The 259,252-nt window shown below is 52.2% G+C and overlaps 11 protein-coding genes across 40 annotated transcripts; 4 read left to right on the forward strand and 7 right to left on the reverse strand.

Annotated features, from left to right (window-relative positions):
• Positions 1–11,383: 11,383 nt before the first annotated feature.
• CRYBB2 (crystallin beta B2) lies at positions 11,384–14,753 on the reverse strand. The gene is made up of 5 exons (XM_039724603.1): positions 14,125–14,753; positions 13,232–13,350; positions 12,353–12,527; positions 11,775–11,917; positions 11,384–11,651 (listed from the first exon to the last, which is right to left on the reverse strand). The coding sequence occupies exons 1-5, from the start codon at positions 14,179–14,181 to the stop codon at positions 11,483–11,485; spliced, it is 663 nt and encodes a 220-aa protein (XP_039580537.1). The 5' UTR covers positions 14,182–14,753; the 3' UTR covers positions 11,384–11,482.
• A 2,510-nt stretch (positions 14,754–17,263) lies between these two features.
• On the reverse strand, positions 17,264–23,661 carry CRYBB3 (crystallin beta B3). 4 transcript variants are annotated; one of them, XM_039724280.1, is made up of 6 exons: positions 22,784–23,661; positions 19,912–19,991; positions 18,486–18,604; positions 18,275–18,407; positions 18,055–18,197; positions 17,264–17,523 (listed from the first exon to the last, which is right to left on the reverse strand). In XM_039724280.1, the coding sequence occupies exons 2-6, from the start codon at positions 19,984–19,986 to the stop codon at positions 17,358–17,360; spliced, it is 636 nt and encodes a 211-aa protein (XP_039580214.1). In that variant the 5' UTR covers positions 19,987–19,991; positions 22,784–23,661; the 3' UTR covers positions 17,264–17,357. The 4 variants fall into 4 exon arrangements, with proteins under 4 accessions (XP_039580214.1, XP_039580213.1, XP_039580216.1 ...); XM_039724279.1 differs by having other exon boundaries at positions 20,671–23,661; XM_039724282.1 differs by lacking the exon at positions 22,784–23,661 and adding an exon at positions 20,199–20,810.
• A 138-nt stretch (positions 23,662–23,799) lies between these two features.
• KIAA1671 (KIAA1671 ortholog) lies at positions 23,800–89,111 on the reverse strand. Of its 8 annotated transcripts, none has more exons than XR_005629292.1 (13): positions 88,854–89,105; positions 68,543–68,671; positions 66,641–68,279; positions 65,986–66,079; positions 61,373–64,570; positions 60,490–60,612; positions 33,519–33,637; positions 29,296–29,548; positions 27,658–27,832; positions 27,328–27,455; positions 26,816–27,007; positions 26,644–26,726; positions 23,800–26,287 (listed from the first exon to the last, which is right to left on the reverse strand). XR_005629292.1 is itself a non-coding variant. In XM_039724273.1 (13 exons), exons 3-12 carry the CDS (start codon positions 68,224–68,226, stop codon positions 26,648–26,650), a joined length of 5,889 nt encoding a protein of 1,962 aa, XP_039580207.1. In that variant the 5' UTR covers positions 68,227–68,279; positions 68,543–68,671; positions 88,854–89,103; the 3' UTR covers positions 23,800–26,287; positions 26,636–26,647. The 8 variants fall into 8 exon arrangements, 6 of the variants coding, with proteins under 6 accessions (XP_039580207.1, XP_039580206.1, XP_039580211.1 ...); XR_005629293.1 differs by having other exon boundaries at positions 26,636–26,726; XM_039724273.1 differs by having other exon boundaries at positions 26,636–26,726; positions 26,874–27,007; positions 88,854–89,103.
• A 10,676-nt stretch (positions 89,112–99,787) lies between these two features.
• On the reverse strand, positions 99,788–133,317 carry SGSM1 (small G protein signaling modulator 1). Of its 4 annotated transcripts, XM_039724449.1 has the most exons (26): positions 133,259–133,317; positions 133,113–133,156; positions 123,636–123,711; positions 120,231–120,393; positions 119,316–119,468; positions 118,762–118,829; positions 118,484–118,629; positions 117,949–118,080; positions 117,346–117,470; positions 115,877–115,944; positions 115,346–115,509; positions 114,841–114,970; positions 113,335–113,505; positions 112,343–112,481; positions 112,021–112,085; positions 111,545–111,690; positions 110,420–110,548; positions 109,685–109,867; positions 107,948–108,019; positions 106,626–107,207; positions 105,813–105,937; positions 104,594–104,676; positions 104,265–104,374; positions 103,916–104,012; positions 103,392–103,559; positions 99,788–103,133 (listed from the first exon to the last, which is right to left on the reverse strand). In XM_039724449.1, the coding sequence occupies exons 1-26, from the start codon at positions 133,275–133,277 to the stop codon at positions 103,045–103,047; spliced, it is 3,447 nt and encodes a 1,148-aa protein (XP_039580383.1). In that variant the 5' UTR covers positions 133,278–133,317; the 3' UTR covers positions 99,788–103,044. The 4 variants fall into 4 exon arrangements, 3 of the variants coding, with proteins under 3 accessions (XP_039580383.1, XP_039580382.1, XP_039580381.1); XM_039724448.1 differs by lacking the exon at positions 113,335–113,505; XM_039724447.1 differs by lacking the exon at positions 113,335–113,505 and having other exon boundaries at positions 115,346–115,512.
• LOC120509687 (sodium-dependent serotonin transporter-like) lies at positions 133,276–144,825 on the forward strand. The gene is made up of 16 exons (XM_039724659.1): positions 133,276–133,320; positions 133,367–133,646; positions 135,278–135,392; positions 137,923–138,029; positions 139,662–139,796; positions 139,887–140,106; positions 140,233–140,371; positions 140,556–140,690; positions 141,456–141,559; positions 141,937–142,064; positions 142,145–142,257; positions 142,481–142,612; positions 142,695–142,794; positions 143,006–143,106; positions 144,392–144,556; positions 144,742–144,825. The coding sequence occupies exons 1-16, from the start codon at positions 133,276–133,278 to the stop codon at positions 144,823–144,825; spliced, it is 2,103 nt and encodes a 700-aa protein (XP_039580593.1).
• Positions 144,826–148,479: 3,654 nt separating this feature from the next.
• Positions 148,480–160,858, reverse strand: ANKRD13A (ankyrin repeat domain 13A). 2 transcript variants are annotated; one of them, XM_039724465.1, is made up of 16 exons: positions 160,358–160,844; positions 158,866–158,919; positions 158,195–158,327; positions 157,959–158,083; positions 157,469–157,514; positions 156,705–156,848; positions 156,118–156,313; positions 155,467–155,533; positions 154,464–154,545; positions 153,625–153,683; positions 152,870–153,006; positions 152,419–152,576; positions 151,925–152,029; positions 151,587–151,738; positions 151,312–151,376; positions 148,480–150,548 (listed from the first exon to the last, which is right to left on the reverse strand). In XM_039724465.1, the coding sequence occupies exons 2-16, from the start codon at positions 158,872–158,874 to the stop codon at positions 150,350–150,352; spliced, it is 1,677 nt and encodes a 558-aa protein (XP_039580399.1). In that variant the 5' UTR covers positions 158,875–158,919; positions 160,358–160,844; the 3' UTR covers positions 148,480–150,349. The 2 variants fall into 2 exon arrangements, with proteins under 2 accessions (XP_039580399.1, XP_039580398.1); XM_039724464.1 differs by lacking the exon at positions 158,866–158,919 and having other exon boundaries at positions 160,358–160,858.
• A 153-nt stretch (positions 160,859–161,011) lies between these two features.
• On the forward strand, positions 161,012–185,176 carry GIT2 (GIT ArfGAP 2). Of its 13 annotated transcripts, none has more exons than XM_039724451.1 (22): positions 161,012–161,387; positions 165,598–165,731; positions 166,231–166,343; positions 167,021–167,126; positions 167,429–167,515; positions 167,664–167,794; positions 168,248–168,342; positions 168,886–168,931; positions 169,341–169,346; positions 169,693–169,741; positions 170,212–170,284; positions 170,610–170,707; positions 170,984–171,095; positions 171,553–171,695; positions 172,417–172,566; positions 174,051–174,299; positions 175,661–175,750; positions 178,050–178,132; positions 178,219–178,401; positions 179,896–180,015; positions 182,139–182,202; positions 182,965–185,176. In XM_039724451.1, exons 1-22 carry the CDS (start codon positions 161,213–161,215, stop codon positions 183,175–183,177), a joined length of 2,520 nt encoding a protein of 839 aa, XP_039580385.1. In that variant the 5' UTR covers positions 161,012–161,212; the 3' UTR covers positions 183,178–185,176. The 13 variants fall into 13 exon arrangements, with proteins under 13 accessions (XP_039580385.1, XP_039580387.1, XP_039580394.1 ...); XM_039724453.1 differs by having other exon boundaries at positions 179,899–180,015; XM_039724460.1 differs by having other exon boundaries at positions 179,896–180,044; positions 182,965–183,104.
• A 238-nt stretch (positions 185,177–185,414) lies between these two features.
• Positions 185,415–190,277, reverse strand: LOC120509689 (trichoplein keratin filament binding). Its single transcript, XM_039724661.1, has 12 exons — positions 190,130–190,277; positions 189,875–190,023; positions 189,620–189,676; positions 188,976–189,044; positions 188,458–188,613; positions 188,125–188,237; positions 187,752–187,818; positions 187,321–187,493; positions 187,018–187,099; positions 186,651–186,836; positions 186,477–186,581; positions 185,415–186,005 (listed from the first exon to the last, which is right to left on the reverse strand). The coding sequence occupies exons 1-12, from the start codon at positions 190,275–190,277 to the stop codon at positions 185,973–185,975; spliced, it is 1,338 nt and encodes a 445-aa protein (XP_039580595.1). The 3' UTR covers positions 185,415–185,972.
• A 1,052-nt stretch (positions 190,278–191,329) lies between these two features.
• LOC120509613 (glycolipid transfer protein) lies at positions 191,330–194,107 on the forward strand. Its single transcript, XM_039724467.1, has 5 exons — positions 191,330–191,530; positions 192,176–192,237; positions 192,433–192,566; positions 193,045–193,195; positions 193,354–194,107. The coding sequence occupies exons 1-5, from the start codon at positions 191,428–191,430 to the stop codon at positions 193,534–193,536; spliced, it is 633 nt and encodes a 210-aa protein (XP_039580401.1). The 5' UTR covers positions 191,330–191,427; the 3' UTR covers positions 193,537–194,107.
• A 428-nt stretch (positions 194,108–194,535) lies between these two features.
• Positions 194,536–203,146, forward strand: TRPV4 (transient receptor potential cation channel subfamily V member 4). Of its 4 annotated transcripts, XM_039724854.1 has the most exons (17): positions 194,610–194,764; positions 196,452–196,683; positions 196,764–197,208; positions 198,511–198,683; positions 198,833–198,985; positions 199,089–199,229; positions 199,318–199,616; positions 200,047–200,226; positions 200,311–200,469; positions 200,557–200,649; positions 200,813–200,886; positions 200,972–201,137; positions 201,337–201,403; positions 201,633–201,946; positions 202,050–202,177; positions 202,376–202,497; positions 202,633–203,146. In XM_039724854.1, the coding sequence occupies exons 3-17, from the start codon at positions 196,844–196,846 to the stop codon at positions 202,773–202,775; spliced, it is 2,577 nt and encodes an 858-aa protein (XP_039580788.1). In that variant the 5' UTR covers positions 194,610–194,764; positions 196,452–196,683; positions 196,764–196,843; the 3' UTR covers positions 202,776–203,146. The 4 variants fall into 4 exon arrangements, 3 of the variants coding, with proteins under 3 accessions (XP_039580789.1, XP_039580787.1, XP_039580788.1); XM_039724855.1 differs by lacking the exons at positions 194,610–194,764; positions 196,452–196,683 and adding an exon at positions 194,536–194,599; XR_005629332.1 differs by lacking the exon at positions 196,452–196,683 and having other exon boundaries at positions 194,609–194,764; positions 201,667–201,946; positions 202,633–202,774.
• Positions 203,147–207,044: 3,898 nt separating this feature from the next.
• On the reverse strand, positions 207,045–223,904 carry FAM222A (family with sequence similarity 222 member A). Its single transcript, XM_039724906.1, has 3 exons — positions 222,809–223,904; positions 220,738–220,856; positions 207,045–209,651 (listed from the first exon to the last, which is right to left on the reverse strand). The coding sequence occupies exons 1-3, from the start codon at positions 223,129–223,131 to the stop codon at positions 208,441–208,443; spliced, it is 1,653 nt and encodes a 550-aa protein (XP_039580840.1). The 5' UTR covers positions 223,132–223,904; the 3' UTR covers positions 207,045–208,440.
• Between the last annotated feature and the right edge of the window lie 35,348 nt (positions 223,905–259,252).

Genomic DNA, 259,252 nt, shown 5'->3' on the forward strand with positions numbered 1-259,252 from the left:
TTGAAAATTTTAATTTAAGCCGACACTTTCCACCGGAACAGATCCATTGGGGAAGGCTTCTCCTCCACCAGTGGCCCCAGAGCAAAGCTGAGGCTCAGGGTGTCCAAGCAAGCGTGGAAGGGAGCAGAGGAAGACGTGGGGGACATCCCTCCTGGAAGTTCAGGGTAAAGCCTCCCACCAGCCCTGTTTAAAGGTTTCACTGATCCAAGCTACACCGTGGAAAGGAGCATTTTTATCTCCTGAAATCCCCTGGGCTGGCAGGACTGTTGGGGCTGGCTGTGGTTCCCCAAAAGTTCTTCCAGAGCCTCCACACGGGCTCTGCATTTGCAGGGGTGTGATGGGAGGGAAATTCCCCTCACATCCTCAGCCTGGTGATGTGACTGGACACATGCCATGTGCTGGCTCTTCCCAGGGGACTCCCCAGTTTTGGCTCCTGCAGCTCCTCTGCCCAAATCCATGGAATGAAAGGGTTTCATCCCCTGAAGCAGCAGCAGCACACGGGGAGGATCTCAGCGCTGACCTGAGGGTGTTGCTAAACACCCCAAGCAAACAGAAACCATCGCCCGGGTGAGGAGGGCCCTGTGTTTGCTCAGAGGTTTGGATGGCTTTGCAGGGGTGGTGACGGCAAAAGCAGCCACCAAGATGCCCCTTAGGATTCCTGATGCTCTCCTGTTCACTGCTGTGCCACGTTTTCACCGTTATTAGCTGGATGTTGTTGTTGTGTAGACGTCAAACGCATTCCTGGTGACAGTTTCTAGGAAGTGAGGTCTGGTGAGGGCCAAGTTAAGGAATTTGTTCTTTCTGCTCTTGGTGCTGGTGTGGCAGCAGCCACCAGGGTGGTGGTGAGTGATAAGCAAAGGTGTTTTCTGCTCTGCTGATTCCCAAGTGTGGCTGCAGCACAGTCAGAGGTGGTGGCACGTCCCCAGAGCCACCCCAGGCCCTGGCCCACATCAGGCTATCCATGCTCACCTCCAGCAACACATGCATTTTTTGGTGTTATATTCAGATATTTTAAAGGTCACTGGGACAGGTATTTTTTAATAACCGAGTGGAATCAAACCTGATTTTTTTTCCCCTGTCAGTGCCAGCCTCCTCCTTTTCAGGGAAGTTCAATTCCCCAAGTGCAAACCTGCAGCTTTCCTTAGCCTGTGTTGCATCCCAGGCCGAATGTTTGCGTTGTTCTTGTGTTGTTTTATGCCTCCTGTGTTGGGCTTGGTGTTTGTGAATGTTTATAAACAGTGCTCTGGGGATTCCCCCAGGTAAAGGAAACCCAGAGTTAATCGATGCCGGGGTTAGCAGAGGTCAGAACACGATGCACTCTGAATGCATTTAAGTATCTCCTGACATTTCTGGATGGTGATGGATGCTGCTCAGTCAATTTAAGCGTGTCTCGAGGCCTGGCTGGGCTGCAGGCTCTGCATCCACTGCGGAGCCAGGAACACAACCTCCCCTCTGCTGCTCCTTCCTTCCGAGGAGCGAGTTCCTCCCACCATCTGTGTGAGATTTAAATGTTTAATTTTGCCCTGCTCTGCTTCACAGTGTGACAGATGATATTCCAGAGAGCTACGAGGCTGTTGTAGATTTATTAATGCGTCCCACACTGACACCATCCCATCAAGATAATGCTGCAACACATTACCCAGGACGGAACCACATCCGTCCTGTTGCCCTCCCAGCTGTGCCAAATCCCATATCAAATAAGATCTCCTCTCTGTGCTGATGCCAGCAACATCTCTCGAGGGAGATGTTCACATAAAAGATTATTAAATATTATTTTTAATCCGATTTTTACTAATATTTCTGATACACTGCCAGAAATGCACATAGGTGGAGATTGAGAGTATCAAGGAGTGTTTAGCTCAGTTCCCTTCATGGGCTGCTGCTCTCCAGAGAGAGGACAAATTATTTGCTCCTCCTTGGCAGCACTGGTGGAGAATCATTTATTGGTGATGGATCCCCACGGGAATCTGACTCTCTGTGGCTTGTTTATAGCAAGGTTATGTTGTGCTGCAGTTCTGGCTGTACTTTTGGGGTGCCTGACTGAAGGGGAGAGAACAGAACCCCTTTCCCCACGCTCACCTCAGTGTTCCCAAGGAGCTTGGGGTTACCTGGAGGGGAAGCAGCTCCTGCTTCATGAGGTTGTGTGAGGATTCATCAGGCAGCAGGGCTGCAGTGCCTGAGGCCAGTAGGACAGGAAGAAATACAAATACATTCCTGGGAATTCCAACACCAGCACTCCCCATCCCGCAGCCTCACTGCTCTCACAGCTTTACCCCAGCATCCCAAAGAAACAACCTCACTGCATCCCCTCTCCCTGTCAGATTCTGCACTCTGCCAGGCCCTGGGGTGGCTTTGGCCCCTCTCCCCTGCAGTGGCACATCCATGCCAGTCCCACAGGCATTCATTCCTCTGCAGCATCCACACCCAGGCTGGGGTTGCATCCCATCTCCTTAGTGCTGCGCTAATAAGTGGTGAGAGGCAATGTGGAAAACAAATAGAGTAATTAATGGCCATGGCTGCTGCTGCTTTTATTCACTGTCTGTTCCAGGAGGAGCAGTTTTACAGAAGGCAGCCTCTGCCCTCACAGTGCCCTTGCATTTGGCACCCCAAATCCCAGCGTGGGGAGAGCTTCTCAGCTCTGACCTCCTGGAGAAGCTCTTTTGCATCTCTGTGGATCCCTCCTGCTTGCTCCTGAATACTTTTAACAAAGCCACTTCAGCCACCTCAGGCAGGTAGAGCCTCAATGTAGCTTATCATCATCGTGTTCCCTTTTGCAAATAGCTGACATGATGAGGAGGTTGGGTTTTAATTAGGAAACAAGTGGCAATTCAGTTCTCAAAAATATTATTCACCATCAAACATTTGTACTGGCATAGTCAGACTAGCAATAATTATGTCCTCTGGGGGCAGAGATAAGAGCAGAGTTGAAAGTCATGCAACATCTATAAAGACTTGCATGAGAAAACACAGGCACGAGAAGACCGGGGCCTCCCGTTCGCAATTGCATCACACCACCCCTCTCACCATGTAATAAAAATACCTTGCTGACATTTCCCTCTGCACATTTTCTTCCCCTGACATGGCACACAGCAATGTCCTGGTGCTGCCTCCCACCCCAGGCTGTGCCTTGCCAGCTTGTCACTGTGACCCCCTGGCAGCACACATGGGACATCTCTGATGGCAGCACAGCTTCCCTGCATGCACACAGATAAATAAAGGAGCATCGCCCCCTCACCTGGCCAGGGCAAGCTTTAAAAGGAGCAGCATGGACAAAGCTGGGTGACAGAGCCACACCAAAACCATCCTGGGTGACTCGTGGAGGCACCACGGGGGTGGCACTGGAGAGATGAAAGCCACTGCAGGAGGGAGAGCCAGGGATCTGCATTAACACCCAGCCCTGGCTCTGCTCCTTCAGCAGCATCACCTGGAGCATCCCTCTGCACCCAGCTGGGCTCCTCTGCAGGAACTCTCACGGGGCAGGGAAGTTTGAGCCATTTTCACGCATAGATCTCCGCCTGTGGTTGTCCTTGCAGGTCAGTGATGACATGGACATGGCACCTCGCTCGCTCCTTGCTGGAGGGGCTCATTCCAGCCCTGCCCATGGGGGTTAGAGGGGCCTGAGAACCAAGGGCAGTGGGGCACTGACCCTCAGAGACCCCTCGTGGGTCACAGGGCACCTTCCCCATGTCCCCCAGCCTGTGTCATCCCATGCCCAGCTCAGAACTGACCCCTCCCCGAGAATTCCCTGATTTAAAAACACCGGAGTGTGTTGTTACAAGCTAAAGCAAACAAACCCAATGAGGACTGGAACAGCAAATGTCTCAAAGCCCCACAAAGAGTCAAAGTGTCCCTGTTCAGCACTGTGGTGGGATCAGACACTGCAGGAGCCTTTTCCCTGCACAGATTGATCAGACAAACAGATGTCAAGAGGGACCCATTGAGCATTTGCTGTTCCACAGGCTGGCTTGAGTGTAACTTGATAAAAGGGGAAAAAAATCAATAATTGCCTAATTTGGCTATAAATTCTGAGGGACAGAAGGAGAAAAACCAACAACTGTGCAGCTATTAAACAGTAGAAGGTAATTCAGATTCTGCCACGGCATCTATGAAAGGTGAATTGTGCAGTGCTGGAAACGAGAGCCTGTCTCCCCTGGGAGGTTCTGCTGGGTGGATCGGGACCACAGGAGTGGATCAGGACAGGGTCAGTGCTGGAGGTGCTGGGAGGGCTCAGGGCTCACTCCAGCCACAGCGATGCCAAACCAGGCACAGTGGGAGGGGGTCAACAGCTAAAGAATGCAGTGCTGAAATCCCCAGAGCGCTGGAGAGGCTGTCTCTGCTCCTTGGAAACAAGTCTGCTTGTGTGGGAATTGCTTTCTAGTTATTTCTCTTCCCTGGCTCTCTGTGCTCCAAGTGTGTTTACACACAAATTGGCGTTTGCTGCCCTGGCTGGTCATTGACCCGCATCCGATCTCATCCGTCTGGTCCCAGCACTGGTGTCACCACAGGCAGGGGCAGTGACAGCTGAAAGGGACACCACAGGCTGCTCCTGCACCTTGGCTGCCCAGCCCCAGAGCTGCTGCTCCAGCCCTCACCCAGGCAAAGCCAGCAGGAACATGGGAATGCACTGCCTGCTTGGGAGCGAAATGGCACGGGGTTTATTTGTACTTCTGTCACATCAAAGGGGCCCTTGTTTGAATTCTTCTGCCTTTAGCCTGGAGAAGAAGAAGGGGAAAGATTGGGTCCTATTAATAGCCTTGCATCCCACAAGATCCGAGCCTCACAAGAAGCCATGAAAGACTGCGGCATCTGATTCCCTGAATAAATGAGGTAATTTAGGGAGAAGTGCGTGCTCAGCAGCCTTCATTACTGCCTTCTGCAGCTCGGTGGGAGATGACACTGACAACTCACTTCGGTATCAGTAGCACCAGGTCCCAGAAGAGCTGTGCTGTGCCCAAAAGCATGGGCAAGGGTACTGGGTGCCACCTCTCCCACAGAATTCCTGATGCTGCAGCAAAAATCTCCGTGACTGGCACAGAAGGAGTGTAAGGAGCACCCCAGCAAGCTGAAGTGGGGGCACAGCTTCCTGGAGGGATGCCACATGGTGCTGGTGACAGGGCACAGGGATGTTTGGGAATTCACTGCACGGGGAAGGAGCCAGCAGGGAGCAGGGCTGTGTGGTGGGGCTCTGGTTCTGCATCCCCAGGGACTGAGGAGGGGACACCCCTGCTGTGGGGAAGGGCAGGGAGCTGTAGATGGGCTGGCATGGCTGGGACATCTGCTGCAGGCCCCTGGCATCGTCCCACTGCAGGATTTTTCACTCGAGGGCAGTGGGATGTGTGGAACACAGCTGTGGGTAACACACGCTGGGGCACCAGCCTGGATCAGCCAGAGTGCAGGGAGAGTTCTGACCCTGCTCCACAGCACAGCTCCTGGCAGCGCTGAGGTTTGTGTCACCTTTCCCCTAAGCAGATTTTCGGGCTCTAAGTGTCAAGTTTAATCCCAGCACCGCAGGTCCTGTCGCAGCCGGTGCCTCCAGCTGCGTCACCGCCCCGCACGCAGGTGCTGGGGACTGAGCTGCCCTTTGCACGTCGGGCCTGAGGTCACCAGGGCCACCAGCCGTGCTGTCCCCAGGCTGCTGGATGAGCCCTTGTGCCAGCTCCCAAATCTGTGGCCGCCTGGTCTGGAGTGAGGCTGGGGAAAGGAGCCCACGATCCCAGCAGAGCCGTGCAAACATCAGAACAAGGATTTGAGGATCATAGCCCATCCTGTCTGCAGCCCCACATGCCAAACAATTCATCTTCCCTCTCGGCGCCCTTGTAAAGCAGAGCAGTAAATTGCCTTCATTTCACAGCTGAGGGAACGTGGATCCAGCGAGGCCCCAGCCCAGGGGAGTGACCGTGGGGGCTCTCGGAGTGGGTCAGTGGGCACATCCACACGGGTGGCTGCAGCCCCCCCAGAACAGCCTTCCCCGGGGGAACTGGGACTGTTCTCAGAGAGATTTACACATCAGAGAGCACAGTGAATAAACCCTCAGTGACCTCAAAAGCATCTTTCTGCTAAAATGCATCCCCATGGCCGCAGCATCTGCAGCTCAGCCTGGCCCTGTGGCTGGGAAGAGGCACCTCCAGCAGGAGGGTGTTGCAGGTTTCCTACAGGCAACAGCCAGTGCCGTGTGTTCCACAAGGGAATTAGGGCAAATTCGGGCACCAAAATCCCATAACTGGGGGAAGGGGCCTGCTGTGGTCCCGGTGCCACCATGCCTGGAGTGGCCACTGTCCCCACAGCGGGATGAGGGTTAAAGAGCCCTGCTTCCACACGGCCTCTGCCTTTGCAGCTCATCTGGGCAGATAATGGACTTTGCCTTCTGACTTAATCTGCTTGATCTGTAAATCTCTCCCGTAATTGCTCATCACCCGGAAACCTGGAGAGAACCCGGACGGACATTCCCGCCGTGTGAGACAGCCATCCTCTCCCTCCCTGCCCTGCTCCTGCTGCCAGCCTGTGCCCAGAGCCCCCAGTACACCCAGCACATCAGCGCACCCGCACCTCCATCCAGGGGGGATCTCCTGATGGGAAATGAGACCGCAGCTCTCCCTTTCATCCCCCACAACCAAAGGGCTCTGTCCCCCTACCCTGCCTCAGCTTCTTCCACCCCTAAAAGAGCCGAGGCTCCGCGGGCACGGGCAGCTCAGGGGCTCGCAGCACCCAAACCCTGCATGGCACAGGGGCACCAGCCCATCCTGGGAGCTGGGGGATGCTCACAGCACCCAAACCCTGCATGGCACAGGGGCACCAGCTCATCCTGGGAGCTGGGGGCTGCTCACAGCACCCAAACCCTGCATGGCACAAGGGCACAAGCCCATCTCAGGAGCTGGGGGCTGCTCACAGCACCCAAACCCTGTCCGGCACCAGCCCATCTCGGGGGCCGGGAGCTGCTGGCAGCCCAAAGCGCCTCTCCCGGCCGCTGCTCGCAGCGTTTCATCCTCTGCGGCTGCCGAAGGAGCAATCCCGTCCTGCAGAGGAGCACCAGACGTCACACGCGGCAAGGTTGCTAAGCGAGCTGGTCCCTCCTCATGATGCACGACTTCATTACGCGGCTCCCTAAATGGATCTTACACACAAATGACATTTGCCTTGGAGCATATGAGCTCCCAAAATAGCGGGCGGCTCCCCGCGTTATTGCTTTGCTTTGCCGAAGAATGTCCCCATTGTCTGCGGGGCTGCTGTGCCCATGCCTGGCACGGCCCTCCGCGGCTGAGGCGTTGGGTACAAAGGGATGGAGACCCCCAAAGCAGCCCAGCTGTGCCCGGGGTGGCAGCACTGGGGCAGCCCGGGGTGGCCCCGTGGCCAGGATAAGCTGTGCCTTTCTAACAGGAGCCATGGGGAACAATTAATGCAGGCCCCGCTGTTCCTGCCTCAGACTTCTTTCCTGAGGCTTGGCTCAGGGTTTTTCTGCAGGCTGGGTGTTCCCCCTGAGGGGAAGAGCCCCAGGGGTGCTCCAGACTGCTCCTGCATGAGCCTCCCACCACCCAATGCTCTGCCACAGGGACTGAACCCAGCTCATGACACACCTCCCAGCACCTAGAGAGGTGACAGAGGGGACAGGCCACCGTGTCACACCCCAGGCTCCCAGGTAAAACCACTTCTCCTGGCCTGTGTCCTGCACCAGGGACTGGCTGCTCACACAGCCATTTCATCTGAAATCGCTTAAACTCAGCCCCGGTTTCCTTTGAGATGAGCTGAACCGTGCAGAGAGAAGGTCTGGCTCCAGCTCTGCACCGTGCATGAGGTACAAATAAAAAAGGAACATAAAGGTTATGTCCATGCCGAAGAGAGAAATTTGCTTTTCCTTTTTCCCCCACAAGAACATCCCCGGCAGCTGATCCGTGCAGCGCTGCCCTAATCCGGTGATAGGTTTTAATCCCATTACGTTGCCATGCGCTCGCCCGGGCTGGGAGGAGCAGATGTTTCCTAATTGCCACTTGTGCTGCCCAGGGGTTTCCAGCTCGGACAGCGTTCCTCGGCCTCTGCTGGCCCTGACGGGACTCCCTGCCTCTGGATTTGCAGGATGGGACAGCGCTGGCTGCTGCTGTGCCAGTGCCCCACCTGGAGCTGCTGCTCCCAGGCCGTGCTGTCCCCGTGGAGGGGTCACAGTGCCACTGCTGGCTGTCCCCGAGGCTGAACCCGGAGCAATCGGGGCTGCCCTGGCCGCTCGCCCGGAGGGAAATGTCACATTTGCATTTTTTCCATTTGTTTTGAAAGGTGTCGGACGCGGAGGGAGCCCCGTCCCACGGCAGCCCAGCTCCCACTGAGGATGTGCATCCCACACATCCCCTTGTGCTAGTGAAGAGTTTGGGGTTGCTCCTGAGGGTTTCCTCATCCAATCCCCTGGTACCCGGTAATCCCATTATGTCTCCACGAGGCTGCTTCCAATTCTGGCCGCTGAAGGAGCGATGTTTCTTAATTAGCTTTTCAACCGGACAGGGGTTTTACTGGCTGTAAGGAGCTGTACAGGTTTCGTTGCTTCCTTTCCCTGCCTCATCACACCGATGTCAGGAGCAAAAACAAGGAGCAGAAAGCAAATGGGAGCCTGGCACTGAGGACAAGAATCTCGGGGACAGCCAGAGCCAAAGCTCCTCTCCCTCTCCGGGATATTTCACTCCTGCCTCAGCCCTCGCATTAATCAGAGCAGAGATTACTTTTCCACATGCCAAAGCTGAACATTGATAAATCACAAATCTGCCCTGAAAACCACAAGGCTTTAATAATACATGCTGGGTTCCTGCTTGGATTTCCTTCCTTCCTTAAACCTCCAGTGTCTGTGGCTGGGTCTGTGCGTGGAGCACAAACATGAGGCTGGAGGCTCCATTTAATGCAAAGAAAAAAGAGAAAAAAAATGAAGCTAGGAGTCTCATGTAATCATGTGTTTCCTGAAGATGGAGAATTAAACATAACAATAATTTTCAGAGGATAGAAGTCCATTAAACCCACAGTAAAGCCCTCACAGCTGGCAAGGCACATTAGGTACCCAAAGCACCCAGGCTGCAGGTGCGACTGAGCTCAGCCCGCTGTATCTAAATAAAAAACAACTCATATTTTTCAAGATTGTTGTTTTTTAGCCCGTGATTCTCCAACCTGGCGTGTCCCGAGGGGGATTCACCCGGCTGCCGCTGGCAAAGGAAAAGCAAAGCCAGTGGGAGCCGACGGGCACATCTTCATCTCTTCACCGCTTCTGCCTCTTCCTCCTCCTCACCAGCCCATCCCGCATCACCCACGGTCCTGACGGAGGCACTTCCGAGAGACAGCGGCTGCTGCTCCAGGAAAAGAAAACAGGAAGGAAAAGACACCTCAGTGTCGGATTTAGCCAGGGTTTGCATCATTCTTACTCCTTCATTAATTACCCACGGCAAATTGCCGCTGTTCCCCTGCAGGCAGCCCCTCTCCAGTGGGGTTCACCTGCCGGGGGTCGGCCGCCCACCCCAGCAGCTCCAGCCGCCCTGGGCACCGCAGGAACCGGGGCTGGAACCGGCACGGCCGGCAGCGGTGGGGTCTGATCCCCACCCGTCCATTTTGCTGGGTGAAAAATAAAATAAAAAAAATCCTTTCCCCAGCCTGGAGAACACCTTCAGCTCTGCCGGCTGTTGGCACGAGGGCAAAGCCACCCACCCAGCCGTGGCACATCTCGCCCCGCGGTCCCCGCAGCCCCGACGGCCAGCGGGAGGGAGGGGACAGCGACACGGCTGGGGCGGCCAGGGGCGCTCCGAGCTGCTGAGGTGACGAGCGCGGTGGCAGCGAGCCAGATGGCAGCTCGGCAGCGGGCGTGGGACGGAGGCGATCTTCTGCTTCTGAATAAAAATTTTAAAAAACAAATTATTCTCTCAGCGCATCTCCCCAGAGCCAGCGAGGGAAAAACCCTCCTGGGCAGAGCTGAAGCTGCTTCCAGGTGACCCGAGGGCGCCCACCTGGGTGCACCCAGCCACCAGAGCAGGAATTTCCCCCAGCGGGTCCCACAGGAGCTGCTCTGGGCTCGTTCACATTTTCCACTTCTGCTTTCGGTGCTTTTTCCCCCAGAACTCTCCCAGCCCACCAGAGCCGGGCTCCGCTGTCCCCCGGCCCCCGGCTGTCAGGCTGGACGGGGCTTGGGGCAACCTGGGCTGGTGGAAGGTGGCCCTGCCCATGGCAGGGTAGTCGAACGAGAGGAACTCTTAAAGTCCCTTCAAACCCAAACCATCCCAGGGTTCCACGGCCGGGAATCTCTGACTCCGTGCTTTGGGGTCTCTGCTCCCCACCCCGCTGTTGCACGCACAGGGCACTGCCGCTGCTACCGCTAAAACCCCACTTTTCACAAAAACATTCCGGTCTGGGATGATCCTGAATCCTCCCTGGGAAAGGAAAGGCGCAGCTTCCCGCAGGGGCGCAGCCGGTGGCTGCCAAAGCCTCTCCGAGGAGCTGGCATCCCTCAGCAGCGTGTGGCGAGCGAAGAATCGGGCTGGTGGCCCATGGGCTGGGCTGGGCTGTGCCTCCCCGAGCGCAGGGAAAAGCCTGGAGCCAGGGAAAAGCACACGGAGGATTCGGGGGCGAACCGCACCCCGCCAGCGGGGAGGATGCTGTGCATCCCTGACCCCCGGGTTTGCAGGATTCACACCCAAACCCCGCAGCCAGGCGGGTCCCCGCTCGGGCAGGAGCCTCGGGGTGCCCCGGGTGCCCCTCTCCTGTGCCCCCGCACTGCCGCAGTGACACTGAGCGCTGCCACGGGCACGTCCTGCGGCCGGAGGGGACCGAGCCCGGCCGCCCCCGCCGCCACCGCTGTCACTGTCACCGCCACCGCCTCTGGCACCGCGCGGAGCCCCCGCCAGGCAGGTGCGGCTGCGCTCCTCCGCTTCCTTTGCCCGGCTCATGACAGGATGGTAAAAGCATCCTCTAGCACCGTGACTGCTAAATTAAGCATTGTTACTAATTAGAGCTTTCAGAACCTAATAACTAAAGCTATTATTCGGCTTGGAGGTGCCTCGACCTAGAGGGCAATTCCTCCCCGAGCCCCCCCAGCATCTGTGACATATGCCCCAAAGCTCGGGGGACACCTTTGTCCCCGCAGCAGGATGTGACCCACGGCCTTGGCCGTGCACACAGGACAGGGCTGAGCCCCAGAGCCCCCAGGTCACCTCCCTCACCCCAGACACTTGGGTGACCCGCCAACACCGATGGCACCGGCGCTGGGTGCCGCTGAGAGCACCGGGGCGCGGCGATGAGCCCCCTCCCCAGCCGGGAGCACGGAGGGCAGGGCCGGCATCCCACCCCGCCAGCGGGGTCCCTCCGCGGATGAAAAGGCAGAGCTGGGACTTTTGAAACTCCAAGCTTTATTGAGTTGCTTCGGCAGCGCGGGCATCACACGGGGGGAGGCGGGAGGCGAGGCCGCGGGGGCACAGCGGCGGCCGGGGGAACGCTTGCTCCGCTCCCCGCGCCCCGGCACGGGCCGGGGGCTTTAGTTGGTGGGGTGGTAGGCACCGCGCTGGTGCCACTGCATGTCCCGGATGCGCCTGACCGACTGGATCTGGGGGTGCTGAGCGCCGAAGTCTGAGCTGTCCTTGTAGTCCCCCTTTTCAAACAGGTACTGGTAGCCCCGGTAGCCAGGGTACTGGTATCCCACCCACCTGGCAAGGCAAGCGGAGGGGAGGTCATACAACACACGCAGCCCAACCACGCCCTGCGGAGCCCAGCCCCTTGCTCGCCCAGCCGGCCCCGGTCCCGGTCCCGGTCCCGGTCCCGGTACTCACGTGCCGCTCTGCACCCGCACGGAGGAGACCTTCTCCTGGTAGCCGTGCGCGTGGAAGCTGGGCACATCGTCGTCTATGATTTCGATCTTCTTGCCGGTGAAGCTGGGGTTCTCGTACAGCACGATCTTGTGCTCCTGGCTGTCCTGCAGCCGGCAGAGCAGAGAGCGCGGTCAGGGCTGCCGGCCCCGCGGGGCTGGGCTGGGCAGGGGGGCAGAGCCCAGGGCTGGGGGGAACCCGAGGCCAGGGCCGGCACCGTGTGCCGCCGCTCCCACCGATGCCGGGGGTGCTCCGCATCCATCCCTCCATCCATCCATCCATCCATCCATCCATCCATCCATCCACCCATCCCTCCATCCATCTCAGAGAGCCGCTGCCTGCGCGGGCACTGCCAGACTTACCAGCAGACGTCCTCTGCTCTGGGGTCACCTGCCACTGCCCCCGTCCCCGCGCCCCCTCCGACCCCCCCACGGCTCCCCGGGCCCCGAGGGCTGGGGCGAGGGTGCGCAGGAGGGGGTGCCCCTCCGCCCGCGGGGCTGGGGAGGGCGGGGGAAGGCTGGGCAAGACTTCTGGCTGCAGACCTTGGTCTGGCGGGTGGGTAGTGGCTGTCTGGGTGCTCTCACCACTTTGATGGGTCTCAGGGAAGTGATGCTGTCGCTTCTCCGGCTGTTGGTCCAGGAGTCCCAGCGGGGGTACTCCCCCTTCTCAAACACAAACTGCTCCCCTTTGCAGCTTGCCTGCTCGTAGCCCACCCAGCTGCAAGAGAGCAGGGGACGCGCTTTAGAGGGGGCAGCGGAGCGGGGGTCGGCCCCGGCACCGCCCCCGGCGAGCGCCCGGGCTGAGCCCCGGCCGTGCTCCGCTCCCTGCCAGGCAGGGAGAGGTGCCAGGGAGGTGCCAGGCGGGACTGGGTGCCTCAGGGCTGCCCGCTGGGGATTCTCCGAACCGGTGGCCACCCATCCTTGGTCCCTGGGGACTCACGGGATCACCCAAATGTCCTAGCTGGGGTTGTGCCCCTACCAGCTGTCCCTTCGTTCTGGGAGCAGCACTGCTGGGTGCAGGCTGGGAACACTCCGGGGGCTTTTCGGGGGCTCTCCCTTGCCCGGAGCCCGTGGCTTGGAGAGCACACACAGGGCCGGCAGGTGGGGAGAGGGCACCAGCGGGTCCCAGTCTCACCTGTCCCCGCTCCCAAAGGGAGGGAAACCAAACTGGGGATAGCTCTGTGATCTCCCTCCACGCTGAGCGGGGCTATCAGCCTGTCCAGGCGCCAGTGTCACCCCTGCTCACCCCCTGTGTCCCCCTGCTCACCTGCTGGCAGCGGGCACTCACCGGGGTGCGGCGGGCGAGCAGCTCAGCCCTGCTGGCCGCAGGAACTCCGCGGGGCGATGCGGGAGTGGCAGCGGGGAGACCCCTCCTCCCCAGCCCCCTCCCACCCCCCGCAGGCCCCCGGGCCCCTCACGTACGGTCCGGAGTGCACCAGGATGGAGCCCACTTTGTCCACGCCGGCTTCCTTCAGGTTGGGGCAGGCCCCGCTGAGCTCATGGCAGCGGCCCTGGAAGTTCTCCTGCTCGAAGATGGCAATCTGCAAGAGAGCAGCACCTCAGCGCGGGTGTCGCCCTCCCTGCCACCACCGCGGAGGGCACACGCTGTCCCCGACCAGGACAGCAGCAGCCCAGACCTCTCCCTCTCCCAAAACTGCACTCCAGAGGATTTTCAGGAGCCTGCAAGTGCAAGGCACCGCTGCCACCCGTCTGAGGGTGCAGGTGTCACGCGAGGCCCTGCCAGCTCTGTCCCAGAGCCGCGGGGCTCCTGGCAGAGGGATGCCCACACTCACAGCGGGCATCAAACAGCTGAGGGACTCGGGATGTGGCTGGAGCACAGCAGCCACCAGAGGGACACGGCGACCCGGACACCCGGGGACAGCCCCGGGGCCACCAGCCCAGCCCAGATCTCAGGGGACAGCGGCGGTGGTGGGAGATCAGCGCCTGATCTGTTCCCAGCCGCTCCACCTGCCCCGAGGCCGAGGGATGCCAAAAATCAGCTCAGTGGTGGGAAATCGGCATTTGATCTGTTCCCAGCCGCTCCACCTGCCCCGAGGCCGAGGGATGCCAAAAACTTCCCATTCCCCATCCCTGCGCTGCAAAGGCTCAGCAGCGCTGCCGGTGCTTGGCACAAAGTCCTATTCCCCATCCCTGCGCTGCAAAGGCTCAGCAGCGCTGCCGGTGCTTGGCACCAGCCGGGGGTGCCGGCAAGGGGAGCTCGGCTGCTCCCAGCACTGCCTCCGGCTGTGATTTGGGCACCAGAGAGGCTGAGGGTGCCCTGGCCCCGCTGCGGGGCTGGGCAGGCTCCCACTGACCTTGGAGCTGGCTTGCTGCTGCTTGGAGGCTGGCATTTGGTGCTCGGAAGCCATCATCGGCTGGGTTGTCTGCTGCCTTGGGAGGGAAACTCAGCACGTTAAAATCTGCCCCTGAGGCCACGCTGGGGACCCTGCTCAGAGCTCCGTGCCCTCTGTCCATGCCCTGCAGTTTGCCCAGGGAAGAGGGCCGTGGGACCAGGGCTTGCAGCAGGATGGGCTCAGCCTGGGGGTGCCAGGGACCAACTCTGCTGGGGCTGCTCAGCACCCCAAGCTTCCCCGGGCTCCTTGGGACCTGCCCGGGGTCTCCAGCACAGGGAACCATGAGCCTAAGGCATTCCTAAACCATTCCCAGTGCAGCCCAGGCCCTGTGGTCGAGGATTTCCTGCTGTCCCTGTCCAGCTGAGCTCCCAGTCCCAGTCCCACGTGGGTGCTGGAAGGGGCGATGGAGAGAAGCACTGGGGCTCCCCCCTGCCAGCCCATCCCCAGGAGCCTGTGCCGAGCCCTCCCGACCCAGCCTGGCACTGCCACCCCCGGGAAGGAGCCCAGAGGGACCCTCAGTATCCGAGCAGCTCCAAAAGGGGTGAAAACTCCTTCCTGACAAAAAGGAACGGGTGGCTTTGGGCTGCGGGGACGGGACTGTCCCCGGCTCAGCCGCTGCTGGCACCGGGAAGGGACCCCGGCCCCGGGGGTCGGCAGGAGGCTACGGCAAAAGAGAGGACAGCAAATAGCAAAGTCTTACCAGTTATACCAGTACCCGCTTGAGCCAGTGACGGGCTGGGCCCGGGAGGTGGAATTTATACCGAGCTGCAGCAGAGAGGTGCCAAAACTATTTACAAAATAGTTAAAGCCTGATTCAAAGCGAGAATGCTGGATTAAACCCCAATGAAAACCAGGGTCAGCTGATCCGCCGCAGCCTTTGTCTGCCCGAGCACCAAGCCCGAGTTATTTCATTACCTGTCACATTCGAGTCACCCGCTTTGTCGGGCTGGTGGCGAGGAGATTTGGAGTTTGCAAGCATCAGCCGAACGCGTGCCAAGAGCCGGGCCAGGCCGGGCCAACAAAGCCCCGCCAGCCCCGCTTCAGGCGTTCGGGGGCAGAGACTTGATCCCCCCGAGAGCCGGGCAGCCGCCGCCGGGGCTGCTGAGCTCGGCTCTTTCCATGCGCGATAAAACGCCCCGGAGCGCTGGGCAGCGCCGGCTCTGCCCGTCTGTGCCCGGGGAGGGAGCGGCCGTGCCAGCGCCGGGGGCAGCGCGGAGCCGCGCCCGGCACCGGGGCTGGGCTGGGCTGCACTCGGGGGGGGTGCTGGGCTCCTTTGGGGTCCCTGAGAAGAACCCCAGGGGCCCCTCGGTGACACCAGGACAAAGCTGAGGTGGTGAGGGGCTCACAGTCCTCAGGGCTGGGGTGTGCCTGGGTGGGCAGCACAGCCAGGGGGGAGAGGGCAGCACCAGGGTCCCTTTGCTGGCATTGGCCCTTATCTGGCTTTTTGTCCCTTTGCTGGCATTGCCCCTTTGCTGGCATTGCCCCTTTACAGGCATTGCCCCTTTGCTGGTGTTGTCCCTTATCTGGCTTTGTCCCTTTCCTGGCATTGTTCCTTTGCTGGTATTGCCCCTTTGCTGGCGTTGTCCCTTTGCTGTCATTGTCCCTTTGCTGTTTTTGTCCCAGCAGCTGAGGCAGGAGGCTGCGCAGGGCTGGGGGCTGCAGCAAAGGAGGTTTCACAGAGAGGGGACACTGCTGGTGCTGTGCAGCACCCACAGACCCCTTCACCCCACAGAGGGGCTGGATTCCCCCCCTGTCACCCCAGCAAGTGTCACCCAGCAGGAACAGACCCCAAACAGCACCTCCCGAGGGTCCCACAGCAGGAGATGGGCTGCAGCCCCCCAGGGTCACCTCTGCCCCATGCCCCACCCCAGGATGGCTGGTGACAGGGTCACCCACAGGGTGCTGTCACCAGAGCCTGGCCTGGTAGTGACATGGGGGGGGTCAGCCCTGGGGTCTGCAGCTGCCCCAGCCCCAGGTGATGGAGTATCCAGGGCCAGAGGGACCAAGGTGACCTTGCAGCTCTGCAAGGAACCCATCAGGCCATGGACAGGCCAGGGTGTGATCCAGAGTTTCCAGCATTCCCAGCCCTGGAATCCTCCTTCCTTGCCTGTGTCTCCTGCTGCAGCCCCACAGATGGATCCCTCCCCACCTCCTGGGTTAATCCATTCCATTAATCCCGAGCCCTGGACCCTCATGGGCCTGTCCCAGGCCCCAGTGCAGCCCTGCAGCCACGTCCCAGCCCCTCAGCAGGGCGCTGTCTCAGTGCTCAGCACGGCCCCAGTGATCCCCTCCCTTGGCTGGGCTGGTTTAGCTCATCCCAGCCTGGGCAGTGGTGGTGCCTCATCCCCCGGCCGTAGCAGCCCTGTGGAATGTTCTGGAAGCAGCTTCTGCCACTCGGGGCCAGGCACTCGCCTTCCACAGCCACCAAGCCCCCCAAAAAGGGAAAGCTCCTGGGGGTTGCTCAGGGACCTGCACAAAGCCCTCGGGGGGACTCAAGCCCATCTCTGCCCCAGCCCAGTGGGTCCCCAAGCGTGGCCACAGTGCCCCTGGGGCAGTGCCAGGGCAGCTCAGTGTCCCACCAGCACCCTGTGGCACCCCTGAACCCCCACCTCTGCCCCCAGGACAGCCTCCCCATGTCAGAGCTCATTCCATGGGAGAAACCACCCCAGGACTGTGGGAACTTCCTTGGGGACAGGCTGGAGAGCCTGCAGGTCGCTGAGGTTGGGCACAGCTGTCCCACCATGGGATGAGCCCCCCTTGGAGCGCACAGGGCCTGGCACCACTCAGGGATGGCTGCTCCACATCCCCCCGGCCCCCTCCCTGCCCGGGGACTGGCCAGCAGCCCTGGGAGCGGGCAGGAGCGGCTGTGAAAAGGGACAGAGGCACTGGAAAAACCCTGACGCGGCAGCGCCGGGCGTTATTTTTGGAAAGCTGCAGCCTTTGTGTAACACTGCAAACACTGGCACTGCCCCCTCTGTCCTCTGCGGGGTTGCTGGGCACGGCCAGAGCCCCATCCCCATCCCCATCCCCATCCCCATCCCCAGCCCCCCTCCCCGACCTCCCCCAGCCCAGGACCAGGCAGGCCCCGGCAGCCTCCAGCTCAGAGCTTTATTGAGGTTTTTGCACAAAAATCACCACGGTCACGGCAGCAGCCGGGGGACCCCGCCAGGGCCCCGGGGGGGGCTGGGGGTCCCTCAGCTGTTCTCGAAGCAGCCCCGCTGGTGCCACTGCTGGTCCCGCACGCGGCGCACAGACTGGATCAGGGGCTGGTTGGCGTCCCACTCGTTCCAGTGCCGGTACTCGCCCTTCTCAAAGACGTGCTGGCGGCCCCGGTAGCCGGGGTACTCGTAGCCCACCCACCTGTGGGGACCAAGGCAGTGCTCAGCAGTGCCCACCCCACACCCCCCAGGACAGGGGCAGTGTCCCCAACCCCATCCCAGTGTCCCCATCCCAGTGTCCTCATCTCCATCCCAGTGTCCCCATCCCGGTGTCCCCATCCCCATCTCTGCCTGCCACAGCTGCTCAGGGCCACTCCTGTGTCACCAAGTGCCACCGCACAGGCAGCAGCGGCAGTGCCCAGGTGGGAAATGCTGTGCACTAGGAGGGGATGGAGGGTTCAAGGCACCACAGCTCCACTGCTCTGTGGTGGGTCAGGGCAAGGAGCCACCATCCAGCCCTGGGGACATTGCCGTGTCCCTATGACTCCCTGTGGGCCAGAGAAAAGGTGGCAGCAGGGAAGGAACAAGGGACACGATGGGCACGAGCAGCACCGTGGGAGCAGCTGCCCCGCTGCTGTGGCTGTGCCAGGTGCCCCTGCCACCACTCTGGGGGACCAACCACAGTGCCACGGGCAGGAACCTGTTGGGGTGTCCCCCGTGTCCCCATCCTTACGTTCCATTCAGGGCCTTGACGCTGGCCACGCGGTCCTGGAAGCCGTGGGCCCAGAGGCTGGGCACGTCGTCATCCACGATCTCCATCTTGCGCCCGGCGTAGCCCGCGTTCTCAAACAGGTGGATCTTGTGGTCAGCGCTGTCCTGGGGGAAAGGGCGGGTCAGGGGCTGTCCCCTGCTGGTCCCCAGCGCTGTGGCCACCCCAGCACAGCCCTACTCACAATCTGGAGGGGCCGGAGGGACATCAGGCTGTCGCTGCTGTGGCTGTTGGACCACGAGTCCCAGCGGGGGTAGTCGCCCTTCTCCAGCACGAACTGCTCCCCGGCGTAGGCCTGGCGCTCGAAGCCCAGCCACCTGCAGGAGCCCAGGGTCAGGGGGATGCACTCCCTGTCAGCCCCTGGGGCTGCTCTGCCTTCCCCACCCCAGACTTACGGGCCAGACTCCACCTGGATGGAGCCCACCTTCTCCATCTCCTTCTCGGTGATGTTGGGGAGCTCCTCTGTCAGCTCACACCTTTTCCCCTGGAAATTCTCCAGCTCGTAGATTGTGATCTAAGGTGGGGAGAGATGTTGTCAGCCACCACAGCAGGGGAACACCCCAGGAAATGGGGGCAGTGGTGATCAAAGGGCTCTGGCAGTGCCCCTCCATCCCATCCTGTGCCAATGCCACTCCTTGCCCGGCAGAGCTGGGTCCTGCCACTGCCTCTGCCCTGACAGAGCTCCAGCCAAGGTTGTCTGTTTGGTAAAGCACAAGCTGGAATTTTGTCCATGACAGGCTGAAAACCAGATCAAACTCAGCACTGGAAACACAGAAGGTTTGGGCTAAGAGAATTCCTGAGCCACAGGCTGCCTCTCCTACCCCCAGCCTGGTCATTGCCCATTATCATTTCCTTATCCCTGCTGCCTCCAGATCCAGCCATGCCCTTGAGCTGGCCTGGCACGAGCTCTTTATCCAGTGTTTCCCTCTAAGCCCTGCCAGGTGCAGAGACCCCAGTGCCTGCCCAGGCTGCCCTGCTCTCAGCAGAGCCTGCAGGGTGGGCTGGAGCCAGTGCCAGTGCCCAGAGCATGGCACGGGGCAGGGCCCAGGGTGCCCAGCACCGTTCAGGGACCAGGAGGGTCAGTGGGGTGACCAGGCACCCCCTGGCACTGTCCCAAAGGGGTCCCAGCTGCAGCACCTGAGTCTGGGACAAGGGCAGAGCCTCCTGCACACACCACATAATGGGGGAATCAAGGGACAGAGGTGACACCCAGGTTCCTCAGGAGCAAATAAACAACAAACAGCCCCAGCTGCTGGCACCCCTCTCCCAGTGGCAGGATCTGCTCCCACCTCCAGCCTTCCCTGTCCAGGAGCTTTGTGGGAAGCTCTGCATCCACCACATCCTCTCCAGCTGATTTACCTTCAACCAACCTGGGAGTTTCAGTGCCTGGCCCACAGCTGATCCTGCTGTGCTGGGATGCTTCATCTCCTGGACTACGGGCTGAATCCCGACCTACAAACACACCTGGGAGTTTCAGTGTCTGGCCCACAGCTGATCCTGCTGTGCTGGGATGCTTCATCTCCTGGACTAAATCCCTGGGCAGCTGCACACCAGCCTGGCCTGCCAACGGCCTTGGCAGCCACGCAGGCAGGGAGCAGCGTCCCTCCTGCAGGCAGCAGCAGCAGATCCCAGCCCCAGCTGCTTCCCAACCTGCAGCCCACCCTGGGCTCCACACCAGAGCAGGGCCACCACCCACTGCTGCTGTGGGACAGCTGGAGGCCACTCCTGTCCCCAGCAGCACCTGCAGTGCTGGCACTGGTTCCACCCGGCATCCAGACGTCCCCAGTACAGCCCAGTATAGCCCAGTCCAGCCCAGTATACCTTGTAGTTGCCACCTCGCTCGCCAGCACCCTCCCCAGTCGCCATCTGCTCGGGGGGACTTTGCTGCTCGGTCATTGTGCCTGGAAAACCCAAATTGCAGGAGGTTAAGGCGGGAGGGACCGGGATTTACGGCTGGTGGTGACACACAGAGGATGAAGCTGGCACGGAACAGGCAGCAGGGGTTAGCACAGACCCCGCGGCAGCAGCTGTAAATCCCCAGGGATGTCCAGGCTAGCAGCAAGCTCCGTTATCCATCCTCCTCTCCCTCTGCACACACAAACGCTCACCCAGGCACCCGCAGGACTGGACCAAGCCACGTCCCAAGTGACACGGATTGCTCTGCCCAGGGCAGCTCACCCAGCGGCCACTAAACTCCCATCTCACAGCCCCGCCTCTGTTCCCAGCAGGAATTTCTCAGCTTCCAGCTGCTGACATCTTTCCCCACAACATAAATCTGACACCTCTCCCTTGCTCCAGCATCCCAGGGGACACCAAACCCGGCAGCTGGAGCTGCTGCTGCTGTCTTGGCCGGGGGGAAGATGGTGAGAGCCCCCTCTTCACTCTCCAGGAACATCCACAAAACTCTGCTCCAACACTGGAACACGCCTTCCCCGGCCACGCCACGCTGCCAAGGGGCTTAAAGCAGTTTGATAAGGTCCTGAACCAAACCCTGCAGCTTCACTTCTGTCCAAACCCTTCGCTGGGGGGCTCAGACACACGGACTCTTTGGAAAGCCCCTTGCAGTCCCAGCAGTGCTACCTCTCCGTGTGGTTCCGCTGTGCCGGGCGGCGCGGCCGGCCCCGCTATTTATGGGTGGCTTCTGAACAGAACAGCAGAATTCCCCGGGCGCTGATGCAGCAGCTGCGTCCACGGAATTCCAGCCATGAGATTTCCTGTCAATAGCAGCGAGCTGCGGGAGCGTCATGCGGATTTCTCCCGGCCGCCCCTCGCACACGGGCCGCTCGATTTACAGAAGATTAACGTCGAAATTCACATCAGCACGTTCACGCTGCTTCTTGCCAGGTTCTCTGGAAAACTCTGCCATCAGCAGTTCACAGGAGGGTTTAGCCTGGAAACTGAGTGCAGCATGAAGCAAAAACCGGGCAAAATATCCCCGATTGTGAGGGCTCCATGCAAGGTGTGACACAGGGCTGGGGTTGGCTTTGAGAGCTTGGCGGGAAGCTGGAGCTTCCAATTTCCAGATTGGTGTTCTTGCTTTAGCTTTGACCCTAAGCAGGTTCTCTCCATGGAGCTCCTTTTCTTTCTCTGCCCAGCATTTCCCAGGAACACGCTGGGAACACATCCTGGGGTGTGTCACAAGGGATTTCTGGAGCCTGGCACAAGGGTTTGTCCATCCTCACAGGCACAGGATGATGTAAGGCATCCAACCAGGAGCATTTCACACCAGGCACCAAACTGGGAGCATTTCACTCTGCTGGTAGCAGGCCAGACTCCCTCTTCACCTCTGAGTCCCTTCAGACCCAAACCATCCTGATTCCTCAGGGAATATTTTATCCAGCTGCACATATCCCCATTTACTACGACCCTTACAGGTTTTTCTACCTGCTGAGTGTGGCTCATCTTGAAATCAACAGCTACCCACAAAACCTTTAGTGTAAAAGCCAGGAAAGTGAATGCCCTGGGCCAGGCTGGACAGACTGAACAGGAGAGGGATGGAAATCTCTCCTGCTGTTTGTGTTAGAATGAAGCCCTTCAGCCCCATCCCTGCCTCGCTGGGTGACGCTCCAGGCCTGGTGTGACAGGGATCACCCAGGTGTCTCCAAGTGACTCTGCCTCATTCTGCCCATCCTGTGGTTCCTGGTGAAGATTTGCTGTCCCCATCAGAGCTGTCCCACAGGTGCCACAGCTCCAACAGGCTCAGGAGGAAAGGATTCATTTCTGCCTCACCAAACACAACATCAGCTGTCCTCAACAAATTAGAAACAAAGAATTTCTCGTGCCAGTCCCTTCCTTCCCAGCAGCCTCATTCACCGAGCTCTGCCACAGCCCCAGGGCCCTGGATCTGCCTCTCCCAGCTCTCCACACTGTCAAGGCAATTCCAAAAACATGACAGAAGGGGCGCTGGATCTCCTTGATGCCTCTCCCAAACAGACCTCAATTTCCTCTCGCTGTCAGCCTCTTAAACCCCTTTGAAAAATGACTGTTAGAAAATAGATTTTTTTTTTTTGTTAATACCTGGCAAAGCTAAACTGGAACTGTAATGGTACAGAACAAAATAGAGCAGCCAGAATATCTTTATCCCCTAGTAAACTGTGGAACACAAAATATAGGATTTTTATCACACCATGTGATTTCTATCTATGTATTTCTTGTGACCCAGATTACAGACTCTATAAGGCTACAAGGAGCAATATAAAAGCTTAATCTCCACAAGAGCTCCTTCAAAAGCATATCTGATACCATTTTGTTTTATATGGAATGAAAAAAACTCATAAACCACCAGACCTTGGATCTCCTCCTCTGCCAATCCCACGAGAAGAGCCAGAAGTTTTTTCAGGTTATATTTTTGCAATACATTTATTCTTGAGTGAACAGGACAGCCATGGAACAGCTCACCACCAGCTGGGAAGGATTCCCACCCTTACCCTTCTCCACTCCCAGGGTGAGCAGAGCTAGGCCTGGACTCTGCAGTCCCTGCCAGAACACCCCAAATCCCTTCAAAGCTCCATGGAGGTGGCTTCACATAATCACAGGATTATTTGGGTTGGAAGGGACCTCAAAGCTCATCTCCTTCTGCCCCCCTGCTCCCCCAACCTTCCATCAGACCAGGTTGCTCCAAGCCCTGTCAAACCTGGCCCCAAAAGCCTTCACCTCCTGAAAGTCCATTTCTAAAAGGAATTAAAGCAAATACCTGTTTTCCTTCCCAGCACTGGGCTGAAGGGATGGATCCAACACTTCCCTCACTTGGCTGCAGCTGCTCCTGCACCAGAGTCCTCCAGGGAGGTGCAGTGACCTTGGGCTGACAGGGAGCACAGTTCTGGTGACAGCTCTGCATTCCACTGGAATGGCCTGTTTTACCCCCAGAGCTGGCCTGGGGACAGCAGTGACAGCTGTGGGTACCCACCCCAGAGGTTCTGTGCCTGGACACACCTGGTGAGGCAGAGCCACCCCCTGAGGCAGCACCCCAGAACTGCCCAGCTGCCCCTGAAACACACCAGCCCTGCAGAAATCGGGATTTGCTGCTCCAAACCTTCCACAGGTCACACTTTGTCTTCCTAAATCTGCCCCACGTGCATTTCAGTTTGCAAACAGAACAGGGTGAAACAAACTTCTGTGGGAGGGAAAAGGGGATGGAGTGTGGGGGTTAAGTCCTATGGAAAGTCTGGGGAATGTCAAAGGTTGGAAAACCAAGCATTGCTTCTTTCTCTACAGGAAGTGAAAGGCTCTGGTGGATGGGGACCAAACTGAAGATGTTAAAAAGGTGAATTCGCAAACAGAAAAATAAAAAAGAAGAAATCCACAACTGGGAATTCCAATAAAAATTGGAATGGAGCAGCTGTGCTCCAAGTCCCTGACATGCCACCTGGAGCAGGGATAGCTGGGGATCATGAGAGGAGGGCAGTCAGAAAGTGTTCCTGAATTCCACAAAACTCATCATCCACCTTTAAACCCAATATTGATGTGGCTTTTTAAGCAAGGAGAAACAGCTGAGGAGCTCTGGGGGGAGAGACAAAGGACATGACAGGGCCTCCATCACCTTCAGCGTCACTTTTTGGACAAGAGCTGAACCTGCTCCAGGGCAGGATCCAGGAGTGAAGGAAGCAGCACATCTGAAGGAACCTTAGAGCTCACTTCCATCTCAAATAAATAGCAGGAAAAAGCACGTGGCAACAAAAGTGAAAGCACAAAAAATTCCAAGAAGCATTATTTGGAATTAAAATAGAATTATATAAAGTGTATTACAGTCTGTTCTATCATTTAAGAAGTAATAACATATTTATATATCTTTTATTACAGAGTGATAACCCGAAGAGAAGGAAGTAGATATTTAATCCATGTACAATATAAAGAAATAACAGAGCAGAAAAAACACTTTCCCATTCAACAACATTCTAAAGATGCTCTTTAATTAGACATTTAAGCATTAAACATTTCTCAGTAGTAGGTTAAACTACTCAATACAGTAATTTCAGTGCATTGTCCAAGCAGATGTGGAAATGCAAACACATTCAAGGGCTGTGTGGAAACCTCGTGTCAATCCCCTCAGTTTCCTCCACACAAACAGTTACAGAATTTCTGGCCTAGACCAAGAACCAATAAATCCTCCAGCTGCTGGGAACACAACACTGTCACCTGTGGAAGTGGAAAACGCAGCCTGTGTGAAAGTTCCTGTGAGCAGGGACTGATTTCTGGACATGGGAGGCCCCACCTGATGTGAGTGAGAACAGCCACCATCATCCTCCTCACCTGCACCTGCTGCCAGGCTGGCCCAGGGGTGTCACACACCACGGAACCCTTGGGTGCTGCCACAGGAATATACCCCCAAAAACACACCAAGAGCCACCTTCTCCACCATCATCTAAAGGAGAGGGAAGGAAATCTGTGCAAGGTTTTAAAAGGAGCTGGTCAATGGTGGTGGCTGCACTGACATGGCCCATCCCCAAAATTCCACCAGAATCCTGGGGATCACTGCTCTGTGGGGAGCAGAGGGGCTGCCAAAATAACAGTGGCAACAGCTCCCATGAGAAACGGGGCAAAGCAACAGGGAAAAGACTTTTACATCAGACAGATGTCTCCATCTCATCTCCAGGGAGCACAGGGAGCTGCCACCGGAATAAGATTCGGGAGATGTGCAGATGGGACTTGTCTCCTGCCACCCTGCTGCTATTTCATCCTGCTGCTATTTCCTGCAGACTGGGACTGCAAATGCCCCCCTGTGACTCCTCCATGAGGTGAATTGGCACATGGTTTTGGCAGCTCCAAGCCTGACAGACACTGGCCTGGGCAGGCCCCATGGGAGCCGCGCTCCCAAAACGCTGATTGGGAAAAAAAAAAAAAGACAAAAAGGAAAAGGAGCTGAAGTGCTGGTGCTTTATGGTTTGTATCCAGAGGAGCCCCTCAGCAGGACGTGGGGAGTGCAGCCCAAGGAGCTCTGCCAGGTGAGGAGAGCTCTCCACTCTCCTTTTCCCTCTTCCACGTTTTCCTGGTTGAGCCTGAGGAACAACCTGGGGTCACCTCCCTCCCTGGGCTACTAGACTTTAAAGGTTACTGAAAGAGCACTTATCTGGGGCAAGAATCGAGTCTGTCCTCCATGGCCATGGGGGTCGGTGTTTCAGAATGAGCCAGAGACAGGGAATATCTGAGAATTAGGGATACCCAAACACCCGTGTGGTCCAGGAGAGCTCTACTCTGCTATCAGCACATCTTGCCAAAGGAAAGACAGGAAATCATCTGAGAAACTGAAGATCACATTTAGGTTATCCCACAAAATCAGCATAAAAATAAAAACTTAAACCTGGTATTTACAGATTAACAAATAAAAATATGAAGTGGGACTATCTGAACTGCTATTAAAGTGACATTCAACAATTAACTGGAACCCTGATATGAGTGTAACATCCTCCCTCTTCCCTTCCTTTTTTGTTATAAAAACAGTATTTACATATTTTTACTTTTTTTTTTTTTTTAAAGAGAACTGGTTGACATTATTGCTTGATCATTTTTAGGAAAGACATTCCAATGAAGCAATTATTCCACATGCTGACAAAACACAGAATATACCACTTCAAGAGTGACAAAAGTTAACATTTTGTTCATCTAAAAATTATCTCCATCTGCCAGGTCAGCAGATCACATGTAAATACAAGCCAATCAAAAATACATTTTACAAAAAATAATCAAGTTTCCTTTTTCAATATGGCAGTAAACATGATTTGTTCTTCCACTCTCACCTTCCACAAATTTCATTCTAAATAGGAGCTTACTATTTTTTTCACAAAAAAAAAAAAGATAAATTTGATTAAAATTATTATTTTCATAAACAAACACAAAGCCCAGCCAGACACAACTCCCAGAGGTGAACACCTACAGAGTCTGTTCCACAGCGAGGGGCGTTCCCTGGATCACAGCACTCCCAAATTTCTCTGTTTTCCATGACTTTCTGAAGTGCTAACCGTGACCCAGGGGGGTTCTCCTGGCAGGCAGCTCTCAAGTGCCACTGTCCCCCCGAGCTGACAGACACAGCTTTGTATTTGACTATGAACTGAAGCAGCTTTTCTCCACAAAACAGGAAGGCACCATGCACAGAGCAGTTGAGGCAGGAAGCAAACAGCAGCAACATGACATGGGGGTTTAGGTTCAGATGAGTTAAGGCTTCTGTTAAACTTCTTTATCTTCTCCCAGTTAGAATCACTGTCTGGAAAGGAAAACAAGGAAGGGTGTGATATGGTGAGCTGGAGCAGGAACCCTATAAAATGTGTTTTCTGTTGTAGTGCCACCTGGGTTGTGTCTATTTAATGCATTAAATGCTCAAGAGCCACCCAGAATTGTGCTGAAACCACACAAAGTTTTCAAACTTTGGGAAATCCCAAGAGAGTGAGGGTTATGGAAATCAAATTTTGTGCAGAGAATCAGTGGAACTGTGACTGGGGCACAGGGCAGGCTAAGGGCAGTGTTGGTGGGGCCACAGTGGTGACACCAACACATCAAAGGAAACGTGAGTTTGTCACTGCACACCTGCACCCAACCAAGCCCCACTTCTTACCCAAGTACCTTTTCAAACTTGATTCTCATAATGGCTCTGTCTCTTCTTTGATTTCAGCTCCTTCAGCCACTGAGGAGACTTTTCTTCTGACCTATGATATAAAAAAAACCCAAAAAAACTCTTTATTCTTTCATTATGAAAACTCCTGCCAGAAACAACAACAACACAAAAGGAACGTACAGCTTGTTGCATTATTTTTTCCTTCCACCAAGAAGAGCACGAGCTGGGATTCTCTCACCTGTCCTCCTTTTCCACACTGGAGGGCAGCACTCTGCTGCCGGGAGTGCCGAGCTGTGCTTTGGGGGATTTGAAGAGCTGAGCAGAGCCGATGTCACCAGTGCTCTCAGACTCCTGTCTTTTCCGCAGCTGGGCCTAAATAGAAAGATAAAAAAAGCCTTTTAAGCCAGAATCCAGGCCGGTTTTTTTGGAATGCAGCACAGATCACTCCAAACAAAAAAATTCACCGAAATGAGTGAGGGGATTCTTATAAAGCACCTGAATTGGTTTATCTCCCACCCAGTGGGCTCAAGCCAGAATCCAGCCTTTTTTTTTTTTTAATGCAGAAAAGATCACTCCAGATTTATAAAAACAAAAAAAAAAAAGTCCTGAAATGAGTGAGGGGATTACTTATAAAACATCTGCAGGTACTGAATTGGTTTATCTCCCACCCAGTGGGCTCTGCCTGAGCTCACCTTGAGAACAGAGTGATCCATCCCTGGGAACACAGGCAGTCTCTGGGCTTGCACAGAAGATGACCTTGGAGTGTGCTGGATCTTGTCTTCCTCCTCAGAATCTTCCTGTTGCATAGTTTTCTTCTCTTCTAATTAATTGTTAAAAAAAAAAAAAAGAAAAAAAGCAAAGGGGGAAACCATGAGCTGGCTTTTCATCTCTGCCTTGTTCAACATCTCTTCCTGCACTCAAGCAGGAATGAAGGGCAGTATCTAAAAAACACCTTTTACCAACTCCTGCCCTTGCACCCAGGCTGACCACAACCAATTATTCCATTACAACTGAGGGGTTACCTGTGGAATCTTTGAACATCCAGCCATTATCTGACTCTTCTGTCAAGGAAAACCTGTTCTCCATGTCCAGCCCTCTGCTCCTGCGCAGCGAGTGCGACGCGGGCGCCCGGCACCGGCGCTTCTTGCTCAGCTGCACCCGAGTCTTCAGAGCACTGGAGTCCAGGACAGCTGTGTGCTGCAGAAACACACACCTGGGAATGAGCCCCAGCTCCTCCACAGTGAAATCCCAACCCACCTGATTGCATTCACCAATTAAAACGGATATTTGCCTGATTATTATTTTTGTAGTCACTTAAAATCGTATTAAAGAGAGCGTATGATGAGGACATGGTACTTTGTGGCTAACTGGGTGCAACTCTTTGACCTCTCTAGGCTGTGGATACCTGAATTACATAAATAATTTGCACTAAATTAATATAAAAAAACCTGCAATAATCAGGAGTTTAGTTCCTAGAGTTTTTAATGAATACAGGCCTTGCTAGCTGTTCGTAGCTGAAGGCGAATCCTGATTTTGGGGTCTAAAAAGAACAACTACACAAAATTCCCTTGGAGAGCAGAGCTGCAGCTTCCCTGCCAGCCACAAACACTCAAAGCCACTCACCAGCAATAAGGACACTCCAAGTTTAGTGTCCCAGCATTCAGAAACCTTCTGTAATCAGTCATTTCCAACACATCCAATCAGCAGTAACATTTACAGAGCAAAATAAGGAGCTGTAATTTATTTACTTGCTTAAAGCAATGTGCTGTTACAGGTTTGCCTGTAACCACCAAATATCCTTCAGCCTCCCCTTCTCCAGAAGATGTGGGTTTGCTCCTTTTTTCAAAAGATTTCAGGTCAGGAATAAACGACTTATGACACAGCATTTGCCAGCTGCAATTAGAGCTATTACTGTTTTACAGAGACACCTTTAGTTGCCCAGGGAAAAAAACAAAACCTTCTGGAAGTGTTAAAACACTGTGTGGATGTGGCATTTGGGGACATGGTGGTGGTGGCCTTGGCAGTGCTGGGGGAGCAGTTGGACTCAATGATCTTAGAGGGCTTTTCCAAACTAAACAAAGTTCTTTCAGCACTAGACCTAATTAACTGTGTAAGGCCAGAAACTCCTGGTCTTACACCAAATGCAAGATTCTTCAATTAAAAAAAATCCTTTGAAATGCAACTGTGAGCTACTGTGGAAAGAAACTAATTGTAAATAAGAAAAATATTAGTGAAGGCTTTTAACAGCTTTAAATCTGCATGGCTGACAGCACAGCAGTCACTGGCTGTTTGTGTTATTTATTTATGCTTCCAATACTCATCCCTGGAAGTGTCCAAGGCCAGGTTGGATGGGGCTTGGAGAAAATCTGGTCTAGGGGAAAGTGTCCCTGCCCATGGCAGGGGGTGGAACTGAATGAGCTTTAAGATCCCTTCCAACCCAAACCAGTCTGGGATTCCATGATTGATTATCCAAGGCCAGCAGCTTTATGGAATCTCTCAGAACCTAAGCACCACAGAGACTTAGAAGAACTCTGTAGTTTTGATCCTAAACTTTTCAGGCAGGAAAACATCTGGCAAAATTCAGTGTGGGAAAAGCATGGCAAAACTGGCTGCAAAGATTCCAGAAGGAACTGGGGAGGGAACACACGATGGCAACTCACATCAATGAAGGAGAAGTAACTCTTGTCCTCAGGGAGTGTGTCCCCTGGAGCAGGCACATCAGTGCCATCAGTGGAGTCCATGTCCGTGCTGGAACGGTCCAGGCTGGTGCTCCTTTGCTCTTTGGAGAAGTCATGGTGCTCAGGCAGGGAGGGAGGCTCAGTCTGTGAGGACAGCGAGGACGGGTGGCTGCCCGCGGGCTGCTTCCGCCCGGACACCACCTCATTGTCCAGGCAAGGAGATTCTCCCACAAAGCTGCAAATGGAGCAGATGGAACCTGTGAGAGTTCAGGGCAAACAGAGACCTGCCAGGCCAGGCTGGATCACAGGGGTTAAATAAAAGAGGAACAGAAAGTTTGAGTACCAGCAGCAGGGTGTGCATCCCAGCCCTCACCCCTTGGGTTCACAGTGTGTTGGGGATTGGGGTGGATTCCACCCAGCCACAGGATTTTTTCCTTCAGGAATGCTGGAGCTGAAGAGAGCTGGGCACCAGGTGGCAGCCTAAGGCAGGGCTCCATGGGCAGAGCTTCTCCTGCCTCGCAAAGGAGGGCAGCAGCACCTGCTCCCCGGTGCTGGGATGCTCCCAGTGTATTCCTGGAATTCCTCCCGTGGCCTACACTGACAGGAATGAGCTGCAGGGTCAGCACTGAAAGCTGGACACAGTTGTGTCTGCCTTTGTCACAAAGGCTGGAGTATTCCTTGAAGGGAAGACTCTACTGTCAGTAAAAATTGGGCTGTCTTGCTTCTAACTCCCAGTTTGAAAAAAACCCAAAACCTAAAGGATTTAGTTCTGATTTTTTTTTCTCCTCTTGATAGAAGTCTTTTGCCACTAAACAGCATTTCTTGGCCACATATCTAGGAAAACTGTTCTAAACCTAAACCTCCCATGTATATATCAATTTATGCACATCTTTTAAGCAATAAACCTTAGTATTTGGTACAGCATCCCCAGGAGAAAACCATTCAGGAGTTTACTGCTGGATAACAGCATTCCACCAGCACCAGCACATGGTACAATGTCCAGTCTGGCAGAGCAGGCACTGCCCAGAGGGTTTCCAGCACACAAGCAGAGGGAATGCTGCTTCCCTCCCTCACCAGTGGGCCCCAGGATAATTAAGAATGGCACTAATGAGCTCTGGGGGAAAGTTTTTGTCTAGGGTTTTTGTTTCAAATGACATTTGGTATCTGCAGCTTTAGAGTCACTGCAATATGGGAGAATGGAGAGAGGAGGGACAATCTGCAGGACCTTTCATGGAAATTACAGCGTGTGCTGAAAGGATCCTGGTGGATTTGCAAAAAGTCTCTTCCCTGCTACATCTGATACAATTCACTGTGGCTTTTAAAACAGAAATATCTGAGAGCAAGATGTGATAGAAATCCAGCTGAATTAGCACTGATTGGTGGTTCCTCATTCCCAAACCTTCTCAATGGAATTTCCTTTGGAGTTTCTGCACAATTACAGCTCCATACACCAACCCCTATGGCACAGCTCATCCCCAAATGTGGGAGGGATACCTGGAGTCCAAACCCAGTTATGTGCAGTGGATTCCTTCCAGTGAACAGCAAATTAGGGGGGAAATTCCCTTCAGAAAAATTAAACCGAAAACATATTTCCAGTTCTCATTACTGAGATATATCATGCACCTCTTTCTATTACTTCATTAGGATTTCAGGGTTTGTGAGCATATCCATGAGCTGCCCCTGATCCTCCACAGGTACATTTAGAGACACTTCTCTGAGAAATCATTCCTCACGTGGAGCACATAAACCCAGCAGGATGGTTATCACAATGAACAATAAACTGACAGCAATCCTCACTTTCAACTGCAATTAAATGTAATTAGTTTTAGCAAGACAGTGTATAGAGGCCATAAAAAGCTGTTGCTTCAGCCTGTGAAATGAGGAATCAGAGCTGTAGGCTCCACCATCTAAAACCAATTCCTTTCCTGTAAAAAACAGTAATTTTCCTTATGAAGATTGTTCTAACCTAAAAGAGTTTTACTCAGTGCCAATTTGGAAAAGCTTATTCAAGCACTTGAGAAAAACTAAAAATCTTTTAGCTAAACTAAGAAAAATCCAATTGACATCTCCAAATGGGAAGAGATGGTTTCACCTCTGTCCATCCCAAGAAGTTACTGGCCAAAGCCCACTGGAACCAGCCCAGAGATGCTCCTCATGCTAATTCCAGCAGTGACTCAGTTCTAGAGGAAAATACTCCTTCCTTCACCTTCCCAAAGCTCATCTAGGAAAAGCACCGTGTTGCCATGAAGTTATGGCTTTTGATTTCAAAATTCCCTTCCTCTCCCAGAGAAGCAGTGGAGTCACCACCCCTGGAAGTGTCCAAATGCCAAGCAGAGGTGGCACTCCTTGGTTTAATGGGCACGGTGGGATTCAGGTGAAGGCTGGACTCATCTTGGAGGTCTTTTCCAACCTTAGGGATTCTGTGATTCCATGAAGATGAGGTCATTCACAGAAGCACTGATGGAACACTCCTAAAATAACCCCTCTATGGCTGCAGTAGTGGAAATGCCCCAGAGTGGAGGTTCCCCCAGCACAGCAGGAGGCTGTGACACCGTTTGGTCCCTGCAGGATGTCACACCGTGGGGCTGGCAGCGGAAATGCTCTGAGGAAACTCAGCCAGGCCAAACAGGAAAACTGAACCAGCAACATCTCCTGCGAGTTCCTGCCCCCAGCTGGGGTGAGGAGGAGGAGGCACCAAAGGCAGAGCCCTGCTCAGAGCACCCACAGCAACGTGAGGAGAACGTCTGCACTGCTCCTGCAGGGACTTCATCCAAAATAAACTGCAGACAAAATGCACGTTCAATACATTCCAGGAAGACTTCCATTATTTAAAGGTACATTAATCTCATTTCTCTTCAAGTGCCTGAATTAATACAGCAGTAATTCCCCTGCAATGAGCTGTAAGTCAAAATAAAGCAGAGCAATGGGGTGGCAAAGTGCTGAAGAGTCTCTACACTGTCACCATTACACTGTAAAAAAGGCAAAATCTAAACACTTCTTGCAGTGCAAACAAAATTCCAGCACATGGGATTGAGTCCAGTCCTTCAGTGAACCGGAATGTTTAGGAGGAGCTGCTCTAATCAGGATGGATGGATTGAAATAACTCTCCAGTGCTGTCTGCTGTGAAGCTGAGACAAGCACCTTTGTTAAGAAACTGATCTCAGAAATGTCTGTACCATCCTGGAATCCAAGTTAATTTTACAGCAGCCTGGCTGTCGCTGTTGGCACTCACTCGGCTGCTGAACCTCAAGCTGGTCCTTACCCTGATTTCACAAGCAATAAAAATATTCATAGCACACAGTTCTCAAGTGCAGAACAAACCAAACGTAATTGACATTAATGTCTGCTGTAAGATCCCAACAAGTATAGCATTAAAAACCAGATAAAATGCTATTTTCATACCACACTGAACAGACATGATACAAGTTCAGGGTAGATCAAGATGTAATTTACACAACAGGTGTGAACTATAAAAAACCTCACACTTTGCTGCTCTAGGTTTATTTCACTAAATCATTCTAAGAACAGAAAAGCATCAGCAATACTCAATGTCAGTCTCGCTCAGCTGATATTCCATTTCATCCTCCACTTCACCACCAATAAAACACCTAAGAGTCTGAGATGTGGGCATGGAGAGATGCACCCTGAGTCACCCCACCTGAGCCCCAGAGTCCCTGCTCCAGAAGGATTTTGCCACTCTGCTATTCCAGAGGGATTTTGCTATTCAGCCCACCTGGTAGTATTGTTAAATGAGAGGCAATGACAGAAAATCAGACTTAAAAACAAAGAAAACAAATAGAAGTGTGTTAGAATGTTGGAGGACACAAGACAGATTATGGACTTTGGACTTGTTTAACGTAAGAGATTTGATAAACAGGATGCTTTGGCAAAAGCAAACGGAACTTTGAAAATTAGACCTAGATTGCAAGAAGATTAATTTAAACTGGAAAAAGAAATGTCATTAAACTTTGCAAGCAAGAGATGCTGTTATATGTAAAAATTTGTGTATGTGACTTTAACTCAATCATTGTCGTTCACCAACAGAAGTGTCCAAGAACAGGGCTTGGAGCAACCTGCTCTAGCAGAAGGTGTCCCACAGCCAAGGGCTGGAATGAGAAGATCTTTAAGGCCGTTCCAGCATGAAATCACGCTGGGATGGTGGGACTGCAGCATTGCCCTGCTCCCTGAGCCGAGCGGGGCCTCACCTGTCGCCGCTGTGCCGCTGCTCGCTCCAGGTGCCGTACTGGCTGTCGGGCTCCTGCACCAGCGTGTCCGTGTCCTTCGCCCCCGGCGGCTGCCTGGAGAAGCACTGCCTCAGCTGGTCCTGCAAAAACACCTCCAGTCAGTGCTCCAGCCCCTGCCTGAGGGATGAACAGGTTTTACTGGCAGCAATGGGTTGGAATCTGACAATTAAACTCGGCCGACTGGGAATGAGCTTAAACACAAGAACTGCTGTGAAGTCGGAGCGGCAATTCTCTGTACAGCAATTCTCTGTACAATAATTACAATAATTGTTTTCCTGGGCAAATAAAGGATTCCAGAGGCTGAAGCTCACTCCCTGGTTTGAGGAACTCCACGCTGCTTTAATATTGTTCTTATCTCAAGTTGCAGAGAGCTTCTCAAAGCACCTATGCAAGCACAAGGAATTGTGCTGGGAATGATATTTCATCCCCTCAAGCACAGCAGGCAAACATCAACTCCACAGCTCCTTTCCTCCATTTAATAAAATGATCCTTTTTTTTCCCCCAAGCTTTCCTTGGAAGACATTCAAAATAAAATGCATAAATACATAAATAAATAAATAAGCACAGGGCCAGACACAAAAAGCCTTCTACAAAAGGATGTAACATCCAAACCCAACCCAGGACAGACCATGGTGGGTTTGCTTTGTTTTACTCTGACCTCTCCTTTCCTGACTGTTTTTATTCCATGGATCTGCTGCTTTCTGAGAAGGAATGAGTGGATCCCAGGCCCTCAGCTTTCCAGGGAGAGAAGTGGGTCAGTGCTGGCACCCCAGATTTGCAGCACACCACTGTCAACCCAGCCCTGCAGTTGTGCAGAGTTATTCAGGGAGCTTCAAGAATTCCTGAAATCCTACACTGGGAGCAGATAATTAACTGTTGGTCTCTTTCACCTTCATTACCCTGAACAAATACAAACATGGCTTTCAGCTCCAAGCTTATCAAGATTTTATCTGATAGCAAATTACATGGTTTTCCACCTGCCCTTGGAAAAATCCAAGGATTTTTCTCTTTGTAAGTAGCCCCTGCCTCCAACTCACTGAGCAGAGCACGTTGCTGGACTAGAACACAACTCTTCCTCTTCAGGCAGCTCACACAAAGAAACAGTAATTAAGAAATCCCATATTTAATATGCAGAATTCCTTCATATTATTGGGGGAAAAATGAGAGATTGCATGTTTGTTTCCTTAATTTTGTACACCTGAAGAATGCTGCCTTAAGACTACGAAACCATTAAGAATAATTCAGCAGTGCTGACACCTGGCTACTGAAGAAGTCCCACAACACTTCCAGTTCTCATAATCAGTTCTTATTTCCCAGTGGTACAGCCACTTAAGTCATGCTCTTTGCTGCTGACAAAGAGTTCGTGTTCTAATGCAAAGAAAATACAAAATGCTCCACCATCTACTGCAACCATCACCAAGCAAAGAAAATACAAAAGGCTCCAACTATCACCATGCATCTCAAAGTTAAAGACCAAGTAAAATTCTGTTTGCAATACTCAAGTCAAATAGGCTTGGTTTGTGAGTTACATGGAACAGACGTTTCCTGCTTTTCATACTCCAGATGTTCCTGCAGCCCCAGAATTCACTGGTTCTTGCACTTTATATAATCATAGGATCTTGAATTTGGAAAAAAACCCTCAAAAAGATGGAGTCCAACCTATCCTGCACAGATATCTAAATAGAGATAAGTACATGAATGCCTGGAGGCGAGTTAAGCTCTTACATTTCCCAGTCCATGCCAGGTACAAGATTCCAAATGCGAGCCAGGCACACGCTGCTTCCAACACAGGAGACAGTCTGGTATTTCCTAGAAACCACAGGGCATTTCCTTCTGCTTGGCTTGGCTGTGTGTTTTGCCTTCCACAAATTCCCTCTGCAGCTTCCCAGTCCCATGATTTGCTCCAGGGACTCCTGGGCTCAGCTCTCACCCAGTGCCCATGGTACCTTTGGCCAGTGGCTGCCCTTCTAGGAAAGGCACTGACAAATACCAGTGGCTCTTCTCACCTCCCTCCCAACTGTCCAGGCTCAGTCAGGGGATTATTTTCCACCTTGATGCTTATTATGATTTTTTTCCAATGCCAATCCCACATCATGAGTTACCCTATCCTTATAATCAATTTGTACAGTGTTTTCAACTGGTTACAACTAAAGACCATTACCTCTACACATGGCACCATTTTATTTGCACTCACTCATGCTGTTTCTGCTAGAAATTAGACTAAAAAGCTTAGAAGCAGCTGCAGTGGGGAGCCCTTGTTTACACAGTGTGAGTTATCGGGGCTGTGGGGGCTGTGCAGGAGGGGTGTGGACAGCCCAGATAACAACGGCTCAGCAGCCACGGGGGTCAAGTTTAGATGCAAAGACACCACTCCTGCGAAGGCTCAGCAATACCTAACAACATTTTACACTGCTGCCCAGAATGACACCATTAGCAGAGTTGTTTCTGTGTGCTAAACCCAAAATAAGCCTGAAAAGGAAATAAAATTACTGCTTCTGAAGGTACTGTGAAGTTGAGTTCAATACAACAAACAAAGCCTAAATGTCAGGAATAAAACACTCCAAACTCTAAGAAATACAGAGTTCTCTGTGTTCTAAAGATTTTGTTATATTCAGAATCATTATTTCATTTTGCTTCTGGAGGAAGCTGCTTATTTCAAGACGATGGTGTCCTTCCCTGACAGACCCTTTCAACACGTACTTTTTAAGGTGCCAAATGATTAATTAGAAAAAATAAATGCTCTCTAGGTACCAAGCAGAAAAATAAGGAGTGGGAAGAGGAGCTGATCCTCTCCTTGGCTGGTGGAGGAGGTGTTGGCTGGGGGCACCGAGAGCAGTGCAGAAAAGCAATTTATAGCCTGTGCAGCAGCTCAGAGGAGAGGGGGTGCTGAGGAAGGAAGTGACAACAAACCAGGAAGATTTTCCTTGCCAGAAAGTGATTATTAGCAAGAATGAAGAGTTTTAGCTTTTCTTTTGAAGATCTCTTTTCTATTGTCATCACACTCTTGAAAGACTCAAGGCAGCCAACACATGAAGCCAGGCAAGGTACAGACATTTCCTCCATAAACAGAATATTCAGGAAACTGGAAAACAAATCACTCCAAAGGAAAAAAGGAGGAAAGAGGGGTCTGGTGTCTTTTTAGCACACACAAGATAAACCCAAATTAGAACTTTTCTAATTTATGATGACAGAAAAATCTCCCAAATCAAATAAAACCCACGCCTGATCCAGGTTTCAAATGCTGTAATTCTCCAAGCTTTGATGTTTAACTTCCCAATTCTTACACCAGGAGCTAGGGAAAAAAACCTACTTGATTTTTCTATGAAATTAAGCATCTGAGCTGTGTCCTGCTTTGCCTCTGGTTCTTCTAAAATGAGCCATTATGATTATGCCTCTTTCAGTCCTCCCTTGGAATTAAGCTGGGCTTGGCTACAGTCCAGGGCTGATTACTCCTGCAATTTCCCGTTCCTGAAAACGATGCACACACAACATTGGTCCCACCAGCCCCAAAATTACCCCTAACTCTGGGTCAGTGCAGACATTTCTGTGCAAAACCCTCCTGCACTGATGGGAAATGAAGACCTGGCACAGGAGGAACACCAGCTCTGAGAGATCTCCTGAGTCAGAAGCTGCACAGACAGTTTCAAAAATATCCTTGTTTGCCAAGGAGCCCGAGACATCAGCCAGCCAAAGTGACAGCCCACAGCTTGAGTGTGAATGTTCAGAGCTGAATTCCACTGGCATGGATTGGGTATGAAGAAGAACTGCACAATGGAAGGAAGTTTTGACCATCTGCCTTGTTAATATACAACTCAGAGAAAAAATGGTGCTGATTTCATGAAAAGGGCTGCTTTTAATTTTTTTTTCCCATTTTCTCCTGTCCTTGCTTTAATTCAAGAAGCAAAAAATGTGGTTAAATTGCCCATTAAGTGTGACACTGCATTTTAGCAGAGCTCACAAGTTCTTACAAATCCCAAAAAGTATTCCAGCTGTTCCCCTGCAGGAACAGCATGCCAGGAAGACAGCAATAGACCTCCACCTGTTCATATTTTATGATATTATTTTGTAGTTGACTCTGCTTTGAATGGCATGCTGGGCTTGAGGAGCACAAGAAGTCCTTTATAACCTAAATTATTCTACAATTACTCTAAGAATCTGAAGGACTAAGAGATGAATTATGTATTTTGGAGCACTAACAGAATTATCAGAACGTAATATATCAGACTGAAACCAACTAACACTGAAAACCCCACCACAATAAGAGAGTTTATGGGTCACAGCCCACGGATTTTAATTTGGAAGTACCCAAATGCCAAGACAGCAAGTGGGAGGAGGATCCCAGGATTTCCATCTGTACTTACTATCCATCCAATGAATGCTGCCCATAAGGAGTAAGTCATGGCTCCAGCTCCTCTTAATTCCCAGCAATCAGGTGGGATTCAGACTGGTGAGATCAGCCAGCTCTGTGCTTTAATTAATTGCTGAATGGAGTCAGTGCCCAGGGGAATGCTCCAGGCTGAGGCAGCACCTTCTGCCCCCACCCTCCCTGCTGCAGCCCCAGATAAAGAGTTCCAGGAACTGCCCCGCTGAGCTCAGGGATGGGTTCCAGACCTCCAGCATGAGGGAAGGCTCCCCAGCACCCCTGCCAGCACAACAGCCCCAAACAGGACAGCTCTGCCCCTTCCCTGGAGAGCAGCTCCGAGAGCAGGGACAGAATCAAGGGAATTAATCCATCTCAGAACCTCCAGGGCTTTCCAGCCTGACACAGCCACCTCCAGGGTGGTAAGGAGATGGCAGTGAGTGGTTGTGGAGTCTGCTCAGGTGGAGCATCCCTCTGTGGGGTGTCCAGCTCCGGGGTCCCAGCACAGGGAGGACGTGGAGATGTTGGAGTGAGTCCAGAGGAGGCTGTGAAGATGATCAGAGGGATGGGGCAGCTCTCCCATCAGGAAAGGCTGAGAATTGGGATTGTTCAGCCTGGAGAAGGCTCCAGAGATACCTTACTATGGCCTTGCAGTATCTAAAGGGGTTCCAAGAGAGCTGGGGAGGACTTTGGACAAGGGGGAATGGCATCCCACTGACAGAGAGCAGGTTCAGATTCATGTCAGGAAGAAATGCTTCCCTGCCCAGGGCAGCTCTGGCTGCCCCATCCCTGAAGTGTCCCAGGCCAGGCTGGACAGGGCTTGGAGCAGCTTGGGACAGTGGAAGGTGTCCCTGCCCATGGCAGGGGCTGGAATGGGATGAGCTTTAACCCAGACCATTCCACAATCCCACTGGCCCTGGTGCATCCTGGGCTGGGCAGGACAAGCTGGTTTAATGTGAAAAAGTGGAGCTGCTGCTGCTGCTGCTGAATGCAGAAACAGTGCCTGGAGAAACACACGTGTGCCCCATGTGACTGTGAGCACTCACACAGCACATTCAGCTCTCTCAGATCCTAAGGAGCTCCACTGCTCTGCTCAAAAACCCTTTAAATAATGGATGTTTCCCTCTCCCATGGGCAGTGGAGTACGTTCCAGTCCCACAGTACCAAGCATCTCATAAATGCCATCAGACTCGACAGCCTCCCTGTTGCTATGCAACCCTGGGCTGCCTTTCCATCTGAGTTTGCCCTGCCTCTTCCACAGGGATGTGATACCCAACCACCAATGACATCCCTGATGCTAAAGCCTGACAGCATTTCCCTTACGAAACAGGAGTTGTTTTTAGAGGGTGGCTGGTCTAATTCTCCCCCTTTTCATTGCTTCCCCGTTGGTGCACAGGACTGAATCCCAACCCTTTCTCCCTGGAAAGGCAGAGCAAAAACTTCAGAGGTACTAAAGGAGCTCCAAGGGAGCTGGGGAGGGACTTTGGATAAGGATGTGGAGGGGAATGGTTTTAATCTGGCACAGGGCAGGTTTAGATCAGATATTATGAAGAAATTCTTGCCTGTGAGAGTGGTGAAGCTCTGCCACAGGCTGCAGCACCAAAGAAAGACCCAAAGTCTACCCAGCATCGATTCTGGCCACTGCAGAGAATGTGGCATGGCCAAATGAATGCAGATGAAGTTGGTTTTGCCAGGGATCTGGATACAGTCAGCAGTGACATCAGCTCCCTGCTCCTGCACTGACTCCTGGTGCTGTTATCCTCCTCATTCCACAGAGGATTTCAAAGACATTTGAGAGTTTGCCATTTTTTCTACCCTGCAAATCGAGCTGCTCTGCCTGGCTGTGAACACTCAGCACACACAGGTCAGGTGGTTCAGGACAAGGCTGAAGATGGAGCAGAGCTTGACCCGATGTGCAAAAAGCAGACGAGAATCTAATTCTAAATATAATCCTTGCTAGGGCTGAGTGAGCCACAACAGCACTTCCTCTGAGAGGTGGGAGTGTACAACACCACAGCACGGCAGAGGAACTCGCTGGGAACATCTTTAAAACCTCTCCTAGAGCATCAGATTAAATTTCCTTTTCAGCCTCAGGCAGCCAAGCTGATAAGGAATGAAACCCTAAGAAAGCCAAGGCAGCAGGAAGGAGCCAGAGGCTGGGTCAGGAAGATCCTGAGCAGTGAGAGGGAATCCAGGCTCTCCCCAGGGCACGTGTAACTCCCATCAGAGTCAATAAAACCTGGAACAGGATCCCTCGACTCCAACTCTGCAGGAGGCACAAGCCAGAACAAGGCAATCTCATTCTGGGATGCCAAGGAGGGGATAGATTTGCTTTTTTTTTGAAAAGCTGCATAGTTGAAATCAACACCACCTACTCCAAATGCTGCATTTCACAGCTCTTCTACACAGTTAACGTCTCTCCACATGAGACACAAGTTAAACTTCAAACAAACATTCCTGGGGAAAAAAGCTCTCCTTAGATTAAAGCCTGGAATTAAAGATGTAGAGAAAGTGATAGGATTTCCTGACAACAAGTGAATAACAAACACACTCGTTTCAACACACAGCTCAGGAGATGTTCTAGGAGACAGCAGTCAAAACACACACACAGTCACCCCCCAGAGAACGCCAGGAGTGTTTCCCAAAACTTTCACAATATTACCAATTTCAATAAAAATGGATTGCCAGGATGGGGAGGCTGTGAGGGTGGCAGGCCCTGCATTGTGTGTCCAGGGAAGCTGGGGCTGCCCCTGGATCCCTGCAAGTGTCCAGTATCCCAAGTTTTTCCAGCCTGGCCTTCAAGGTGTCCCAGCCCATGGCAGAGGGTGGGACTGGGTAGTTTTAAGCCCCCTTTCAACCCAAATTCTTCAGTGATTCTGATTCCAAGGCTTGCCCTCAGAGAAGTTTTCGTATGATACAATTTATTTCTTCTGACAGCTTAAAAAGAAAAAAAAAAGAGGCAGCAAGGTGGATGAGCACAAAATATCAGCTCTAAGTCTATTCGTGATTCTGATTCCAAGGCTTGCCTTCAGAGAAGTGTTTGTATGATACAATTTATTTCTTCTGAAAGCTGTCACTCACAGCTTAAAAAGAAAAAAAAAGAGGCAGCAAGGTGGATGAGCACAAAATATCAGCTCTAAGTCTATTTATTCTATTTTCTTCTTGTTTAAGAGCATGGTAAAAACCAACTCCTTGCAGTCAGCATAAGTGAAATCACAGAGTAAAGTCGTTTAAATAATTATTCCTGCCAAAATAATGAGAGAACAACAAAGGCAGCCACCAAATGCCCATCACTATGGGTTTCTGGCCCAGATTTATCTGCCAGCTACGTTCATGGCCTGTTAAACCAAAGAGAAGTTATTAAGAATGAAAAAGCAGGAACTGTTTCAGCACTGGCCCTTGTATCTTCATTAATTAAACTGAACAGCTTCACTCCTCCCCCCAGCCCCAAACAAGACAAACAACTCATTTTTAAAGCCTGCTTGCTGCAAACTTGCTTCCCCCTACCCTAGCAGCTCCCTGGGAATTTAAAGATTAAATTTAAAGATTAAAATTCCATTTACTGATAGTACCAAAATATTATTTTTGAGAACAACTCACTGTGAATATTAGGGCAGAACAATTCAGCAACTACTCACCGTAGGGCCTGTACCTATTCCAAGTTCAGAATCAAAGTGCCAACTTGTAGTAATTTCTCTTTACAAATCATTTGTTGAAGGATTTTCACCACAAAGGATAAACTTTTTGCAGATAGATTAGGGTACAACACAACAAGCACTACAGGTCAAAGCTCTTTTTAAAGCAGAGACACAGTCCCAGGTGAATGTAGGTGTGGAACTCAAACCAGGACCCTGCCCTGCTCCAGAAAGGGATCCTGTTTGATGGGAAAAGGAAGGGTTCACCAGCTTTCCCCAGAAAAAAAGCTGTACAAGCTTAGAATGAAACATCTGGGAAGATTAGTAAAAACTAGGATGGGAATTTCAGCCTCTAGCAGGGAAAGGGCTGTAGGATGCAACAAAAACCCTCCCAGCACATCTGGGACACATGCATCAAACAAAACTCCACTTCCATCTTTATTTTGGAATTAAAAACTGAGTCCAAACTAAGTAACAATGATGCTGTCAGATGAATTTTGAATGAAAACAACATTTTCCTTGACTGCCCAGTACACCAAAAGCAAACCACTCCTAAATGCACTTAGGTGTTATTTTTAGCATGTATCAGAGCAATTTAGGTAAAACACATCGACCACTCTCAGCCCCAGAATTCATCTTTCCTGTTCTGTGTGAAACACCTCTGAGGTTTTCCATGACTTTTTTTAGCAGTGTAAGTGGAGCCAAGGGAATCAAACAGCTTGCCCTGGTTTCATTGTATGGCAACAAACCTCGAGACCTAGAACAGTGCTGGCTGTGAAACCAGATCTCACACCTAGAATAGAACCATGACCGATAGACCCTGATTAAATCTGAGGCCATGTTTAATGCATGTATCTCTGCTCCTCTTACAAAGACACCAAGCTGATGACACGAGATGAAAATGGACAATTAACTCCATCAAAATACCTGAAAGAAAAATCAGCTTCTATTTAGAAGGTCTCAGTGCAAAGCAAAAACTTCTGCAAGCTCAGCTATGGATTCGCAGATGTGAGAGTGAAGAAGTTTACTCACACTGGCTTAAATTGTGCTGCCTGAGTTGAATTTGGAGAGCTTTCTGTGCTTTGTGTGATGCCAAGTTCTCCACCAGTAGCCACCAGTGGCAGCAGGGAAGGGAGCTGGAAGCCCCTGGCTGTGTCAGGCAGGAGTTCATGGGCACGGCTGCTCCTTCTTTAAAAACTCCATCAGCCCCAAGTGCTGCTCTACACTGCAGCCCCAAAGCAGCACAGAAATCAGTTTACATGAATTACACACTTTTTACTCACTCCATAGTTTTTTCTAGCACAATGTCAGTAGTTCCAAGGACTAAGACAGGACTCTGCTGCAATCAGGTACAAAAGCACCAGCTCCAGGTCCGTATTCAGCAGTTGTTTGCCACAGACACAATGGCACCAACCACAAACTTCTTGGAGTGCTCAGTGCTTAAGTTTGAGCCCAAGTGAAACCAAATTCCCACATAAAGCCAAGCACAAGCAGAATTCCTGCTGAAACAGAGGAACAGCAGCTCCAGCACTGCCACCAGTGACTTAAGTGAAAAGGTCACCCCACGTCTCCTGATTTCTGCTCTGTAAGCAGTGCTCTGTAGGACAACAGAACATTTGTCCTCTGCAGGTTTCACATTCCCATTTTTCACCCTTCTTCTACACAAGTTGTTCATTCAGATGATCCCAATATATCTAAACCACCAGCTTAAAAAAAAAGCCAAGAGAACTTCACCATGCTAACACTGTAACAGTGGTTACCAAATATTTTCTCCTTCATTCTTTTGTGCTTACTTGACACTATTTTCTTTCCCAGTCTGTCCAAACAGGACATGGATAGCAAGCTGGGACAGAAATGCTCTACCCAGTGCTGATAGAGAGCAGTGGAAAGAGCCACATTCAAACACCACACCTGCCCAAGGAATGCAGCGTCACCTGCGCTCATTCCCTGAGCAAACCCCGCCAGAGCTGCCTGTGTTTACACTTCACAGTGAGTAACCGTTTTGTTTAATAATAAAAAAAGAAACCAAAACATTTTAGCCACTTCAGAGAGCTTGGATTTACCCACATGTTGGCACCAAGGCTTGGGGCCCCTTTCCACACAACTGAACCACAGTCACTGGTCAAACACTGGGCTCAAAACACCAGTTTCAGGTACAACTCAAACCACTGGTTTCAGCTCCTTTCCATGAAATAAACCAGAATAAACCAGATTTGCTTCCCTTTCACTCCCTATCACCCCAAACCTTTCCTGCTTTGTAGGATGTGCCAGAACTAGAACTGGGGGTGTCAATAATGGCCAGGAAGATCACGGCAGCTGAAGCCCTCAGGAAAACCAGCCTCTCCTTCACCTCTCTGCCATGCCATGCAATACAGACAGTCCTTCCTGAAAATAACCTGGAGACCAATGGAAAAGGGAGGGGAAAGGGCTCTGTCTGGCACAGAGCTGTGGAGAACCAAGAGCTCTTCACCTTTCCTTTGCTCCCAGGAAGTGCAGGCTGCCCCTGCCACGCCACAGCCTTCAAGTCACACTGACCCTACTGCTAACTATGGCATGACAAAGTAGGAAGCATTCTGAGAAAAAAAAACCACCTGTTTTTCAATAAAAGAAGGAAATAATGATCATTTATGTTGTCTGCACAGAGACAGCACTTCAGTCTTCTTACAAATTTAGCTTCAGGCATTTTTTACTAGAAAATCACAAATACTGAAGCACACCCAAAGCCACGCTGGCCTGCACTGGGGAACTGACCAACAGCAGCCTAGTTGCAGCTTAACTTTCTAATTTCAGACCAATACGTGTCCTACCTTACTGTCTTGCTTCAAAATCAACCACATTTTTCCCATTCCCCAAACCCTGATTCCCTGGCAAATGAAAACATCCACCTGTGCTGCAGGAAGAAAGCAGCTGGGAGCAGACAGACAGACAGCACTATCTGGAGGTGTTTGGGGGGCTGTTTTTAGATGGAAAAGCAGACAGGAGGGAGGTTTTGTTAGGAGATAAAATGCTGCAGCAAACCCGAGGGTTTGCACTGAATTCTCTCCCTTGAGGGTCTCAAAAAGGTGCTTACAAGCTCGGGGGGCTCTGAGCTGGGCTGCCTCTTCCTCAGAGAGGAAAACCTCTGCTGACTCCGCACTGAAAACCTTCGGAAGGACTCTCTGCTCCGGGATGCAAAGTGCCTGAAGGAAGAGGTTCTCTTGAAGGGAGTCCTGGTGCCACCTTCCCCTCCACTCCGCTCATGAGCCACCGCAGTAGTGACTAAATTTAGTGCTTCCTGCAAGGATCTCCGCACTGTGCCCATCCACTGGGTCATGTGAGTTTGTGCCACTGTCAGTTTGTCTCCAAGGTAATCCATTTTTTTTTTCCAGCAGAGATGGAATATCAATATTCAGTAGCAATTAAAATATATCCTCCTTAACAACCCTGATTTATTTTGCGAAAAGTGATTCCGTGTATAAAATATTTCCAGCTAAGGTAAACAGCATTGCACTATCACCCTCAGCATATTCCTAAAATTAAACAACCAAAGATGTGAGGTGGGAGATTGGTATTTGTCAAGTAGGAAAAAATAAAAGACTTTTCCTACTTACAATCGGCTTTGCAGAGTTCCATCAAAATATGTTTAATTCAGCCATGTTAAAGAGATAAATCAATGTTTAAATCCTGACACAGTCACTTGAAATGAGTCCATTTGCAAGCAGAGAATTAGGTTTTCACTCTCTCATTTCAGAGCAGGAAAAGCAACTCCCTTTTGCAGCCAAGTTTTTGTTCTGCTGTAAATATCAGAAGGACAAAACAAATCTTATTCTCCTGGCTCGGCCACTCGACAGGTGAGAGTACACTGACCAAAGTTCTGGTGCTCCTATACAATCCATTTAGCAGCAAAATCGATTCGATCTTCTAAACAATAAATCCAGCTTCTCCTCAGAAAACTCTGCAGCAGGGTGTCAGCAGCGGAATCCCCTCCTCTCCATCCTTGCTGCCCTCGGAGCCATCCTGGAGCTGTCCCCGGCAGGAGTGTGGAGCCGGGAGAGGCTGAAGGGGAAGAAGCGTGTCCAGCCCTCCCCGCGGGGCTGCTCAGAGCCTGCCAAAAGAGCTGCTGGATGACATCAGCTCCTCTGCTTCCAGGGGGGCTCCCAGCCCAGGGACAAACTGCGCCGACTGTCCCCGCTGCTCCTCTCCTCTCCTCTCACATGGCTCTGGATGCACAGCTGTGCAGGCTCCCTGCTCCTCACACACGAGGTTACAGCAGAACGCTGCTGCCTCTGGAGTGCTGATCCCTCCTCTCTCTGTCCCTGTGCTCCGGCGAGGAAACAATGAGGAGGTGACCAGCCGCAGAGGTCTGCCCAAGGAAGGATCTGGGCTGGGCTTTATTATAGTACAGGCAGGGTTCCCATGGCAACGCAGGGAACAGCATCTGCTGGCTCCGGAGCAGGCAGGAGTTGCACAGATCCATTGGAATGATTCATAGTTTGCATACGTCACGTGGACTTCACTGATTTTAACCCTTCCTGGGGAACGTGGCTCTGCCAGGGAATGTCTCACACCCACACCAGAAGATTCCCACTGGGAATCCTACACCTGCACCCTGGTCCTGCTGCTCAACGGGCACCTGGGCAGTGCCAGCACCTGTACCTGGCTCACTGTGCCATTCATGGCCTCAAAGAGGACACGTCCCAGCCAGCGACTGCTATCAGCACAGGATAATGATTAAGCCAGAGGCTCAAACTGAAGCTGAACAGGTCTGACCATTGGAAGCTGTTTTTTTCCACTTTTCTACACCATTCCCTGTTGTGAGGAATGGCTCCATGTCCTTCCTAAGCTCTGCTCCCTTCCCAGCTGCTGGGAGACCATGGGGTCAGTACCACAAACCCAAAACTGAGGGCAATGAGAGAACCCCAGGTGCCACCAGCCATGGAACCCTGGGAACAGCCCGCTTGGGAGGCCAGCAGGAATAAAAGCTTTGAGTTTAAAATCAATAAATCTCAGTTTATGACGTAAGTTTGGACTTCAAAGTCCAAAGTCAAGCCATGACTAGTTCAGGACCAAGGGGAAAGAGGCAAGACAGGCAGGTTGGGAGCTGCTCGCTCTCTTGTTTGTTCAAGGGGGTTTGTGGCTGTTGCTTAATTTGCCATACAAAGTACCATGAACTTGCATCACCCTCTGCTCCTCTGAACTATCCAGGAAGAGATTCAATGGAACAAAGAATTTCTAGATAACATTTGATGCAATGGTTCTTGCGTAAGGCTCACTGTATCAGAAATGTGCCTTGCAGGCATGCATGAACCCGAGATACCCTGAGGAAACAGGACGCCTTCCCTTTTAATCCCTGTTTTTAGGAGCTCAGCTCCACCAACCTGTAACTTATCTCCAGGAAAAACTTCAGTGACACTATGTAGCTTTCCCTAACTTATTCTCATTTCTGAATGTATTTGTCTTGAAGATTTGCAAATTAGCAGCCTTATAAAAGCCCTCAGTAATCGAAGTCCAACCAACAGAGAAAATCCATTTCCCCCCTCCACCCACAGTTCTCTTAAGGAGCTGCAGGGTTATTTTGTATGGAAATGGAAAGAGATAGTTTTGACCAGACTCCCCAAGAGCAGGGTGTTTCTTAGATTTGTAAAGATATAAAAAAAAAAATTATCTACCAGAGTTATGGATAATGCTTCATGAACGATGGGAGATCCTGCATCCAAGGCTGGAATTTAAGACTTAGTGCACATTTTCATGCTGTTAAATTTAAGTGTGATATTTCAAACATCTGTGCCTTTGCAAGTGCAGCTCTGTGCCTGCTGCAGTGCAGGGACTGTGCACGGGGCACTCTGCCACTCCAGAGGGTTTCAGGCTCCATCTGATGCAGGAGCCCCTGAAATAGCAGCCCAAGAGCTCTGCCTGGAGCTGCCGTGTGAGTTAGGCAGCAGCTCCTTCACCTCACCACGACGGGCAGAGCAGAACATAAATTTAACTCCCCATCTGGAATATCACCAGGGGCAAACAGGAGGAGAGGCAGAGCCAGATTTCACCCAGGGTACACAGAGCAAAACGTTCCTACAGCTCGCTGCAAGGACTCCTCACATGTGCATGGAACTTGAAGGATCTGAAAATGCTCTACAGAATATACTCCACTTTTTATTATACCTCCCCTGAAAAAGAATGTTATAATCAAATATACCATTTTTGTCCTCAGAAGATTGGAAAACTGCTGATTTGAGTCCTTCTGCAATACTAAATTTAGGATCTTCTGGCACCACGTGAACACACTGCTGGGTATTGAAGCATCTAAATTACTGCTTAGATTTACACCTCAATTAACACCAGGGCAACATACTTTGGAGAACAATCCAGATGCACCTTCACCATCAAATTCAAGTAGTCAGAGATTTTTCCAGCACTTCAGCTAAACTTGCAGGGGAGTGGAACAAGATGAGCTTTGAAGTCCTTTCCCTCGGAGGTTGTGGGCACCTTCCACTGTCCCAGGTTGCTCCAAGCCTCATCCAGCTCGGCCTTAGACACTTCCAGGGATACCACAGCTTCTCTGGGCACCTTGTGCCAGGGCCTCAGCACCCTCCCAGGGAAGGATTCTCTCACTGGCCCCCAGCCCAGCAGTCCTGGCTGAGTGAGGGCTTGTTCCTGAACAGGAACAGCACAAGATCTTCTGCCCTTGACAAATCTGAGTGATTATCTCACTCTGGGGCTGTCAGGGATCTGCAGCTCCAGAAAACAGAGCGCACACACACACAGAGCTACCCAAACTGCATGACTAATTACCTCAGAATAAATGGGACCTCGTTATTCAAACATTGCTGGATACTTCCATTATTAACATCTATTCCACCTACAGCTCAAAAACACAACCCTGCACAAAGGCCTAACAACCCTTGTTTCTCCCCTTATTCAGTAGAAAACAAAATTCCATGGTTACATTATATTTTCCAAAAGCCTCTTAGAGCTCATTTGGAGCCTCACCTGCTCTCAAACACATGTAATTATGTTAATGACTCTGTGGGATTGCAAGGTCAATTTAAAGAAGGCCAGCAAGCAGCAGAGCACAGAACACACAGCCCAGGAGGGGCAGGTGGGACTTGCAGCCTCTCTGGGGGTGTGAGTCCTCCCAGCCCACGGGGTTCCTCTGCCACCAGCTCCACCATGGAATGGGGAAGGAAACCCAGCTGAAGACCCACCAAGACACCTGGGATCAGTTTTCACCTCAGCTGGGTCCTCTGAAGGATCCTTTGCCAGCAAAGCAGATGAGGCAGAAGGATGGGCAACCTTAGTCTGGACTAAGTGTGACAACAATTTCTGCTCTTGTGGCAACTTCACTCAGGAATTCACTGATGGGTTCCTCCTATCACCCCCTCCCCCCATCACTCCACTCCAATTAGCAATTAGCATTAATTCAGGCACTCCCAAAGGGTTTTCCGTGAGCCACCATCCCACCTACAAACAGGACCCAGCACTTGTGAGGAGCACGGGCAGCTCCAGTCCCACCCTGAGACACCCCCAGGAGCAGAGCCTGCCCTTGTAAGGCTGTCCCAGCCCTGCATTCCACACCAACTCTGCTTCATTAGTAAGAGAACTCAATTTAACCTCTTGTGTTTGGCACGATGGACTGTTTAAAGATGCAGCTCTGGGCTGGGCTCGGTTGCAGGGCTCCAGACTAAATTATTCTTGGGCTCCTCAGACATGACAAACAACTCATGGTTTTACAGGCTCCTTGTTTTTGCCTCTGTATTCTGTGTTTTGCCAATGGAACTGCCACATTCCAAGAAGGAGCAGCAAGCATTCCTAATTACAGCCTGAATTTCTCATATGCAACACCCCCATCAGGAAGATTTTACCACATCACCTTCCAACTCTCATTTAAAGTAAAAAGGAAATGCTTGGCTGCACCTCTGGCAGAGAGAGCAAAGCTCAACAGCTGGAGCAGAGGATCTGCCCCATGGCAGATGCCCAGCTTGCCACCATCCCAATCCAGGAATTCCCATGACACTTAAAACCACCAAGGCCTTGTGTCTTTGGCTGTGTTATCTGTTCTGTTTTGTGGGTTTTTAAAAATTTTCATGGTGATATAATGATGCAATTCACTGAGATGTCCAAACAGCATCACCTGCAGACAGGCACTCACAGTCAAAAGAAAAAGGGAAAAAAACAAGAGAGAGGAAAGAGTAGAATGGATGGAGTGTTTTAACACAAGGACTTTGGACAGTGTCCATACAGAGAAATCTCTTTTGTAACCTGAAACCCCAGGTATCTCAATATTTACACCAAATATTTGGTTTTGATTCCTACTTTCATTTTCTACTGAAATTAAGCAAGCTACACTCACAGCTTCAGCTCTAATTAATGGTTATTCACAATCTCAGACAACTTGCAGAGAGACCTTGGTACTAAAGGTGTTCCCTTTGCACATACCATCTACAAGAGGCTGAAATTCCATACTTTTTCATTCTGCTAGGTAATTTTAAAAGCCCCCAGAGGCCTCACAAACCAGTGAATAAGGAGAGGCTGTGAAAGCAGCAGGTTCTGCATCAATACTGGGAAAGTTTACACAAACACACACTGATATGGCAGGTTTTTAAAGAAAGGTGTAGAAGCATTTCATAAAAGAGCCCATCAATGGCTACTTTAAAAAGTCTTTTTTTAAAGAGAAGTAAAACAGAAAAAAAAATAGATCTGCATTCCTTCTTTTTCTTACTGTAGTACCCTTGTGATAAAGAAAGCACATTAACAGTTTTCATGACTGAACGAATGCTCCACATACTTGTTTATACCTGCCAGAGTAATTTTTCCATTCTACTGCCACAGTGATCCTTGACAGGATCAGCAAAAAAATGAACTTTCCCATTTTATTTGTAATGAAAAAGTCAGCCATCCTTTCTCTGCCCAGGATTCTGGGCACTTTTGCAGTAGCATATAATTGTTTCAAGATTAATAAAAATCTGTAAATAAAGGTAACTGAAATAAAATTTTTACTCCAAGCTTTTAAACAATTTAAATGCAACTACCAGTCATAATTGCGACAACTAAAGTACAACAGTATTTCAGAAAATGCCAATTGTTTTGTCCCCCAAACTAGGTATCTCCTGAACCCAAGCAAGGCCCAGTTAAACATCCTGAACATACACAGATTTTGTGCCTTGAATTGTTTCAGTGTAAAACAAAGCTATCAATGTTAAAGCTGAGGAAACCAGCTAAAAATACACGAGGTTGTTTGCAAGCCCATGTCCATAATCCTGCAGCACTTCCCTTCTAGCTCAATGGAGGAGGAAAAACTGAAAAAACAGAAACAGGAAATTCCTACAGCACAAATACACTGGAAAGGACTAAAACAATTTTCTTTACATTTGTTTATGTCTAAGGGGTCAAGCCAAGCAAAAGATGGATGGCTGCAGGTTGTTTTTAATTTGTACAAACAAAAATCCAGGATGAGGATGTCTGCAGTGGATCTCCCTGCCCCAGGGAGGGAAAACAAAGTTAATGCCACAACCAGGGCTCTCCTGGGAACTCCAACATGGAGCAGCTGCTGCTCCATCACTTGACCCAATGGCCATGCTAAGCACAGATAACCACATAACATCCTCAAAAGAGAATTCTTGGGCACAGAACATGGCCTAAAATACCTTCACCTGCTGAACTTTTCTCCCGGGGCACACAGGGTGAATGGAGGGCACAGAAACAAGCAGAACACGCTGCTCCTGCTCCACACCTGCCCGAGGAGATGTCAGAGCATTTGTTCTCACTGAGGGTGCTCAGGCAATCTCCAACTACTCAGGGCTCAGATCTGACTCACAAAATTCAGAGAACACTCTGGAGGAAGAGGTGTTTTGGTTTTTTTTAACGCAAGGGATTTCCTTCTTCAAAGATCAGTAACAAGGAACTGCTTCTGAACCCATTCCAGCTGTTCCCAGTGCGATCACACACTGCCCAAGGCCTGTCTGAACACTGCTCTTCCATCTTCTCCCTAAAAACACCATTCCATGTGGAATCAGGCACTGCTTGATGGCAGTAAATTGACCAAACTGCAGTTGTAAATTAATACAGTAATTCCTTCACCCATTTTAGCCCACTTGATGATGAGAACAGGATTTATTTGAGATGGCTGTATAACCCTGAGTGCACAACCTTCCTTTACTGCCAGGTCTCTCTGCTCTCACTGCCTCCTCCTCCTCCCAGACCCAGCACAACAGCCCCATGCCCCCACATTCCCCAGGACGTGGACAGCACTCAATCCTTTCTGCCTCCTTTTAGGTGTCAGGGATTTATTGCTCTCCACCATGAATCACTAAACCAAACACTACATTTTTCCAAGCTTTGTTCAGGCTCCAGATTTCCCCAAGTTACACACTGAGAACACCTGTGCCCTGCAGTACAAACCCTGTGGTATCCTGAGGAAAGTCCTCTACAAAGAGCTACTTTCCCTGTGCTCAAGCAGCTCCCTAAAATCATCATTTCCTTTCAGCACAGTAAACACACGCTGGCTGCATGAACAGCTCACCACTGCTGAAGGGACAGGAACAATAGTGGGAACTTGGCTGTCTCCCAGCATCAGCAACACGGACAACAGCTTGGGAAAGCAGGAACTGAGTCAAAACAACTTTAGATCAAAATATTAGGAGGGAGGCAGTGAAGTTACCTCTGCTTTGTGTGTGTAAATGAGGTTTAACAATTCTCTTTAGCATCGTGTTACAGAATAGGGTCCTTTCCAACCCAAATATCATCCCTGCCACAGGCAGGGACACCTTCCACTATCCCAGGTTGCTCCAAGCCCCATCCAGCCTGGCCTTGGACACTTCCAAGCAGCCCCAGCTTCTCTGGACAATCTGAGGGCCTCACCACCCTCACAGGGAAGAACTTCTTCAGAAGCATATTCACAATTCCAGATTTAAAATAAGGGGAGCGAGGGCAGGCACAGTCAGCCCCACTTCCAGCTACTCTGAACCTGGAACAACAGAGTCACTACAAAAAAATGCCCAGGTCTATAAATGATTACACCTTACTCAATGAAACCCTTATTGCGACAAGTTAACCTAGAATGTGCTATTCCATGTGAGCATTTTATGGTAAATTAAACTTAATACCACACCTCATTAGAACAAACTGCTGAGCCCTGAGCACGTGTGCTCGGGCTGGGAGCAGGGATGTGGCTGTGGGCCAGCAGCTCTGCGTGGTGGAACAGCACTCCCTCGTGTTCCCACTGGGAACGGGGCTCCTCGGCCAGGCTGACCTGTCTGCCTGCTCTCAGCAGTGCCACAAACACCACAATTCCTCTTCTACAGCAGCAGCCAGGAACTGGGGAAATGCCTTTCCAGATTTTCCTGTGCGAGGGCATCATTTACCAGGTTATCGAGAGGTAACCCAGGTTTGCTGCAGCTGGCACCAGGAGAGCAGACACCTGGGTAACAGGGGTTTTTAAGTCTTTGGAAGAAACATCCCCACCACCAAAAGCAAATCCCACAAGGGAAGAGCAGCACAGTCCAGAGGAACTTTCCAGAAGTGCAGAGTACACCTGCACAGAGCTCCTTCCCTCCCTCAGAGCAGGGATAACCCCCTTGAGAGCAGGGATAATGCCCCCTCAGAGCAGGGATAACCCCCCCTCAGAGCAGGATGATAATCACCCGTGGCTCCAGACAATGATTTCAGTTTCCTTCCATCACCAGCCCACCTCTTCTCGCAGTGACACGTCAGGACAGTGGTTATTAACCAGCTGCTGCTTCCTTCAGAGTCACCTGACAAAACACATCACAACTGCTCTTTAAAGGCAGCAACCAAAACCTTGTCAAAACAAACTCTAAATCTTACTTCTTCCTTAAAAACCCCAATTTTCTTTTGATTTTGCAATTGTTCAATTCATGACTATCAATAAAGAACAAGGTCTTTTTAAACCATCACAGTGCTGCAGAGAAATATTTTATTTAAAACAAGCACGTGCTTTGAGTGCTTTCAGGATGTGGCATTTCTTTGCTGTTTGAACAATGTCAAGTGCCAGACTGGGGAAAAAACCAGTCCACCAGGACTGGTACCAGCACGGGCAGGAGACCCACCACCACACCCATTCCAGAGAGCTAAAACTGAGCAGTGAACCAGAGCAAGAATTGCTGACAAATGAGAAGGCCAAGGGCAGGAACAGAACCACCAGAGCAGTTCAGCAGAGGTTTTGTCCACCAGGAAGCAAAAAAACCTGGTTCTTGGACAAAGGGCACTGGAACAGGAAACCCCAGAGCTGTGGCTGCACACCTGGCACGACCAGTCTGACCCTGTGCCTGATGAAAGACCCACAGGACTTCCTGTGCAAGCCAGACCTAAAGGTGTCTTGTACCAACTGCAGCAGAGCCCCTCACCAGCTGGAAAAGGGGTGATGGGTACCCCATGCACACTGGAAAAATATTAAAATATATACAAGCTGTGGAAAAAAAAAAAGGTTTCACAAAGACACTGCTCAGAAACCCAGAGGTGTCACCCAGGCACAGGACACAGATGTGTGGTGGTCACACCATTGCTGGGGCAGACCACAGCCCCTGCTGTGCTCAGAAAATGCTGTTTGTCACAGCCAGACACGTCCTGCCCAAAGATCAGGAGAGCAATCAGCAAGGAATCAGCAGAGAGCTGGCCCTGAGTGGGTCCAGGGATGTCCCCCAACTCCACCACTGCAGGAGTACAGCAAACACACAGCAGAGGAGATGCAACCCACACTAACTCCACAGAGTAGCTTTAAAAGCAGATTTTTGCTATAGTATTTTTTAATTAAGAGTTGTAGCTTCTTCAGGTATGTCTGCCTAATGAATAAAGCATCTTAGCTCCCCAAGACAGATTAAATAACACTTGACAACCAACCCCAACATCTCTGGTTACTCCTGACTGTAAGTAGAGAGAACAGATAAGTATCTCCTCAGTAGCCTCCAGCTGCAACAGCAGCACAGAAAGTGACAGAAGGCACAACTGTGCATGTCCCTTCAATTTCTTTTTTTAACATCATGAACAGCAGAACTGTCATTCTAATATTTTCTTGCAGTAAACCAGGAAGTGTGCATGAATGAAAGTAAGGAATGCTCGAGGGCCTGTAAAAGAGAATATACACCCAGAAAATACAACATTCTGTTCTGTTACAGCCTAGAACTGCACAATACTGGATCCCACCACCTGGACTGATCCAAAGATTGGGTTGGTTTGGGATTTTTCCCCTGGCCTTATGGAAAATCCCATGTCAAAGCAAGAGCAGGGAGCCAGCCCTTTCATATTTCTTACAATGACAAACCATGAAAAACAGCCACCCCCTCCTCACACTAATGACTAATTTCTTTTAGTTTGCCATTTAAAGGAAGCTTTCTCTTAAAAATACAGCTGGTCAAATAAAAAAATTAATGTCCAAAGCACTTCCATGTTTTATGCTACTACAGTCTCCAGCAGGAAAAGGTTTCCAACAAAATCCCCAGTTCTTCAAGCACAATTTTCTCTCCCAGCTGTAAGAAATTCACAGTGGGCAATCTCACCTCACAGCTGATCAAAGGACACACAGGCAAGGATTGCAGAAGTAAACTCAAAATGACAGAAGGAAACTCTTTGCCACAGTTTTAAAACATAATAGCAAACAGCTAACAAGAAAAGGTTTGGTGCTGATCACATGCTGAATTGACAGCTGAAAAAATGAAGATCAATGCAAACTACAACAAGTAAATGAAACCTGATCTTTTATGAGTACAGGAGAAATTAAAACATTCATTAGTTCAAAGCAGTACAGTATTTATTCATAAAGGCTTTTCAGCTCAAATTCATGTTTTATAAACGTGAAAGTTTCAGACACACAGCAGTCCCTGTGCAAAGCTGGCAGGGCAGCACAGTCAGAGCCTGCTAAAAAGAGCTTTTCATGACAGACAGCCCTGAGGAGTGTTGGAAGAGGAAGTGCTCACTGAGACATCGAAACCCATGAAGAGTCAAATTAAAAACAAGTAAGGAACTGTAAAATGACACACTCCTAAAGCCATGAGCACGGCTGTTTTCCTGGAATAGCAGGGGCTGTACCAGCAGCAGGGCAGGAGGGTTCTGGGGCAGCAACCCCAGAGCCAGGCAGAGCTTTTACACAAACAGGGAAAAATATTCCTAACACACACTGAACTAAACCACAACTCCCAGGGTTCTGCATAAACAAGGAAGAAACGTCGATTCCTGGAAGGATTTTCCAAGGCACATTCGGGTAGTCTACAGTTTTATGTATTAGAGATAAAAGAGCCTTTCTCACCCAAAATAAACCATGAGTTTCACGTTACTACTCCAAAAGGAACTGCTGATGAAAGCTTCAGCAGGATTTCTGCAAAAGAGTGGAAACAGCCAGCTCTGGGAGCACACAGACATTCCAGAGCACACTTACCCACAGATACTGCAGGAACTTCAGCAGACGTGGACAGTAATAATACTCCATTTTCCACAGCTCCGAGTCAACGCCAACCCATCCCTGTTTGCAGGCAGCTCCCGGCTCTCCCGGCCTCCAGCACCGGTTAAAAGCAGAGTGGAGCAATTAAAAGCACCATGAATAATGTAATAATGTCCTGAGTGTGTCTGGCCCCACGTCACCACCACCACCACCACCAGGAGCTGGGGCTCCTCAGGAGCAGCCGCTGAGCTGCACGTGACTTAACCACTTGTTATTGAGCAGCCCACTGCTCCCAGCTCTGTAATCTGGACTGGGTCAGGCTGGAATTAGTGACAGGACTTTGGGTTTTGCAGTAAAGGCCCTCCAGAAGGAAAGGGAAGCTTTAAAACCCCTCAGTTATTAAATGCTCTCAACAGCGGCGGGGTCGCTCGCTGACCTTGTTTTGGGTGATGTACAGGAAAGACAAAAACCCACACATGTAACAAGAGGAGCTGCTGTTTTTATGTTCTTTGAATATAAAAATGTCTTTTGTGAACGGGAAGAAATAGACACAACCAAGTGGCTTTTTATACACCCCTGGAATGTTCCCAGGGAACGAAAAACTGCCAAAAAAGGAAGAAAGCCCAGGCAGAGCTTTACCCACCCCCGGGTCGTCCTCCTTGGGCTGGGTCTAAAATAGAGAGTGGTGGAGTTGTTGGACATCAGCAGTGGGTGGTTTGTGAAGAGCAAAAATGAGAATTGTAACACTGCTTTTTTTTTTTTTTACTTACATCCTTTTTTTGATAGGAAAAGGAAAGATTACTGACAGGAGCCCATCCAGGGAGAGCCCCTGCAGCCTGTCCCCTCCCAGCACTGCTCCAGCTCTCACCCTTCCCATGGGGGGACAAGGTGTAGGTGACACAAAACTGCTTCCAGGATGCTGCAGCAGCCTCCTCTCCTTGAAATTTTGGTACTTCAAGGAAACTACCTCCCACCTTCCTAATCATCACCTATGAATTCCTGTAGAGTTCAACCAAAGTATTTTGATTTTCTTCCAGGTTGCATCAGTTTTTGGGGTAACAGAACAACTCAAGATGGGTTTCAAAAGGAACAAAGCTCCAGTATTAGAGACTTTAAACAATCCAGAAAAAGAGAAGGTGTGGTTTTCAGTGGGCAGGAGACAGATCTGTCATGGGCAGAACTGAAAACAACTGGTGAACTGTGACAAGCCAAACCATAAATTCATCTGCACATGTTTATAAAATATTTATCTTCTCTCCCTTGCACTTCATTTCCAAGATATTTTAGGAGTCAGCTCATGATTTTCTTCAACAAATCCTTCTCCACCCACATATCTCAGTCTCATATAAATGCATCTTTCTATGGAGACCATTAGAGAGATTTTCCTCCCTAAAGACAAAAAAAAACCCAAACCCCAGACTTTAATATAAAATAAATAAATAATATGTTGAGAGACTTCAAAGTAACTCCTGCCTACACCAGTTCTAGTAGTAGCAGTGCTCTGTTCTAACTCCCCAAAGCAGAAGTTTGGGTTATAACCCAAAGCTGCACTAAAGCTGCTCCATCTGCAGCTGAAGGTGCAGATCCTCCAGCCCCACAGCACAACTGCAGTTCCTTTATTTGGAGGATGAGTCCCAGCACACATTCCTCAGGTTTTCATTCCCAACACTCTTATCAGTCTGGATGACTCAATCAGGAATCCAGGCTTGTGACTGAGCGTCAGCTCTGATGGCATCACACAATTTATGGAAACACCTCCCGAGCTCTGTGGCTGCCCCTGGATGTGCAGGAATGGCACTGACAGGAAACAGGCCACGTCCAACCACAGGTACCAGCCCAGAGAGGGTTTGATTGCTCAGTGCTCACACCAGTCCCTTCACCTGCATTCCAGGTCCAAAGGAAAAGATCCTACAAGAGCCCAAGGCCCTGAGCCTGCTGCAGGCTCTGAGATTTGCAGCTGAGTCAGTGAGAGAAACCTCTCGCTGTCCAAAGCACAAAGCTTTATTTTTAAAGCTACTCTGTGCTGCAGAAGGGCTAAAAGAGAGGGAAGTACCAGCCATAGTAAAATCACAGATGATGACAGTCCAGCAGTGATGCTTGAATCTTTGTAAAAGCATTACTCTATTTTTTAATCAATACAAATTTAAAATAGCTGAACAATATGATCTAGATGAGTGTTAAATCTCCAAAGTATCATCCTTTGCAATTTCAAACACCAATCCCATATTATCACTTGTATTTTGCAATGGATGATTTCAAAGTCATCCTATGTAATGTTCTAAAAGCCTAATTGCAAGCAGATTCTCTAGAATATACTCACAAAGAAATGGCTTCTCCAGAGGTAAATTTTACTACTGCACCTTAATTCCATTTGAAATTGTGTTTATCCATAGGAACCTAGCTCATCAGCTGTCCTGGAAAATGCCATTCAAGCAGTTTACTATCACAGACATACATGGAATAATACAACAAATTGATCCTTGTAAACTTGTTTGGCAAATATAAAGGGGTATCAATATCAGTTCTTCACTGCTTTAGTGGTGAATGTGAATCAAAAGGAATAGTTTATTCTCCAACAAGGCTTGTCACTTTGAGCACTCAGTCTCACTAGGACAATACCAATATACCCTCACTGACCAGCAATATGGACTGACTGGAGAACATATTTTGTCACTAAGCCACCAGGAAAAAACAAGTAACTTCCCAACTACATAAACCAGAAACCATTCAAAGCAAACAGCAGCACGATGTCACATTTCCATCTCACCCTCTTTCCAGCTGCACCAAGGGAAATAGAGACTGCGTTGGGATTTCTGGGAAAGAGGTGATTTAACTGTGGCTCCGTGGCTCTTTCCTGACCCCTCGTGTCTGTCCACCTCACACAGCTCGGATGTGTCTCCAGCAGAGGGGAGTGTTGGAACGCGCTGATGGAACCGTGACTCCGCACCCAAAATCTCTGTTTTCTCCAAGGAAAACAAAGACATAGCCTTGGTGCAGAAGACACAGTTTGGTTTTACATAACCTTCTGCAGTACCTCCGTGAGACTTGGAAAAACATCAGTGTGGTGAGTTTTCCACCTCCCAAATGCAAGTCAAAGCCCGTTCCAGGCACTCACTCACACTTTGCACCCAGGAGGAGCAGGCTGCCCTTTGGCTCCCATGGCACTGCTCAACAATCACACCCCAGGAGCCTTTCCAAAGCAACACAAAGGAGCAAAGCACTCGGATCCTACTGAATTCCACACAGGTCAGCATTCTCTTTTCATGGAGCTGAGTCTCCCTTTCCCACCTTCCCTTCTTGTCTCAGGCTGCACTTGGTGAAGCTGAAGGATTACTCTGAGTAACCTCCCAATCAACAAAGAAGTTGCAGAACAGCAGCTGTATTTATCTGATACAGCACCTGAACAGTTCAGTTACCCCAGCACAACTTCCAACAGCCCTTCTGTCCCACATTTCCTAGCTGGTCAACACCACCTTTACATATTTTCACTATAAGCTGATGGCACATAACTTTTAGGGGTTGGATAAATGCCCATTCTGTCAATAACCCAAATTCCTTAAGATGAACCATGCTAAGAATGGGAAAGAAAAAAGGGACAACAGCCCTTGGATACCTTCCATGAAGCTTAAAGACTAGAACTAAAGAACAATCTGAGCCCATTTCCAGAACTCCAATTAGGAAACTTGTTTATAAAATCCTTATAGGTTTAGGTGCTCTCTTTTTCTTTGCTAGAAGGGAAGTAAATACTGAATTTCTTTTACTTTTTTATATTTTTGTGTGCTTTCTGCTAAAGAGCTGCAAACAGCCGAGTGAGCCATGACAGAACAGGGCAGTGCAGCACCTCACTGCAGAGTGTGCTGGCACAAACAGGACAGGGGAGTTGTGACCTTGGGACAGTCCATGGGACAACATCCTTCAGTCTCCACTTTCCAAACCCTTTATTTCCCTCAGGAAACGTTGATATTTCATTTATTACACATATTTTGGAACATCCAGACTTTGTTTCGTAGTTCAGAACAACAGCTGGATGTAGGATGCTATTTCACTACATAAAATTTTTTTGAGGGCTAAAGTCAGGACATCCTTCTGAAACTGAGGAGAACAGCACCCAACAACATCAAGCAGGAATTCACCTCGACAATTTGTGTGTTAGACACAAATCAAACCATCCAAAATGTCAGCTGTGATCTTTCCCAAAAACACTTCTCTGTGTGTTGCTGACAGAAAGACAATTAAACCCAACATTTCTCAGGCTGGGACACAGCTCTATTTGTCTGCACAAGCTGAGAAGACAACAAAAACTGTAATGCTCTAGAGCCATCTTGAGTTCAGGATGAAAATTCTTCACTCAGAAAGTAAAGTGAACAAGCTGCAAGGCTGAGGCTTAGTGCTGGAAGCTTTGGCAGGGAGCACTGGGGTGGGATCCCAGGGAGGGGCAGCCTCACCACTTCAACCCCCAGCAAATGCTTCTCTGCTTGGCACACACATCCTTCCAGCACTGCCCTTTGCAAACAGGAAAACAGAGCTGCAGCTCCCTGATCCCACCCAAACTCCTCCTCCAGGGTCACGTACCATCCCAAAATCTGCTCTTCTCTCCTTGTAGAAACTGTGGTGGCTCCTCTGTGTAGACACTGAGGAAAAGTCTGTTCCCTCTATTTTGTCTGAGCTCTGCTTGCTCCACTCTTTCCTGGGAGCCTGTAAAATACAGATATGAATGTGATTAAATACACATGCATATGCACATACATATATACATGTTTTATATAGATATATATGTTAAAAATGCCTTTTGGGAAAAAAAAAACCAAAACCGGAGGAAACTCAAGGCTGAAAACACAAAATGGAAAAACATGATAGCCATGAACATCCTACACTTTAATCACAGAATTACAGGACCATTAAGGTCTTTTCCAACCAAATCCAACCTCTGGGTTTCATTCACATGTCACTGTGTGAAGGGAATCTCTTGCTTTCACCCAGGTCAGGAAAGCAGTGGAGTTTTAGACAAATGAAGGCCATTCACCCAGTAAAAATAAAAATAAAATTTGCTTCCTTTAGATAAAGACAGAAAACAAAGAGAGGTCCAAAAAGATCACTGCTGACAACTCATAAAATAAACCCAAATTACTTCTTTTCAAGTAAATATAAAATTGCAGAGTTAACAATTTAAATTCCCAGGTTCACAGCATCACAAAAATAATAACCACACTTTTTAAAGCTTTTTCAAGCTCTCCACAAAAACATCAGTAAGTATTTCTAGACTTGAAGCAAAAATGAGGTCAGCTAGTGCAATGGCCATTGCTCAAGAAAAGAGAACTCAAAAAGAAATTAATTCCAGTGAAAAGTATGAATCTGCTGCATTGCTGCAGAGCACTGAGAAGTGCTACAAGGACACAAAATCTTAATAAAGTTCAGTTACAGTTATATGACACACTTGGCTACCATTTGAAAATACCTTTTTATCCTCATGGAAGAATGGATCTGACTGAGCTGACACCTTGTGTTTCCACGAGTTATCCACAGTTTCCAAGGGGAAGCTGGGCCGGGATCGATGCAGGTCCTTCCTCGCCCTCATCTCCTGCAGGAGGGGCAGGCTGTCCCTCCCTTGGCGGCATTTCTCCGAGTAGGATCGCCTGAGATCCGCGGGGACAGTCCCAAACCCAGACATGTAGCCCTTCCAATCACTCTTACTTTTGAAGGAGTCTCCCTCACCCATTTTATTTGAGCTGTCTTTGCTTCTCAGTGTAGAGCTCCTCACTATGTTTTTGCTCCAATCGCCCTCTGGAGACACCTCCAGGAACTGTTCTTTTGTCACCAACTTCTTCTGCAAGACCCCATCATCAGCCTTCAGGGACAACTTGGAGGCCAGATTGACTTCCAGCCTCTGCTCTGTACTCACTGCATTTATGGGCTGCACCTTTTCAATTACAAATTTTGCACCCTGATTTCTGGAGGTCAAGTTCACTTCCTCGTCCTCATCAACAATGAAAGTTTTCTTCCTAGCAAATTCCACAGGTGAATTTACAAATTTCTCTGGAAAAATGCTGCTGGGGCTTCCCCAGTAAGGAGGGCTGACCTTTCTGTCCTTGGACTTCTGCTTATCAAATTCAGGGCTCCGTAATTCCAGCTTCTCTTTGCTCTTTTCATTTAGGATTAGTTTCTCTGGCCTGTGCTGCTCTTCTGCACGTTCACCTGGTTTGTTATTAACTGAATAGTGGTCTGATCCACTCTTCCACTCATTCCAGCTGTAGGTAAGAGTCATTCTCTCCGACACATTTCTTTTGTTCTTTGATCTCTCCCTACTCAGCGAGCCAAGATCTTCAGAAAGCTTCTCCTGAACTTTACTGGCCCTTGCCGATTCTTCTTTATATTCTGCCATAAGCGCATCAATATCGAGAATCTGGGATCTGTACCCATCCTCAGCTTTCCTTCCAGGCAGATCAGAATTATTGTCACTCCTTTTCTGGGGGCACAGCTCACTGTCCTTACGCACCTGCGCGGAACGCGGCGGGGACCGGGGCTCGTGGTAAGAGGAGATTTTCCTTCTGCCACTCTTGAGATCAGCTTGAGCTGCACTTTCCAGATCATGTTTTAACAGGAAAGCATCAACATCTATAATTTTCTCTTTAGAATGATCCAGACCTTTTTCGTGATGCTGTTGATTATCTTTCCTAGACGCAGGAAAATTACCAAATGCAACATCTTTGGAGGAAACAGCATCTTTTTCATCTTCTTTGACCCAATCCTTGCTCATACGTGCTTCCCAGGAGTCTTCTCTACAAGTTGAACTTGTCACATTTTTATTTGGTTGCTGCAATAAAGGTTTGGACCTTCCAGGAAAAACAGGGTCCAGATTAATTGCTGCTGCCTCGCTTGAACTAGAGACCGTATTAATTTCACTTGCACTGGGAGCACCAACAAAGCTTTTCTCTTTTTTGATACCAGGAATCTGATAAGTCACTGCAAAATAAGTTGCCTTTGGCTCAAAGACAGAACTCTGATGTTTCATGTAATCATCAGGACTGCCAAGAACAGCTTGGTTAGCCTCACTCCCCTCCACGCCATCTTTGATATTTTTGCTTTTCTTTTTAAGTAAATTTTCATTCAATTGCAATGAATCTGCCCGGCTCAGCTTCTTGATATTTTCAGGAGTGAGCCACACAACTTCTTCCACCTTGAGTGACTCCTGAGGCAAGGTCCTCCTCCTCCACCTTTCAGAGATCTTCAAGTCAGAAACGCTACTTTTGCTTCTCCTGACTTTGTCTTCTGGATCTGCTCCTCGGAGTTTCTCGTTGTTTTCAGGAGCTGTACAAGCCAAGCTGAAGTCTTGCTCTTTGCAGTTTAACTCCAGACTTTTCCTCAACCCAAAGGCCCCAGATTCCTCTTTAGTAACATTCAGTCCTTTTGTATCAGGGGGGTGGCTACTGGAGGATTTAAAATACTGCCCACTTGCAAGCACTGAAGCCTGAGCCCCGTGTTTGTGGACACTTGTGGAAATCACTTCACGATCCAAGTTGGTTCGGAATTCATGGATGTCTGTCCCACCTGCCCTGAAACTCCTTTTCTCAGAAGAGCATTTCACAACATTAATCCTCTCTGATTTCTCTATAGAAGACACTTCACTCTTATCACCTTTAATTTCAGCATGTAGCTTGCTGACTTTTTCACTCATTCCCAAACCTTTACTTTTGTTTGTGGAATAAGGTGATTTCTCAGCTATGAACAGTGGCTCAGGATCAGTTTTATCAGAGTCTCTTTTCTGTTCAGGTAAAGTGCATTCACTGGAGAGAAAACCAGCAGGTTCTCTCAACGCAGCCTTGCTTGTGAGAACTTTTGCCTCTCTGGCTTCTGAAGTAACATTATCTTCTTTCAAGTAAAGAGTGTGACTACTTGTCTTAACTGACTGCCCTGTAGGTACAACATCCTCATCAGTTTTATTCTCTTTCACAGATGATTTTCTAGTTCTGAGTGTCATGGCCTTTTTCTCAGGAGCCATTGCGATGGCTTCACTAAGAGCCCTCTCACCACAAGTCTGAAAGATTTCATACCTGGGCTCTATTCTTTGGTAAATTTGAGAATCTTCTACATTTTTGGGAGTGGGTTTTTCACTCTTCTCAACCAAAGATTTTTCTAAGACAACTCCTGGACTCATTTTCTTGTCTTCACTTGAAGGAGCTGGTTTTGGACTTTTCTCTACATGTGCTGGATGTTTTGATGGATCAGGCTTGTGATGCTCCTTTGCAGTGGTTCTTTCCTCCCCTTCTCCCATCCACGAGCGTCTGCTGTGCCCTGAAACCACCAGGTCCTGCTTTGCCTCAGGCTCCTGGGTCCTTTTTGGTGCAGGATCAGCTCCACAATGCTCAGCAACAACGTTGTGCTTCTGCACATTGTGCTCAAACACGGTGGCCCGCACAGTTTTAATGAAGGGCTTTTCCAGAAGAGCTGGGTTTAATTTCTTTTCAAAGTTGCTCGTGAATGAGACAGAACTCTCACTCTGCTGTGAGAAATGTTGACCATCTCCAAGGAAGCTGCCTTTCCTCTCCACCTGATCAGGTTTATTGGTTATCTTTAAAACCTGCCGGGATTTCCAAGGCTTCCCAGGAGAAAATGCCTCAGTGACATCTGTGCCATGGGTGAGCTTCAGCTCCTTGCTCTGGAACAATAAAATCCAACAGTTATCTTGAGTTTCTTTTAAAAATGTCCAATAACATTTATTTTAAAACTTATTTGCACCTACTTTGTGCAACAGAGCCTGTACAAGTCAAAGACATCCACATTCCCTGAACACGAACTCCACTGAGACCAAGGTAACCTAAGGGAATGTGTAGCTCCAGCTCCTGAATCTTGATTTTAACAGAATTATCTCTTTAATAGCCAGTTACATGGTCAAACTTCAAGGAACACGAAGATCTGAGTAAATATCACAGCTGGAGCTGCTCAGCTATGAGAAATATTAAGCTGAGCCGAAGTAAGAAAGGAAAGATGGAAATTAATATTTATTACCAATGCTTCACTATGATCTACTTACAGGAAATACAAGCAGCATCCTAAAGGTGGTATTTTTAATGGCACTTGCTGAAAAAGCACAGCATGCAAATAATAAAGGGAATCAGAATACTAGAGGTCTTATAGGAGTTCAATATTTTATTCAGGTTTTAAAATTTAAAACTCAGAGTTGACTTAAGATTGTCTTTCAAAAAAGCTAAAGAACATCAGAAAATTAACACTAAAGGTAATCTCCATTTATAAATGGAGATTTTAAGGTCTGAGCTATATTCTTCAACTAATTTCTTTAATCCTATTTTATTGTCACATTCTGAAAACAGCACTTCCATTAATGAAAGATTTTCCTTTTAAAACAAATTGCTCTCCTTGAAAATAACACTGAACTACAGAAACTTTGTACCTGTAGCTTTTCCTTACCACATATTCCTATCTTGGACAGGAAAAAAGCCATAAGAGCTCACTACAAACACCCTTAAACTACATTAAATCTCCTCTATGAAGCACTGTCACCAGAGAAGTTCTGTTTTGCAACACTGAAATGTTGCTTAGAAACAGACAGAGCCTAAAGCTTCCACAGCAAATCCCCATTTTCCCTGGAACACTTTGTTGTCTAAACTGCTCAGGTAAATGATGTTGAGGAGACCGACCAAGGTCCAGGCCGAGATTTATCAGGAGCTGAGAAATGGATGCAGGAAAGCACAATCTGAATGCTGTGCTTGGAGAAAATAAAGAATAATCACTGCACAAACCCACCACAGCCACAGGCAGTTCACTGGGGTTTGATGCATCAGAAATCCCTTAAAAACAGAGCACAAAATATTCTTCCCTCTCTACCACTCCTACACTGAACAGTGTGCACACAGAGCTTGACAACCTCAGCTGACACAACACTCCTGAACTCTTCTCCGCACATCCCAAAGACAAACTCACACCAGCAGATCCACTGGGGTTGTGTCAGCCCTAATAATCTCCACACCCATTAAAAATCACTGATTGATAAAGCCACACACACCAGGACCTTGCAGAGCCAGCTGGAGCCTCCAGCTGCTGCCAGTTCCTTACTTTTGGATTTTCCTGCAGGTCGTGGATCGAGTCAGCTCCAGCCTCCCCAGGTTTCTCAGGCTTTGCTTCACCCCCTGATGTTGGACTTGAAAACCTAAAACAAAAAAAACTGGTGTTATTTCTTTAGTCCAGCTGGTCAGTGAGCAGGGTGGCTTCCTACCAAAGCAGGCTGGTAGAAATTATCCATCAAATTACATTCCCTAAAGGAGAAATATCACTATTTCATAGTAAATTACTGTATTTGGTGGTTAAATTGTATCTAGACCAAAGGAATTTCCAAAATATTAATACAGTAATTATTAATATTAATATGACAATATTAGTTATTGTTACTATAAATAATATTGTTAATTATGCATCTTAATTAATAGAGGATTTAGATATGCATAACAAGCTGTAATATCTCTCACTGACAGTTACATTTACGTGCAAAGGTCACAATATTGATAGCTTCATTTTTTTCAGCTGTTGTCAGAATATATTTAATTTTCTCTCGTTCCCATTAAAAAAGGCAGGAAAGGAGCTTAAGAAAAATACTAAAAAAAAATCACATTAAGTGGAAGCAAAATGATCAAGCTTTTTTTACTGGACTGAGAGAGCAAGTACTGAACAACATGAAGCCAAGAGGATTAAAGAGAATTTCTCTGTAACCTACATCTTGGTTAAGTCTGCAGAGAGTGGCCGTGACTGCAGGGACCGGCGCAGATTTCCTCCCTTAACCTCAGGATTTTCTGTTGTCAGCTCCTTGATCCTCTGCTGGATGGTCACACACCTGTTTTCCTTCTCAGCAGCAGCTGGGAGAATCTCTGTATCCACTGTGGCACTGGGATTTTCCAAAGTAAACAAACTAATGTGTTTTTTAACACTACCTCTAAAAATATTATTCTCTTTTTCTGAGGAAGCTGCAGGACTTTCACAGCCCAGGAACGTGTAAGTTTCCTTCTGATCTGCTCTTTCCCCCCCCTTGTTAGTTCTGCTTTCACTGGTTGTTTCAGGGCTTCTCTCAGGACCCTGCAAGTTAATAATTATTTCTGGTTTTGTCTCAATTTGTTCATTTTTAGATTTAAGTTTGGTTTCCCAGGTGTATTTCCCATTATTTAGGATGCCAATGTCCTGACTACTGCATTTCAGATTTGTTTTAGAAGAATTGCTTTTATTCAATTCAGTTTCTTCATGTTTTGGCCCCGTTTCAGACTGATCATGACTACCCACATCAGTAAAAGCAATTACAGATACATTCTCCTTGCTTTCGTGGGATGAACCAGCCTTCTTGCAAGAAGAAAGATCTTTATGCTCAAATTTAGCTGTCAGGTCCATGGACAAAGGTCTTGGTTTTCTAACCCCAGATTTCTCCACAGGAGATTTTTCCTCGGAAGCTTCCACAGCGTGATGCTTTTGATCTCGTAATGATTCCAGAAAAATAGCAGACACCGGTCTATGTTTTGCCCTTTGCTGGACATCAACAGAGAAATCAGCTTTACTGTTGAGATTATTTGCATCATCATTGTTCTTCTCCCGTGGATGAACTTCACGAGCATCTTTCTTGTCACTGGTTTTGAGGGAGTTCCAGGATTCTGGTCTGAGAGTGGAGGAGAACGACACATGCCTATGGAGAGCCCCATCAGGACTCCTGGCTGTGTCTGCTGCTTTCCCAGAGCCCTGCAGGTCCTTGCTTTGCAGAGCAGTGAATCCCCTGCGCTCCGGAGCTTTTTTCTCCTGGGCCAGGCTGACCTTGGTCTGCTCGGGGCCCCCTGGCTCAAACAGAATGACTGTGTTGGCACTGGGCCCCGTGTAGAAAGTCACGTTTGTCACCAGGTCACTGCCAGCCTGATTTTCGGTGCCAATGGCTTTCTGATCCACTAAGGGAGGGACACTGCCACTCAACACCCTCACAGACGACGTTTCCTCAGTGGTCTTTCTCACCATGCTGCTGGATCTGAAGGCTGGCACGGGCGGTTTGACGTTTGCAAAAGTATCCGAGGATTTCTCTTTACAAAAAGGCTTCGGGAAAAGTCTCGGCCTTGATCCCAGCGAGGGCATCGTTGCAGATCTCAAGGAATTCCCAAATTTCTTGTTCTCTTCGAGAGTCAGGGATGCTGAGGCCTCCTTTGCCTTGTTGCTGGCATCTGAAAGCACACTGACATACACACGCTGTGCCTTCTCCTCAGCCCTGAGCTCAGCCAGGTCAGGGACTGCCGTCAAAGACGCCAAAGTAGAATTTATTTCTACTCTTGTTGCCATAGTTGGAATTACACATTCAACAGAACTGAAAAACTCCAGCAAGGAAAAAGAATCTGCAAAAAAAAAGGAGAGAAAAATGCAAGTATTGATGTAGAGTCAGCATGAACATCAAATAACATCATTCTCACATAAATTCACAAGGAAGCAAACTCAGATTAAGGTGCCTTTCAGATATGCTGATCCCAGAGGATATCACACTGAAAGACACAGTGTTCCTTCTCTAAAAAACAAGAAACACCATCATTTACTAGCTTGGCCCAACAACCAAATACAATGGAAATAAACATATCCTACAAATTTCCAGGCTCCCACTTACCATAATTTGCCGCTGCATCCAATCCATAGGGCCTGAATCTTTTCTCATAGTGACAACACAAGCTTTGTCACCAAGGGCACATTAAGGACAGGGAATGTGATCACTCCAGAGACACTGCCCAGACCTCACCTGCAAATAAGCAAAATATTCCAATTCAGGTGCGGCACATACCCAGACAATGCCATGTGGGACAAAAATCCAGAGCACTCTAAGGAGAAAAAGCTGGTACCCAAGCAAAAATGACCTCATGCAACTGTAAAAAGCAGAAGAATGTTTATTTTTCAAACAGCCATTAAAGAATCTACAAGAAATTACCACTTAAAGGTGCAACTGAAAGGTGAAGGGGGAATAACTCAAACTGCACAACAGACACAACAAATCTGAACAGTTAAAACCACATTTAGGTAAGACTGTTTGCATATTCAAGTGCTGTCAATCACTGGTTAAACACAGAGCTTTGCATTACTGTAATCTCAATTACTGTAATTTACTTTCTATTGTAAAGCTCTTTTCTGGGGCAGCAGTCTGTGAAGTGCCACCTGAGCAGCTGACCTGCAAACGGCTGATTTTCCATCAAAATGGAACTTTTACCATGACAAAGCAGTTTTGTATCTGGCTAGCAAAGGCAGGAGAAGAGCTTTGGCTTTAATTATATTCTTACTGCAGAGAAGTGGGAAAACCAGCAGTAATTAGAATTTCAGCTACAAGAAGTAACCTGAATCTTTCCTTACAGAAGTATATTTAAACTCGTAGCAGATGCAGGCAGCTATGTAAGGTTAGATTATTTTTTTCCTTCAAAAGCTGTCATACTCTTCATTTTTAGAAAACTCACACTGTACTTCATAACCAGGGGCCCAAATTTGTGTTGCCACCCTCTTGTCTCTTTTGGGCAGCCTCTGAAGGGGCAGTTTTGGACTCCACTCACTGGACCCTATATTGGTGTGAATTTACCATGCAAATAAACTTATTTGTAGATTCTGTGGAATATGGAGCTTCCTGCTTGTGATTATTTAAAAAACCCAACCAGAATCTTGCCGTCCTGAGTCTGCAGTCTGGAGAAGGGGTTATTTCACCTTCAGTTTCCCTTGACCAGACTTAGCCCACACTGGCACTGAAGTTGCAGAGATTTATTTTTGTCCCTGCTTGTGCTCCCTCTCTCAGGCAGGAGAATGAACTCCCCTCACCTTGTCCGTTCCCTTTCATCTTCCAATCCACTTGGAGTTCTGTCTCAACCACTTATCCTTGATGCCATCTCCCTCCTCCCAAGTCCATGACCTCCTCTTTCCAAAATAGCCACTAACCCAATCAGCTTATCCACATCAATCTGCCCCTTCCACCATCTCACACATCTCCATGAAATCTTCCTCCCTCTCCCACTCCTTGCTCTAAGAAACACCATCAAAATCCGATTAAAATGCTCTCACATTCCAAGGATGCAAAGGTTTGGGAGGTGCTGTAAAAGGAAACTTGTTGGAATGAGGCTGATGCTCACAGGCAAAATTGCAAAGGGAAAAATTCAGCTGTGAAAACAGCATCGGTCTTGCAGTAGCTGAGAATAAATTCTCTCCTATCATTCTGTAGTCCCTGTTTCTCTGGAAAAGAAGAAGGGGGCAGAGAGCTTCTTAAATGGACTAAAACTTGATCCTCAATGGAACGCAGGGCAGTGAATTTATAATGTGGGACCTAATCCCTGGTAACAGAGTACAACTTGCTTCTCCAGCCAATATTCCTAACACAAAATTTACCCCTTTCTTAGTTTCATTATATTCCAGCATTACAGGATCCTATTTTCCCCTACATAACCTACCCAAGTCAGTTTTCATGTTTTAAATTCAGATACTTGCTTCTCCAGCCAATACTCCTAACACAAAATTTACCCCTTCCTCAGTTTCATTATACTCCAGCTTTACAGGACTCCATGTTCCCCCTACATAATCTAGCCAAGTCAGTTTTCATGTTTTAAATTCAGATACCCTACAACAGATATGTGGCTCCAAACAGACAAGTATTTGAAAAAGAACAAAAATTTAGTGGAAAAATAATCACTCAACTTTGAAAATGATAAAGCTCCTTAATACAAGTACACTTGATAAAGAGGAATCATGTCATCAATGCCAAGTGTAACATACACCAGACACTGTGTCTCAGTTTTGAAACATATCTTGTTTTAGATAAACCTGTTTCTTTCTTAATAAAATACCTCTAGTCCACTTGGCAACGTACAAAATTTGGGGCAATTTATAAAGATCAACTGTAAACTGAACTGCAGGAGGATTTCAGAGGCTATTAATATTTAGTCATACTGCTGTAATCGTACTACTACAGTTGTAAATCCCTCAGCATCAGCTACACCATGTCATTGCCTCCCTTACCTCCTCTGCCCAGGGACAGTCAGCCGAGCTGGCCATGCTGCCCCTGCATGTCCCCATCCCGTGTGGCAGAGCCTCAAAGCCACCTTGTCCCTGTTTCTGGGCACCTTATCCCCATTTCTGGGCACTGTTTCTCTCCGTGCCTCCCAAGCAGTGCCCACGCTCCCCTTGGCTGTGGCAGGCGCATTCTGCACACAAATGAAATTATAAATGGCACTCAAGTGTCTCTTGAAATCCTCCTGCTTTTATCAGAAAGGCTGGCATATGAAGGCCTGGCTCTCCCCTGCTGCTTCTCTTCCTCAGCTTCCAAACACCTGCGACTGGGATGGTTTTTTTCTCCTGGGCCAAGCTGAGCCACCACAGGGTGTCACAGAGATGCAAATGCCAACACCGCTCCAGGTCCCTCCAGATCTTAATGTCCTCAGGTGCTGCCTGCATTTTTAATTAAAGATCATTACAAAAATTATCAACAATTTCCTTGTAAGAAATCAGAATGGATTATTCGCTTCTCAGGGTTATTTTTGCAGATCATTTGGGATGGGCTGCACCCCAAACACGCCCTCGCTTTGGCACTTGCCCACCCACCACACACTCAACTATTATTTACATCACTGCTAATTCCTTTAAGCCTATTAAGGCAACAGCAACAGCCTGCAGATAATTTTTCCACCATGAATCACGTGACCATTGCCAACTTCCTTGCTCAGAAACAAGAATGTTTTAAATGACACAAAGCAAAATCATCTATAATCTGGCCCCGAACCTTGCAGCAGATAAACAAGTCCATCTGTCTTCTCTAAGGGTGGAAAGCATAAAAATTCCACTAAGAAAATGTCTCTGCTATTAAAAAACCCAAACAAACAAAAAAACAAAACCAAATATGTTTATGACATGGAGATCAAGCAGAAAGCCTGGCTCCAGCAGCGAATACCCACTAAAAATACTCCACAGAAAATCACCTCATAAACACGAAGTTTTTCTTCTTTATATACAACATTATCAGCAAATCTGCTTCCAATATAAAAAATTTACTCCCTTATTGTGTAGATACAGGAAGAAGTTTGTATAACAACATATATTATCAGCTCCTGAAAACATGGCTTTGTCCATGACTGTGGCTGGGAGGTTGGGACTGGATGATCTCTAAAGACTCTTCCAGCCCAAACCAGTCTGGGATTCCATGATTCTGTACATTCCCCTGGCCCAACAAGCCACAGGAGCTCCTGGGAGCAATGACCATAAACCAAGGTTTATTTCATTTCTTCTACAAAAGGTTGCCCTACTGTCTAAAAGGATTCAGTCTTTACAAACATTTCTCTTCTCTCCTTTCTCCTTCCTGTCCCCACTGACCAAACCCTGGGGTCAGTCTGCAGCAATCCCTGCCCGTTCTCCCCAGAAATCCTCCTTCCTGCACTTGGAGAGGTGCTGATTGGATTAAATAAGAATTAACAGAGCAGATCCTATCACTTACTGTGCACGTATGAGTGTCAGTGCTGACAAGAACATAACTTACTACAGCGCAAAAAAATAACACAAAAAACCTTATTTTGAAACTTTCATAACCAAGTAGATTGTGAAACTAATTCAGTAAAAAAGTAGGCTTTTTCTATTTTTGGGTTTAAGCCTCATTCACATTATTATTTGCTGCAGTGGGATCCATCAGTAGTATTTAAGAGGACATTCAGGGTCTCTTAAAGGGAGAGATTATCAAAAATACTTTCATAATGGCTCTAATTTTTAATTTGTGAGGACAAGTTTATTCGCAAAGTAAAAACAGCTAATAAAATGCATTTAAATTATCTTTTCCACAGTAACTCAGTTCTGCTTCTCAATAAAGAAAACTAGAAGGCTGAGAATTAAAACTACATATTCCAAATCTCACAAGCCAGATAGATCTGCAAAGCACCACAGATCATTAATACTAGAATTCCAAAATATTGCAAAATTCAAAATATCCTTCCTCCATTTCCCATGTCCAAGTCTCTTGGAAACCTCTAATTCTTCTCTTTTACAAAAAGAACTAAGTGCTGTTCTTTTGGACATTATAGAGTCCAGTCCCAACCCAAGCATGACAGACTCCACTCTGACATTTCCTCCCACTACAGAAAAGATTAGCATTTTGTTAAATAAAGTGTCCAACCTATAAATAGCAGCATTTACAAGCCCTTGTAAATCTCTAATTGCTCCTGCCAGTACAATTGCATAACGATCATCACCTGCCAGAGCTTCACCCCCATGCAGCTGCACTAAAGAGCTGCAGCATTTCCAACCTCCCTTTCCATTAAGGGCTGCCACCTCAGTCCCACGGTGAGAACTTTACACTTTGTATTTTGATCTCCATGCTGCAAAGATTGGGCAGTTAAAATGGTAACAAGTTATAGAACAGCTGTTTCAGTAATTCAAGATGGGCCCATAGAGGCTGTAATATTTATTTAGTAAAGCAAAAAATTATACGTTAAATAAATTCATACTGGCCATTCCAATGTAAGATCACATTCCTGATGTAGCAGGACAATCAGCTGAGACAGGGATTCAGGAAAACACAGTGAGGGTGGGAGGCCCTGGCACAGGTTGCCCCATCCCTGGAAGTGTCCAGGGACAGGTTGGACACAACTTGGAACAACCTGGGCTAGTGGAAGCTGTCCCTGACCCTCCCAACATAAACCAGTCTGGGATTCTGTGATTAATTTATGGATTCAACAGCAAAATGCTACTGGGTGTAACCAGGAGAGAATGCACCATGATGGCTGTGGGGCAAAGGGAGTCATCCTCCAAATCTCCTTGAATTCATGAGACAGATGTGTCTGGAGAGAATGATTTGGGTAAAAAATTACATGTAATAATCTGTTTCCACAGCTGTCAGTCTGTGCAATTTTCATAACAATGTCTGTGTGTCACATATAAAACGTAACCCAACAGGATTCATGTACAAAAGATTGCTCCAGTTCTTTCTGGAAAACAGCTTCAGAATATCACCCTTTAGAAAGGAACAGTTTGCTACCACAGATTTAGTATCAAGTACCCATTTTTTGGGTATTCAGCTCCAGAAATTTCTGCACTGGGCTTTGGGGGCAATGACCACTGCTCTACAAACAATTCAGGCCAACACCCTGGTCAAGATCAACTTTGTCCAAGCCAGGTCTTGGCTGGAGATCCTCCTTTTTGTATATTGTTTTCTACTCAAGAGATCCCTCAAGAGCACAGGGACTGACAGAACACTCTTGGCATTTCCTCTGACCTGCACAACTGCCTCATCACACCCCAATTCCACAATTTCCTTCTCCCCAAGCCTCTCATTGACAGTTTCAGAGGAAACTCTCTTCCCTTTCCAGATTCACAGTAGGCTTAATTTGTTTTGAAAGTCTCTTGAGTCTCAGGTAGAAAAAAAAACCCAACCAAATGAAAATTACATTAAATGGTGGTGAATCACCATTTTTTGGTACCAGAAGCTGCATATCCTCACCCTCCTGTGTGAATCATCTTTTACCTCCAGCATTCCACACAAGGGATTCCACCCAGCTCATTACTGGGTGGGTATTTTCAGAAAGTCCAATTCTTTTGGCAGTTGAAATAGGCAATAAAAGCAAAATCCTGATTTCTGCCAGCTAAGGATGACATTCTGCAGAAAAACATGAATTATGGGATAAGGCTGAAGTGAGGCTAAAAGTGTATTTGTGCAGAAGGTGGGTATTCCCAGCAGGCCTCAGAATGCTGTTCTGTTTGCTTCTCTCATCAAACCTTTGCTTTTGTGGTCAGCTTCAACTCCTGCTAATGTTCTTTTAGGTTTCATCCTTGCAAATTATTTTAAACCACAAACAAGACCTGCAAATAACCTTCCCATGCAGTTAAGCAGGAAAAAAAAAAAGACATTCCAGAAACAACTGCATTGCGTGCCAGATAAAATATTAATGATCAGGTTTGGCTACAAGCAAGAAAAACTGACTATGGAACTGAAAAAGATTAGTAAGTCAAATTAAGGCTCTTCCAGGAAGATGTTTGGTTGTTTCAGGGAGGACTTTATTCTATCTGCAGCTCCCAAAAGTCAATGGGGTTATGTCCTAGACACAGCAGAGGGTGGGTACTTGAATCTGCAATTTGGCAAATTTCTCCTCATACCTTTTCAAAATCATCATGAAACTTCCTGCTGGCTAATTGCAACACAGTCTTCTTGTTGAAGGAAGCTTAACTTCACTTTTGACTGTATTTAAAATAAATTTTGGCTAGAGTTAAGTTTTTCTGCATGGATTCTGAAGGAATGGGTTCAATCCCTGACTCTCTTTTTGATATCTTATGCTGCACATCCTGAATATGATAGAATTAATCAAAAGCTAATTTATATATGCGTCCTTTGAGTGTATTTTCTCCACGACCTTGCTTTAAAAAGGTGAAATTTGGCTCATTATAGTTTCATAAATACATCAGGCAGCTACTGATCCCTCTGACCTCGAGCAGGCAGCACTTTCCAAAGCCCCAGAACTGAGGCAGGGCTCTGTTTCTCCAGAGGCTCCAGCTTTGGGTGGGATTGCTCGTTTGGCAAGCACAGCTGAAGGAGTGTAAGGAGATGGATGAGCCAGCTGCAGCACATTGTTTGGCAAGCACACCATGGACACAGCTGAAGGAGTGTAAGGAGATGGATGAGCCAGCTGCAGCACAGACAGAAATATGGGATTGAAAAACAACTTTGGCATTCTTCCAGTTGATACTCCCCTCCACAACACCACGCTCGGTACCACGTTCCAGCAGTAAAAGGAGCTTAGAGACCACCCACACCTGGAAATATTTACTGTAACAGTGCATATTTCTCATCCTCTTGGCAACAAGGGAAGGACAAGTGTTTGATCTCAGAGCTGACAGGACATGGATATCACCACTGGACTTTGTTTTATTTGCTGCCTTCAGAGCCACCAGCTGCTGCAAATGCTTTAAAAGCAGCAATGATATAACTGGGACATTTTCTTCCCAAAACAGTGGTGGAAGCTACTTGGACACTGACATTGGAACTCCTTGATGAGCAGAGGTGCAGTAAAAATAGCCCTGCAGCACAGCACCTTGCTGAGCCTGGCAGCCTGGTGGGGACACCAAAGCTCATGTGAACTGTGGGAGACAGGGCTTGGCTGACCTGCTGAGGAATTCAAGTCAAAGGATTGAGTGAAGCAGATCCGTGGGCTTTGGTTTATTGAAAAAATCCACCTACTTGTTACAAAAATAGGCAAGTGCCTCCACAGCACTTTGAAGACTTCAGAAATAAAGCTGACCCGTGGCCCTGTGCCCCCAGGCAGGAATCAGGGGAAGGATCTCTTCACACAAACCCAGCCTCTGAAGGTCACTGAAACACAGAAATAGCATGAGGTGAGAAGACATTTCCTGCTTGCCTTCATGCACAGCAGGTGCTTTTGTGTCAGAAGGACAAAGCCCCTAATCCTCTGATCTGCCTCCTCAAATTCTAATGGATTTCCAGCGCTGGAAAACGCATTTGTGGCCTGGCACAGTAAACCACCTTCAGAAAGTACAACCAGCTCAAGCTGTCCTGTGATTGACATGGGGTCACCAGGACGAATTTATAAATACTGAGCCTTTATACATTCATCTGAGTGCTGAAAAATTAATTAAGGTATTGCCATATGGAGAGAAAAAAAAAAGTGGCTTCATCCAGACTTTCAGAAAACCTAAGGCTACTGGCCTTGGAGCACGACCTTGAACACAACAAGAGATCACTTCAACAGTTTAATCTGGAGAAAACCTGAACCCATAAAACTGGAGGACAAAGGAAAGAGAGTGATGGGCAAGAAGACCAAAATCATGACATTAAAAACGATATATGTGTATACATAGCTATGGTGACTAACAAGTATCCGAGGGCTAAGAATTAACATTCCTTTGCTCCTGCAAAAACAAGAAAGCAGGTTTACAGTGCATTATTTTTGTACCTGTACTTTTCCTGTCAGACACATTTGGAAGCTGCACAGTCGCCAGCAAAGACTCATTCACAAAGAGCACGTGGCAGCTACTGATAAAACACTCAGAGCAGAGATGCTGCAAGAGATTACACTGCTCCTAAGCTTTCACCTGGACTAAAAGAAATCACACGATCACAGACTGGCTCAGGCTGGAAGGGACCACAGAGGGTCAGCTGGTCCCATCTTCCTGCTCAAGCAGGGTCATTTCAGAGCACATGGCACATGGTTCTGGAATAACTACACTGAGGGAGACTCCACAGCCTCCCTGGGAGATCTGGGGAAAACTGTCACTGCACATTCTTGATACGAATATTTATGTACTGCTTCAGCTCTCACAGCTCTGCTGTCAGATGTTTTCTCTGATGGCTGGTTTGCTACTTGTGATCTTGAAAAAAAATCATATGCAAAAAGCTCTGTGTTCAACAGCTTTCAATTTGGCTGCTAATGACACATTTTCTATCAAAACAGAGAGCCAACACTGTGTCACAGCAATTTCTCCACTCAGTCCATCATTCCACCTTTCAGATACTTGATTAGTCAGAGCATAAGCACGTAGTCAAGTTCAGTCAACAAGCAAATACACTGGAGCCCAAAACACTCGTACCAGGCAGTGCTCTGGAAATGAACTGCAGCTGCAAGGGAGCAGGACCCTGATAAACAGGGGCTGGACCAGGTGGTTCCCAGGAACAGATGATTCTGTTCTTCAACAAATGAACAATTTCAAAGCCTGCTCCTCTGAGTCACAACAACCTGTGCCCTGAAGATGAAACCTGCAAAGCTGCAGCACAGCAGTGCTGAGCTGGAGATAAGGAGATCTCCCTGGTACTGCTGCAGGAGACAAGCACTGTGACAAAAGACTGGCAGAGCTGGCACTAAAAAACAACACAGCTCCATCTCCCAGGCAGCACCTGCATCCCCAGCTCTACAGCAGCAATTTCACAGAAAAGATGACCCAACTTGGAACTAGAAAATTATTAACAGTATTAAACTGGATTCATTTTACTCTAGTTATGTCTTTCAGGATACGGATGGAGCCATTAAAACTCATTCAGATCAAATAGACATGACCCTCAGAGTTACCATTTCCATTCCTGTCTCAAAGATAGTGAAAAAAAACCATTGGACTAAGGAGAGATGGGTGGATCTATTCTGAGTCAAATCAAATATTGTTATAAAAGCCAAATACTTGGTGGCATATATCATGCCTGAGCCAAAATCCCTTATGTCACCCTCTGCCCTACAACACACTGACATACTGAGACATGAAATCCTTTTGCCTTTCAGGTTGTTCCCAGTGCTCCAACAGCTCTTTGATCTCTTCCTTGTGTACTGAACCTGGCATTAAATCAGGTAGGATATGGTGCTGCAGCAGGGTGCTGCCTCCTGCCAGCCATCAATAAAGTGCCCTGAGCTGCACACCCAGAACAAACCTGCTCTGTCAACAAAGCCTGACGTTGTGCCAGAGGAGCTACTGCTGCTGCCTGGATGATAAGGCTCCTCTTTTTCCTTCAGTGGGCACATCTGGCTTTTCACATATGCAGGAAATAGGCTTTTTTCCCCCCACATTAATGCAAACGCCCACCTCACAACCACTGGCTGGGTATTGCCAGCTTGTACAAGTGTTCCTTTGGTTGCCTGTGAGCAGGGCATTGTTAGCAGCGACTCACAAAGGAGCTTCCTCTTCCCCCAAAGCCCCAGGAATGGAACAGAGCACAGAGGGTCGCGTGTGACTGTGAGGAGCCAGAGCAGTGACACTGCATTTCTCCTCATTTCTGAACACAAGGATGTTTAAGCCAAGAACTCTGACAGCAACAAGCCTGCACATGCATTGTACACTACCTTGTTCTTCAGAAACACAACATTATTCAGCAAAATCAAGGCCTGTAATGAATTATTGATAACACGTACACTACCCAAAAGCTTTGTGAGTACTAAACAATCTCCTCCACCTCCCTGCACGCTTGAGAAAGCACAGAAGGGGGAAAAAAATGCCTATTAATTGAAAGACAACAGTTCAGGCACTAAAAACATTAATGTATTTATCGAGGGGGGTGAAAGATAAAGAAATAGCTGGAGTGGGATAAACCAGCTCTGGTGGCACTGGGAGCCTGGGAGTGCCTGGATGTGCACAAGCACTGGTGTGGAACATGCCCAGCACAGGGACAGGAGGGACAGGGACCCCCAGGGGCTGCTCACATTCACAGCTTTGACACAGAAGGGCATTTTTAACCACAAGTGAACCCTGGGGGCTTTTTAATTTTTTGAGAAGTTTTAAGCACAGAGAGCAGAGAGGCACTTAAACATCAAAATGAAGATAGAAGAGTAACACGAAAGCACTTGGAACTCATGGTCCAATGTAGAGATCACTTAGATTTTAAGGCAATGTAAAATGAATAGCTGACACAGGCTATATTTTGCAGCTCACAAAAATTAGGAGTGAAAGATCACAGGTTTGTCCTCACCAGCTCATCCAGACCTGAGTGCCTCAGCATGAGCACTCACTTGCCCGTGAGCAGCCAGACCATGAAGCTTCCCCCAAACCACCCCCAGCCAGCCACACTCACACCACAATTACAGCAGCCCTGGCACTGATCTCAGTTTCTCAGAGCACATCCAAGGAAGGGATTTAGTAACCTGAAAACAATCTCACAGTGAATTTAGAAACACCCTTCCAAAGTTATTACAAAGGAGGATCCTTGGACTGAAATTTGACTCAAAAACCAGGATACATCAATTCTGCCAGCTCCCCACCTCTGTTCATGCCTGTCCCCACAGAGCCCCACAGTGAAGCATGACCCACTGTGACCACTGCTAACACCACTGGAGGCCTCTGGAAGGCAGAGACATTCACCAGCCTCAAGAGGCACAGCAACTCCTGCAGCTACTGAGAAATCTGCTGAGCCAACTCCCTCGCTGGCCTTTCTGGTACAGATCTGCAAGTTCAAAGGGTGACAAAGTTGTCAAAAAAACAGATAACTGGCATCAAGAATTTCTGAAGGAGGAATCCCACCTGAGCTAAATCAGTTACAGAACAGGAGCTACACTAATCCAAGCAACTGAATGTGAAGTGGCAAAGTAGGAAAGGAAATTAAAGATCCACATGTCCCAACATCTTTCATGAGACAGCAGCTGGTGAAGGATGCTTCAGAAGTGACTGAGGCACAAAATCTAATTTCTTTTCATTTTCTAGTAATCTGCAGCTTTGAAACATGATGAGCCAACAGGAGACACCTGCTCAGTGAAGAAGATTGGGCAATTTTTTCATTTTGTTTCATCACACACGAATCGAGCAGCAAACCACAGACAAAAGGTCCATGTGAACTACCAGACACAAACTCTGCCCAGGAACTGCCCTGGTCAGCCTGATGAGTTCTCCTCCACAAAGTTATCAGGCTCAAGAGCCAAAGTGTTCAAAAAATCAGCATTAACAAAAAGCAGCCAGACAGGCTGGAAGAGCTCTGCCTGACCAAACCTGCCCAGTGCTCAGGCAGTGTGTGGCCTGTTTGCTCTGCAGCAAAGTGATAAACGCCACAGATTCTGAAGTCTAATAAAAGCCAGTCCAACCTACTACAAACACTGTCTTGCACATTGGTAAACAGTTATAAACAACCTTCTGTTAATTATATATTTTAAAATATACACTCGTGCCTTAACAAGTTTTTTACTCCAGCCTTCAGCCCAGATGTGAGCAGGAGCAGAGCCATTAGATCTGACAAATTGTGGTGCTGACTCTCTCTGTGAGCAGCTCCAACCCTGGGCTCTGGGAGCTCGGTTCAAGCCCAGCTTTCCAGGGTTATTAGACAAGACATGACAGAAAAGAGAGCACAACCACTTCTACAGTCAAGGTGAACAAAGATGGAAAAAGCTTTAACCTTAAAAGTAACCATTTTCAGCATTTTTGAAGCGTGCAAATTTGACATGAAAGCTGTTAAATTATAAATAAAATAATACAATGGAAGTGAAACAAGAATTTCTGAGACAACTTGAAAAATATATGAACCTGCTCCCTACAGAGCCAAGTCTGTGAAAACACCATCTGAGCCAGCCATAAATCTACAGTAGAACAAACCTGGATTCCAGATCAATTGCTTTGTACATTGTGTGCAACAGTCCAATATCAACAAAGACAATGCTCTGTGTGATCATAACTTTACACATAGATCACACACACAGAGCACAAATAATCTCTGAAGATCCTACATGTGGTGGTGTGGAAGCAATACTAAAATACATTCCCAGTATTTAAAAACAAATGAGAGAGAAAAGGCTCAATATGGTTCCTCAGAGGTGTCAGTACTGTACAGTTACACAGGTGCTTCAGTGAAGTGCCTTTGGGAGAGGAAAACACGTATTTCATCTTAAGCCTTCAGCCTCTCCATCATCTCCCTTCGATTTCCTCCTCATGCAAGAGCACCAATGTGACAGTGACACTATTCAAGCAAATACTTCACACGAAGAACAGATTCAAACTGAGATCTACAGACACATTTCCTGTGTGTGACTACAACACAGGCTACAAGAAAACCTCTCCCTGCCCAGAACTAACCCTGTGTGCTCCGAGCTCAGGGAAAAGGCTCCCATGGAATCTGCAAGCACTGCAGAAGCAAAAGGAAGCACAATTCCAATATGTTTAACGACTGAATTAGCATAATGCTCACGAGGCAGAAAGCAGCCTCCCTGACCTTCTTGAAATGCTGACCTGTAACTATTGATGAGCATTTCTGATGGGGGCTGTGATTCACCCAGCTGGGGAAGGAGGCAACAAAACACCACTGCCCTGTCAAGTGAGAGCAGGTCAGACACGTGGAAACCTCTCCAGCACATCCACACAGGAACAGTGACTAAAACTGTACTTAGGAGAGCAACAAAGACCTGAAGTTGTACTGGAAACTCTGCTGTAATCAGAGTGATTCATTTAATCTCTCCTCAGCAGACAGCAGCCGCCGAGCTGCAGTGATTTAATTATTTTTTTAAATATTCATTTTGTGAAGAACATTAACTGAACATTATGATGACTTGTAAGAATTATGATACATAAATCCATACATTTTAGAAATATCTAATATTACTTGGATAAATGAATATATGTATTATAGAAGAAGTGTTAGAAGGCATCTTAAAGCTCATCTCATTCCATCTCCTGCCATGGGCAGGGACACTTTCCACAAACCGGGTTGTTCCAAGCCCCATCCAACCTGGCCTTGGACACTTCCAAGGATGGGGCAGTCCCAGCTTCTCTTGGACAGAACTGTTACTACTGCTCAAACATTCAAAAAACCCACACTGCATCATGTTTACAGCAGGAACAGGATGGTATTTAGATAGCTCTGCAGCCATCATGTTGCTGAAAACATTCTAATGACAGATTACACTAATATTTGACATTCAATAGTGCCAATACAGTAAGACACTGTTTGACAACAATAACAACAGTGACATTTCTGTAAAGTCCCTCAGTTAGGGAGCGAGCCAGCCGTGCTGCTCAGCTCCAGCAGAAAGGCCTGTTGTGCTCGCTTGGGTCAATGAAGAATTCCCAGTATTCTCATGAAATATCAAACAGTTACAGTGGCCAGAAATTCCAGCTCTGTTTAAAACACATCCTGGTTTGCTGGCCTCGTTATGGATGAGGCAGCTTTGTCCATCGAAAGCCTTGTATGGTTGAACATACTCCCAGCAGATAAACATCCCTCCTAAATGTTGGCACAACTCCGGTGCTACGGCTGCACTGAGACAGCCAAGCCCAGCACAGGCTCAAGGCTGAGCTCATTAAAAGAGCAAAATAAAGGCAAACTTAAAATTCCGCTCCTGTTCGTGCCTTTCAAAGTCTCACCAACACTGTAAAATAATGATGGTCCTCATTTTACAACAGCAGGAATAACCAGTTTTAGAACTTGACATTTATTAACATCACTTGTTGAAAGGCACTGAAAGCACATATTTAACCAATAATGTGATTACAAAAACAGTCACTATGAAAATATAAACAGAAGAGGCTGCTGTGTATGGCAACAATGTAGCAGCACTAAAAGCACACACAAATCCTCTTATTTCCATGCATTTCACTAAAACACTGGCAGCTTCCTACCCCTGGAAAGAGGTGGGAAGGGTTATGAAGGGTAACTGCCAAAATCAAAGGAAAACTAACAAAGTACAGACCGAGCATCTAAACCCACGTCGTTTAGATTTAAACACCAGAACGCAGCTAAGTGATTTTTCCTTTCTCTTTGCCATCCATCTCCACATCCCAGCGCTGCCCCTGCAGCAGAGCTGGAATTGCCCGCTCGGAGCTTCCCAGAACTGGGTCAAGCCTGGAGCTGGAGTTAACAGCCCACTCGGCTCCTGGCAATTCCCAGCCCCCAACCAAATGAAAGGGGTGTTTTGACCTGGAAATAAGGCTCACATCTCCTCCCTGCCCACATTAAAGCCCGTCTAGCTGTGTGCAGTGAGACAAGGCTCACTCCAAAGCTGCCCGCATCGCTCTTTGGAGGAGCTGCTGGAGCGCACACGCTTCTTCCCTCCAAGTGAAAACTGGGGACACACCAAAACCTCCAGCAACTGAATTGTCATCTTTTCCTGCTCGTTACACCAGCCTAATGACCATCCTGACTCGTAATTACTACAATAGTAAGAAGCTTTCAGTTCTCACACTGCTCCAAGACCAACACAATCTCCTTTCAGGCAAGCAGAGGCTTTACTCTAGCACAAAACTGGAAGTTTTGGCACTTAATTTCTGATAAGAACCTTTAATGAACAGCTCTGTAAGTGGCTTTAGAAGAGCCCAGATCCCCCCACCCCCAATGTTTAAGTGTGTGCTCATTGGACATGACTCAACCACAAACAAGCAGTGTTTTGGATAATAACCCTCTCTGTGCCCTGGACTGCTCAAGCTGCATCACCACAATCACACAACCCCCAGAAAACATTCATTTCCTCTCCTCAAGCGTGTTTTGTAAAGATGAAGAGCATAAAAAGAAAACTCAACTCCCATTGTCTCAACGTAAGTGTAAGGCATTCAGGAACTGCAAAAAAAAAATGTATTAATGATCTCCTATTTATGCAGATGCACTGAAAAATATCCCCAAGCTGTTTGGAAGTGTCTTTGTTTGCAAAAGTTCCAGCATTATATATTCCCAGAACAAAGACAGTGGGAACCAAGAAAATAAACCTCCTTGATTTGAGAAAAGAACCTAAAGTATGCTCCCATAAACAGCTTAATCTTAAGAGTCTGAATTCTTTAAGCCTAGGCCTGAGGAGAATCATCACGCAGTAGACTTAAACATCCTTCTGTGATCAGATGTTCAGGTCATATCAATCATGAGAAAAAAAAACCCTAATGTTTCCCTTTTAAAGCAAGAGCTGCAAATAGATAAAACAGTCACCACACTAAATTTAGTATGTTTTGGCAACATTCAATATCCAGGTTTTCATGAGAATTTGTTTTTCCTGCCAGTTAACAGAACTCAAGACATGGAAAGTCCTCTTCACCTACAGAAGCCCTCTCAAGGCAAAGAGTAATTGACTTGCTCTGGCTTTGTTGCTTGTAAATATTTTAATTATTCCAGGAACTCAGCTTGAAAAGAATGGCCTGAGAGTTCAGAAGTTCATGGATGTCCCTCTCTCACTGAGAGTCAATGAAGGACAAGAGAACAGAGAACCAACTTCACTTCTAACCCAGCAAGAAGAGCATCTCTTCAGAATCAGCAGTCAAATCTCACTGGAAGCACATGTCCAGGCAACCCAAGAGCATGTTCCTGGACATTTTTAGGAAAAGTCTGCACATCCAGCTGCCTAGAGCAGGTGCATCTTGAGTTTGTCAAGCATGGAGTCTTCCAGTTGAGCTGTTAAACCCACCAAGCCTGTGGTGGCTCCGAGGGCCATGATTAGGATTCAAGCCTGGTTGCTGTGGAGAGAATTCCTCAGCTCTCCTGATGCTATTATTCCAGTCTCTTTGGCTGCAAGCTCAAGACAACCACGCAGTGGTTTACACTGCAAATCCTACTACCACAACCAGGGACTCTTCATTTAAAGAAATTTCTGAAGCAAAAGCAAAACATCTGTGGCTTTTGCCCTACAATGCCTTTGGGCAATTCTTAACACAAAACTAAAAACACACCTAAAAACATTGCAACATTCCCAGGTTCCAGTCACCCCTGTGCACCAAACACAAAGCAGTGATACAGACGGGGCTCACAGCATCACCACAAGCCTCATGCCTGGGCTTGCAGGATTGAGCATTTATTTCAGTCTCGCTTTTCCAAGCAGCCCACAGCACACAGCAGGATCTCCTGCTCCAGAAAGGATTCACTGGAATGGTCCCTTCCTCCTCAAATGCTACCTGCTACTTGAGAGTTGAACAAGCTGCACCTACCCTAATAAATAAATAAATTTATAAAATCAATGAGCAGAAAGGCTGCAGCACTGCACACCTCCCTATGATCAACAGCATCATGGACATTCACCCAGCTTGGGAAGTGAAAGACTTCAAACCTCATGCAAGAAAACAATCCATTAAAATAAACAGCTTGAAAATGAGGAAAGAACAGCAACATTACACGTAAGTGGATGCAGAACACTCCAATCTGCATTTAGACACGCCCACAATTAGTCAAATTTTTCACTAACTACCCAGCATGACCAATGTACTGCCAAAGGACACTTCCCTGGATAAGGACAGTGCCAAATTATCAACTTCTGTGGAGTATCAATTTGAGAAATCACACCATGGCTTGGAGAAATACCTTTGTCTATGAAACTGCCCAAAAGAAACCAGCACAATTTTTAAACACATGAGCAGCAAGGAGAGGAAATCACAACTGTAATGTGTCCCTAACTGACACACTCAGGGAAATCCTCTCCAATGTGATCCCTGATCTGCACAGCACTCCCCACAAGCAACACTACACCAGAATTTTCAAGATTGTGGGAAGTTTTCTTATCTCTGTTTACAAACTCAAGGACAGAGAAATCATATCAATTTGATTCACGTGTTACTTGGAAAATCTGCCAGAAGGGAGGAAGCTCCATGAGCAACAACCAAACACAGAATAACTCCAGGGCAAGGACCAGGGAGTGGAGAGCAGCACATTCATTACCACGGAGACTGAGCTCCTTTTGCACTCTGCAGTAACCAAACACGTGCCAAAGAGAGGGCAGGTGACAGGACTGGTTTCAAAATTATCTAATAGCCAGAGAAACATGAGTGCTGAATGGAGCAGAGTCCAGGACAACACCCAAGTGAAATCACAGAGCTGTGCAAAGAATCCCAGGAGCAGGAATACCTCAGCTCTCCATCCACCTGGGACCTGCTGGTCAGGACCTGCTTCTTTCAGATGTGGTCTGAATGTCACCTTGAGCACATGGGGCAGGAAGGGCTGGTAAACTTATGAAACACAAAGTCTGAAATTCCTGCTTTCAGTAAAGCCTATTTTCAAGTTATAAGTGGGTTTTTTCCACTTTGGAAGAAATCAGGCATTTGGGAAGCCCATTGACACTGCCAGAGGAGTCTGCACACTTAAGGGGCTCAATTAACACCCAAGGTGATGGTGCTGCACATGGCTGAAAACTGGAATTAAAAAAAAAAACCACAAGAAAAAATCCTGCAGCTACACAAAGCCTCAGTATGGCAGAGGGAAAAACTGCTTCATCATCAGCCATGGAAATTTTCTGAATCCCTGGTTATCTCGTCAGGCCAGAGCCGCGTGAGGAGGAGCACAGATGGGTACTGTGCCCTTTCTCCTGCCATAAGAGCAGCAGCTCCAGAACTGCAGCGTGAGCACAACCCTGGGGCCGGGGCTGTGCACGTCCTTTACTGCCACATATAAAATGAGACAGCAAAAAAATGACAAACCAAAGTATTCGAGTTGGAAACGGTCCTAGACTTTGCCTCCTTTTAGGGACTTTCCATACTGTGACACTCCAGAGTGACTTGGTTCTGTGTCTTCTATACGTTGGGAAGGAAGCATTTAGCTTAGACTTAGCTTAGGGCATTGTCTGAAACAGAGGAAAAGTTTACACACCCATTTTCAATAAACTCTACACCTATCAAAAGGGAATTACAGGCTACAACATCTATTTAAATAGGATTCCAACCTCCTTAACTACTCTGAAGCACAAAGGCTTTATAGTTTTGCTTACTATTAAATATCCCTGATAATTCTTACAGGAAAAGGCAGAGCACATTGTGAAGAAAATCCTAGCCAAAAAACAAAAGAGGGGAAAAGTTTATAAATTCTTGAAAGATTTTTTTTTTTCTGAGAAAGTCTTTACCTGGATTAAGCTGCCAGGCAACTTTATTAGCATTTCTGCCACACAACTGTCTGCTTCCCCTACACACCCTGCAAACGTCACAGGAAAACAAAGAAAACTCCCATTTTCATGTGGTCGTTAGAAAGATGCAAATCTTTCTGGTTTGTGGAGGAGAGACAAGGAAAAGAAAATGCCAACAACCTTCAGCTCTGGCAAAAAAGTACCTCAGAAGCAGCTGAACAACTTCCCAGTTACCCTGGAAACAGAGTTTACCCCTCAGCAGACAGGGAAAATTGCCTGCAATTTACCACCCCGGAGTAAAGCACCAGTTTGGACAAAACATCAATTTCTGTTTGCTGCAGCTCCTTTAATGTGATCCCAGTAATTTATCATGAGCAATATTTGATCTGGAATGGAATTCTACTACCAGACCTGCAGGTATAATCAAAGGTTACAATATCTCCTAATGGCACAGAAGGGCTCCGCCATCTGCCAAGTGTGATTTCCCCTAATCCCATTCCTCACACACAAATCAGAATCGCCCGGATTACGCCGCAGAAATAGAAGTCAAGTCAATACCTGAATCCACGGGATTAATCTCCCACCTCCAGACGGGAGAAAGGCAAGAACAGCAACAATGCTGCAGGCAGGCTCAGGAAGGCAAAGCTTTCCACCCGGCTCGGTGCAGCACCACACAGGAAATTCTGGGATTTCACTGATTAGCTTCACCCATTCAGAATCCCAGCGCTGCTCCCTCCCAAATCCGAGCCCAGGACTCCGTGCAAATTCAAGGAACTGACCTGCACGTGATCTTTTTGGACCAGCTATATCCACCCAGCAGCAGCACTCCAAGTCCCTTCGTGCACATATAAACCGCTGGGATGTGGAGTTAGGAGGAAAAATTAACAAATGAGCTGCATGCCACCAGAACAACACAAATCTGTCCACCCAAGTGCTTCCAAAACAAAAATATATGCCCTTAGCAGGGGGGTTGGAATGAGATGAGCTTTAAGATCCTTTCCAACCCAAACTATCCTGGGATTCTATTGCACACACGTTGCCAACAAACAAAGATATGAACATCTTCAATTAAAAAGCAGCATGATGACTTTAAACTGGCACTTCGAAGTAATTTTAACGAGCAGATAATATATTTCCTGAAATCCAAGGCATTAAGGAGTCACATACCACTCTCGGGGAAGCCTGAATCCCTCCTGCTCTGCCCAAGGAGCCGTCGCCCGGCTGCAAACCAGGGGGGGAGAAAGGGGGGAGCATCTTTATTTGTCCATTTAAGACCTCCAAGCACATTACCATCCCTAATCCAGCGAGGAACAGATAACTGCAGCCCTCGTGGATTACAAAATTGCGCTCTAATCCTCAGAACCACGAGCAACAACACCATCCACCAAAAACCACCTACAACCCCTGCCCACCTCCAGCCGCCGAACTGGAACCACAAAATGATTTTTTTTTTTTTTTGCAGGGGGGCTTTTCTCTTCTTTTAACCCGCGAGGACACAAGCCCTTGGCGCTGACGCAGTGGGAAAGAAGCAGCCGGGAGGTCCGGCAGCGGGGCGAGGGGCCACCCTGGGCACGGGACCCCCTCCCGGTTCCCCGGGAGCCGGCGAGGAGGGCGAGGCACCCCGGGGGAAGCGGGGAAGGGATTCCCGTGCCGGCCCTACGGCTGAGCGAGCGCTGCCCGCCTTTGTCCCACCCCCGTGGCTCCGCCAGCAGCACTCACCCAGCCCAACCACCGGCTGCTCCCTCCGCAAAGCCCAGCACCGGCTCCGCCGCGCCGGGGAAGTTGCTTGAAGTGAAGTTGGGCGCGCAGCGGCCTTTCCCCCGCGGCGGCGGAGAGCGGCGGCCGGGCACGGCCGGGGGCGGGGCGGGCAGGGGGCCGTCCCTCGGCGCTTCCCCGGAGCGAGGGGCTGCGGGAAGGCGGCGGGAGGGCGGCGGGAAGGCGGCGGGAGGCGGGAATGTCCCGCCCCGGTGCCGGTCCGGCCCCTTCGCCCCGGCGGCCGCGGGGCCCCGCGGGAAGCGCCGCTGTTGCCATGGTGACCGCGCGGTGCGGGCCGTGGGCGGGGCTTCCTCCGCGCAGCGCGGCCGCGATTGGCTCCGCCCCGCTCCACCTGCTCCTCGTGGTGTGCGGGTTCGAGTCCCGGCCCCGCCGTCCCCAGGGACAGGGGTTGGGCGTGGGTAGGGCTGGAAAATGTGGGGTGTGTCAAGATTATCTTATTGTGTCTGCTTCTGGACGAGGACAAAGGAAAAAGGGAGATACTGGACTGGGTTCAGCAGAGGCCACAAGGATAATGAGGGATCTGGAGCATTTTTTTGATGAGGAGAGACTGCAGGAGCTGGGCCTGGTCAGTCTGGAAGGAATCTCAGCAATCCATACAAACAGCTCAAATCGTGTGCCAAGAGGATGGTGCCAGGCTCTGCTCAGTGGTGCCCGGTGATAAGGAGCAGTTAACACAAGTTCCACCTCAACAGGAGGAAGAAGCTCTTCCCATGGAGGGTGGCTGAGCGCTGGGACAGCCGCCCAGGGAGGAGTCTCCCTCTCTGGACACATTCCAAACCCACCTGGATGCAATCCTGTGTCACCTGCTCCAGGTCACCCTGCCTTGGCGGAGGGGTTGGACTGGATGATCTCCAGAGAGCCCTTCCCACCACAACTGCTCTGGGATTCTGTGATTCTAATCAGTGGAACAGGCAATAGCTGCATCCCTTAGTCAAGGACACCCTGAAACTACAAGCTTTAAGGACCTGAACTAAGAAATTTATATATGTTTATATAAACATTGGTAACTTTCAAAGCCGGTACATTCTATAGCTGAGCTATGTTTGTTACAATAATAAAAATCACACCTACAGGTTAGAAAGACCCTGGCCAGGTGAAGACCCTTCCCTTGGGCACGTGGAGAAGCAACTTGTATGGAAATTACTGACAAACCCAAATAAAGGATTGTGCTTGGAAAGTTACTAACTCTGAATTTCTGTGTGTAAACAACAGCAGGAAAGTCAGTGGGGTGTGCTGGATTTGTGGAATATACTGAGCACCCAGGCTGCGTAACCCTGAAATAAATAATCAATGTCTCTCTCTCGATTGTGTCATTATTGGCTTGTCGCACACTAGGTAAAAAACCCAATTTTGTGGCCACCAGTGGCAGCCCCTTGGCCACCACTGTCCTTCTGTCACTCTCAGCGTAGCACAGCTGTGGAGCCCAGGCCAGGAAACATTGCCTCAGAGCAGAGAAAATCAGAAAGGAAACATTTCTGCTCAGACCAGGGAGTGTTTTTCTTTAGTCCTCTCAGGAATGGCACCCAAGTCATGGGATCTGCCCACTGGCATCCTCTCCATGCCACAGCTGTCACAGTTCAAAAGCTCCAAGTGCTGCTTTTTGTCATTACCAAAGGTGTGGCTCCCTGCCGAGGAGGCCAAAGTCAGCTCTGAGGCGAGGCCATGACTCACGGCAGGAGGTAGGGGAGTGTGGATGATGGGCTGGCCAGAGGCCAGGGCGATGCGATGGCACAGGGAAAATCCATCTCCATGTCCTCATCCCAGCTCTTGGCAGGACAGGGAAAGACCAGGCAGCAGGTCCTGTGTCCCTGCCCTCCATGGGGAACTCATTGTGCCTTTAACCAGCCCAAATCTCCTTCTGTTGCAGGCACAGGGCTCCTGAGCCAGTGGAGCCACTGGATCTCTCCGTGATCCATTCCAAGGAAGCCAGACAGAGTCTCTGTAGCTTAGCAGGTGCATGGATGGGAGCAAGAGGAAAAGTTTCAGCAGAAAAACATCCAGCCCTGTAACAGCAGCAGGAATATGGAGCTCGCCTTGCCTCCTCTGTTCCCACCCACATCCCATTTAAATTAAGATCACTTTCCCACAGCTTCCCCCCTTGCTCCCAAATCAGGATAATATAGGTGTTTTCCCCACCTTAGCAACCCTTTTATCTTCACCACACCAAGGGATCCCAATTCCATGACTCATTTGCCTTTCCACTTTTCCAGAAGCCAAGCCGTAACCCATCCCCTCAGCCACCTTTCCCCGCCAGCACCCTCCCTGCAGCTCTGGCACAGACGAGGCCGATCCACGGCTTGGATCAGCGCCTCTGCAAGGAGGGTGTTCCTGCCTCTCGCACCTCTTTGAAGCGGTTCTTGTTCCACCCATGGCTGGGAATCCCCGCTCCGGCACACGGGGCTCTCAGCAAAGTCATAAGGAGCGAGAAAAGCGCCTGATCAGTTATTCAGGAGCCACTTAATGGCAGCTCCCTCCACAAAAACACCTCCACAGAGACAGAGCGGGAGAACTGGGCACGCCAGGCTGTGGAGGCTCCACAGCCCTGGGATCTGCATTCAAATGGATGCTTCAAGAGAGCAGCCGTGTTCCCAGGGAGCCGCTGTCTTGTTTCCCACTGTGAGAGGAGGAGCCTCAGCGGGTGCCTTGGCAAATGCCCGGGGAGATGAGACCTGGGAGCTTCAAAGTGGCCACAGAAACTCGGGCTGGTTGGAGCTGCGGCGGGCCCGGGGCAGAGCTGCGCCGGCGGGATGGCGGCGCTGAGGGGCACGGAGCAGGCCCGGCCCGGCCCGTGTGGGGCCGCAGGGGCCAGATCCTCACCCGGGCCACAGGGGCCAGATCCTCACCCTCACCCGGCCCTTCTTGCCTTGGGGACACCCCGAACCTGTGAGAAAGGGAATGGCTGTAGTGCAGAACTGTGGGAGTGGTGGTGCTGCCCTGGAGATGGGAACCCCCGGCTGTCACAGCCAGCCCTTGCACCCCAACTCTGGCACCAGGCAGGAGAATTGCCACCCCACTGCCACCCCAGTGCTGCTGCTCCCTTAGAATCATAGAAATTTTTGGGTTGGAAAGCCCTCTAAAACCATCGAGTCCAACCACAGCACTGCCCAGGCCACCCATGTCCCCAGGCTCCACATTGACACATTCATTAAATCCCTTCAGGGATGGAACTCCACCACCTCCCTGGGCAGTCTGTTCCAATGCCTGACAATCCTTTCTATGAAGAAATTTCCACACTATCCAATCGAAACATCCCCTGGCACAGCCTGAAGCCATTTCCTTCTGGTTTTGTCCTTATCGAATCTAAACCTCCCCTGGCACAGCCTGAAGCCATTTCCTTCTGGTTTTGTCCCTTCTTCCCTGGGAGCAGAGCACGACCCTCACCTGGCTGCACCCTCCTGTCAGGGAGTTGTGGAGAGCCAGAAGGTCCCTCCTGAGCCCCTTTCCCAACTCCTTCAGCTGCTCCTGGTGCTCCAGACCCTTTCCCAGCTTTATTCCCTTCCCTGGACATGCTCCAATATCCAGTGTGTGTGCCCTGCAGTGAGCAGAGGGCGAGGACAGCACCTGGCATGAGGCACAGCCCTGGCCCCTGGAAAGGTTCTTCCCCTGTGCTCTGTCCCCACCTGAGACCCAGCGTGAATCTTTGTCCCACTGTGTTTATCAGCACTTAGCAGAGCAGAGGTGACCCCAAAAGGGGCAGAGTTAAATGCAGAGCCCTGGCCTCTCACCCCATGTATATGAATTAGGGCTGTAATTCCACCCTGCAGTGTGGATGGCAATAGTGAACAGACACTTCCAGACCCATCTTGCAGACATCTGAGCTTTGACCCTGTGTTTTATGACTTCACTGGAGCCATCAGAGGGATGACAAGCTGCAATCTACAGTGAAGGAGTGCCTGCACTCAGAAAAGAATGACAGGTCCCTTATCTGTGAAGTTTCCATTCTTCAGATACAGTTTTCAAACAAAAGGCTCCACTCCTCAGATGAGTAATGCCACTGTTTATCCTTTTCACCATACAATTAATTTCCAGGCTGGGATCTCTTCAGAACTGAGCTAAGAATGGCACAAAGCAGGGAGTACCAGTGAATGTTCTGTGCTCCAGTGGGGCTGCTCGGGTGATTTAGCTGCTCTCACGCAGCCTGTCAGTGCCCTGCAGTGGAGAAATGGGTTAATTGCAAATGGCACATGGACACTGCCCATGACACACCTGCACACTGAGGGCAGGGACAAACACCAGGGGACCCAGGCAGACCCCCAGCCCCTGCTCTGTCTCGTTCCTGTCTCACCCCTGCCTGACTTCGGCATGTGCGACAAAATCCCTTCCTTTGTTCCAGCCAGGAGCCGTCTCCGTCTCTTCCTGCTGAGCCAGTTGCTCCTGTTATGTGAAAAGGTGGAGGTGTATGCAAAAACAGCCCGTCTGGGTCAGGGGAACACTGATCTTCCAGTGCTCCCCTGCTCCCCTTCCCAGGCCCACGTGGCATTGAAATGCTCTGGCCTTCAGCAGGGAAGCACTTCAGTGTCCTGCCTTGCAACCTTCCCCCAGGTGACTGCTCCCACAAAATCCAGAACTGTTGGTGACAGCTCAGATGAGCCCCAGGAGGAAACAGGCTCCCCACACACCTCAGGCACTGAGCGCTGCAGGAAGGTGCTCCACTGCCCACTACATATAATCTGCATAAAGGAAAACAGGAAATCCTCCCACTCTCCATCACCACCACGGCAACTGTCCTTAAAATTTCCTTTCCCACCTCTTCTTGCTCATCCACCATGGAAATCAGTGCAGAGCTACAGAGAGAGCAAGTGCCTGGCTCAGAGCACAGGGAGGGCACTGCCTTCCCAGTGAAACCCCACTGGCCATGGGGCCCCATTGCTGCCTCTCCCATCCTCAAGTTTGACTTGGGAACAAGGCTGGGAGGAGGAAGGCAGGAGAGAGAGTCCTGTTTTAAAGGGAATAGTCTGTTAAACACACGGTCCAATGTCCTTGTGAAGGCTGAGGTCTGCCAGGCCCTGGAAAGGGCATCACCCCTGGGAGGGGGCGTGGAGCCTGTGAGATTACACCGTGGTATCCACACAATATTTCTTCCTCCAGAAAGAAAAAGTTTGGGAAGGCAGAGGCTGTCAAACCTCAGCTGCTGAAAGCAGCCATAGCCAAGGAATCCTTGACTAAAAAACAAGGATAATTGAGTGTCAAATTTGTATGTATAATGCTCTCCAGTAGGAAGGAGCTGTTAGATTGCACCGTCACGGAGGTTTCAGTGCAACAGAGGGAAGAACCAGTGGGTGTGGGATTGTTGCCAGTTATATAATCCCTGGTGGTTTTGCCTGCACCGCTTTGGGTGAGGACATGGCCCCATCCTGATCCCTGTGCTATCAGCCAGCAGCACATGGCCAGGCTTGGGGGGCTGTGGGGAGAACAAAAGGATGCAGATTTCCTGGGAGTCTGCTTTTGTTTTGCCAAGCAGAAGAGTGACTCAGATTTCAGCGCACTCCTGTAACTCAGCCAACAACAACACGTCCTTAGTCACGGCGATAAAGCTGAGGATCTGTGTTCCATTTGCTGGACTAAAAAAAGCTCAAACTCATCCACCCAAGGGCCAGGTCAATCACTAAACCTGACTGAACCCCGAGCTGTGCACAGTGACAGCAGCATCTTCCTCCCCAACAACCTCTCAACTCCTAGAAACTACTCAGAAAATCCACTGAAGCAGCACAGATAATCTTGGTGCTGCACTATCACAGAGCTCTCTGATAACTCCTAAGCACTCACATGTTGTTCCAACACGGCTGCCAAAGCCTTGCAGAAATGCTTTCACTTCCTGAGGAATGCTCCAGGAAACAGCACCATACTTCCTTGTGCTTAAGGACTGGCTTAACACATCCCTGTGCTGTTGTCTCCTGGATCTCAGCTAATTTTTCATGGCTGTGAGGTACATCCACAGCTCATTGGAAATGCCAGAGCATGGATTGCTTCACCTCAGTTGTTGTGCCCAAAGCAAGCAAAAGGAAAACTTAAACTGAGAAAGGGGAGGTTTAGATTGGAGTTTAGGAAGAAATGCTTCCTTGTGTGGGTGCTGAGGCCCTGGCACAGGTTGCCCAGAGAAGCTGTGGCTGCCCCATCCCTGGAAGTGTCCAAGACCAGGTTGGATAGGGCTTGGGGCAGCCTGGGATAGTGGAAGGTGCCTCTGTTAATTAAGTAGACTTTAAGGTCTCTTCCATCCAAAATCACTTTATGTGCCCTGAGATTCCCAACCCCAGGCTAACAAAATCCCTGTTGTACAGTCCTCCATCCCCCAGTGCTGCAGGGCTGGGAAGTGACCCAAGGCTGTGAGCCCCTTATCCCTGCATCAGCCAGGTGGTGGTGCCTGTACAAACTGGGCCTCTGCAGGATTTACCCAGGGATTGCTACAGCTGTGGATCAGCTTTTGAATTTTCAGCTTCATTTTCCTTTGCAAAAGGCCTCTGTGAAAGAGTTGCTGGAGCACGTTAAGAGGGAGCACAGGGTGTTGCCAGGACAGCACCCACCTGGGCAGATGTTTGTGCCAGGACTCAGCGTGTCCATTCATGCATGTTAACAAGGGCTATAAATACTCCGGGTCCTTCGGTGCCACGTGCCCCAGCCTGGCAGGAGGGTGTGTGAGGACGAGCACTCCCAGCTGGGCTCACCAGCACAGCCCCCAGTGCCCCCCATCACACCCAGCCCTGGGCACGGGCACAGCCAAACTGGTTCATCTGCCACGGCCACCTGGGAGCCAAAGGAGGAGCAGAGGAGCAAAACAGAGCATGGAAAGTCCCAGGTCTGCCACCACCCCTCGGAGGAGCTCCCATAATCCAGCCCCTCCTCAACATCTCTTGAGGAGCCCTTGTTGGCAAGGGGTTGGAATGGTTTCTCCTCCTGCACAGGACAGAGCTGCTGCCTCTCCAGAGCTGCTGTCTCCTGCCCTGCACGGAGGTGGCAACTGATGGAAATTTCCATGCACTTCAAAGCACAACCTCAGGATAGCTGCTTTTGTGAGAAACTATCCCAAGTTAAAAATTAATGAAATTCACTTTTAGGATCATTTACTTTCCTCCATCCAAAAGGCAGGATTTTTGCCAGTCTCTCTGCTCAGAACACAGAGCATTCCTGCTTTGGCACCTTGGGGATGTGGCCTCTGGTGGTTAGGTTGCCAATTAATATCAGGTAATTAACACATTTGCAAGGGCTGGTTGAATCCCACCCTGACATTTTGCAAACTCTGCCTGTTTGGGGAGTGTCTTCATCAGCTTTTGAAGTTCTGAGCTCCCTGCAAACCTCAGCCTGCACTGGAAACTGGGGCTGGGCCATTAGAGCAAACATGCCTCAAGAAGCAAACATATTAAGGATTAATTAAATACCAGGATTTATTTAATTAAGCCTCTTCTCATAAGTAGGTAGAGGCAGGAATCTGGAGTGAGCATCCAGCCTTCCTTGCATTCCCATTTTTAGAAATGCAGTTAAATTCTGTGCTGCTTAAAACACAACACTGGGATGATGTGGACCCTTCCAACAGCAGTTCAGGAACTGACACCACAGAACGGAGGTTGGGGACACCTCTTCTCTCTTCCCACACATGGCATCCCCCCATGGAACAGCTGGAAGACCCACAAGCACCCAAGGATCTTGTGGAGTCCAGGGGGTGACAAGAGCCAGCCCTGAGCAGGGAGCACAGGCAGCTTGTCCTCCTCATGTTTTTGATGAAAAGCTTGTCCCTCCTGTTCCCTGCAAGAAAGGCACCGCAGCCCATCCTATCACTGCCAGTTTAAAGGTCTGGAGACTGATCCAGGAAATACTGAGGCAAGAGGATGACATCAGGTCCAAGGTAATTTTGAGCACCGTTGCAGAATGCACTCCCTCACCTCCTGCCCAGCTCACCTGGCAGCACAGGATCACACACAGGTACAAACCATCACCACCACGGCCCAGCTCTGGGCTGCCACCATGCCAGGGCCCTCTGTCACCTCCCCATCTGCTCTGTCTGGGGCAGTTCACTCCACGCAGCACCAAGGACCTGGCCCAGCCCTTGCTCAGTGATTTTCTTCCTCTTCCATCACTCTGTTTCACCATCAGTTTAAATTCTCCATGTTCTAGGGGGCATAGAGCAAGAGAAAGGACAGAGGTGACAGTGCCAGCAGGGCCAAAGAGGTGTCACTGCCACACATCTGCCCAGAGGGACAGGCTCAGCAAAGCTGGACTGAGCAGGCCAGGGGATGGGGGAAAGTGAGGACCATGAGGACAAGGAGGGTGCAAAAAGAAGCCAAAGTCCCCCCCAGCACAGGGGAGGCTCATCACAAGCAACAGGAGGCTCTGAAATCCATGAGCAGCGTGGAAATACAGAGCATTTTGGGCACTCCCTGCTCAGGATATCCCCATTCACTGCCTCCCCAGGGACCACGCAGACAGAAAGAACCACCAAGATCTGATTGATTTGAAAATACATTAACCATAGAGAATAGAGCTTTAATTTTTCTTTCTCAACAACAAGGAACAGTTTACATTAAAAAAAAAAAAAACCTCAAAAGCATGAATAAAATAATATAAAACAGATATTTTACCACAGTGTGGAATTCAGATAATCTAAGAACATTAGCAGCACTTCTACAAATAGATTAAAAGCTGTAAGTGCTCATTAAGCTCAGATCGAGCAACTCCCAGAGACCAAAATGGCATCCAACAGAGAAAAGCAGCAATTCTGTGTAGGGCAACAGAAAAGTCTAATGCCAGGACACCAGATACATTCAAATCCCTGTGCTGAGGGGTAATTCCCTGTCCCACAGAGCCACATGATGGCTGTCACACCCTGTCACCCTGCCTGGCTCTCCAGAACATTCCTTGAACAAGGGAAGTGACAATCGTGGGTCTGAGGTTACACCCATGTTGCATTTTCAAAGCTTTTCATTAATTCTGTTTGGGAAAACAATTTCTTCCCTGGCTTCTGGGAATTACTCTCCAGAGAGAATGAATTTCTGAGAATTTAAGTCAATCTTACATAGTCACAACAATGACATTTTTAGTCTCGCAGTATCCAGGATCAGGATTTCCAATTCTTTATTGTCCTTAGCAGCAAAACCATACTCATTCCTAAAACTTCCATGTATTTAAGATCTTGTGCATAGTTTCATCTTTAGCATTAATTTGTTAAAAAATAATTTTTAAAAAAAGGATAAATGGTGCTTCCCCCCCCCTCATCAAAGCACTGATGCAAAATGCTCTTGCTCCCATCATGTCCCACTGCTGATGGCTCAGGAGCCACCATGGAGAAGGGACTGTCCCCTGCAGCACCATCCATGGGCTCTGCTCAGCTTCCATGTGCAAAATCCATCTATAAAAGGAAGCTATTAAACTACTGAACAGGAATTTAAGGTGGAATATGCACCAATCCAAAATTAAATTAGAAATTAGATTAGATTAGACACATTAAAAGACTTCCACTCCTATTCCAACCATGTACATTCTCCAGGAAGTTCAGGATTCGGGCAAAGTTGGGAAGGAATCCACACACTGAGCTGTGTGAATGTGTGGCTATGGTGCCAAATGGCCTCAGCCATGGCCCACGTGACCACCAGAGGAGAGAAAAGTGGCCACACTGAGAACCACAATGTTTAGATGCCTTAATCAGTGAAATATTGCTTATTCAGGGCAATGAGGATGCTGACCTTGAGTGGAAAAGCAGGAACAATCAGCGGCATTTGATCTACTTCAGGGCATCTGAAAAAACTTTTACAGGAATTTCTGACAGAGGTTCTGGTGAGTTCCAACCCTTCCATAGTGCTAGGAAGGGTTGGAACTCCATCTCTACATTGTGCTCTATCAATTTGTGCTCACACCATAGGAAAGTGCTGAAGGCAAGCCCAGAACTGCTCAGCACTCAGGGAAATTCCCCAAAGGAATGAGAAATAAGACAGAGGTTTGGATGACATGACCATCATTTTGGTCCTACTGATCAAAGGCTCAGAGGCTCCCACTGTGCCTCTAGAGAAAGGGGATTTAGATACTGTAAGATATTTCAAAAGCAAACTTAGGGGATGAGAAGCCCAAAACTGGTCCCATCCCTGGTCAGAGGCCCATTGGCTACAGTGGCTCCCAGTGCAGGGGATGAACCTCAGGAAAAACCAGGAAAGAGAGGGGAAATAGGCAAAATAAGTAATAAATAAATAAAAAACAAAGAATAAGAAGAACTTCATCCCATAAACTGCTCTTGGCCACAAGGCTAGTGTCTCCAGGGATTGAGACAAACCTCTTCAACAATTCCAATCTTTTTTCACCTGTCAGTGACCAGGGCTGACACCTGCAGTTCCACTAATGGCTCACATTGCACTACCAGGTGCATTTGGGTAAGTTAAGGGATGTTCCCCATGCCAGGAGCTGGATGACAGCAGGACAGCGACACAGCAGGAAGTTCCCATGCAAAAAAATCCCTCTCAGTCTTCATAAAAAAACATTCACAGCAAAGCCATTCAGGGACTCAACACAGCAAGAGAAAAACTCCCAGGAAAATCACACATTTAGGAACAAACAACTTCTGAAGGGTCTGCACAGGTGACACCAAAAGAGATGAGTACCAAGAGCTGGTTGGAAGGTTGCAAGAGCAGAAAGCTCAAATGCAGGAAGAGAATCCATCTGTGACTACCTCAGGGGAACACAGGGGCAGGACACAAACACTGAGAGGATTTACACACACCGAGATTATCTGAGCTCAGCAGCTTCAGTGTGAGACAAACCTCAAACCCCACAGCAATGTGGGAGCTCAGTGAGGGGGTGATGGGAGCTGAACTCAGCCCATGGAGCCCATCCTTCCTTCCTTCCTCAGGCTCAGCTTGGAGTGACTGGGGCAGGGAACGTGGGCTGGCAGCTCATGCCACCCTTGCAGCAATCTCCTTGGAAGGAATGGAGTTATGGAATGGTTGGGGTTGGAAGGAAACTTAGAGATCACCCAGTTCCACTCCCTGCCACAAGCAGGGACACCTTCCACTATCCCAGGTTGTTCCGAGCCCTGTCCAACCTGGCTTGGGACACTTCCAGGGATCCAGGGTGTGCCAGTGCCTTATAGTGCAGAATTTCTCCCTAAAATCCAATCCAACCCTGCCCTCTGTCAGTTTAAGGCACAGAGCTCCAGCCCCTGTTCCCACAGAGCCAACAACAGGCTAAAATAGTCCTGGGCTGGCAGTGCCATTGTGGGGGAGCTGCACTGCACAGAGCTGCTGGGATGAGACATTCCTCTTCCCCAAGGGGCCAGACAAGATTACTGTATATGGACAAGCCTGGTGACAGGCCTCTCCTGCGTGGCAAACAGGCCATCCCGGGCTGCACGGCTGGGAGAGATCCCTGCTGGCTTCCAGCACCACGACCGCCCTGTCAGAATTCCAGAACAAGGCTTTATCTCATGGGGATCCAGCAGGGGGGCAGAGCCAGGCAGGAGAGGCTGAGCCCAGAGAAGACCCACAAACAGCTGCACAGAAAAACCTTTGTCTTTCAGCTTCTTAACAGCTTTTAACCATCAAAGAGTGCCCCAGGCTCCTAGAGGGGTCTCACTGTGGGTCCCCACAAGCACAAGAACTTGCCCAGGATACAGCTGAAATATATCTTTTTTATATTAGTGTTCCCTCTTTTTTTTTTTCCTCTTGTCCAGTTTTAAAGTCAGAACCAAGGTGAAGCCAAACTGAGGTTGTGATGGTGGCTCTGCTCTGAGCTTCCTGTTGCCCCACCAGAACAGCTCTCCCAGCACAGGGACAGTGACAGATTGGCACATCATGGAATAGGTGCTATAGAAACCACACAGTTCTTAGAAGCAAAAGATTTCTCACCCGTCCCCCCCCTCAAAAAATAACCCACTTAGTTGACATATTTTCTCTCTATACTGTATATATATTATATATAGACACGATTCTCTGGTAAACATTTACAAGATATCGTAAATAACATTGAAAATTTCTATCTCCATTTGCACAACAGAGCGCACTCACACGCCAGCACACAAGGACACACAGTCAGGTACAATCAATAAATAAATACTTTTTCCCCCCCCAAGAAATTATTCAAAAAAACACTGCTATTGAGCGGCCCAAAGACACTCTCAGTTAATACAGACAGCAAATATTGTGCAGAATTTCTTGGCTGTTTTTGTTTAAAAACCAAGGAAAGAAGCTTGAAAGGTTTAGTGTCAGCAATGTTGCTTGGTCAGGTGGTGTTTAAGGTGACCTGTAGGTCCCTGGCCCTCAGGAAAGGGAGGACAGACACTTCCCTTTCCCTCTAGGCAGGTGACAGACCTTCCTAGAGCCCTGGGGGAACAGGAGCAGCCTGGAAGGAGGGAGGACACGAGCTTTTCACTCTTGCTTGGTGGAAAGATGAAAGATTCTCACAGGAACTGGCAGATCTCAAGCTCTTTGTTTCCTGTGCTACTGCAGCCCAGCACCCTTTGGGGTTTTACTGCTTCAGGGAATTTCCCAGATTGTTGTACACATCTTTTGGGATTATGAGGAGTGAAGGGCTGCCCATTGCTCTCCCCCTTCCTCAGCCCCTTCCCCAAAGGGTTCAGGACGTGCCACTGCCTTTTCCAGCTGTGACCTCCATATCCCAGAATACAGAAATTGCTGATTTGCTCAAAGACAGCAAACCACTGCACCACGCTGCTCAGACCTTCCCTGAAGCAGCACTTTTCTCCTGTGCACACTGACAACCACCTTTTTTCTGCCAGCAACATCTGACACGTGCCACGAGCCAACACAAACCACCACAGACAGATGTTCCACAGGGGGAGGAAGGGCCCCTTTCCCTCCTGTGGGAGCACTCCAGCAGCAAGGCAGGAGCAGGGCCAGAGGAGAGCACACACACAGCACACATTGCACCAGGGGGGAACACAAATGTTTGCAGCAAAACTTGAGAGAAAGTACCCTCAGAGAGAGCTCCAGCCCAGCACTGCCCTCCCGGGCTGGGCTGGACCCTCCATCCACCCACCCCTCTCCTTTTCCTGTATTGTTTTTACCTGAGTTGAAAAATGACTCCGAAGCCTCTGCAGGGCAGCCTGTGTGGGACACAGCAGCTGGAGAGGCACTTCATGCAGTGGGCTCCAGGCTGTGCAGGAAAAGTGGCCACACAAGTGCATCTTCCCAAAGCAAAGCCCATTCAGGGACCTTGGGCTATTTTCCCCTCACAGGCCTGTGGGGAAAGCCCACCAAGACCTAACTGGAGATGCTCAGTGGGTTTAGGGACTCAACAGCCAGCCCTGAAGCTGTCAGAGGGAAAGTCAGGATAATCAGGAGCTCTGACTTGCCTTCTGAGTCCTTCCCTCACAAGAGCTCAGAGGAACAACAAGAGACCAGACTCCTACCACAAGCAGCTAAAGTAAGGCAGGTAAGAAAACCTCCAGCCTGGAGTTCCCAGAGGAGGTCAGGACCAGATTTCCCAGTGTTCAGAGAACATTAAAGAGGCTGTATTTTGAAAAATAACCCCAATGCTGAATTTGGAGCTGTTCTGAAAATACATCCAGACATGAACCTCTCGTGTGCTCAGATATTGTAGGAACAAGGTAAAATCCCAGGGAGAAAACACAGCCCTAAAAAAAGATAATACTGAAGGGGAAGCAATGCATTGAGGGACAAGATCAAAAGAGGAATTTCTGTGATCAAAGTGCCCGCCATTACTGGCAGAACTTCGTTGTGTTGGTGAGAAGCTGAGAACTGGCAGCATCCCTGCGCTGCCTGGGCTCTCAGGGCTGGCTGCCTTCCCACACCACAGGGAAGGGCTGCCCAAGGAAGCAGCTTTCCAAGGAATCAGCTTTGCCTCTGTGCTACCAAGCCCTGCTCCCCCAGCCCCCGAGCTCCACCCTGGAATGTGGCAATGCCTGGGCAGTTTTGGTGGCCACGGCAGCTGCTCCGAGGCCAGGAAGCCACTGCCTGGTCCTGCTCCCAGCACAGGAACACACCTGGAGGGATCTTTGGTTGAGTCACTGCAGAAGGTCTGAGCCTGGGCCTGTGCTGAGCCCAGGGGACTCCCAGCTCACATAGCAGCACATGTCCCACCACCTGAGTCCCACGGGTGTGGCACTTGGAGAAACAGGAGAAGGGAGGAAGCGTCGGAGGGGAGTCCTGGCTCTTTGGGTGCCTCGTCTGCCCCGGCTCCTTCATTTGTTCTCAATCAGAGTCTGCACTTTATAGACCAGGTCCCGAGCCAGCTTCAGGATCTGCTTGGTGTTGTGGCGCTCGGCCATTTCTGCAACACACACCAGCCAGGTCAGAGCAGAGCAGCCCCTACCCCACATTCCCAACCTCCCCTGGCAGGGCCACCTGGCTCTGCAGAGCCATCCTTAACCAGCCCAAACCTCAGCTCCCTCCAACACATCCAGGCTGGCCCCTGCTGAGGAGGGCAGGTGGATTCCAGCCCCATCAGATCCCTCAGAGCTCTGGGTGTTAAACATTCCCACACCTGAGCAGCTGCCCCAACCTCAGCCCAACAGAGCATGAGCTGTACCGTTGAAAAACTTGATGATGTCTGTAAAATCCATGTTGTTCTCCAGGATGATGTCCCGGTACATCTCCACCAGGGCCAGGGCTATGAAGAGCACGTAGTGAGCAGAGGAGACGTGAGCAGCAGCCCAGATGGTCTCCCAGACAGCAAAGACATCATCATACACCAGCTCTGTGAGCAGAGAACAGCAGTTACCACTCCACTCCCCCCACCCAGGCTCACAGAGCTCACAGCAGCACTGGGGGGACACACTGGGTGCTTCCTTCCCACAGGAACCTGCTGCAGCTGGAAGCAGAAGTCAGTCATCTGTAGGGAGAAATATTCTGCCCAGCAGCAGGTGACAAAGGCCCCAGGACATAGTCATGGAAAAGCTCAGCAACAGGTCTGGAACAACAGGTTCTGTATCTAGACAGAACAATCAGCCAAACATAAACCAGGGAAAAATTAAAAGGAATTTTTAAAAAAGTTTAAACGTGCTGAGAAGGCTGGAAGCAGACCCTGCCCCACCCTTGGGTGCTCTCACACACCTCTCTTGAAGTCCAGGAGAAACCATCGGTAGCAGAAGTAGAAATGAGTGTAATCCCCATTCTGGTGCATCAGCTCAAAGAGCTCAGAGTCCAGAATCTGTCAAGAAAAGCAAAAGGAAGCTCAGGAATGCACACACAAGGCACCAGCCATCCCTCTGCCTACTTCCCTCCATCCCACTGCTCCCCTCCTGCACCAGCTCCTCCCTCCCTTTCCTGCACACACTGCTCCAGGCTGTCCTTAGAGCCCCTGTCCCTCCTGCTCCCCAGCACTGAACCCCACCCCAGCCCCTCCAGGACCAGCTTTCCCCCTTGGGTGTGAGGAGCTGCCATCCCCATGCCAGGAACTCACCTGGATCAGTGACCTCATGTTGGCAAAGTGGGTGTCCATGGCTCCTCCGTGGGGGAAGTTCTGGTTCATCCTCTTCATCAGCTCGGTGAAGCAGCTGAAAGCCAGAGCCTCTGTGCAGGGAGGAGAGAATCACTGCAGGGCTGCACGGCCACTGCTGCTCCTGCAGCAGCAACATCCCTCCAGAAAATCCAGCCTGGCCCCAGGGCGGGCTCCTGGGAGCCAGACAGCATCACAGGATCCTGCTCCACACCTCCAGGCACTCCACTGCAAAGGGCCACCACCCAGCTGGCACCTCCCCACACAGGGACAGAGAAAGCAGAGCCACTCACCATCATCCAGGATGACCAGGAGAGGGGCCAGCAGGTCACACATCCCCTGCACATAGCCAATCTCAATGTGCTGCCAGATGTAGCTGTGTGAGAGAGCAGGAGAGGTGACCTGGGACCTGAGTGCCACCACCTGTCACCTCCTTTGCCCATGCCCTGTCTCCCTTCCCGGGATGCTGGGGTAAATCACACCTGTAATTCTGTTATCCCTATGCTGTAAATGATTAAATTCTTGTGGTGCCTCCCAGGTAAGGCATGCATGGCACAGTCCTGGATCAACACCCTGCCATGGCCATATCCATGGGCTGTGCCACGGCCGTGCAGGGCACATCAGCACAGGGAAAAGAAAAATGGCAAAGCACAGCACAGTGGGGTCATTGGTTAAAGGGCAGAGACTGATAGAACTTGTTCATCTCTCATTCTCATCCTTCTCGCTCCATTCATCCCCTTGGTTCTCTCTGCAGACACTGCCTGCCTCCCCTTCCCATTCCCAGTGTCCCAGGAAGCACCCAGCCCTGCAGGGATATCTTCCCTTTTTTGGTAGCAAGGCAAAATGTGTTCACAGAGGACTCAGATCTGCTGCTGGCACAAGGGAAAGTTCTTTTCCATCCTGCCCACTGGTTTTCCAAAACGTGCTGTGCTGAAGGTCTAATCTCAGCAGAGATCTCCAGCTCTGGCTGTTGGGTGAAGTGACAGCACTGATGGAAAAGCAGCTTCTCCTCATGTTTGCAAGATGAGTAACAATATTTTATCCTTTGCTGCCTGTGAAGCAGCAGCTGAGCTGGAGCTGGTCTGAGCCTGAGTGTCACTAGCAAGCTCTGAGTCACAAGGGCTCAGAAATGCACCCAGGTCTGGCTCTCTCCTGGGATTTTGGGCAGGCACAAACCATTGCAGTGCTTCAGGCACTTTCTCATTAGCACCACAGCTCTGATGTGGGCTGATCCTCATTGAAACATTTTCCAGGCATGCTGCAGGAAGCAGATGGGCTGCACTGGTTCCTGGGCAGCCCAGGGAGCCCCTGCCTTGGCCAAAAGCCCAGGACACAGCAGTGATGGGGAAGGAGAGCCGGACACCTCGGTCTGGGACCCGCCACCTCCTTGGAGCTGTGACCGCAGTGCTGGGTGACGAGGGGAGGAAGGCAAGGAGCAAAACTCCATAACCACACCACAGTCTGAGGCTCCAGCCTGCAGGTGGATCCCGGGAAGGCCCCCAGAGCCCCCACCTGCACATGACGTTGCGGAGCTTCTCCAGGTTGGCGGGGGTGAAGTACCAGTAGTTGCGGTCACAGCGCTGCACGTCCTTCTCGATGCGGTGCAGGTTCACCGTGTACATGTCCAGCAGCTCTGGCTGCCCAAAACAAGAGCAGAGTTTATTTGTTTTCTAGTAAAAAGCATGGAGAGAGCTGCAAGGGCAGTGGAGAGACAGGCCAGAGCTTGGGTGGAAAGTGGGAGTTGCCCTGCGCCCAAATGCAGAATCAGCACAGGGTAAATGCAGGTAAATCCTGCCCCTCCAGTCAGCCCCAGTGAGGCACATCTGGAGTGTGGTGCTCAGTTCTGGGCTCCACAGCTCAAGAAAGACAAGGAGCTGCCAGAGAGATTATTTGGGGTCTGAAGTATCTCTCTGATGAGGAGAGACTGCAGGAGCTGGGCCTGGTCAGTCTGGAGAAGACTGAGAGGAAATCTCATAAATCCATACAAACATCTCAAATGATGTACCAAGAGGAGAGTGCCAGACTCTTTTCAGTGGTACCAAGTGACAGGACAAGGAGCAATGGCCATAAACTGAAACACAACAACATGAGGAAAAACTTCTTCCCATGCAGGGTGGCAGAGCCCTGGAACAGCTGCCCAGGAAATGCATGGAAATTCCCTCTCTGGAGACATCCCAAACCCACTGGGACACATTCCTGTGTCACCTACCCCAGAGGACCCTCCCTCGGCAGGGGATGATCTCCAGAGGGCCCTTCCCACCCCAACTGCTCTGTGGTCCTGGAGGCAGCCAGGAAGGAACCCCCCCATGCCAGGTCTGTACTTACAGAGTAGGTGACGCCCGTGGAGGAGAGAGCAGCTGGTTCACTGCTGGTCAGATCAGTCACAGTCAGAGAGTCCAGCTGTGGGTACAGACTCTCCATCTCTGGCTCCTCTGAGAGGTTGTCCTCACTCTCCACCAGGCTCTGCTTCTCAGCCTCGCTGTCTGCCCAGCTCTCCACCACAGTCAGGGCCACAGTGTCACTGTCACGCAGGAGCCCTGCCGAGCCCTCACCCATGGGGACAAAATCCACGCTGCCACCAGTGGGAAATTCACCTTCCAGGCTGTCTTGGCCCTGCAGCTTCTCCTGCTGGACACCGTCTGTGTCTGGTGGGGCTGGCAGGTCGGAGCCAGCAGCCTTTCCCTGGGAGCTGGAGGAGGATTTGGTGGTTTCCAGGGCACTGTCCTCGTTGCTGAAGCTGCGCTCCGAGAACCCCGATGTGATGGAGAAGTTTTGGGAAGAGGGGTGCCCAGAATCAGGGGAACACGTGCCGTTGGGGACTGTCCCATTGGGGATCTTGCTTTGTTTGCCATCTTCCAGCTGAGAATCTACTTCAGTCTGCTCCACCTCATCCACAGATTCAAACACCTGCAAAGTGGGAAGCATTCAGCAAATGTTTGGAACATGGGTACTGCATCCCCAAGAGCTGTGCACTCATAATGCCCAAGTTCCCAGCAGTGGAGAGGGAGGAAAATCCCTCTTTATCTTCTTCTGCCTGGATATGAGTTAGTACTTGGTCATTTGCACAACTCCAAGCCCACAAACCCCTGCTCCAAAGGACTTTGCTTGGCATTATATGCTGGCCAGAAATTTCAACAGGTGTTAAACACCCAGGCGTGAACAGAGGGAGCAGCCATGGACCTTCAGGACATCCCACTACATCCCCAAGAGCTGTGCACTCATAGTGCCCAAGTTCTCAGCAGTGGAGAGGGAGGAAAATCCCCCTTTAGCTTCTTCTCCCTGGCTTTGAATCAATGCTTGGTCATTTGCACAACTCCAAGCCCACAAACCCCTGCTCCAAAGGACTTTGCTTTGCTTGGCATTATATGCTGGCCAGAAATTTCAACAGGTGTTAAACACCCAGGCGTGAACAGAGGGAGCAGCCATGGACCTTCAGGTGTGAGGCCACAGGGCAGAGCTGGCAGGTGAACACTGAACACCCCAAGCAGAGCACAGATCTGACATGAGCAGCTCCAAAGCGGGCTGGGGATTCATTTACCTCTTCCAACATGGGTTCTGTTTGCCAGAAATCACTGTGGTTGTGGTGAGGGGTCAGCCCAAGGAAAGCAGAGCTGCGGGGACAAGGAATGGAGGGACAAGGTGCTCACCTGGGTGCTGGAGCTGGAGTCGCTCTGCAGCCGGGCGTGGTTCTGCCGGCCAGAGCTGCAGCTCTGCGAGGACTGCAGGGGACAGGGAGAAAGGCAGTGAGAAACAAAAGAAAAGAAAAGGGGTCAGGGAGAGGGAGCTCAAGCAGAGGTGGCACTTCTGCAGGTGAAGAACAAGCAGAAAATGCATCCAGTAAATATCTGACCCATGATTTTCCTGTCACATCTGTGGTGCTGCATCACCCAGCACAGTGTCCTGCCTCAGCCCCTGACACTGCTGGGGAGGTGACAAAGCCAAAGCTTTGTCAGGTCAATGCACTTGTTCAAGTGCTGTGTGTTGGGTCTGAAGGAGCTGCTTTCCTCTGGCCTGCACGAGGTCACGCTGCCTCCCTGGAGTGCGAATTTCTACAAATCTCTGTCCTAATTTGGCAGCAATGCAGCTCAGCCCAGCTCCGTTTATATAAACGATGAAGTCAGGCTATAAAACAGTCCCTCCAAGCATATTCACGCTTTTTTTCCTTTTCTTCAAGGACAAATATTGATGTTTTAAGCCAGACTCGGTGGAAGCAGCTCCTCTCAAAGTCACGAGCACTGGGTTCTGGCTTCCAGCTGAAGCACAGAGGGAAGGGCTGGGCTTTGCAGGCACCAGCCTGGCTCCGTGGGGTCCCTCTGAACAACCAGCCCACAACAAGAGCAAGTCCTCCCCATGAACTGAGCAGAGGTGCAGAGCGTGGCCATGACATCACACACAAACAATAGGATTTTAAGAAAATACAGCACATTCAGAACAGCAGTTGTCCCCACCCTTGTATTGTGGGTGTTTGCTGGGCAGGGCTCTGGTGGGGAAAGGAAGGGCGACAGTTTTCCTCCATTACCATGGGAGCACTTAAAACAGGAAATTTCAGGTTGAGATGGGAAAAGGGGGGAACTTTGCATGTGTTCACTCTGCCAGCTCCCTTCCCACGTGGGTCCAAAGGAAGAGCCACGGTGGAGATGCTGAGGGGATAGGAATAATTCCCAGAGCTTCAGCCAATGGAGCAGCATCTCTGAGAGCTGCATCATCCAGTTCCACCCTGCCCCTGGCTCCGACCTGCCTTCCCTGCATCTCTCCCTCTCTGGGCACACACGTAGCCTGCAGGACTGGGGTTGAGCTCATCTCTTTCCCAAAGCACCCACATAAACTTCCCAGAAGGAAGCAGATCAAATCTCCAGCGCTCACCTCCCCTCTGGGCCAGCAGCCTGAGGTCAGGGAATGCTCTGCCATGCTGGGCTCTTCTCCTCCGAGGACAAAACTCTCATGGAAACACTCCCTGGACTCTGTTCCCAGGGCTGCCTTTCCTTTCACAGGCTTTTCCCTCCACACCCTTTGGTTTGGGCTGTGGATCTCATTCCTCAGTGCATTGCTAAAAGCCAGTCCCAAGGTGCTGGGTGTCCCCATGGATGACACAGTGTACTGAGGGTGTGCTGAGGCTTCTTCCATGCTGGAAAAGGGAGCCAGGAGGCCCTCCTTCACAGCCCCTTAGTGCCAGGAACATGCTCTTCCTCCTCACCCCTACCTCAAACCATCTCCCATGGAGCTAATCCTGCCCCAGGAGTGCATCAGGTAAGGAGTATTTTCACTTAGACAGAACAGAGTGAACAACAAGACAGACAGGTGGGCACAGGTCAGGGGAGGAGGCTGGGCAGGACCTGTGTCTGCACCCCACAGGGACTCTGGGTGGGCACTGCCCAAGCCCTCACCTCGTTGCTGATGGTCGAGTCCCTGTGCATCATCCTCTGGATGTGGGAGTCCAGACTGGCCCCCGAGGAGCACTTGGCCAGGGCCGCGGCGTGGGACTCCTTCTCGCGCTGCCGGACGATGGCCTCGCAGCCCAGCCACTCTGCCATGGTGTGCTCGTAGCACGCCCGGGTCTGCTCGTCAGCCTGGGACACAGGGGGACAGGGGCTGGCAATGGCTGTCCCTGGAGAGCCCCAGAGCAGCCCCGGCTGTGCCCCACACAGGGCGGTGCACATCTGTGTGAATTCGCAGCACACAGCCACACTTACCCTGCACAAAACGTGGCCAAAATTTGGATGGAAAAATGCCCGTCCATCTCCTCCCTGCCCTCCCAAGGTGCACAAGGCACTGAACACGAGGAGTTGCACAGGTCAGTGACAAGCTTGGCCCTACCAATTCCTGCTGATCCAAGGGTTTGCCCCACTCCTACCTACAGCCCAGTCCAGAGTGGACAGGAGGCCCAGTAGGCTCACAGGGTGTGCTGAGGCTTCTTCCATGCTGGAAAACAGAGCCAGGAAGCCCAATGCCATGCTTCACAGCCCCTAAGTGCCAGGAACATCCTCTTCCTCCTCACCCCTACTTCAAACCATCTCCCATGGAGCTAACAGACCTCTGCTAGCAGACCCCTGCACTGGGCAGGACCAGGGCACACCAGTGAGCACCCCGGGCTGCTGAGCTGGCAGCACACCCTCACCAACCTCCTTCCTCTCTGCCTCTGTCATCCCAAACTGGTAATGGCCCAGCAGGAAGGGCCACACCGCCTTCCTGATCTCGTGCTGGATCCCGCCGTAGTAGATCAGCCGCAGCAGCTCCTGGTCCTCGTAACTCTGTGGGAAGAGCCTGGGTCAGGGCTCAGGCACAGCCAGGATGTGCAGGTGCCCCCAGCCTGGCTGTGCCACCCATCAGCACCACAGATGATGCCTCAGGTTTTAGCTTTTATGTTTTTCACATCCTGTGCTGCTTTGGTGGGCAGCTCTGAGCTTCACATTAAGGGACAGTGAGCTCTCTTCACAGAGTGTAGATTCCTTCTCTAGCTGGGGACTAAGGACAAATGATCCAAATCTCAGGCCCAAGAGCATAAAAAACATAGACTGAAGAGAGAAAAACAAGTATGGGGCTTCATGGGCTAAAGATATAATTGGACAATTAGCTCCAATATGCAAATGGAGCAGAACTTATAAAAGTGAGAGACCCTGTAACTGGTCATGCATTTTGTGACCATTTTGGCTCATCTTGGGTGTAGCCTTGGCTGGGCTCTTGTGCTGCCCAAGGTGGACCCATTGAAGCCTTCTAATAAATACCTACTTTATTTTTTAACTCTGTCTCATCTCTGTGTTAGAGAGCCCCCAGCCTCACTGCCTGTGATCCCTCAGACCCCAGCCTGGGCTTAAGCAGAGTTAGAGGCTGCTGTGGGTGGACATTTTGGCTCTCCACACCAAAGAGTGGCCCAAAAAGTCACCAAAGCACCACTGCTGTGCCCCTGAGCTGGCAGCACGTCAGGACCCCACTCAGGACAGCAGCAGCTGGGTGACAGACACTGCTGCAGGCAGGCTCTGAGCAGAAGCACTTGCAGAAGAGCAGTGCTCACTCCTCAGCTCTCACATGCCAAGGATTAGGAGCCTCAGGCTCCGTGCAGCCTGGGACAGCCTGGCTGACTTCCCTCCTTGAGGAACTTCTTGACGTGTTTCACCACCTCCCCGTGCTACACCCACTTCAGTGACACAGCCCCGGGCACCACCTCCCCGTGCTACACCCACTTCAGTGACACTGCCCCGGGCTCCCCGAGCCCAGCAGAGCTGGTGTGTCCCCAGGGATGGCCCTACCGAGCTGTCCTGCAGGTATCTGTGCCAGATGTCCACGGTGAGCCCCGCGCTGGCGCTGCAGGGGACATCAGGGGACACGATGTTGTGGTTCACCAGCGCCGACAGGTGGGTCCTCACCGTGGACAGGTGTCTGCAGTAGGCCAGCCCTGCAGCAGGAACACCCCACCTTCAGCTGTGGAACTCCAGGAAACACGAGGATGAAGAGCAGGAGAAAGCTCTGGTCTCCTGGGGGAGATTCCCTGCAGCCACATCCAGCCCTCGGAGCAGGGAGTCTCCAGGGACAGGTCCCTCATCTTGTACCCCAGTGCTGCTGCTCACGGGGCTCAAGGCTGACAGTCAGAGCCCAGCTGTTTGCTCCCCACCCTGAGCACGTGCAGCAGGCTGGTCCCAGCTCCCCCAGCACCACTCCCAGCCCAGGACCTCACCCCTTCTCCTGTCACACATCCCAAGGCAGCAGCGGGGTGACAAGTACTCACATCCATAGAAGGCCCGGGACAGGATCTGGTACTTCATGTTGTCACACAGCAGCTTCAGTGGAGCTCTGCCAACAGAAACACAGAGGATGTGAGGGGGAGAAGATGCTCCTGTGCATCCCCTCAGCCTGGCTTTGATCCCACTGATCCAGCTTTGCCTGCAGAGATTCACCAGGGTTCAGAGCAGCAATTCCTGCTGCCAGGCTTGGAGCAGCCGAGATATCCCAGATGCAGGGACAAGCCTCGCCTCAGCCACATCCCAGTGACCCTGCCATGGCTCCTGGGCACTGAGCCCTGGCTCTGCTGTGCCCCTGTGCCCTCGTACCTCTCGTGGCTGCAGCCATTGGCCGGGCCCCCGTCGGAGGAGCCGCTCTGGGAGCAGGAGGAGCAGGAGGATTTGCGGGTGCTGGGCTGCCACATGGGGGGCAGGACAGCCCCTGGAGCGTCCATCAGGTCCTGGGGCACTGCAGGAGGGCAGAGAGGAGCATCAGCTAGAGCCTGGCACTGCCCTGCAGTCAGGGAGCTGCAGAGAGAGCTTTCATTGGCAAACGCAGCATCCCACTCTTGCCAAGGAGGCTCCAGCCACCAAGCAGGGGTCACCACAGGGAATCACAGCACTGATGAGCTCAGGAGAAAGGAAAGGGAACAAAGAGCACTGATGAGAGAGAACCATTGCTAGTTAACCAGCTAATTCAGAAAGCTGATCTTAAACTGCTTCGTGCTGACCAAGGCAGAAACCCAACACCCAACGCAGAGGCTCCAGAGAGAAAACAGGATTGAAATCAGCTGCTGCCCCAGGAAGAGTGGATTACTGGAAGGGAAAGGCCCATCCCTCGAAGGATCCCATCCAAAGTTCAGGGAAAGAAGGGAGCATCCAAATCTCAAGAGAGGAGAAGAAGACTTGGATGAAGAGGTTGAGAGGGACAGCAGGAGCTCTGCATGCTGTCACTTGTTAATCCCTGCTTAAACTCAAAGTGCTGCTGCAAAGGCCTCGGGTCCTGCTCAAATACCACCCACACACAGCCCAGGCCATGAAGAATAATCCTTTTTACTCCTCTTTGGAAATTAAATTGTGGTAGAAATTTCATCTTCTGGCTGGGCAAAGGTGTCCTCGCTCTCCCTTGGTCTCCCTGGCTCTCCCTGCTTGTGATAAGGAATAAATTACATCAACAGGAAAAATACTGAATTATTCCCACAGAAGTCTCTTTCCCTCCCACTGAGGGAGGGACAGTCAGTGGTGACAGGGACAGCTCTGCAGGAGCTCTCAAGTGACAACACAGGTGAGCTGAGCACCAGACCCGACCAGCAGCTCATTACACTGATGCCCAGAGGTGCCCAGAGCAGCACGGAGAGCTCGGGATCTGCCAGGGAGACTCAGACACCACTTGGGGATCACCACCATCTTGCTTCCAGCTGGAATCTTCATGATCTTCCCTCTCCCAGCAGTCACAGGTGCAAGGAATGGGTGAAAAGCACCATTAATGGCAACTAGAGACACAGAGAGAGGACAAAGGCACCAGTGAAAGGGGAGAAAGGAAGAATCCGTGGAGAAGAGAGAATGATGCAGTTCCACCCCTGGCTGAGGAGGTGCACAGGGAACAGCACAGGCTGTGATGATGCCAGATGAGGAGGTGGCAGCAATTCATTTCCCAGAAAATGTGGCCCCCAGCATAGAATTTTAAGGGGGAGATCAAAAGGCAGCCACAGAAAGGCACATCTCTATCTGCTGTTTTAGCTCCAATCAGGTTTTTATCTGACTCACTGAATTATGTTAGTCAGCTGAAGGCAGAGAGAACCAAGTATAATCTCAACTGACGTTATGGAGGAGTCACAGCGGATGTCATTTCTCCCTCATAGCCTCCAAAAAGTAGGAAAAAGGCTCCCATCCGAATTTCAGAGCTTTTTTAACAAACACTCCACAATTCTTCCATCTAAAACTCATTCTCTCCCCCTTCTAAAGTCACCTATGATGTCCCCAGAGGTCAGAAAACAGTCCCTGGCACCTCACAGAAGAGTGAGGAGATATGTACAGACATTTCAGCCAGGTTCAGATCATTCACCACCAGACATGAAGAGGCATTTCTGCTTTGGAGAATCCAGCAGCATCCCCTCCCTCGAGTTAGGGACTGAAGGCAGGTGGGTGCAGCCTGGCAGCACCCAGGGCAGGGTGCTGGGACCTCCCCTTTGTGCTGCAGGAGCCATGCTGAAGGAACATCAGTGGATTTAGTGCAGCCTGGGGGCAGCAAGGGAAGAATCATCCCTGGGGGCTTGTGATGGCAGAAGGTGGCCCCCAAGTGACCAAAGTGAACCTTTTTACTGATATTATGTGGGTGTTATTAAGAGGGGGTTTTGCTGACCATTAGTGCTGTTGTGTAGCTGCAGAAACAAAGGACTCAGTAGTAAGTGGAAGTTAAAACAAAACAAAAAAAAACCAAACAAAAAAATACCAAAAAAACCAAACAAACAAACAAAAAAAAACCCCACAAAACCAAAATATAGAATCATGGAATGATTGGGTTGGAAGGGAGTTTAGAGATCATTTAGTTCCACCCCTTGCCATGGGCAGGGACACCTTCCACTATCCCAGGTAGCTCCAAGCCCCTTCCAGCCTGGCCTTGGAGCCTTCCAGGGATGGGGCAGCCACACCTGGCTGTTCTCTGTGCCAGGGCCTCCCACCCTCCCAGGGGGGAATGATGACATTTCCATCAGGCAGCATTGGCACAAGCAGAGCCCCTCCCCTGGAACCACCTCCCAGTTTGCCCCGTGCCCATCAGCGCCATGTCCCAGCTCCTCCAACCCCCCCAAAGGCTGCCCTGCACTCACCAAACTCCGTCTGTGTCCCGGGGTAGATGATCCTGAAGACATAATCCGTGGCTTCATCATCTTCCTTGTCGGACGCGGACTCCGAGGAGCCCTGGGGGCTTCTCTTCTTCAGTTTGGGGAACACCTTTCCCTGGGGAGCACAACCTGCCCTTCACCAGCCACCCATGTCCAACCACGCCCCTCCCAAGCTCCTGCTTTGCCATGTCTGCACATTCCCTGGGCTGGAGCAGCCCCTGGACCAAGTTTCCAGTGGCAGGTGAATCCCTGGCCCTGCTGGGCACAGGGTAGGTACAGCCCAGCGAGCCAAACCCTCATGGGCAGCCCTCCCCCAGCTTTCTAGAAGGGTCTGTTTAGCTGGGCAAGGCCATGAGCTAAACCCAAACACCACATTTTAATATTAATTAATTGAATGTATTAATTTGGGGAGGGGATGATTTAAAACACAGCAGCTGCTAATGCCAGGCAGAGGGTCCACAGGGGAACCCCAGCAGGAACAGGCACCCACCTTTCCCCGCTGTGACCAGAGGGGTGGATCCAGCTGCCCGTGGGGCAGGAGGCCATTCTCCAGGCAGGACAGGAACTGCAGCAAGTGTCCTCCACGGGGGAAGCGCAGGGGTGGCCTCTGGATGCCATCCTGGCTCACCAGGACAACCGTGCCACCACTGTCTACTGCTGGCAACAGGGAGAGCAGACACAGCCATCAGTGGGGGAAACAGCGCAGGCAGGAGAGCTCAGGGAATGGAAAATAAAGACTTTCTTCCTTGTGTGGATTCTCCTCTAAGTCCATGACAAGACAGGCTTGCTGGGATCACCCCCTTGGAAATCAGAGCCCTGCTCTGCAGGGAGCACTCCCAGCCAAGCACCACAGCCAGGAGCTGGGGAAAGACTTTTCTAGAAGCACTTAAATCACAGTGACCACCCAGAACTCTGGGGAACTGCCCTGGAACTGCCCTGAAGCCCTGGAGAACCACGTCCCAGAGGTGAGGGATGAAGAGCCAGGTGTCACAGCCCCCAGCAGCCCCAGCTGTGGCCTTACCCTGCTGGTGACAGTGCAGGTACACGATCTCCTCCAGGCGAATGGTCATGGCATAGTCCCAGTACACGCTGGAACAGAGGGACAGGGAAGCTGTGAGCCTCGAGGGTGTGAGAGGCTCTGCTGCTGCTCACAGCAGCTCCAAACCCTGCTCCTCATCCCCTGGCAGCAGCCAAAGCCACAGAAAGGATGAGATCCCAGAGCAGTGATGCCAGCCTGATGAGTGACAACATGCCTCCAGAGCCAGGAACTGTCCCTGCCACCTCAGCTCAGCCAGGGCCAGTCCTGTCCCACCTGCCCTGGGTGGTTTCTCTGCCCTCACACTGTTCCCAGGCACAGAAAATGAGTCCGTGGATCCTGGCAACTGCAGGGAGGGACTGGAGCCCTGCAGAGCTGAGCACTCTCCTCTGAGCAGCCCAAGAATCCTTCAGGAGCAGCCCTGGAGCCCCAAGGAAAAGGGCAGAGAGAAATGAGGAAATGTGCTGCTGCTCTGCCCCAGGGAGGGGAAAAAACCCCTCACAATTTGTGGGGATTTTTCAGAGCTCACAACAGATTTGGTCTCAGCTGCTTCTGTTCAAGAACTGTCTCAGCACAGGCAGCTCGAGGTGTCTGAGCAGATCTAGAACATGCTGGAGAGCTGGTGGCCACCAGACAGAGCAGACAGGCAGGGTTTCATTCCTGTGGAGAGCCCAGCACTGCTGTCCAAGAGTGTCAGCACTCAATCACATCCCACTTCTTTGCAACAAAGCAAATCTCCAGATTCTCAGCAGCAGCAGCATCTGCCACTTTGTAAAAATAGTGCTTAAATAACATTAAAAACAGCTCGTGAAGGACAGGAAGGTGTGCAAGAGTGACTCCTTGTACAGTCATACTTACTGTGCCATCTGCCTCCTCTCTTCCTTGGTCACATCTCGACACTGGGAATTTTTAGAGCTTAGGCTGATGCCCAAGGCAAGAACTCAGAAAAGGAGTGTAGAGATGAAAACATATTTTAGGGGAGGGTACCAGGCACAACTGAATGACTCAGGGGCCAAGAAGAAAGGGGAGATGGAAAGTACACAGGTAAACAAAAAACTACAACTGACAATGAATGAAACTAGGACCAAGTTTTGCTGAGGATCTCTAGGTCAAAGCGTCAGTGTCCTAAACACTCCCACCTTCCTGGAGCCAGGAGAAACCTGGGAGCACAGTGTGCTGGGAGGGAGGGAGGGCATTCCCCTCAGAAAATCCCCCAGGGCAACCAACAAAACCACTTTGTGTGTTTTGGAACAAGCCCCACTCCCTCTCTGAGCACTTCCCAGCAGAGACACATCTCACACCACCTCCTGCCACCCTCTCCCTGCCTCCTTCCCATTACAGGCTCAAGGATGATGGTTTTGCTCTGGGAAAAGTGATGGCTTTGCATCCCAGATGCAAACTCTGACCCAGGGGAACACTTCCCCCCCTGCCCTGGCACACTCAGAGCCAGTCACCTCTTCTCATAGTCCAGGTCCCCCACGGAGCCGTTCATCAGCTGGTTGGGGGTCCACTTCAGTGCCATGATGTCAGCAGTCTGGTGAAGGGACAGATACCCCGGGATTGCCTCCATGTCATCTCGCTTGGGAGGAGAAACACAGTGACACACTGAGCTGGAAGAAGCACAAAGCCCTGGAGCCCAGTTGTGGCCCCTCACACATCCCTGCCCACCCAGTCACAAACAGGGAGGAACCCACTGTGTCCCTGGAAAACCTCCTAGCAGAGACTCCAGGACACCTCAAGGCCTTGGAAAAGATGCCTTTTTAGGCATCAGTTTGCAGTTTGCACTTCATTTATTTGACTGCAAGAAGCAGGAGGGGACAGGAGAAGAAGTTTTGTGGTAAAGAATGGGCAGGGAGAGGAGCCTGTGCTTCCCAGGCTAGAGCAGAGCTCCTCCATCCCACTGGGAGGATTCATATCATAATGACCTCCACAAACACAATCCACTCACTGCCTCCCCAGATGGAAAATGTGCTTTCTCCATCCAAGAGCAGCTTGGAACAGAACAAGGTGCTGATGGGCAGAGCAGTTTCCAAGCCCAGGTTCCCAGCAGAACTCACCGGCTGCACCAGGACGTTGTTCTTGCCGTACAGGAGTGTGGCTCGGGAGTTCTGGTGCAGGGACTCCACGTAGTCCCTGGCAGACAGGGAGGGCCTGTCATCCATGCTGCCACTGGAATGTCTTTTCTGAATCTGCAAGAGATGCACTCACAAATGTGAGGTGAGCACAGACACCTCTGGCTTCCCAAAAGCTTCTCTTGAACATCATTCCCTCCTCACTTATGACAGTCACTACTAGAAATCTTTCCCTCGGGGGCCTCTAAGGGGATTCCTGACTCTGTCCAAGCTCAGAAAGCGTCAGGAGTGACTTTTTTTTTCTGCAATGCACAGAGCAGATTCAGCTTTCTGCTCATACATGATGATCTCAGGGACACAGACCCCGGCATGCAGTGCCAGGAGGGGCTGGCACACCAGTGCTCTCCATGGGCCACATTCCCAGCACATCTGCCTCAAAGACTTCCCTCTTCAGAAGGCTCCACAGACCTTTCCAAGCAAAGGGAGCCCAGATGCTCAGAGAGGTTTATCCCCCACTCACGCAGAGCGCCGGGCGCTTGGTGGGCGAGTCCTGGCGGCAGTGGGAGCTGTGGATCCTGTGCCTCTGGACCAGCTCATCTGCAGAGGGATCTGTCCAGAAGTGGTCAGCAGTCTTCATCTTGGTGTATTCCAGTGCACAGGGCCCCACTGTGGAGAGGAACACCCCAAACATAAGGGAGCCATCCTTGATCCCACGGTCACCTCCCGCATCTGCAGATCACAGATTTGGGAGCATGGGTTTGGAAAGCAAGGAGGGAAAGCAAGTAAAGCAAGTGTTACCCAATAAAGATGCTAGAATTGGCCCATCCACGGGATCCATCAGGAGAGCTTCCTTCTCATAGTACTTACTAGAAGAAATAAAGGACAGCAGAATGCTGGAGCATGGCAGAATTATAGACAGTGGTTTAAATCCCCATCCTGCCCTTCTCTTTCTGTATCACTCCTTGATAGGGAGAGGGCAAGAAGCCCTAAACAGTCTGAGAAATTCCTGGGGAGCAGCAACCCTCCTGCAGCACATTGCAAGCACATCACCATCTCCTAACTAACCTGTCCCAGCACAGGACACCTGAGCAGGCAGATCCCAGAAGACAAGGACAATGCAGCCCTGACAGCCCAGCCATCACCAGGGCCAGTGTGGCCTGTCTGTATTTCAGGGAGTGCACAGTGGTCACCAGCAGCAGGGCATCCATCAGAGATCCCAGGATGGGCACTGAGTGACACACCTGGCCTGTGCCATGCAGGGATTTCCCTGGCCCACATGGATACAGGTATTTCCAGCCAGCAACGCCCCCAGTGCCACGGGCAGGACATGGGTGGGCTGTGCCAGTGCTCACCTGCTGTTCTCCACCAGGTAGTGCACGATTTTATCCAGGACCTTCTCGAAGAGGGCTGTGCGGATCCAGAGGTGCTTGATGGCCTGAGGAGACAGGTTGGGCAGCTTCGGCACCTTGCGCACGTTCTCCGGGACCCCCTGGGCTTGGTTTCTCCTTCAGAGGTACAAGACAAGAGACAACAACGCCACAGGCTCACCCCTGAACTCTGAGGGAGCCCAGGGCACTCCTGCCACCAGGGGTTTGGGGGTGTTGACCGTGCTGGCTGGGGGATCCCAGGGAATTGTCTGGGACAACTCTGGAGCTGTTCCCTGTGCCTGTCCCATCCCCTGCTCCAGAGGGGCCACACCTGCATTTGAAGCCAGACGCCACCAAATCTTTACGCCACCCCACTGTAAAGACAACCCCAGAACTCTGCTCTCCCTCAGCACAGTCCTCCAGCCCACACACATTTCCACGGCTGAGCTCACACGCAGAGCAGCTCATCTTAGGACAGCTTAAAATTCCTGCCCGCAGGTCGCTGCTCTATCCATCTCCCTGCTAATTGTCCAAGGATGAGTAATCCTCTCCCAAACAGCAGCTGAATTACTGCAGGTTCGAGCTCTGCACACTGGGACAGTGGTTCCAGCTGGCTTGGTGAACTGCTCCATAAACTGTGACAGCTCAGCAGCAGCGTGCTCAGCTGTCCCTGAAGCACCAGAGCAGAGGCAGAGAGACTTAGAACTTGTCCACCCTGCTTAAACCACAACCACAACTCAGTCTCCTAGAACAGCAACCAGTTTGGTCAAGACATAAAAAACCCAGGAGAAGACTGAGGGAGCAATTGCTCCTGCCGAGGCTCAAGTTGGACCCAAACCACACATCCCACCCCGAAACCCGAGTGAGCAGAGAGGACTGGCAGCCACGCTGGTGCCTTACGCGTTCTCAATGAGCTGCTCCAGGTCCTGCACCTTCCTGCAGAGCTCCTCTGCCAGGGGGAAGCTCTTGCCCACCTTCATGAAGAGCGCTGCGATCTTGTTGCTGCGCAGGAACCCGGCCGCCCTCCGCTTCAGCCCGAAGAGCACACAGCATTCCACGGCGGCTGCAGAGAGCACAGGCCTCAGCAACAGCATATCCCCAGCTGGAAGGACCCACAGGGGTCACCCAGTCCAGCTCTTTGAGGGATTCCATCAATGGAACACACATTTGTTAGCACCACGCAATCTTGGCTTTAGCAGCACCATGCTCCACCCAACTGAGCCAACCTTGGGTCACTGGAGCACCTTCCCTATGAGTCAGGTGGGGCTGTTCAGCCTGGGGAAGAGAAGGTTGTGTGGAGACCTCACAGCACCCCCAGGATCTGAGGGGATTACAAGGAATCCAGAAAGGGACTGTTCATCAGGACCCCTCCTACCAGAACAGGTTGCTCTAAGCCTCATCCAACCTATCCTTGAACACTTCCACGGATGGAAGCTCCCAAAACTCCTCAGACAATAAATCTGAAGCAGACATCCCCACCTTGGCTTCAGGAAATTGTAATCCCATCCCATATGGGAATTAACAACAAGCACCACAGCTTCCCCAGGCAGGGCAATTGCTGTGCCGGGCAAACAGGCTGACATTCTCCTTTTTGTGGGTTTGTTTTTTTGTGGTTTCTTGTGGATTGTGGAGAAACCAGCATCTCCCTGATGTTTTCCCTTCAGCCCAGTCTGAGGGATGGGCACAGCTGGAACAGGAGGTTTCACTCCCTGTGCTGGGATGGTGCAGGTCAGGAGGAGAAAGCTCAGGAGCAAGGACAGGCAGCCTGAGGGTTTCTAAAGCAGCACAGGAAATGGGGCAATTTTCCCCAAAAAATCTCAATGTTCATATAAATATTTCTCTGAAAAGCTGAAAGGAACAAAGACCCTGGGGATAAACCACAGGCAGTGCCAGCAGCTCAGTCTGGCTTTGGGGACTCTGTTGGCACTCGGGGACACAGGGACTCATTAAGCCCCTGTGGAAGGCAGTGCCTGACTCCACGTCCTGAACTCTGCCCAGAGGCACTCACCAAACCCCAGTGAGTGCCCAGACAGCCCCAGACACCTTCCTGCCCTGCCAGGGTGAGCAGGGATCCCAGGAACCAGCAATGACTCCACAGAAAGGCACAGACAGGCTCAGCCAGCAGCTCCTTCCCAAAGCCCCCTGGCAGGGCTCAGGATGGACGTCTGGTGCCAAACACAGACTGATTAAACAGGCTGATCAAAGCACTGGAAAATCACACGGACCCAAGTCCTCAGGCCCTTGATCCAGGTCTGACAAGGAGTTCTGCTCCCTGCTCCTGGGGAAGCCAGCGCTGCTGAGCTGAGCCTGGATGCTGCTTCCCTTCCTGCCTGGAAAGGCACACTTCCCTACAGCTGAACAGCTCCATGGAGACACAGAGAAAGGCATTCTGTGCAGCCCCATCTCAGCAGCTCCCAGGCTGGGAGAGGCTCATTATCCTGCCCTGATCATGCCTGAGCTCGGTGCCCAGCAGCAGCATGTGAGGGGTGGTGAGACACAGCCTGTGCTGGCAGAACAGATTTGGGCCCCCAGCAGCCAGGCAGAGCCACTGCATGGACACCTGGCTATGAAACCAGGCCCTGCACAAGCCCCCTCAAAGCCCAAAGGGCTTCAGCTGCCCCAGGATTATAGGCAGCTTCAAATAAAATAAAATCCAAACTGCTCCATGGCTTTGTCCTACGCTCCGTGGCTGAAATACAAGTGACAAACAGCCCCACGTGCCTGGGACTGCACCCAGGGGTGCCCATTTGGAGTGCCCAGCTCAGGCTGGTGCTGAAAGCTCAGGTACCCACAGGGGGTGAGCAGCCAGGGATGCTCCTGCTGCAATCCCAAGAAAGGGAGCTCCCAGTGCCACCAGTTCCATTCCAAATTCCCAGCAAACAGGAGCACTGGGGCTCTCACTGTGTTCAGGTCACAGGCAGCACATCCCAGCTCCTGCCAGGCAGGGAGAAATCCCAGCTCCTGCCAGGCCTCTGGCACAGAGCATCCAGAGCTGTCAGCAGCATCTGCTCCCAATGCCAGATCTGAACCCATGCAAAACACCTCTCCTGCTGGCAAACGACAGGGAAATGTGCAGCTTCCACAGGAAAACCTCTCCCCATGCTCTACTAAATCCAGGGGTGATGGCAGGATTTTTAAATAGGATGAGTTATGGAGCTCACTTTTGTCACCACTGCAAAGAGATTCTCCTCATCCCCCAGGATGTAACTTCCAGCAGAGCCAGGATATTCAGGATATCATCTACAGCAGATGCACATGGTGCAGGAGCCCTGCTCAGCTACCCCCAGCTAAGGGGCAGCTTTGACTCCTGCCAAAAGACTGAAATATTCCTGAGCTGCCCAGAGCTCTGCCATGATCCAAACCCCTCGGGCTGAGCAGCCTTGGCTGGCGTGGACACCAAACCCTGGGCTCCCCATCAGCCTCCCAGGGCAGCCTGGACGTGACAGATGCCAGCTCGTGTTTGTCTGCTCCAAACCCCCCCTCAGAGCTGCCCTTCCCTGCCAGACCACTGCTCCATCCCCAGGGGTCTGTGCTGCACAGAGGGCTCTGCTGGGAAGGCAGCTCTCTCCAGGGAAAAGGGCAGCTCTGGCAGCCAGAGCCAGGCTTGCAGCACGCTCTGCTTGGCAGGCAAAGAGGTTATTTATAAGCTCACCCAGCTCCTGGAGAGCCACAGCACTGGGGAAGGTGAAGGAAGCATTCCAGTGAGAGGAACAGCAGATGGAGCAGGAGGGGTTCGCCAGGAACCAGGGGGATGCAGCAGCATCTTAAGAGGCCAGAAGGAACCAAGGAGCCCTTCGTGCCTGGATGCCTCAGCTCCCTGTCACAGGAGCCTATAAATAATGCCAGTTTGAGAAGCCTCGTGCTGCACAGAAAAGCAGGGAATGAGTCACACCTGGAGGTCTGCTCTGCTCTCTCAGGGGCCACGGGCTGGGAACAGGCTCCTGAGAGTCTTTGATGTGAGGGCCCAGCAGGAAAGGAGAAAGCCCAGCCTCCTTTCCATAAACTCCTATTCCATAACAGCAAAGAAAAGATTTGGACTTGACAGACTTTCAGTCGGATTAATTCTCAAGGGAATTTAAAAATAAAATATTGTTTCTAGCCCTTCCTCCATGGCTGCACACACTGCCAGCACCCCTCCCTCTTTTGACACATCCCTGTATATTTTAAGCACAAAGACCTCAGGGACTCCGACCTCTGCCAGAAGAATCCATCCCCTGGCACTCCCCACTCCCCCAGCCCAAGTTCCTGGAGCTGGAGAGTGTTCCCAGGAGTGGCACAGCACCAAAAGCCCCAGTCCAGACTCACCACAAAAGGAGATGATGTGGCTGCTGTCCTCATGCACAAACTTCCTCGTCACTGCCTCCTCCATGATCTGCTTCACCTGCAGGACAGAGGCAGTCAGGGAAAACATGGAATTTCAGCCATGGACCTGCGGTGGGGTGGGTGCACAGGAGCCTCCTCTGCTCCCAGGTTTTCCCAGTGGCACAGGAGAGCTCACAGAGGATTGGTGCAGCTCTGCCTGCTGAGCATCACCAGCCACTTCAAAAAGCCAGGTATGAAAAAAGGGTTGTTTCATTTCTGAGAAACTTCACAGTAGGAAAACGGTGAGCTGAGGATTAACTGAGGGAATGGAGCATCACTTAGATAAACCCATCTAATAAAGGCACCCAAATCTCACATTTAAGGTTTTTACAGCATTGTTCTGTTCTCTCATTTTGTTTGACAAATTTCCTGTGACACGGCTGTCCCAAATGACTGCAACTCTCCATCAATGCCTAATTCAGTGATCACCTGGCACCAGCTGTGCCCAGGAATTCCATTTGCATGGCAGTGCCAGCAGCTCTGCCCTCTCTGGCTCACAAGTGGCACTCAGCTGATCCAGAGGAAGCTGTCACTTAGTGCTCATCAGGGGCACGATTAGGGGACAAAAACAGACAGGACCCCACACAAACTAGGAGGGCAATTGCTGCAGGGAGCAGACAGGAGGTCAGAGCCAGCAGGTCAGGTCTGGCAGCAGAGTGGTGACTTCCATCCCCAGCTGTCACTCTCCCTAATCCTGCTGCAAGCAGCCAAAGCCCAGCTGAAGCTTTGCTCCTTAAACATTCACTTCCCAACCACTTTTCCTTTCAAACACAGCTGCCAGCATGCCTGGATCTCATCTTCCAGTGCCTCTGTAACATCTTGGTTTGGGAAAACACAGGGGGAAGTGTTGCCAGCATGGAGCCAGGGTGTGAAGGAAGCTCTGCTTTGCAAGGTGCTCTCCCTGAGGGCACAGGGAGGAGGCAACCACTGCAGGTCAAGACTTGGCCAAGCAAACCTTGGCACGAATGAGAGACCTTTAATGGCATCATTTGGGGAATTAAACTCCTCTGCAAGGTGTAATCAAGGTCAGTTATGCACAGATGACAGCTCCATAAAGGAAATCCTGAACATGGATTAAGAGCAGAGTCTCTGAGCCAAGAGCTGCTCTGCCAGGTGAGATCCCAGCCCTGCTCCCTGCTCGGTGACTGACAGAGCCCTGAGCCTTCCCTGCATGCCAGCAGCTCGGATGAGCTGCTACTGAGTCAGGAAGTCACAGCAAGGAATGTCACTGGGATGTGGAACTGGGACTGGAGGTGCCTCAGAGCGCTGGGAAATTCCAGCCCTGTGCTCAGAGCAGTGACTGCACTGCATGAACACCCCAGGGACCAGGATAAAGCTCCATCTTCCACCTCGGTGCTTTATTGTGTCCTAAAACTGCAGCTGTCCCTGGCCAGGGCACCTCCTGGTGCTCCTTCCTTCCTCACCCCCCGCCTGCAGCTTCCCCCTTGTCCCACGCTGGGCACCAGGGAAGGGGCAGCTGCAACCCTCACTCCTTGCTCCAGCACCATTTTATTTCACATTTCAGCCACAAAAACAGGGACAGAGCCAGTCCCAGCAGAGAGGAGAGGAGCCTCTGTCTCCCACACAGCCCCAGGCTTGGCTGCAGGGTGGAGCAGGGATGGGGAGCAGCACACACCTCGTGTTCTCCACCACGTGCTGCCCAGAGCTGCCCCTTTCCCTCCACCTGGAATGCCCACCACAGATATTCTGGCATCCTGCCCAGCCCAGCACCATCCCTGACCACCCCTGGGTGGTGTAGGGAGGTTCACATCTTGGGGCCCTCAGGGATTCCCTGGAATTTGGCTGAGCCACCCTGGTCCAGATGGCTGCTGACCCTCGCCCAGGCAGGCTGAGCTTCCTCAGGCAGCAGGACTCAGCCCTCCTCTCTCACACATCCAACTGATCTCCCAGAAAATGACCACACACAGATATTCAATGTACACCCATGGCAGCACTGGTGCTATCAGGATTTTACTCCCCCACCTCCACAAAACACACCTGAAAATCAACGTGCAGAGTCTTTACCAGCTCCTGAGTCAATCAGGAAATATTCCAACATAAGCAGCATATTCAAATATTTGAAATTTCAGTACATTGACAATGCCTGCAGTGCCTCAGGCCACGGGGCCTTCCCCAGGGCAGTGACCATCTGTCTGTCCAGGCCTGGGGACCATCCAGGACAGCAGGACCCGGCTCTGAGTGGGCATTTCAGTGCCAACACTGCATAAACCACCTGCACGCTCCAGGCACAAACAAAACACCTTCCAGGAGACACAGTTTAGTGGAAAATTACTCATTAAAAGTAAAAAAAAAAAAATAAATTAATTGCACTGAGTTGTAACACTAAAAATAAACCAAGTCTAAAGGACTGGAAGTGGAAAGGGCAACAAGGGCACTCACCTGGTGTGTGACAAACACAAACACCAGACAGACAGACAGACAGACAGACAGACATGGCCTTGTAACACAAAACAAGGGATATCTGGAATGGTTTGGGTGGGAAAGAACTTAAATTTCATCCCATTCCACCCCCTGCAGTGCAGGGACAGCTTCCCCTACCCCAGGCTGCTCCAAGCCCCATCCAAGCTGGCCTTGGGCACTCCCAGGGAACAGAATCAACACTTCCAGGGAATGGAGCCAGGAGATCCCAACCTCCTCTACCTACCAAGAAAGTTTTCCAACAAAACCATCCTACATTTGCCCAAACAGACACATCTGTAGGACAGCTCAGAGCCAGAGAAGCCCAAAACTCCTGACAGATGCTCTGTCTGCAGACCCCAAAGGACTCTCCCACCACAGCTGGGATCTGCCAGGGGATTTGTGACACCCTGGGGACAGGAACGTGGCTCAGGCACACTTGGCTCCCTGCACAGAGAAGACTGGAGCAGCCTCTGAGTGTGCTGCATTTTGATGCTAATTCTCAGACTGCAGCCAGAACAATCCCAACAGATGAAGCTGCCCACTCTGGATCTCATGCCAGCCTAGGGAAATGAGATGTTTGCTCTTCTTTTATTAGAAAGGAAATTAAAACAGCAACTAATAATTTTGCTGTAGGTAAACTCGAGAGGAATAGCATCAAGTATTCCACAACAGCACCAACAGCCCCCCTGGCTCCAGCTGGGAGCACAGGACAAGAAAAATCAAACCCTCACCTGTCCAACAACCCCAGGGAGGGATGAAGGATGAAGGCTTAGACCTCTCTGCTACAAAATTCCCAGGGATATGCATCACCCAAAGTCCAGCTTTGCTGTCAGCCAGCCCTGCTGTCATTTACACTGCTGGAACAAGCCAAATGTTATCACAGCCACTGCCACCACCGAGGTGCAGGGACCAGGAGCACACCAAGAACTGCAGCTTTCATCAGTCCAAGGCAATATTGACTCTCAACTGTTGTGCCTGGTCAGATTTTTCCCTACAGAAGCTGTACTCTGGATCATTTGCAGTCCATTTTCCTGCCTCTTGCAAAGCCTTTCAGTGGTTATTAGGGCATTTCTGTGGAAGCACAGCACCTCCTGTCTACTTGGCCATGCTCACAACTCTGTGAAATTGTTTACAGCAAGCCAGATGCAAACAGAGTCCCCAGGGAGATCCTTTTCCCAGTCCTGTTCCAGGGTCAAGCTCGCTCACGCTGCCACAGGCTGAGGGCAGCTGTGGGGATGCTCCTGACCACCAGATCCAGGAATGGGCCTGGCTGCCATATCCAGCACCAAAAAAACACTTGGATGGGCAAAAAATGTGGCACAGCAGCCACACACTGGAGCCAAAGCAGTGGGAGAGCATCCCATCCCAAACCCAAAGGATTTACAGCAAAAAATAGAGATGGAGATGACTGAGATGAAGATGAGGATGGAGATGAGGAGGGAGATGAGGAGGGAGATGTCTCCTGTCTCCTCTCCCTCTGAACATCCACCCAGGGTGTCAGATCAGGTGGATGAGATGCTGCAGGACCAGAGCCAGGAAGCTGCACTGCCTGCACCCCCTCTGAACCATGGAATTCATCACAGAACCATGGAATTGTTTAGGCTGGAACAGACCTCCAAGATCACTGAGCCCAACCACTCACCCAGCACTCCCAGGTTCACAGTTCCTCTTCAATCCACCTGGCCCAGGAGAACCAGCAAGCCCTCAAAAGCCATCAAACAAAGAACAAAATAATTTTTAAAAACCCCCAAACCACCCAACCCATTGATGAAAGAGGCTTTAAGCTTGATTTGCTTTTGTACATTTGCTTTTCCAATTCCTTTCCAAGCTGGAGCTTTTTCATTCTCATCAGCGTTCTCATCACTGCTTTGATAATGTGTTTGAAGTTAATTCTTGCACTTAAAAAATCCAATTTTCCTTGTCAGTTTTGGTGCAATGAGTGCATTTGGGAATTCCCTGCTGTGGTCTGAGCTCTCCTGTAACTGCTTCTCCCAACCAAGGTCTCTTTCCATGAAAAATCCCCCCAGGAAGCAGCTCCCCATGGAACACTGCAGCACTTCTCAGGTGTTACAAATGCTGAAGATCACTGAGATGCAGGCAGGGCTGTATTTGCAAGGACAAACAGCCTCCCCTGCCATGCAGGGGGATATTTCCCAGCAGGAATGTTAGCCTGGCTTTGCTGGATGTACCAAAGGTGTCCCAGGCAAAGCAAGTGCAGGATCTCTGCTCAGCCCCAGGACACAAAGACCTTTTTCCAAACCCCAAGTCCTTCTGGTGCCCACAGCAATGTGCAGGGAATGCTGGATGGAAATCCTGGGATATTTTAGTACTTTGCCCATGCTGGAGCTCAAGCCACTTTTCCAGCTACAGCAGAACCCCTCAGACTGAAACCTTTCACCAGCCAGATTTATCTCCTCATTTGAAAATGAAACGTCTGCCTGTTGCCTGTCCTGTTGCTACAACGCTGTTTTTCAGCAGCCTTGTTGATAAAATTCACATTTTCAAGCTCAGTGCTGCAGGATTTCCTGTTTCTCCTGCCTTACCACGTTCCCCATCTTTCCCTGATGATCCCAAAAGCAGGAGCCAGACCCTGCTCAGCACCACCCCCAGCTGCAGCCACGCTCTGCCACTTCCCCAAGAGCTCACTGGCTGACCACTACAAAAAAATCCCAATTAATTGTGCTGGGATCAGTTAAAACACCCCCAGCTGCAGGGCACAGGCTGCATTTATACCCTGAGGCATTTCTGGTGGCCCTGGCAGGAGGGGACAGCACGGGGACAGCTCTGATGGCAGCAGGCACTTGCCTTGAAAGCCATTTGGCAGCTCCCTGCTCTTGCTGCCTCAGAAACATCGATCACCCTCCAGCCCACTGAGACCTCTGGCTTCTCTGAAAGTCTTATTTAATTATTTATTACCATTGCTGAATAAAACATGGCACCTCCTGCAGCTGAGGGATCCTCCACGTGGCACACGGGAGGGAATTCCAGGCCAGCCCTTCCCCAGGAACCACCTGTGCTCACAGCTGGGGACTGGGGTGAGGCTCCTGGGGGGGATAAAGGAGGAGAAGAACTCTGAATATTTGTGCAGTTTGCTGGAAAATGAATTTAAAAACATATTAATGGAAGGATCCATAATGCAACATTGCACCCTGGGGGACACAGGGGTGAGCCCAGCCACGTGTGTTTGCTGAGAGTGCTTTGCAGCAAGACTTTCTTCACAGAGCATCAACTTTGGGCCAAAAAATCCCTGCTTGCAACACTAATTTGAGCTGCCTGAGATCACGTTGTAGCTGATTCTATTCCTGTTGTGCTTGTCAAAGGCACACTTCCACGCCATCTGTGGGCACTGCTCGCTGTAAATGCTCAGTGCAGACATTTAAGGAAACATTTAAGGCAAACTTTAGTCATTTCTGTGTTTCCAGCACGCCCAGCCTCGAGGCTGGGCTCTGCTCCCAGCACATCCCAAAGCTCCTGTTTTTCCAAGGTAGTGATGGCACCCTGAAGAGGCTTTTGGGCTCACTGGAACGTGGCAAAGGACAATGCTGAAACCAAGGGCTGAAACTTCCAGCTCCAAACTGCCCTGGAGTCCTGAATCTGTGCAAAGCCAGGAATTTCCATGGCAACAGCCAGGATGCAGGGAGGGAGGAGGGCAGGGAAATTTTGGCAGCAGAGGACAGAGGGTCCCCAGGCCCAGGGAAGGTGTGAGGAAGGGGGAAAGCAGCACAAAACCTGCTCTGGGGATGAAGGATCAAGGCAGGGGTTTGTGGAGCACGAGAGCTCTTGTGCAAAGCCCTGCTTTTATCTCTGAGAGGAGAGGAAATGGTCCCCAGTGATCAGAGCTGCTCTCCAGAGCAGATCGATGCAGGCAATCGAGAAATGCTGCATTAAGGGCCCTCTGTTCTCTCTTGGTACAGAAATATCTGAAAAAAGGCTGCCCTGGGTGCTTGAGAGACATCAGAGGGTCCCTCTGCCAACAGCAGCTTTCATTACCTGCCTGCAGCTCATCATCCTCATCCTTATCTTGCCTGAACACTTTTGACAGCTACACAAAGCCCTTTTCCCTTTTCTTTTTTTTTTTTTTAATAAACTGGCCTCGAGAACACTTAAAGCTCTCAACATTAATTTTTCAAATCCTAGTAACGTTAAATTAATTTACAATTTTCTACCCATCCAGAATGAAATAGCTGGCACTGATGCCTGCAATCTGATATTTTGGAATAGCAGGCACACAGAAAAACAAACCCAAGCTGCAAAAACATTGCTCTTACCAGTCATTTGTGTTATTTAGCCACAAACCAGGCAACATGGCTGCAAAGCAGGGGCTTCTCTGAAAGGGTGGGAGGAAGAGACTGACTGCTGCTGTTCCCATGACACATGATGAAGGAATTAGTCAACAGCTACACAGTGACAACCACTCCAGCTACTGCAAAATAAACAATAGATCTGGCAGAAGACAAGCAGGCTGTGGTCAACCCCAATATCTGAAAGAATCCTAAGAGCAGGCAGCAAAATATTCAAACCAGGTTCAACAGTTACTGATGAGCAAAGACTCAGAGCTGCTTCCTGAGTGGCAAGTTAAACATAAACCAAGTTTTTGCAGAAGAAAGCCCAAGATGACTGTTTGCTTTCACACGCCACTCAGCTCACATTCCAGGGCCACGTGTGCAGGGGGATTGCACAGGTAACACCTGCTCCCCTTCCTCTGTGCCTTGCAGCTGCCTGGAGGGGCTGGAAGCACAGCTCAGGACTCTCCTCCATGCAAAACAAAACTTGGAAAAGAAGGAGCAGCACAGGTTACAAGAGGAGTATTTCTAGTTGAAAGCCCACACCTCTCCAAACCTGGGCATTTCTGGCTTAGTAAAAAAGCCTCATTCCATGTGATAAAAGCCCTAAAAACCAGAGAATGCTGGTCATGCTGCTTGTCCTGCACAACAGCACACAGGGTGCCTCACCAAGTCAGGCTGCACTCCTCCCCTTGCAGCCTGCTGACAAACAGTCCATCCTGCAGCTTCCAGGGCTGCTTTGATTTATTGTGGCCATATGGGCTTGGGGGGGGGAGGAAGAAGATGGTGACAGATAGCACAGCTCATCTCAACCTGCACATGCACTGCAGCACAGGACTTCTCCAGAGCCCAGTGCCTTAACCATGGCAACAGCCAAATGCTGAGGGCTGCTCGGTGCCCTGGCTAATTCCAGTTTATTGTTTCTGTCCCTGCTCGGATCAGACCTTCTTCCCAGTGTTTGTCTTCTCAGTTATGGCCCTGACAGACGTGGCACAGCTCCCCAAGGACAGCCCTGCCTGTCCCTGCTCTCACCCGCACTGAGGGAGCAAAACCAGGCGTGGCCTCGTGAAATGAGAATAATGCAGGTCTGAGAAAGGTTAAAATCCTGGGAGTGGGGAAAAAAACATCCAAATTTCTGCAACTGGCCCTTTCTACTGCTCCTTGGAGTCTGCACACCCTCCTGACTTAACCCGAGGTCAGCCTAGAAGAGGAAGGAAAAGCAAAAGCATGAGCAGAGAGCAACAGGCACAAGAATGCCCCACCTGCTCCTGGTTTCAGGGATGGTGCTGAATGATTCACTCCATAACCTACAGGATGATGTTTCCCCAGGTTTTGAATTCCTACCAGAGCACAGTGGGAATTCCACTCCATGGAATTCCCTCACCTGTGTGGCACCCACTGCCCCTGCCCAAGCTCAGCACTTCCAGCAGGAGTGGGAGGCAAATCCCAAGGGAATGGCAACAACCTGGTACCTGCAGGGAATCCCAAGCATTGGGATCACCAGGAAAAAGCCTCTGCTCTGTGTCAGACCGAGGGGCTGCTGGAGAGAGCCCAGAGGGTGACAAACACCCAGCTCACAGCACCGTAGTGGCACTGCACAGGGCAGGAGGGCTTTCCCCACACACCCTCCCTCCCTCAGGCTTTACCCACATTCACCAAACCCACATCATCTGTCCCAAAACCATGAGAAGGGCAGGAACCAGCCCCAGCTCTGCTCCCTGGGGTACCAGCTCCACTCTCCCCAGCCCTGGGGGCCAGCAAAGCTGAAGGCTCTGGGGGAAGGCAGGAGCAGCCCTGGCTCCCACCCTGCAGCAGCTGCTCTGCACTCAGGAGCTGCCACAGACAGCAATAATGAGATGGCAGCTCTATCCACAACGCCAAATAAATGTCATACCCTTTTCCTGGTTTAATAGCCGTTGCTGAGGCAACCAGTAGTATTCCTTAGCACCACACCCGGCACAGGATGAGAGGTGGGAAGTGGTCTGGCTGGGCAGAGCTGTCACCCTCCCCAGACCCACCGCCCACGGCTCTGCTCCTCCCGACTCCAAGCCGTGTCTTCCACTCCCTGGAAACCGGAGAGCGAGATGCTCGTAACGCCAGAAACAAACACCGCACACCTTCCCCTCCCCGGCATGCCGGGAGGTGACCTGCGGGGACAGAGCGGGACGTGACAACAGCCCCCGGTGCTCGGGGACCCGATGGACCGTGGACATGGGATAAACACGGAGCTCGGCACAAAACAAACTAATAGAGGTGCCTGGGAAGGGGGAGCACGGCGAGATGCGGAACGCCATCCCCCCGCAGCGAGCACACGCATTTGGGCCCCCCTTGTCCTGGCCGGGGTCCCCAGCACCGCTGCCCCCCGCCCTGCCCAGGAGCGCCGAGCAGCGGGAGGGCTCGTCCCATCCCCGCTCCCAAGGGAAGGATGCAGCGCCGGGACTCGCCCCTTTTCCCTGCGCAAAATCCCAAGTTGTGGCGTGCCCTGCCCCCGGCCAAAGGCGATTTTCCAAGGATGCCGGGCACCGGCGCCGCAGGGATGCTCCTCCGCCCGCCGGGACCCGCAGCCGCGCCCGGCTGCGCTCTCGGCCCAACTCCGGGCTGGTTTTGGGGGGTCTGAACCCCGCGGCAGCAGCAGCAGCAACCGGAGCCAGGGATGCTCCCCGGGCAGGGCAGAGCCGCCGCTCCCGCGGGCACCGGGCCGGGGTCCCGCACCCACCTCCTTCTTCACGGTGCGCAGCAGCCGCTGCCGGGTCTCCGCCTCTGCGGGGAGAAATGAGGAGAAGAGACCCGTTAGTGCGGCCCTGCCCCGCCACCCCCGGTGTTGGTATCGGTCCCGGTGCCGGTGGCGGTTCCCCGCCGTCCCCGCCGGGGCCGCCGCCATGGCCGCGCTCGCTCCGCAGCGCCCGCAGACTGCCGGGCACCGGGCCGGGCCCACCGGCCGCACCGCCCCCCGCCCCGCCGGCCGGGGAGGGGCCGCCGCCGCCGCCAATCCGCGACCGGCACCGGCACCCCGCTACCCCGGCTCCGGTACCCCCGGCACCCCGCTACCCCGGCTCCGGTACCCCCGCACCCCGCTATCCCTGCTCCGGTAACACCGGCACCGGCATCCGCGCTACCCCCGGCATCCGCATCCCCGGCATCCCCGGCACCGACACCCCCGGCACCGACACCCTCGGCAACCCCGGCACCGGCGGCCCGAGGGACGGGTACCGGTGCTCTCGCCCGGGTCTCAGCCGGGACCGGTCCCACGGTGCGGTCACAGCCGTCCCCCGGCTCCCGGTGTCGCAGCAGCCCCTGATCCCCGTTACTCCCCCAGCCGTGTCCCCGCACCCCCGGGCCAGCCCCCGGTGGCCGGGCTGGGTGGCACCGCGCGGGGAGAGCCCTGGGGGTGTCCCCGCTCGTCGGGACGGCTGGGGCAGTGTGTGGCCTCGGACAGGAGGTCAGGGCTCTGGGGGTCCCTCGCAGGGGGGAAACAACCGCGTCCTTTGAGGTGTGAGCCTTCCAGGCCCGCTCCGGTGAGCTCCAGCACAGCGGGAAGGTGACAACGACCGGAGACCCCCAACACCTCCTCTCAAAATCACACCACAGCCCCTCGGAGAGTGCCCTGCCTGCAGCTCCATTACCACCTCCTCTGTTTTCCCTGGTTTGCTGTTCCAGGACATTTCCATAGAAACAGCATCCTGGCTCCTCCGCAGTCCGGTTTTCAGTCACTACGAACCGCGGCAGCGGCCACGGGCACGGCCCGGCCCGGCCCCGCTGCTCCGGGACCCCATCCCGGCACGGGCCGCGGGGACAGGGACACGCCGTCACCCCCGGCAGCCCCCAGGGCTGGGCTGCATCTCTGCCGCCGAGCTTTGCTCCTCCTCGGTGCCTCACTGACAGCAGGGAGCATCATCCCAGCGGTTCCCTCCGCTGCACAGTGGCAGGAGGACAGGAGGGAGCTCTGGCCTCGGGATTAATCCGAATTCGGTTCCTTCTGCACCTTCCAGGGGCCAGGAGGAAGCCTGGGCCGTACCTGTATTTCCGTGTGCTCTGTTTGCTTTTCGCTGTTTATTTGCTTGTTAAATACCCGTTTAGCACAAATGTAACTCGGGGGAATGTGATTGCTGGACCAGATGGGTCCCAGAATCCTTGGGAGAAAATAATCTGAAAAAAGCACAGGGACAAGCTCCCCCCAAGCCTTGCTGGCTCCTTTTCCTTGGGAAATTCTGCCTCTCCCTGGATTAAAGGCAGGTGGGAGAGGATTGGCCCCTGTTTTCTGGAGCTTGAAGAGCTTAAATGAGAGCACGTTGATCTATTCTTAATGTGATTAAGTTACATCTCCAAGTATCATGCTAATTAAATTAAACTTCCCACTGCTGCCTCTGAGGCTTAAACAGGAGGGATAGCTGTTTTAAGACCACAATTCACTTCCCTGCATGGATGAGCAGGTGGGATAAAAGCATTCTGCTGATCAGGTCATCTTGGTGTTTAGAAACAACTTCTAAAGCAAGGGATATTCAACTTTAAATCTGATTGGAGCTGGATTTCAACTCTGCATTTTCAATCTGAAGTGATTTGTGCTTTGGATAAGGAAAACAACGGGGGAAAAGCAGCATTGGCTGGGGCAATGCACAGACTGTCTGACCACAGTGTCTCAGGTGGGGAAACAGGAGATTGGGAAGGAATTCCTCCCTGTGAGTGCTGAGGCTGCTCCATCACTGGAAGTGTCCAAAGCCAGCTTGGACGGGGCTTGGAGCAGCCCGTGACAGTGGAAGTGTCCCTGCCATGGCAGGGGTGGCACAGACTGCTCTTTAAGCTCCCTTCCAACCCAAACCATTCCACGACCTGCCCAGGACGCCTCTCCCCTGCCCTCCTCCCACCTGCAGCATCTCTTTCCAGCGGGCGGTTTCCGAAGGCGGGTGCGGATGTCAAAGCTCCGCGCTGATGGCTCTGACAGCGCGGCCGTGCCCCCGGCGGCGTGCACGGCTCATTCCCCGGCCATCCCGGGGCATCTGTGCGATGGCCGTGCCCCCGGCAGCGTGCACGGCTCATTCCCCAGCCATCCCGGGGCATCTGTGCGATGGAGGCACTGAACCGACTCGGCTCGGCCCGGGGCTGCAGCACCGGCCGTGCCCGAGCACTGCGAGCTCCCGGAGAGCAGCGTGAGCATCCCGGCGCTCAAACCCTGCACGGAACAGCTCCGGCCGCCGCTGCTCCTGCAGGCACAGCTCTGCCCCCCGAGCGTGGTGTGATAGCTCGGTGCGAGGGAAAAGAGACTCTTCAGGAGAGAAAGGAGATTGGTTTGAAATGGATGCCAGAGTTTGAACAGCTGCTGCTTCACACTGGGAAAGGGGTCCCTGTCCAGTGCTGGAGGGATGCTGGGGGCTGTCCCTGCTTCCCGCAGACCCCTGAGACCCCTGGCAGTGCCTGAGCCCATCTGCTGAGCCCTCCTGAGCAGGGGCAGGACGTGGGAACAGGGGGGTCTCCCACTTGTCCCACTGAGCCATTCCGTGTAAACCACCCGGAGAAAAGAAGGGTCAGCAGCAGACAAAGAGCTCTTACCTATTCTCTATGATCTATTCTCTATAATCTATTCTCTATAATCTATTCTCTATGATCTATTATTTTTCACAGTTGTTAGGGCACCAGCTGCCTCAGTTCTGTTGTTTACACCCCGAGATGGTCTTTGGTCAGGGGGTTAAACCCCGCTCCCCAGAGGGGATTTCTCCCCTTCATCCCAAAACCCAGGACAAGGGCAGCCCCTCTGGCAGCCCCCACAGCCTCGGCTTTCATCTCCACTCCAGCTCTGAAGGATTGGGATGCACGGCTCTGGAAATTCCCAGGAGGGGCACAAATCCCATATAAACCAGGGCAGATGAACTCTCCCTCCCCACCTGTGTGCTGGGGCTGGGCTTGGGGGGAGCCACATCAGGTTTAGGAGCTGATGGAGGGGCTGTGCCGGGAGCCCCCCAATCTCCCCTCAGCCCAGGGACCACCCTGACCCCCCCCACCCAACCCTTCACTGGGGGAACATCCACGTAACCCCCCCAGCAGAAAACTGCTGTGTTTCACAGCAGGAGAGGTGTTCCAAGAACAATTATTTCACCTTAAAGCAACAATAATTTCAGGTTCCACAGCGGAGAGGGAGTGCAGTCCACCCTGTGGAGGGGCTGACAGGACTGGACCCCCTTTTAGGCTTTTCCAACCTAAACAATTCCGTGACTCTGTGATTCCATTCTATGACAGCCAAAGCAGCCAGGGCCAGACACAAACAAAACAAAACAAAGCAAAAAAAAACCAAAACAAAAAAAAAAAAAGAAAAAAAAAAAGAAAAAAGAAAAGAAAAAATATAAAAACGCTTTTAACTGGAGGTTTCTAGCGGGTCCCTGTGTGTGTGCCTGAGGGATTAACAGTGTCCAGAGGCTTCCCGTGCCCGGCAGCTGCGTCACGTCGTCACAGCAACCCGCTCACCATGGCCCTGGAGCCGCAGCACCGGCTTCATCTCTCCTGTATTTTCTTTTAATTAAAGATGGGAAAGGCTGTGAAAGCCAGGGCTGGAGGCCCCCAGAGCCCCGGGAGAACCCGGTGACCTCAGGTCTGTGCAAGCCCTGCACAGACACGTTTCCCTGCAATGAGTTTTGCTGTGAAGCTGTCGCGGGGCAGAGCGGCGGCTTTGGGGGTGCTGCCATCCCCTCCTGGTCACAGCTCAGCTGTGAAAGTTATTTCACTTTTGTGTGGCTTTTTCCAGGCAATTCACACCACAGAGACCTGTCGAGCCCAGATGGATGAGATGACCTTTAAAGGTCCCTTCCCTCCCAAGCCACTCCACGATTCCCGAATTTCCCCTGCGAGCATCAATGTCACCTCCTTAGCAAAACACACCATGGAGAGAGAAACCAGCATTTGTCAGGAGGAAGGAAGAAACACAGTCCCATTTTACCACCTCAGCCCCAAAAACAGAGCTGGAATCCCCTCCCCTGGGTGGGACCCACGGGGTGATGTTTATCCACACAAGGTGAGGCTGGTCCCTGTGGGATAATGCTGGTCCCTGGGAGATGATGCTGGTCCCTGTCTGCAGGGTCAGGCTGGTCCCCATGAGGTGATGCTGGTCCCCATGGGGTGATGCCAGTCCCTGCAGGGTCAGGCTGGTCCCTGTAGGATAATGCTGGTCCCTGGGGGATGATGCTGGTCCCTGGGGGATGATGCTGGTCCCTGCAGGGTCAGGCTGGTCCCCATGAGGTGATGCTGGTCCCTGCAGGGTCAGGCTGGTCCCAGGCTCGGGGGCTGCCCTCCCCACTGCCTTTGATCAGAGCAGGGCTCTGTTTCCCTGCTGGCTGCTCCCCGTGCAGGTTTCCAGCGGGAGGTGGGGAAGCACAGCCAGCCTGACCCTCCCCTCCTCGGATCTGTCATCAGCAGCACAGAAACCCTTCCCAAGTTACTCAGCCTGAATCCTGCAGGATTCGCCGGGGTGGCAGGATGGCAGAGCAGCCCTGCCTGGGTCCCCCTGCCAGCCCTGCACCCCCAAACCCCCACACCCACCCCAGGGACAAGTGGAGCAAAAAGATGGATTTCCTCCTCTCCGCCATCGGATTCGCCGTCGATCTGGGCAACGTCTGGCGGTTCCCTTACATCTGCTACCAGAACGGAGGGGGTAAGGACACCAGTGGGCTTATTTAAGTCTTCTTTTGGAGAAATGATGCCTTTTCCCTCGTTTTCCATCTTTCCCACCCTGAAGAATTCACTGTTTCTTCTCCTTCTTTGTTTCCAGCTGCTCCACTTCAGTCAGGGCGGTTTACGGACCGACCCAACTTCTCCTGACATTTGTCTCTTTTCTGTTTGTGTCTTTCTTCATTCAAAATCCTCCTCCACTCCCTCCATCCTCCTTCCCTGGGCTCCTTTCCTCCTCTTCTGGTCTTTCCTTCCTTTCCCAGCGGGGTTAGAGGTGCGTTAGCAGCTCTAGGATCACAAAAGGAAAATCAGCATGGTCCAAATTGCAAAAAAGGATAAAGACCTGTAAATTTGGGCTGGGAGGCTCACACACTTAATGATTTTGGGACTCTGGGAAGCTGTTCTTTGGGACAGCTCCTGGTTTAAAATCATCCTCCTGCTGTGGATCCTGGCTGGCAGTGCTGCACCTCACGAGCAGCCCTGGCTTTGAGGGATCAACAGGAAGAGAAGACACAGAAACACCACAAAGGGAAAAACCTTCAGTAAATGACAGCTAAATAAATTGCTCGGAATGGAGCAGGATAGAAGCCCCCCTCACATGGAAATGAAAAAGGAGGGATGATAATTTTGTGCTGTTTGGGAAAACGCAGCAGATTTAATTGCCAAAGTTGGCTTTCGGGGAGCATCCTCCACTGCTTGGGAAAATTAGCAGGAGATAATTAGTTCCATACTCAAGGCAAAACTGTGGATCCCAGGTGCCCACGTTGAAACAGAGTTATTTGTGAGCTGCTCCTGTGGGATTGGGAGCAGAGCTGAGCCCCTCTGCGTGCCTGTGGTTCGGGTGGGAGCTTTCCACCTGCCCCACAGCCAGGAGGGTGAGGAGCTCAGGGAGCAGCTCTGGGGGAGCAGAGCCCCGTGGAGGGATGGGCAGCACTGGACTCACCCCCAATTCAGGCTCTGCCTGGAAGGAAAACACTGAAAATGCTTGGTCCTGTTGGGCCAATCCTGCCACGCAGACAGGGGGTGCAGGAGGGTGCTGGGGATATTTGGGATGCTGGAGGTGACAGGGATATTGGGGATACTGGGAATGTTGGGGTGAACCACACTCACATCTGTCAGGAGGAGGAGCTGGGGGGTGTTAAATTAACGAATCCCAGCAGAACTCAGAGAGCAGTTTCACTTCCAAAAGCTCCATGGGGTACAAGTGTAGCCCCAGTAAAAATGAGGATGTTATGAATAATGCAGATTACAGCGCTAATTATGTGTCTTGGGGTGGCTGTGCATATTCAGTCAGATTTTCCTCCAAAACTCTTCCAGACCTGAGGGGTGCTGGCTGTCCCCTCCCCTGTCCCCTCACCAATGGTTTGTGTGGCTCTTTGTTCCATCCTGGCCTCCCCAGCAAGGGCTGGGACCCCAGCAGGGCTGTCCTGGGAGCCCAGGAAGCTGCAACACCAAGCAGGGTCTCACATCTCCGAGCTCCTCTGACCAGATCATTTCCAAAACTCCTCACAAACACATCCAAACCTGCTGGGGCAGTGCCAGGAGGGAGGGAGGTGACAATGCCACGGTCCCCTGGCAGCCTGGCGCTCACCCTGCTCTGCTCCCCACCCTGCAGGAGCCTTCCTCATCCCCTACACGCTGATGGCTGTTTTTGGGGGGGTGCCCCTCTTCTACATGGAGCTGGCCCTGGGGCAGTTCCACAGGACAGGTGCCATCCCCATCTGGAAGCGCATCTGCCCCATCTTTAAAGGTGAGCCCCCCCCAGCTGGGGTGACACCGTGGCTCCCAGCAGGTCCCCAAGGCCGTGTCCCAGGGCTGAGCCCCATCCTGCTTTTCCCAGGCATCGGCTTTGCCATCTGCATCATCGGCCTCTACGTCTCCTTCTACTACAACACCATCATTGCCTGGGCTCTCTACTACTTCTACTCGTCCTTCTCGGGCACCCTGCCCTGGGCAAGCTGTGACAACCCCTGGAACACCCCTGACTGCACCAACTACTTTGGGAAGAGCAACGTCACCTGGAGCAACTTCTCCAGGTCCCCCGCCGAGGAGTTTTACACGTAGGTGGATGCTGTGAGCTGGGCACGTCCCCGAGGGGGCTCTGGGGTGGGGATGCTCCTGGGCAGCTCAGGGACTGCCTGCCTGGGGCTGAGCCTGCTCCCAGCCGTGGGGATCCCTGCCTGCAGGAGGAAGGTCCTGGAGATCCAGAAATCCAGGGGTCTGTATGACATCGGGGGGATCCGCTGGCAGCTGCTCCTCTGCCTCTTCCTCATCTTCACCATCGTCTACTTCAGCCTGTGGAAAGGGGTGAAAACCTCTGGGAAGGTGAGGAGGGGTCCTGCCAGGGCAGGAGGGGACCCCTCACCTCTAGGATCTTTCCACCCACCTGACTGTGGAAAAAGGGATGTCACCCCCTCCTCATCCCCTGCCCCTGAGGCCACCCCGAGCGAGCCCAGCACGGGGTTTGGGTGCTCTGTGGTGACACGGGGTGACAGCCGCCTCCCCCCAGGTGGTGTGGGTGACAGCCACGCTGCCCTACGTCGTCCTGCTCATCCTGCTCATCCGAGGGGCCACCCTGCCTGGAGCCTGGAGAGGGGTGGTCTTCTACCTGCGCCCTGACTGGGGCAAGCTCCTGAGCACAGCGGTGAGTGCGGGTGGGATCCCCTGCCCGGGGCATGGCAGCACCCAGAGCCCCCCAGAGCACACCCACCCACCCACCTGGGCACGGCAGCACCCAGAGCCCTGCCCAGCACACCCACCCAACCCTGCCCACGGGTCTGGCCCCAGCACAGGGGCCCTTGTTCCCACAGAAACGAGGCGCCCTGGAGAGGCTCTTGGAAATGTAAATCCATAATTGAATCACCCATCTCATTCTGGCTGCTTTTGTTTGTGCTGTGCTCCCCCCTGGGCTGACAATGGGCTTCCTGTGGGTAATTACCAGGCAGCACTTGAGAATTCTCATTAAAGCTAATGAGGGCCGTGCTGCCAGCACTGAATGTGCCAGGCAGGAGTGGGCAGGGCAGGCTCGGGGCTCCCCTCCATCTCCATCCATCCATCCATCCATCCATCCATCCATCCATCCATCCATCCATCCATCCATCCATCCATCCATCCATCCATCCATCCATCCATCCATTCCATCCCTGCTCCCAGTGTGGGTGAGCACGGGTGACACTGCTGAGCCCAGGGTGGGAATGAGCTCACTCCACGCCACAGCAGCTCCTCAACCCCCAGAACATCTCCTGGAGACACGGAGCAGGCAGGAGAGGAGGCCTGGACACTCCTCTCTGGACACTCAGCACAGCCCCCCCCCTGTGCCATGAGGTGTCCATGCCATTGGTACTGTGTGGCACCTCCCAGCCCCAAGGACCTCCTGCCCTGCCCATCCTCCTGCTGTGTCTCCCTCCAGGTTTGGGTGGATGCTGCTGCACAGATTTTCTTCTCCTTGGGCCCTGGATTTGGAGTAATCCTTGCTCTGGCCAGTTACAACCATTTCCACAACAACTGCTACCGGTGAGGTTCCATCCCAGTGGGCACAGCTGCAGGGGAGGCACGTTCTGGTCCCCACTGCCACATCCCAGCAGCTCCTGGTCCCCTCACGTTCTGGTCCCCAGTGCCACATCCCAGCAGCTCCTGGTCCTCATTGCCACATCCCAACAGCTCCTGGTCCCCACTGCCACATCCCAGCAGCTCCTGATCCTCATTGCCACATCCCAGCAGCTCCTGGTCCCCACTGCCACATCCCAGCAGCTCCTGGTCCCCGTGGCTGCAGGCTGGGCATCTTTCCCCATTTCACTGATGGTTTTGGTGGAGTGGGGGAAGGCCAGGGCAGCTGGAGCGGGGTGAGGGCTGACCTGGAGTGGGGTCTCTGCCTCTTTTCTGCCCTCCAGGGATGCGCTGGTCACCAGTGCTGTGAACTGCCTCACCAGCTTCCTCTCAGGCTTCGTCATCTTCACCGTGCTGGGCTACATGGCCGAGATGAGGGACGTGGAGGTGGAGGATGTCGCCAGAGATAAAGGTTCTCCTCCCTCCAGCAGCCTCTTCCCCCACCCAGGGCTGTGCCAGGGAGCAGCCGAGCGAGCCAGTGTCCCCTCCTAGGGCCCAGCCTGCTCTTCATCACCTACCCTGAGGCAATTGCCAACATGGTGGGATCCACCTTCTTCGCCATCATTTTCTTCCTGATGATGATCACCCTGGGGCTGGACAGCACGGTAGGAGGGGACAGCCCAGCTGTGTCCCCACCACGGGGGTGGCCATGTCCCATGGCTGACAGTGGGGTGACAAGGGGAGTTATGGCCTTGGGATGGGATGGGATGGGATGGGATGGGATGGGATGGGACGGGATGGGACATCCCTGCTCATGCAGATTTCCTTGGAGAGCAGGACAGTCCCCACATCCCATTTCCCCACCCCACACCAGCATTTCCTTGGCAGTTTGGAGGCTTGGAGGCCGTGATCACGGCCGTGATGGACGAGTACCCCCAGGTCCTGGCAGGGCGACGGGAGCTCTTCGTCCTCGGCCTCATCACAGTCTGCTTCCTGGGCTCCCTCAGCACCCTCACCTACGTGAGTTCCACTGGCACCACCCTGCCTGCCCACGTCCCCTCCTTCACCCCGTGGGGTCTGCAGCCTCCTCCTGCTGCCCCAGGGGGGAGCCTACGTGGTGAAGCTGCTGGAGGAGTTTGGTGCTGGCTGCTCCATCCTGGCAGTGGTGCTGCTGGAAACCATCGCTGTCTCCTGGTTTTATGGTAAGAAACTGCTTCTGTGGTGGAAAACACTCCATGGCCACCTACACGGGTGTGTGACCCTGCACAGGTGAGTGAATCCCGGGCTCTGGATCCTGTGTGTGGCTCCTGGCCAGGCTGGGATGGGAACAGAGGGCATTGTGTCCGTGTGGATACCCCTGACCCCACATCCCCAGCGGGATCCCGGGGCTGAGAGGGCTCTCTCCTCTGGCAGGGATCCAGAGGTTCTCCCACGATGTCAAAGCCATGCTGGGCTTCACCCCAGGGCTCTTCTGGAAGCTGTGCTGGGTTGCCATCAGCCCAGCTTTGCTGGCAGTGAGTATCCATGACCAAATTATGGACAAGGTCACTGCTGTCCCTCTGGATACCCCACAGGACAGCCACTCCCCTCTGCTGCCCAGCTCCCCGTGCCATGGATAACTCCCCTGTCACCCACACGAGGTGACCAAGCTGCCAGGAGAGCAGACAGGGCTGTGGGATCTCATACCAGCCCTCCCCTTGGTGCTGCTCCATCCAGGGGCACTGCCACAGTGCCCACATCCCCAGGACCTCACGGAGAAAGGGAGCTGGAAGTTCACATTCCAGCCTTTTCCACAGCTCCAGGGCAAAGCCGGGTGCTCACCCAGCCTTGCCTCATCCTCCCAGCACAGGCCATGGGTCCATGTCCCTGTGCTGGGCTGGATGTGTCCCTTTGAAATGCCAGCTCCCACGGCACTTCAAAGGCTGCTGTCGGCAGAGGGGTCTAATCTCACTGGATCTGCAGGAAGAGAGGCCTTGTGAGGATTAATTATGGCTCTAAGCACTTTGCCCTGGTTATTAAGAGAGGAGTATTATCATCAAAGCACACAGCAAATGGTTTTGTTTCAGCACGGGGCTCAGCAGCCCTCACAGGCCAGGGGCTTGTGAGACAGAGCCCCAAACCCTCACCCAGCCAGGGGGGCAGCCTGGGAGATGTCCCTGTGATGTCCATGCTGGCTGGGATTTGGGATGATGGGGGGAGCAGCAGGATGTGGAGGGTGCTCAGAGAATCATGGAATTGCAGAATGGTTTGGGTTGGACCTCAGAGATGATCCTGTTCCATCCCTGTACCCTGATAACCTGAGGGGTGAGCTGGGGAGATCAGGGAATTATTTAGGTTGGAAAAGCCCTCTAAGATCAAAGAGTTCAGGCATTACCCAGCACTGCCAAGGCCACCACTAACCCACGTCCCCAAGGCCCACATCCACACATCAGTTAAAGCCCTCCAGGGATAGGGACTCCACCCTGGGCAGCTGTGCCACGGCTGGAGAACCCTTTTGCTGAGGAAATTTTCCCTGACGTCCAACATAACCTGGCACAACTTGAGGCCATTTCCTCTGGTTCATCTGCTCCCTGGAAGCAGAGCCCAACCTCCATCTGGGAGATAAAAAAAATCCTCCGAGCCCCTTTTTCTCCAGGCTGAGCCCCTTCCCCAGCTCCCTCAGCTGCTCCTGGTGCTCCAGCCCCTTTCCCAGCTCTGCTCCATTCCCTGGACACGCTCCAGCCCCTCCGTGTCTGTCTTGGTGTGAGGAGCCCAAACTGCTCACAGGACCCGAGGCCCCTGTGGCTCTGCTCGTTACAGTTCATCGTCATCAGCTCCCTCCTGCAGCAGCCACCCCTGACCCTCTTTGAGTACCAGTACCCCGAGTGGAGCATCTCCGTGGGATTCCTCATCGGGGCGTCGTCCTTCATCTGCATCCCCCTCTACATGGTGTACAAGCTCGTCTGGACACCGGGGTCCCTCAAGCGGCAGGGCTGACAGCCCCACGGCTCCTGGGTGGGCTGGGGTGGGCAGGGACCCCACTGGGGCCAGCCCCAGGCTGGTTGATGCACCCTCAGCATCTCTGTTCGAGCGGCAATTAAACCCCAGCGGGAGAGCTGCCCCGGGAAGGGCACGGCAGGAGGGAACCGCGGGGTGTTTTGTCTCTCCATCAGCGCCTCGCCGTCTGCATCCGGCCCGAGAAGGGGATGCGAGCCCCCCAGGCGGAGGGGGTGGGCATGGCCCCCGTCCTGTAGCGCGGTGGCACGGCCGGGGGACACGGAGGCTGCTCGGGCTCCCTCGTGGCACAGCGAGGGGACAGCTGCCATCCCCACCGTGAGCATCCCTGGCGGAGCTGAGCCCGCTCTCGCTGCTGGCAGGAAAACCTCGGCAGGGAGAACGGGACCGGCTGGCAGCCCAGGGGGCAAGCGCCCGGGGCTGGAGGAGAGCCCCAAGTCCCGGGGCAGACGGAGGAATTGCCCCGCTCGGAGGTTCCCCCGTGCATGTCTGCACTGTGCCGCGAGTGTTTGGAAAATAAAGATGCTGATGCTCGGAGATGAGCGGAGGGAGAGGAGCCGCAGCTCGCAGTGCTGTGTTCATGGAGCGCCGGGCTGGGCTGGGGACAGGAGGGGCTGTCGCTGTCCAGACCCACCCTGTCCTGCTACGAAAATCCCAAATCCGGCGGAGGAATGGCCCGGGCCCCGGTGTGGGTCCCAGGTGCTGCTGGAGCCGGGCAGGTCGGTGCTTCTGCCGCAGAGAACAGGCATTTGAACAGGGGAAAAAACCTAATAGACCTCATTTAAAACCGAACCCTGGGTCGAGCTGAGCCGGTGTCAAGCAGCCACCTGCGGCGGCTTCCCAGTCCCGCCGCTCCCAGAGCAGCATCACCGTTCCTGGGGCCCATAAAACACCGGAAAGAACCCACGTCCGTGACAGCGGGGGCTGGGGGGGACACAGGGGGCGAGAGGATGCCCATGGGGGTGCAGGGAGGCGCGGGGTGGACGCGCGGGTCTGCCCCGGGCGGGCGCGGGGAGAAGCCGCTCCCGGTGCCGCTCCCGGTGCCGCTCCCGGTGCCGGCCCCGGCTGGGCGCTGTCGCCGCTGTCGCCGGGCCCGGCGGAGCGCAGCCGGCCCTACGCTGTGCTGCAGCACCAGAACCTGGGTGAGGAGCGGGGGGCACCGGGGGTGGCCCCGCCACGACCCGGCCGGGGGCTCGGGAGATGCTCAGGGAGCGTTTCATGAATGTTCTTTCTCCTCCCGCCGCAGTGCTGCTGGGCAGCATCCTCAGCGCTCTGCTGCTCACCATCATCCTCATGGCCATCTGTGTGTACCGGCCCGTCCGGCGGCGGTAGCGGAGCGGGAGCCGCGGGACATCGAGAGAATGCTGCATCGCACCCGGTTCTCCCTCCTGGCATCCACCGTCCCAGCACCGCTTCAGTCCCGCCGGTTCTCCCGCCTGGTACCGACCCCAGCAGGTTCTCCCCTCCGGTACCCACCGTGCCACCACTGCTCCGGTGCCGCCCGGTTCTCCCCTCCGCTCCCGTCGGCTGCTGGGGATGCCCTGAGGATGCGAGCGTGGCTTTTCTCCCATCCCTGCTGTATCACGCGGCTCCATCGCGATGTGGCTTCCAGCAGTGGCGTGGCCGGGTGCTGGGAATCATCTCCTCCCTCGGCAAACGCTCCTGGAGCTCCTGGGCCCGGCTCGGAGCAGGGGCTGAGCAACGCCTCCCAAATCCCAGCGTTTCTGCGAGGCTGATCCCAGCCCGTGTGCTCCAGAGCATCCCCGGGGCGTGCAGGCGCAAGAACAGGGCGAGACTGGGGCATTGTGCGGGGAGCAGCTCCACGTGGCTGCTTTTTGCTCTCTGATTCATTCAGGTCCTTGTTTGAACGCTGAGTCCTGGGATTGGACGGGGCTTGGAGTGATCTGGGCTGGTGGGGGGGTGTCCCTGTCAGGGCAGGGGGTAGAACAGGATGAGCTTTGAGGTCCCATTCAAAAATATTCCAAAGGTAAAAGCTCAGTGAGGCAGCCTGCAGTGGGTGGAGGGTCTGGTCCATTCCAGCCTCTGAGCAGAGCACTGATGCATGAGCTGAGTTTTCCCAAGTCAGGCTTCTCATTCCCATTGTTATGTGCTTTAACTCCTGGCTAAAAAGCCCCAAAACCTCCCATCAAACCAGCCCTGCTGAGCCTGTTGGGAACTGGGGTGCAGGTGAGGGATTCCAGCATGTGCTGGTCACTGCTCCTGGAAACAGGAGCCTCCAAAGGCCTGCAAGCCAGGCAGATGCTCTGGAAGAGTTTGAGCTCCAGCCAGACCCATTTGATGCAGTTTCAGTAATAACTGTTTACACTGAATCCCACTTCCATACGAAAGCTGCTATTTTGTTTTGCACTGCTACACATAGTAACTGGATTTTACTAATTATTACTTTAATATTTAACATAGGGGTGTTTTGCTTAGTAATTTATTTAGTTTTAAAACGTTAACTTCCAGAACAATTGTTGTTGACCTGTTCTCAAGCCCTCGTGCTGCATCTGAGGTGTTTTCTGTTGTGTTTCAAGGACACAGAGTGCTGGCATTGAACAGGGATTTTCTTTGTTTTGAGAAATGACAGAGTGAGCCTGGCCTCGAGCAGATGGAGCTGTTAATCCAAGAGTGAGGCAGCAAGGCAGCACTGTTCTTTCTCTTGCTTTCTGCCCCTCCTTTTGCTCTCTGTTTCCTGTGTTCCTGATTTTTCCTGGTCCTTCATCGCTGTGAAGCCTGGCCTGCAGCCTGTGCTGCTCGTGGGGGTGGATGGTGAAGCTCCCAGCCTCAGCTCTGCATTCCCAGGAGCAGAATTCCTGTTTGCTCTCATTCCTCACTCCCTGCTATGCCTCTTTGTACAAATAAAACGCTCAGTAAACAACCCAGGCTCTTATTTCTTCATGGCTGTGCTGTTTGTTATTAACTGGGCTGGAAAGGGGTGAGGTTCTCCTGATTCCCACCTCATGGCTCCTACCTTGTTTTTAGTGGGATGGCAGGGAGAGGATGGCAGTGCTGGGGGAATGTTTCCATGGATGTTTGTCAGCAAGGAGCCATTTAACAGCACGACAGAAGCACATCCTGCAATGGTTGTGCAGTTTCCAGCAGCTCAGCTGTGAATCAAACCTCAGCCAAAGCAGTGTAAGAAGGGTTTCCAAATAAACAAAATCATGAATTGCTGATGTAAAAAGCCTTGAAATGGGGTCAAAAGCACCAAAAAAAAGCACATAGTCTTGCTTTTAGGAGCTAACAGCATCAACCTAAAGAACTTTTAAAGCTGGTTATAGTTTTAGAAGCTACAGGTGTTTGTAACTCTGAGCTTCTCTTTCCTACCTCAGCCCCAGGCTGCCTCAGAGAGAGAGACTGGACTCTGTTGTTACACAAGAGTCTTGGCTTTTAATATTAAGCACACTGAGAACCCTCTGCTCCTCTCTTACAAGAAGATGCAGAGAAATTAATAGGGATTCCTGCTTTTCACTGCCCTAACTTCTGTGTTGTACTGATTCCCCCTTCTCAACACAGGGAGACTCAAAATGTGGCTGAAAAAGTCCAAAGGTGGTTCTGGGAATTACGTGTCTGATTCACGCTAAGCCAGAACTACCTTGGAGAATTTCATAGATTATAATGTCACTTTAATGTACAAAAAACCAGATAATTAGTAAAAAAAAACCCAAAAACCTCCAAATACAGTGTGAGAAAAAATACCTGTGTGTGGTGTAATGTGCAGTACCTTTGGTTTTTCTTCCAGCACAGAGAGCATGACCATCTTGCATTGAAAGGGTTAAGCCAGGCTTTAAGAGAAGCAGCACCTGGCTGAGGGAAGCAGGGCCTTCTAGTTTTAGCTGGAATGATACAAATGTCAAAGAAAGCAAAAAAAAAAAAAAAAAAAAAAAACCCCAAAAACTAATCCAATTTATTTTACAGTCCCAAACTAAGAAGCAGGAGCATAACAAAACTTCAGCTGAAAGTGCTCAATGTTCTTTAGTTTAAATATAAAACCAGAACAAGTCAGCTTGAAAAATGCTATTTTTACCCCTCTTGTAACCTTTGAAAAGCTTAGCAGAAGACAGGCAATGCCAGGCAGGCAGTTTGTAAAGGCAACAGCACTCTTTATTCCCACTGGAGGAATGCCTACGGCTCCATCTCCTACCTCCCACCCTGCCAGGAGCTCAACATGAGGCCTCTTCCCTTTTCCCAGCTGTGACAGTCACAGGAATCCCCTTTGCAAAGACAGAAATCCCAACCCAGCCCACTGCCCCTGTGCAGGACAGTCCCCACTCCAGCAGCACCCAGGAAGCTGTTTTCAGGGATGCAAGTTGTGCCAGGGAACAAAACCAGTGTGGAGAGGCCAGTCCTAGTGTACACTGAAGGAATTGTAATCATTTCCTATGTAAAACAATGGATTATTGGTTTAAAATAGGGTTCCAAGTGCCCCACTGGTTATGATCAAGTCCATTTTATAGTGATTTTACATTGGTTAATTAAGAGTTGGTCACCCAGAAGTGCCCTGAGGAACAGGAGCAGCGTTAGGAGCAAGCTCAGAGCAGCTGTACCAAAGGTTCCTCCAGCCCTGGCAGGCAGAGCAGAGGGATATTGCTCACACTGAACAACTGTAAGGCTTTCCTGTGGCTGTTCATCGTGTACCTGTGGAGTGCACTTGTGAGTCACAGTGTGAGTACTGTAAACACCGAGAGGAGTGCAGATAAAAGAGCTACAAAGATCCTGTATGGCCAAAAACCTGAGGAAAGCTGGTTAAAACAGACCTAGGAATCGTTACAAGACCAGTTTGATGAGTGTAGGCCTAGTGGTTTGGTTTAAAATCAATAAAAATATTCAGGTAAAAAAATAGATGTATTCACATGAAGGACAAGCGCTGGGGTTCAAAAAGCAACACACGTTTCCCTTGCAGAATTAAAACTCCTCTTCCAATAAGGACACATGAAAATCTCCCCTGAATTCTTTTCCTGGCTGCATTTAGCACCCACACTCAGCCATGCACACCAAGAGATCCCAAAGAAGCACCTGTATTTACGCCTTAATTTCTTGCTGCCCACTGAGCAGGGGAACGAGCTGGTCTGGAATCACTGCAGAAACTGCTGCTGTACTGGACAGATGGTCCCATTTCAGCATCTAAAATGTTACTGGCTATTTATTTTGTCCTTTTTTCAGAAAGCACTAGTTTAATCTGGAGCTTGGATGAGCTGTTCAAGTATAAAATTATCCCTCTTAAGCCAAAAATCTCAATAACTAGAGGAGAGATAACCATATCTAAACAAAACTAACAGAAAACATCTGTCAGCATGAAGAACTACTGTGTGTGTATAGGCAGGGAGATGCTCTCCCATGAAACAGCTGGAAAAACAGGCAATGGCTTTGAATTATTAAGAAATAATGAAGCAGATGAGTATTTCTTTGGTAAGTAATGAAGTTTCCCTCCTGAACTCCTCATAAATCAGACTTTCAAGCTTTACTGCAATCCTACATCCTGGTGCAAAGCAAAATTTCCATCTGCTCTTCAATAAATAAGTTTAGATAAAAACATTTCCTTCAAAGCTAAGACTGTGTGGCTGGGGAGCCAAATGTGGAGTCCTGTGATCTACAACTCCCCCAAACAAAAATAAATCAGGGTTTTGCAGCTGATGCCAACTTAGAAGGCAGTAAAACATTTCCTTAAGCAATCCAGGAGTGGTCTTCAGGCTGACAGCTCTGACAATCTCCAGTTTTACACAGATTTGGTCATCCCTGCTTCAGGAGGTCACTTAGGAGCTATTTTTCCACAAGAGAGAGCTGTAAAACTTGCTGAAGCTCTGCATCCTCCTTTTCCCGACGCTGCTTCTCCTGCTCCTCCTGCTCCCGCACGGACAATTCCATGGCAAGCTGCAAGTCCTTCTCAAAGCTGGAGGCTTCACTGGTGCTGCTGCTGTGGGAGTTCCCTGATCTTGTCAGAAAGCTCTCCTGCAGTGCCCTGATGGAAAAGAACAATTCTGAGATGTAAAAGAGACAGAGCCTGTCTCATATTCTTTGCAACGATCCTTCCTGGCATTGATCCTTCCTGGCAACTGTTTTAGACTCACAAACCTGAAAATCTCTCCCAGAGGGAAGAAAACAGTTTGAGTTCCAACACTTGTAAAATTCTCCGTGTCAAACAGGGATTCCTTTGAATCTTTCATAGATGCCAACAGTTATATTTTCAATGGGCCTCTAAAAGCATCCTCACCTGGTTTAAGGGATTTTTTCATGTATAGAAGAACCCAGAAGATTCAGTTCTTGGTTTCTTTGCACTTAACTGCAGACAGACTCCACAGACACCAGAGCCCATTTTTAAGTGTTCATTAAATCTGTGTTTTTAAGGATTACATAAGGATTTTGAAAAGAAAGAAGAGCTGCCTTGAAGTGTGCAGCCTCTAATAACCAAACATTCAACACAGAAGGACCAAATCCAGAGTTTTAAGAGCAGAAGAGAAGGACTGGGTTTGTATTTTGTATGAAGAATTTGTTGTGTGCACAGAGTGGCCCCACAGCTGGAAAGAACTACACAACATAAACCAGGGAGGGCCAGTTTGGAAGTCTTGTTTCTTGGAAAAATTGGAAGAAGCACAAGAAAAAAACTCAAGTTTGCATTTGCTATTCATACACACAAAAAAGAAAATTGTCAAATTGCTTCATGCTACTGCTGGGGGTATTTTTGCTCTGTCACTGCATGGTTTGATGTGAAAACAGGTACTTACTTCTGATACTGCATGTTGAAGTCTGGAGAATATGCAACTGCTCCATTGGAAAGCACCTCCAATTCCTAGAGATGGCCAAAGAGACAATTCCACAGCAGTTATCAGATCTGCAGAGTAACTCACTGAAAGCTACCTTTAAACCACCCTTATTTCTTCTTTGAAATACATTATTTTTATCTTCTAAAGTCTTAGAAAAACTGGTCCCATACTGCTTTCCTTCAGCTCTTGCTGCACAGTCCATGCCCAAGCTGCCATGTACAGAGCCCAGCACTTACTTTATTTGCACCAGATTCCAACAAGCTCTGCTGGATGGCAAACTGCATGATCTCATTGTCCTCATCCTGCACGTGGATGTTCCTGCCATCATCCTGGATGTGGTAGGATTTGGGGATCTCAAACACCGACTGGTCAACCTCAAAATTAGCACCTACAGAAGCCAAATGAAGTTAAAAACACAGTGTGCCCTGTTTGTAACAAGTTGTAACTGAAAAGATTCTGATGAATGTTTTTGCAGTAACACCTTGCAGCTCCCCCTGTTCCATTCCCTGCACTTCAGCTTCTCTCTCCTCTGTGCATTCCAGGGACAGGGATGTAAAAAGGTGGGATCCCTTACCTGCATCACTCTGTGCACCTCCAGGAGAGGTTCTCTCAGCTGTCCTGCAGCTGTTGACATTTTCAAAAGTAATTCGGGCATTCAGCACGTGAAACAAGGGAATTTCTGTAAGAGAACAAGACTTCTGTCAAAATGAGAACTCCTATTTGCTTCTACAACAGTTTCTTATAATGTCAAAGCACAGAGGAAGTCACCACACCAAGAAGGAGGCTTTAGTTATTCTCCATCTCTCTTTAAATCGCTTATTTTAAAATAAGATTTGCCAAATTTAAGGCACTGAAACTAAGCAGAAAGGGGCTGACAACAGCTCATTGTCACAGGAATTATATTGTCTTTAAAATTATATTTCTGAATTGCTTCCAGATTTACAAAACAACATTTTAGGTAGCAGTGAGACAACTACAAAGCCAATGTGTTTTTTTGTAAATAATACATTGACAAACCAAAGGGGAAAAAATGGACAAGATGTTACAAGAAAAATTGCTAAATATTACCGATTTTGACAGGAAATCCTGGTGGAAATTCCAGAGTGATGAAATCCCTAAGTCTGGCAAAATGAGCACTGGTTCTGGCCATCAGGTCAATGATTGGAGTGACTTGTTCCATAAGAGACAACGGGAACTCTTCACTCATCCACAAGGTTGCTTTAAATCTTAAAGACAAAGTAGGATAAGAACATCCTAAATTCAGTTTAGGAACAGACGCAAAGCAAAACAGGCAGCTGGGCAGTGACAGGAGGTTACTAACAAGTTACAGCACCAATCCAAATGTTTGCTTTGACTCAGTGGAATTAAAAATAGATTATAGCTGAATACTTCAAATCTCTCTTCTAATTAATTGTGAAAACAGGAGGAAAAACTACAGTGGATATTTGTAAAAATGATTTCCAGGGATTAGATAACTGGGAAGAGACAAACTAGAAATAGTTAAAATGGTATTTCTCACTTCTGTGTTCTAACAGTGACTTCCTTTGGTCTTCCTATGTCTCTGCCTTTCAAATCAAATTCTGGGTTGAAGTATTCCTCCAGAGTAATAGCAGTGGGATTGTTGGTTGTAGCATACTCTGTAGTCCTAGATATATTCTAGAAGGAAAGAGAGGGAAGAAAACAACCCAAAAGGAATAAACAGCGGTTACAACAAGAAACTTTTAATTTACCCTTTGTGAAGTAACTCCTTCCCTATTTCAGACACAGTGACACACAGCCATAAGCACCAGCTGTTATTAGACTGAGGCTTTATTCTGTTTTACTGAGGTTAATATTCTCCAGATTTTTAGAGACAGGAAAAATCTACTTAGATATTTTAAGGCTGAAAACCAACTAGAAATACACACATGAGCCACAGCATTTCCAGACTCCAAATCCTTTACTAAACTCAAAACTTGGATGGAGAATTTGAACCCAAAATCTCTAAATCCCTGTAAATGTGCAATGCCATCCTGACAGAGAGCCAGCAAATCCATTACCCACTTTCTTTCACAGCTCAGAAGCAAGGGAGCTTCTAAAGCCAGGTGGAATCATGGAATGGTTTGGGTTGGAAGGGATCTCAAAGTTCACCTATTTCCAGCCAAACAAAAACATCCTCAGGGCAAATGAAAACCTCATAATCAAAAGTGCTGCCAAACTAAGGAAACAAGAGGTGACTCCACACACCAGGAATTCCTGCTGGCACAGTGACCTGTGCTGACATCAGGCACTCACCTGAGCACCACATTCATGCTCCACTGTCCCCAGGAATGATTCCAGAGGGTTCCTATCAGCTTCAGGTAACAGGAGGGAAAACAAAAACAGCAATTAGTATTAATTAGCAGTAAAACTGGCACTCAGGCCAGGCTTCCCACCCAAAGGGAAGTTGTTCAGATCTCCAGTGAGCTTCAGGCAAGCCCAGGACCTACAGCTGATGGTCCCAAACAGGTACAACACAGAACAGAGCACAGATTTTCAGTGGTTTCTATGATTTGCAGACACCTTTATGAATCCCAGTGCCTCAGTGGCCCCAGGGTAGGAGAATTTCCATATAAAGTAACTGGCTGGTCACCCTTTACTTTAGTTCAAATACCAGAAGAAATTAGTAGACCAAAACAAAAATTCCAAGCAAACAAAGTCTCTGTGAAACTTATACCCATAGCCAAAGTGAAGTAAGGGCAGGAATACATTCCAGAGCAGAAAAGTGCAGCCTTTTAAAACTGTCAGCAAACTTTCAACAGGTTTGAAGGGTTTTTCTTTCCTCTAAATACAGCTGGGATAAAACCAGGTTCATTTGTAGGTTAAGAGTGAAATAATGAGCTGCCTCAGACACAGAACAGGTCAAAGAAAAGCAGGGTAAAGTCAGAAAGAAGAGAATTTCCTTGTTTGTCTGCCCAGTTCTTCAGACACAGAGGTGGTGTCAGACAGCCAAATTTATTCCCAATTTTCCTATGGGGAAGATACCTTTATATCTCTTCTTCTCCTCTTCTGTTAAATGTTCTGTTCTGATCCGTGTGAGGTGTCAGACAGCCAAATGGGTGTATTTATTCCCAATTTTCCTATGGGGAAGATACCTTTATATCTCTTCTTCTCCTCTTCTGTTAAATGTTCTGTTCTGATCCGTGTGACCACGTTCACATTGTTTGCCATGTAGACCTTACAAAAAATACAGGGACAAAAACCAAGCAGCATCACAGGTTAAAAAAAGAGTTCCCCAGTAAAACAACATGTACACAAAACTAACTGAACCAACCTCAACAACAGACAGGAATTTCCAAGAGATTTTAAGAGGGAATGGAAAAGGAAAGTCAGGGAACACTATTTCTAATCAGAGATTAGTTATAAGACCTCAGAAATTATATTTAGTGACAGTTTGGGAACAGTAATGAACTCTCTGTCCAGCTGAACAGCCCTGCAGTCTTATCAGGAAAAACCTTCAGATAAATGTAAAAGCTACTCAGCACTCACTCTTCTGGTGAATGAAATTACAAAATGTAATTTATTGCACCAATGCTCAAACCTGGAGTAAACACAGAATCAGGGAAATGAAATCTTGTGATTCTGAACCTAAATTCCTACCACAGTAAGGCTGCAAAACCACCTTGAAAAATATTTCACTGAGGTGAAACAGAGGTCAAAAGCAGTGTCAGGAGGAGCCATTCTGAGCAGCTGTGACTCAGGTGCAGGGCAGAGCCCAGCTCATGAATTCATGGTGCCACTCATGGCTGCCTCAAGTGCTGTTATTATCAACAGGTTCCTCCACTTTCACCCACTGAAACAATGGCAGTGTTCAAGTGTGAGTTAAGTGCCAGCCTCTGGAAGGGAAGGACTGCAGGCAGCTCTGCTGAATCTTCTGTCCCTCCTCTCCCCTCCTTGACACCCCTGGTGACATTCCTGCACACAAGCTCCATCCCTCCCACAAGCCTGGAAGTTCCTCTCTCCAGCCCAATTCTGCTGGCAACACAATCAATGTCCCAGTAGGAATCTGAAGACCTGAAATAGTCAGGATATACAGAAAAAGCACAGCCAGACTTCAATTTGCTGCAAGATCTGTCAGAAAAACAGAACAGGCTTTACCTTGGCTTCATAACCATTGACACCTTCTGATTTTTCTGTCCTCCATACCCAGAATCCAGATGTGGTTCTGACAAAAAGGGAAAACCACAAGTGTCTGCACAGCTGCATTTCTATACAACCCCCCAGCTGGTTCCTCTAAATCTAATTTTAAACAACATTTGACAGCTTATTAATCCCAGATACCTGGATATATAGGTGTAGTCATGAAGAAAGACAAATGTGTGGCTGTTAAAAGACACACTGTGCATTTTTACTTAAAGTATTCATGTGAGAGTTGACCTATTTGTTACCAAATCCAAGTTCTTGTCCATCAGTTCCAGCACATGGATTTGAGTGAAATGCAAATCTGCAGTGAGCAACTGACTCAATCTTAGAGGCCTTTTCCAACCTTAATGATTCTATCCCAGTTATGTGATAAACTGGAAGTTTTTCTGCCAATGATTTCTTTCATCTGGGAACTTTTTGCCAAGCAAAAGTGGCAATTTGACCAACCCAAATTTCTTTATCTAGCGATTTATGAAGCTTAAATTAATTTCAGACCTAGCCCTAAAAGTTTTAATTATCAAAGCTTTTGCAAGTGTGTCATTAAAGCTTTTTTCAGACATAACATCAAAATGTTTTTTTTTTGCTAGGAGAAACTCTGTGTCTTACCTTTCAAAAGCAATGTTTTTGGTATCAAGGCACGTGCTGATGATTGGGGATGTAAGGCGCCTCTCCACATCTTTCCTCTTGGGTGTCATCGACCCCAAAGTCAAACGTTTCATGTGCTGGGAGATCTCAAACCTCTCTGTTGTGACAAACTTGTCATCGTGGTTGATCTCAATGAGCTCTGCCCAGCCACCAGTGTCTGGTGGAAGAAAAGGAACATTTCAAATTAAAAAACTCAGCAAGTGTTCCAGGGTGAAAAGCTGGGGGTATATGGTGGATCAAACCCAGATGTTTCTGCACTCAGCTGGGATCAAACTTGGAGATGGAACTAAAATTATTTTTTATATGTAGGGCAGCAGAAAAGGATGGAAACTATAAAATACTGACATTTTAGCCCATCACCAAATTTGTACCTCAGCTTTACTCCAAGCAAAGAAGTTAAACCATCATAAAACAGTATCTCTATGAGACACAAACATAAGCATAAAACTTTCATAAAACACAAGAGGCCTTTTTTGTGTAAAATCAGGATTTCTCACTGTGCTCACACAGTATCTGGGGTCAGTGGTGCAGAGAGGTGAACTCTTTACCTTCTCCCTTGAAGATGACAGTCCTCCTGCCCCTCTCCCAGCTCATGTTCTCAAAGCCCAGCAGGGTGATGTCCACGCGCAGCTTGGCCCGGCTCTTCCAGATGCGGCACACGTCGCTGGGGCACACCCTGGACACCAGGGGCACTGGGGGAAAGGGGAGGAATGGAAAGGGAAAATGGGCAACAGGTGCAGCACACAGGAAATGAACTCAAGCACAGGGATTGCCCACTCCTGGGAATGTCATTCCAGAGGAGGTGAGACACTGATCCTCTTCAGCTTTAAGAACAACCAGCTTAGGGCAAAACTGGCCTAATTTAAAGATGAATATGAAAAGGAAGAAGATATTTGTTCAGACTGAAGGGTGTGACATGGCATAAACCCCATGCCTGGTAGTCTAATAGTTTGATATTTGAAATATTTAATCAGCTGTGAGGCCTAGTGTTCATTCCTTTCAGGGAAGAGCAGGTATTTCCCAAACAACCGGTGCATCCACAGATGACACATGATCAGATGGGCAGGGACAGGTAAAAAAAAACCAAGAAAAGTCTTCAGCAATTGCAACAACAGCTAAATTCTCCACTGCCAAAAACCAACCAATCAACCACACAGGAAACAAAGGATAATTGTGCAACAAAAGCACAAGAGGTCATTTTGAGATGGAGGACAGGAGGATTCCGGGGAGCGGGTATTTCCTGCCTCTGTTGTGGGACATTTGTAACTCATTTTTACAGCTTGGAATTGGTAACAAGGAGCAAGATTCTTACCCCAGCTAGTGAACTCCCATTTCATTTCCACATAAAAGTCAGGAGTCTGCAGAAGGAAAACATCTGATGAATACCTCATGAAATAGTTCGACATTCAGTGCAGCATTTCCTGTGAACATTTTAGATAACGGAAAGGAAGAAAAAAAAAAAGGAGAGCAGAACTGGAGAAATTATTAGCCAATGCTAAAACTGAAATTGAAAGTAGCAACAACAGGCACTGCCCTGCCCTGCCCCTGCTGCTTTCTGGGGAGCTGCTCTTCCTTGTTTTACTGGAGGGGCAGTAATGCCCTCAAGATTCAGCCTCCAATGTTGGACTACATGACAAAGGATTAAATAAAGTCAAAGAAAAGCCTCCTACAGAATATGCAGGTTGGAACAAAACACAATTGCCCAGCTGACTGCAATAGTTCACTCAGCTGAACTACTTGAATGAGAATTCAAGCAGTGATTTCAGCCTGGACTGAGAGTTTACACTTCTACAAATCATTACCTCGTTAATTTTCTGCAGTAACTCAGGAACTCCTCCGAGGGTCATGGAGGTCTGCTGGTAGTCCCGATGCTGCAGGATCAGCTGGACCATCTCTGGATCCCCTGTGCTGACAGCCTCGTGCAGAACTGAAAGCAACCCAGCCACAGCCAGGTGTCACTTTGCTTGCTGACCAAAACTCCCCATAAAAACACAGAACATCTGCTGCTGACAGGATGCCACCCCGGGCTGCTCCTTACCCGTCCATCCCTGCGCGTTCTCCTTGGTCACATCTGCCTTGTGCTGCAGCAGGACCTTGGCAGATTCGATGTAGCCCAAGGAAACAGCCAAGTGCAGCAAGGTCCGGCCCCGTGGGTCCCGCTGCTCAACATCCTGCCAGTGTCCAAGAGAGAGGAGCAGAGCTCGTCAGAGCCTGCACAAGCAGGGCTAATCCAGGAGTCAACACTCCTGCCATTCCCACGGATCCGCCCCCAAACTCTCCTGCGGGGCTGGCTCGCTCCCCCACGGGAATAAAAGGAGAAGCAGAACGGGGCCTTAGAAATGACACAAAATCTGTAGGACAGGAGTTCTTGCTGGTGCTTTTCATTTCTTGTTCTGTCATTATTTCCCCTCTGGCTCCCCCCAGGAGGCTCAGGAGGAGATGGGAGTTCTCATCCATGTGGATCACCCCACGGACAGCCTGAGACCCCGCAGAGGGCTTAAACTGTACAACAAAATGGGGGAAAAAAGGCAACAGGGCATACAACACAGCTTTTGGACAGCACTTTTGGAAAGGACAGAAGCAGATGGTGTTTCACAAAGCACACACAGCACAATGAGGAGTGAGGGCATTCTCTACAAGTCACTAAAATAAAATATAAAACTACACAGGCACAAATATCCAAAACATGCAAGCACAACATACTCATACCTTACACATTTTTCACTATTAGCTTAGAGATTTGAAACAGAAGAGCATCTATAACTAAAGGAAAAGGGGAAAGTCAATAGCAGAATGAGAAAGGAAGGTTATTATGCACGTTAACAGCATTATCTGACAGCTTCAAGTCAGAACATCTCACAGAGAGTGGGAAAGCTTCGCTTTAAAGCAACTTCACTTCTGGGGTGGAACATTAATTAATTTGCTTCCCCACCTCCTGCAGCACCAACACTGCAGCACCAAAGAGCTCCAAGGGTCCCTCCCCACTGTTTGCTGCTGCTCCCTGGTCCCCACATGCCCAACCCCATTTTCCAGCCCAGCTGCAGCTGGGAGTGCCTTTGATCCCTTCCCGCGTCCCTCCGCAGCAGGAAGCTCATCCCAAAGAGGCAGGGGGGAACAGATCTTTGGAATACTTAAAAAAAAAATAAAATAGAGGGTTTAAAAGCAGGTAAAGGAGGTAAGAGAGACAGTCCATCTCCACACGCTGCTGGTTCCCCCAGGGAGTGGAGGGAGGGAGCAGCATTCCACAGGTGGGAGCTGCTGGGTGATCCCTATTCAACCACAAACCCTCCCAGGTGGCAGAAATAAACACACAGGAGCAACGTGCCAGTGAGGTTAAAGACTTCTGTTAATGCATAAGGTGATGTAAATGAGATAAAAAGTGAGGCTGCATTCCAAAGGTTCTCCCAAACCAGGGCAGGAACATGCTCTAAGCAGGAATTAGTAAGTCAGGTGCACCGTTAGAGCTGCAGGTGACAGTCGGGAGGAGGCACAGCTGCTCTTGGGCTCACCTACTTGTGGTGTCAGGTATAATTAATTAATCAGCTCTGCTTATTAACTGTACCTCACTCTAGCTCCTGTCAGAGTTTTTCCACAGTGCTCAGCCAGAAGGATTTTTGCTGCTCGAGCTCTGCTGCAGCTTTCAGGCCATTTCCTTACGTCATCATGTCCCAGAGAGGGGACAGCTTTGTGTTTTCTACTCTCCAGCATGGAACAATGATCCTTTATTTTTTTTTTTTTTTACCAGAGATGCTGACAACATTCCAACCAATATAAAAGCTCTGCCCCCAATCTTGGGCAGCAACAAATCTATGAGAGCTGATGGGGCTCAGCAAGGTGAAGGCTGGGTTGATGTCCAGCAGCAGCAGCAGCCACCTTTGCTGCACATTGACTTCCCATTAAGATAAACACTATTTATTGCTTTAATAAATAAATTAACCCCCACCACAGCTGCTCTCCTTGAGCAACTCCTAACTGCCCCAAAGAGCTACTCTGAAGCTGGAATGCTCAGAGCACAGCTTTACAGATGGGAACCCAACGTTTAATATCTGACACAAAACTATATTCCTACACCTTCCAACACCACTCCCGCACCACAAATAAACAGGTAACGAAGTGCGGGGACCCCTCACGCCCAGCGGAGGCTCCTGGCAGTACCAGCAGGGCGCTTTTAGCGGCCCAGCAGCCCCCGGGCCCCCGTTACCTGGTGCCGCAGCTCCTCGTCCAGCCGCCTGTAGTCGTTATTCCACACCAGGACGTGCAGGGGGAAGGCGCTGCCGGCCCCGCCAGGCGAGCTCATCCCGGCACGCACCCGCGGAGGGGCAGCCAGGGCCCCTCACTCTCTGGGCGCCGCACACCCCAGCTTCCCCAAGCCCTGAGCCCTTCTGCTCGCCGCCGGCACCCACCCGGCCCAGGGGCGTGTGTGCGAGCCCGGGCCACAACCCGCTAGGAACCGTTCACCCCTCTCCGAGGGGAGCCCCATGCAAAACCCCACCGCGGGGGGGGTCTCCCCTGCTCCTGGCGCAGCCCCCGCTCCCGAGGGTCTCCTCCCGGAGCCCCCTCAGCGCCGCTGCCGGGGTCGCGCCGCGCTCGCCCCCTCACCGCCCCCGTCCCTCTTCCCCGTCCCTCCGGGGACGGCTGGCGCCAACCACACCGCGGCCGGAGCGGAGGGGGGGGGCTCCTCGCGGCGCCCCGCACTCCGCCGCCGACAACCGCACGGAAAGCGGAAGCCGCTCCCCCCTCCCCCTCTGCGGGCGGACAGATGGAACGTCCCGCCCGCAGCTGTCCCATTGCCCGCCGCGCGGGGGGAGCGCTCAGCGCCGGCTGCTCTCACCCCGCCTTCGCCCGGCCTTGGTTTCGTTCGTCCGCCCGCCATGGCGAGTGAGGGCAGGGCTTGCCGCACAGCGGCTTCTTCCACCAGGCTTATAAAGCCCGGTTTCTCTCGTCACCTCGCTAAGAGGGCGCAGCGGGCGAGCGGCTGCAATCCCGAGCGTGAGCGCTCGGTGCTGCGCCGCTGAACCAGAGCTCAGTTGAAGGCAGGCCAGTGCCAGGAGTAAAGATGGCAGCACGGGCGACATGCGGAGCGGCACAGGGCGGCCCGGCGCGCATGCGCGGGGCCGGCCCGGGGCTGGCGGGGCCCGTTACCGGCCCCGCTGCCGCCGCCGCTGCCGCCGGGCCCGCGATGGCGAAGCGCCTGAGGAGCAGCGAGGTGTGCGCCGACTGCAGCGCTCAGGGTAGGCACGGCACCGCCGCCGGCACCGCGCGGGCTCGTCCCGCCGACCCTTCTCGGGCCGGGGGCCGTGAGGGCGCCGCTGGCCCGGGGGTGTCCCCGCCGCGGAGCGGCCGCCGCTGCACCTGTGGTGGAGCGGGGTGGTTTGTGTGGGAAGGGAGCTTAAAGCCCAGGGGCAGCACAGCTTCAGGAGCCCGGGCTGCTCCGAGCCGCCTCCAGGCTGGCCTGGGACGCTTGCGGGGCTGGGGTAGAGCTCCGGGTCCGGGTCCGGGTCCGGGTCCCGGCGGCACCGCCGCCCCTCCCGAGCCCGGGGCGCGCAGAGCTCCGGGAGCGTCCCGGGGAGGAAGCGCGGAGCTGCCCCGTTCGGCAGGGAGGAAAGCTGACAGAAATGCACCTTCCAGTCACGGGGCTGCCAGGTGGGAGGGGTGGGGATGTGTCCCTGGGAGGGAGCGGGAGGTTTGGGGGAGCTGGGGAGGCCGGAGCGGGCTGGGCTCGGGGCTCGGCACCCATCCCCTGCTCCCGGGCCGGGAGAGGTGAGCTGGGAGTTGTCCCAGGCTGGGGTTGGGTGTAGGTGTCCCAGACTTCCAAGGAAAGTTGTGCTGAGGTGTCTGAGACGCTCAGGGAGCGGTGTCTGCTCTGGGCTGGCACAAATCCCACTGCAGATCCGTTTGGGAGCGAATAGAAACAGATTCTGTGTTTAGAAAGGGCTGTTGCGTCTCCTGACAATCTGTCATTCTGCTGCTCTTGTATCTAAAACCGTCCTGCTTTATTTTATCAGCTCTGTCTCTCTAGTTTTTGCTATTTGTGTTCTGCGTAGGTTCTTCCCATATAATTAATTAAGTATGCACGTACTGAAATGAATTAAAACACTAATATAGTAATACATCATTATTACATGTATAATGTAGGTAACACTTGAGTTGGTAGAAGATAAGATGTGGGAGAAAGGAGAATAACTTTTATTAAATCTGAATTGTTTTAAAAAATTGTAAAAATTCCAAATTAACTTCCAAGAAGTTACTATCTTCTTCTTTTAACAGAAGGAATTCTTCCCTGGGAGGGTAGTGAGGCCCTGGCACAGGTTGCTCCATCCCTGGAAGTGTCCAAGGCCGGGCTGGATGGGGCTTGGAGCAGCCTGGGATAATGGATGGTGTCCCTTCCCATGGTAGGGATTGGAACTGGGTGAGCTTTAAGCTCCCTCCAACCCAAACTAGTCTGGATTCTGCTTGTATCCCTGTAGAAATTTGGTTTTACAATAAATGGAGCTGGCATCCCTCAGGCAGGCAATTTTCCCTATCACACAGGCAGCCTATCTATGCTTGCACACCTCAGGGGTGTTGTGACTCGGAGATAAAGCCGTGTGAATTGTGTTCCTTGAGCTCCTGGGGGTATCAGAATCACTGTCAGGTAATCCTGTAACCCTGCCTTTTATCGTGACATTAGAGCACTGCCAGCTCTTCACTTATTTACTAGAAATCCACTGCCTTATCCATGTATATAAATTAATCTTAACTTTCCTTATTTACTAGAAATCCGCTGCCTTATCCATGTATATAAAGAAATCTTAATTTTATCTTTCTGTAAATAAAACCAATCAGCCCCTCCCTTTAGCTAAACCAGAGGGTTTGTCCCTGGCTTGGGGGGCTGTGCCAGGAGACCTGGGGGCTGCAGCCTTTGCACCAGGGCGGCTGCAAATTAATTATTGCTCCTCCTGGAAGCTCCTCAGTGCCCCCTTTGTCTCTGCAGAGTGTGGAGGGTTTTCTTTGACTCAGGGTGATCTTACAGGAGCTCTGGTGCTGCACTTCCTATCCCGAGGCAGGAGCTCACTTCTCAAACCCGGGGCCGGGTTTGTCTTCATCTCACGCTTCCTGTTTTGAACCACCCTGCAGGTTCCTGAAAGCGCCTGCCCGGCCCTGCAGCTTCTCCCCAGCTGTCCTTTGTGTCAAAACCAGCGTGGGCAGCAGGGCCAGGCTGTGGCCAGCCCTGAGCTGGACACTGAGGCCCCTCAGTTGCTTTGTCCAGCTCTGGGTCCCTCGCTCCAGGACAGACATTGAGGGGCTGGAGCGTGTCCAGGGAAGGGCTGGAGCACCAGGAGCAGCTGAGGGAGCTGGAAAGGGGCTCAGCCTGGAGAAAAGGGGGCTCGGGGAGGACCTTTTGACTCTGCTGAACTCCCTGACAGGAGGGGACAGCCTGAGAGGGGCAGGCTCTGCTCCCAGGGAACAGGGACAGGATGAGAGGAAACTGCATCAAACTGTGCCAGGGGAGGGTCAGGTTGGACGGCAGGAGGAATTTCCTCGTGGAAAGGGTGGTCAGGGCTTGCCCAGGGAGGTTTGGAGTCCCCATCCCTGGAGGTGTCCAAGGAATTCCTGGATGTGGCACTTACTGCTCTGGGATGGTGACAAGGGGATGATCACTCACAGGTGAGCTCAGTCTTGGAGGTCTTTTCCAACCTCAGTGGTTGTGGGATTCTGTGTATTTTGGTACTGGCTTAAACATATTCTGATCGAGTCCATAATTAGGTCTCTCTTAAAAATTACTCAAATTCCAGGACAGATACTTCATTGCATTAAATTTACACCTGAAATATCCAGGAGCATTGGGTGTTGAGGTGCAGGTAAAGAAAACTCCCAGTGCTGACTGTTGATAATGCAGAGCAATGCTCACAGTCAGCCTGGGAATGGGCAAGGGGAAGGATCCCTGAGGATCCCATCCGTGTGTGATGAGGTTGTCTCTAACAAAAAAGGACCAGGCTCATTAATCTGGAAGGCTGCCTCAGTTTGGGTCATTAGCTTGCCATGAATGCATCTTCACTCCATTGCTGCTCTTTTTCTTCTTGGAAATCAAAATTGTTAAATAATGGAATGATGTAACAAGGAGTTCAATGTGCTTGTTGTAATTTGTTGTTTAACACATTGATTCTTTTTCTTGTTTCACCTGCTTTAATTTGGCTGTGGCCTGGGCTGGTTCTGGTGGGTCAGCAGATGCTGCTGTCCCTCGTGCCTCGGACAGGTTTGCCTGCAGCACACCCAGATCATCAACTCTGCTCAGAAACCTGTGATCACATCATGTTTGCAGGGATTCAGTCCATTTGTGTGGGTCAGAGGAGACTTTTCCATCTGATGCACCAGTGCTCAGATGTGTTCTGACAGGACTCACAAGTTCTCTCATCAAATACCAGGCAGCCTTGTACTCACTTATTTGGCCTCAGACTCATCTCTGCATTTGAAATTAAGACTTTTTCCAAAATAAAAGAGGTCTTGATTTCCTTTTTTGTTCTCCTGGGATGTGCTAGGTCTGAAGCTCTGTCTGGTTGCTCAGTTGCCTGTTCCTGCAGGGTTCTGGCACATTGAGTTTCACGTGTCACTGACAGAAATTGGAATTTCTTCTGGAGACTGAGCTCTGAGCAGCTGAGGGACCTGTTTGGTGTCCTGTGGGCATTTATTGTTTTAACCTAATCCACCATTCCTACTTGATTTTATGCCTTTTGATGTTTGTAGCTCATATATATTATTTACTACTTCACCTCCCATCAGTTTTCTTTCTGGGCTGCTTATAAGATGATTCAGTTCATATCTGCTATGAGATGAAGTTATTTTGCTTGAGAATTTTGGATTTTATTGAGCCTTTGACTTGGCACATATGTATCCTTTTTATCATGACACTCTTGTGTGTTTTTATTATTTAATGTGGAAATATAAAAGGCATTGTTATAATATAGAACTGAAAACTGAGTAGCAGGGGAAAGGCTGAGTGCAGTGGCAACCTTGTGTGTAGATTTTGTTATTTTAAAAAGTATTTTTGACAAGTTAAAAAAAAACCTGAGTTTTTTTCAAAGAGCAAGTAGGCACTGTTGTTAGGAACACTTCTGTGGGAGTCCACAAAATAAAAAGTAAAGCACTTCAAGGTGATGATAAATTCAATGTTTTGTTATGTTTAGAAAGGAAAGTATTTCCACAAGAAGAACTCAAGCAGTGGGGCTTTTCCCCAAATTTCCACAGCAGATCTTCTCACTGTCCTTGTAATCCCACATCCCCCATGAGTGCCAGGACTGGTGTTTCCCATTTTCCCAGCACCCAGAGCCCCAGCAAGGCTGTGACATTCACACAGTGGCTGAGCAGGGAAGGTTAAAAGGCAGAGCTGCTCATTTTAGACTCTGCTTTTGCAATCCAAGGCCGTGTTGCTTCCTGTGTTATAATGGATGGCTTCTTTTGCAGATCCTTGCTGGGCATCCATAAACAGGGGGATCCTGATCTGTGATGAGTGCTGCAGTGTGCACAGGAGCCTTGGCCGGCACATCTCCCAAGTGAGGCATCTCAAACACACCCCGTGGCCTCCAACACTGCTGCAGGTACAGAGGAAACTGTTCTCCTCCATTAAAATCAGATGCAGTGATTTTTAATGTAATTTAAATCACTGAACCTGTTTCTGAGAGGGATGATCCTTTTAAGCTTTGCTTTTCTAAGTTATTCTCATTTTATTTCTCTTGTTTTGTCGTGGACCACTGAAGTCAGAATTATCTTTGCATTTTGAATTTGATACCTTTGCTTTGGAAGGTCGCTTTCAACTTTCACAGTACACCTGTGAAAGAAATTCCACAGTACATCTGCTTCAACCTGAATTTTCTTTTCACTGGAGGTGCTGTTGGGAAGAGCAGAGAGATTTAAGGGGGTTCTCACTAAATTCCACATCATAACATCCTAAACATGTGCCCAGTTATGATATCCCAGCAGGTTCCAGATGCTGGCACGCAGAGTGGGAATCTGTTGGCTTGATACCTGCTTGAAAATAATTACAGATAGTGGATTAATGCAGCCAGCAGCAAAATATCTGTGTGTTCTGGCTTTCAGATGGTGGAAACTCTGTACAACAATGGTGCTAATTCCATCTGGGAGCACTCCCTGCTGGACCCTGCCTCCGTGATGAGCGGGCGGCGCAAGGCCAGCCCGCAGGATAAAGTGCAGTAAGTGGGAAAAGCAGAATTGTTGTCTTAGAGAAGTGGGATTGTTTTATTCAGCAGTGACAGGGCAACAAGGAATCCATAGGAACCTCTGTGTGTTTGGTAGTTATTTTTTTCTTTTATTTCCAAGTATTAATTTGTTTAAAATTTGTTGCAGTAATAGGAATACGGTGCTTGAATTCTCTGAATTATTGATTCCTGTTGAATAGTGAGGAGCTCTGCTTGCACTTTAGTCAAAGGACTTTTCTTTGTCATATGCTTCGTTTAACTCAGTGCTGCCAACAAAATGGAGTTTGGTTGAGGAATTAAATAAAAGTTCAGAGGCTTTTGTCCCTGACTATAGTGCTTCACTTTAAAATGTAAATAATTGGGTAGAGTAAGTATAGACCTTATGTTGGCATGATTTTAAAGTCTGTATTTCTGTTAAGAAACAGACACCACATGCTACAGTCTGCAGATATTTGATGGTTGTAACAGACTTTTTCTCTGTGTAGTCAGACAATCTTCACTGGGTTGTTTTTTAATGAAAATATTTTTCCATGCCTAACTTTGCCATCAGCAACACGCAAATCTCTGATTCAGTTTGTGAAATTTTTCTTTTTCTGGAACATCTGCATTACTTATCAAAACACTGATATTTCTTTCCTTTCCCTTCTTGTTGCCTGGATTTCTCTTTGCAGTCCCAACAAAGCAGAGTTCATCAGAGCTAAATATCAAATGTTAGCGTTTGTGCATCGCCTGCCGTGCCGGGAGGACGACAGTGTCACTGCCAAGGATCTCAGCAAGGTCAGTGCCTCCTGGGACAGCACAGGCAAATCTCACTAGCTTCCCTTGCTGGCTTTTGGCTTAACTGTTTCTGGTTTTCTGAATTATCACATACATAAATAAAGCTCAACTTCAACATGAAACCCCTTTTTGTGGTTATCACTGGAGGTCATGATTGAGAGGCATTAATTGAGGTGAACTTGGAGAAAACCCTTTACACAAAAGAGCTGTAGTGAGAACTCTGCATACTCTTGTAACTCAAAGCATGGCTGAAAAACAAGTGCTGAATCAGTGTGTTAAATATAATTCTGCTTCTTTTTCAGCAACTCCATTCCAGTGTGAGGACAGGAAATCTGGAGACCTGTTTGCGACTGCTCTCTTTAGGAGCTCAAGCCAACTTCTTCCATCCTGTAGGAACACTTTTTTTTCATTATTTTGATGATATACAATCAATTCCAGTTCATATTATTTACATTCATTTCAGCTGATTCATGTTATATTTCAATCTTCTACTCAGACCTGTTGGTTAAGTAGATATTTTTCCTTAATCTCTTGCAGGAGAAAGGAAACACCCCCCTGCACGTTGCTGCTAAGGCAGGACAGACTTTGCAAGCAGAACTCTTGGCAGTTTATGGTGCTGATCCTGGCACACAAGATTCCAATGGGAAAACTCCAATTGATTATGCAAGGTAGGAGTCTCTGATATCCATAAATCACACAATGGACCTGCTAAGATATGTTTCTGTCCTGAAACAATTTGTCTGCTAAATGCTAATAATACTTTTTCCAGAAAGAGTGAATGAATGAAAATGAGGAATAAGTATTTTCATCAGATCACAGCCTGTGTTCTGTGTGCCTGAGACATCAGCTCTGATGCCACTGACACAGGCTGTGCCAATCTAGCAGCTCACAGGAAATTAATTAGAGAAGAGTTCCTGCAAGTTCAGGCTCCGGGAGTGAGGATTAGCTCAGGAATTGCTGTAGGAATGTCCCAGACTGCAGAGATGGGTTGGGGCACACGGGGTGGAACTGGGCTGAGTCTGTGATGGGTTGATGCACCAAACAGTGCGGGGTTGGCTTGTACTAAATGTGTTTGACCATTTCTGTGTGTCACTGACTGCCCTGTCCCTGTGTGTGAGCAGGCAAGGGGGGCACCACGAGCTGGCAGAGAGGCTGGTGGAGATCCAGTACGAGCTCACAGACAGATTGGCTTTCTACCTCTGTGGCAGGAAACCAGGTGAGCAGCACACCTGCACCCTCAGACCTGTCACTGTCACTTACAGGACATTCAGACTCTGCTGTGTCATGTTTGTGCACTGCACTTTTTGTAACCCTTCCAAATAGTCAAATAAATTACACATAACCAAAGAAAGTGTAAGATGCATGATTAGGGATAATACATTTAAAATTGGGATAAAACTGCATGGTTTTAAATAGACAGAAATGAAAAATAAAATTCCTTCCAGGTTTTCCACAAATACATGTTCTTTATATACTGTAGAAACTCTTTCAAGTAGTTTCTTCTAATTGAAGTGCAACAGCAGGGGAGTGTTCTGTTAAGTGGGTGCCATTTGAACACAAGAACACTTACAGCTCTATAACCATAAAGGTACCTGTGTTAGAACTTAATTTTCTTTTTTTTTCTGGAATTTCAATACAACTAATAAGCCTTAATTGAGTAATTACATGCAAGAGAAATTACTTAATGTTGCCTGATGCTTATTATTGAAAACTGTAGGCAGTACCAACCTGGTAAAGTGCAATTTGTTTTCAATTCTAGAGCACAAAAATGGGCAGCACTTTGTTATACCTCAGATGGCAGACAGGTAAGTTCTGATTCCATCACATACCTGAAAACATCTAATAATTAAGTTTTCTTTCCTTTCTGAAACACCTTTTAAGCTTGTTGCTATTCTAGCTTTTTAATGTGTGCCTTTATTAGTCTTTTTCATAGAAAGAATATTGGGATATCAACAAAATAATAAAATTATAGAAGCCAATTGTATTTATTAAAATGCAGGGAGAAGGTGAGACGTTTCTGGGGTGGGAGCACACATGGGGAATTCCTAGGAAACAGATTGTGGAAATAATTTAAGGACCAATTGAGTATTTTCCTGATTTTTTTAGTGCTTTTAACTTTTGGTTGTGATCAATGAAATCAGATTTATATAAGAAGTATCAAGTACTAATTTTAAGTTCCTGTTCCTCTTTTATTGCTGTGCAATTGGAAATAAGACGGCTGTAAGTAAACCACTGTCCAACCTCATGCTTGCAAAACTTCTGTGAAAAACTTCAGTAACTTAAAAATTGAGTGGGTAAAAACCTGTGGGTATTCATATTCCAAAGAGTTCTTTGTATTGTTTCATTTTAATTTTGAAAATAAAGGTTAATAATATGCTAATTGTGATGTCACAGTAGCAATAGTAATAACATCAGTGTGTTAAAAACAATGCTAAAAATACTGAAATATTAGGGGGTTAAGGTAAAAGTGACATTTTAATCACTGAGTTACTAAAATGTAGAATTTTGATATATAGAAGCCATGAAATGCTGTAGATGTAATGATCACTTCTTGTTTTCATAGCAGTCTGGATGTATCAGAACTGGCAAAAGCAGCCAAGAAGAAGCTTCAGTCTGTAAGTAAAACTCCTTTTCTAGATGTGGCAAACTCTCATCCCTCAGGCTCCCTAGCACAAGTATCTCTTCACTTGTCTGCTGTAGGAGCAGCTTGAAACACAAATGTTTTGTGAGCCTTCACTGTTCCCTGAAGTTCACATCTCCAGTGCCATTTGGTGCCTCATTCCCTCAGTGCCTCTGCCTCACCCCAAACACAAAAGGTCTTCTTGTGATCAGATGGGACAGGAAAAAAAAATCCATTGACCAGGAAAGGAGTGTGGAAGAGGATGGTTGTTTCTGTACTTAGAAATGGGGTGGTCATGCATGTCTGCTGCCTGTGCAGGCTGAGAAAGGAGCTTTTCTGTGGATTACAGAGGCTGGAGGAAAGAGCAGAGTTGTGCTCTTACATTTTCCCTGTCATTTTCTGTTATCAGAGATCTAGCTGGGTTTCATTTCTTTTCAAACTCTAATTATTCTCCTCTACCCTTAGCTAAGCAACCACTTGTTTGAAGAACTTGCCATGGATGTGTATGATGAAGTTGACAGAAGGGAAACAGATGCAGGTGAGTGAGACTTCTGGAATGAAATAAAACAAGTCTGGATTGTCACTTTACATACAAGATTCCAATCCAAGCACATGTTCTGTTCAAGTGCTTCTGTATTCAGCAGCTACTGCTGAGGAGGGTTCCTTTGTCTTGCATTGCCTGAAGGGGATGTTAATTGAAAAAAATCTTGTGTTTTCCACAAAGCAGAGAACCCTCTGGGGAAAAGCTTTCCTCTGAATTGATTGTGTTTGCGTTTGAAATTGCAGTCTTTTATTTGACAAAGAAATACTGTCAAGCAGTACAGGAAGGTTATTCCCTCTTTTTTTTTTTTCCTCTGGAGCAGTTTGGCTTGCTACTCAGAACCACAGCACACTCGTGACAGAGACCACTGTGGTCCCTTTTCTTCCTGTAAATCCTGAATATTCCTCCACCAGGAATCAGGTATGCAATCTTAATACTGTAAAATTAATATAACAGCCCAGGTAATTAAGTTGGCCTAATTAATATTGCTTTACTGCATTTCATTATTGTAGAAGAGTTGCATCTACTTGGAAAAAAGTTAAAATAATTTCACATTTCCCTTTTATACCACACTTTTTGCAATAAGTGTAGTTGAATAGTCCACACCAAGTGTGTAGTTTTAGTTTTTCCTGGGGACTCTGCTGTTTTTCTGATACAGGATGTACTTTTCTTTCCTCTGCATTATCCTGTGTTTAGGGAAGGCAGAAACTGGCTCGATTTAATGCCCACGAGTTTGCTACACTGGTTATAGACATTTTAAGTGATGCCAAACGAAGACAGCAGGGGAATTCTCTCACTGGTTCCAAAGGTGAGTGAGCTTTACTTGTCAGCTCCTTTGCAGGCACTTCTTCAGTAGTTCAGTCACTCCCAGAGCCCCTCAGCAGAGCTGAATTATGAGAGAGATCTGTATATTGTTTTCATATATCTTTTTCCCTCTGGAGACAAAATACCAAACAAATCTTTTCTATCTTTTAATATTTCCCTATATTTTTCATTTGCATGTTGACATCCATTTGTCCAATGTAGTCTGTTGGGTTTTTTTAAAATTTATATTAATTTTATTAAGCTGCTGAAGGATTCTCACCACTTATTTTAACTTGCCTAAACACTTAGAAGAAATAAAAAACCAAAACCATAATACTTGGAAGGTTTGGACAGTAATCATTCATTCCTCCTAGGTGGATCTAAATTGAATTTTTCCCAAATTATGAACTTCTATTTCTTCTCCATACTTACTAGTATGTGTTTCATGTGTTGATCTGCAGAAAATGTGGAGCTGATTCTGAAATCAATCAGCAATCAGCACAGCAGTGAAAGTCAGGACAATGACCAGCCTGATTATGACAGTGTTGCTTCAGATGAAGATACAGACCTGGAAACAAATGCAGCTAAATCAAACAGGCAGAAGGTAGGATTGAAATAGTGATACACCCCCCAAGTGTTATTAATAAAGGTAATTTGCATAAATTATCAGGAAATTAATATTTTAATTAATTGTAATCATGCCTCAGTCTATGAACTTTCTTAAATGTTGTTGCTTGAGGAATTTTTATTGTTAAAAAAAAAAAAAAAGCCTCTCTAGAAAAGTAATGTGTGTGGCTGGAGGATAAGATACAGATTTAATTGCATAGATGAAATAATTGGATGTGCCAAAAAGCTCCAAATCAGTGATTCCATGGTATTTCACAAACATTTGCTACTTCGTACTGGAGAAATACTCACAGCAGACCAATGGTGTCCAAGTGAGTTAAACCATTCCTGGAATAATGCAGAATAGCATCAAAGGGCAGTAAAACCTGGTGGTTCTACTTTAATCTTCTCTGGAAATGCACACTGGATATTTAGCAGTCTGTCTTTCATAACTTTGCACTTCTTTATTGCATATTTTTAAAAACCCTTATAAAAGAGTATTTTATCTCTAAAATGCTGATGCATATGTTTTTAGAGGAGCTCAGAACTGATTGATTTTCTAGAAGACTTCAAATTATTCTGGTTAATGGATTTTATTAATTTCAACTTCATTTGAACTGTGATGCCTTTAAAGTAAGTACATGAGAAGCTGTTGAAATCTCATTATCTTGTTTTCTTCTTCTTAATGGTGTAAGTATTTTTCTCTTCCTTTTTCCTAGAGCTTGGATTCAGACTTGTCAGATGGACCAGTGACAGCCCAGGAATATATGCAGGTTAAAAATGCCTTGGTGGCTTCTGAGGTGAAGATTCAGCAGTTAATGAAAGTGAACATCAACCTGAGTGATGAGCTGAGGATTATGCAGAAAAAGGTAACAGAGGAACCCCTCCCTCCAGCTTTTGGGATATCTGAAATTGTCAGAATAAAACTGCTGGAACTGAGGATATTACTGGAATAAGGAACTAGAAATAATCCAGTATTAGGATAGTGAGAAAATTCATTTTGAAGTGGAGCTGCTTTGGGATCAGACATGAGACTATAAATATTTATATGCAGCACATGCTTTGAATGTTGTGGGGTTTTTTTGGTTTTTTTTTCGTGGTGCTGGTGGTGATCCAGCCCTGCAAATCACAAGGATGATTTAACTTATGTCAGAACTTTAACATCAGTTTTCCAAGTGACAGGAGAGCTGTTTCAAGTCCTGGGTGTTTTTGGTGTCTTGCTTCAATATAAGCAGATTTAAACAATGAGGAATCAAGTGTCAGTACACTGTGTGTGTGTGCACTTACCTATATTTTTGTGGGGTAAAAGACAATTTATATCTGAGTTCACTATCCTGTCTGAAAGATAGGATAAAACTAGACTAAAACTAGAAAGGGCTGGCTGCTTGCCCTCAGATTAATTGGAATATCCTTGTCTGTTAAGTGCCAGTTCTATTCTTTTGGAATGGTGAACACTGGGAGATCTCAGGGTGTTTCCTTGGTCTTTCAACAGCTTGTACTGGTTTCAGCATTTCTCTTGCATCAATTGAATTAATTTTTCATGTACATTGGGTTTCTTTAGACAGATACAATCATTTAGGGTAAAAAAAAAACCCTTTGGGGCCTATGAATTAATGAGGATATTTTCATGGTGCAGCGGAAGGGAAATTTTTCTGTCCTGCAGTTTTTCTTCACTTCATCTTTTCTTTCTGATGTGTTAATATAGCAAACTTACTCCAAGTCCACAAAATAATCAGAATTGGTACATTTTCACTATCAAATAAATACATAATAATAAAAAGCTTTAAAATGCTTTCTTGTTGGCTTTTAGATAGCAATAGCTGATGCCTAATTTTCATAAGCTGAACTTTCTCCTTGCTTTGCAGAGCAAGCTCAAGTTCCTTTGTGCTGCCTCTGGTGTCTGTGCTGGCATTGTCAGATTTCACTGGCCTTATGTTAAAGTCTTCTAAGTCCTTGTATTGGCTGCTGCAATGGATCCCTTTGCTTGGAAGACTGTTGTGTTGGCAGTCCTTCCCCCACAGCCTCCTTCTATCCCAGGATTCCTGTGCCAGTAGAGCAGGCTGGAGGGAATGGGTCGTGTGTTTCTGAACTACAGCAGCCAATTTTAACATCTAACTTCAAGTTTACATCCCAGCAGCTGCTGGAAACCAGCACCTAAATATTTCCAGATCTGGAACAAAGGTGTTTCTATGCTTGTACCAAGCAAGTCAAGTAGTTTTTGAGAAATAAATGAACCCCCAGGCAGCAGTACCTGGATTTTCTGGTACGGCTGATAAGCGAGTGTCGCGTGGTCACTTTGCTCTTGGCACTTGCTCTTAGGAAACCAAATCCCACTGCTAAACATTTCTTTCAGCTCCAAACTCTACAGAGTGAAAATACCAACCTCAGAAGACAGGCCACAACCAATATCTATCAGGTGCAAAGTGGTTCTGAGTACCCAGACCCCAGCAGCAATTCCTCCCTAAAGCGGCGCCCGTCGGCCCGGGGCAGCAGGCCCATGTCCATGTACGAGACTGGCTCGGGGCAGAAGCCCTACCTGCCCATGGGGGAGGTCACCTACCCAGAGGAAAACATCACCAGGCTGCAGCCCTTCCCTCCACACGTGAGTAAAACTGCTGCTGCTTCTGCACTGCCTCTCATGTTCAGCTTTTCTGTCTCTTCCGACGCTGCTCGTTCACTCAGCTTCTGCCTCAGAGGGGAAAAAAAACCAGGGGGGATAAAACTGTGAGAATTGTTCATGTTTGCTGTATTAACATGTCTGCAGGAGCCTGTTGGTTTGAAAAGCAGAAGCTGTAGCAGTTCTGGAATATGGAAACTGGAGCTTTTGGCTTCTGCTCAGCTGGTTTTTTAACCACACTGTATATAGATATATCAATATGTGATTGTCTGAAAAGCAGGGAGGGAGGGGGAAATAGTATTCCAAGAAGGTAGGTAAAGTTCATATATTTCTGGAGATAAACATACAGGTACCAATTTGTGGAACTTCATAACCACCTTGAAAAAAATAAAATAAAGTTGAAAAATTTTCACTAGACTACCAGTTTCTTATTCTGAATTTGGAACTGGAGGCTGGAGATGGTTTAGATCTGCCAGTCAAGCAGATTCTTCTGGTTTTGTATTTTCCTGTGTGATGTGGAGAGGGGGTTCTCTGTTGGCCAGAGGGATTTTGCACTGAAGTGTTCACACTTTACAGAAGTGACCCAACACACACTAGTGCATTTAATTAACAAGTGCACTTAATTAATCAGCACAGTTAATTTTTTGTTTCATCTTCATAGATTGCCCTGTGGGCTGCAATACAGGACAGTGTCTTTTAGACACACGTTGAAAATATGTGGATTTTTGACAGTCTTTCCCTCTTAGTAGCAATGTCTTTTATTTCCTTCCAGTCAAATCATTAAGACCTTTAAAATGTATTTTGAAGTTACCTTTGGCATGAGGGAGAGCAAATATTCCGTGCACATTCCAGAGAAGACAGTTGAATGCACCAAGGGAATCAATCCCCACCTTCAATTAAATTAACTTAAGCTATGAAATTTAGATAATTTTAAATTATATTGTCATGTTGATATGATGGCAGTTCTGGCAGCAAGAAATGTCAGAATTCATTTGTTTGTGACGGTGTTTGCAAAATGTGACAGTGCTTTGTATAGGTCCTTTGGGTGGAAATTTGGATAGCAGTAGCAGTTCTGAAGCATTGATTTGTGTTGTGGAGTTAGTTAATTTGGCATGTGGTGAATTTTTTTTTTGTTTTTGTTTGGAATTTGGCACCTCTGGAATCTCAGTATTAGAATGAGCATGAATTCAATTGTGTTTTGAAAGAATTAAGTGCCCTCAGTCTAAGCCAGATTCTCAACATCATTCTTGCTTTGTGTCATCTCCATGGTTTTAAGAATGTTCCTTTGATTTCAGTTAAGAGTTTGTTTGTGTTTTGGTTTTGGTTTTTCTCTTTCCCATTTTTAGATCGGGAGGAGTGCGTTTGTGACCTCCTCTTCATCTCTACCTTCCTTCCCCTCCACGCTTTCCTGGTCGAGGGATGAGAGCACACGAAGGGTTAAGTACCTTCCCAATCCATCTTCTCCCTGGAGGAGGTGCCAATCTCCCCAGAACCACATCCTCTCTCTTCCCCCTCTCACTGCCTGGCCTTCCAGCCTGCATGGAGCAGAATTTCCTCCCTTCCATTCCAGCTCTGGCTCTTGCCTCTCTCTAACTTCACATCTTCAGCCTTTAACACCATGCACAGTTCTCCAGGTCACTCGTTCAGCTGCACAGCAGCCCCAAGACAAGCTGGCTGCTGTTTGGACACTGATTTTCCAGGCTCTCACTGATGTTTCTAAGCCAATGTACAACTCTCCTGCTGACTAAAAGCACTGCATGAGGCCCAGCTTCAAAGCTGCTTTCCTTGGGGGCTGGTGGCTTGCACCAATCCAGGTGGTCCTGATTGACTGTTTGCCTTACAGGTAAAAATCTGGGGGTTTAAATGTTTACTCTGGTGTGTCCCTGTCAGGACACAGATTCTGCTTTTTAATTCCTTCTGTTCCAATTTTATTTTGACTGTGCCGTGTTTGGACATATTAGTCCAGAAAATATTAGATTTGGAAGTAGGGATAGAATAAAAACTTTCAAGGGAATATCCCACTTGGCCAAATGGAAATCTGGGTTTGGCTGCAGTGCTGTCTGATACTGGAAACTTGCACAGGGTTTGGTTGATTGTTTTTATTCTACACTGATTCTATATTAGTGATTCCACAGTATCTTCTTCTTGTAATTCATCACTGTTGTTTGTATTTCTGACCAGATGGTAGAGCTTTTCCACTATTAGGATTGTTGTCTGTGTACACCTGGGAGTGGGGAAAGGTCAGACTCTCTACATAAAATAGTTTCTTATCTTCAAAATCCATTTCACTTTTACAACTGATCTTTACCAGCTGTCCTGAGAGAGGAGTGTTCAAAAAATGCTGGTTTTTCCTCCTGTGCAGAGTAACTTTAAAATTGAAAAGGGATTTCTAACTCCAGGTGCTTCACTTAAGAATTGATGGGTTTAACATCAGATGAGTGCTTAACAAATGTACTGAAACTCAGCCAGTGAAAACCAGTTTCTGGTCACATTTTTGGTCTGTCCTTGAGGCAGAAATATTATTTGATCAGCAGATTGGAGCTGTCCCTTACAGTTTAACCCTGGACACTCCCTCATGGCGACTTCAGGGTTTCTGTGAGAGCCCCAGGGCTGGTTGTTGGGGCTGTGAAGAACCCTGAGCTGCTTCTCTGTGATCAGAGTGACACCAGACACACCATGCTGGGCAGCTGGGTGAAGCTTTGTAGTTTTTAGAAGACTTGAGGAAGCAGATGTCTGATGATCCTGGGGCCTGGCTGAGGGTTTGCCCTCCAAGCTCATTTGGTATCCTTTTCTTCATTCAGCCCTTGCTCTGGGATCAGCCTCCCACTTTGCAATGGGTCTACAGAGCTCAATCCAGCCTCTGCTTCCCTGCATTCCTCCTGCTCTCATTTCAGCTTCCACTTTGGAATTGGCCCCTCTCCTCTTTTTGACACTACTCTTCTGTGGCCCTCTCATGGTTGGCCTCCTGCCCTTATTGCATCCAGTGCTCTGGGGCACAACTCCCACTTCTTTGATCTTCCAGCTCTGTACCAGAATTAAGCATTCAGTGGCCCTCAGTTCCTCACACTTTGTCCTCCCACCCTGTTTTGGGCTTCACTTTGCAATGGGCTTTAACTCCTCTGGCCCCAAATTGTGATGGCTCCAGGTCTCATCAGTCCCATGCATGCCCTCAGTCTTTCACCTGCACTTTGGGCTCCCCCATCTCTGTCTCCCATCTTTGTGGCAGTGGGAAAGCCAAAATAGTCTTCAGCCCTTGTTTTGGGCTCCCATTTTGCAGTGGCTTTTCCTCTCTGCATTCAGCCTCCCCACTGTGGTCTCTGGCCTCTGCTCTGCTCTTGGCCTGGCCTCCTTTTCTCTGGGGTTCTCTCCCTCTCCAGTGGTTCTTACTCACTGTTCAGGCTCCTGTTTCATGGTGCTGCTTCTCCATTTGGCCTCTGCTCCTGGTGGCCTCTCAGAGTGTGTCCCTGGGGCAGTTTCAGTGGCAGGGAAGGACGCTGTGCTCTGTCTGTCTGTCTGTCCTGCCGTGCTGGGTGTCCAGGGGCTGGTGGGGCTGTGCTGGCAGTGCCCAGGACCTCGGGTACAAGCTGAGCAGCAGCCTGGCATGGGGAGAGGGGCACAGCAGCTGCAGGGTGATGCAGGAGCTGTTGTGCAAGGAGCAAATCCACAGCACGTGGCTCTGGCCCAGCCCAGAGCTGCTCTTTCCTGCACAGGCTGAAGTAAATCTGTTCCTTGCAGGCCTCGAAGCTGGAGAAGCAGAGCAGCGTGTCTGAGAGCGACTATGACAACCCCACCACCCCCGTGGAGCTGGAGGAGCCAGGGTAGGTGCTGTGACACAGCTGACACAGCTTGGGGGTGGCAGGGGACTGCTCTGTCCCCGAGCCAAGCCCTGCTTTGCTCCCTGCAGGTCGGGCAGGAAGGGCAGGCAGCGCAGCGTGGTGTGGCAGGGGGAGGGGTCCATCCCTGAGGACACTGACCCAGCCCCCAGCTCCAGCCTGCCCAGCACAGAAGATGTGATCCGGAAAACAGAGCAGATCACCAAGAACATCCAGGAGCTGCTGAGGGCGGCACAGGAGAACAAACATGACAGGTAAGGAGGGAGAGCTGGAAAAGCTCTGGAGGTAGTGAGAAAACAAAGGAAATTCTTCAGGTGTTTCCACCTGTAGCACAGGTGAACTTGAAATACAGCTCCTCTATTTCACACCTGTAAAATGTGTAGGTCTGTGCTGTCCTTAGTGCTACAGGGCAAGTTGGGGACAAGTGACCAGCCCCTTGTGAGGGGGTCCTGGCTGCAGTGCTGCCTGCCCTGCCCTTAACTTGTGAGTCCTGCTGCAAAACCAGGGTTGTATTAGACACAAATAAAATGTGTTGTAGAAAACTCCCTGCAAATTTTTCTTGGGTCTTCGCGCCTCTATGTCCATAGGTAATTACACCCTGCAGAATGTGATAGTAACACCAAGCCTTGCTTGGTGCAAATTGTGAAAGAGGGAGAATTTGGCTTTCCTACTGAGGTATTAGTACAAATTTTGTAGCAGCAAAAGTATTTTGAATATTGGTTTTAGATGCAGAGCCAGCTGAGTAAGCAGAGCACTGACTGACCAGATCAGGCTGCTGCAGCTTCAGCTCCCTCAGGGAAATTCTGGCCCACCTGAACAATTTCCAGAATAGCTGTGGGTTACAAAAAGTGATACTACCCTTGCTGATCAGCAGGTGCTGTTCCCCACACAGCTCTTCCAGAAAGCTGTAAATCAAAGTTACATATTCCCTGACATGAGCACATTTTGGGGCTGGAACACTCTGGGCTCCAGCAAAGCTGGCCCTGCAGGCTGCTGGGTCTGGCTCTGCTGTGGCTCCAGCTCGGTGCCCTCTGTGCCTGGGAGAAGCAGCAGAGGTTTGTGTTGAGCCCTCACTTCCTGCCTGGCTCAGAGAAGTGAACAACAATGGGGCCACTTTTGTTCTGTGTTTTTTCCTTCTTGTACTTTGCTATTTTTAGCAGGGCTGGCGTGGCCTCTCCTTCTCACCCGAGTGACGACTTCTGCCGTGTTTGTACTGAGCTCTTTGCCCTTGGTGTAACCTTTTCTAGTGCAGTCTCTTGGTGCTTGTTTCACACAGAGAAGCTTCAAATGAGTGTAGTTTTTATGTCTATCACACTATACAGTTGTGATTTTTTTTTAAATCATTGAAGGAAGCAATGCAGCATACCTGGCTTTCGTTGTTGAATTGATCAGGATTTAAAAAACCTGTTATGCTGCATTTTTGTTTTCTGTACCACACGTGGAGTGAGGTGTTTGCCTATGCTTAGATGAGTGTTGTCTTGCAAAACACTGAACGAGGAAGCTGCTGTTCTTTGTTTTCCTCTTCCCTGGCTTCCTTAACACAGGGGAATGCTTCCTTACCAAAATGAGACACTTGAGTATGTAATAACACATCCTCCAAGCTCGTGCTGGGAACGTTGTAGAGAAAAATCACGTGCTGGAGAGTAAAAAAATACAATGCAAGAGTATCATCTATTAACGAAAGCCCTTCTTTCTCCCTTTTGTTTCTCACTCTCTCCCATCCCTTTCCCTGTGCTCCATGGGCTCAGCAGGCCCGTGGAGCGTGGGGGCCCATCCCAGCTCAGACACAGCCTCGGCACGCGGCTCCCCGGGGCCGAGCGAGCGCCCCTGCAGCCTCTGACCAGCCAGCAGCCCGGCCCTGCCTCCTGGTACTCTGGCCTCTGTCCCTGCCTCCCAGGCACAGTGTCCTTTCTCCTTCTCTCTGCTGCCTCTGTCCCTCCCTCTCCGGCCGCACGGGGGTCGTGGAAGGCGATGCATGAAATGCTGCAGGGGATGAGGGAACTGCAGGCAGCCCCTCCAGGCCAGGGGTGTGGCACAGCCCCTGCAGCTCCCAGTAGGTACCAGTGGGCAGCAGAACCACAGCCTGGAGCTGCAGCTGGCTCTGGTGTATTCTCCTGGTTCTGTTTTGGTTTTTATTGCCTGTCAAGATAAATTAAATTACAACTTGGTTGGTTCATGGAATTACAGAATAGTTGGGGTTAGAGGGAACCTTAGAACCTGCCTTGTTCCAGCTCCTCCATGGACAGGGACTCTTTCCACTATCCCAGGTTGCTCCAAGCCCCATCCAGCCTGGCCTTGGACACTTCCAGGGATGGGGCAGCCACAGCTTCTCTGTGCCAGGGCCTCCTCACCCTCACAGGGAAGAATTTCTTCCTTTAGGAAGAAATCTTTGAGGTTTGAAAGTCCCTTCCAACCCAAACCATTCCATGATTTTGTGAAACGTGGTTGCTGCTTCTTAGCACCATTGTAAAAGTAGCAGGAGTTTCATATTCCCAAGGTGGAACATCCACACCTGACATCTGAGTCCTCTCAAGTGTTTATACAGCTGGGGGTCAAATGAGATCATTTGTATCCCAAATCCATGAAAAAAGAGGTCTGTTTATATGATATCTTCCAACCTGACCTAAACATTGTTTGTAAGTGCCTAAAATAAAAGTGACATTTGCCTGAGAGGCTCTTTAAAACAGAACTGCCCAGGTTCAAACCCAACAAATGTCAGGATTGGAGGAAGAGATTAACACAATTTACTGCTAATGAGGGATTCCTTTCCAAGCTGTCACTACTTGAATATCTTCCTGGTGTCTCACTGGAGCGTGTGTAAACCCAACACAGAGTCAGAGCATCTCACAGTGAGTGTTTAGACATTAAACTAAAGCCATTCCTCCAGGCTGCACTGGAAACTTTGCAGCTGACCTAGAGAACATACAGTGAAACGTGTTCACCTGAGTGTCTCATTCAGGTTATTCTCAGGGCTTTCTCTGCCTTGTTAGTGAAGGGTTTAATCAGTAAATTGACTTTTTAATGAGGTAGGGTGCTGGTCACTGTGGCTGCAGGGAGCAGATTAATCATTAACTCCACAGCAGAAGGAGAATTGTGGTGAACTTGGAAGGCCTCTCTCCACTTTTAGTTTATTTGGAAGAACTCATGTGACTTGAGACACATAGAAATACTCCTTTTAAAGCAATTTTCCTGCATTGCCAAAATGACCCCAGTGTGTTGCTTTTCTCTCAGTGCATTTGCAAGTGACTGATTTTTTTGCACCTTTGGTGTTGCAAGATCAAATCAATAATGACTAGGGGGGTGGGTCTGGGGGCTCTTTTTGCTTGAAAGGGCACTGACCTACCATAACCCACACATGCTGAATAGTTTTCTTGAATGCTTTGTGAGTTTTGAGATTCTCTTGCTTAAGATTGGATCATGTGAACTAACTTATGCTTCAAAGACTCAATTTTAGCATAAGAATCTTTTGAAATGAGACTTGTGAGAGAGCACACTAACATCACTATTCACAGCAGTTTATGGTAAATAGTTCTATTTTGGACAGACCGGTTTTCATTTGGTATATAACTCAGAAGTGAAATCTGTGAGTATTTATGGAATCTGCCTTTGTTTTATTAACTAACTCATCAGAATTAGTGAATATTTAGAATTCAGACTGTGAATGCAGTTGGTAGTTTGGGGTTGCATGTGTGTGAGAACTCTGCCTTGTCTGTTTACTGGATATTAATTAATCCAAGAAGGCATCTTGGTGTTCTGAAGTTGCACACAAATGGAGACTTTCCTGACAAAGTTTTATATAAAAGTTTGGACAGTTATTCCTTCAAACCAACTCCGAAAAACAACAAAAATCCAAGAAATCATTTTGCACTGTTAAGTTCTTGCTTTCTCTTGAAGTCACGTGGTTGTTTTTAGATTAACAGTCACTGAGCAGTGAAGTGGAAGAGGGAGGGGAGTCTCCACACAATGAATAACCCAGAGCATCTTTCTGCAGCTATATACCGTGCTCCGAGAGAATACATGTGGCAGTGACAGAAATGGCAGCCTTGTTCCCAAAAGTAAGTACCTGCCACCATCAGAACGCTTTCCTCGTGTGTAATTCCCCTTCAGAATGAAAATCAAAAATTATTTCACTTTAAAATGAAAATGGTAGGGAGAAATGATGGGGTTATGGTGCACCTTTGTATTTATTAGCGTGGCAACTGGTAAAGGCTGAAGTGTGAGTCCAGCCTTTAGTTGTACTCTTGAATGTAAAACTCTTAAGAATTGTACAAAACTGGAGGTGCTTGATCTGGCATGAAGAGTTGTGTGGTTACATGGGAATTTCACCAGACTCATCATCCCCTTTTCCATCTGAGTGCCATCACCTGGATTTCTTTCCTGCAGCCATGTTTAGATCTGTTATTCATCCATCAAAGCGATCTCTTTGCTCACAGCAAATTTGGGGAGTGAAATCCCCGTGACCAAGTTTTTGTAAAGTCTTTACCCACCTCTCCAAAACTGCAAGTAAAGAGCCAAAGCTGCTGTCCCGCCTGCACCCATATCCTGGACATGCTGTCCCCTCCTGCCAGCCAGGACAGGGGACAGTAAACAGCCACCAGAAATGAGCATGAGCAACTTCCTAAGGGAGGGCACGGAGCACTACTCCCTGCCTGCTGCCCGGCAGCCCTTCGGGATCTCCCCGAGAGCCGAGGGAAATTCCGCCGGCTGCCACCAGGGGAATCGGGGCTCGGCCGCATCAAAGAACCCTTGTGAGCACTCCCGGCTAATTAAAACGTTGTGTTGTTCTGCCTGTCCCAGCGTCTGTTTTCCCTTCGCAGAAGCCCAAGTCGGAGCTGGTGAGGACTTCCCTGCGGCTGCTGACATCCAGCGCCTACAGGCTGCAGTCGGAGTGCAGGAAAGCGCTGCCCGCCGAGCCCAGCCCCGCGCCCGACATCCAGCTGGTGACACAGCAGGTCATCCAGTGCGCCTACGACATCGCCAAGGCCGCCAAGCAGCTGGTCACCATCACAACCAAAGAGAACAACAACTGAGGCACTCGGGGCTTTTTACTCCGGGGTTTTTTTTAAAGGTTGGATTTCAACGTATAGGTGTGGAACTATGCGCATTTTTACGAGGAAAAAAAAAACTTCAAGGGGCAAGAAACTTTTTTTTTTTAAACTCAGTATTATTTTTGCATGTTTTCTAACAATTTTATGATTAATTTAACCCACTGCCTTATTTTGTGCCTGTGTTGCCAGTGTAGTTATGGATAATAGCATGTTGCAAGTAGCTGTCGAGCCACTCTCATGTCCCAGCGCTGTAGATGTTTCCTTGGGGCCACGTTCTGCTTTCAGATCCTGCTGGTGGAACTGCTCTGACACCACTGCACGGATGGGAGAGCAGCATCTCCATCCCTCTGGAGCCTCCCCTGCTGGGATCCTGCTGGCTGAGGCTCCCCAGGCTCCGGGACTGCTCCCAGCAGGAAGAAGGTTTGTCCTGGTAACGGGGTGCAAGCCCAACGTTCTCTGTTCCCATATCAACTGTTGTGCAATATGTTTTTGTTTTTTTTAGTCTGCTAAACCAGTAGTAGTTGTGGGCATCCAAGCTTATTACGTGTAACTCTACAAGGTCTTTGTCACTTTATCTGTTTTGGAAGGAATTTGAAACTTAATAGTTATTTCTTTTAGTTGTCACTATGCCATTAATATATATGTTTGATGTTATTTTAGGGCATTAGTGGTTAAATATTATCCTTTGTTTCTGAGTTAGTATTTCATTGTTAAGTTTCTTGCAGAATTTTCCTGTCATCTTTGAGGCACCGTCTTGTTTGCAGCAGCATTTCTCAGTAACTCCAGATGCAATTTCACTAAAGATTTCTGTGCTTATTAACAAAAAAAGGAAGTTAGAAGAGTGCCAGTGCAAAAGCAGCTGTGTCTGCCACAGCACATAACCTCTGTACCTCAACATATCCAAATGTGAAAATCTTTCTCGTATCTCCTAAGTTTTTTTATGCAAATCTTTACAAATTTGACAACTTGCTGAGTAACCCCTGCCAGGCTGCCTGGCCCCAGTGGCCATGTTTGCTCCAGGTTGCTTCATCTACAACAGTTCATAGAAGTGTGTCAGTCCATAATTTAAAAATTGAGAATATTTTTGGGAGTCTGAATTTTAGGTGGTGCAGGAAATCACTGATTTTTGCCTCTGTCCCATTTGGAAGTGTCTTGTCCCTGCCCAGGAGCCAGCCATGGTGTGTTTGTGTGGATATAAAAGTGCCATAGCACTGCTGGATTCCTGGTGCTGTCTGGCTCCCAGAGTCTGAGGGAGGGAAGGAATGGAGAGAGGAGATGACAGCCCAGTAAATTAATGTTCTTCATTGTGGTGTTTTATTTCCTTTCTGCCCTTCTGAACCCCAGAAGCAGCTCTAGCCAGACAGCAGAGGCAGGCTGGGATTAAAACTGCAAATGACTTTGTGAAACCTACTTCAAAATCATGTAACTGGCAATTAATTAAATACATTGAGAATCTTCTAGGAACTTTTCTTTTCCTTAAATAATGGCTGAAAGGCAGCAGATGGTATTTTTCAGTCTCTCAGGACACCACTGTGTGCTGTTTTTTAACATATCTTACCTGCTTTCCAAAGCAGGGTGACACTGAGCTACGGTGTAATTTATCAAGTATTTAAACCTGCCTTTGATCCAAAACCAAGGGACACTTTAGTAACTGCCAGCCCCTGCTCCAGCTACACTGAAATCAGAGTGGTCCACACCCCACAGGAACCCCCAGCAGCAAATTCATGAACCCTCCACTCTCAGCACTGCAGTCACAGAGTCTGTAGCACCTCAAGTAACAAAGGTGTGTTTTTCTTTTAGGACTAGATCTCTTGTTCCCCTGTAAACAAACTTGCTCTTCCTTTACAAAATGCTGCAGAGGAAAGGAAAAGCTTTTTTTGCCTTTTTCCAAACCTTGTATTTATCAGTGTCATTCTGTCTGTACAATATTTTGACTTTTAATCTTTTGTTTACAGTATTACTATAAAATGCTAAAACCCTTTCAGTGTGTGAAATAATGTGGGTTTATTTGACTGCTGCTTCTCTAAAGATCTCTGGAAAGGTTTTTGCTCTTGAGTAAAGTGCTGCCAGTCTTTGTAACAGCTCCTTGTGCCCTGTGACAGGACTGATGTCAAGCTGCAGTAGTGGATGGTAACAGCAAGGAATGAACTGCAATAATCAACTCAATCTCCTCTTCTGTTGCTGCAGTGGTTTGCTCATGTAAGAAAACCAAATCCTTGTTCAGGTTTCAATTATTCATTATTTATTAAAGAAGTGAAAAACAATATTTAATTCTCCAGCACCTTCTGGAGAGGAACTGGACAAGCACTGCTGCCACAGCACACATGATCTGACTGATTTGCAATATACATTATGAATTAACTCCTCACAGTCCAGTGGGAACCAGGCACAGCCTGATTCTCCAAGGTGGGAGTCTGACACAGCCCCACAGCTCCTCTTCCTGGGGAGACACAGATGCTTTTGTGGCTCAGGTCCACAGAGCCCTTTAATTTACTGGGTTGCTTCAGCTTCTCACATACCAAAATACATGTGCACAACTCCAGAATGCAAAGTGAAGCAGTTCACTTCTCTGAAGGTGCTCACACCTCCACATTCCTGAAGACAGTAGAACTTTTCTCCTCTTCAGCTTGGCCACAACTAAAAATTGTTTTCAGAAATCGAGTGAGTCAAGTCTTGATCTCACTGTAGGCTATTCCAGAGGCACTGTTATTTCAGGAGTTCCTTGGGTGCTCAGAGTTTTCTCTCTGTAGTCTGGAGCTGCATCTCATGCTCATTCCTCAGGTCCAAGCTGCTCTTGGGTAACTGTAGAACTGATGGGGTCAAAACAAAGAGCAGCACAGGTTTATGGGCTCTGGAATTAATCCACACACAGTTGAGCATGCACAGGAGCAGATGGGCTGGGCAGGGGCTTCAGGTAGGGTTACTCAAATTTGATTTTAGAGCCAGGCAAAGCAGGACAGTCAACAAAGACACTGAGCACGGGAGTTGCACTGTACCAACTGCACTAATGTAGCAAATAAATCCCTTTCAGCACTGAGCAAGATTTGAGGCATCAGCAACACATCTGCCTCAAAACTTCTTTACAAGCTAGGGCCTAATATCTCAACATCAGCAAAAAAGAACAGAGAGAAGTGTAGAGCTCTGTGAGGGGAAGGAACAGCCCTGTGTTGTGCCCCGGTACTGTCATGACTAAAGTGCAGATCAGAGACAAGGATGGCGTCACCCTCCATGATGGGCTCAGGTGTTGGGGTGACCCCAGGGTGCCCCAGGTGTGACCTTACCCTGCTGTGCCAGCCCTGCCTGGCCTCCTGCTGCTCCAGCTCCTCCAGGTGCTGCCGGGCTGATCCCTCCTGCTGCTCCTCCCCTCTCAAGCTGTGCTCTGTCCCCTGCCCAGGGAAATCGGGTGAGATGGGGCAGCCCCAGCAGCCAGGTGTGGACTGGGGAGCTCAGCCTACCTGTGCCTGCAGCTCCCTCCTGTGGGCTCTCTGCTGTTCCTCCTCCTGCTCCTTCTCCCGACGAGTCCCTTCCTTGGCCTCCTCGAGCTCTTTGATCAGCTGCTCTCGATATTTAATGGACTCTTTTTGGGCCCTTCTGTTTAGCTCCATCTTCTCTTGGATCTGGCGCTGCCTGCCTGCAAGGACCTGTGCAAAGGGAGGGGATGGAGGGAGGAGATGGTTAAACAGCTCCCAGGAAACACACCAGACAAGCAAAAAAATTCCACCCCAGCACGGAAGGCTCTAACTCTCCAGAGGGTGGTGGGTTACAAGTGGAATGATGGTTTCATTGTGCCAAGGGGCACACATCATCAACAGAGGTCATCACCTCACTCATCAGGCGATCTCTGGCCGCCTTCTCTCTTTCCCATTCTTCTTCCCTCTTCTCCCAGATTTTTTTTGCTTCTTCCCTAAAGGAGAGAGGAAGAATTATCTCTGAGGTTACCCCCCCTGTATACTCCACAGGCACACACAAGCTGTCCTGTGCTTTAGAGGAGCACTCGGGTTTCTCTTCAGGTTTGTCCCGTGCCAGTTGGTGCGTCCACCCCACCTGTGCCTCTCAGTGACCCCCTGACCCAGAACATTCAGCACATATGGACTCTTCAGGTGAGGGTCAGAGGTTCAGACTCACCTGAAGATAGTCTCGAGCTCTGCTTCCCTCTCCTTTTCCAGCTGGAGCTGTTCCTCAATGACCTTCTTCATCCAGGCCACGTCTGCCACCGCCCGTCCCCGCCACGCGCTCTGCCAGCTCTGATCCTGCTCTTCCTTCTCCAGGAGGGCTGATAAGATTTGCCTGTCTGCCTCCTGGAGAAAAACCACGAGATTTACAACTATCCAAGAGCCTCCCAGCCCGTGTGCAGGGCTCCTCTAGGCATTACTGGTGACAGTGTCATGTGCTCAGCACGATGCTCCATCTGCTGCTTCCCCGTGAGCTTTGTGCTCCTGCCCTGTGCACAAGCTGGAAGGGGCCCCCTGATCTGTAGGAATCAGAGGCACACACAAACCACACACAACAAGTTTTTTCACCACACAGCATCTATAAAGTATAAATGAGTCTCTCACCAGCTCCTCCTGTACCTGCTGCGCTCGTCTCCTTAACTGGACGTCACACTGATGCTTCAAAAAGCGACTGTAGGAGGGAAAAAAGCAAAATTAAAAAAAAAAAACCAGTATTTTAGTCACACTGACTCTAAAGCACCACATCATTGTATAGCAGCACCTGAGGAGGTACATCTGTGACAATAAAGAACCTGCTACCAGAAAAAAAAAAGCAACAGCACCAGTGCCTCTGCTCCTTGGCTGCCATGGGCAAGTCCACCAAAACTCGGATATTTACATTCTACCACTGCTACCTGGAATATCTTCTTGTGCCCCAAGTACTGCTGTGGGCACAGGAACAGATTCTATCCAAAACAAGCTCCACTTGGTGTCCTACCCGAGCTCCTTCTTCCTCCGGTGCTCTTCCATTTGTTTCCTTTCTTCTTCCAAATTCTCCAGCTCCCACTGCTGCTTCAATAAATTCTCTTGTTCCTTTTTCAGCTTCGTTGCCTAAAAAGGAAAACACGAGCACTGAGAGAGAGTTCATCAGAGAGCTACAACATCCCAGAGAGCATGCTTGACCAGAGTTTGTACCCTGCTCTGCTCCTCTGCAGGCAGGGAAAACCCTCCCTGCAGTGCAAACATGGAGAGAAGAGGTCAGGTCAGCCCTGCTGTATTTCCAAGTGAAGCAATGAATTCCTTTCTCCAATGAGGAGAAAGTCAAGATTACCTTTGTTTCCTGCAGTTTCAGTTCTTCTATCTGCTGAAGCAAGGTCTTCTCCAGCTGAGGCTTCTCTTCCTCTCGTCTTGTTCTTTCCAGCGCTTCCCCTCGTGCAGTTTCACACTCATTTTCATGTTTCTTCTCTTCAAGTTTGGTCACCTCTTCCTTTTCCAAAGAAAAGAAAACAGCATTTCAAGTCAGCCTGACTCAAAGAAACAGCTTCTGGCCGTTTCTCTGAAAATCCACAGAGCAGAGTCCTGCAAGCTGGACGGCTTTGTTAACAGTGCCCTTCCTGCACAAGCGTCACCCCACACACACATTGCAGAGTCCTCCCAGTGACCAGATGCCCCCATACCTTGGTTTGTTGTGTTAGCTGATCACCCCAAGCCTCCCTCACGTGCTTCCTCTGCAGCTCAGACTCTGCCTGGAGACACAACAGATGTAGCAGGGCCATCAGTGCCAGTGTCACCCCACACACACACTGCAGAGTCCTCCCAGTGACCAGAACACCAGGGCTGCCCCCATACCTTGGTTTGTTGTGTTAGCTGATCACCCCAAGCCTCCCTCACGTGCTTCCTCTGCAGCTCAGACTCTGCCTGGAGACACAACAGATGTAGCAGGGCCATCAGTGCCAGAGGCTCTGCCCCCAGGATCTTCCAGACTCTCTGGAGCACCACCTGAAATCCCAGGAGGATCTGCCTCTGCAGAGGTGGGCTCATCTGAGTGTCCAAGGTGCCCACCAGGTCCTGAGGGTCGTTATCACATGGGAAACACCACAGTGACAGTGATACAGGACTGCAATGCTGCAGCAGCGCGTGGGTGGAATAAAGAATGAGGAAGCCCCACAGCATGGCAGGTACAGCTAAGATATAAAGATTTATATTTCTTTCTGTTATTTATATTTTATGTGCCTGGGATATTTACATTGTGAGCTCTGAAAATTTGCTCAGAGTCTGAACAGATTTCTGGCTTTTAAAAATACACCTTTGAGAGGGCTTCTTAAAATTATTTGAACTTAAAACTCTTTGCTTCTTTGCCTTTTGTTTATCAGAACTTGGGGCAGTTGCTGTGATGCGAGATGAGCGACCACAGCAGAGATATGATAACTTTCAAGTTAAAAACCGGTTTAATAAATACAAGGCAGCAGGGACTCAGGAGAAAGCAACATCACCTCTCGGAGCTCCGCGTTGTTTTTGTTCCAGCGCTCCTGCAGCGGCGGCTCAGCGAACTGGGAACACAGAGCTGGGTCAGGTCAGGATACAGGACACAGGAGTGCTCGGCATCCCAAACCCGCCGAGGCTGACAGGGGTTCAGGGCACCAAGCGGTGCCAACTCCAGCAAGTCCCGCTGGAACAGCTGAGGCACGGCAGCGGCCCTGCACCGGACCAGCCCCGGCATGCGGGCCGAGCACGGTGAGCTCCCTCACCTTCCTCCCGCTCTCTCCGGCGTTGTCCCGCAGCTCCTGGCTCCGCCGCCGCTCCCGCAGCTCCGCCGCCAGCGCCTCCCGCTCCTCGCCCAGCAGCCGCCGCAGCCGCTCCCGCCGCCGCTCCAGCCGCGCCGCCAGCCGCCGCCGCGCTGCCGCACACAGCGGGGCTCAGCGGCACCCCCGCACCGCACCGCACCGCACCCCCGGCACCCGCCGCACCGCGGCCCTACCTGGGCGGGGGGACGCGGGGCTGGCTCCACCGCGCCTGCAGCGAGCAGCAGGCGGCGGCGCGGGCGAAGGCGCGGCTGGTGCTCTCCCACTGCTGCCGGCTGCGCTCCTGCAGCTCCCGCCGCTCGGCCGCCCTGCGCTCCGGGCCGCGGCCCCGCCGCAGCCACAGCGCCATCGCGGCGCGACGGCTCCCGCCGAGGGACACGGGGAGGCGGGGACCGGCGGAGGGAGGCGGGGAGAGAGGCAGGGTCGGGAGATGGAGCGGCGGCCGGGATGGGTTCGCTCCGGCCCGGCGGTGCCGCCGCGCCCCGAGCGAGAGCCCGCAGGAGGTGCGGGTACAGCCCGGGCCGGGCTCGGAGCGCGCAGCGCCGCGGGGTTCGTGGCGCTGTAAATATCCCAGGGGTTAAAGGTTTCTGTTTCTGCCCGCCTTGGCAGGGCACCAGCGCGGCGCCGCCCGCAGCGAGCCCAAGCGGAGCGGCCGCTGAGTGACCCGGGACAGCGCGGGCACCGCCGGAGTGGCCGCGGGCATCCCGAGATGGCTCCGGGCATCCCGAAGGGAGCGCTGGATATCCCAGGACAGGCTCTGAGCACCCTGGGCTGGGCTGAGGGCACGGCAGAGCTGGTCCTGGCACCCCGGGAGGGGCTTCAAGCGTCCCGGGAGGGCTCCGGGCATCTCTCGGGAGGGCTCCGGGCAGTCTGGCAGCGGGGCGGAGGCGGCAGCAGCCGGCAGCCCCCGCCGCTGACCCGCACCCGCTCTGTACCCGCACCCGCCCTGCCAGGCACCGATCGCTATCGCCCCACGACCTGTTTTTCCAGCACAACCGGTAAAAACACCGTATCTGGGGCCCTGTCACCGGCAATGCGCTCCCCACGCAGCGGGCGGGCTGAGCCTCCCTCCGCTCCCAGCTCTTCGTCACCTCTCCGTGTCCCCGCTCGGTGTCACTTTCCCACCCAACCCCTCACTGAGGTGTGTCATCACTCCCGCGCGTTGAGGTTTGTTTTCCATCTGTTCCCTATAAAATATTTATGTCCCGTGAATAATTAACGCCGGCCCGCCCGGCGCTGCGAACGCGGCCGGGGCAGCGCACAGCCAGGCCCCGCGTCTGAGGGGGCGATGGGGGCGTGGTCTCCTCCTTGGGCTGAAAGCCCCGCCCCCGCCTCTCCCACCAATGGCTGCGCAGCGGCCGTACGGCTGATGAGCAGCCATTGGTCGGAGAGGCGGGGGGCGGAGCGTGGCGTGGGCGCGCTGCCGGGTCGGCCCCCGCCGCCTCAGAGCCCCCTCAGCCGGGGAGCGGTGAGGGGGAAAGGGGACCGGAGCGCTGGTCATGGCGCTGCTGCTGGAGCACGAGTTCAAGCCGCTGCCGGCTGATAAGCAGATCGAGACTTTGCCCTTCCTGGAGGCCGTGGCGCACCTGCCGCCGTTCTTCGGTGAGACCGGGGTGGCCGGGGCTGGGAGATGCGGGCTGGGACCGGGCCTGCTGCGGGCTCAGCCGCTCGGGGTGCCCCGTCCCCAGTTCTGGGTGGTGCCCCCCTACCTGATCCAGCGCTCACGCCGGGCTTGGCTGCTCTGCCGGGGCCGGGGTTGCATCACGATCCTGTCAAACCCGCCGAGCAGCCCCGCTGGGAAGCGTCCTGCCGTCCCCTGGAGCGCCCCATGCCGAGGCATCGCCCGGGGCTGCCATCCCACCCGGTGCCGGGACACGGGTGGGTGTCGGCGTGGCCGCCCTCGTGGCACGATGTGCCCGCTGCCCTCCACAATGTCAGCTATTGTGTGGCAGCCCCGGAAGGGCAGGACGTGGGGCTGCCTGCCTGCGGACGGGCAGTGTCCGGTGCCGGTCAGGCTGTTCCAGGACGTTCTGCCAGGGCTGTGTCCCGGAGCCAGGGGGATTGGAGGTCGCTGGTGGGGCTGCAGTAGGTGGCAGGGCTGTCCCAAGGGCCAACAGCCGTGTATGAAGCTCTGAGATCCCTTTGGAGTCTCAGTGCCCGGGCTGTGCTTAAAGTGAAACCTGTTGGTTTCAGGAAGTCTGTGGTGTCCCCTGTGTCACCAGCTGTTCTCCCTCTCTGTCTCCACAGATTGCCTGGGGACTCCCATCGTCTACTCGCCAGTCAAAGCAGACCTGACTGGAAATATCAAGGTAGGAAGGGACTCAGGAGGGCTCGGAGAGGAGAATCCCTGGGGAGAGATGCTGTGGGACTGGAGGTGTTTCAAAAGGCTTTTCTTCCCACGGGGACTTTGGGCTCAGCAGCGGCTCGCCCGGTCACAGTTTACTCCCAGAGGTCCTGCCCAAAGTCCCTGCTCCCGGGTGCCAATCCCCTTTTTCTGCCCTCAGAAAATCCGGGCGGTTTATGACTCCAACCCTGCCAAGTTCAAAACGCTGCAGAACATCCTGGAGGTGGAGAAGGAGCTGCACGGCTCGGCCTGGCCCAAGACGGGCGCGACGCTGGCGCTGATGTGGTTGAAAAGGTGACTCACGGCGTCGGGAGCTGCTCCTGCTCTGTCCCAGCATGTGGGGAGCTGGAGAGCTCCAAATGGAGCCTGTGTGTGCTGGGCTGGTCCCTGTGGGCTGGGCAGCTGGCAGTGGGGTGCTGTGTTTGGGGAGCACAGCTGTTGGGAACTCCTTCTTCAAATCTCCAACCTGGGAATGCACAGGGGAGTTCAACCTCAGAGCGTAAGCCCACAAATTGGATAGGTCAGGAAGATCCACGGGGCTGCACCTGACCCTGCCCAGCTCCTGGCCTCACCTGGGGGTTCCATCCTGCCCTGGGGGCTCCATGCAGCCCTCCTCTCTCTTCCCTGGATGGACACACAGGGGCAGGCAGCAGCTCTGCGAGAGGGATGCACTGCTGGCACTGTGGGGTTTTGGGGTGCTTGCAAACACCAGGCTGGAAGCTGGGAAGCAGCACCCACTTCCCTGAGCCCAACATCTCTGCTCTTCTCCCAGGGGTCTGAAATTCATTCTGGTGTTGCTGCAGAGCATCTCTGACGGGGAGAGGGATGAGGAGCATCCCAACCTCATCCGAGTGAACGCCTTGAAGGCTTACGAGATCGCGCTGAAGAAATACCACGGCTGGATGCTGCAGAAGCTCTTCACGGTGAGCATTCCCTCCCTCTCCAGGCATCCAAACACCATCCCTAAGGCTGCTCCTGTGCACTGACAAATGTCCAGAGACCCCCACAGCGCTGGCACATAGCAACAGCCCAACCCATGGTCTCTGTTGTGGGGGTCAAACATCCTCTCCCTGTTTTACAGGGCTCGGTCTATGCTCTTCCCTACAAATCTGATTTGCTGAAGGCCTTGGAGAATGGTAAAGAAGTCAAGGAAGAGGAAAGCATAGAAAAAATCCACCAGTTTCTCACGAGGGTCACTCCAATCCTGGATGCAATTTATGAGATGTACACAAAGATGAACGCTGAGCTGAGCTACAAAGCCTAAAGCTGGCACAGGATTGGCACAGATTAAATAACGTGTGATGGGTGTTACCTATGTCTTCATCACTGAGGCAGCTGGGGCGGCTCCCAGCTCTCTGGTGACTTCGATTCCTGTCTGGATCTGCAGTGGATAATGTCTTTTCTAACCAAAAAATAACAGTAATTAACTTTCTATTAGAAATACGGCAATAAAACAATTGTGGGTGTCACCCTTGGATTTCCCAAGAGGAAGAACAAGTGTTTGTAGTCCCAACTCCTGGATTCCTGTCTTCAGTGGGGCAGGGAATGAAGTGTCCTGCTGATGAATGAAGTGGCACTCGGACTGTGCCTGGAACCCACCGACGGGCACCTCGTGTTGATTGCCACTGGATTGTCAGGAATGATGCCCATGGAGGAGGAGGAGCTGATGACTTTCCTGGGTGATCCCAACTCCTCCAGTGCTGGCGTGGGATCAAGCCCATGTGCTGGGATTCAGAAACCAGGGACTATCCCCGTGGTGTTTGCGGTGCCTTATGAGCCCCCCTCACCTCCTGAGCCCCGGGAGCAGCAATTAATAAAAACTGACAGTACCCGTGGCCTGGGAGCCTCATTTGGGGCCGTGTCAGCCCTAAAGGCTGCTTGGGGAGACTGTTTTAGGGAAGGTGTTTTTGGCTGTTCCTGGCAGGCTGTTTTGGGTGGGGAGGTTCGGGTTTTTTTTCCTAGTGGAGCCGTGTTCAGGAGAGTTTTGAGGAGGATGTTTTGGAGCTGTTCCTGAGAGGCTGTTTTGAAGCCGTATCCTGGGAGAGCTGTTCATGGGAGGGTTTTTGGAGCTGCTCTTTGGGAGGGCTGTGCCAGAGACGTTTTTCCCGGGGGCTTATTTTTTTGGGGGGGTATTTTGGGGCTGTTCCTTCGGGGCTGTTTTGTGGCCGGGGTTGCCGGGGGCGGGCGGGGACCGATCCCGAGGGCGGGTCCCGGCGGCGCCTCCGCCGCTGGAGCCGGGGCCGGGGCGGGGAGGGGCCGCTCTGGGACCGGCCCCGGGCGACTCGGCGGCGCCGGAGCCTACGGGACTTTCCACGGGACCTTTGGCGGTACGGAACCGGGGCAGCGGGCAGCGGGGGGCACCACCGGGAGTGGGACGGGCCGGGACACGGGCACCGGGGGCTGGATGGAGCCTGCGGTGCGGGGACGCGGAAACGGGCAGGATGGAGCTCTCCGGGCAGCACACGGGGACCGGGGCAGGATGGAGACCCCAGGTGAGGCCGGGGTCGAGGGCTGAGCTGGGCAGGGCCAGGTGGACCCTCATGGATGCCCCGGCACTGTCCGGACAGCCTGGGGACTCAGGAGATTGAGGTGCGGGTGGGTTCCCAGGCGGAGCTTTGAGGAGGGGGCTCCCACCGGCTCCGAACCCCCCATGCTGCCCACACCGAGCTCCTGCTGTTGCCGAGGTGAGCAGTGAGGATGATTTTGGGAAGCAGCTGCATCACTCGGGATGAGCATTTCCGACTAGAACCCGCTGCGGTTTCAGTGATTCACTCCCCCCGGATCACCCTTTAATGTCGTGGGACACCCTCCCTGCCGCCCACCCGCAGATGTCCCCGCACATCCCGGTGTTGGTGACAGCGTCCGTGCTCCCGTGGTGGCAGGAGCGGGCACTGACAGGGGACACTGGTCCAACTGGGAGGTACCTGGTGGGAAGCTGGGAAGAGGTGGGAGCACAGGTGGGGTTTGTGTTGGATGCGAGCGCTGTGCCTTGACTCAGTTATTCCATGAGGTGAGGAAGTCTGAAAAACCCAAACCCAAATAACCAAGGGGCCAAATCAAACCCCTGTGACAGCGCCTTTCCTGGCAGCACCGGGGCTGACGGCAGCAGCCCCGAGTCCCTCATTTCCCACACAAGCTTCAAGCTGTCACCTTCACCCGGTGACAGCAGGTGTGGGACAGTCCGTGCCGTGTCCAGGTTTTCCCTAAAGCTGCACTTTTCCGGATTCCAGCCCAGGTTGGACAGGTCAGGTGCTCCGTCCCCATTCCCAGCCCGCAGGGTCCGTGTGCTTGGCAATTCCCTCTCCTCCCTTTCCAAGGTCACGCCGGCCATGCGAGGGCCCCTGTTTGCATGGGGTCGGGATGTGGGACCTGCGGGCTTTGGCAGGTGCTTGTGGAATTTCTTGCAGAGACGGGGATGGCAGGAACGTCAGCAAAGAGGAAAATCTGTCAGCTCTGTGTCCCCTAGGGTTGCACTGTCCTTTATGGGTGTCCTCCAGCCCCGCTGGGTGTCCCCAGGGGTGGCAGGGACAAGGGACCGCTCCCTGAGCCCCCTCCCTGTCCCTGCAGGGTTTGGGGCCGCTTGCCCCGCTCATCCCCCGTGCCCACGGAGCCCCGCGTGGCTGCCAGGACCCTGTGCCTCATTCGAGCCTTCCCTGACAGAGCCCAGCCTGCCACTGTGGCTTGTCGCACAGAGCTTCAGCCCAGCACAAAATGACACGTTCCCGCTGCTTTTTCCGTCCCGGGAGGGCTGAGCTCGCCGCGGGCGGGAGCTGTGCTGAGCCCTAACGCTGCTGGGTTTCTCCGGAGGGTTTTGGTGGAAATCGGGTCTGGGGGAGTGCCTGGGGTCGGTCACCTGCCCGTGTCCCGGACGTGGCGGGCAGGACGCGGTGACACGGTACAGTGCTCTGCTGGCCGCGCTGATGGCACGTCTCTCCTTCATCTCCACGTCCCTCTGGGCAACCTAAACCCGTAATTTCTTGTCCCAGCCGCTGCTCCTGCCCTCCCGCGGGCTGCAGCCCCTCCCGGTGCCCCGATCCGGGTCCCACCGAGCCCCCCTGGGCTGTGCAGCCCTGGCCCCGCTCCCAGCCCTGCTGCGGTGGCAGCTCCTGGGCGCTTCCCTGGACGCTTCCTTGGATGTGGGGAGTATCCCAAGGAATGTTTTCTTTCCTTGGGCGGCAGATCGCAGCGCACAGGGTCTGCTCTGTGCCCTGTCCTGGGCTGCACCCCGGCTGACCGCAGCGGGGCCGGGCTCGCCCTCGCCCAGCCCGGCAGCGCCGCAGCCCGAGGGGCCCCCGCAGACGTGAGGGGTCCCCGCAGCGGGTGGGTGCGTGCCGAGGAGAGCCGGGACACGGCAGGACCGTCCGGGAGACTCCGAGCTACAGCGGGTCCTGCCGGCCCCAGCCTCTCCAGGGTGAGTGAGGGACCTGTCCCGCCGCGGGGAGAGGATGGGGAGGGTGTTTTGGGGCTGACACCGGGTTTTTTCTCTGCCAGGTCTCCTGCTCTCGTGGAAGGAGCCGGGGGTCACAGCCAGCCAGGCAGGTCAGTCGTGCCCGTCCCTCCGGGCACGGACCATGGCAGACAGCGAGGACGCCCCGCGCGATGCCGGGGAGGGCGCGGGGGAGGACGGCTCCCTCCAGAACGAATCCTTCCCGCTCTCCTCTCTGGCCAACCTGTTCGAGAGCGAGGACACCCCGAGCCCCGCCGAGGCAGCCCGGGGTCCCCCCGGCGCCGGGGATGGAAAGCAAAACCTCCGCATGAAATTCCACGGGGCCTTTCGGAAGGGCGCCCCGAAGCCCATGGAGCTGCTGGAGGCCACCATCTACGAGTCCCCCGTGGTCCCCGCGCCCAAGAAAGCCCCCATGGACTCCCTGTTCGACTACGGCACCTACCGCCACCACCCCAGCGAGAACAAGCGCTGGCGCAGGAGGATCGTGGAGTGAGTACGGGACCCCCGCGGGTCCCGGGGTGGTGGGATGGGGACATCCGGGTGGGGATGTTCAGTTTGGGACACCCCGGTGGGAATGGGGACATTCAGATGGAGACACCCGGGTGGGGATGGTCAGTTTGGGACACCCCGGTGGGGATGGGGATGTTCAGCTGGGCACACCCCGGTGGGGATGGGGATGTTCAGCTGGGCACACCCCGGTGGGGATGTTCTGTTGGGGACACCCCAGTGGGGATAGGGACATTCAGATGGAGACAGCCCAGTGGGAATGGGGACGTTCAGCTGGGGACACCCGGATGGGGATACGGCCATTCAGCTGGGGACAGCCCGATGGGGATGAGGACGTTCAGTTGGGGACACCCCAATAGGGATGGGGACATTCAGCTGGGCACACCCCAATGGGGATGTTCAGCTAGGGACATCCCGGTGGGGATGGCGATGTTCTGTTGGGGGCACCCGGATGGGGATGGCGATATTCAGTAGCAGGGGACGTGGGCGGACCTCCGAGCGGCGTTTCAGGGCGCTTTGGGCAGGCGGAGCAGCTCCCAGCGAGTCGCGGTGGCAGCGCTGCGCTGTGCCGTGCCGCGCTGGGGCTGCGCGGCCCCCGGTGCCGCGGAGCTCGCTCCCCTTCCCCCTTGCGGGAGCCATGAAAGAGGCTCTGTGCGCCGGCCGCTCCCCTGGCCGGTGCGGCCGTCTGGCTGCGGCATGAAAGGGCTTTTCAGGAGCGCCTCCGCCCTGCCCGCGCCAGGAAACCGGAGCCGGGGGGGCAGCCCGGCCCGGACGCACAATGCCCCTCTGTGCGGGCACCTGGGGCGGCCCGCCAGCGTCCCCACCCAGGGGTGCAACCGGCTTAGGAGAGCGGGATGTTCCCCGTGGAGGTGGGTGGAGGGGGCCAGGATGCCCCACGAGCCCACAGAGTGGAAGTCCCCGGCTGGGGCAGCCGCCAAAAGTCCTGCCTCCATTCCCGGTGCCCGGAGTTGCTCCCGGTCCGTCCCCCCCGCCCTGCTGCCGACTGCTCCGACCGGTCTGGCTTCACCCGTGGTGCCCGAGCGTGACAAGCCCGCGGCCCGTCCCTCGCGGGGGGCACAGCTGGAGGCCCCAAGCGCTGCAGCGCCTGGGTGGGAGCTGGAAAGGCACCGGGAGCACTGGTTTGCTGTGGATGGGGAGGCTGCCCCGGCCCCACCGGTGACCCACGTGCCTGTCGCCAGTGGCTGAGCACCCTCAAGCTCGTGGCACAGGTGGGGGCAGCCGAGGCAGCGGCTCCTGCTGCCAGCCATGGCGTTCCTCCCGCAGGAAGCAGCCGCCCGCCGCAAAGGGGCCGGCTCCCGACCCGCCCCCCGTCCTCAAGGTCTTCAACAGACCCATCCTCTTCGACATCGTCTCCCGGGGGTCCCCGGCCGGCCTGGATGGGCTCCTCTCCTTCCTGCTCACCCACAAGAAGCGCCTGACAGACGAGGAGTTCCGAGGTGAGCACAGGGCTGTTCCTTGCCCTGGTGCCACTGGCTACCCCTGTATTCCTAGGGAATGGGGATGCACAGCTCTGGCATGGGGAGCCAGAGGCCTGAGGGGCCTGAGGGGCTTGCCCTGGCACCCCCTCAGCACCCTCCACTCGCAGAGCCCTCCACGGGAAAGACGTGCCTGCCCAAAGCCCTGCTCAACCTGAGCGGGGGCAAGAACGACACCATCCCGGTGCTGCTGGACATCGCCGAGAAGACGGGAAACATGCGCGAGTTCATCAACTCGCCCTTCAGGGACGTCTACTACCGAGGTGGGGGGCGTGGGGCCACTGCTGGGGGACACTGGGGTGGGAAGGCTGGGGCGCGGGGGATGTCCCCGGGCGCGGCGGGGGCTGACGGGCGGCGGTGGCACAGGTCAGACAGCGCTGCACATCGCCATCGAGCGCCGCTGCAAGCACTACGTGGAGCTGCTGGTGGAGAAAGGAGCAGACGTCCACGCCCAGGCCCGCGGCCGCTTCTTCCAGCCCAAGGGCGAGGGCGGCTACTTCTACTTCGGTGAGCAGGGAGGGGTTTGGGGCGCTGCGCCCCAAGGTGTCCCCGCAGCGGGGATGGGGTGACAGGGGCTGCGGTGCTGTCGCCGCAGGTGAGCTGCCCCTGTCGCTGGCCGCCTGCACCAACCAGCCGCACATCGTGCACTACCTGACGGAGAACGGGCACAAGCAGGCGGACCTGCGGCGCCAGGACTCCCGCGGCAACACCGTGCTGCACGCCCTGGTGGCCATCGCCGACAACACCCGCGAGAACACCAAGTTTGTCACCAAGATGTACGACCTGCTCCTCGTCAAGTGTGCCAAGCTCTTCCCCGACACCAACCTGGAGGCTCTGCTCAACAACGACGGCCTCTCCCCGCTCATGATGGCAGCCAAGACCGGCAAGATCGGGGTACAGTGTCCCCCCTGTACTGGGGATGTCTCCCTGCTGTCCCTGTCACACTCAGTGCATGCACGGCTTCTCTCTGCAGATGCTGGTGGAAACCTGGATGTGCAGCCCTATTAACCTGGCTAATTAACACCCCTTTGCCTTCTGGCCCTTTCCCAATTAACTCCACACCCTCGCACAGCCCCATCTTCTCCCCTGACCTGCCCTTGGCCTCTGGTGGGGCAGGCAGGGGAGTCACCAAAAATGCAAAAGCTGCAGCATCCTGCAGGGCTGCAACAGTGCCTGCATCACCCCAGGAGCACCCTGAGCTCGCTGGGGTGCAGGGAGGGCTTGGGGGGTGCAGCCAGGATGGGTGGGAGAAGGGCAGGGTGCCCCAAGCAGGTGGGGCCAGGTCTGTGGGTAGCAGCCCACCCTCCCTCCCTCCCTCTGGCAGATCTTCCAGCACATCATCCGGAGGGAAATCACGGATGAGGACGCCCGGCACCTCTCCAGGAAGTTCAAGGACTGGGCCTATGGCCCTGTCTACTCCTCCCTCTACGACCTCTCCTCGCTGGACACCTGTGGGGAGGAAGTGTCCGTGCTGGAGATCCTTGTCTACAACAGCAAGATTGAGGTGTGCAGGGCTGGGGGGGACTGGGAGGGCTCTGGAGGGGACCAGGTGGCCCTGTCCCCTCTGCCAGCAGCTGTGTCCCACCAGAACCGCCACGAGATGCTGGCCGTGGAGCCCATCAACGAGCTGCTGAGGGACAAGTGGCGCAAGTTTGGGGCTGTCTCCTTCTACATCAGCGTGGTCTCCTACCTCAGCGCCATGATCATCTTCACCCTCGTCGCCTACTACCGCCCCATGGAAGGCCCCGTGAGTCCCCACGGCCCTGCAGGGGGGTCTGCCAGGGCTCTGTCCCCGGGGATGGGGCAGCAGCTCAGCCCTGTGCTCTCCCCGCAGCCGCCCTACCCCTACACCAGCACCGCCGACTACCTGCGCCTGGCCGGGGAGATCATCACCCTCCTCACTGGAATCCTCTTCTTCTGCACAAACGTCAGTGTGGCAAGGCAGGGGGTCCTCCCCTGGGACCACTGGACTGTTTGGGGTCTCCAGGGGTGACAGCCCCATCCCCTGAAGCATCCACCGCTGCCAAAGTGGCCCCAGACATGGGGACCCTGCCAGTTGAGACCCTCTAGCCTCTGCCTCTCTCCCACAGATTAAAGACCTGTTCATGAAGAAGTGCCCAGGTGTGAACTCCTTCTTCATAGATGGCTCCTTCCAGCTGCTCTAGTACGTGGGGAACCCCCAGGGCCACCACGAGCCTTTGTATCCCCCAGGCTCGTGGCTGCAGGGTCTGAGCCCAGCTCTCCTGCAGCTTCATCTACTCGGTGCTGGTGATTGTCACGGCGGGGCTGTACCTGGGTGGCATCGAGGCCTACCTGGCTGTCATGGTCTTCGCGCTGGTCCTGGGCTGGATGAACGCCCTGTACTTCACCCGTGGGCTCAAGCTGACAGGCACCTACAGCATCATGATCCAGAAGGTCTGCTGGGGTCGTGGGTCTTGTCCTTCTCCAGGGGTGATCCTCCTGTGGAAGTGCAGCTCAAAGAGATCCCTCCAGGCTTAGTGATGGGTTTCTGTGGCTCTCCACTGCCCTGCTCCCAGCCCAGCTCTGCCAGTGGCACAGCTTGATGATGATGCTGTGGTCCAGCACACCTCACCCTGCTCTCCATCACTTTCAGATCCTCTTCAAAGACTTGTTCCGCTTCCTCCTGGTCTACCTGCTCTTCATGATTGGCTACGCATCAGGTAACCAGCCAGCTCCCCTGGCTGGGGGAGGGACAGCCCTGTGGCTCAGCATGGCTGGGCAGGGGGCTGCAGACCCCCAGCTCCATCCCACCTACCCGCAGGCTCAGCCTTTGCCTCCTCCCATGATGGAGAAGGTCTCAGCCAGCATGCAGCCACGCTGGGGCCCATTGTGGATCCTGTCCTTGCCATTGCCCCTGCGGACTCGCTGTCCCTGTCCCTTCTCCCCCAGCCCTGGTGTCCCTCCTCAACCCGTGTCCCAGCAGTGAATCCTGCAGCGAGAAGTCCAACTGCACGGTGCCCACCTACCCCTCCTGCCGGGACAGCCAGACCTTCAGCACCTTCCTGCTCGACCTCTTCAAGCTCACCATCGGCATGGGCGACCTGGAGATGCTCGAGAGCGCCAAATACCCCGGCGTCTTCATCATCCTCCTCGTCACCTACATCATCCTCACCTTTGTGCTGCTCCTCAACATGCTCATCGCCCTCATGGGCGAGACCGTGGGCCAAGTCTCCAAGGAGAGCAAGCACATCTGGAAGCTGCAGGTACCACCCTGGGCGTGGCGGGACGGGGGCTCCGGGAGGGAGGGGCTGCAGCTCCATGGGCAAGGCACCTCCATGCTCAAGCAGTCCCTGGTGTCCCTGGCAGTGGGCCACCACCATCCTGGACATCGAGCGCTCCTTCCCAGTGTTCCTGCGGAAAGCCTTCCGCTCGGGGGAGATGGTCACGGTGGGCAAGGGCACGGACGGGACCCCCGACCGCCGCTGGTGCTTCAGGTAAAGGTGGGCGCCCTCGGAGGCTGGGGGGCAGCTGAGCTTCTCCCAGCAGCATTTTGGGGGGCTGGCACCGTGCGCTCATTTGCTGGGTGCTTTGTAGCGGGCTGGAGGCAGCTGGTGTTGGCCGTGGGTGCCGCAGGTCCCGCCCTGGCTCCCGGGCACTCCGTGCAGCCCCTGCGGGTCTGACCTTCCCCACAGGGTGGACGAAGTGAACTGGTCCCACTGGAACCAGAACCTGGGCATCATCAGTGAGGACCCGGGCAAGAGCGACACCTACCAGTACTACGGCTTCTCCCACACCATGGGCCGGCTGCGAAGAGGTGAGCGCCCTGCTCTGGGCTGGCACATCCCCCCCGACGCTGCTTGCAGCCTCTGATGAGCCCCAGGAGCAGATTTGGGGGCTTGGCGAGCAGCCACAGGCTCCCGGCTTTGCTCATCTCCCACCCTGTCCACAGACCGGTGGTCGACGGTGGTGCCGCGCGTGGTGGAGCTGAACAAGAGCTGCCCTCCGGAGGAGGTGGTGGTGCCCCTGGGCACCGTGGGCACAGCGGAGCCGCGGGAGCGGCGGCACGGCCATGCCCCGAGCTCCCCGCTTTAGCGCGGCAGCACCGGCAGCTGATGGACTCTGCCCGGGTTCCCGGAGCGGCTCCGGAGCCGCGGCTGGGCTGGATGGATGGTGCTTGTCTGCTCCTCAGGGATTCGCGCAGCCCGTGTCCCCTCCGGCAGCCGCTGTCCCCCCGGCTGTCCCGCCTGGATCGGGACCCGGCGCTGCCCCAGCGGTGCCCGCGGTCGCGGCTCTCACCGGCGAGCTCCAGCTTCACCGTGCCGTGCCGTGCCGTGCCGTGCCGTGCCGTGCCGTGCCGGGAGCCTGGGCCCGGGTGGGAAGCACGGCCCCCGCCCAGGTTTTGCCACAGAGTTTTGCACAAGATTTATACGGTTATTTATTTAGTAATAAAGACTGACGCGCCACCGCCGTGCCCTCCCGGCGCTGGGTGATTCCTGGTGGGACAGCCGGGCTGTCGGCAGGGCTCGCAGGGAGGGGCTGCCCGCTCCCCGGCCGTGCCAAGCCGAGCCAAACCATGCCGAACCGTGCCTTGCCTTTGGGCATGCTCACCCATCGTGCTGAGCTCAGGTGTGGTGCAGGGATGCGGTACAGGGATACAATGCACAGGTGAGACACATGGATGCTATGCACAGTTCCAGTTCACGGTTACGATTCACAGGTGTGACACATGGATATGATGCACAGGTGCAGTGCACGGTTACGATGCACAGGTGCGGTGCAGGGATGCGCTGCAGGTTGCGGTGCACGGTCGCCCCACTGGAGGGCAGCGCACACCGCGCGATGCGGGCCCGGCTCCGGCGGGCGCGGGGAGCCCGGGCCGGGCTGGCCCCGCACCCCGAGCTCAGGGGTGTGACCGCTGCCGGGCTGCTGCAAACCAGCTCTCCGCACCCCCACAACATCCGTACCCCATCCCCTCCCGTCCCTAGCCCATCCCCGTGGAGCCCCATCCCATTCCAATCCCCAGCCCATTCCCATCCCCAGCCCATCCCATCCATCACCCCTCTGTAACTCCTTTCCTCCTCACCCTCCCAGCCACTTGCAGAGGTGAGCGTTCCTTTAACAGCTGGACGTTGTGTGGGTGTGAAGGGGCGCCTTGGGCGGGCACCAGTGGCACGGTGGCACTGCCAGAGCCCCTGGCCAGGGCCGTCCCTAGCCCATCCCCGTGGAGCCCCATCCCATTCCCATCCCCAGCCCATTCCCATCCCCAGCCCATCCCATCCATCACCCCTCTGTAACTCCTTTCCTCCTCATCCTCCCAGCCACTTGCAGAGGTGAGCGTTCCTTTAACAGCTGGACTTTGTGTGGGTGTGAAGAGGCGCCGTGGGCGGGCACCAGTGGCACGGTGACACGGTGGCACTGGCAGAGACCCTGGGGACAGCCCAGCTCTCTCAGCAAACCCTTTAGCATCAGAGGGGACACTTCATCTTCCAACTTGATGAGTCGCCGTCAGCGTTAACGGCACCGTCTCCGTTTAAATGTGATTTACATACATCTCTCATATTGTGGTTTAAGTATTTCCCCAGGGTGAGGGATGAATATGTTTCATTATCACTCCTTGGGAGAGGCGGAGGTGGCGGCTCCTGCCTCATAATCGAATGAGGAGCTGAGCTGCTCTGCTTCCAGGCTGGATCTTGGGTGAAAACAATGAACTTGGCTTTCACACGAGTGGGGGGCCACAGATCCACAGTGGGCAGTCCTGGCTGGGCCATTTGTGGTGGCTGGGGAGCTCTGGAACAGGACTCAGCCAGAGATGGGCTCAGCACTGTGGCTGCCCCCGGCTGCAGCACCAGGGATGGGATTTTCCAGTAAAATGAGACATAAACCAATTTTCTCCCCTCCCATGCAGCTCTTGATGCCCCAAAGCCAAGAGGCCACATACCAGTGAGCTTTAAAAAGATCTGGGGTGTGGGAAGGACAGCTGTCACCAAGCCCCTGCACCATCACTCCGCACCCTGCGGTGGCTCTGTGAGGACGGGGACACCACAGCCACCATGGTGACATCCCAGCACAGCAGGCCTCTGCCACCCCCAGGGACTGACTTTGGCCCTTTTCCCCCCTGCCCCACCAAGCCTGGAGCTGTTCCACCCTCAGCCGTGGGGATGGGGGCAGCGGGGGGCCGGTGAACTGGGGGTGCTCGGCCCCGGCCCCCTCCCGCCCCTCCCCGCGCCGCCCTGCCAGAGATGACAAACCCAACAAAGGGAAGAGAAAAGCACTTGTCATCCAGAATGCGGAGCGTGGAAGCAAATTTATTTTTAGATAAATCTAAAGCTTAATTTGTGAAGCTAATATCAATCAAAATGAGAGATGGGTTTTTTTAAGTCCTTTTGCAGCCGTGCAATTTATACTGCCTGTCTCTCCTCCTCGCTCCCAAACAGCAAAGGCTAAGTTTAATATCAGCCTCATGCACTTAGAAATTTGTATTATTATTGGTATTATTATTGGTATCATTTGAATAGGAAGGTATTTGTAGGCCAGAAGCAGCATTGTTTCCTTGTGTGTTCCCACAGTGCTCGTGAGTGCTGTGCCCCACAGAATGGGAGGGCAATGGGTTCTGGTGTCTTCATCCTCATTGTTGGATTGTACCTCAGGTGTCTCTGCCCCATCTCCCACCAGTCTGTGCACGTTTTTGGGTCCCCCAGTGCTCACCTGCACCTGCCAGAGCTGGCACTGCAGCGGGTACCCACCAAGGAGGAACCCATTTATTTTGCATTCCTCACTTGAAGCCTCCCCATGCCCAGCGAAATCCTCCTCCCAAGGAGCGATCTGAGGGGAGAATTAACCTGCTAAATAATAAAAACCCCCGCACACCTCCTAATGAAATGTAATGACTTGGAGACCTGCAAGATGGATCGCGCCGTCGCTCCCAGCCGCTCGCCCTGATTTATGGCGAGCTGGGAAATCTGATGGAGGCAGCGCTAATGAATCCTCCTCCCACGGGCACCGCTGACGGAGCAAAGTTTCTCCTGGAGCCCCCAGCACGGCTCTGTGCACCCCAGCCTCTGTAGAGTCCCCCTTTGGAGGGGCTGCCCTGCCCCCAGCAGCCCCGCCGTGCTCCAGCCTCACATTCCTTTGATGTGGCGTCTTTTTAATGACAAAGATCTGAGCGAAGATCTTCCTCCAGACGGAATAATTTTAACGCGCAGGCAGGCAGTGGCACCCCCCCATCAGTAATGTTAACCTCTGTGAGAATTTCCTTTTGTCCCAATTTCTCTTTGTTCCCCGGATCGGCTGTCACGCCGCTCGCTGCTGCCGGTGACAGAGAGGTCCCCTCCCGGCGTGCCATAAATACCCACGGAGCTGTTGTGGTGACAGAGCAGAGGCAAATGGAGCTGCCAGCCCTGGCCTCAGCCACGGCCATGGGGCAGCTCCAGGCACGTGGCTGTGTCCCCATCACCTGTCCTTGTCCCCCATCCCATCCCAATCCTCATCCCATCCCATCGCAGTCTTCATCGCCTTCACCATTCTTATCTCATCCTATCCACATCCCTGTCTCCATCTCATTCCCATCTTCATCCCTGTCCCACCCACATCCCTATCCCATCTCATCCCATCCCCACCCTTATCCCATCCCCATCCTCATCCTGTCCCCATTCCCATCCCCATTGGTTCCCATTGGTTCCCATTGGTTCCCATTGGTTCCCATTGGTTCCCATCCCATCCCATCCCATCCCATCCCATCCCATCCCATCCCATCCCATCCCATCCCATCCCTGTACCCTCTTGGTCATGCACGGAAGGCAGCTGAGCCTCTGTCACCCTGTCCCCTCCCTGGCTGGGATAAGGCCACACCGTGTGTCCCATCATGCATGGGACACAGAGTCCAGGGAGAAGCATCCACAGCCTGGATCAGTTTGGGATTCAGTCCCATTATCCTGATGTGATTGCTGCTGCTGGGCAGAGCAGCGGGGTCTGATTTAGGGCCACCAGAGAGCTCCCACCCCACCTCTGCACCAGGAATGGCCCTGGAATGTAAACCCAGTGGGAAACAGGAGTGATGGATGGCAGCAGAGATGCCACCCCCTGCACTGGTGACAGGATGGGGACACGGTGCCTGACCCTGGCACCCATTGCCCCATGAGGGACAGGCATCCCAAGGGTGCACGTGAGGCCACAGCCCTAATCCAGGGATTTGTCCCATGTGCCACCCCTTGGGTGTGAGGCGGAGGCTGGTGCCGGGATTAATGGCTCAGCATCGTTAACAGGTTATTTATAGGTGCTCCTCTGTGCCCTAAAAATCTCTGGGAGCAGGGGGGTGTCCTCTGGGGGAGGCCACAGCAAAGCAAAGAGACTCCAGAGCACACATCCAGCGAGATCCTGGTTTTACTTTGGGAAAAACACCATCCGGACACACGGCTTGCGGGTTTTGTGTTGGTTTTTTTTTTCTTTTTTTTTTTTCTTTTTTTTTTCATTTTGTTTTCTCATTTTTAAAACAATATAGTGCAGCCAGCACTTCTCACAGTAGAATATAATGGTCAATTTTAGTATAAAAAAAAAACATTCTCAGAGATTTGTAAATGCACTTAGTGCTTGAACAGGCTTTCAGGGATACAGTACCTCTTTTCCGAGCACAATCGCCTTGGGTTTCATCGGGATATTATTCTTCTTTTACCTTTAAACATCAAAACACTTTGTATTCCGTGGTGAGGAGCCTTTTGTAAATGAACAAATCTATTAAACACAGAATTACACAGAGTGAATAACGGACCATAATAATTTTGGAATTGTTTGGGTTTTAGTTTTTTTTAAAAAAAAAAAAAAAGAGAAAAAAAAGGAGGTATGTGAGCGCCCCAGTACCGCGACCCAGAACCAAGGTAGAACTGACAGTAAGGGAGGAAATAAAACAGCCTGGAAGTGTGAGAGCCAGGGGTTCCCAGGAGAGAGGGGCTGAGGGGGTCCCGAACCTCCTGGTAGAGTGGGAATAGGAGCCGTGGCCACTGTGGGGCCGGGCGAGAGGAGGAGGATGAGGAGGAAGAGGGGTGGGAGGAGACTCTGTAGCAGCCAACACATAGATGTACAGCCTAGTTAACTAAAAAAAAAAAAAAAAATTAAAAAAACCAAAAAATCTGTTCAAGTTTTCAAGTGTTTTTCTTAAATAGCCTCCAGACTGTCCCCAGTTATTAGCTTTAATCAAAGCAGTGCAAGTTACGGACTTCAGCTACAGGTCAGGCGCCAGCTCCCTGCGGCCACGCACCGGCCACACGCTGGGCTGGGACCGGCCACCACTAGGCTGGCACTGGCCACCACGGAGCCTCCCAGCCACTGCCGTGCCAGGACCGGCCACTGTGGAGCCTCCTGGACAGCTGCCAGCTCAGCCCTGGCCACCACGGAGCCTCCCAGACCCACCCTGGAGCCTCCCGGCCGGGCACAGCACCGGGCTCTGCCCCGCTCTGGGCACCGCCAGCGCAGCAGAGCCTCCCCTCCCTGGATAGCAGCAACTCGTAGCAATTCCCTGTTCACATTCGTGGAGATAAAATGATTTCTGAGCTATATAGACAAGCGGTCCTTCGGCCTCGGCTTCCAGCGGGTCGCGGGTGTGTCCAGTCTGGGGACCCCGGTGCAACGCCAGTGTCCCGGGAGCCCTTTCGGCAGCCGACCCCGCGTCCCCCTCCCTGTCCCCCCGCCCTCGCCGCCGCGGTCCGGTGCCCGCGGCTCGCGCCAAAGTCCTCGCCCTGGGTTTGGGAAGAGCAGCATCGGTCCCTTATCTGTAGACGGGCAGGCGGATGTGGGCGTGCTGGTGGTCCAAGAGCCTTGGCACAGACACGGTCTCGTAGCCCTTGCCCAGCATCTGCTCCTTGATGCAGGGCGGGTGGATGTCGTTGATGAGATACTCCAGGGACTGGAGGCTGCTGCTGAGGATGGAGGTATTGCAGAGGGTCTTGCTGGGCAGCCCCTCGGCCGGGGGCACCCCCAGCTCGCGGGGCCCGGCCCCCAGCTCCGGGGGGTTGTAACAGTCGCTGTTGGGGGTCACCAGGATGCTGTTCCAGGGCGGAGCGAAGTACTGCCCCACCGCGAAGTTGCCGTGCATGCAGTTCAAGGGGGACGAGCTCACCTTGTCGGCGGCGGCGCCGCCCAGGCCGTAGGGCCGCGAGGCGCCCGCGCACGTCTCGGGGGATTTGCTGAGGGCCCCCCCGCCGCCGCTGCCCCCGCTGTACATTCGCAGGTGCTGCTGCTGCTGCTTCTGCTGCCACACCAGGTAGTCCATGCCCTCGGGGTAAACGCCCGCCTTGGGTCCCAGGGCGGCGGCCGGGTTGGAGCCCAGTGGCAGCTCGGCGCCCTTGCGGCACTCGGGCAGGACGGTGCCGCCGTAGCCGGGGCCGAAGGCGCCGTGCTTGGCCGGGCTGGGGTGGGCTGCCACGACGGCCGGGCAGCCGGGCTGGGCACCCTGCGCCTGGCACTGCTGATTGATCTGGTAGATGATGCTCTGGATGGAGGGCAGGTTGGAGGGAGGCAGGGCCAGGCTCCTGCCCGCCAGCGGCAGCACCGAGGCCGCCACCGTCACGTTGGGGGGCACGGGACCCTCCAGCTGCTTCTGGCCGCCGTGGTAGCTCAGCTGCCCGGCGCAGGAGGGACCTTGAGCTAAAGTGCTTGAGGCGGGGTAGGGAGCGACGCCCACCTGGGCGGGCGAGAGCTTAGTCCGCTTCCCCTCCGAGTTCTTCACCACGCTTTTGCCGGAGGCTTTGACGATGGCCAGCAGCCCCTGGTAGCCGCCGGCGTGCAGGGGGTAGGGGCTGTACCTCTGCCCCGTGGTGTCGTAGCCGTTCACCGTCCGGTTAAGGTGCTTGTGCTGGGGGACCCTGATGTTGGTGGGGAAGATCTTGATGGTCAGCGGGCTGTTGGCCACCTTCTGTGCGTAGGCGTCCAGCTCGGCGGGGCTGGGGTAGCGCGGGGAATGCATGGGGGCCGTCTCGCCTGCGGGAGCAAAGCTGGGGGTGAATCCAGTGCCACCAGGATGAGGGGACCCTGCAGCCCAGCAGCGTCCTCCCCCAGGGCGGATCCCACCCGCTCCCGGCAGAAACCAGGTCACGGCACCGAGCTGTCCCCTCCCGCTGACGGGAGCCACTTGTAAGTGGCCTAAAATAAACTCGGTGTGGAGAATGGAAATGTCACTTTACCCAACGGGGGAATCTTTCTCTGAGATTGGATTTAAACTACATTATACAAGCAATTTCATGGGTGCTTTGCGCTGGTACGAGAACCTCACCAAAAATGGAAAAGCATTGCATTTACCAGCCATAAATCAGCAGTTCCTATAATGAGCACAAAAATGTCACTTTTATGCAATTTTACAGATGAACAAAACTGGTGAAATTAACTGTGGTAACCTACTGGAGTCAGCAAAAGCCACTGCAGGAAAAAAAAATTATATATGTATATAGTTTTGTTCCTTTCAAACTCTTTCCTGAGCAAGTTTCTGCCATTCTGGTGTGAAAACTCATTTGTCGTTCCCATTATACTTTCATTTGGAGTTTATCTTGAGTATCCAATGAGCCACCAACTGTGAAAATGATTAAATCTACAAAATCTATCTAATAGAAGGAATAAATTAGGTGTTTAAAATCTCCACACACACTCACACACACACACACGCAGGCACGTGCATGTACACGTTGGAACATGGGAATGATGGTTGGTTCCCAGCTGGTTCCCAAAATTCCCAGCCCTGCCAAGGGATGTCTACGGCACACTGGGAATGCCAGACCTGGTGGCTGCCCAGAGGAAGGTTTTGCAAAGGAGAGGTGGTAAAATTGGGGGTTTTGGGGAGGCCCAGCCTTCCCAGGCAGTTCAGCCCCCCAGTACCTGGAGCACTCTGCTCCCGATGCCACCAGCATCAGCGACCCCTGACGCCACCACATCCTGGGTGGCAAAGTCACCACGGAAGAGCTGCACCTCTGGGTAAATTCCACATTCCCTGTGAGGGGATTTCCTGTCCCGGTCCTGCTCTGAGTGACATTTCCATGGCTGTGACATGCCCAGATGAACCAGACATTGGCTAAAATCAGGATTCAGCAGGAGGGATGCACTGGAATCTGTGACTGTCCACATCACCCCTGCTCCCAGCAGCAGAGGGGGGACACAGCAGCGAGGCTGTGGCTGCTCTCCGTGCTCCCCATGCTCTCCATCAGAGAACTGAGGGAATTGCCCAGGCAGGACACAGCCCTGCGCCAGCCATTGCTCCCATTAAGCTGATGTTATGGGCTTTTCACAGGTGTCTTAAATAGACATTGTTATTAACGAGTGTATTAAGCCAATTAAAACCAGTGCCTTTGAGGAGGATTTAGAGGAGCTGTCGGAACACAGGAGGAGCAGCACCAGCAGCTCCCTCTGGCAGGACACGTGAGGACTTGTGGCACCAGGACATCCCAGGCACTGAGCCTCCGGCCTCTGGGAAGCCCCTGCAGAGCCAGCAGGGCAGTGAGGGCACACTGAGGGGGCATGGTGGGCTCTGATGGGCATGGGCACCCTCCAAGCCAGTGGGTGCAGGGGGCTGAGAACGGGACCCCTCTGCCCAGAGGCATGGCATGGCACAGCACGGAATGGCACGGAACAGCACGGCACATCTGCATTCCCCTTCATGCCAGCACCACTGTCCTTGGAGGTGGCAGCATCGTGAACACTCAATTAACATGACACTAATTAGCTGGTGACACTCGCAGAATCCCTAATGAGCCCATACCATGGAAATGCTCCTTTCTGAGGAAAAAATATTAAAAAACCAAGGGGCTGTTGCAGGAGGGAGGAAGGAGGTGGCATCACCTGTGGGCACCACGGCTCCCTGACGGGGATAACCACAACCCTGTCCCCAAGCCCTGAGGCTACAGGTGACACTTTAGAGCTGGCCCTGTGCCACAGGACAAGCCTGGTGATGCCAGCCTGGCCGAGGCCATCGCCACGTGCCCGCAGCAGCCTTTGTCACCTCTCTGCTCCAGCTGCGCTGGCTGTGACAAGCCACCAATTCGGTGTGTTGTCACATCTCAGGGTGACACACCGCACCCCCGCCGGGAAAATTACAGAGAGCCGCTCTCCCGGCGGCTGCCGGCACGCCGGCGCTGCCGCTCCCGCACTAATTACTGCTTTGCAGCGGGCTCTAATTGCTGCGAGATGCGAACGGCTGAGCCACGCGGCACCGGCGGGCGCAGCCGGCCCGACACTGCTGCTGGCTGTTTGTCCTCATGTCCATCCCTCGTGAACTTGGAGCATGAGAGCCAGCCCTCACTAAGCCACTCACTGTTTGTCCTCATGTCCATCCCCTCCTCAACTGGGAGCATCAGATCCAGCCCCGACACTGCCACCCACTGTTTCTCCTCCATTTCCATCTCCTCCTCAACTTGGGAGCATCAAATCCAGCCCCGACACTGCTGCTGGCTGTTTGTCCTCGTATCCATCCCCTCCTGAACTTGGAGCATCGGAACCAGCCCCGACATTGCTGCTGGCTGTTTGTCCTCTGTGTCCATCCCCTCCTCAACCTGGAGCATCAGATCCACCCCTGACACTGCCACTCACTGTTTGTCCTCTTGTCCATCCCCTCCTCAACTTGGAGCATCAGATCCAGCCCTGACACTGCTGATGGCTGTTCATCCTCAGTGTCCATCCCCTCCTCAACTTGGAGCATCAGATCCAGCCCCGACAGTGCCACCCATTGTTTCTCCTCCATTTCCATCCCCTCCTCAACTTGGAGCATCCGATCCAGCCCTGACACTGCCACTCGCTGTTTGTCCTCTGTGTCCATCCCCTCCACAACTTGGAACATCAGATCCAGCCCTGACACTGCCACTCACTGTTTCTCCTCCATTTCCATCCCCTCCTGAACTTGGAGTATGGGAGCCATCCCTGACACTGTTGCTGGCTGTTTGTCCTTGTGTCCATCCCCTCCTGAAATCCCCTGTGCACGGCACAGCCATCACCACCTCCTGCCATCCCTAAACCCAGCCCAGGCACTGCCAGCGACCAGCCCCTCCTCCCAGATGTTTCCCTGCCTCCCAGCTCCCTCCCTCACCGGCATTCCCATGGGATGCGTCCGGCACCCCCCCAGCTCCCCCTCCCTCCCTGACCTGCTCTATTTTTCCAGCCTGCACTCAATAACAGCTAAATAATTGAATCTGCTCAGCAGCCGAAGATTTGGTTTGAATTTTATTGGAATTTTAAATTGTTTTGTTTCTTCAGTATTTTATTACTGTAAATGGAAAATGCATCGCCCGCAGTAATAATCCGATGGCTTTTTATATTACTCTGAGCTTCTGCTTGGAGCATTATTGGAAAGCCAGGCAGCGAGGAGACCCCAGCTAATGGCAGCACGGGCTTATGAGATTACGCCTCCAGCTAAACAACTTTTTACTTTAGCAAATTGGCCACCAAACCCAGTCCCAGACACAGATGTAAATCCCAGACCCCGCTGGGGCCTCGGTCCGGGATAAATCTCTGCTTTATGGAGCAGGGAGCTCCAGCCCTGCTGTGCCCAGAGCAGCAGGATGAGGCAAAATGTCTGACAGGGACCAGGAAGAGTGGGAGAGGTGGGAGGAACCCTTCCCAAAACCTCCTCAAATGTGCCCACCTGCCTGCTGCTGGCATCACTCACATCCCCCTCACATCCAGCATTCCCTGCATCTCCCAAATCCCCTACCTGCACAGTATTCCTTGCATCCCCTGCATTCCTCTGACCCCTGGAGTCCCCAGGGACCCCCACACCATCCCTGGCTGCAGCCACAGCCCACAAGGTCAAGGGAAAAAAGGAAGATGGGAAGAAAGAAGAGAAGGAAAGCTAAGTAGGGTTAGCTTGGTTTAACTTGGTTAAAGCAGTTGTGGGATCAAAATGGCACCAGGAAGGATGCCCAGGAGCAGGAAGGAGAGGAATGATGCTCAGGACCAGGAAGGATGCTCAGTCCTGGGAAAGATGTTCAGGATCAGGAGGAATATTTAGAACCAGGAAGGACAGAGTGGATCCTCACTGCTAGGAAGGATGCTTGGTACTGGGAAGGATGCTCTGGACCAGGAAGAGCAGGGTGGACCCTCAGCACACAGCAGGAAGCTCCATTCTGCTCCCACAGCCCAGGTGCCTGTGTGACCCCCAGGATGGTGCTGGAACAACATCCCTGGCTGGGCTCCCTCTTCCCTGGAGGAGGATGAGCATGGGCACCGCCAATTTGTGCCTTTAATTTCCAGCCCATGAGACTGCACTGCCCTGGCAGCTGCCCAGCTCTGGAAGGGGATGGGGAGCAGCAGGTCTGGGTGCACAGAAGGAACAATTTGGGGATCAGCACCGGCAGCACCACAGCCCTGAGCAAGGACTCCTCAGGGAGAAGCTGAACGTGGCAGGACACGGCACCTCAGTGGTTAACAGCAGCACCAGAGACACGTGCTGCTCCCTCCCTCCCTCCCCCCCATTCCTTCTGAGATAAGATGGGACAATCCTTATTTTTACACATCGAAGGCGCTACAATATTTTGCAATAAATGAAAGCAGTAATCTCGGCAGGGAATCTTTATAAAGCTGCTGAAGGCGACGTGTGGCTGGCTGGAAGCTTCCCTGAGCCTTCCCCGTGGTCCCAAAAGAAAAAGCTTTTCACCCCTTTTTCAGATGGGAAAAAAGCTGCAATGGAGGGCTTGACCCCAAAAAAAGCAGCTCAAGGAAAGTGTCTGCCCCAGCTCTGGGTCCCATTGCCACATTCACCCTGGGAAGGGGCATTTTCCTGGAGCCCTGAGCATCCTACCCAACCTCACCCTCCATCCCTGTCCTGCCCTGCCCCTCTTCCAGAACAGCACTGGCATTTCCAGCCCTGAGCTCCTGGTTTGCTCCTGCCCAGCCTCTCTGAGCTGGCAGGGCAGAAGGGCAGCAATTAGGCAGCATTTTTAATTGGCACAGGGGCAGGAGGGGTGGGAAGGGGAGCGATGCCGGGCAGAGGCAGGAGCACACTGGGGACCTGAGCAGCAGTGCCAATGGCTCTTATTAAAAAATAATAGTGCTGCAGCCTCCAAATGAATTAAATTCTGTGAGAGCAGAGAGCTCGTCCCCAGCTTTGGGACCAGGATCCCTGTTCCCCTTGCAGCAAGGCAATCCCAATGCCTTCAAAGCTTCAAAAAGCATCAAAAATCCCCTTTTTCTCTGCCTGCCACGCTGGGAACAGATTTTGTAAAAGCTAAACCCTAAATATTTGCAAAACACTTGGAAGAAACCTCAATATTTGGAAAACACTTGGAAGAAAACAAACAAAAGCTGCTACATTTAACAAATCAAGACAGTCCTTCAAGTTTTGGGTCTGTGCCCCAAGTAGCAAAGCTGCCTGGCAGGATTTGACTGCCCTGCAGGGCAGAGCCTGGCACAGCTGGCACACGGAGCCAGTGACCCCAGCCAAGGGCAGGGCACATTCCAGGGGGTCCCAGATGGAGCTGGGGGGTGGCTGGGGGGATGCTGCCCTGCCCAGAGCAGGGTGCCCAATGGGTGGGCATGGGGAGAGCAGCCATGTGGTTTTTGGGTGCTGCTGGGCAGGGGGGCTGTGGGCACTGTGCCCCCCTGCTCAGGGTGGGTTGGGCAGCTGCCACATCCCCCAGCCCTCCCACCCAGCATCAGTTTCTATGGTGACAGTGTCCCCAGGATGGGTGGCACAGAGGCCACCACGCCGTGGGGTCCCTGCCTGCCCTCCCCATCACTGAAGGCACAGCACCCCCCGTGACCAGCACGCTGCACTGTCCCCAAAATCACCACATCCCCACGGCACAGCCCCCACTGTGGGACCCCCGGGCCTGGTGCCAGGAGCTGAGACAAACCCACCCCAGCTCCAGGGCTCCGGGGGCTTAAATTAACCCAACCACAGCAATAACAGCGGGAGAAATCCATCTGAACAACCGTAGGTGGCAAACCCCGCGCGGCAGCGCCGGAATCTGCAAAGACAACAAAATTCATGACAAAGCACAAAGGGAAGCGCCGGGCTCGCCGTCCCCAGATATTCATCCGTTAACACGTTCCCTTTTTAGGCTGACATGTCATTTCAGACGGGCCTTTCTTCCTCCCCTTTCTTCTCCCCCTCGCCGCGCGCGGCTCTGCCGAGGCGGCTGCTGAATTGGATCACCTCGGGGCGAGCACTTTATTATCTGCAGTCAAAGCGTCACCACAAATACCCGTCTACACACACACGTGTCACTTCCCATTTGTCTCCTCCACGAGGTATTAGCCCGGCACAGGCACCGTGCTCTGTGCCACCACAGCCACCGTGCCGCTGCGGGAAGATGCCCCGGTGACACCCCAATGCCATCCTGATGCTGTCCCACTGTCAGCCCAGTGACACCCCAAAGCCATCCTGCTGCTGTCCCACTGTCACCCCAGTGACACCCCAATGCCACACTGATGCTGTGCCACTGTCAGCCCAGTGACACCCCAATGCCATCCTGATGCTGTCCCACTGTCAGCCCAGTGACACCCCAATGCCATCCTGCTGCTGTCCCACTCTCAGCCCAGTGACACCCCAATGCCATCCTGATGCTGTCCCACTGTCACCCCAGTGACACCCCAATGCCACCACGATGCTGTCCCGCTCTCAGCCCAGTGCCACCCCAATGCCACCCTGCTGCTGTCCCAGTGCCACTACTCAAGTGCCACCTCAGCACCACCTTGATACTGCCCTAATGTCACCTGTGTGTCACACGACGCTGACCAAGCGCAGCCCTGAGGGCACCCCAACACAAGTGCCACCTCAGTGCCACCCATCTGAAGCCAACAGAGCCCTAAAAAGCCACCTCAAAGGCACCCTGAGGCCACCCAACACAACTGCCACCCCAGTGCCATCCCAGTGCCACCTTTCAGAAGCTCTGATGCCATTTCACCACAGAGCCTCCGAGGGACCCCAGGGCAGGAGGGGACCCCACCTCTGTTGGCCCTGCAGCTCATCCCAGCTGCCCCCAGCCCCTCTGCTCACTCATCCACAGCCAATTAATATTGTAATTAATTTAAGGCACGGGTTCTGTATCCGCCAAGGGGAGCAGGGTGGGCACCTCCAAAGCAGGGTGCCCCATCCTGGGGTCTGCCAGTGCCCAGGAACCTGCTCTGTGACCAATGGACATCACAATCCTGGGAAGTTTGGACACAAACCAAACCTCCTCGTGCACTGCACCATTACCAGCCAAGCCCACCCCAAACCCAGGGCTCTGACCTGGCAGGAGATGGGCACTGAGCAGCCCCACCTCATCCTCCAGACATGACCAAGGGAAAAGTGTTTTTGCAGCGATTCCTGGCAGGGAAACTGCAAGTGAACAGCACATTTTGGGCCCAGCAGTTAATTGAACTCCTTTTTATGGCACGTATATAAATACACAGAACCATCATTAACCAATCCCTTCCAGAAACTGAAAATGAAAGAATTAATCTTACTTCACTCATGTGTAACCCCTCATGAAATTAAAATGATATTTTATGGGTGTGTACAAAAGCAAAGCCTCGCTGCAGCCACTCTAATGAAAATGCCCTTGGAACAAGCAGAATTGGGTAACGAGAGGCCATTAAATGGGGCTCACCCCGTGTGCAATTAACTGGTTTATCACTGATGAGAGTCCCCACAGGTGCAGGGAGAGCTGTGGGTGACCCTGAAGGCAGGGAGCCCTGGCCATTGCCTCTCATTAGGGCCATCCCCTCGTTAGTGTTTAAATACCCAGATGGGCCCCGGGAGGGTTTGTGCCACCCCCAAAGAGCCATTTGTCACACTGTCCCCATGGGGCTGAGGTGACAGCTCCCACGGGAGGATGTGAATGGTGAAAGAATGCCCAGGCTGGTTTGGGCTGCAGGGACCTTAAAGCTCATCCAGTGCCACCCCCTGCCATGGGCAGGGACACCTTCCAATGTCCCAGGTAACTCCAAGCCCTGTCAAACCTGGTCTTGGATGCTTCCAGGGATCCAGGGGCAGCCACAGCTTCTCTGAGCACCCTGTGCCAGGGCCTCTCCACCCTCACAGGGAAGAATTTTTTCCCAAAAATCCATCTATCCCTTCCCTCTGGCAGTGTGAGGCCATTCCCACTCATCCTGCCATTCCAAAGTCTGTAAATAACCCCCCTCCATCTTTCCTGTAGGCCACAGAGGATGCTCAAGGTTCACCTCTGTGAACTCCCCATGGCTCCCAGCCCCTTTAGGGGGACACACATCCTGCTCCCTGCCACACTGCCAGCGCCAGGCTGGCTGGAGGAGGGCACATGGAATATAACATTTCATTAAATACCATCCACTGCTCCGTGACTGCTGAGAGTGGGAGCAGCAAAGAGTTTGGCCAAGCTGAGAGGGGCATTATTTGATTTATAATTTAAATGAAGCTCAGGATTCCTGTAATGCGCCCAGGATAAAATCAAAAGGGACCAGGCTGCTGGAGTTAATTGGACGTGATATTTTCCTGAGGATGCTGCTGCTCTGCAGGCTCCTGCTCCTCGAGGCACAGGCAGGGCTGGAAGGGCTCTGGCACCTTCCTGCATCCTCCTCAAGGCATGCCAGGCTGGTTCCTATGGAACAGCCTTGGGAATAGCACTGGCAACAGCAGCAAAGTCACCTCCAGCTCTGTCAGGATGGATTTGGTGGGATGCTCCAGGCCTGCTGGGATGCAGCCACACCGATGTGGGGGGCACACAGATGGGGGGGACAACACTCAGCAGGAAAGGCCAGGGACAGAACCGGGGGGTGAAGGCACCAGCAGCTCCCTGCATGGGCAGGAAAATGAGTCAGCTCACCTTTTACGTGAAATTAATACCAAAATTAATCAGCGGCGCGGGCAGGATAATAGGATTTCACAGTGGTGCCGGGCCAGACGGCCAATGTGCCGAGAGCCAGACTCATTTAATATCGACAGAAACAATGCCAGAGGACAGAAATAAGACCCATAAAGATAATTACTGAGATACTCAGGAGCAAATTAAGTAATCAGAGGCACTTCTAAATTGCGCCTGGTTTGAAGAGCGCGCTCTCGGTGCCGATTCCCCGCGCGGGCGCTCCGGTGGCAGCGGGAGCTCAGCCCCGTGCCAGCTCCCAGCCCCTCCACTGTGCTTCCCACAGGTGCCATAAATAAGGAAGGGAAAATTGTATTCCAAGCCAGATGTGTGGCCCTGGATGTCACCTGCAATTTAATTTGCGCTGGCAGGAGGCAGAGAGGAGCGAGACGTGCCGGATTCGCCCGTAATGAGCGGAAACATACGGGCAGCTAAACTTTGATTAAGGTGACCTGGCTGGTGGTGAGTGCAGCGTGGGCAGGAGCTTGGCTGCTGCCACCCATCCTGGGGGACACAATTCTTTTGGAGATCTCAGGTGAGCACAGTCCTGCCTGAGGATGAGGTGAGACCAGTCTTTGTCTCCTGGGTACCCCGCGCTGCCAGAGTCTGGGGTGGGGTCAAACCTGTGTCCCCATCCCACTGGCACAACTCCAGGACCACCAGGACACTGGGGCTGGGACCCTCCCAGGACACAGGCAGCTGTATCCAGGAGCATCTGTCACACCCATGGCACCGTGTGTGACACCACATAAGGGCTCCTGCTTCCCAAACCCTCCTTATTTCAGCTCCTATGGCAGGGTGGGAAATGCTAGAAAGCACCAGACCCTCCATCAGTCCTAGGGACCCTCTGGGGCTTGTTCCATGAGCTGAGATGCTCCTTAGCTCTGCTGGGAATGCTGTGGGGACCAGCAGCTGTATCCTGACCCCAGGAGCACAATGAGCTCACACAGAGATTCTCAACGCTGAACACCTTCAGTTTTTCTCCAGAAAACCCTGTCAGGCTCATCCTGCCCATGGGTCTCAGACCATGTGGGCATGGCTGGGCTCATTATTCCATGGCAACGAGGTGCTCCAGGAGCTGGACACCTCTCACCAGCCCTGTGCTGCTGCGATGCTCAGGCGTGACGGATTACAAATCATGTTACAAGAGCAGCGTCCTTTTTTCCTTCCAGACACCAACAAGGAGGAGACCTGGGAGGCACTGCACGCTCCAAGGCAGTGCAAGCTGCACTGTGACACCTGGGTGCCCAAAACCCCACCTCTGGTCTGGGTGTCCTATTCCCTGTGCTGGCCATTGGGGAGCTTCACACAAAAAATCATGGAATCCAGAATGCTTTGTGTTGGAAGTGACCTCAAAGATCACCCACTTCCCACCCCTGCCATGGGCAGGCACACCTTCTGCTCCAAGCCCTGTCCGCGGCCATGAACATGATAAGTTTCAGGGATAAAAGAACTTCCAGGGATAAATAACCATCCTGGCTGGCAGTGCAATGCTGAAGCGATGCTGGGGGTCCCCAGAGAGGCTGAGCATCGTCCAAAATTCATACCCAGCTTGTCCAAACCCCATGCCCAGCTCACCTGGCTGCTCAGGGTGCCCAGGTAGAGGGGAAAAAAAACATCTACAGGAAAATCCAGCTCATTAAACAAACACCCGGGGGCTGTCACAGCCTAACAAGCAGAGCTTTAGCAGCTGATTTGTCTTCAGCCGGCAATGTTTAAAAATCCAACTGAGACCAGCAGAAAAATATCCACTCCCCTCTTTAAAACACACATTCATCACTTGAGAATCTTAATGCGTCTTTCCCAGCCGGGGAGGTCAAACACGCCTGCCTAAAGCAGGCTCATTAAATATACATTTAATCACGGTTTGGATTGAGAGACAAAGGCTGGGAGAGACAGGTGCTTTGCTGGAGTGACCTTTTGGATCCCATTTTAATGTAACTAGTTTACAGCTTATCTGAAAGGCCAGCTCCTGGGGAAGGCGAGCTGCAGCACAAACGGGGAAAGTAATTAGGGGGGGAAGGGCCGGGGAGGTTTGGGGGGCCGACTGCACCATCCTCTGCTGCTGCCACGCTTCCCAGGCAGCTCTGCAACATTTGCTGAAGTTGGACTTATCAACCACAGAACCCAATTTAATTTGCTTATCTTGGCTCCTTCCTCCCCCTCTCCTCCCCGCTTCTCCTGCTCTTTTTAATTATCGGTTAAATAAATGTCTTTTTCAATAAGGGAAACAGCATCAAAGCGGGCGCCCGCCCCCGGGCACTTACACTTGCGTGGCTCCAGCGCCTTGTTGGGGCAGGGGAGGTGCTGGGCTGGGGGGTTCTGGGTCCTCTGCAGGCAGGCCAGCATGGTCCAGGCTTCCCTGCGGGCGTTGCCGCCCCGTGCCCTGCGAGAGAGGAGACACACGGTGAGCCAGGGACCTGCCACCACCCCCTGCCACCACCCCGGTGCCCACCCGGCAGGAGCTCCCCAGCACTCAGTGCCTTCGCTCCTCTGGAGACAAACAACTAACTCTGAAAGCCTGAAATGAATAGGAATGTCTATAAAATAAATATGAAGGTCTCAGCGGGTGATTTGCGCTTCCTGCAGAGCTTTCCGCCCTTCCCACCGGGAATGTGGCGGAGCCGGGGCGTCGTGGCGGTGCCAGACCGCTCCGCCGGCGTGCCAGCCGGCGCCTCCTGGCACGGAGTGACCCCGGCCGAGGCTGGGGAAAGACAGTGTTAACATCCCACTCGGGGTGCTGGGATCTGCCACCAGCTCCCAGCTGGCATCAAAATCCGCTTGACAAAAGCTGGAGGGGTCAGGCCAAAGTCGTCGTCACCACGGTGCTGCTCATTGTACATCCCTCCCCAGCCGCCGCCGGGGCCCTGAGTTACAACCAGTTGCTGCTGACACCCTCCCACTGCTCCAGCTGGCGCAGGGAGCGATATTCCCACTCGGAGAGGGCAGGGAGACGTGGGCAGGAGCAGCAGAAAAGCAGGCGTGGTGCCCATCCGCCGGCGTTCCAGCTCCTGCGCTGCTGCTCTCTGGCTGAACGTTCGTGGATGGCCGGGGGTCACAACTGGACATCATGGATGGGTGTCACCTCTGGGTACATCACTCCATCTTCTCTGTTGTGGGGGAATCGTGTCCTCCTGCAGCCATCCAGGATGTTTCCCACATGTCCCAGAGCTGGGGAGTGATGCGGTGGCCTCAGGCACGTGGTGGCCTCTGGCAGAGCCCGTGACCATCAGCACAAGGAAATAAAGCATGGATTGATGCTTCCTGAGCTGTGCCTGGGGCTCTCCAAGCTCTCCTGGTTTAAATGTCACCCTTTAAAACACCTTTACAGCCACCATGGGCACACACAAGGGGACCCATGCTTGCTCCTGCTCTGTGCCCTCCGCCAGGCAGAGGGTGCCAGGCTCTGGGATAATCCCCGGGATGGGATCCATGCAGGGTGTCCATGCCTCAGCTGGGCTCATCAGGCTCAGGGTCTCACCCTGACTCCCCCAGCAAAGCAAGGACAAGGAGAGACTCGTCAGCAAAAGGTGTAAGGAAGAGGAGGAGGAGGATGACGAGAAGGAGGAGGAGGAGGGGAGGAAGTCATCTAATACCGAGCAGGTGTCTGGAGAACCCAAATTGTGCTGTTTTCTCCTAATAATGAAGTATTCATGAGTAAAAGCCTTTTTCACTACTTTCTTAAGATACTAATTTCACAACAAGCGCCTTGTTACCATGCAATTATTCCAATCGTGCATTTCTCCCAGATTCCATCTGTCCTCGCGCTCTCTAAATGAAAGACAATCATGTAACCACCTTTCATTATTCACTATTTTACTTTCAGCAAAGGTACCCTGAAAGAAATGATTTCCTCTGAAAGGGACTTTTATTCAGTTTCAAAACCAATTTTCTCCTATTACTGTCTTAAAAAAAAAAAGGAGGGGGGCAGGGAGGTGTTTTTATTTCATGCATTACATATCCTTTGTTAACGCAGCTCGCAGTAAAAGCAGCCGTATCCATTTTCTGGCTTCGATTTCTGGTAATTTTAAAATATGCCATTACAATCAGGCAGAAATTATACAATTTGAAAAGAGAATGAAGTGCTTCTTATTCAGAGCCTGAACGCACTTGACTGCCAGGAGTTCTCCTCTCCCCGCCGGGACTCGGGGTTCATTATGCAGCCCCACTCCCGGCGCCTCGGCTCCCCCGGAACGTGCCCAGCACCCGGATTTTCCACGACGGGAGCTGCCACCCCGACCTCATCCCCATCCCTGTCCCTGTCCCCAAGGGGTGGCCCTGGATCAAGGCACCCACGGCCATGCAGGAGATGGATGATGGCACTGGTTCCTGCCGTACCTGAGCCGGAGCTCCGCGGTGACCTCGGGGCTGGCGTCCCGCCGGGTGTCACCATCTGGCCGATTAGCGGCGGACGTCACCCGCTCCTCGCGGGGACACTGACCCGTGTCCCTGGCGGACACGGGCGGCGTGGGTGGCTCGTGCCACTGCCGGATTGGATCAAGCCCCTGCTGGTCCCTGTGGCACGCGGGGCTGAGAGCGAGGAGAAAGCACCCGGGGGGGTCACCAAACCCACGTGCTGGCACAGGGACGGTGTGGATGCAGCCTGCCACAGGAGCTGAGGGCACCCTGAGGGCCCAGCAGAGCCCTGGGGACACCTCCATGCTGGCACAGGTTGTCCCCACGATTCTGTGCCCTGCCACGCACAGCCCAGCTCCCTCCTGGAGCCATCCCCACCCTGGGCTGGGATCATCAGCGGCAGCAGGCGGGAGAGGCGCGGGAGCCACACGCCAAACTGAATAAAGGCACAGATTAATTCAGCCCCTGCTGCTGCCCCCGTCTCCCGGCGTCTCGCAGCCCAGATGATTTTCCCGACAGCTACGCTGCTCCTCGCCCCACCTTCACAGGCACGCTCAGAACCTGGGAGGCTCTGGTGCCACGACCCCAGAACAGTGTCCGTCTGTCCACCCCAACACCCTGCTGGGAGCCCCAAGCCCCAGAGGGCCCGTGGGCGAGCGGGTGGGCGCCTGGCACAATGGGCATCTGTGCCACGGTGGCATTTCGCTAATGCCGCTCCGAAAAGCCCCTGAATCAGCTGATGGGAATTGGGCGCTGGGCTGTCCAACGCTTAGCGCCGGCTTAGTTAGCTCCATCTGCATTTGAACTAATTCCAATCAGCAGGATCCGATTTAGTTCAAGCTGCTCTGGCTCTTTCGTGGCAGGGAAGGCAACACTCAGCAGTTTTGCTGGAACGCCCCCGAGTCTGCATGGCCTCTGCCCAGGCTGTGCACGTGGACCCACCATCACCCAGCACTGGGGCACAGGGCGAGTCCCACCAACAGTGGGGTCCCTTGGGGACATCTGGAGCAAGGTGCCCCAGGAGCCCCAACTCCATATTCCACAACTCTGGCATCACAGAATCACCAAATGGTTTGGGTTGGAAGGGCCATTAAAGCCCATTCTCCTCCACTCCCTGCCATGCACAGGGATGTCTTCCACTAGACCAGGTTCCTCCAAGCCCTGTCCAACCTGGCCTTGAACACTTCCAGGGATGGGGGAGCCACAACTCCATCCTTCCCCTCTCCCACCACTCCACCCTGCCCCACACCCAGCTAATCCATCTCAACATCACACTATTTATAAGCCCAAGGTCTTTGTGACTTTAATAAAAAACACCACCCTCTATGTCTAAAGCCCCAGTGATGGGAGGGTTTGGCACCTCCTCTGACATCAGCAGCTGATAAGTCGGGCTTATCTCCTCCGAGAGCCCTGCGAAGGTCCCTCCCGCGAGATAAGGCCAGCGCAGCTGTCGATAGAGGCTTTTGCAGGCGAGGATTTAGATAAAAGAAAATGTGACGGGAGGGGGGAGAAAAGAAAAAAGGAACTTTTAAAGTCTCAGCCTGAAGTGGGTCTGTGGCTGCTGAGCTGTGGCAGGGCGGGGATGGTGAGGGACAAGGTCTTGGTCACCATCCAGGCTGTGGTGGAACAGCTCCAGATCCTTCCCCAGTTGTTATTGGGATGCAATCCCATCAAAAGAGAGCTTTTGGGGTTGGGAGAGGAAAGGGGGGCAGGACCAGGGATACTGCAAAGCTGTTTGAGCCACACCATGGTTGTGTCCTCCTTGGCTATCAAAAGCCAGCACTGGGTTTAGCACAAGGACAGGAGGTGAGGGGTGACCCTGAGAGGCACAGGAGGCTCTTGACAGTGCCAGACAGACACACGGACAGCACAGAGAAGGCCAAGGCTGGCAGCAACCAGAGAAACAAAGCAAAAGCCCTCACTGGCCCTTGGTGTGAAGAGTACAACAGAGAACATCCCTGTCCCTCATCCCTCCACAGATGGAGGACAATCCAACCACACCAGCAGGGAGCTCCCCTCCCTCACAGCCCTGGGGACATCGGAGCTCCCTGTCACCATCTCCCGCCACTGCCACCACCACTGGTTTCCCATCCCATGCTGAGGGTGAGGAGGTGCCAGAGGAGGAAGGATTCCACCCATTGCAGGGCAAGCAGGATTTTGGCCGGTGCTGCTGCCTGGCACTGCCACTCCCATCTCCCATCCAGATTTAGGGTGGAGGGGATGCAGCGATGCCACAGCTCAACCCTACAAGGAGTGAGCACAGAAAGGTTACCCCACTGAGAACCACGGGGAGCATCAGGCAAAATAAAACCCAAAGTTTGTCACCAAAGGTGACACGGGTCACCCCACGACCTTCCCTCGCCCGACCTTCCCTCATCCCGCCCGGCTAATCCGCTCCCCTCCGCGTGCTCCAGCCCCGGGCCTTTCAGGGGGCCCTGTTAATAATTAAATGTTAATCTAAAAAGCAATTTTAGCTGCAGTGCTGCAGATCTGGTTAGAGATTACATTAGCATGTAAGAGTCAAGGGTAATTTTCTCTAACCCCTCTTGTGATCTTTAAAACCCGCAGATCTTAAAGCAACACCAGCTCCTCTGATTAAAATTGGAAGCTAGGGTTTGCGATGGATAATGATGCTGGAAGTGATTATTTTGCTGCTCAGGGTCTCGCTGGGATGTGGGGACTGTGGGGGGCTGGGGGAGAGACTCAGAGCAGCAAAGTGGCTTCTCCCAGCCCATGCTCTGTGGAAATACTGGGAAGGTGCTGGGTGGGCCCTGGACCCGGAGCTGAGCAGAGCTGTGACACCCTGAGCATCCTCATTTCCCACTTTTTTGGGCTGCTGTGACACCAGGATGGCACAGAGCCCACAAGCCGTGGCACAGTGCCAGGGACAGAGTGGCATTGGACCACTCACTGCTACAGGCATCTACAGCAGCATCTCATGTCTATCCCATCCCACCCAGAGATGAGGTTTCTGCTCTTGTGGCAGCTCCAAGGAGAAATGCCTTGGACTGTTCAAGAGTCAACATGAAAAAATACCCTAAAATAACCTTTTGCTCACAAGCAGGGTGAAAGGAACTGGGACAGGGCACGGCAAATCATCTCCTGAGCACTTCCAAAGACCCTAAGGAAGAAATAGGGTATCAGATATGTCCGCAACGATGGAATTTAAAAAAACCCAACAATTCGAGTGCTGTTGAGCATTTGCAGACATCCCTGTGCAGGGCTCGGGCGGCCTGGTTAAATTTATGTGTCAGCTTTAAGGAGGCCTCTCATCAAATGAGCTATTTTGGGCAGAGATTAAAGATCTATTTTCGCTGCGAGCGGGAACAGCTCTCGAACAGGTTAATAATGATTCTGGAAAGCCAAGCGCCTCCAGCACCCCGGGGCAGGACCCTGGAGCCCTGGGGGCTTTCGGGGGGCTCCTGAGGCTCCCCAGGACAGGAGGGTGGGGGATCAGAGTGCAGCATGCAGGGGCATGGAGGGAGGAAGGAGCCCCGCGTGCCGCGGCGGGCGCCGAGCAGCCGTGGGTAATTGGAAGTGGCAGACGCTGGCACGGCGCTGCCGAGAAGGTCATTATGTGGGACTGGGAACAAAATGCCAGGAGCAAGGGGGGAACGGCCCTGTTAGCAAAGGTCAGGGCCCCGCTTGGGTGCCGTCGGTGTTTTTGGCAGGGCTCAGCCCTGGCTGTGTGCACCGAGGTCCCGGCAGGGCCAGCGCGCAGCAGGCGGGCAGGATCTGCCAGGTCCTGCCAGACATGTGGAGACGTGGCCCCTCGGATGTGGCAACAGCTCCTCAAAGCAAAACCTCACTGATCTGACACAGCCGTGCCATGCCCTCCTCCTGCACACGGACTGGGGAGCTGTCCCTCATGGATGCTCGGGATGCTCACAGGCTTTAGTCCCAGCCCCAGCACAGACCTGGGATCAACCAGCAGAAAAGCCAAGTGGCTCCATGCAGCAGCAACTAAAAGCACTCTGGACCCCAACAAGCCAGGAGCCAACTCCAGCATGGGCAACCACACCACGGGCACTCCAGCTGAGACCCAACAAACTCAGCAGTGCAGAGACCAAAGCTCCTCATCACAGCTCCTGTCCCATCCTGGCTCACTCCTACCAGGGGTGTGATTGTCCCCTGCAGGGACAGTCCCTGTGCTCCCATGGCCGTGGTGCCCTGTCCAGCTGCCCCACACTCGGCAGCTGGGCGCGCTCCACTCCGTAATTACAGCCCCAAGTGCCGGAGCTGTGAAAGAATCTCACTAAGGAATCCAGGGTAGATCGCGCTGCTGAAATTACTATAATCAAAGCCTTTCACAAAGGCTTCAAATGCAACCAATTACCCTGAAAGGCGAGGCAAGAAAGAAAACAAATTAACATGTTTGCACAGAGCCTCGGCGCAGCGCACACATCGCCCCGCGCCGCCCTCGACCCGGCCGGCCGCTGCTCTCCATCCCCATCCGTGGCTACCTTTCCTCATCCCTGGCTACCAGCTCCCCATCCCCACGGCTGGGCTCTGTCCCACATCCTGCTCTGCTCGCAGCTGCACACAAAGGGGCTCTGTGCCCGTCCCTCGCCCACTGCCCCGCCGGCACACAAAAGCCCTGCCTGTGCCACGGCCGGCTCCGGCGCAGGCTCGGGGGCTTGCCAGGGTGGCCTGGGGAAACCTCCCTCGCTCCCTCCCTCCTCCCCCAGAGCTGGAGGGGTCCCCAGGCCAAGGGAGGAGTGGGGGGGTCCTCAAAGGCACCCATTGAGCACAGCCCTGTGTCACCCACCAACACCTTCTCACAGCAGGGACCCCTCACCCTCCTCTCCTTTCATTCCATTTTGTCTGTGCTGCAGGTCTGGGGGGAAAAAAAGGGGAAAAAAAATAAAAATCAACTTCTTCCTTTTAATATTTAACGCGAGTCCACCACCCCCAGTCTATTTGGTAACACAAAGCTCTGGAGATTTAAACCCTTCTCACCCGGAGAGATGGAAATGAATGGTGCTCTTTAATGAGCTGGTTCAGCAGAAAAGATAGATTTCCAAGATTACTGTAGGAATTCTTATAATTGATGTGTACTTTTGTAACAAGGATTATACCACCATCCGGCCAAGTAATTCCGGCTCTTCCCCCCCTTCTCCCAAGCTCACCCTGCTTTTGGGGTTCTCTGGGGAGAGGGACCAGGCTGTGTCCTCATGGGGAGAAAGCAACTCGGGAGGAGGAGGAAGAAAAAGACAAAGAAAAATTAGCAGGTTTTTCTTATTTAGCCATAGACAACCCAAGGCAGGCACTGAATGGGAAAATAAGGCATCTCTCCAGATTTCTCTATTTGTTTTACAAATCCCTACTTTCCCCACCGATGGGGAGGCCGGATGAGCCGCTGAATGCCGAGTAATTAAAAGGAACAGAGAACAATACTCAGCGCTGCCGAAGAACACGGAGTTTCCCTCAGATGTTTATAGCAATTGTATGAAAATGTACCAGGCGGGATGGGGAGAGCTGACAGCCGGGATTGGGAGCAGCCGGGATCGGAGCTGGCTGCCTCCCCCGCCTGATTGGCATTAATTGTGCGCGTTTGCAAAGCAGAACGGAAAGTCTGACACGAGCTGCGAGCCAACATTTCTTTCTAATAGTCTTAATGATTACGACGAGAGCTGATGATCATCGCGGGGTGTTAATAGCCCGGAGAGCGGCTCCCGGGGGGGACAAGCGGGGATGGCCCAGCCCAGCTCCCACGGGTGGGCTGGGGTGTGGTGGGATGAGCTCAGGTGGTCCCATGCAGCCACACCACTGCCTGGCAGGCTGTAAAACTCTGACCAGGGGACAGGGAGGACACGGAGAGGACAGGAAGGACACGGAGGGGACAGCAGCCTGCTCCATCCATCCCCAGGCTCTGCCCCCTCGGAGGGGTGGCTGCAGGGGGGGCGACATCAGGAGGGAGAATGTCACCCACACTGAGCCCCCTGTGCAGCAGGAGTGTCCCCAGGCTGAGGGGGACACCCTGCTGCCACAGGTGCCCCAAACCAGCTGGCACAGCCCCATCCCCAGCGGGTACCACAGGAGGGGCTGGGGCTGCTGCCCTGGGGAGAGAGGCTGCAAACACCGCACCGAACAGCAGAGCCCGTCATTAACAGCTGATTAATGAAACCCGAGTTTTCCCGACTCTTTACAAGGCTGTTTTTCCGGATGTCCTTGAGTTTCACTGCCGCAGAGGCGAGCTGGATGGGATCAGGGACCAACACGGGCTGCTCCGACCACGGCAGTTTCCCGACTCTTTACAAGGCTGTTTTTCCGGATGTCCTTGAGTTTCACTGCTGCAGAGGCGAGCTGGAGCTGGATGGGATCAGGGACCAGCACGGGCTGCTCCGACCACGGCACAGCCAGAGCCAGACGTGCACAAAAACCCGACCCGGGCAGGTTTACACGGGAGGAAAAATCGATGGCCATCGATCTGCAATGCAAAGGGACGGCGGCGCTGGCAGAGGCAGGCGGCTGCCGTCTGACCGGGGCTGTGCAGGGGACACGGCTCGGTGTCACCCACCCGCCGTGGGACACAGCCCGAGCACAGCCAGCAGCACCCACCTGCGCCAGGTCCCCGCGGGCAGCACGGCCAGGCCATGTGCCACAAAGCTGCACATCCACGGTGTGTGGGTGGCCCTTGGCCGTGTCCTTGCCGGGACACGGCTGTCACCTGCTCAGCCTCCCCCAGCTGCATGGAGAGATGGCCTCAGCCCAGCTCTGAGCTGCTGGATTTGTTTTATCATCCGCGCTGGCCAACAGATCACTCAGCTTTGGGCTTTCTGAGCTCACTGATAATTGTTCCCTGATGAAAAGAAATCGAGACTTGGTCCCTTTCGTCTTTCCCCCCTCTCTTTCCAAAAAAAAAAAGTCCGTAAAGAAGAGCTATAAAAATGGCTTGTTATCTCACCTAGCGAGGCTCGGGCTGTATGTTATTGCTAATTGGGTATAACATCCTTGTCTTGTTCTGCTCTCTGAAGCTAAATCAAGAAAGCACCACTGCTGCGAACTAATTATATCTCTGGACTGCAGACTCCAGCTTGTCTTCCCCTTTATTGAGTTAAAAAATGGTCACTAACCTTAATCTCTCATATTCCCAAGAATTAGGGCTGCTGGAAACCCATCACTTCCACCTGCATCCTGCTCTGTGCTGGGAAAGACAGAGCACATGGCCTGAGGAAGGGTTTGTGCTGCTCTGGGACACAGCTCTGAGCCAGATCCCAGAGCTGTCCACCCCTGTGGCATCCCGTGACAATCACAGACACAGCTCAGGTCCTGTGCCATGCAGACTTTCTCACACACAGCTCGGAGCCTTCCTGTGCCGCACACACTCAGACTGGCCATCTCTCCTCCTTATACAAGACCTTAACCTTCTTTCAGTGGGATTTTTAAAAATCTGTCTTCCTCTCAGCATTCCCAGGCTTGGCAGATGTGAACATGGGGGGTCACGTGTGCAGAAACCAAGGGGAACAGATGCTGCTCCAGTTCATCCATGCCAGCTCCCAGTCCCAGCCCAGGATGGACCCCCATGAACCCCCCATTAAAGCTGCTGCTCACCCTCAGGTCCCCCAGGGGAGCAGGGACACTGCAGCCACCCAGCTGTGCCACTACACGTGGCTATGGATGAATCTCTCTGGTTACTGGCACAGCTGCACCCTCTGGCACTGCAGCCATGGCACAGACCCCAGGAGAGAGGACAACCAGAGCCACAAAGGGCACTGAGATGAGCAGTGGAGCTTGGGCCACACAGGACAGCCCTGTCCTTCCCTGTGCCAGAAACTCCCTCAGCACCAGCAAGCTGGGGTCAGAAATACCAGCAGCAATGTGAGGCTGTGGGACAGGAGCTGGAGCAGCGACATCAAGCTCAGCATCCTGCCCAGCTCCATCCCCCTGCCCGCGGGCACCCACCCGTGCAGATGGTGTTACTTTCCAAAGGCAAAGTCAAACTCCAGTTCTCCCCGCGAGCCAAGAGCATCCCTTAAAAAAAAATTGATACTTCCCTGACTATTAATTAACCTGAACCACTTAAAACTGCCTTCAATTTGTCAGGTTTAACTGCCAGCTCTCCTCGGTAAATCAAGCGTCGCGTGCAGATGGAGGCTGCGTGCGCGAGGCGGCGGAGAAGGAGGAGGCGGGGAGCACGGCGAGAGGGGCACCCTGTGCCACGCTCACCATCCTGTCCCCTGAGAGCCCTGGGCACGATATTCACACCCCACAATTAGCCAGGGCACGGTACTGAACACAGCAGGCAGGCAGGAGCAGGCAGGGCAGCCAGCGGGGCTCGGAGCACCCCACACCGCAGCCCTCCCCTCTCCCCCCACGGCGCCCTTGTCGTGCAGCCAAGGCTGAATTGGAAAGCAATATGAATATTTATCTCTGACAGTGAAATCTCCCCGCTGCAGGGTATTAAGGCTTTATTAGTGTGTGGTTACCAGCCACGCTAAGCCAGCCCTGCTCTTGCCTGGAGCACAGAGAGATGACCTACAAGAGGCAGATGGCAAAGCCTTGGAGAGCCCCCGATGCTGGGACGTGCCTCCTCAAAAAGGGGGGCTCTGCATCCCAGTCCCACGCAGGGACACAGAGTCAAGGTCTCCCTACCGAAGCCCCCTCCTCACCCAGCACCAGCCCCCCTGAAATGCCTCCCCAGGCTGGGGCTGTCCCCCCGCCCCCGCAGCGCGCGGCTCTCGCCGTTTTGGGTTAAAACGCTGATGTATTTTCTCTTTAGCAAGAGGAGTCCCAGGGGCTATAAAAACTCCCAGCAGGCTCCTGTCAGTCTCAGGTCATTAACTTTCTTTCATTGGGAGTTTGTTTACAGCCAGCCATAAATAGCGGCGCCCGCGCCGCTCGCTCGCCAGCGGGACAGGCTGGGATGGGGTGGGATGGGATGGGATGGGATGGGATGGGATGGGGCTGCCTGTGCAGGGGGGCTCAGCACGCCAGGCTCCAAGGTGTGGGGTCCAGCACTTGCTCTCCTCTATCAACTTTCCCCGTGCCCCATGTTTCCCTGCACCCCATCCTGCTCAGAACAGCAGCACCGTGTGCTACGGAGCCACCTCAGCCCTGCAAATGGATGGGGTCACCTTGTGCACAGCCTGAGGGAGCTGCAACGTGCCTGCGGCTCAGTCCCGGCCTTTCCTGCAGGAGAAGGAGGGAGGCAGCTGGCTGGAGCTGTCCCCGTGGGTCACCTGCCCCACACTGTCACCCAGCCCAGCCCCTGTCACAAGCACCAGCCTCAGTTCGGGACCTCTGCGTGTTTGAGGTGACCCAGTCCTGTGCACAGAGCCCTGGGGGGACACCAAGACCCCTCATCTCCCCACTGCCTGCACCTCAGAGCTCTGCTTTTCCAACAGCACAGACAGAAACACGAAATCAAGCGTGTCACTGGCACTGCTAGCCCGGTGTTCCTGCCAGGATGTTTCCCACACGTGGCTCCTCTGCACCCAGGCACACACGGGACAATCCCACAGCACCCACTCCTGCTGTCTGCCCAGGACAGGCACCCACAGCCCTGCCAATGCCCCTGACACGGGGAGATCACCCTGGACCCTGCTGGTGCGCTCCAGCGAGCCACCCTGCTGGGGCCCTGCTGGGTGCAGGTGCCCAGGGCTGGCACAGGTGCTTTATTTGCCATGGCTGTGTGAACTCATCCCGTGTGAACCCAGCTGGAGCTTCGATGGTTCCACAGGTACCCCCAGCCACCATTTGCACAGGTACTCCCTGCACGGGGGGCTGAACAAGAAGCTCAGGCTGTCCCCTCGCTGGCACAGCCAGCTCCGTGTGCCACCCCCACCAGCCCCATGCTGGCACAGATGGCCCAGTGGGGACTTGGTGGCACAGCCCCCCCATGCCTCACTGCAGAGGGGGGTCCTGGGGGTCCAGCTGGCTCTGGCAGCAGCCAGGAGCCCACCTCGTGCTGTATTTCACGGGATGGCTGCAGGACCAGCACCACAACAGTCTGCACTGGGCTGAGGGATTAAACCCCAAACTCACACACGGCGACTTGTGCTCTTCCACCCGTCCCCAGGCGAGCAGGGACTTGCCAAAAATCCCAGCCTCGTCCCTGCCGGTGCCCCGCATCTATGGAAATATCTGTATTTTTAACCCATATACTCGCCCAACCTGTAATCAGAGCAACACAAATAGCCCCTGCTTCCCATGTAAATTAAAAACACCCATTAGGCAGATTTCAAAAGATGTCAGTAGGCTTATAATTATACACGACATCCTTCTGAGATAAAAGCGATTACCGGGGATGCAAATCACTTAGCAACCAATCAGTGCCCCCAGAGTGCGGAGCACTGACCAGCCATCCATTTTCGCCTCGTCCTTTTATTCCCTGCATCGAGCAAATACAAACACAGATAAAGAGAGGCACAATAGCTCTTGACACGCAAATAGGTTAACATAATAAAGCCAGCTTTAGCCGGCTCACTCGAGGGAGAAAAGCAATTCTCAGGCAAGCAGGAGGTAATAAAACAGGGCTTTTGTGTTCCTGGCTCCCATTCTCACCCCTGCGCCAGCTTTGCTGCATTAGCTGATAGGCATCGTGGTTTGATTGAATTACCTTTCATGAATATTAGCTTTTTGAGGAATGCGCAGGCAGAAGAGAAAGAAGAAATGTCTTATTTTTTTGCATGCATGCGCCTGCTGCAGACGCACATGCGGCGGCACAGATGCCGGCGGGGGCCGGGAGAGGGGTCCCGGCAGGTGCAGCCCCCGGCCCACCCCGCCAGCTGCAGCACCCCCAGCCCTGGGGGGGTCACACACACACTGCCTCCATCCAGGGAGAGACACCACCAGCAAAGAACGTACCCAGGGACACACATCCTGCTGTCCTCCATGCAGCCGTGGGGACAGGAGGCTTCTGCCATCACCCTGCACGCTCAGGACCCCGCATCCCTGTCCGGGGTACCCCGACAGGCGGAGGGGGCTGCGGTGGGCTGGCTCCCAGCACACATTCCCGAGCCCACCGCTCCCCCTGTGCCGCAGGATCGCGCCGGAGAGGGAGCAGGGCTGCCCGGCTCCACCGCAGATTTTCCCACACAAGTTGAGGCCACGCAGGAAACCCGCTCCAGGCAAAAAAAAAATTAACTCCGCCGCCTGGCAGGGATGCAAGCGCCCGGCAGTAATGCCGCACGCACGGCGGGGACAGCTCGGGGACAGCTCGGGGACGGGGCACCCGGCTCGGGGGCATCACCCCTGTGGGTCTGGGGGACCCTCGGTCCCAAAGCCAGAGCCCTCCCCGGGCAGGGCAGCATCACGCAGTTAAAAACCAGCCCCAGGAGGGAAGGGGCTGCTCCGCATCCCGCTCAGGGATGGACCAATTTCAGGCTCAAATAAAACAGACAACCAGAGGGGCTAAAAAGCTGAGGTGACGTGGCCTCAGCAGCCTGGCAGCAGCCACTCGTGTCCTCCCTCCATGGGCTTCCCTGCTCCAGCCTGGGGGTAAATATTCACACCGAGATATTGCAATTTTTAACGACACGCTTGGCTGAAGCAGGGCCCGGCTCACAGCCGGTGCTGCTCCGGCATCAAGAACGTGCCCGACTGGTACCGACCCTCAAAGCAGCAGCAAAGCTGCTCCTGGAGCTGGGAAAACCAGCCGTGCTCCCAGGGAATGGCTTTCCCTTCCCCTGCTCTACACCGCGGCTTCGAGGCCGCCTGACCCGACCGCACCCGGCTCACACCCCGGCAACAAAACCACTCCTCAAAGTTTTATGGATCCTTCCTAAGAAAAACCCCTCGCAGGACGCCGGGTGCCCTCCGCCAGGCATGTTTCCCACCTCACCTCCATCATCACAGCCTGGGTGTGAGAGCTTTGCGGGCCAGGGTCCCACCAGAGCGATGGCCACGATGGGCACTGACCAGCGACATGTGCCGGGCACAGCGGGCAGTCAAACCCCACCACGAGAAGGGGCAAAACTGCCCAATCCCACTGAATTATCCCAAGAACGATGCTGGACGCTCCTTGTTGAGAGAGGCTCTGTCCCCACGCCTGCAGAGCCCCACGGCCACTCCACCCTCCATGAAAGATCCTCACCCACCCGGACAAGCTGCCAGAGCATCCCGAGCAGGATGCACAGATAAATATATAGAAATATATATACACACACATAAATACGTATCAAAAACCTCCCTACGGAGATCCTGACAACCAGAGCCGGGCAAACCACCACTGCCCAATGCCAATGGATTCATCCCTTGGCAAATCGAAGCACGGCTGGAAAACTTTGCCACTGCCTCTCCTCGGAAATACCCCGCAGGGCCGGAGCCGAGCCCCGGTCGCAGCCGTGCCCTGCAGCGAGCTGTGCCGTGCCGTGCCGTGCCGTGCCGTGCCGTGCCGCCGGCTCGCTGCGTCCAGGCCCTGCCTCTCCAGCCATTAAATCTCCACGATGTGACGGCTCTCCCCGGAGCTGGATTGGGACGCTGGGGCTGAGCTGCTGGCACCGGCAACACCTCGTTTCTGCCGGGGACCGAGCCGGAGAGGCGGCACAGCTCGCTCGTCCCCGGCTGGAGCCGGCGGCCGCCCCGGTGGATGCCCTGGAGCTCTCGGGGATCACGATGCCTCGTCCCTGGCGAATCGTATTCCCAGCGCCGATGGTCCAGAAGACGCCACAGGGATGCTGCCTCCGCAGCGGAGCTTTTTCCAGAGGGGATTTTCCCCGGCAGAGCCTCCTGACCCGGCGGAGGCAGCCAGGGAGACGGGTGTTAAATAAACCATCGCTGGGTGGGTCCTTCTTCCCTCTCCTTTGTGACCGGCGGGATCCACACCAGGCGCGGGGTCCTGCTCTGCCACCACCCGCTCCGGTGTCGCGGTGCGATCGGGCGCTTGCCTGCCCGGGACGGAAGAGAAAATCCCTTTTTCTTTTTTTTTCTTTTTTTTTTTCCCCCCAGGCGAAAAGGGGCAGAAAAGGGTCGCAGCAAAGGTGGCAGCTCCCGGTCGGCTCCCGCTGGAAGTGTCTCAGCTTTCCTCCTGGAGGCACCCGTGGATATTTTATTTCCACTTATGAGTCAGGCGACCCAAAAAGCCATTTAAAAAATCAAAAATCGGATGAACAAAAAACCAAAAAACCAAAAAAACCCAAAAGTTGTTCCCGTTCCTCTCCGGTAGCGACGGGCGAGCCGGGCCCCGGCGGCGACGGCTCCGCGGGCACCGCCGGGCACCGCGCTGCGGCGGCGCTGCGCTCCGGGAGCCGGGGCCCGCCCCCGGCGCGTTGCCATGGCCACGGCGCCGCGTCCTGCGGGGAGGGGGGAGAAAGGAGGCGGGGCGTCCCCCCCCCCGCCCCGTTCCCCGCCTGAAGCGGGAAAATCCGAACGGCGGGACTGCGCTTCCCGGCGTGCCCCGCGCGCCGGCGCCGCGCCGCGGGGCTGGGGGGCGCCGTGAGGCCTCATGGGAGTTGTAGTCCTGCTGGCGTGAGGGGAGACCGTGGGGACGGCGAGGTGACAAGTACGGAGCGAGCGGGGGGATGAGAGCCAGGCTGGAGCTCACCTGGCGCTCATGGCCACAGACAGCCCTGAGGTCTGTGCGCTGTGAGGTCCGCTGCTGCAGATGAGGCTGCCCCGGTTAGCACAAGTCCTGAAATCCGTTATTGCTTCCCCAAAATCCCTGCCACAGGTTGTTTGTGCCGCTCCGTGTGCGAGGGGGGCAGCCCGTTCACTTTTGTCCGTAATGGTCCCACACGAGCAGCTCCCTCTCAGCAGCCCAGTGTGAGCCCCCAGCGCTCATCCCCTCCCTGCATCCCTCCTGCCCAGCTCCTGCCTCACACCACTGAGGTTTGGCCACTTTTGGGGAGATCTAGCTTCTCTGCTGAGTTTTGAGTGGATCTGGTTTATTCTTGGGGCCTCTCCATTGGAAGCACCAGCAGCTTTCCAGGCATCCATAATCAGGGGTGGCAAGGGGAGAGCTGACACCCAGGGCCCATTTTCCAAAAACGTGAAGGTGCTCCAGTCACCACTCCTGATCCAGCAAATGCTGCAGGCTGGGAAATTAAAATAATAGCTAGATCTGCTTTCAGGAGAGCGACTCCTCTGTGCAATTATAACACGTATTATCCTCCCTGTGAAAATACATTATATTGAATAAATTCCCTCTCGGAGCAGGGCTATTCATACTGCTCATTTGTTTCAGTTCAAACATTTTTAGCTCATCTCTCTGGCAGGTTCTGGTGCAGTTTTATACCTTCTCTGCAGCTTATTTATCTGCTTCCCCGTGTTGCAGTAGAGGCCGGCGATAAGAATAAAACCATTACAGATTTGCGAACAGCACTTAGATTTTTCAGAGATAATTTAATCAAAGCTATTAGGAAGGCAGGAAGAAAGATTGCTCTTTATTCAGGGGGGGAAAAAAGATATAAAAAGGAGCCTTCATTCTTCTCAGAAAATGTTTTAGCCACCTGAAGTCACTCAGAAGGACTTGAAAGGGTGACGGCGTCTTTGCCAGGGAAGAGATCCATCCCGGAATAGCAAACTTCAAAAGGTGGGTGTTTTGGCACTGCCTTCAAGGAGATACTATTAAGCAGTTCTGACCTCCCCATTTCCATCCTTTTCCTCCTTTTATTTTTTTTTAAGACTTTACAGAGGAGAAACACTTTTGTGATTCAGAGAACCCGTGAATACTTTGCCGGAACATAAATTTCCCCCAGCGATGTTGGGAACACAAGGAGAGCCTTAATCTGCTAATGAATGAGCTCTGCAAAGTGAGACCGGCTCCGCTGCCACTTCCAGAGGGATTGAATTGCAGGGAGGAAGCTGGAGGAGAGAGATTTTTAAAAGTCCTTCTGCTTTAGCACAAATAAATAATGCATCAGCACGTCTGGGGTGGCGGCGGGTGAGTCCCTCCCCTGAGGCACTGGGGAGCCCACCCGAAGTTTTCCATGCTCCCAAAACAGGAATAACACTGGATTGTAGTGACACAACAACAGGAATGGCTTCAACCTGACAGAGAGTAGGTTAAGATTAAATATGAGGAAGAAATTCTTCCTTGTGAGGGAGGTGAGGCCCTGGCAGAGGTTGTCCAGAGAAGCTGTGGCTGCCCCATCCCTGGAAGTGGTCAGATGGGGCAGGAGCAACCTGGGATAGTGGAAGATGTCCCTGCCCATGGCAGGAGGTGGAACAGGATGGGCTTTAATGTCCCTCCCAACTCCAACCATTCACTGATTCTCTTCTCTGATTCTGTGCTCTTTCAGATAACGATATCCCTTTAATTTAATATCATTATTTTTGACCGGCACTGGCAATTTGGAGCACGGAGTGTCTCCATCTCTCATCCTGACAAATGCATGCTGTAATTCTTTGCCCAAAATGTCACTCTGCCCTGGCAATGCCTGGCCCTCGGTACGAGAAAGATTTCCCGGGGATTAAAACCGGGCCATTACTCTCTGCTTTAAATGCATTCAAGGTTCTGAAAGCTGTATCTGCTCTCGTTCTTTTTGTACGAAAAGTTATTGACTTATCAAGGTTAAAATCCATTCCGTATGGCCCAATAAAACAGGGATATCTCCGCATCCGTGCTGTCATTTGCAGGTCCGTTTTCATGGCAACAGGGCTCTTTTCTGCACATTAAACGGTTCAGTTGTGCAAAGTTCAGACATTACATAAACACAGAGGTAACAACAACAAAAAAAAAAATCAATGAGCTCATAGGCATGGAAAGAGGAGATAGCATTGATCGGGGCCGCTGTCGATATTTGGGATCGCTGGCTCCTGCCCTGCACACAGCCCTCCCGTGCTGCAGAGGGGACACAAAGGGATGATGAAGGACACGGAGGGGGAAATGGCACCTTCAGCTCCCTGCCAGCTCCTGCCTGTGTTTAATGTCACCAGGGCACAGCAAGGGACGCAGGGATGCCCACCCACCCTGCTGAGGTTTATCAGTGCCAGTGCTGCTGTCGTCACTCCAGTGGGTCCTTCCCATGGCTGGTTTTGGCTCACAACCCCACTTCCCATTCCCATCAAACCCTTAGAGGTTTCCCCCAGCTCCCAGCTGTTTCCAAATGCAGCACTCCAGGGGATGGGGGTCTAAAAGGTGGCTCCAGGACACATGGGGGACACAAACACTGCCCTGGCAGCACCACACGGAGGACACAGAGCACTGGTGGGGTGCAGGGTGTTGGGGTGAGGGACTTTGATGCTGATGGGAGATGTCAAGCTTTTTGCTTCCCAGTCAGAGGGGAGAGAGACATTCCGGCGTTAAAATGCTCGTTAGAGGAGAGACACCAACATCTGTTGGGAAAGCAAATGGAGAGCGGAGTGAGACGGCCAGGGGCAGCCAGGCATGAAGAGGAGGAGGAGGAGGAGGAGGAGGAAGGAAGGCAGGAGTGGGGGTCTCTCCAAGCTGCTGCTGTGGCACAGAGGATCTGCTGCCCCTCGCCCGGTGCCAGTGCATGGGCACATTCCTGGATCCCAAATCTCACCAGAGTGAGAGCAGAATTTGTCCACAAAATAAAACTGGTCCCTTACAGCTCTTTGCTGGAGTCCTCGGGGCCAGAAGCTCCCCGAGAGCTGGGGCCAGACTGGGAGAGCTGGATCCAGGGAGCACAGAGGGCACGGAGGGCACAGAGGGCACGGAGGGCACAGGGGACACAGGGCTGATCCAGGCTCAGAAAGCTCCTGTTTGGGCAAGGAGCTGTGTCCAGCAGCATCCTCCCTGCTGTGCCCCCGGGTGCCACTGCTGTGGGTGGGCACAGACCTGGAGCTGGGCAGCATTTGGGGGCAGCTGCCTGGGGTGCTGCAGGGTCAGCAAGGCAGAAGCTCCCGTGCTCTGCGCTTGCTTCCCCCTGGTTTATTTATAGATTCAGGAGTTATTCAGCTGAAACAAATCCCCATTCCAGCCGGGTCCCGGGGCCAGCGGCGCCTGCGTCCTCTCCCAGTGCAGCAGGCTGCATTTTCTGGGGGCACTGGCAGCCCCACAGCACCACCCTGGCATCTGCGGGGCCAGGGGGTGGCTTGGGCAGGGTGACAGTCCCCAGGGGCCGGTGGTGACACAAAAGCCACCCCAAGAGCAAGCCAGGATGGACTGTCCCTGGTGAGGGGATCAGGGTGTGGGGTGAGGGGTGTGCTGGATGGGTGAGGGGCTGGGGTCCACCCTGCCCCCCCTCCCAGCCCCCAACCCCCTTGACAGTGATGCCAGGAGCGAGTGCTTGCTGCCAGCCTGAGTCTATTTTTATTCCCTGCTTAAAAATATCCCCGTCCGGGTCACTGGCACATGATGGATCGTCGTTCCTGTGACTCCCCTCAGGGTCTTCCCAGCTCCAACACAAGGAGCAGAGCCCAGCTTCCTGCAAGAGCTCCCCTCATCCTTCCCATCCTGTAAAAGCACCGAGGGGACACCGCAGCCCCCACAATGTGGGGGCACAGAAATATCCAGGTGCTCCTGGGGCTGGAGTGTGATGAACAGCAGCCCCAGCCCTGCCCCAGCATGGCCCTGTGCCAGCTCTGCATCCTGGCTGTGACCAGGAGCATCCTGAGGTCACTGTGTCCTCATTCTCCGCTGTCACTGCCCGAGCAGATCCTGTGCCTTTTTCTTCCCTCCTGACGGTATTTTGTGAAAAATTCAATATATTTCACCAAAATCTTGGGTGAAAGCCCTTGTGAGCCGGGTGCATAAGGAGGAGCCGATTCCAGCCTGTGGAGCATTTTCTATCCCTGTTAGTCCTGAGGCTCTGATGCCACCCAAGATAAGGTGCTGACTGACAGGTGATTTGGTTTTATCTCACTGGGGATATTTCACATCCTGCACGGGGCTGTGTCCCACAGCCTCTTTGTGCTGGTTTCAGGGGGTCCCCAGGCTGCAGCTGCTCTGTGGGCAGAGCAAAAGTGCCACTCCCAGGGAGGGCTCAGTGGGCACAGCTGGGTGTTGTCCTGTGGCCATCACCTCCTCCCTGCTGGTCCCCAGCGTGCCAGGCTGCCCCAGGGTGTGAATTCAGAGGAATTCACAGAGGCATTCACTCACAGGGAATTCACCAGCTCCTTGGCAAAGCCTTTTGGCTCTGTGAGTGACCATTTCCTGGAAGAGGACACAATCAGGGCCAGGCCTGATGGTGCTGCTGGGCTTGTTCCTGCCCCATCATGGAGTTCCCTACCTCCCCCCACACCAATATTTTATTTCCCTCCCCTTGCTCTTTAACCAGTTTCCTTCTGCCCCAAAATCCCGGCTGGGGTGTTTGTCTGCATTTATGGAGCAGTGCTGGGATGTGCTGCCAGCCTGGATTACAGGCTGGTCCCTGCCAAGGGGGGCAGCCCCAGGAAGCTGAGCTGTGGGAACAAAAGCAGAGCAAGCTGGAGATTCCCAGGAGATCTTCACCTTTAACTTATTTGCTTCTTTCTCCTCCAAATCTGCTGACATTTGGAAAAGGGGAATCATTGCAATTTGCTTGTTTCAGCAGGTTCCCCCTCTCCCCTGTGCTGCTCCCAGCTCTGCCGGGCTGTCAGCAGCCCCAGCACCGTGGAAGGCACCGGCTCTGGTGGGAGAAGGAAGGTGAATGATCCCTGAACCTTCCACAGTGGGACAGAGCAATGCCAGGGCACCAGCAACACCCAGCGGCTCCAAGCAATGCCACATGCTGGGACCAGAGCCCCTGTGCCCCCCATCAGGGCTGCCAGGAGAGCTGGCACAGCCCCTCGGCCTCTCAGCACCCGATTCAATCCTCCTGACAGGCAGGAATTTCAAATGATTTATTAAAAATGTATAGAGCCGGGTTGTCGGTGTCGCTGCTCTGATAAGAGCGTCGTCTCCCGTGGCAGCCGCCGGGTTTGTGTTCCCCTCACTCAGCCAGCTCCAGGGGGAAGGATCCTTCCACCTGCATATTAATTCTTGGCACACTGCTTCAGGCAAACCCATCCAGGTTCCATGAGGTGCTGCAGCTGAGCCCTGACTTTTTGGAAGGCAGCATTGAGTCCCCTGCCCACACCTCTGCCCGTCCCCTGGCCAGCCTGGCTGTGGCACTGTGGCCAGGACAGCACCAGGCTCAGCTCCTCCTCCTGCCCCCTCTGCCCCTTCTGGCTCCTCGGGACATGGGGGTCCCTTCCTGATGACCCACAGCACCCAGGGAAGGTTAATGGGGACAGAGAGAGCACAAGGAGTTCCATTCCCACATGGTGTATTCCAGAGAAGGAGAAACGGGACATCTTGGCAGCTCTGCCATCCATCCGTGCCATCCCTGTCCCTGTTATCTGCCACTGGGACCTGCCTGTGTCCCCAGCAGGGTGTGACATTGCCTCCACAGCAGATGATCACTTTAAATCGGGATTTTATCCTGGTTTTTTTTTCAAAAAATTCTTTCTCTGCAGCACCCTGGCTTTCACTGGAAGCCCACTGGGTATCCCCAGCCCTGCGTGGGCTGTGATTGTCCCATGGGACCATCCTCCCCATCCTCCCCATCCTCACCATGCTCAGCTTGGGGCTGGGGATGAGACAGCCAGGTCTGTGACCGAGCCAGCACATCGGTCACCATGAGCACGGCTCTGCCTTTGTGTGACACCAGGACCGTGCAAATCAGGCTCTGTGTGCCCCCGAGCCGGGCTCTGCATGGAGCCAGCCCCCAAATCCCTCCTGGAAAAGGCACGGCACTCTTGGGCAAGAGCCTTGCTGTTGCAGCATGACAGGAGCTGGCAGGGCTCCCACATGAGCGCTGCCAAGCCCAGTGGATTGGCAGGACCACCCCACCTCCTGTGGCATCCTGCTCCCAGATCCCACTCCCAGGGCCCTGCTCCCAGTATCCATCTTCTGGAAGTCAGCTCCCAGCTCGCAGCTCCACGTCCCCAGGAATGCGCTCCCAACATCCCACTCCCTGCATCCCTCCTCTCACAGCCCAGTCACGCCACCCCCTCGCCCAATTTTGAGGCCAATTATGGCTCAGAAAGTAGCACGGTGCCCAGGTGTACAATCCCAATTAGGCTCTGCTTAAAACCAATTAACCGCCATGATAAGTTTTCCATTTCAGAGCAGGTTTCTGTGGGACGGCCGCTGTCCTGCTGGGCACCAGCAGAGCCGCCAAGGCCTGGGGCTGCCCTTGTGTGGGGGGGACACTCCTGACCCCACCTCATCACCCTGGGGTGGCTTCCCAGCCCTGAATCCCTGTGGATGGTGCTGAGAACCGGGGTGATCCCTGTCCCAGCCCTGGTGACACGTGGGGACACCCACACTGGGCTGACGGCCGTGACGGGGTGCTGGAGTCCTTGGCTCCTGCTGCATCCCGGGGCAGTGGGGATCCCACGGGAATGGGGAGGAGGTGGCAGCTCTGGGTGGTGCCGGGCATCTCCGGGCTCTGGGGCTGGGGGCCCCGTGCTTGGCTGAGCTGCCGGTGCCCTTCCGCCGCGGGCTTTGATCCGCACGGCCAAAGAGCAAAGGCAGCGCCTTTGTGCGCCGGGAGGCTTTGAAGTCTCCCAAAACGGGGCACAGGGGGGTGACTGGCCCCTCTCTGCCGGCCCAGCCCCACTTTCACTCCCGTTTTATTTCCTTCTTCCCAATTAGGAGCCACCTCCGGCAATAAAACCTGTAAACTTTCCCTGGCCGGGGCTGGGGGCTGTGACACCTCACAGAACCCCCTGGGGGTCCCAAAACATTCCCTCCCACCTTCTGTGGCCACACTGGTGTGTTCCCCCAGCACAGGACCTACAGTGATTTCCCCCTCTCCGCGTGGCAGCAGGCAGGTCCTGCCCAGCGGGTGACACTAATTATCTCTGTCCTTAATTCTCATCCCGTTTTTAATTGCCCACTCCAAAAGCAGGGGCAAAGAGCGGCTCTTTTCCAACCCCCCCTTTCCCTTTTGGTGGCTCTGCTGAGCCCCGGGAGGCTGAGCAGAGCCCGGTGGGGACGTGCGAGCCGGGGTTTTTTTGTGAGAAAAATGCGCATTGATCATTTCTGGGAATCAGGCTGTGTTTTTTACTCTGAAGCATCCATTATACACAGCTGCTTAATTGACGAGCGCTGCCGAGTCACCTCGGCTGCCGGAGTAAAACAGCCTAAAAGCTCCAGCGCAGAGGAAGTCCGCGCTTTATAAATTGATTCAGTGGGAGAGAGAGAGAGCGAGTGAAAAAAAACATTAATTACAGATGCTTCTGTGGGCACTGTTTTATGGCAGCGAGACCAGGATGTGGGCAATTCTCCTAAATGTGCTGATTAGACAGCACTTCATGTCTGGGAGCACATTAAATGGGCTCTGTAAAGCTATTAAAGATGCAGTGCCATAAAGAATTGACAAGAGCGAGAGGCAGCGGCGCAGCCCCGGGCTCTTGGCGGGCTCCAGCTCAGCTCCTGCCCCACTCCTGCCCCATTCCTGCCCCGTTCCTGCCCAGTTCCTGTCCCAGGCTACTTCCCAGTTCCTGCCCTGCTCCTGTCCTGGGTTCCTGCCCAGCTTCTGGAAGCTCCCGCTGTCCAGAGGACAGACCCCCTGAGAACAAACAGAATGAAAGTCGGGGGGCTTTGGGTGCTGCTCTGGCTTCACCCCCAGTCTTTGCCCACCCCGGGACAGGCAGGAGCCAGGGAGGAAGGAGCCATCCATGCCGTGGCTCCAGGATTTGATCCCAGCAGGCCGGAGTGACCCCGGCGCGGTGGGCGCGGGGCCGGCCGGGCGTGCCATGTTAACACAACGCAAATCAATTTGTCAGGACACAGCTCACCAATTAGCACTGCTGGGATTATTACTCATTTGCGCACTGCAGGTTTCAGGGAATTAATCAAGGGCTCACGGGTAGCTGGGACAGCCAGGGAGGGAAGGGTGATGGCAGCACCCAGCACAGCTGATGGTGCCTGGAGCCGTGCTGGAGGCGTCCAGTGTTTCCCTGGAACCAGGGGGATTTGGCCCTTGGAGGACACCCCAAAATAACAACCATCCCCTTGCCTGGAGCCCCACATCCCCACCCACACCCAGCAGTGCCAGGTCCTGGCTGTGGTGGGACATGGAGCGGAAAGAAGTGAGCCCAAGGCAAAGTGACACTTCCCACATCATCCCAGGGAGGTGACACTGAACGGTGTCACCCAGCCACACCTGGCTTGGGGAGCAAGCGGGGCGCTGGCCCTGGCATGGCAGTGGGGGTGCTGAGGGAAGCAGGCGCTGGTGCCAGGGGTTTTTGGCATCAAATGGGTCATCCAGGTAGGATTCTGAGCAGGAATGGAGTCACAAGGTGTGAGCAACCAGGATGGGAATTCACAATCTGGGCTGGGCTGTTCACTGCCAGATCCCACTCTCCAGCACAGGAACATTCCCCTTCCCAGTTCCCCTGTCCCTGCCCTGCTCAGGGGGACACTGGATCCTGGTGCCCTGGGGGTTCCCCCAGCCCTGCCCTGGCTGGGGGTCCCTGGGCTGCCCTGCTGTGGATGGCAGTGGGAGCTGGGAGCTGGGAGCTGTGTGCAGTGCCAGCTCCAGCCGCCGTCCCTCTGATGGATAATCGATCCCTCCGAGCTGGGGAGAGACACCCTGTCCAAACACATCAGCCTTGAAATGCCAACCTCCCTAATGCGATTTTACAATCTCCTATAATCGAGTGGCAGCGAAACTTCCCCTTCCCCAGGCTCCCCTCCCGTCACAGGGCACGTGGATTGTGGCTGCATCCCCCCTCTCCGTGGGGGTCAGCTCCCCTCTGGGATGAGATGTGGCCTCAGGGTGCCAGGGGCAACCTTCTGCCAGCCCCCAGGAATGATGAACCTCAGCCCCAAAATACGGCCATGCTGATCCACAGCCATCCCAAATCCACCTCCCTGGGGTCCCTGCAGCTGGGTGAGCACCCCTTGCCTTCCCAGCCCCCCAAAATTGCAAATGAAGCCCCGAGCAGTGCTGTGGGTATTTGGGAGCCTTGCACCCCACCGCAGGCTCCTCAACCTCTCCCAGGGCCCCGGGGAAGGTGCAGAGCTGTCAGTGCTGAGATCCCAACACCTTTTTTTTTGTGGGAACAAAGCCACAGCAGCCTCTTGACCCCGTGTGAACCCCACAGTCAGGCTGGGGGCTGCAGGGGGGTCTGGCAGGACCGTGAGGCTGAGCCTGCCGGGAACCCCAGCGCAGCTCAAGGTTAGTGCCGGTAATTAAGGGCTGGGATTTGCATGCAGCAAATGACTCCAGCTAATTGCAGGTTTAAAAGGAAAATGATCGGAGAGAGGATTGTTTGCAAAATTGGGGCATGGCAGAGGAAGGGAGGTGGAGGAAGGGACGCTCTGCTCGGCTCTGGAGGTCACCAGGCTGGCTGTGCCATCACCCTGCACTGCTGGGGACACCTGGGTGGCCGTGGCAGGAGCTGGCAGTGCCACGATGGCCACAGGGCTGGACTACCAGGTCAACAAGCCCCGAGGGATGCAGAGTGACCCCCAGCTCTAGAGCTACTCCATTTGGGGCCCCCAGCCCCAGGCCAGGCTCCCAGACCCCCCACACGTGGGCAGAGCGTGGCACTGTGGCTGCTGGGCCACCGCCAACTTACACCCCACACCCTCCCAAAAAAAATAGTTACAAATGCCAAGGTGCTGAATTGATTCATTTAATTTTCCCTTCTCATTTGATCAAGAGCAGGGTGACATTTGGCAAAAGTTGCTGATGAGGGATTGAATGATTAATTGTCATGACAACCATTCCTGGTTAATGACAGGGATGAGATTGTGCCGGCATAAAAGCCGGAGAGTGGCCTTGAGTGCCGCGGTGCTAAATTACCAGGCATGTCACTGTTTGTGCTTTTGGTAAAACGTGGCCATGCGTTTCTAATGAGAGGTTAACTGTGTCCCCAAAGTAATTACAACTGATTGAAGAGGTAGTTAGTAATTAGAGGATTAACTGTAATGAGTCTCACCTGCAGCTGTTGCCATAGTTACAGTATTTTAGATGATCGGAGTTAAAATAGGACGAGGTGCTGGCAGAGGTGGTTCTGCCCCACGGGGCACCCTGGGGGCTTGGGTGGGCTGGTGCCCCCCTGCACCATGGGGTGTCCCATGGGCTGGGCATGGAACTGCCAGGGAATCCCATCCCAAAGCCCGGGATGCTGGAGCAGAGCATCCCCCACAGCCCTGCCAGCCCTGGGCACCGGGGCAGAGCAGCAGGTGGGAGTCCCAGGGCTGGCTCTGCCAGCAGGAGATTTCCAAGGGCAGGAAAGTCACCAAAAAAGCTTAAATCCTCAAATTCTGACAGCCAGGGCTGGCTGTCTCTGGAGCTGGGAAGGGGGAGCACAAGCAGGGACAAGGATGTCCCCAGAGCATCACTGGCATCCTCCAGAGTCCCTGAGCTCTGACTGCACCCAAGTGCCACCTCCACTGCCCAACCTGAGCTTGTCCCAGCTCTCCTGATTCTCTGCTTTCACGGCTGACAATTTACAGGCCCATGTAAAACCTCCAAGTACAGTATCTTTAATTATTCCATCCATAAATGATAAGAGCCATTCATTTCAGGGCTCTCATTACGAATTTATACCCCTGTTTAATGTGCTCACTAGCAGCAGACATCCCACAGCTCGCAGAGAAATATTGAACAATCCTTTCTGGAGGAGCCAAGCGGGTACTGCTGGAGCTATTTTGGACTTGGGAAGAGAGATGGGCAAAGCAGGGGGGATCGGGCTTTAAAACCAAGAGTGAACCCCTCACCCCAGGAGGTTTGGGGGCTCCAGGGGCAGGTGGCTCAAAGCTTTTCATCCAGGTGCTTCCCAAGTGGAATTCTGCTGCTGATTTTTTTCTTTTTTCTGGATGTGCTGATTGAAAGTGATCTTCATTTTGATAGAAGTATAAAAATAGAGCTTCGTATTTATATATATGACTATAACTACAGGGAGGCTTTTGCAAAGGCTTAACTTGGGGAAAAAAAAAAAAAGAAAAAAAAAAAAAAAAGAGAAATCCCAAATATTCACATTTCCAAGAAAATACCCTGAGTTGCTTTGACCTTTCACTTTTTTTTTTCCTATATTATTTTCCAATACAAAGCCCATGTGCTCCCAGTTAGAATCAACCCCTCCCACGCCGTTTGCCTTTGGGAGCTGCCACCTCTGTTGTTTCTTTTCCACACAGGGACAGGGTTGTCCAAGTGCATTTGCCCAGTTTTCAGTTTCTTGGGATTCCAAGGCATTTCCCCTGTCCTGCTGGTGATGTCCTGAGTCCCACAGTGATGGGGAAAAGGAGGGGGCATCATCCAGCCCCCAGCACCAGATCCACCAGCCACACTGGTGTTTTCCAGCCATCAGCGATGGAATCATGGGATCCCAGACTGGTTTGGGTGGGAAGGGACCTTAAACCTCAGGCTGGGACACCTTGCACGAGGCCAGGTTGCTCCAAGCTTGTCCCCAAACTTTGGGCCAGGACGTGTCTTTGTGGAGACTTTCAAATCACTTCTGCAGAGCCTGGAGGGAAGGCACGCTGTGTCTGCTGTAAATTGGCAAAAAATCCCAAATGTAACATAATTAATGGGAATATTGGCTCTCGGGTCTTGGGGTTTTATCAACAAATCTTAAATTTAGAAGCTGCCAGGGCTCCTTCAAAGAGGAATTAATCGGAGGTGCTGTAATTGCCCACGAGGAGTAGCCTCTGTGAGAGATAAGCTCATAATGAGCTGTCACTGCCGGGTGGCTTTGGAGTATGAACACCCAAATTAATAAACAGGGATAATTGGAAGGAATCAGGAGGCCTTGCTGGGCCCTGCAATCCCTGCTGGAGCGGGAGGTCACTGGGTGCAGTGCTGGATGGATGGATGGGGGATGGATGGAAGGATGGACAGGGGATGGATGGATGGATGGATGGATGGATGGATGGATGGATGGATGGATGGATGGATGGATGGATGGATGGACGGACGGACGGATGGATGGATGGATGGATGGATGGTTGGATGGATGGAGGGATGGATGGATATATGGATGGGTGGAGGGATGGACGGATGGATGAGGAGCTCTCCAGGTGGGCTGTTCCCTGGAGGGAATGGTGCCTGGCTGTGATGCCTGGTGGGTGGGATCCATCCCAGATGCAAAGCCTGATCTTTGGGATGCTCAGCGGATGGGATGCCCAGCAGGTGGGATATTCATGGGACTGGATGCCCACCGAATGGGATGCTCACTGAATGGGATGCTCACTGAATGGGATGCTCACCACGTAGGGTGGGACACGCCGTGGGTGGGACACCCCCTGGATGGGCTGCTCTCCAGACAGGACAGCCCCTGGATGTGACCCTCCCACACGACACATGGAATGCTCAGCAGGCTCTCCCTGGACAGATGGGATGCAGCGTGCCCTGCTCACCTCCCTTCCCACCCCAGCTCCCAGCCCTGCCCTGGGCTGAGCACCCAGAGCATCCCAGCCACGCCAGCTCCACTTCCCACTGAAATTAAAAATATAACTCATGGAAGCCCTTCCACTTGTGCTGGGCTCGGAAAACACCAGGCTCCCTCCCCCTCCTTTTTAATAACATCCAAACTGTGGAGCTAAACTACTTGACAGAGGCCTTTAAATATGTGCAAATATATATTTGGACTCGGTCGTTTTTTTTTTTTCCTTTTCCCGGAGGCTCTTCCATTAGGTAATATTTGTTGCCAACATTAATTTCATTAGATTTTCATGGCATTTTAATAGGAGCCCCGGTGGTTTTTTGCATATATTAGCATGCGGGAGGAAGGAGAGTCACCAAATTAGAGTAAAAAAAAATCTGGTGTAGAGGCAGCAAAGGGAAATTCCTGGGAGTGGGGGAGAAGGGGAGCCGTGGCATTCCAGGTCTGGCATTCCAGGTCTGGCATTCCAGGTCTGACTCTTTCCCTTCGGCTCCGGAGCCTGCCAGCCCTTAATGAAGATATTTCCACCCTGATTGTCAGCGGATCAGCCTGATGAGAGCCCGAAACCCGCGTGGAAGAGCTCGCAAATTAAATACGTGTTGATTATGCAAACTCGATCCCGGGTTTATCCCTCATAAATAAGGCATGAGCCGGGCTCGGCTCTCCGAGGGCGATATTTATTGTATGCAAATCGGGCACGGGGCTGGGAGGAGAAGTAATCAACTGTTTATCAGGCGGGGACTGCCAGGAGCTTGGGAATAATCACCGGGAAAAACCGGGAATGGGTGGAGGAGAGGCTGGACGGGGGCGGACAGGGGTGGCACCGGCAGGTGACCGAGATGCCCGCGGGCACCTGCCTGGCACCGAGCCCGGGGGCTGCAGGGGGAGGATTGGGAGGTGACGGGGGTGTTTTGGGGTCTAAAGGGATTTTTTTTGGGGTGTATAGGGGTATTTCGGGGTGTATAAAGGTATTTCGGGGTGTATAAAGGTATTTCGGGGTGTATAAAGGTATTTCGGGGTGTATAAAGGTATTTCGGGGTGTATAAAGGTATTTCGGGGTGTATAAAGGTATTTCGGGGTGTATAAAGGTATTTCGGGGTGTACAAAGGTATTTCGGGGCGTATAAACTGGCACCAAGCCGGGACTCTGCAGGGAGGGATTTTAGGGTGGGCGTGACTAATTTGGTGTCTAAAGGGATCTTTTAGGGTGTACAAGAGTATTTTACTTTTTCATTGAAATATTTGAATGTGTATAGGGATATTTTAGGGTATATAGGGGTATTTCAGGGTGTATAAAGATATTTTAGGGTGTATAAACTGGCACCAAGCCGGGACTCTGCAGGGAGGGATTTTAGGGTGGAATATTTTGGTGAATATTGAATATTTTGGTATCTAAAGGGATCTTTTAGGGTGTACAAGAGTATTTTACTCTGCATGGGAATATTTGAATGTGTATACTGGTGTTTTGGGGTGCACAGGAGTATTTTAGGGTGTACAGGAATATTTTGGGGTGTATAGGTGTATTTTACGGTGTGTAAGGATCTTTTGGAGTGCACGGGAATATTTTGGTGTGTATAGGAGTATTTTACTCTGCACAGGAGTGTTTTGGTATCTACAATAGTATTTTAGATACAAACAGGTATTTTAGAGAGCACAGGACACTTTCAGGGGTATTTCAGTGTGTTATAGGTGCATTTTAGGGCGTGTAGGGGTATTTTACTCTGCCCAGGGGCATTTCATCACCCACAGGTGCCTGCTCCTGTGCTCAGCAATTCCCATCCAGTGCCATGCAATTCCCAGGAGCCGGGCTCCGGAATGTCCAGCACCTCCAGAGCTCCCACGGGCTTCCAGCAGAATGAAAAATTACATTTAAAGTTTTTAAAAAAACCAGCCCTGGCAGCCTGTGTGGTCCTGCCCAGCGGTGCCCCTTCGGGGAGCTCTGGCAAGGAACCTGTGATGATGATAAATGCATCCAGGGCGGGTTTTTCTTTTTTTTTTTTTCCCTTTTTTTTCCTTTCCCCCCACATCATTTTATAGGAAATACATGTTGGAAATAAAATTGAAATGAAAATGAATAAATATTTCATAGAATACAATTACCGTGGCTCAGGACCAAGACAACTGCAGCAGCTCCTGCTGCACGCAGCACGTTTGCAATTCAGTGGCAAAGAATTGCTCTCTGGGCTTTTAATCTGCTTTTTTTTTGCCAACACAAATAATCCTCCAGCCCCCAGCAGGGAGGTGCCCATGGCAGGGCCTGGATCCAGACATTCCCCATCACCCCGGGGGCACCTTGGGTGCACGCTGGATTTGCCACCCCATCAAAAAAAAAGTCAAGTTGAATTCAATTCTTGGCCATAAAAGTGAAAAAAGAGTGAAAACCCAGCAGGGGACAGCCTGGAAGGGCTCAGCCTCAATAAAAGCTGACTTGGTGTCTGCCCTCTCCCTGCTGCTGCATCTCCCGTGGAGCCAGGGACAAACATCCCGAGCGCCGGGACACGCCGTGCTTTCCAGCCACCACCAGTCAATGGAGAAGAAAAAAAGAGCTTTTTTTTTATTATTATTTTTTTTCAGGAGCGCAGCGGGAAGCGGAGGATTTATGGGAAACAATTTGGTGGCGAGAGTTGGGTTTGTTTGTTTGCTTTGGCGGCCGGGGCGACGCGAGAGCGACCCTGGGCTGCGGCAGCAGCTGGGGCTCGTCCCGAGGGATCCCGGCGGGACATCCCAACTTCTCCGGCTCCAACTTCCCTGGCTTGGAGCACATGGGCCGGTGCGTGCCCAAGCCGGGGCTGGCTGACATTTCCTAAATCGCCAGGAGCATCCTCCTCCCTCTCCGGGGGGACACTCGCTGCTGTCACCCGGAGGGGACAATTTTCCGGGGAATTCTCCCCACCCTCCTCACCCCAGGCCTTGAGGCCCAAGGAGAAGCGCACATTCCCCGCACAGCCCCGCGCCCATTCCCCGCTCAGCCCCCCCGCGCTCCCGGCGGGGCTTTGATGCCGGCGGCGGCGGGAGCGCGGGGCCGCGGCGCCGCTTTGAACAAGAATTACAGGGAAAACTCAACAAAATGGCACAGCCGCGGCGGCGGCGTCGTGTTCTCCCAAAGCAGGAATAAAACAGACGCGCAGACGGTGCTTTGCAAACAATTTAATTTGCCTGATGCTTTGATATAGATGAGGATGCGGCGAGGCGGGCGCGGGGAGAGATGAAACGAGCTGTCGGAGGAGGGGGGGCTGCGCCGTGGGAGATGTGCCGAGCTCCGAGAGAGAAGGGAGAGGAGCCCGGGAGAGATGGGAGAGGAGCCCGTGAGAGATGGGAGATGTGCCCATGTGAGATGTGCCCGTGAGAGATGTGAGAGGAGCCCGGGAGAGGTGTGAGATGCGTCCCTGAGAGGTGTGAGATGTGTCCATGTGAGGTGTGCCAAGCACAATGAGAGATGTGCCCCTGAGAGATGTGCCAAGCTCTGATGTGCCCATGAGAGATGTGCCCGTGTGAGATGTGCCCGTGTGAGATGTCCCTGTGTGAGGTGTCCCCTGCACGGTGTGAGAGGTGCCAGTGGTGGCCAAAAGTGCCTCTGCCCATCCCCGACCTGCTGAAGAGACCACAAGCTCCTGCAGGACTGGAGCATCACATGGTGCAGGGACAGCACCCCAGTGCCACTCAGGGACACCCAGTGCCACTCAGGGACATTCACTGCCACTGGGGGACACCCAGTGCCACTGGGACACTCTCTGTGGCCAGGGCAATGTGAGACTCCAGGCTGTGACAGCAGCCAGGGCTGGGGCAGGTGCAAAGCCCTCATTTCCTCTTGGGATATTCAAATATCCCCAGCTCTGAGGGGACAGGAGCCAGTGTCACCCAGCCCTGCCCAATGCCCACACAGGGCTGGGTCTGTGCGAACCTCCACCTCCTGCCAGCGGTGCCAGGGTGACTCCAAGCTCTTGCAGGACCAGCACTGCACCGTGAGCACCACGTGCAGGGACACAGGGACATCCAGGGCCACTCAGGGACACCCCTGGTGCCACCCAGCCCTGCCTGACGCCCACGCCGGGCTGGGGCTGTGGGAAACCTCCACCCCCAGCAGCTAAAGAGACAGGGCTGGGAGCGTGTGAGGAGCACTGCTGTCAGATGTGGGGCACGCTGAAATATTAATGGAACTAACATTTCAATTACCTTTTATCTGTACAGGCTCAGGCTGCGGTGAGGGGGTTGGGGCGGGCCCCCCCCCCGCGGGCTGTCACCCAGACATTCATGCTGTGCTGGTTCTTTTTATTGGTTTTCATCACTTTTGACATTGCCAACAATGAACCTTGAAGTAAATTTTCAGTAGTGACTGTGTCAGTGGAAAACCGTCTCCCTGTCATTTTTCTAAATTAGGCAATGATTCCAGTCCTTGGGGCTGGGGTGGGAGGGGGAGAGATGGGGCTGAGCAGCAGCAAGGGGTGGCCGTGGGGAGCCTCCTCTGGGCCCCCCCAGCTCAAACACCAGGACCTCAGCAGGACAGGGGACTGCCACCTCCTGCAGACGCCCCTCACCTCCCTCCTGACACTGCCAACCCTGCCCTGAGCTGCTCCCAGATGTGCCCTGTGCAGTGCCCAGATGTGCCCTGAGCTCCTGACACTGCCAAACCTGCCCTGAGCAGCTCCCAGATGTGCCCCAGTACCAGATGTGCCCTGAGCAGTGCCCAGATGTGCCCTGAGCTCCTGACACTGCCAAACCTGCTCTGAGCTGCTCCCAGATGTGCCCCAGTACCAGATGTGCCCTGAGCAGTGCCCAGATGTGCCCGGAGCTCCTGAAGCTGCAAACCCTGCCCTGAGCAGCCCCCAGGTGTGCCCCAGTGCCCAGATGTGCCCTGAGCTCCTGATGCTGCAATCCCTGCCCTGAGCTGCTCCAGATGTGCCCTGTGGCAGGGCCAGCAGCAGAGCCACGGTCCAGCCACCCCCCTGTCCCCTCCATGGCACCTGTGACCCCTTCTCACCGTGCCAGCAGGCTCCAGCCGTGGGTCACCCCTACCCTGGCACTGCCACCCCGGTGTGACAGCCCTCAGGGGTGTAGCTGCTCTTCAGTCCAGGGCTGGCTCCCTGCTCCCAGCATTGCCTTGCCTTTGCTGGTCCTGGCAGCGCTCAGGGTCACAATGCCCCCTCTCCACCCCCATCCCACACCCCTCAGAGGTGCCAGGATCCTCCTCCCAGCCTGGCACAGCCGCTCCAGCCCCTGGCACATGGGCACACCTCACCTCTGCTCCGCCGCGGCCCCTCCTGGCCCGGGGGGGGACTGAGCAGAACTTTAATTTTAATGTTCATTGAGCATGTAAAGGGGGGGAAAAAAAAAATCGATTTAATAACCTCTCTTCACAAACAGTGCCTGGAGGCTGCTCGGCACACGCGGCTCCGGGAACTTCGCGAAGTCTTTTGTGCCGTTTTTTACGGCGGGGATTGGACGGGGCCGGGAGGGGGAGCAGCTCCGGCGTTCCCGAGGGGAGCAGGGACGGCTCCAGCCCCACATCGTCAGCACGGGGCCCTGGAGATGGAGCCAAGAGGGCGCAGAGGGGTCTGAGGGCTGATATACATCACAGGGATAAACTCCTCCCTTGGCTTTTCCAAAAGGAAAAGCTCTTCCAGCACCACTCCCCAAAAGCAGCTTCAGGGCACCCCGAGGATGGGGCAGGAGTGGGGGGCTCTACCTGGACACTCAGGGAAGGATTTATTGTGGAGCTCAATGTGATTCCTGGAGAAATCATTCAGCAAACGCAGCTCGATGCAGGGCAGGAGCCTGGTGCTGTGGTGGGAGCAGTTTGCTTCCCAAAATCCAGCCCCAGAGCTGTGATGGAGTGATGGGCACCATCCCCATCCCTGCAGCACCGTCCCCACCTGCACAGGAACAAATGTTTGCCATCAGCTTTTGATGCCAACCTCCTTGTCTGCAAGTTTCAGCACGGTTACAAATCCCAGTGTTATTCAAATTGCATCAATTATTCAATTCCTGCTGCTGGGAGGGTGATGGGAGGGTGGCTGGCGCTGAGCAGCACCCACCCAGCCCCCTTGGAGCGATTTCTGCTTCCCGTGGGATCCCTTGGGTGCTGTTAACCTGTGCCTTTGGCTCCTGTGGAATCAGCAAACTGCTCCAGAACCGCTTACAAGTTCGTATCCAGAGGCAATTTGCAGTGGGAATGATTTGAATAAACTTTCTGTTGACTTGGTGAGCGATTTTCCCAGCCCAACACCTGGCACCCACCTCGCAGTGTGGCTTCAGCAGCAGGGGGGAGCGATGCCAGGGTCCTGTCCCCCCCCATCCCATCCCCATTCCAGCCCCAGGGCAGGGTGATGCTCCAGAATCACTTCCAGGGGGGAAATTCACTTCCAGGGGGGAAATTCCACTCCCAGCACCACCACTGTGAGTGCCCCAGGAGGTCTCACCGGGATTTATGGCACTGCCCCAGGCCCTGCTTGTCCCCGGGATTAGCCCTGGGGACACCGTGCCTGTCCCTGCAGGGACTCTGGGCGCTGCCAGCTCTTCCCGCGGGGTGCTGGGGGCCAATAAATCACATTTCTGGGGTGCTAAAAATGTCTCTCAGGGCTCCTCTGGGGTGAGCCCGCTGCAGCATTCCCGGGAGAGGAACAATCCCAGATTCCACTCATCCCCCCTGCCTCTCTGCCTCCATTCTCGAGGCTGAGGTTCCCGGTGGGATTGAGGAGGAATAGGAGGGAATGCCCCGGGGAGTTCCAGCGTTCACCCACAGGACCCTCCGAGGCTGAAATATCCCCTCGATGCTCCAGATTCTACTCTGCACCCCCCCACACTTCATTTTATTCTTCTGGAAGAAGCCAGAGGAAGGTTTTGCCCGAGATCTCCAATATTGGTTCTTTCCCACTGGGAAATTGTATAAAATTCCAGAGAAACGACGCAGCCGGCGCTGGCAGCCACAGACCCAGAAATTGCCTCAGTTAAATGAAATCGAAATAAAATCAGAGACGTGGATGACATGCAGAGGTGGGTGATGGCACACGGGCCCCCCTCCACCCCCTCCCGCCCTGCTCCATCCCCATCCCACCCCAGCACCCCGACCCCGCTCCTGCCACCCCTGTGTCCCTGCCTCCCCTCAAATGGGGGCCCAGATTTCTTTGCTTTCGGTGACTTTTTCCAGGCACGAGGATGATTAACACATCAAAAGGCTGTTTTGCTTTGCTTAACAATATTATCTGCTTAACTGCCCCGTTAATTGAATCAGGCAGCGTTTGTTTGTGCAGGGGGAGTCACCCCAACAAGTCTATTTTATTTTGATGACTTTTGTGTCCTATTAGTGGTTTTTAATGCTGCCTCTGCCTCGCAGCAGAGCTGGGCAAGGAAGGCAGGATGGACGTGGAGCAGTCCCAGTGTTTTATCCATGAAATCCCGGCTGCTGGATTCTCTCCAGCGCCTGAGGGCGAGGCTGGCACAAGGGGCAGGGGTGGGACCCTCAGGGAGGACAGAGCCATCCCTGCTGCCCTGCAGCTGCCAGGGGAGCACTTGGGGTGCCCTGAGTGTCCCCAGCCCCGCAGTCCAGGCCAGGTGCCACCCCCCTTCCTGCCCCCACAGCTGCCAGAGCCCCTCCAGGGCTGGGAGCAGGGACGGGGACAGCGTCACCCCCGGGCTGTGCTGGTTGGGGTCCCTCAGTGGGACCACAGGGACGGCTGGGGGTGGGCTGGGTGCCCTGGAACCCCATTTGATGTCCCATTTCCCCAGTCCCTCTGCAGCCCCTCCATCTCATGGTGGAAACCAGGAAACTCAGCCAGGCTGGGAGAGCGGCCCCGGGGGTCCCCCCGAAGCACCCACTGAGGGTTCCCCCCCCGGGCGCTGCAGCGGGGCCTCCGAGACCCCCCTCAAATCCCCCCTGCTCGCTCCCCCTCCCCTCCCAAGGCTCCTCCGCCTGAAGTGCACGAAATCAGATTAAGGGCAGCAGACAAAGCCCCGCGCAGGAATAAACAGGGAAGGGCCCCGGGAATGGGGTGGCTGGGCCGGGAATGGAGCGCCATGTCCCCCACGGGGTCCCTGTCCCACACCGGGCAGCGTGGGGACACAGTGACATCCCCCAGAAGGACACGGAGTCTCCCTGAGCGGCCGCGCTGTGCCTGGAGGGTTTCCAGCTCTGCTGGCGACAGGAGATGCGGGGATGTCTCGGGGTGATGGGGACACGCCAGGGCAGCTGGGGACAGTGACCCCGGGGCAGGACCCAGCCCGCAGGTTCAGGAGCTCACGGCTCGCCCGGGGATGGCAGAGCCGGGATTTTATCCTTCAAATGCAACTGCGGCCGCCGCATCCCTGCTCCCGTTTTCCTCCGGTTCCCGATGTTCCAGCCTGGCTGGGCTGGGACGGGCTGGGGACAGGCGGGGGACAGGCTGGGGACAGGCTGGGTAACGCTGGGAGCGGAGGAGACGGGATCGCTGGAGAATCCAGACAGCAAATAATCTGGCTCTGAAAAGAGCTGCTGATGCCTCATTAGCAACTTTGAAAAGCATCCGGTGAAAAAGCCTCTGCCCTTGTGCTGGGGGGTTCCTGCTCATTCCTCCTCTTGTCCTTGATTAATAAGGACATTTGCATGTAAATTGGCTCCTGGATCCTTCCCAGCGGTGCCGGCTCCGGGTCTGGCCCCACCTGAGGCTCTTCCAGTCTGCACCCACCGCCCTGGCAAGGTCTGCGTGTCCCTGGCACGGCCCGGCACGGCACGGCTTTGTCCAGGATGGAGCCGGGACACGATCTCTCCTCTGCTCTGCAGTAACCGGCCTGAGCCACCAATGTCTGCAGGGCTGGGACACGGGGCAGGGACACAGGACGGGGACAAGGGACAGGGATGCAGGGCAGGAACGTGCAGTTGGGCACAGGACAAGGACACAGAGCTGGGACAGAACACAGAACAGTGACAGGGAGCAGGGACAGGGAGCTGGGACAGGGTGTGGGGTCTCAGGGCCCCCGGGGGAGCTGCACACCAGCAGTGCCCGGATTCCTGCTGCTGCCCAGCCTGTGAGCAGCTCTGCTGGGGATCCTACAAAGGCTTTTCCAGTTGTTGGAACTCGCTCCCTGTCCTGCCCGCACTCCCCTGGGATGGCATTTTCCAAAACAAATGCGTTTGCTGGATGAATATGGGGAAGTGCCTCTCTGCCCGGTGATCCCTCTGCCTGTTCGGTGTCTGTTCCCACATCGTGTCATTTTAAAGACAACTTTTTCTTCATGGAAAACACTGCCTGGCTCTTCCCTCTCCTCTCTCCCACCCTCGTCGCATGCAGGGCAGGACAGAGGGGACAGGCCATGTGCCACCAGCGCTGCCACTTCCACAGCAGTGGTGTGAGGAGGAGCAGGAAGGACCCCGACTGTGGAAGGCAGCAGAGGAGCAAAGCTCATCCCACGGCAGGGAAAGGGGACACTGGGGGCAGCCGGGGGACAGGGGTGTCACCTGCGCCCTCCCCTTGGGGACAGCCAGACCCCCACGGCAGGAGCTGCTCCTCCAGGGTCCTGCAGAGCTGGAGGGGTCCCACACCCCCTGAAGGCACAGCCAGGCTCCATCTGCACTCCCACCCTGCCTCGGGGACCCCAACACCCAAAATCTGTGAAGGGCCACGGAGCCACCAACCGTGTGACAGCAGTGCCAAGGGGGAAACCAACAGGAGAAGGGCACTACTTCCAGCTGGGCACAGAGTGCCACCGCCACTGCCGTCACTGTCACCACCTGGCAGCCCCTCGCGATGGATGGATGGATGGATGGATGGATGGAGCCAGCTCCAGGCAGGGCAGGGATGGCCAGGATCCAGCGCTGCCACCGCTCGGGTGACGCCGATTTCCCAAACACCAGGGAGGACACGAATTCCCCAGCCCCCGCTAATCAGCAGCCGGTGCTTAATTAGCACATTCCTGCCCGGCTGGGGTCTCTGCCAAGGAGGGAACCTCGGCGCTGCCGGCAGCTCCCGTGCCCTGGGTGGGGACAGAGCGGGGACAGGCAGGGACAGCCGCAGCCACCCACAGCGGCTCGGCTTGACCACATCCCTGAGCCTTGGGTGCTGCCGTGCCAGGGCCAGCTCCGTGTCCCCCAGAGCGGCGGGGGTGACGCGGGGGTGACGACGCTTGTGTCGCTCCCAACCTGCCAGCGCGAATCAAAGGATCTGCCACGCACGCCGCAGCCCTTTCTTCTCATATCACTCACACCACTGCCACGCTGCATTGTGACAATGGGGTGTAATTAAGG

This window comes from Passer montanus, unplaced genomic scaffold, assembly GCF_014805655.1.
Source record: "Passer montanus isolate IOZ18808 unplaced genomic scaffold, ASM1480565v1 scaffold53, whole genome shotgun sequence".
Classification (NCBI taxonomy): domain Eukaryota; kingdom Metazoa; phylum Chordata; class Aves; order Passeriformes; family Passeridae; genus Passer; species Passer montanus.

What these genes read in the sequence shown, in the direction of transcription:
- SGSM1 (XM_039724449.1), bottom strand. An exon ending in CCACGGGCGTCACCTACTCT is followed by an intron (nt 105,938 to 106,625) that starts GTAAGTACAGAC and finishes TGTTTTGGGCAG; the next exon opens with CCAGAGCTGCTGGACATGTA. An exon ending in CTCCGCAACGTCATGTGCAG is followed by an intron (nt 104,677 to 105,812) that starts GTGGGGGCTCTG and finishes TCTCTCACACAG; the next exon opens with CTACATCTGGCAGCACATTG.
- CRYBB3 (XM_039724279.1), bottom strand. Translation starts at nt 20,836, where the DNA reads ATGACGCTCCCGCAGCTCGCTGCTATTGACAGGAAATCTCATGGCTGG. An exon ending in CCCTCCGGCCCCTCCAGATT is followed by an intron (nt 18,198 to 18,274) that starts GTGAGTAGGGCT and finishes CCTTTCCCCCAG; the next exon opens with GACAGCGCTGACCACAAGAT. An exon ending in GTCAAGGCCCTGAATGGAAC is followed by an intron (nt 17,524 to 18,054) that starts GTAAGGATGGGG and finishes TGGTCCCCACAG; the next exon opens with GTGGGTGGGCTACGAGTACC.
- GIT2 (XM_039724451.1), top strand. Translation starts at nt 161,213, where the DNA reads ATGGCAGCACGGGCGACATGCGGAGCGGCACAGGGCGGCCCGGCGCGC. An exon ending in GGCCTCCAACACTGCTGCAG is followed by an intron (nt 165,732 to 166,230) that starts GTACAGAGGAAA and finishes TCTGGCTTTCAG; the next exon opens with ATGGTGGAAACTCTGTACAA. An exon ending in CAGCCCGGCCCTGCCTCCTG is followed by an intron (nt 180,016 to 182,138) that starts GTACTCTGGCCT and finishes ATCTTTCTGCAG; the next exon opens with CTATATACCGTGCTCCGAGA.
- FAM222A (XM_039724906.1), bottom strand. Translation starts at nt 223,131, where the DNA reads ATGGAGGTGTCCCCAGGGCTCTGCTGGGCCCTCAGGGTGCCCTCAGCT. An exon ending in ACCGCGGAGCTCCGGCTCAG is followed by an intron (nt 220,857 to 222,808) that starts GTACGGCAGGAA and finishes CCTCTCTCGCAG; the next exon opens with GGCACGGGGCGGCAACGCCC. An exon ending in GGCGCTGGAGCCACGCAAGT is followed by an intron (nt 209,652 to 220,737) that starts GTAAGTGCCCGG and finishes TTGCTCCCGCAG; the next exon opens with GCGAGACGGCCCCCATGCAT.
- CRYBB2 (XM_039724603.1), bottom strand. Translation starts at nt 14,181, where the DNA reads ATGATGGCTTCCGAGCACCAAATGCCAGCCTCCAAGCAGCAGCAAGCC. An exon ending in ATCCTGGTGCACTCCGGACC is followed by an intron (nt 12,528 to 13,231) that starts GTACGTGAGGGG and finishes GCTCTCTTGCAG; the next exon opens with CTGGGTGGGCTACGAGCAGG. An exon ending in GTGCGGGTGCAGAGCGGCAC is followed by an intron (nt 11,652 to 11,774) that starts GTGAGTACCGGG and finishes TTGCCTTGCCAG; the next exon opens with GTGGGTGGGATACCAGTACC.
- LOC120509613 (XM_039724467.1), top strand. Translation starts at nt 191,428, where the DNA reads ATGGCGCTGCTGCTGGAGCACGAGTTCAAGCCGCTGCCGGCTGATAAG. An exon ending in GCGCTGATGTGGTTGAAAAG is followed by an intron (nt 192,567 to 193,044) that starts GTGACTCACGGC and finishes CTCTTCTCCCAG; the next exon opens with GGGTCTGAAATTCATTCTGG. An exon ending in TGCTGCAGAAGCTCTTCACG is followed by an intron (nt 193,196 to 193,353) that starts GTGAGCATTCCC and finishes CCTGTTTTACAG; the next exon opens with GGCTCGGTCTATGCTCTTCC.
- KIAA1671 (XM_039724273.1), bottom strand. Translation starts at nt 68,226, where the DNA reads ATGGCAACAAGAGTAGAAATAAATTCTACTTTGGCGTCTTTGACGGCA. An exon ending in GTTACTTCTCCTTCATTGAT is followed by an intron (nt 27,833 to 29,295) that starts GTGAGTTGCCAT and finishes GTGTTTCTGCAG; the next exon opens with CACACAGCTGTCCTGGACTC. An exon ending in TGGATCACTCTGTTCTCAAG is followed by an intron (nt 27,008 to 27,327) that starts GTGAGCTCAGGC and finishes CTTTCTATTTAG; the next exon opens with GCCCAGCTGCGGAAAAGACA.
- LOC120509689 (XM_039724661.1), bottom strand. Translation starts at nt 190,277, where the DNA reads ATGGCGCTGTGGCTGCGGCGGGGCCGCGGCCCGGAGCGCAGGGCGGCC. An exon ending in ACAACGCGGAGCTCCGAGAG is followed by an intron (nt 189,045 to 189,619) that starts GTGATGTTGCTT and finishes TTGTGTCTCCAG; the next exon opens with GCAGAGTCTGAGCTGCAGAG. An exon ending in GGCAGGGCTGGCACAGCAGG is followed by an intron (nt 186,006 to 186,476) that starts GTAAGGTCACAC and finishes TGACCCCATCAG; the next exon opens with TTCTACAGTTACCCAAGAGC.
- ANKRD13A (XM_039724464.1), bottom strand. Translation starts at nt 160,453, where the DNA reads ATGAGCTCGCCTGGCGGGGCCGGCAGCGCCTTCCCCCTGCACGTCCTG. An exon ending in ATGGGAGTTCACTAGCTGGG is followed by an intron (nt 156,849 to 157,468) that starts GTAAGAATCTTG and finishes CCTTTCCCCCAG; the next exon opens with TGCCCCTGGTGTCCAGGGTG. An exon ending in TTCAACATGCAGTATCAGAA is followed by an intron (nt 150,549 to 151,311) that starts GTAAGTACCTGT and finishes CTTTTCCATCAG; the next exon opens with GGCACTGCAGGAGAGCTTTC.
- LOC120509687 (XM_039724659.1), top strand. Translation starts at nt 133,276, where the DNA reads ATGGCCGCGCTCGCTCCGCAGCGCCCGCAGACTGCCGGGCACCGG. An exon ending in GGGTGAAAACCTCTGGGAAG is followed by an intron (nt 140,372 to 140,555) that starts GTGAGGAGGGGT and finishes GCCTCCCCCCAG; the next exon opens with GTGGTGTGGGTGACAGCCAC. An exon ending in GGATGTCGCCAGAGATAAAG is followed by an intron (nt 142,065 to 142,144) that starts GTTCTCCTCCCT and finishes GTCCCCTCCTAG; the next exon opens with GGCCCAGCCTGCTCTTCATC.
- TRPV4 (XM_039724853.1), top strand. Translation starts at nt 194,677, where the DNA reads ATGGAGCCTGCGGTGCGGGGACGCGGAAACGGGCAGGATGGAGCTCTC. An exon ending in TCTACAACAGCAAGATTGAG is followed by an intron (nt 200,227 to 200,310) that starts GTGTGCAGGGCT and finishes GTGTCCCACCAG; the next exon opens with AACCGCCACGAGATGCTGGC. An exon ending in TCCTCTTCTTCTGCACAAAC is followed by an intron (nt 200,650 to 200,812) that starts GTCAGTGTGGCA and finishes TCTCTCCCACAG; the next exon opens with ATTAAAGACCTGTTCATGAA.